General features: G+C 44.1%; 3 protein-coding genes and 1 long non-coding RNA gene across 7 annotated transcripts; 1 reads left to right on the forward strand and 3 right to left on the reverse strand.

The window, feature by feature from the left end:
- Positions 1-1,665: 1,665 nt before the first annotated feature.
- DRGX (dorsal root ganglia homeobox) lies at positions 1,666-26,202 on the reverse strand. Its single transcript, XM_084632815.1, has 7 exons — positions 26,163-26,202; positions 25,454-25,524; positions 21,253-21,350; positions 20,869-20,970; positions 18,153-18,325; positions 17,926-18,038; positions 1,666-2,559 (listed from the first exon to the last, which is right to left on the reverse strand). Exons 2-7 carry the CDS (start codon positions 25,485-25,487, stop codon positions 2,294-2,296), a joined length of 786 nt encoding a protein of 261 aa, XP_084488941.1. The 5' UTR covers positions 25,488-25,524; positions 26,163-26,202; the 3' UTR covers positions 1,666-2,293.
- A 23,486-nt stretch (positions 26,203-49,688) lies between these two features.
- On the reverse strand, positions 49,689-56,225 carry LOC311523120 (bone morphogenetic protein 2-like; the record flags this gene model as incomplete). The annotated part of the gene is made up of 4 exons (XM_084632841.1): positions 49,689-50,140; positions 53,602-53,803; positions 55,084-55,200; positions 56,145-56,225. The coding sequence occupies 4 exons, from the start codon at positions 56,223-56,225 to the stop codon at positions 49,689-49,691; spliced, it is 852 nt and encodes a 283-aa protein (XP_084488967.1).
- A 14,050-nt stretch (positions 56,226-70,275) lies between these two features.
- On the reverse strand, positions 70,276-151,082 carry ERCC6 (ERCC excision repair 6, chromatin remodeling factor). 3 transcript variants are annotated; one of them, XM_084634342.1, is made up of 20 exons: positions 150,429-151,079; positions 141,343-141,463; positions 138,865-138,973; positions 135,313-136,057; positions 122,137-122,265; positions 116,045-116,203; positions 106,480-106,615; positions 94,081-94,251; positions 93,329-93,505; positions 91,651-91,767; positions 89,164-89,259; positions 86,252-86,470; positions 83,131-83,241; positions 80,528-80,647; positions 79,084-79,178; positions 76,364-76,509; positions 75,548-76,267; positions 74,752-74,953; positions 73,387-73,465; positions 70,276-72,889 (listed from the first exon to the last, which is right to left on the reverse strand). In XM_084634342.1, exons 1-20 carry the CDS (start codon positions 150,866-150,868, stop codon positions 72,458-72,460), a joined length of 4,524 nt encoding a protein of 1,507 aa, XP_084490468.1. In that variant the 5' UTR covers positions 150,869-151,079; the 3' UTR covers positions 70,276-72,457. The 3 variants fall into 3 exon arrangements, with proteins under 3 accessions (XP_084490468.1, XP_084490470.1, XP_084490469.1); XM_084634343.1 differs by lacking the exon at positions 73,387-73,465 and having other exon boundaries at positions 72,745-72,889; positions 150,429-151,082; XM_084634344.1 differs by lacking the exons at positions 135,313-136,057; positions 138,865-138,973; positions 141,343-141,463 and having other exon boundaries at positions 150,429-151,077.
- On the forward strand, positions 141,913-233,476 carry LOC311523858. Of its 2 annotated transcripts, XR_014712439.1 has the most exons (4): positions 141,913-141,927; positions 227,974-228,088; positions 229,995-232,385; positions 233,398-233,476. It is a non-coding gene; the product is annotated as an uncharacterized lncRNA (long non-coding RNA). The 2 variants fall into 2 exon arrangements; XR_014712440.1 differs by lacking the exon at positions 141,913-141,927 and having other exon boundaries at positions 227,626-228,088; positions 233,398-233,412.
- Positions 233,477-288,358: the final 54,882 nt, after the last annotated feature.

The raw sequence follows: 288,358 nt of genomic DNA on the forward strand, positions 1-288,358 counted from the left end.
GTGCCTTTTACCTGTGTTTGCCCTTCACTCATGGTCCATTCCTGATAGGTGCTGAGGGGTCTCGACCCCCTCAAAGTCAATGGGAGTTGAGGGCATTTTAGGATTGCAGGATTGAGCCTTTATAGACCAGGCCTGCATGTTCGTTCCCCCTCTCTGCTTTCTAACGAGTGATGGTTTAGGGTTAACAAAATCCTGCCAAAGAGCAGGGTTGGCGAGACACCGTAAGCCAACAGAGTGTCCCTTTGTATCCCAAAGGGGTCATGAGGTCCTGTGAAACTCCTGGGCTGAGATCCTACAGGCAGGAGCAGGAATTTTGCTGTCAATAGCAGTCAGCACGGTCCTATTCCAGGCATGGCTCACCGGAGCAGAGCTCCAAAGAGTCAGGTCCTGCAAAGTGCTGAGCACCACCCCGTCTAACTAAGGAGGCTCTCAGCACACCATGACACAGGATGAGATCCAAAGTGATAGCGCAGTGCCTGGGTGGATAATGCAGCACTGCAGACAATGCTTGGCTGAGATCATGCGTCAAATTCAGCCCTTACAATAAGCAGCACAGCTCCGGTGACTTCAGTGGAATTTTCCCCATTTGCACCAGGGCTGATTTTGGCTCTGTAACCTGATTCATTTAGGCCCTGATCCAAAGACCACTGAAGTCAATGGAGTCTTTCCATTAACTTCACTGCAATTTAGACTGAGTTCTAGAGTGTTAGTTCATATGCTAGTATGTTTAGGGTGAGTTTTGGGCTGGAAAGAAGACTGTATTTCCAGTATGGTCATTTTCTTCTTCTCACTGTGCATACAGCCAGCAAATTAAGATGTACTCCTGGCTTTCCAGTAAACTGACAAGCATCGGGAGATAGGACAGCCTGCTTTTGGCTAGAATAAAGGAATATCCAGAGATCCTTTCTTCCTCTTTATTAAAAATACAACACACAAGGAAACGTTTGCCCTTTTGCAACTCCATTTGCCACCTTCTCTTTCCAGACACATTTGCAAATGTGCATGGAATTGTCCTAGAACTTTTTTCAAAGCTCAACAATCCCACCTAAAAAAAGCCTTTAAATTCCCAGAAATGTCTGCCATCTCCAGTACAATGCTGACATTGCTGCTTGCGAGTTATTCATGCTGTCGTGGTACTTCCATTGTTTCCTATAGTGGATACAGGAAGTATCACAAACAATGGAAAAACATTAACATGGAGCCCAGCGCTGGGATTTCAGTCACTAGCAATTTCATTTTGCTGGTGATCACTGTATTCCGCTGAAACACTCAATGGAAGTTTCACTCTTTTTAGTATGATTGGAATGAGTTTGACTCTGTTTTCTGCTTTTCAGACAGAGGCTGGCTGGGACAGATTCAGTGAAAGTTGGTGACAGTGGAAAGTAGCACGCAAAACTGGCATACAAAGCATTATGTGCTCTCCTCTGGGGTAGAGCTAAATGGGCCAGGGCAGCCCCCAAACACACAGTGCCTCTGTGGCTTAGTTCCCCCATCGCACCAGAGGCAGCAGGAGCCATGCTGTGTGACAGCCCTGCGGCTCAGTGGTTTTGGCTGGCTTGGCCGAGAGCAGAGCTTGGGAGTCCCTCTGCAAGGCACTGCACTAGTTAGCACTGCTGAGTCTCCCCCACCAGCCCCCTGTGCCCAGTTCCCTCCCCACCAGACGCGAAGGTGCATGGCCATTGGCAGTGATATGTGGCTTTCCACCCCCTGAGCTGTCTGTCATTTTCTAGGCACCACCATTTTGAGAGGCGGATGGTCTGTGAGAGGCACCCAGGGGATTCCTGAGTGCTGCTACCTTTCCTCTGGGAAGTGGGGGCTCGTCACGCAAAGGAAGCTCAGAGCCAGGTAAAGACCCGCTTGTCCCTTACTCCAAGCCGGGAAGGCCCGGCCTACCCTGAGGCACTGTCCGAGGCCAGGCCAAAGGTGTTTGGGGTCAATCCTGCTCCTGACAAAGCCAATGCCAGGGGGCATCGCTGAGTTCAGTAGGAGCAGGCCAGAGCCCTGGATGATTTGGTATCACTGGGATGCAAGAAGGCTAAAGATGGTATCACAGACGGTTCCAAACTCAGAAGGTGCCAGTAAATCAAAGGAATAAATCTACAGTGGCATCAGGAAAGCAGGGATGTGTGATGTGCAGTCAGAGTCCTCTTGTATTTGCTCTGGATCCTCAGGATCCATGGTGGCCTCAGGGCATCTGGTTTGGAAGGGCCCACATCACAGTCCATTACATGGCATTTCCTGAGGTTGAGGCCAAGGGTTTCTTGCAAGGAGCTGGTGGGGGGATCTTCCATCCTCATACGCTCTTGTCCCCATCCATCTGTTCCTTGGCCGGAGATGACCTGTTCTCCTGGCTGTTCTCCGGGCCAGGTTTGGCCGGGGGGGTGGGGCTGCTGCTGGTGGACGGCAGGAGGTTGGCGGACTGCAGCACGGCCTCCGAGTGTTCCCGCGCTTTCATGCGCAGTGCTGCCACGCTGGCTGTGCGGTTGCTTTGGCAGCCATAGGTGGGGAGGAAGGAGAGGCCCATGGGGTCTGGAACGCAGCAAGAGCACAGAGGGCTCCCTGGGGGCGGAAAGAGACAAGCCACTATCAGCTTCAGATAATGTGGTGTCACAACCAGCGTCTGGTCCCCAGCTGGCATAACCCCCACAGCGCCATTGCCTTCAAAAGAGGCACCCTTATTCACAGCAGCTGGGGATCTGGACCTTCACAGGGTCTAAAGCCACAATCAGCTTCATTATAACTTAGACCTGGTAGGAAAATGGATTTTCCATCCCTGAAAAATTTCTAGGTTTTGAAAAAAATATTTGTCACCGTTCGGGATGAAAACCCAGCATTTAAAAATCCTGGTTCATTTTGCCCATTTTTTTGGTCTTTTTTAAAACAAATGTATACAAAATAAATTACATTTTGAAACAGAAAGAGGTTGTGAAGCAAATAGTCAAAGGTTTCCTTTCCAGAAACGTCACCATGTTTTTCCCCCCCTGATTCTTTTTCTAAACAAAAGTTCATTGGAAAGTGAGACAATGTCATGAAAAAATTTCAGTTTAATCAAAATGGCATTTCCTGCTGAAAAGCCATCTGCCTTGACAAATAAATTTCAACCAGCTCGAGTTGATGACACAAGTCGGGGCCGATTCCCAGCTGGTGTAAACCTCTCAATGCTATTGGCAGCAACAGAGGATCCCTGGTCCACACCAGCTTGGAATCTGGCCCTTCTTAGCTCTGAAGCTGAAAGTCTCCATGAACAGTAAGGTGAACCCAACACCCTGAAGTTGGGATCCAAACTTTCTCCTGTGTTGTTCTTGACAAGGCCCCCCCCATTCCAATTCTCCTAGCTTAGGAGAGACAACAAGACGCCAGATAGAGGTACCACAGGTGCAGAGCAAGGGGAGTGGGTGTCTCTTGAAATACAAGGTGACTTGTTCCACGCTAAGAACTTGGCTCCTTTGTAGCTAGATGGGCACCATGTTTGCCTTAACAGGTTGTACCCACCCATTGAGGGGAGCCCTCGGGGCCAGGTTTTCCTAGGACAACATCTCTGGGGCAGAGGACGTGACTCCTGAGGGGGAGCGGAGGTCTGGGGAAGTGGTCTGAGGTTGTATAGCTGTTGACCTGGCTTTAGGGCCCGAACCTGGAGCTCCATTAGCTGAGTGGGCAGGAGATAAAACAATAGGGAACATGGCTTCCTCCTCCCCACCCCACTGCTAAAACCAGAAGGGAGAGCCCCCTCCTCTCCCTAGCTTGGGGTGCCCCCACTCCTTGGCTGGAGTGATGAGAGCTCTCCTTTCTCGTTCAATTGACTTTAACCCCTGGGCTCTGGGTGGTTCCCAGCCAGGCTCCCCCAAACTGCCAGAACATCAGGTGTGATGGGAAATGTAGTCCCTGCCATCGGCCATATTAGTAATTCTAGATTCTTTTGAGGCCTGCTGGGATATAGGAGGGGGAGCTTTGGAAGGAAGTAGATTGTGCTGATGGACTCACCTGGGGGTTACGTGCCAGGAGTCCCATTACATCAGTGCAGCTGTATTTTACTTTGTGAGGATTTGGGGGCAGTGGGGCCGGGGAGACATTTATTTACTGGCCTGGGACAAACTGAACGAAAGCCCCTCTCCTCTTTGTCCCCAGCAGGGCAACTTAGTTGTGCCTTTTCTAAGTACCAGACATACCCACCTTTTCTGTCTGCCTGCCCCATGCTGCCACTTCTCCCCTTGACGTCCTGGCAAGTGTGTGCTAAATAACCCATAGCAAGTGCTGTCTAACTGCCTCCCCTTGTACCACTGAGCAAGCCAGAATCCCAGAATGGGGGCGTGAAATCCCCGTTAATGCCTCCTTGGGCTGTGTCTGAAAGGCATGGGGAGTTCAGGGACAACCTGAGAGCAGAGCCAGGGCCCTTCCCCCTCTGCAGCGATGGCTGAGCTACAGCTCCAACATGCACTCCCCATAGAGAGTTTCACAGACAGAATTTCTCCAAGGGGCTCCAGCAGCCCCACAGCTCCTATGTGCCTCCTTCAGTACTCAGGGCAGAATCCTACCCTCAGCCAATCCCCAGCAGGCAACGACAGAACAGAACACAACTGATGCAATGCAGTGTCTCTGTCTGATCTTTCCAAGCCAAGGACTTGCGTTAATTTCAGCAGTTAATATCCAAGTTAAATGGCTCATGACAGAGTGATGGATTTTATAACCTACATGAAGCAGGTATTCTTTCTATTACAGAGCTAATCTCAGTGCCACTGGGTCAACATGAATTTAGACAGTTGTTTGTTTTCTGGACATTAGCAAAACTTCCCAGTGACAGTTACTGGACATTAGTTACTTGTAGGAAGGCTTCTTGAGAAAATGCTCTCTGAAAAATTAGGAGGAAGTGTGGAGAGTTTATTAATATAATTGAGCTATCTTTTTAACCCCTGCAATACTCCTAGACACAGAGCTCATGATCGGTGAAGTAACACTTCTGCCGTGCCTTACTTCCAAATTAATCCCACAGTGCTTGCAAGTGTTCTAGTGTAGAAGCGTAACAGCAGTGCAGCTTCACCAATGCAGCTGAACCGCTGGTGAAGATGCTCTATGCCGACCGGAGAGCTGTCCTGTCAGCATGATAAAACTACCTCCAGGAGAGGTGATGGATATGTCAGCGGGAGCAGTCCACACCAGCGCTTAGGTTGGTGTAATTTACGTCGCTTGGGGGAGGCTTATTTGCATCCCTGAGCGACATAAATTATACCGACATAAGTGGTAGTGTGTACGAGCCCTAACCCATTGCACAAACCCCAGATCCTAAACCTTCCCAAACCTGGTGGGCTGAACATCTTTACCTTGAGGGTGTTTGATATCAGACCCTAAATTTGGTAGAGACAAGGTGGATGATCACAAAGCGATCACTCTGTATCTGATCTCTCAATTCTCATCCTCAAAGGAAACCTGCACAACAACTCCAGAAGATGAGCCTGGGAATTTAAATGCGTAACTTCGCTAGACACTAAAAATCATGGACTGAACAGAGACAAAAAGAAAAGGAGTACTTGTGGCACCTTAGAGACTAACCAATTTATTTAAGCATAAGCTTTCGTGAGCTACAGCTCACTTCATCGGATGCATTCAGTGGAAAATACAGTAAGGAGATTTATATACACACAGAACATGAAAAAATGGGTGTTTATCACGCATACTGTAAGGAGAGTGATCACTTAAGATGAGCTATTATCAGTGGGGGAGGTGGAGAGAGGTGGGAATAAACAAGGGGAAATAGTTTTACTTTGTGTAATGACTCAACCATTCCCAGTCTCTATTCAAGCCTAAGTTAATTGTATCCAATTTGCAAATTAATTCCAATTCAGCAGTCTCTTGTTGGAGTCTGTTTTTAAAGTCTTTTTGTTGAAGAATAGCCACTTTTAGGTCATGGCTCATTACAACAATCTATAACCCACTAACCGCCTCTGCCCCCAGATTTTTTTTTCTCCTCCCCCCTCCCTGTGACTGGAGAGGTGTTAACTGGCCACTTCACCCTGAATGGTCCCTTGAAATATGTGCTAATTACTTATTACATATGCTAAACAATCTGTTCCAACTTGTATTTAGCTGAGACACTCTGAGTACATTTCCCAGACCTGAAGAAGAGCTCTGTGTAAGCTTGAAGCTTTTGTCTCTTCACCAACAGAAGTTGGTCCAATAAAAGATATTATCTCAGCCAGGTTGTCTCTCTAATATCCTGGGACTAACATGGCTACAACAGCACAGCATACTGAATTTTGTGACTTTCCAGTTTAAGTAACAAGGTGAAGCTTTGAGCACATGAAAAAGGGGATTTATAACAAAATCTGCACAGTATGTAACATGAAGTATAATTTTTGCTACCCACAAACAAATACATCAGTACGCTTAGCCCCACTGAAATTCAGCCACCTCTGGGGTGAAATGCAGCAACAGTTTAACAGCACAGAGCAGCACATCATGACAGTTTAGGAAAGGAAGCAGCACTATGATGTTCTACAATAAAAAAACATGAGTCGGTTTTTCCAGGCATTTAAGAAATTTGCTGCTTTTTCTCACTTATGGCAAAGAAACAGATAGGGAAAGAAAATATCCAAAAAATAGATCTCAGAATGAGATCTGATCCAAAGCTTAGCAGGAACTATCATTCATTTGTTTATATGTACTGCACCTAGGAAAATGGGACCCAACCCAGGTGTGGCCACCGCGCCAGCAGATTCTACCACAATATCAATGCTAATATGCAGCAGTTCTTTTAAAAATCCAGATAGTAATGCTGTGTTATTTCTGTCACTGTCATTATTTCCCACTGGCCATCAAGTGCTGTAACATTGTGATTTAAGGGCATGTCTACACTACAAAGATAAGTGGACGTAATGCAGCTTATGTCAATCTAACTTTGTAAGTGTACACACTACAGTGTTCCTTCTGCTGCTGTAACTCACCTGCTATGCCGACCTAATAAACCCACCTCAACAAGAAGTGTAAGGCTTAGGTCGACATAGTTCAGGTGACACAGTGTCTATAGACCGGTTTCAGAGTAACAGCCGTGTTAGTCTGTATTCGCAAAAAGAAAAGGAGTACTTGTGGCACCTTAGAGACTAACCAATTTATTTGAGCATGCTCAAATAAATTGGTTAGTCTCTAAGGTGCCACAAGTACTCCTTTTCTTTTTGTCTATAGACCCTGTCTGTATGGACACTGCTTTACTTGCACCACCTATTGGCTGTCAGGTTGGCTGACAGCCAGCGTGGTGAAATTGACAAGAATGTCAATTTCACTACTGTAGGGTCCCTGTTTTGAAATGGAGGTGGGAGGGGGTGTTCCAGCTCTGAACCCCAGCAGTGCTGCTGACAGCTGCAGTCTTGCTGCTTGGTGCTGAGAGCCCAGGCGGGGGGCTCCCTGCAGAGCTCCCAACTGGAGCCTGGCTGCTGCCCAGACTCTCAGCTCCCCCTCCAAGCAGAATTCCCTCCCACAGGGAGTTGAGAGCCTGGGCGGTAGCCAGGCACCAGCTGGGAGCTCCCTCCCATGGGGACCGGGAAGCTGAGATAACGGGCTGTAGCTGAGCTGGGAGCTCTCAGTCCCCCATGCTGCTCCTCTGAAGTCGATGCAAGCACTCCTGGTGAGGATGTGTACCACCAACTGAAGGAGGGTAGTGTGGACACGAAAAGAATGCAGTAATTACTGCAGTAGCTATAAGTCAACCTAACATAGATCGACTTAATTGTGTAGTGTAGACATTAGTCACAGAGCACCTGACACAGCCTGCATTGGAATCAATAGCAAAACTCCCACAGTCCCACTGACTTCAGTGGCAGCAGCATTAGGTCCTGAATCGAGAGAGGAAAAAGTCCTGCTGTTTCATCAAGTTCAGCACCCAACTCAGCTAGTCCATTTTTTTTTTGCCACCTTTTTGTGAGAATAGTCGACCTCCCAACATGACCACTCAATCAAAGTCCTTTGGAAGGGAAAGAAGTGGGCACAGGTAACACAAAAGTGAGGCTAGCATTAATTTGGCCAGCTGTATGGAAGGAGAGGGGAGGTAGAAATTAGTATCTCCCCTTCTGAGGCCACCCTGGCTGAGTTCAGATGAGTGGGAATAGACTCAATCGAATAAGAATAATTTTTGCTCTATGGTTAGCAAGGGATAAAATATTTATCAGTTTTCAGTACCAATCTAGGTTCTTTGCTTAATAATTAGTTCTGTTATTACCCACTGGCTTTCTGCAGTTGAACTACCCCCGGTGAACACATGGATACCCCCATCAATAATTCATCCAAGAACTGCTTGCCTAATTTTCTTTGCCACTAAAATGCCTGTATGATGATGGGTCAAATTCCATTCTCAGTTATCCTGTATAAATCCAGAATAACTCAATTTAAACTAGTGTCGTTGCTCCAGGGTCAGGCTGGTGTAAATTAAAGCAGGAACTGGCCCTTCATTATAATACACAGGAGCAAGTCATGTGAAGGCAGACTTGATTCTAACCTCACCTGTGTAAATGGGCAGTAAGTGCAATGAAGTCAGTGGAGCTATATCAGCATAAAGCAGCGTAAGTGATATTAGAATTGGTCCCCATGCCTTCTACATGTTTGTCAATGGGCCCATGGTGGAAAAGCGCATTGACTTCACTGGTATATGCATCCACTTATGCCAGGGAAAAAGAAAAGGAGTACTTGTGGCACCTTAGAGACTCCTTTTCTTTTTGCGAATACAGATTATGCCAGGGAAGAACTTGGCCCATTATCTCATTGCAATAACCTGGGAGTGCATGCAACACTACTGGAAAATAAACAGTTGTTCTTAATTACTGAGGGTACGTCTACACAGCGATTAAACACCCATGGCTGGCCTGGGTCAGCTGATCTGGGCTCAGGTTTTCAGCGGGGCTGTAAAATTGCTGTGTAGATGTTTGGGCTCCAGGACCCTATGAGGAGGGGAGGGTCCCAGAGCCGGGGCTGCAGCCCAAGCCTGAACGTCTACACAGCAATTTTTAGCCCCACAGCCTGACACCTGTGAGCCGGAGTCAGCTGATCCGGGCCAGCCGCAGCTAGGCCACAAGTCTGAGTCTTTTATTCCAGTGCAGATGTACCCTTAGTGCCTGAGCCACCTCCCCCTGAAATCTATGAGAGTTCCTCCATTGACTTCAAAGGGAGTTGGATCAGGCTGCTCAAGTACAGCATGTGAACTGTTTTATTTCAAGAACTCTCTGCCTCCTGGATACTAAATTAAACTACACAAGTAGGGTTCCATTAAGTTACAGCAAATTCTGCTGAATTGATTGAAACCTCCTTGCATTCCTATATGACATCATGCTTTCAAGGCTCAGCCTGAACATAAATATTTAATGTAATAAATACAGTCTAAAATATTTGATCCACTTGGCAGTTTAATTGATCTACTACAGAGACTGACAGGAAAAATTAAATTAGTTCTGTCTTGTCTCTGCCAACAGCACATTTTAATTGGAAAGGTACTTGAACTACAGTTTGGGTTACACATAGAACCCTTTTGCACAGGCTGCGTTGTTCTAATGTTCAGAGTCAGCCTCGGAAAATGGAAGTGGAGCGGGCATATATTGATTTAGGAATATTCAAAAAAATATACATATGATTTTAGCTCAACAGTTTCAGAAATTCAATAGATCATCTTCTTGAAAGCCAAAAACCGATTCTCTTCCTCTCGCAAATTCTGTGTGTGGGGATGAAAATCTTAGCTGGAGCCTGAAATTATAGGAAATGGAGTATCTAACTACCTTCTGCTCCTTTGAAATCCTCATTTAAAACCCTGGGCTGTGGCACGCCACTACATGCTGTTTAATTTACAGTAAAGGGCGGGTGGGAGTAGAGTTTAAATGTTTTTTCTTTATAATATTCAGCTGTTTTTTTTTCAACTTGTTTGCACCAGCATGAACCCCACACAGTAAAATTGCCTTTACCAGGGGGGCTTAACCCAGCGTTCCACGACTACTACAAACAGCCAGTGTAGCTAGCTGCACTCAGGACCGATCAGTGGGAGGGTAAAAGTAGCTCTTGCAGCCTAGAGCTGGTAAGGGCCTACCTGGCCCCTGGGGTAACTTAGAGCAGCCTCATGCCTGCTGTAAATTCACATTCCCAAATTGCCCTAGTGCAGGTGAATGTCACCCACATCTCTTTTCCTCCAGCCACACCCTCTGCATTGGAGGCTGGGAAAGGGTGGCACAGAACGGGCTATGGTGGCTCTAATAGTCTAATGCCACCAGGATTTCAGATCTGCCAGGTTTGCCACTGGAGCAGCACAAAGCAGGCAAAACGGAGCTGATGTGCTGGCCCGGTTATTTCAGTGTGAGCTTTGGTTGGCAAACAATACAGCTTTGGGCCCAGGATATTTACCAGGTTTTCACGTTACATGAATTGTACTCACATGTTTTACATTAAAGAGTAGCTCATTTTTCCATTATTCCTATTATTGGGGCAGTATGCATGATGCACTAAGCATTGCCCAAATACACAAGAAGAGATAGTCCCAGCTGCAAGGAGTCCGTGTCCAGCCTCTATGTGCTGTTAGTGCAATTCCAAAAATAATTTAGGAATCTGTGGCCAGATTCTGCCTTTGGCTGCATGGGCAGGGAAGCCCACAAGGGCAGGGCGTGTGTATCGGAGACCAACCATAATCCTTAGAAACAACCAGAATTTAGCAGCTCCCCCACCACCTTTTCCCTAAGCATCTTCAAGTCCTCTCCAAACAGGTCTACAATCTTTCACCTTGTAGACTTGTGCCATGCTATGTGAGGTCGGAGTGAACACCTGCACCAGTAAGGATCTGTCTCACAACCAAGGCTTCCCAGGATTCAATCTTCCCACCATCGCTGCCATCCCCCACGAGGAAAGCCATGGCACAAAGGGCCTGACCCTTCTTCCCACTGAAATCAACAGCAGAATTCCCATTTACTTCATTCTATCTTAGCTGCTTATCTGGCCCCCATTACCATGGTATCTGAGCACCTAACACTCTCTAATGTATTTATCCTTGCAACATCCCTGTGAGGTAGGGCAGTGCTAGCATACCCCTTGTACGGGGGGAGCTGAGGCACTGAGAGACCAAGTCATGTGTCCAAGGGCTTCCAAAGGGAATTAGTAACAGATCAGAGAACTGAGCCCAGGTCTGACAACTGTACCAGCCTTTCCCCCATAAGGCAGCAGCGCTTTTACCTCTCTGCAAGAGATGAATCAGGATTTGAACCTGTGTCCACCTGTGCACAAAGCAGCAGCTTTTCCACCTTACCAGATCACTGCACTGGGTTAGCAAAAGGAGATCCAGACAGATTAAATGAGTTGCCCAAGGTCCCACACTGAGGAAAGCATTTAAGCACGTAATTAAGTGCTTTCCTGAGGCAGGGTCCAAATTAGTGACAGAGCCAGGGAAGTGTACCCGGGAGTCCTGATTTCCAGTCCCCTATTTTTTACACTAGACAACATTTCTTTCATCTTGTAAACACCAGTTCAAGCATAACTGGGTTCTTGCATGTTTCATTCCCAGTCTCTCTCTACCCAAGTGACGTTTGACAAATTCTCATCTGTCCATAATAAAAATTGAAGCACAGTGGAGCTACATTTCTAGCCTGTTTACTGTACATTACACAATGAAGCCTCCATAATGCTCCCAACTGCAAGCACGGCAGCAAACAAACCGTGAAAGATCCTAATCAATGTTGCTTTGGAATATCCGCTTTGGTATATAACGTCACGTGCAATGCTGCTTCTCTATCCATGGAGTGGGGCTGCTACAAAAACAGAGCGAGCTATCACTTGCACGGAGAGGAGCTGGGAGTGAATTATGAAAGTAATTCCCTGGCAAGTGTAATTATTTTTCTCCACATACGCTGCACTATGTATCGCAGGTTCTCAGGAAGTTTCAGCTGAATGTAACGGACGTGCTTTTGGCCTCAGCCACAAGAACAGCAGAGCACTTCCGCTAAAAACGGAGTTTCTTGTTTACACGCATTAATAACCTCTTCTCCATTAATGAATTGCATTCATACTGTCATCCATTAAGGAGGTGCTCTGAGGTCTCTCCATTTAGAACACTAGCTTCTCCTGATGGCTATTGTTATGCAGCCCATAAATAAAGCTAGTATTTCCCCTTCATATTTGAGGCTCTGCAATTAAATCTGCTAAATGGACTGCATAGGCATGGCTTATGGTAAGTGATTTATCTCGGAACATCGGGGAAACAGGAATTGCCATAGTGGACCAGTGCAGTGGTCCAACTAGTCCAATTTCTGATGGTGCCCAACCCCTGATGCTTTGGTGGACTAAAGCAAGCTATTTCCGAACCCCAGGAACTTAATAGATGACTAGTATCCTGAAACATGAGGCTTCATATCCCTCATAACGGCTGATCCCATTTCAGAATGCCATGGTGATTCTTCAATGGATAAACCGTATCATCTAGATTCATAGATTTATCGATTCCAAGACCAGAAGGGTCCATCGTGATCATCTAGTCTGACCCCCTGTCTAACACAGGCCAGAGAACTGCCCCACAATAATTCCTAGAGCAAATCTTTCAGAAAAACATCCAGTCTTGATTTAAAGATTGTCAGAGATGGAGAATCCACCACAATCCCTGGTCAATTGTTCCAGTGGTTAATTACTCTCACCTTTAAAAATGTACACCTCATTTCCAGTCTGCATTTGTCTAGCTTCAACTTCCAGCCATTGGAGTGTGTTAGACCTTTCTCTTCTAGATTGAAGAGCCCACTATCAAATGTTTGTTTCCAAATGTATAGCTCTCATGGTGGCTTGATGATGACTATCTAAATACCGTATTTGATGGGATAAACACCTAGGAGGGAGAGGAATTGTCCCAGGTGATAGAAGGGGTTAATAGGATACAATTAATATGGGGAGAATATAGGCTGAAAATCAAGAAAACTTCCTGATGGTAAGATGTGCTACTCTGTGGAATAGTCTACGTTCTGCACCACGATTCTCTGATGTTACAGTACCAATGCCCTGTTTCCTTCCTGGATGGTCTTAGAGTGAGAATATTCCCTTTGGAAGGGATCTGAATTCCTGAACCAGCAGAGGTCTTGTGGCATGGGGCTCTTTTCCTGAGAGAGCAGGGTTGACTTTGTTTTGCTCTACAGGAACATTTCCTGGTCTGTCGGAAGTAGCACTCACTGTGCTCGGGCCAGAGTTGCAAAGCTGTGCTGAGTGAGGGGTGATCTCTGAGGATGAAGCTCATCTTGAATCCCTATGCCATATGAGGCTAGTCCTAAATCTCTTGTCTCAATTGGGTTGCCTTCCTCTAGGAAGGCCCCATCCTGTGATGGTTTGTAACACAAGGGGTCAGATTCAGATGGCATTTGTGGGTGGCTTTGGAGAACTAGGGCCAGGTGATCCAAAACAGAGAGAAGAAAATGTTTTGGTTTCTTCACACAGGCTGCCCCTCGTTGTACAGCTTTCAGGTGGTGGGATGAAAATGAGCCTTGGGATTAGAATAATGGTTAACTAGGTGAATCATCATCATTTATTATTAGCAGCATTAATTTTGAATTGCCTTCTTTTAAAACATCCATCAAATATTGTCCACTGATACCAGCCTGTTACTGAACTAGATGGCCCAGCAGTCCAATACAGACCAGCAAATCATTTTTCCCACTAGGAACTGTAAAATAACCTAAATTTTCCAGTAACATTTGATTCACTGGGTATGCATGGCTCATCTGTGAGTCACTGCTTGCCAGGCAGGCTGCTTTCACTGTCTTCTCAAGGAACACATTAGCAGGGGCTGTTCTCCCAATCATGGGCATGCACAGCCCTTGCTGCCATTCACAGGATCCACCACAGATGGACCCAGAGACACTGGTAACACTGTTCTGGGGAGATTCATGCTGGGTGATGTCTGACTGTAGAAAAGGCACCTTAATTCTGGGAGCCTCATTTTACCTCCACAGGATAAAATACTTCTGCTGGCTCAAAAAGCTGTCACTCATGGCCAGCATGACAGAAATCCTAAGAGTTTTAGGTCATCTGACTCCTGCAGTTTGCAAAAATGCTTCAGATCTTCCCTGCAAAGTTAGACTCCCTTTAATTCTCCCCTCTCCTCCCTTCCCCATCCCTCAAAGAAAAAATGGAAGGCCTGATTCTGCCACTGTTACTCACCCTGACTAGCATCTTACACCCCTCATTGATGTTGATGGGACTACTTGCAAGATAAGGTCCTACTCAGTGTGAGTAACTGTGGAAGAATCCAGCCCTGATTCCTCTTGCAAAGTGATTCTAAAAGCAGTTTCTAGCCATGTAGGCCACTTCAATCATCACCAAAGATAAAAATGTAATATCTACCCAGGAGATTGGAATAGCTACAAAGTAATATCTACCCAGGGGGTTGGATTTTCCCCTACTTTGCTACTGTCCTGGGTTACAAATTAACTCCCACATCAATGTAAGTTACTCATAGTTTGTGAGGCGCAAGAAGAGAGGGACAAACCAAGCCTCTGGCTGGTTGAATTCAACAAGATGCAAAAATGATTTACAGACTTTCTAAAACACTGTGTCTCTCTCTCCTTTCCTTACTTCTCCTCCGAACTGACATCTGGGGTTTGGTTCTGCTTTCACACTGGTGTAAATCAGGAGTAATTCAGTAGCATTCCACTAGTGAAAAGCTAGTGTAACTGAGATCAGGATAAGGCTCATGACTATTTTGCCCAGTAGTTCTAAACCAGCACCGTTTAACCCATGAAACTAATTTACCAGTTGAGGACTCAATCCTGCAAATGTCGAGCTTCTGTTGATGTAAATAGGGGGTTTATCAATTATGCAACTGAAATCTGCAGTGTGGTCAGAAACCAGTATTTTGCCCAACGTAAGTCCTAATAATGAGGATGTCCGCCTAAAAACTGATGGTATGATATGGTCCAAGATTTGCAAACCTAGGTCCTAACTCAAGAAACAATTTAAAGTCATAGACTCATAGATTTTTAAGGCTACAAGGGACCATTATGATCTTCTAGTCTGACCTCCTGAATAACAGAAGCTAGACAATCTCATCCAGTAAACATCCCGTTTTGCTCAATGGGACTTGGCTAAAGTTAAGCACATGCTTAAGTGTTTTCCTGACTCAGGGCTTTAGTGAGCTGGGAAAGCATAAGCAAATTAGCTCCCACAAAAAATCCAGAGTCAATAAAACATTCAGTTTGGCTTCCACGCTAGAGATCATGTCCTGAAAGGCCAGGGGACTGGGGTTTGTTTGGGATCACACGGCACAAACAAGGGGAAAACATGTGTTAAATTGTCCCCAAACCTTTTGTTACTCAGTCCTTCCTGCCTGTTCATACATGCCTGCTTTGAGATTTGCTTTATGACTAATCCTATCAGATAAGTCTGTCTGCCTTTCATCATATCTATTGTCTTTTTATTGCACCCATCATCACAGCATTTAGGTGCCCTGCACACCCGTTAAGAAAGGCTGAGATGGATGCCCACGTTGAACCACCTCCCTGTGCATAATTTTCTTAATCCTGTTGCTTTATCTCCAGGGCCACTTCTGCAGTCACTGATCTTTGAGGAATCCTTGTGGCACCTTAGAGACTAACCAATTTATTTGGATATAAGCTTTTGTGGGCTAAAAATGGGTTTTAGCCCACGAAAGCTTATGCCCAAATAAATTGGTTAGTCTCTAAGGTGCCACAAGGATTCCTCGTTGGTTTTGCTGATACAGACTAACACGGCTGCTACTCTGAAACCTGATCTTTGGGGGAGGCCTTTGCAGAGATGCAGGTGGCAAAACTTGGGTTCATCCTATCTCCACTAATATGATTGCCGTAGCGGAAGCTGACCAACCCCACTCTCCAGGTGTCTCTCCTTCCTCTTTGCCACTGACACTCCGATGGAGATCACAGCAGATCTCTTAGGTCAGGGAGAGAGCTGTGTTCTTCTCTGAGACACACCTTTGTTGTGTACCACTTCCACATGCTCTCCTACCTCCACAGCCCCTTCTCACTCTGTGTGGATTGCAGTCAGTGCTGCAGAGAAAGGGAACACGCTGGAGGTGGGAAGGAGCAGTGTCAGGGAAAGGTGACGATGGTTTGCATGCAATCACCATAAGGGGATGCTACAGTTATTTTCCAAGGGCTAGAAATCAACCCTACCACATCAAACAACAATAACCAACTCCCACACACATACAACAGAATACAATGCTCCCAAAAATGTAATGGGACAAAAATGTATCCTGTGCTCAAAGCAGCATCTCAGGTAACCAGTTCATCTCTGCGACTGGCAACGTGGTAACATGCCAGGCAGAACAGACCCTTCCTAGCGCTCCCCCTATCCCCCAGACAGATATGCAAATCCACCCTGGATTTCTTAAGCTAACACCATTCTGCAATAGCCCAGGGCTCCTAGTCATGCTCAGGACTTTCCCCTGTGCAGGGTAGTAAAATATTAGTGATTAATCTAAGCCATTAAATCTGGGTCTGGGTGCAAACTTCTCCAAAGTTTGTGGGGGAAGGGAATGCTCAGCTACCTAGCTTTGGTTCTGACCTGTCTCAATTCAAAGCGCATATTTGGAGCCAATTCAGGGAGCAAGTCCCAGCCTGAGTAGCTGACTGTATAATCTGTGTGTCCCCTGGAAACTAGGGTAAAGGAATCCTCCTGCCCGGAGACTCTGGGACTGCTCCAGGGAGACTGTTTCAGCCCAAGGGATGAAGCCAACCTCCATAGCCCCAACCTGCCACTGCTGCCAAGGATTTGTGCAGAAGATCTGTGTAGTAGCAGATTATCTAACTTTTAATGTGCTCCTGCCCAATTCCTGAGCACTGCCATGCTGGCAGCCTCTCTGAAGCTGGGGTCTGGTCCCGGGCACCCCCTGTGTGACTTCTCCCAAATCCAGTCCTGGTGCTTTGTCCACCAGAACTACACTGGCTCCACAACCAGTGTGGATTCTGCAGCTGTAGAAGCAAGGGCTGGATTTGCCCCAGAATGCCAGGCTCAGCATCAGCAAATATTAACCTGCTTTAAAATTCACCAAGGTACATTTATTGAAATGATAACACTTGTTACCAGCCCAGGTGTCATGAACACAAATCAAGAGAGTATTCTGAAGGGGACAAGGTTCCGTTTTTACTCTCAGGAGATGCACTTAAACTCTGGGTAACTTTCCTTATGAAATGTATTTAATACATAGATGTATGTGGCACAGAAATGTTCCACTTTGTGCTTGGCAGTATTATGGGACTTCATGTTTTATAAATCTATAAATTGAATTCATCCTGGTTACACCCATAGCCTTATAAATTGCTAGGCAAAGAACAGCTAATGGATCAGCTGGTAATTTATTTTTAAAAGATGCATACTGCCGCATTTTGGCAACACTAAGGGGCGTGGGTACGGACTGTTCCCATCTCAGTGCATGGGCCTGAAATAATCGGAAATTACCTTTGTATATCCTCACACACTGACACTCAAGCAATGTAATTCTTTAGAGAAGTCCTACCATGCAGAAAAATAAAGATTGGGCTTTATGCAGATATCTGCTGCATAAGCAACTGCACACAGAGAACGGGTGGGGCACTCAGTAATAGTGCCAGGTAATGTATAATGCAAAAGGACATGTATAACTAATTTATTAGTATAAATTTGAATCTGAAAAAAATGCATGCAAAGTACATCTTAAAGGGCCAACTTTTGTTTGCCTTACTTCTATGAGTAAAACTATTGACTGCAATAGGACTAGCTGCTAGAGTAAAGAGAGCAGGCTTTGACTGAAAATCATGCAAAATATTCAATTAAGGATCCAATCTGCACCTGTTCCTTCCCATCAAAGTCAGTGAGGTTAACCGCATGAGTGCAGAGAGGCAGGATTTGGCTTTTCCTGGGATTAGGCCCTTTAACCTGAAAAATCCACTTTTGTCCTTCACTCCACATTTAAACAAAGAGACTCTTTACCTTTCAGAGAAGCGACGTGTGATAAAGCTTGAGCATAGGTGGTTGTGTTGAGAAGAGTCCCAGGTAGACATGAGGGGAAGAAAGGCCCAGTGGGGCCAACTGATCGGCTTAGGCTGACAGAGAAGAAAAAGTAACTTAGAAAAACAGAACTGTTTGATTCAAGACATAAGTGAGTGCATGTGCGTACTTTTAGAGAGAGAAATTATTAATGCATTCATTACCCTTACCTCTGCTGAATCTCTAGGCTCTCCTTCTTGTTCCGAGTTTGATCAACTGGAGAGGGGGAATTTAAATTCCTCACTGGGGGTGCCACCTCAGTCATTGTTTCTTTAGAGCCTTCCTGGTCTGATGCTCCTCGTTCCGTCTTCCTCCATTTAGCCCTTCGATTTTGGAACCATACCTAAAAGAGGAGAGAAATCAATGATGAATGCCCTGTTTAACCAGACATGAAGCAATAAAGCTGCTTGTGAATTACTATTTCAGTAGAGACAGTCGTCTGAAGCTTGCCTAAAACTTCTCCTTTTCTCTTGTGAAACAATCAAGTGTGTCCTCAGCAGGATTTTTGCTAAGCCCTTACGAACACAGTTACTTCTGTCTCTGAAAATCAAACTGTGTTTAAAAACACTCAATAGGAATATTTTTTAATGACAATTTTCTTCAATAGTAAGGCCCCAATCCAACACAGTGCCTCTACTGACCAACGCATATCAGCAGGTGCTTAACTTTAATTCCCATTGACTTCTTTGGGACTTAAGCATGTGACTAAAATTAGGCTCCTGCCAAAGTGTGGGATAGATGCACTTAAGGACTTGTCTAAGTACTTAGATGATTTCAGCCATAAATCTTTACTGAGTTTCAGTTAGGATCAAAGAAGTCAGAGATGAAAAGGCCCATGAGAGGTCATTTTTTCCATCCAGTTTCTAGTGGTAGGATGTTGCCTACAGTATATTCTCTGGCATTTTTGCCCAGTCCACATTTAAATGTCTCAAAGGATGGTAGATTATCATTGCAGAAGATTATTCCAGTCTAACAGATCTCACTGTCTGAAACTTTTTTCTGACATTCAGCTTAAATGTTCATGTTCTTAATTTCATTCCATTATTCCAGGTTCTCCCCCACCCCCCATTTCATTCTTCTCCCCCCCCTTGGTGTTTACATCCTTCAAATAGTTAGGCAGGTTGAAAATGCTGAAAACCCCCCTTGAGCCATGAGGCAGGAAATGCACCTCATGATCACAGAATGGCCAGCATTGTTGTTATAATTATTTTTCTCCTACAACTTAATTTTTATTTAGCTAGCTTTTAATTGCATGTATCAGCAAATGTTGAATAATGATTTTATCTATAGACTAAATTTAGGGCAGTTAAACGCACAGCAAAATGCAGACACTTTCTTGTGTCTTAATTGAATGAAGGTCACAGCTATAACAACATTTAATTGAGCTATTTTTCATTATCATATTTTAATGACTTTGCACTGACAGTTGCCTGCTTCTGAGGAAAGAGCATGATGAAGTCGTTTATTTCCCTATTTAGTTATTGTTTGACAACATCATCTTCGATTAAGACTCTGCTTTATAGCACATTAATCATATTTGAATGAGCAAGGGGTATAAATGTAAACATATCTCCCATCCTCTGTGTTTCCCCATGTCCCTGCATGAAAGCAGACTAAACAAATGCTTGCATCTATTGTCTGTTTGCATAATAGCCAACAAGAAGGCTAAACACCAGTCCTCAGCAATCTAATTGTCACCACCCCTATCTCACCCTTGCACCTTCCAGAGAGAAGTTATGATCTTCCACTTCTGAATGCTCAATAATTGTCCCATTTATCTCAATTTGCAGTTCAGTCTTTAGGCACCAGTAGCCAAAATGACATTATTTAAACAAAAAAGCAAAAAAAAGCCAGCACCTACAATGCACTGGCAAAAGGAGATTTTCATTTCCAAATAATAATCAGTTTAATTTGCCTGTATATGACCAATGATTCATGTTCAGATTTAATAATCAGGATCGCATAATCTGATTATAGGAGAAATAATTTGTTTACAATCCCCTATTTACTGCAGTGAATTCCATTATCGCTCTTCAGCCATTGGGTTTTAAGAGATACTAACATGACCCTAGGGAACAAAAGGCAAGCTATTATATTTCCTACAATTAGATCTTTGCATAGTCTTAACCCGGAGCACCTACACTGGGGTGGGTGGGGGGTGGGACAGCATGCAGAAAAGCCCCATAAATAAAATGAATACATAATTGTGCTCAAAGAATGGCTTGAAAACCAGCGATGGATGCTTGCAAAGCTATATGCATCCATCTCATGCGACTGCAGGACTGCAGCGCTCAACAGACTTTGAAAACACTTAAATAAAGTTAATCTATGGATATGGGGAAAAAACAAAACTTTTTTTTAAGAAGTGGTGTTTGTGGGCCCTGCTAATTATGGGATCAAATTAAAGCTGTTTAAATAGCATTGTAAGATTTTTAATCCACAGAAATGCAGCATTTTGAAAGTAATGGGAGGGGAGGAAAGTTAAAGTGATGCAGAAGGGTTTCTATTCTGGCAACTGGACTCCTGCAATTGACTAGCCCCTTGGCTTGGTAGTGGTCTTAGCTGCTTTGGAGAATCACGTCTCAGCTCTTTTTTTATTTTTTCCAAAGCAAGGAAATGGATGTGCATTGATGTAATTTAGTACCTTAGAGACGCGGACAAATTAGTGTAGAACATTATCACTAGTTAATTATGAATGACCGATTAATCAACCTAATCTAATATTCCACATTATGTTGATGTTATTAAAGTGCATCATGAAAATGACAGATCGTCTTCATTTGCTTTCTTTGGCCAAATGTGCACTCTGCAATCATGATGTCAAAAGGGAAAAAAAAAGTTTGCCAGTTTTAATATTAGAGTTAAATAATTCACCAGAATGTTTACCTGCACCCTGGCTTCTGTGAGGTTGATTTTCATGGCCAGCTCTTCTCTAGTGAACACATCGGGGTAGTGGGTTTGAGCAAAAACGGCTTCCAGTGCCTCCAGCTGGTTAAAGGACGAGAGGAAATATCTATCAAGAGGAGAGGTTTGGGTTTGCTGTCTGTCTGAGTTGCTGGGGTTTATCCACGCTGGTAAAGGGGGGGATCTCTGGATGCTGTGTTCCGCACAGCACAGCCACAGGGCAGACTGAGCCAGCCACCTCAGACTGTACCTTACGGCTGTAGGGAGCAGACTCTGGCTCCGCTGGATCCGAGGGGCTTTTTGAACTCTGCGGGGAGGGGCAGGAGGTGAGCCTGCAGGGACAGGGAAGGAAGGAGGCGCCCGTACCTGCTGCAGGGTGAACGTGGTTCTGTTTCTGCGTTGTTTCCTGCGTAAGAAGCCATCGTCAAAGTCTCCCGTGGAGTGGCCTCCGAAGGGGGCAGAACCTATGGGGGCAAGGGACAGGGCAGTGCCTGAGGAATGTGTGGCGCTCTGCGTAGGATACCGCTGGGAACCCTGCACTGCCTGCGCCCTGCAGCGCGCGGTTCCCCCTAACCAGTTCTCTGGGGCCAGGACTCGGACCTCGGTGCGGTGTAAATCCGGAGTCACTCCAATGGAGTCACCCTGGATTCACATCAGTCTGGCTGAGATCTCCAGCGGGCCCTATGTCCACTTTGCCTGTCCTTTCCCAATAATACAATAAAATGTAGCAAACTATAAATATCCACTAAACCTCTCCACGTACCCAGCGTCAGGTGTCTGACTGCAAGACGCAGAGGTGCTGGGAGCGGACACTCTGCTCTGAACTTCTGTTCCTGAGCCTGAGGCCGACGCAATCAATCAATTTCACAGCAGAACTCTCCGCTGAAGTCAAGGGGCACTGCTGCGGAAACCGAGATGGTAGCACACCAGCCAGGGTGACCACTTTGGGCATAGCGGGAAGGAACAGAGGGTGCCTGCTTTCAGGCACTCAACTCCTGACATCGGTGTTTTGTGGTTTATGTCCCCTTATTGGACGGAAGAAAGAAAGAAACCTATCTTTAAACTGTTTGGGCGGAGAGGGGACCGGATAGATGGTTATTGTTGTTCTGTAACTTGGGGCAGGGAGGGCATTTACAAATACATATTATGTCCGAACTCTATCAGCGCGCCAGTTTCATTATGATGAATACACATTTATATGTCAGGCTGGAGTCTTTCAGGTAAATAATATGCAGTTGATAATGTGAGAAGCTAATTTCATTTCCTGATCAACCACAATGGCTATGATCTATAGTGTAAATAGAAGTAACCACTTATAGCATGAATCTGAATTAACAAGTGAACTTTTCACCTGACGGACTGCATTCATTCCCTTCGATAATTTATGCTAGCGATTCAGTGGTATGTGTTTCTAAAAGATCAGGGGGAACAGTTGCATGCTTGCATAGCAGCTAACTCGTAAATATTCACATTCTGCCCATTCACAATTGTAAAAAGAATAAAACAAGAGCCTGGTCCATACATTATGGATGATTGAATTGCGGATTTCCCTTTTAAAAACAAACCAGGTATTTTAAAAATTAGATTAGTCTTTGAAAAGTCCCAGATCAGTGCATTTCTATGTTTGTTAAACAACAAAACTTATTTTATTTGAACGTTTAGACACACCCACCCACAAGCACTCAAAGTAACACTAGAGCTAATGCTTTGTTTGCTAACCTCTACCCCCGAAAACCGAATGATGTGTTCGGAGTTTATGGTTGTACAGCTCCAAGCACAATGGGGTCCTGGTCCATTATCTAGGCTCCTAGGTGCTACCGCACTAGAAATAAATTATAATAATAGGAATCCCAGGAGTCTATAGAAACTCTGAAGAGCGAGAAAATGCACCCTTTACTGGCTGTGTGATACTGATCTTAGACAGGCGTTGCATTAGGGCAATCTGTATTATTGTAAAATCAACTCCTGTCCATTCTTGTACAAGGATTTTCTAACAGAAGCAGTGACGGCCCTTTCATGTCTCAGCTCAAACCCTGGTGTTAAACGGAGGAAATTCCCCTTTTGTTGAGAGCTGGCGGTAGGGAGACAAACAAACAGTCTAGATTTTAAATAATGCATGCGCCCCCACTTTGAGTCTAACCTTTTTTGTCTCTATGCCCAAGGAGTTAGTATTGTTTAAATCTGGTTTTTATACTTCTTTTCTTTCCCCTTCAGTAACAACAAAGGAACAGTCAAGAGTTATTTGATCAGATGGCCCCTTTCCCAGCTAAATGTTTCTTTTCTGCTATTTTATGCATATTTTACACCGGATATTGTTCTGAATGGTACCTGTTCAGAATTCACAAAACAAAGTATTTACAAATACGACGACTAATTAGTTGAATGGCATGTTGGTATTATATGCGCTACGTGTAATGTGTTGCATGTTGAATCTCTGTACCTGGCATGTCTTTAGGGTTCTGTATTATATGTCATCTGGCGCGTGTAAATTAATAAGGAGCTGTTATAATGCGCGATAAGGAGGTGTTTTCATCTATCCTGGGCGTGTATTTTGCATGTGTATTAATTTTGGAAATAAGAATTAACTCATAAACTAAGCTTTAGATACTTATAGGAAGTGGATTTTGATCCGGGGGAAGGCTCTGAAAGAGGGTCTATTTTAAAAAAAATGCATAGATTAATAACCTGGTGGTATCATGTCCGATTCTCTACTGCACACACAGACCGAATCTGCATGTCAGAAAATCATGATGCATATTGAGTGGAAAGTTTTTCGCTCCGCACGCACAGTGGCTAATAATTTAGTACCTCAGCCGGTTTCGCAAGTGGAGATACTAACTAGAGAAAAGTGAGTCATTCACTAATCGATTGTCATTTACAACAAACAAACAAAAAGTTACGACACTTTTGTGCGCGCGCGTGCGTGCGTGTGTGTGTGTGAGGGGGAGATACTAGAAGAGCATTTTGAGCTTTGAAAAAGAGTTTAACTTCAATTGCCAAAATATTGTCCCCAAATTGTTTTGGGTTTTGTTTTTTTTTTAATCACATCATGGGAAAACTCACGAAGAAAGAATTTATTTTTGAGGCTGTTCTGTAGGAGGGGTGCTGACAGCCTTAACTCCTGCCCATATGCCAAGCTTCTGCGTCTTCGTCTAAAGTGAAAACAACTTTCAGTAGGGAAGTGACATTTTCAGGAAGAAGAACAGGAGGACTTGTGGCCCCTGAGAGACTAACCAATTTATTTGAGCATCAGCTTTGGTGAGCTGCAGCTCACTTCATCGGAGCTGTAGCTCACGAAAGCTGATGCTCAAATAAATTGGTTAGTCTCTAAGGGGCCACAAGTCCTCCTGTTCTTTTTGCGAATACAGACTAACACGGCTGCTACTCTGAAACAGGTCACTTTCAGGAAGGGGATTTCCAAGATCGGCTTCAGGCTGATTTCTGAACACATCACGGTCGGTCTCTGGATGTGTCGTTTTTTAAAAAAAGTCACCGCATGTTTGGTTTTGAGGAATAAGCTACATGAACAAAATTGTCTAGCGTGAAATGGGAGTTTGGGGGAAGCCCGGTATAAAACACTTGGTTCACGCTGCTCCGGTTTAATAGCTGGAATATAGGGGATGCCTGTACAAAACTGGGCACATCGAGGCTAATGATTCATCAAAGCTCGGGTGAAGAGATGGGGTAGTTTCTGTCCGCTGAAATCCCCGAGTCTCGGTGTTTGCAGGCTAGTTCTGTAGGTGGTTGAAGGGGGGGGTGGGGAAATCCCCTGTGCTGGGTGGAAATGTGGCAGCTGGGTAGGAACCCTCCACTGGTTATTTAATCATCGGGAGCACATGTAAAGGACAATGGGAGAGTCAGCCCCACACGGGTTTTCCGCTCCTAAAATGAACTTTAAATGAGTTGAATCTGGTTTCATTCCTAGCCTCTGACCAGACAAGAGGCGCTCCTTCAGCCTCGGCCCGGGTGACAGGGCAGATCTGATAGCGGGATTACAGTGGCATCGCAATTGCTGCAAAGAACCATCATTAAAAAAGCCCTTTTAAAGTCCTCTCCTTTCTAGCCGCTCCGCAGCACGTTTGTAAAATAGCATTAAAGATTTATGCGGCCCCTTTGGCTACAAGGGGGGGAGGGGTCCGGAAAGTGTCCCGATTACAGCCGTGAAACCAACATCTGTGCTGGGAGGGAAGGAAAGCATTTCCTTCCTAGCCTGGGGCTGATCTGTGGGCTCTCTATCCACAGAGGGGAGGCAGGTGGCAAAATGTCATGGGGGGTGGGGGAGGGACACAACAAAAACAAGGCACTTCCAACATAAATCAAATTTTAAAAAATACACACACCCCCTCCCCGCATCCCTGCCTCCATCCTGAGGCTGGAGGAAACACCAAGGGGTGCTATTATATTTCCTCTTCGGGAAACGCTGCGCTTTTCTGCTGTTTCCCGTTGAAAGGGGAAATCAGGCAAGAAATGGCAAAATCTGCAAGGTTCACGGGGGTACACTGCCCAGACGCCGCCCCGCCCAAAGGGAAACTCCGGTACTTACACGAATTTGTGCCACAACACTCACCCTCTAACTGCGGAGGACAGTGGAAGTAAAACATTGCCAGGAGTAAGGCAAAGGACGGCGGCTGTCCAGAGCTGCGGAAGAAACACCAAAGAGTCATTCTCTTGATCGGAATAATACGGATTTTTTTTTTCAAAAATCAACCACACCCACACCCCCCTACCACCACCATCATTCACACAAAACAACTACAAACCCCAGCGGCGAGATTTCATCAGGCGGCAAATAATTATTAATGAACAGACAATAAACTGAGCGCTCCTACAGAAATTTAGTGGTGAGTCCTCAGCCCATCTCAACAGTATCAGAAAATAATCGCCTCCAATACTGCTTACAGTGATCTTAAAAGAAGAAAGTAAAAGAGTTCATTGCTAGCGGACAGCATTCAGAACCAACAGAAGTTTCTAAATACTATCTCTCTCTCTCTCCTCACAGATAAAACACTCACCCAAAGGAGAACTACCTAGAGATACCAACGGATTGATTTTTTTAAAAAGAAGTTATTTTCCAGTCTAAACTATTCTGACCCAAGTAAATAGCAATAAAGCCTTTCATTACTCTAAAGGCTGTCTTCATTTCAAATGATCCAATCCACTGGAAGCTGCGTTCAGTTTGGGCACCAGTTTCCTTTTAAGCAAAATAACTCGTAAAATGTATACAGCGTGACATCCCAAATCCGGAAGGTAAATAATCAGAAAAAAAAATTCCATACCTAAAACAACCAGAGGTAAAAATCAGCAGTAAGATTTGGGGTGGTTTTTAATTGGAATAAGATGCTGTGAGTTGTTGGCTGCAGAGACAGAAGGGCTCTGCGGAGTTCTGGAAGTGGCCAGATGTCTTTATATCTGTCTACAGCATGCTCTGCCTCTCAGCACTTGCCTTTATAATCTCACGCATAATTGGCCTTAATCTGATTATTTCCAGCGCTGTCTACAGTGAGTAACTTGGATAGGTCTATTGGGCCCTACAAATGGCCCACGTGGTGTGTGGAGGAGGAAAAAAAAGAGCGTCATTTCTCAGCAAACATCAGGAATGTGAACAAAAAATCCCATTATTTTATATGCACTTCGCTTTCACCGAGCTCCCCAGACCCTCTGTACATCCCCTTTGGGTTGCCCCCTTATTGGTGGGAGTGATGCACGACCACACGGCATCTTCCCCTGGATGCGGAGTCTGACAAAGCGCTTGTTAATTGCCCGCTGGATGGGTTTTTGGGGGCCCCGCTTTGCACACTTCTTGTCTTTCCAAGCGACCGTACAAAAGCAAAGTTTGATTTTGTTCACAGCGAGGGGTCCCTGGATTTACGCTCGCTTCCCGTCTGCGGCGGGACCCTTTGCAATTACTTTTAAAATGCATCCGAGACACAGGCTCAGCGGAGGGAGATAGCCCTTCCCTCAGCCCGGGTGAAAATTAGACTTTAAAGTACCCAGATGAAATTTTCAAGTCAGGGACGCGGGATTGGATCAAATCACATAAACTGCAAAAAAAAGCAAGTATAATGGCGCATAATTGGTTCTGTAATAGCATTACACAAGGATAATGGCCTGTTATGGCCCCCTGCACTATTAAGTGCTTCCCTGGCGTAAAGCCTTTATGATATTAAAGGGGGAATATAATGATATTTTGGTTATTAAATGCGTGTAATTAATTTATGCACCACTGAAAATAAAGTTGGTATTATGACCCACTCAAGATGCATCAGAAGATGCAAGTCAGACAACTGTTGATCAGTTCTGGTGTCTATGTTTCGTCTAGACTACTGATTTTATTTGGGAACAATTGCTTCTTGGGCAGACTGCACAGATTTAATATTTTATAAACACTGTAATGTTCTGTGCAGGAACAGCAGTCAGGGCTAGCAAACCTACAGAAGCTCTCTCAGACCTGGTGGGAGCTTAAAGACACCGCACGTTTAAAGACAAGCACGTTTAAAGATGGATGGAGATTGCACAACTGCAGAAGCAGAGAGAGATTTAAAACGAAGAGGTCTTTAGGTAGTTAGTCCACATATATGGACTCATTAAATAAACACGAATACGCCTTTGAAAATTCGTCTATACATCTGCTTTAAACGAGGCATGGATTTGGACGTTTCCCCAAAGAAGTGTACACAGACTAAAAGTCTGTTTCAGACTCGTTATTTGTGAAGCAGAACTAAAACAGATTGGATATGGAATCTATCTAACACGATTATGATATATTTAGAACCTGCACGTGTTCTATCTTGCAAAGCGCCCTCTGACAACATATATCGCTGTTGACTTGTCCATCCGGGCAAGTCTCTACAGAAAACTGTATTATGAATTTGAGCTGGTTATTACAGGACCAGGCACCAATTCCTGCAATGGTCTAGTCCAACCTTATCCTCAAAGTAGCTGTAGAGGGTCATTTTTACACACACACACACACACACACACACACAACGAGAGAGAGAGAAGAAAGAAGAAGGAGAAGAAGACAACAAAACTCAAAAGTCAAAGCTGAATCTCCCATCTGCAGCCCCTACACATCCACTGCTTTCACACCCAATGGCAGGACTGGCACTGCAGGACCCCTGTGCATGTAGACAGATGTGCCTTTTCCTTTCTCTCTGACGTCGTGTGTGTGTGTGTGAGGGGTGGGGGGAGAGGACGGGGAAGAAAGAGAGAGTGTTTTATCATAAGAACTCCTAATAAAATAATAATAACTTCATTCTGGCGCTTTCAGGCCTTGCTCTTGTCAAGGGATGCATTGCTGTTTTGGCTCCAAGTCTCACTTCCCCCAGCGGTTTAAAGTCTGCAAGTTCAGCGTATTGCAGGAGGCAGAGCTGATCAAATGGAGTAAGGGTAAGTGCTCTAAGTTGTTTTCTTTTTAAATAGAACCAGAAGGATCTCTCTCTAAGCTCCCACTTCATAATCTGGCGAGGCTGCCTTTTCTCCAAGAAACAGCCGTTGCAAGAACAAGCAAGATGACTAAGCAGTATATAATTCCCCCACCCCTCGCCTGTTTAATTTTAATGCATAAAACGTATATTTGACATAATGAAAAGTTATCTGAGTGGAGTCTTTTTCTCCAGTGGTCAAAATCATAAAGCAGATTCCATTGGAACGATTTATTTCAGCACCTGGGACAGCGCCTTTGGTATCCCATACAGCACAGCTCCAGTTGTAGCCCCCCAAACCCTCCCTTCCTCCTCTTCATTAAGATCCCTTCACTGACGCTTCGATTTAACACGGTCAGGGGGAGCTGCTGGAAAGACGAAACTCCAGATTACATCTTGATTGTTCTCGTCGTTTCCCTCCCAAGTCGGTGCAGCTGGAAAATATCTAGGAAGTTTCAGTAAGAGGCACTCTCACCTCACTATCAAAGACCAACATTTTAAAATCCAAGTGTAAAATCACCTCTCAGTGCGCTAAAAATACATTACAGCACAGCTCGCCTTTCCAGGGACTGCAGGGAAACGTATTACTGGTGGGTAGGCTCTCTCTTTTGCCATTGGCGCTGGAATCTTACAGCAAAACTGCTTTTGTGCTCTACGCGCCCACCCGCCTCCCCGACGGCAGACTGTGTCTTTACAATAAGAAAAGGAGGACTTGCGGCACCTTAGAGAGGGACACATTTATTTGAAACCAGTCTTTACAATAAATCACAGACATGGACTGAAGGGACCGAACAAAATCATGCGCGGAGAAAATCTTTTCCTTTGGAAATTTAAGCTTTGATTTGGCAAAACTTTAAGAAACTCGGCGTGACCAAAGTTTGATGAAGCAGCTGCTGGCCTCTCGCTGTCATAAACACTTGCTTTCTAGGTGATGCTCAATACCTGGCCACCAAAAAAGGCTAGTAGCTAAAAGGTTATGTTACCTTAATTCATGTGCAGTAAAATGTATTTTCCAATTAACCAAATCTGCCGATTTGTCCCGCTTGGACACTCTTATAATTTATAATGTAAAAGTGTTCTTTCTTTAGCTAAAGACCAAGGTGACTGCTTTTAATTTTCTGTAACCTCTTTACACTTGATGTTCACCAGACTCATCATGTTAATTGGCTTCATATACGGATCATCAGTTTAATGAAGGAATAAATCCTATGTTGCTTTATGTCCCTCTGTTTTAACAGTGATTGCTTTAATGAAGAATGTGACGTGTTCAACATCAAAGCTGCAGGAGACATTAGAGCCTTTTTGATGGTGACTGAAATGCTTATTTAAAGCTAAACCCATATTTCAAAAGGTTTTATTTAAATCGCTTCCAATGGAAAACACCACCGGGTTCTCCGCCCAAGAAAAGTTTCTCTTTCCTGCAGCAATCAGACACTAAGGGTAACACACCTCTATTACATATACACAGCCTAGTTAGGTTATTAACAATATTTCTGGTCTGAATTTGTAAGGTTGCAGTCCTCAGTGAGTTCAAAGAGAGTTTTGCTAGGGAAAGGGTTACTCCTAGGTGGTGAATATCTCTCTTTGTTATCCTGTTACTGTTTCATTGTTCAGATTTTGACTAAGGAGCAGACATCTTAATTCACCTAAAAACTCTCCACATTGCTAGAGTCCCTTTCTCCCAGATAGGGACCTTAGAATTGGGAGTGGGAGGGTAAAGTCTAAGGAAACAGAGACTAATAAGGAAGCCTGCAAATCAGAGGGAGATCATGGAAAGCAGCAATAAGGTCAAGCAGTATATAGGGATGATAGGAACTATAGGAGGTTTAAAAGGCACAGATTAAATGCACTCTGGTAAAGTATTCTTACATGCACTGACTGTGGAAGCAAACCTTGCTTTCTCTAATGGGGATTGCATATATTTTTTCTCACATAAGGAGTGTTGTCTGGAATGAAAATATTTGCTCCGTAGCTAGGACAGCAGGCAAAATATAAGGCAAAAGTTACTATTTCAAAGCCTGGGCTATATCATATACTCAAGCAGAGTCCCCTCCCTGTCCCTCAAAGGTATTCACAGAGCTCCAGATAGCTCTGGAGGAATCTGGTGTCTGAAGGAGCTGAGTTTGCCTCCCCACGAAGCATTGTTCTTAGATCCTCTAGGTAATGCTCAGTGCAGAGTTCCCAGCCTTCCATTCCATGTTCTGAGATCCTCGGAGAAATCAGGCAGAGTCGGTGGCATCTGTACATGGCTGGGACACTAGTGCGGAGAGTTAGCTCCATCTCAATGGCAACACTTCTCCACCTGGAGCCCTGCCTTTACCCTTCCTTACCTAGCCCCATGTGACAGCAGAGATCAAGGATCCACAGGGATGAACGGTGACAGAGTCAGCATATCTCCCAGGGAGTATGTCCCCATGGGTTTGCTCTGGCTGACAACATACAAAGCAACTCTCTGCTGGTCACATTCTCACCCCACCCAGCTGTGCCCCAAAGCAGGGTTAATGAGGAATGGCTTCCAAAGGGTCAGTAAAGGGTGAGATCTAGCCATGTATGGTACTCCTCTGCTCCCCATTACCATAGTACCTGAGCACTGCAGAGGCTTTAACATATTGATGCTCACAACACCCCTATGAGGCCAGGCAAGGATATTTTCCCCCATTGTACCCATAGGGAACGGAGGCACAGAGAAGCTAACACCGAGAATTCTTACGATTTATGGTAAGGATAATGTCTGTGTTTCGCATTTATGTTACATTAACAAAAATAATCAAAGTGGTCTCCAGAAGTATAAACCAAATAAGGCTGAAACCCAGAAAGTTATATGCAGATATTTTTGTGTCATCCAGCTATTCTGATTTAAGGATATTTTCTTTTTCCATTTTGAAGAAAGAAAATAAGAATAAAAGAGAAATAGATGATAGGCTGGCAAAGTTTGCATGAAATACCTCACCTTGTTAGCAAGTGTTGATTCTGCTTCAAAAGTATTAACCAGGATTTGAGGATCCACCAAGGCAAATGGCTTGTGGCCCAGTTTATAAGGCTGTGGGAGTGACTCTCTAGAGAGGATCTAGGGTGTGGGCTGAGCAGCTCTGAAGGAGGGACCCTAGGAGCAGATAAACATGGGGAGAAGGTTTCAGCTGAACTTTATATTGTATTGTTGTTAATTTCTGTGTTAATAAAGCCAAATTGCAGGAAAGGGATTAGTCTGGACACTACACAGAGAGCACAGACACTACATACTGAGAGCAGATTGAAAACAGCACCTGCTCACAAGACGATCTGTGTAGTGGAAAAACAATAAGATAAGAGAGCATATAACATTATCTCCTACATCTACTGCGGCACCTCCTAGATATGCCTGCAGATTTTCACTATTCCTCTGTGTACTGCGTACTTTTCAGATAAATGACTTTTCTGGACTTGGTTGGTGTGGCATACACAGAGTAATACCCTCTACTTTTAGATGTTCTATGTGTATGTGTAAGGTTGTAGAAAAAATAAATATAATAAGTTGTGTTATTTTAAACTTAGTATGTGATCATGCAATTGAAAACTGTCTGAAGCACAAACATAGTGGGGCAGAGTTTAGATTGCAAAGGCAGCCTTAGCTTTGGCCTCTGCTGCCTGCTGAATGTTTAACGTTGCATCCTTAACTTTCTTTTAATGAAGGTTTGTGTATGAAATGTAGTTATGGGACCAAATGTTGCTCACTTTTACCCCTGTGCAACCCCAGTGAAATCAATGGAGTTACATGGGTTATCCAATTTAGCCGTAAGACCAAATGCTGCTCTCATTTGTACCAGTATAAATAGTACAATTACTACCACTAGGTTACTCCAGATTGACAGCTGTGTAACTGAGAGAAGAATTTGGCCCACAGGGTTAATTTTACAGTAGATACAAGGCCAAAGCACAGTAGAGGAAATGTGAGAATAAAAGGGAATTGTAAATTACTGACTACTAGTGAAAAGGTTATGGCAAAACATGTTGTTACAAAGGATAGTACAGAAAAGCAGAAATTGCACTAGATGCTTGGAAAAAGGAGGTGAGATTAACCAGACATGCACAAGTATGCTGCCCTCATGCATACAGCTAAGTAGGTAGCAAATATGGCTGTTAAAGAGAAGTCACAAGACAAAGTGGAAAAAGGGGGCCGTGTCATGTTAGAGCTCAGACTAAATTGCAGTGTGCTCCTCCAAACAATGCACCATTCCCAAAGGTGGAAGGTAGCTTTACAGTATGTGGGTGTTTATACACTGTACAGGTTTCAGAGTAGCAGCCGTGTTAGTCTGTATCCGCAAAAAGAACAGGAGTAATAAATTCGTTCGTCTCTAAGGTGCCACAAATACACAATACAGGTACCATACAGCTTAGCAGTGTTATCTGGCATGGTTGTTCCCCATTTCTTTGGATCTCTATGTTTTCTGTGCGCTGAGGTATTGAGGGGACTGAGGAGTTCACATCATATGATTAAACAGTATGCGCTTGTCCTCCAGACCCTGTGTGTGTGATCCGCATACGAACAGTGTACACCTGTCTAGGGAGTGCTCTCTGGGCTCCCGTACAACATTCTGTGCTCATCATGTGAGCAATAAGTGTCAGTTGAGCCTTTGCTGTCTCTCTTTGCATTTACACATCACCTTGTGGGAAAGGTCACAGGCAGTGGCCTATGGGATACTAATTCTTTTATGCCAGGTTGTGAACCTGGCCTTTGTGTTTCCTTTTCATGGTTCTTTGATGCATTTGTGTGTCACTGAATCATCCCTCTCTTTGAGAAAATACAACATACAACTTTGGGAGATATGCTGAAAGTTGTGACCACATGAATGAGAAGCAACATTTCAGCAGCAACAGTATATCATGGATGGAGAGAAAGATGGAAGAATTTATATAGCTTGAGCATTGCATGCAAGAGGGAAAGGAAGAAGTTATTATATGTCTCGTGGACTCAGGAGCTGGGGATAAAATCATGAGCTGTCATCTGACAAAATGTAGAGAGGAATGGTGATGGTCTTCCTGCTCATCTCTCTGTTTATGCTTTATGATCCAATGAGACTGGAATACCCAGTTAGTGGCTTCCAGATTTGTATCCATATGTTGCAAAGCTCAGACCTTGTTATTTTTGTGTTAAGGGGCACATTCTTAGTCATGCAAGTGAAATTTGAACTCTCAAAATCTGTGCCCACATTTTAGACTTGCATTTGAACTGCAAGTGCAGATCTGAGAACTTGTACCTTGAATCGTACTGTAGAGATAACATTTTCAGATGTGCCTGTGTAGCCTACGTTCCACTGAAAGTCAATGAGACATGAGCTCCTAAGTGATTTAGGACGTATGAAAATTTTACCCTGGGTCTATAACTGATTTACTGGGTTCCAAGTGAAAGACGGTCTTGTGGTTCTTCTTCGAGTGCTGATCCTTGTGTGTCTTCTACACTAAGCGGGCATGTGCACGCCATAAGCCCGAGTCTGGAAAGTCCTCAAAGTGACGTCTGTTGACCTGCACATGCGCAGTCGTTTCCGTCGTGCTCCTGACTGAGAGTATAAGGGGCGGTGTGGACGGACCCCTTTCCAATTTGTTCTTACCGTTTCCTGGCCTGAGCAGGAATCATGTCCTCCATCAGGACCACAAGACAGACCAGATTACATATAAATTTACTAGAGCTATGAGTGATCCACCGTGCAAGGCCTTCCTTCCCCTCGTATGCTCACTCCATGTACAGATAATGTCAGACAATAACCCCACAGTGGTTTATATAAATAAAGAGTGGGGAGCAAAATCTCATCAGAACTGGTGTCTTGGAAACCACATTATGATACAAGCTGCATACCTCCCAGGCATTCACAACTCCTGGGCAGACAAACTAAGCAGAAGTTTCTTCATAGATCACAAATGGGAGATATACAACACAGTTCAAACCAACATATTTGCACAATGAGGGACCTCTTTGCATCCCAGATGAACCGGAAGCTCACCAGGTATTGCTCCAGGGGATCTAGAAACCATGATTCCTAGGCCGATGGTCTCCTACTCCCCAGGATGGCCAACCTCAAATACGCCTTTCCTCTCATCCCACTTCTGCCACAAGTTCATCTTCACAGAAGATCTGTCACAACAGAGGCAAGCCACCATCCTCCTCCTAGCACTCTACTGGCCCAGACAATTTTGGTTCACAGAAATCCTAACCATGTCTGCACACCTGCTGATCAGAATCTGCCTATTCCAGGATCTCCAAACCCAGAATGGGGTCAAAAGCAAGCACCCTGACCTGGGCGCACCCCACCTCATAACCTGGCTTTTGGATGGGCATTGGAAATAGAGTGTTCATGCTCCACCCATGTCCAGGAAATACTTAGCCAAAGTAGAAAGGATTGTACTAGACCCTACTGCCAGGCTAAATGACGGTGTTTTTCCACCTGGATACACCACCACCACCATTTGCTTCATACTGTGGATGTTCTGATCATCCTAGACTACCTGGTGTCCTTAAAGACTCCAGCCTCCCTGTCCCTTAGTTCACTGCAGGTACTAGTAGCAATCAGTACCTTCCTCCCCTGTGGAGGGTCTTTACACATTCGGTCTTTACACACCTGACATTCTGTCTTTATACACCTGACTACTGTGAGATTCATGAAGGGCTTGCTCAGGATCTTCCCTCTGGTTATTAAGCCTATGACTCAATGGGACTGTAACCCCTACTCACAGATCTGCCCTTTGAACCTATGGCGACATGTGCCTTGACTCACCTCTCTGTGAAGGTGGCGTTCTTTGTGGCAATCACTTCGGCCAGGAGGTTCAGAGAGCTAAGAGCCATGATTGCAGACACGTCTCTCCCCCCACACACACACTCACCTCCCCGTACACAGTATTCCACAAAGAGAAGGTCTGCCTTGGGTTCCACCCCAAACTCCTCCCCAAGATTGTTTCTGAGTACCGTATTAACCAATCAGTCCACTTACCTGTGTTTTCTCTGAAAGCCCATGCTTCTTCCAGAGATGAGAGACTTCACTTCCTCAATGTCAGGTGTGCCCTAGCGTTCTACCTACAAAGAACCAAACCCATTAGAAAATCTCCAATGCTCTTTGTTGCCATAGCAGAAAGTACGCATGGACGGGCCGTGTCTTCACAGAGGATTTCTAAGTCGGTTTCGGGATGTATATTAGAACGCAACAAAGTAGCTAAGAGAGCCCCCACCCCGTTCCAAGGGTATTACGGCTCACTCCACACAAGCACAAGCAGCCTCCAGGGCATCCTTAATAGGTGTTCTGCGGCAGGACATCTGCAGAGCGGCAACTTGGACCTGTGTCCACACATTTGCATCACACTATGCTCTGACTCAGGCTGCAACGGTGGATGTGGCTATAAGAATGGCAGGCAGTACCACAGTCACTTCTGCTACCAGCTTCCTTGTGCCCCCCTCCACTCTGAGCACTGCTTGCTAGCCACCCACATGTGGAACCATGCATAGGGACCAGCACTTGAAGAAGAAATGGAAGTTACTTACTGTAACTGGAGGTTCTTTGAGATATGTGGTCCCTGTTCGTATTCCACTACCCACACTCCTTCCCCTCTGCTTTGGATCCTGTTGAATTGCAATAAGAGGGAACTGGAGAGGCCTCAACCTGCACCTCACCTTACACCCTCTCTTGGGAGCAGAAGGGAAACTACTGCACAAGTGCAGGTCAACCCGCACTGCTTTGAAGAATTTCAGCACTCAGGAGCATGGCACGCATGCATACCCCACATGTGGAATACAGATATGGACCACCCATCTTGAAGAATCTCCAGTTACAGTAAATAATTTCTTAAGGTACTGTGTAGGGCAGGGGTGGCCAACCTGAGCCTAAGAAGGAGCCAGAATTTACCAATGAACATTGCCAAAGAGCCACAGTAATATGTCAGCAGCCCCCCATCCACTACCAGGCTCCAGCCCCCAGCACCTCCCACCCCCCTGCAGCCCCGCCAATCAGCGCCTCCCCCTCCATCCCCACTCCTCCTGCCCGCCTCAATCAGCTGTTTTGCAGTGTGCAGGAGGCTCTGGTGGGGAGGAGCGAGGGCATGGCAGGCTTGGGGGAAGGGGCAGGGGCCTTGGGGGAAGGGGAGGAGTGGTGGCAGGACCTGGGGCAGAGCAGGGGGTTGAGCATCGAGCACCCCACAGCACATTGGAAAGTTAGCATCTGTAGCGCCAGCCTCAGAGTCGGCGTCTTTGCAAGGAGCCGCATGTTAACCTCTGAAAAGCCGCATGCGGCTCCGGAGCCACAGGTTGGCCACCCCTGGTGTAGGGACTCGGGTGATCAATTTCTGGGTTCAGGTACTGGTTCTATCATGGATTTTCTGCCTGGCTTTGGGCAAGTCACATAGGCCCAGATCTTCCAGTGTAGGTAGGTGCCTAACTCCCATTGAAATCACTGAGAGAAAGACAACCTAAATATCTTTGATAATCTGGGTCTTAATCTCTGTGTGCTTTAGCTCCCTATCTGTACAATGGGCATTTCCCTCCGTCTGGCTCATCTATGTAACCTGCAAACTCTTCAAGGCAGGGGCGGTGTCTTTGTGTACATGCAGCACCTAGCACAATGGGACCCTGATCTGGGTAGGGGGCAGGTCACTGGGTGTTACTGTGCTTATATAAAAAAAGAGGCTGAGCCTCAAGCACAACTGGAAATTTACTGCTGAATGTAATTTTGTTTCCATATATGGAAACCGGGGATGTGTCAAATCCACTTTTAAAAATTATTTATTATTTTGAAAGAGTGTTAATAAAAAAACAAACTAAAAGCAGGATTAGAAAAGGAAGGAAAATATCATAGAACAGCAGAAGTAATCCTGACATATTGTACAAGATCATGAAACAACTCAGGATTGATAAACACAACATGTTAATTAGACACAAACTCTTTTTCTCCATGCAGAAAACTACATAGCAACATCTGGTATAATGATACATAAGGCATATAAAAAGAAATCAACCACTTTCAGATCAGAATGTAGGCAATTATTGAGTCAGTAAACTCTGAGGGCGCAAATCCCCTGGAGCCTTCAAAGATTCGTTAGTAATTTTATGAGAATTTAACAATGCTTTCACATTGTCATAATTGTGGAATAAACCTGTGTTTTTCTTATACTTTTAACAAGACAAAGTTTTGTGGGCTAAATGGAAGTTAAATAATGCAATGTGAAATAGACATTTCTTCCTGCTTAGCTTTGGATAAATCCAGAAAGAGATGTACTCTGATATTCAGCTAAGTAATATTTTTTTCCTCTCACTACATTTGCTGCATAATTCTGCTCTATCTATTGAGGATACAAAGATGCAAAAAAATTCCCAAGAGATATATTAAGTAATCTGAATAATGTGGATAACCAGAGGAGAGAAGCAAATGCAAATAAGGAATTTTTAAAAACAAAACTAAACTATTTTCACTGCTCCTTTCTGAAGTGCTTGGAAAAATCCCAGATTGCAAAGTCATTACATGTTTTTCAAAGAAAAAGGACATTTTTTTTAAGAAGTGTGTTTCCCATTTAAGTAACTGGACCATATACAATGATGTATGAGTCTGCTTCTGCTCCCCAATTGACAAAAGGAGCCCTTTAGCTCAAGCAGTAGAAGTTTGTGCTCCTATGCAGGTCTTTTTGCTTCGATCCTGTAGGTAGCAGAACTGATCTATCTCAAATTTCTCCTTTTTCTTTTTGATTTCATCAACATTTGAGTCTTATTTTCCACCCCTTAAATCTTAACAGAGAAAGGACATAATTCTGACTTGAATGCATCAAAGCATTGGTTTGAAAACGCTTGCCATTAAATTGTACTCAGCTGCACTTGTTGTCTGTAAGAGGTCATTTTCCTAATGCTGACAAAGTGTCAAAGCTCAGATTTGCAGGTCACTTGCTGTTGCTTTTACAGTAAAGAAACAGGCGTGACTTAGTTTCTCCATGCAGCTGTATCCACACATGCTCTTGTAGGTACAGAAACTTCCCATTATGGTCTTGTACATTGTAATAAGGGAAAGGCTCTCTTATTTCTGTGAATGGCTTTTAATAACAGGCCACAGTTGACTCATTCACTAAACATCAGTTCACACCTGCTAAATGCTCTCCCATGGTGGAGCCCCAACAACACCAGCAGGACACTTAAATGGACTAGGTGTGACATTTTCACACAGAGCCATTGAAATGCATCCCCTTGACAATCTTCCCAATTAACTGTGAGAGCTCCTGTACATTGACAGTGAATGGCACTGTCCTGTAGGAGGGAGTGCCAGCTGGGGTGGGTGGGGGAGGGATTGGGTTACTCATTGGGTTGTGCAGCAGGGGAGAATTGGAGGTTTTGAAATTTGGGAAAGGGCGGGGCTTGAGACCTTTGTTAGGTACTCTGCTTCTCTCCCCTCCCTTCCTAAGGAAAGAAATTTAGAAAAGCTGGACATGCACAAGTCCATGGGGCCTGATGCAATGCATCTGAGGGTGCTGAGGGAATTGGCTGATGTGATTGCAGAGCCATTGGACATTATCTTTGAAAACTTGTGGTAATTGGGGGAGGACCCAGACAATTGGAAAAGGCAAATATAGTGCCCATCTTTAAAAAAGGGAAGAAGGAGAATCCGGGGAACTACAAACTGGTCAGCCTCACCTCAGTCCCCAGAAAAACAATGGAGCAGGTCCTCAAAGAATCCATTTTGAAGCACTTCGAGGAGAGGAAGGTGATCAGGAAGAGTCAACATGGATTCACCAAGGGCAAGTCATGACTGACCAACCTGATTGCCTTTTATGATGAGGTAACTGGCTCTGTGATTATGGGGAAAGCAATGGACGTGATATACCTTGACATTAGCAAAGCTTTTGAAATGGTCTCTCACAGTATTCTTTCCAGCAAGTTAAAGAAGCATGGATTGGATGAATGGAGTATAAGGTGGATAGAAAACTGGCTAGATCGTGGGGCTCAACAGGTAGTGATCAATGGCTCGATGCCTAGTTGGCAGCTGGTATCAAGTGGAGTGCCCCAGGGGTCAGTCCTGGGGCCGGTTTTGTTCAACATCTTCATTAATGATCTGGATGATAGGATGGATTGCACCCTCAGCAAGTTCACAGATGACACTAAGCTAGGGGGAGAGCTAGATACACTGGAGGGTAGGGATAGGGTCCAGAGTGACCTAGACAAATTGGAGGTTGGATATTAGGAAACACTATTTTACTAGGAGTTAGAGGCTTTTAAGTCCTGGCTTGACAAAGCCCTGGCTGGGATGATTTAGCTGGGGTTGGTCCTGCTTTGAGCAGAGGGTTGGACTAGATGACCTCCTGAGGTCTCTTCGAACCCTAATCTTCTATAATTCTATGAACTCCAGGGCTGGTCAGCACCCTCAGCCAGGCACTACTTTGGACAAGGAGGCCCTTTCCCATAGCTCTATCCTCTGCAGCAGCCGGGGTAGAGGAGCTGTCACATAAAACATGGGACATGGCAGAACAAAGGTGGGTTCTTAACTCGGAGTCACTAACCTGAGTTAAAATATCAGTGAAGGCATGGCAACTTGGATCAGCAGCTCCACTTCAACCCCAGCCTGCCCTATAGGCTTAAACTCAAGCTGCTAACCCGAGTTGCTGTGTCTTCACTGTTTGTCGCCCGAGTTAAGAATACACCTTATTTTTTTATCCAGTGTAGACGTGCCCATAGAGAGAGGACATCAGCACCCATCCCTTACAAAGAGGTAAGTGACATCTCCATAATAACTATCCCAGGCAGCCAGATGCAGAACTAGGGTGTTGGCTTGACTAGGATAAAATGTGGGGGGGTTTGGCCCCTGTTAGCTAGGACGATCTAACATGTTATAATGCTCTGGTTTAGACAAAGCAAACTGTATTTCAGCACGTGCGAAGCCGACTGAGCTGAAGCACAGGTTCTTGCTCTTGCCCAACTTGACCAGTTTAGCACGTGCTAGAGGCATCCTACCTTCCCTCATCCACAGTCCCAGCCCATGGCCTGGGCAAAAGGAAACCACTCCTGACTGATTCCCATTATACACACCCACACAAACACAATGTACCCAAGCTTTTTCTCCCCAATAGGAGCCCCCTTTCCCCAGCTGCACTATTGTCTTCCCCTACTCTAACACAGCAGCTCCACCCTTTCAAGGAGCACCATGAAAACACTCAGAACAAAAGAACAGCTGGGAAACATCAGGATTTGGAGAACTGCAACACCACCCCCTGCAAGGGACCCAAATGTTCCCCACCCACACAAGACCTGTAGCCTGTGGGGCTGCCTCCTGCCTCAGGCCCTTGAGAGGTCAACTTCCCCCTGCCCAGATCCTCGGGGCTACTCCTACCTTAGGCTTCTGTGAGATCACTGCCTCCTTGCATCCTATGAGGCTGCCCCCCTGCTTCAGGTCTCTGTGAAGTCACTGCTTGCCCCCCTATTCTGTGGAGTTTCCTCTCTGCCTCAGGCCTTTAGGAGGATACTGCCCCTCCCCTCTCAATCCTAAATCCCAGGTTTGGCTCCACTGGCATCCACAAAACTCCCACTGAACCCTGTATTTGCCTAAGTTCACTAGTTGGCACTTACATTTTTGGGGTAAAAGTTCCCTAGGCGCCTACATTCCTGCCTCTGGGCAAGTGCACAAGTGCATCTGGAGGCCTAAGCCCCAGGGCGATTCACAAACCAGGGACGACAGGTGTTCATCTGCCTAAGTGCCCTACAACAGGAAGGATGCCTACCAAATGGGGTCCCATTCAAAGTCCAGCAGGAGGAGGAGGAGGCCACCCATCTTTTAACTTTTATCAATTTCCATCTCTGCCTGAGGGGAAGAAAGGATTTGAACAGGGCTCTTCCATCTCTCAGGAGAGCGCTGTAACCAGTCAGATTTGGGATATTCCGATCTGGAGCTTCCTCAGTCTCTCCTATTGCACGGTGGATAAATATTTAAGTAGTCACTGGACGGGAGGGGGACGGAGAGAGAGACAGACTGACTTTTAAAACACATAATAGTATCAGAAAAAAAACAGTAAATTACAGATTGAAAAAGTCGCTCATCCCAATACAGAGTGCATGTCCAATAGTCCACTGCTAAATAATCTGATCCAAATTGCTTATGAGAGTAAAATATCTAAACGCTAAGTGAAGACATAAAAATCTAAAAAACTGAATAACATCAGCAAGCCCAGTACCAGATCATTGACATGGTCTGTTTTGTTAAAATGGCCATGTTTGCTTGACCCAAAATAAAGTTTGCAAGGCATACCACACATCTATTTGTGAACCTATACTTAGCAGTAAAAATAAATACAGTAGGGGGAAAAATCAAGGGACAATAACCAAAAAATACTCTGAGGTAAAAGAAATAATGTCTGTAAACTGGAACAGGCAAGAAACGTATGAAAAACCGCCTCCTCCGTGTCACAAAAAGGGCAGGACGTGGATACCTGTGGAGCCAAACGATGCACAAACACATGTGTGGCTATAACTCTGTGACGATTTCTCCATTGGAGATCACCCCTCCTCTTCACAATTGGAGGCTTGCATGCAGTTTGCCAGGCTGGATGGATGGAGTCCGTCACCATCGATGCTGTAACAAGCATTCGAACGGGATGAATCTTTACCATAAGCACATACGAGGACTTGTGGCCTAAGCTATTAAAAGTAGATTCAGCAGACCCAAAGGCAAGAAAACTGCCGGGCTGGTCAACATCCCAATCCCCAGGAAGAACAACAGGCGAGAAAACAGAAGCATTAGTATAATCAGGAATGGCTCGCTCAGGGAGGCAACTGCACTGACCAAACTAGCCCACTTCACAGCACCTTAGAAACTAGACCCCTCCACTTTCTACGGCTGTTTTTCACTTTGAGGCTTTGCCTGCAAGCCAGAATCCTCAGCCAAGGCCACCGATTCCATAGTAACAGGTTCAGCCTCCATTTCACAGTCAGGCTCAGGCCAAGAGTCCGCTGAGTCAGGAGCCAGGGACCCCGTGATGCCATCTCCCCCAGGTAGTAAAGGGGGTGCTATCTCCCCACCAACCAACATCCCCACAGACATCTGGAGGCTCTGCCACAGCCACCCCACCCTGTGCTTTACTCTCAGAAACCCCCACATTCCCAGGCACAGGGTCCCCATTCCCAAGGGCAGCCTGTCTCATCTTAGGGCACTGACGGACCTAAAGCATCCAACTCCCACAATGAAAACAGGCCATGTCCTCAGTGTCAGCGGCCACAATGTAGTCACACTCCCCAATCCCGTACTTCAGGGAAACTTCTAAAACCTGGGAAGCATTGTTTAATATCATACAAACCTGCTTATGAGAGGCATGCTGAATCTCTGGAGCTTTACAGCCCAAAGGAATCAGCCTAATAGGGCTACTGATCTTATCATAACTTGCCAAGTCTCTGGCCAGCTGCTCACTTCCTAATAAAGGAGGAACATTAGAGATAGCAACAGCAGGTGTCGCGAAGGCCACTACAACAGGGGTTCTCAAACTGGGGGGTCGTGAGCTGTCAGCTTCCACCCCAAACCCCGCTTTGCCTCCAGCATTTATAATGGTGTTAAATATATTTAAAAGTGTTTTTAATTTATAAAGAGGGTCGCACTCAGAGGCTTGCTATGTGAAAGAGGTCACCAGTAAAAAAGTTTGAGAGCCACTGCATTACACGGACAAACACCACCCCCCACAACAATCTCCTCCACAACCACCTGCTAAGCAAGGCAACAAACACAATAGCCTTGCTCATGCGGGAAGCAGATCTCACATTTTTAAACCCACTCACCTTCCTCACAGTTACAACACACTGCTCCACAGAGGAAGAGGCTGGAGGCAAAATTTGCAACCCATGGCTACGGGTTAAACCCTCAGAATCCACAAGAAACTGAGGGCTCCGTCTCCCCTCAGGGGACAGATAAAAGCCTGCTAAAACAAAAGAAATCCTGAAATTAAACCCACAACAACCATAAAACTAAACACACGCACAAAGAAAAACAGAGCACACAGTGATGCACACTGACACTCGACCTCACTCCTAAACGCTCCCACAATCCTCAGCGAGGTCCAGCCCTACTGCTTTATAATTTCTATGCTTTATTTTTATATATATATTACATGTATATATTTGTATGACAAATATATATACTACAATAATTTACATAATGGTCTTTCATAATTTATCCACAGTGGAGCAACTTCAACAGGAAAACCTGAGAAAGCCTCAAATCAGAATATTGCATAGCTCAGTGGCTGGAGGAGTCTTCTGAGACAAGAGAGACCCCTGTTCAAATACTTGGTCCCCTCAGGGAGAGGAGGGAATTGAACCTGGATCCCCTACATCCCAGGTAAGGACTGTAACTCATCAGATAGGTAGCTCCACCACTACGGCTGCCACCTCTACCCATTTTGTATGGACAAGGCAGAAGGCCTTATTCATGTCCCCAAAAATAGCCGAGGCACCTAAGCCTCCTGACCCCAGACAGCAAGTTCCCATTCGTGGATCGCTAAACAGAGCTCAGGGCCTTCCTGCACCCTGGATTTAAGCGCCTATCTCTGTGAGGGGGTGGGGCATAGCACATCCCCCTCTGGTCAGCATCTCCCATTGGCTAATTTAGACGGCTCCCCGCCTAGCGTGGTGGCTTTTGTGGATCCTGTTCTTAGATGCCTATGTCTTCCCATTTATTATCCTAGCCATCTAAATCAGGCTTGGTGAATTGCAGTGGTCTTCTGGGTGCCTTTCCTAGATGCCTAAAAGTTAGGCACTGTGATGCTGAGCACCACAATGCCTAAATCCCATTTTGGATCCCACCCTCAATCCCTCTGCGTCTATTTAGAATGTAAGTTCTTCAGGGCAGGGGCTGTCTCTTACAATGGGTTTAAACAGTGCCTAAAACAATGGAGCCCCATTAAGAGTTGGGGCTTCTAGATGCTACGGTAATTCAAATTAATAAATAATAATAATAATAGATATAGGTAGACTCCAAGTGAGTCACAGCCCTTTTCCATACTGTCTACTCTGGTAGAGATCCACATTCCCTTCAAATCTCCTGCTACTTCTTTGATTAGGTCACGTAAACACATGCCTGGTTCAAATGTTGAAACTAAACCAATGCTCCAAAATCCATCAATTCTTATTCTGGAATTCTTACTTAATACAGCTATTTAACAACAAAAAATTCACCTTGTTACTAAAAAAATAAAAGCCAACTTATGTGTAATTGTTATTCTAATTACAAGTCCTGGAGCAGTTCTCATTTTCCCCTCAGCATTATTATGAACCTCATTTCCTTACGAAGTCCAGGATAAACAATTCCAATATATTTTATTTTAATTATCAGTGTTTAATGAGCCATAATGAAACTATGTTGAGTGGTGCAGAAAAAAAATAATTTAAAGAACTGAGTGGCGGTAACTTGCTGTGCATATTTCACCTGTTGTGGCACAGAACTGTATTATCTAGTATTCAGCTATGCCATCACTTTCTTATTAATTATATCTGCTCTTTAATAGAAAACTTTCTTCTTTCTGTCACCTGAATCAACAGGGGCCCCATAAACATGTCCCAGAGGAACCAGGTGACTCTTTGATGTGCGCATTGAGGGATATTATTGAATTGAAAGTGATTGCATTAGGGGGCCACATTCAGTGTGTTTGTGTGCTTATATCTCTTGGTGGCATTGGGCTAATGCATGGACATCTGTATTGTGCTGCGTGCAGATATTGTCTAAACTCATGGGTTCCCAGGTTTTTAGTGCTAGCCTTATAGTTGGAAGAATTTTCTCATCACAAACAGCCTTTCCCTCATAAGAATGACACTCACTAACACCGACACAGCCCAATCATCCCTACCAATAAAAAAGAGAGGAAGATATTACAGCGGAACCTCAGTTTTACAAACACCAATCTTTCAAGTGACCAGTTATAAGAATCATTTTTTTCATCAAGAAAAAAACCAAACACATAAGACAAAGAACAAGTCAACATCCCTTCGCATTCCGATGCCTTTGGTGCATTGGAAAGCCCTTTGCAGTGGTTTGAAGGACAAGCAAAAAGTAATGCAGTGCACCAGACTGCAACCTATGCACCAGGACTCCTGTAGTTTTGAGGTGTTAAATTTTATGCACTTTTTGATTTTATGAACACCTCAATCCACTATTAGTTCATAAAATAGGGGTTCTACAGCAATAAAATCTAACTTGAAAAGAAAAACCCTACCCCAAACCAAATTTTTACCCAAAAATGGAGAAGAGCCGGAGACTCCAGGAAGGCTTTCGCTGCTGCTATTGTCTCTACATGGAATGCACCCAGATACTATGGTGATGGGCAGTGCTATAAAACCCTAAAAGAGAAAAAAACAGCAACTTTAAGTTAACAGTGTTTTGTGTGTAGGAATATATATATTAGGATAGGGAGCTTACCCATCTTGCTGGCTATTGTCATGAGTCTCAACTTTACGTGGTGATGCAGCATTGGACCATCTTGTGGTGCTGGGGCACAGGAAGGGGAAGAGAACATTGGCAGGAGAAGAAATGTACAGTATCTGAAAGGAGTTTGGGTTCTCAAGCAGGCTCACAAGCAGCCACACGAATGTCTATGAGTCAGCAGCAAGGGTTTGAAACCGAGACCTCCAGCACCAAACCACAGACTTCACTTGCTAAAGGAGTAACTCCCTTAGCTGGATAAAGTAGTAGGCAGTTCTCCTCTTTGCCAGTGGTGTCCAACCTCCACTCCCTCCCAGTTTCACTCCCATTCTGAGTCCCATCTCCACAAACTCCCATTCTCCCTTCTCATCCCTCCTGAAGTCAGTCACTGCCCCTCCCCCCAATGTAGGGTGCCAGGACAGGGAATAAAGTCCCTTGGACCATTTTGTTGCCTTCACAGGAGAAGGGGAACCAGTGGCAGAGATTCTAGTTCTTCCCCTCTCATCCTGGGAGGGTGGGGGAACCAGCAAGGAGAAAGACCTTTCTAAGAGAAGAGGTGAATTGGGATCTCCTTGCTGGGACACCTCTTCTTCCCCTGTCAAGGGCTCCTACTTCTCCCCGTACGGGTGGGAAGGCTGGGAGCCCTCAGTAGCTGCTACTAGGCACCGACATCTGCTGCTCCCACTTCAGATTCCCAAGCCTGGTGAGTTGGCAAACCCAGTGAGGAGGTGGAAGGAGGGAAAGCTCCAAGAGACTCCTGCTCTCTCCATCAGGGAGAGGTAGAGAAGCAGGAGCTCGCCTCTTACTTTAACCCCCTGTACATTGTCTCTGCTTGTTCCTATTTAAAGTGTCATAACATATTTACATATTGAATGTTATTCCAAGGGATCTCAAAGCACTTTCCAAATGTTATATTATTTTATTTAATTAATTTATATTTAACTAATAAAAAGATGCCTAGGCAAGATTTTAGCACCTTACCAAGTAATCATTATTTTAAATGATTTGTACTGCAGTGGGCTGTTATGGCCCAGGACCCCATTGTGTCAGGTGCTGTACAAACAGAACAAAAAGACAGTCCCTGTGCCAAAGAGCTTGCAGCCGAAATAATAAATACAGGAAAGTCCCAGCAGCACTGAAATTAATTTTTCAAACAGGAATGCAGTCACCTGCAAAAAAAGCTCCTTTTTGCCCCATCATCATTCTGGGAAGCAATCCTCAACCCTCTCCAAAATGCGCATCAAACATGTCTTTTGCAGCAAAGGTATTAGGAATCATTTCACCCAACACTGGCATGCAGCTACCTCTGGGGCCAAACAGGCTCACTTTAATAGTTTTCCAAAGATGGAGATCTGAGAATGGTAGCCTTTGGCCTTTGAGAGTGGCCTTGGCCAGGTGGTTCAGAGGAAGGTATAAAACATTCAAGGTCAAAGTCACTCCTAGTGTAACTACACATAGGGCCGGATTACCAGAGGTATTCTTTTTAAAAGCATTGTAAGTGCCTAACTCCCATTGATTTCAATGAGTTAGGCAGCTCACCTTTGGAAATCTGGCCTGTACTGTCCTCAGTGGAGTTACACCAGGGCTGAATTGGCCATCTAATCACGTGGCGCTGTACCATAAGAGCAGATGCCTTTCTGACCCAAGGTGGGGATCACTTTATGCTCTGAAGTTTATACACTTTATTGACAGGCTCTGTGGTTTAATGGGTTGCGCATTGGCCTTCTAGATGGATGACAGAATAAGTTATTCAATGGGCGTGAATTTGAGCTACATTTGGGGGTTAGACTAGATGACACTTGTGGTCTCTTTTAACCCTATGGCTCTAAAAAGCAGGAGTCTTTACAATTTGGATCTGTTAATGTAATTGCAATAGCTTCATACAACTCTATATTCATGGGAGTGTATAATATAGAAACACAACTGGGCTTTTGGTCCTTAAGAACTTTACTTGCCAACAAACTGAAACAATCTTTCAAAAAGTGTAGCTTGGGACTCAGATAAGCACCGGCACGAAAAGTGAATGGGGCTAATCCCCGTGGATCTGAGCTTGCTGATGGTACTCAGGCAAAAATCCTAGCAAACTTTAGTGTGAGTTTTATTTGAATAACGACTGTGGGATCAGGTGCATAGGGATAGATATTTTGTTTTGTTTATTCAGTTTTGCCATGGGAGTTTAGGGCCTGATTCAGCACCCACTGAAGGCAATGGGAATGTGTCCATTGTTTTCAGTGAGCATTGGACCAGGCCTTAGAAGGGAAACTGACCAATGTAATAACATTGCAATAACATACATTGAAGACGTATTTCATAATTGTATTGGAAAATTAAATTACTCTATTACAGATTAATTAAAAATATTCCACACATTCGTTTAATACAGTAAAAACAATTTGGCAATTTGCTAATTGCAGAAGTTGCTATTTACAGAAACAAAGATAGTTCCTTACAGTATAAATATTTTCTCCAGCTCCCTGCAGCAGACATCTCCAGAAAGTTACTGTTGAACTTGAAGAAACTACAATATTGCTTAATAATGTGTTTTGCTATTTCTAATGTCTGTCCTGCATTGTTGACCTTTAACATACACAGGTCCAGAGCATGTGACAGAGTGGAAAAAGGCACCAAGACATAGCAGATATTTGCCATGTACACACAGCAGAAAAAGCTGTTCCTGCAGCCTGAGCACCATGGTCTGTCTCCCTCTTGCTTCAGAAACAGTAGGTGTCAGGGGAGAGTAATGGGCCGTGCTGGGCAACTGCCCATGCGGGAGCTGGTGTCCCAGGCAGGCGTTGGATCAAGGCTGAGGAACGGCTCTTCCACTATCTGTCCAGCACTGTCGGGGACCCGTTGGTACTTGGGTGGGACCTGCCCTATAGGACTGTAGGCCTGCAAATCTGGAGCCTATGCAAATAGAGCAATGCCATATTTGATAAATATGTATTATTTCATTTGCATAAAATCTCTCTCTTCCCACCCCCATGCCTGGTTCCCTTGCCCTAGCTCCTCTCTTTTCCCTTCCCACCTCCAGGTTCCAGCCCACTCTCTGAATCCGCCCACAGACACACTTGACCATAGAGCCCCTGCCTAAAGCATAGTCACCAGATCTGCTGGGCTGGGGGAGGAATGTGCTGTTAGTGTCCTGGAGGACTTTTGGGGGTCTCTATAGTTTAGTGTCAAAGTGGCTGTGAAGGACACTAACCGTAGAGGAGCAGTCTACAGAGGCCCAGCTCCTTGGGAAATGGACAAATATGCAGACTGGGAGTGGGCCTGGCCTGGCCTGAGAACCAGCTGCAGAGAATGCCCCCTACTCCAAGCAGGGAATAGAACCCAGAAGTCCTGACTTCCAGACTCCCCTTTCCCCACTCTAACAACTAGATGTAACTCCCCTCCCACAGCTAGGGATGGAACCCAGGAGTCCTGGCTCCCAGTCTCTGTCTCCCAGAGCTGGGAAAGAAGCCAAGAATCCTGGCTCCCTGCTCCAACAACGAGACTCTAACCAAACAGAGGTGTTTTCTAACAATGGTTCTGCCTAAAATGCTCAGGGTTTTACGTTATAGCCCTGATTAAACCAAGTTCCGCTCTGTCCCACTGGTTTGTATATACAGAAACACCCCCCACACCTTCCCTGCATTGTCACCACAGGCCAGGCAGCATGGGACCCTTTGAAAAGTCAGCAGGTCTGTAGAATTTGGCAGCATTCTCCTCTCAGCTGCTGTCCCATGGGTGGAGCCTGGAGGTGGAGCCTTTTCAAAGCTGACTGGCTGGCTCCCCCCGATCTGACATGTTATTAATCTGAACATCACAAGAGCTGTGAATAGGTGCTGGAACTAGGGGTGCTATCACCCCCCTGGCTTGATGTAGCAATAACAACCCAAATACATGGTATCCGCCTTCAGCACCCTCACTATAGAAGTTGTTCCAGCACCACTGGGGCTGTGGAGAACGGGTGCACTGAGTCCAGATGCGAGTCAGTTGCAGGCAGAATGGGCTCTTGTTAATGACAACCACAGCTTGTGGCCACCATGTCTTTATAATTCTTAAGGACAACATTCTCATTGTCGTCAAAGTACATAATACTGATGGAACTCAGTTTGTCTGGGACACAGCACGGTGTGCTGACGTCTTTGGTCAGTTTCAGCGTATGCACTATGGACTGGACGGTAGCATGGTTGGTCGCTCTTAGACTTTCCCCTAAGGGGAACAGGCAGGCCCCTTTGCAATAATAAGCCTTGTAGCCACGTGGGGAAATGATCCACCCCGCCCAACCAATTTTATGGAAGTCGACGAAGAGATCATTGAGCTGGCATGGCACAATTTTGTCTTTGTGGGAGAAGGAAGAGGTATCCCGAATTCTTCTGCTTTTGTTCACTCTGATGTTTGCAAAGACCTCATTTTGGTGAGGTAGGTGTGATGAAGTATCATCTTCAGGCGAGGATGGCTGGAATTCTGAAAGCAAGAGGACATGACAGGGGTAAGTAAACCTTTGTCATGAAGAACACTGTATTTCTGTCTATACGTTGGGAGGAGTTTATTGCTCTCAAAGGAGATAGTATAGATGTACCATAAGTGTCATTGTCCTTTCCCAGTTTTGTTTAAATCTGTGTGTTTCATGAGGACTATGAGTAAGGGGTGCGATTGCTCCTGTTCGGGTACACATAGGCGAGCTTTCATTGAGCGAACACGAATACAAATAGCAGGGTAGCCGCAATAGTGCAGGTAGTTGCATGCTACCCATGGCTTAGTCATGTCTCCACCGCGCTATCTGTGCTTCTGTGGCTACACTGCTACTCAAAGATAGCTAGTGTGAGTATGTATACACAGGCAGGGGGATCACATTACCAGCTCGTAGTGTAGACATAGCCTTAGACAATGACAGTATTATAAATCTTAAATACTTAGACATTTAGGCTGCACTTCCCTCAGGACCAAATCCTGAGGACTTCTTCATAGAGTCATAGATTCCAAGGCCGGAAGGGTCCATTGTGATCATCTAGTCCAGGGGTTCTCAATGTGGAGGTTGGGACCCCCTCAGGGGGTCGTGAGCTTATTACATGGGGGGTCGCGAGCGGTCAGCCTCCACCCCAAACCCCGCTTTGCCTCCAGCATTTGTAATGGTGTTAAATATATTAAAATGTGTTTTTCATTTATAAGGGGGGTCGCCCTCAGAGGCTTGGTGTGTGAAAGGGGTCACCAGTACAAACATTTGAGAGCCACTGGGCTAGTCTGATCTGTGTAACACAGTCTAGAGAACTCCTCCAGAAGGGTTCCTTTTGAACTACAGCCTATCTTTAAAAAAAATTAAAATCCAATATTGATTTAAAAATTGCCGGTGATGGAGAATCCACCACGACCCTTGGTACGTTGTTCCAAGGATTCATTATCCTCACTGTTCAAAATGTATGCCTTATTTCCAGTCTGAATGTGTCTCGCTTCAGCTTGGCATGCAAGGCCCAAAAAGCACTGAAAATACAAAACAAAGGTCAGGAAATAGTGAAAGTTTTGAAGACTGCACAGCTCCCTGCACTACAGAGCCAAGTCTGGTTGTGTCTCTGTATAGGAAGGTGGAGCAGAAACGGAGAGAACCAGAGAAACATGGACTGCCCAGATTTATTGACCACAAATTGTAGATGGGGCAAAGGTTCCCTACACTGAGAAGCAGGATTCTGTCTCCAAGCCACCACATAAAGTCCTTTTACTGGACAGGGAGCCGGAATTTCACTGTAAACTTGGCACTAGGCTGGTCTGTTTTACTTTTGTTTCTAGTCAGTTTCACTGTCTGGTTCTCATGAGCCAGCACAATGTTGTCTTGTTTGGGTCCTTTCTGATGTACAAATAAGGCTGGAAAGTTTATTTTTAAGTTTTATTTATTTGGACGTATCAGGACTGCAAAGACTAATCTCCCTTAGCTCTGGTGGAGGATCAGTGGGAGGTGTAAGGAATGTTTGTTATAGTTTAAGAAGTGAGGTATTGAACAGTCAACAAAAACTTCCCTTATTCAAAGCGTCAATTAGTCATTGCAGTTAAATCAACATTTTAGAAAACAAAGAAAAAGCAAAAGCAAAAAAAAAGTTTTAAACTGCCCGACTAAAAACCCCCTTCCCTCTGGACAGCTGAACTTCCATTTTGTGATATCACCATTTGCATAAGCTCTCCAGTCATGTAGAATCTTCCAGCCCAGACAGGACCTGCAAGTCTAATGTAAATCAAGAAGAAGCAGAACCCTTCCCCCTTTTTAAACAAATAAAACAAAACGCCCTTTTGGCTTTTATTATGAGTCAAAGAAGAAAAAATAGGTATAAACACAATATATTTTTCCTTAGCAGGTCCCTTTCTTACTTAAATAAAACAACTAAAAGTTTTCTACTTCCTTTTCCTTGCAGAGATAGACCTAAAATTGTAACTCAGACCCTAAGGGAACCTTGGCACTGGATAAAAGAGTGCTACAGGGTTCCCGAGCCTCCTGAGTGAAGGGCCAAGAAGCTTCTTTAGTCTCTCCGCGGGCTTTTGCGGACCTCAGAAGTTCCATAGGAGTGAAGGGGATGCCTTCCTGATCTTCTGTCCCTCAAGCTTAGTGCTCACCGAGTCCCTTCTCTCTGTGGACCTCCTGAGAGGATTTGTAACTTGCAGCAGTAGCATTCCCCTCTGAGGTACCCTGGGAGGTTTGTCAAATAGAGAATACAGATTCTGCACACTTCCGTTTGCTAACTGCTTATGGCCCTGTCAGGATGTTAGATACATAAGAAGTGACAAATCATCACACTTAGTATTAAAGACATGATTGTGGGAAATGAAAGATAAAAACCAACGTTCTTTCAAGCATGCTTTCAATAGTCTACAGGGAAAGAAGGACAGATGGAATGAACATCTCTCTACAGGGGCAGAGATAAGGTGGCTTGAGTGCCTTGTTTGAGAAGGGAAACCTTACCTCTGCATTTCCTGGGTTCTCATTTTTGTTTGTGTTATGATGTTTGTTGTTTATCTGCTTGAAAGGTAATATGCACTGAAACCCAATATGAGCCTGCAACCTTAGCTTCATAGCCAGCACATTTTTTGTGGGAGATGCATTTCATAAATAGGAAACCTTTGTAGTATAAATTCCAATTTTTTTCTTTAACTTACTAAAAAGTTGTATGGTGGACACGAGCGTGCACATGCACACACACAAATCTGAGTGACATTTCCAGCCCGTCTTCCCTTCTGGTCCTCTTCTCTCCCTTCCTCAAGTGTATATATCTGCTTTCCCTCCTTCTGCTTGCTACCCTCCCTATCATCTTTTGTCCTCTTCCCCAGCACTACCTTGCATCCCATGAGGTCCAGAACTCCATATATTGGTGGAGTTGACATTGCATGCTCATAGGCTGGAAGTCACTGGTTCTACACCTTTGACTAGAATGATGGGCATGAAGAGAAGACATACTTAGGCCAGGACTATAGATGGAAGACTATAAACTTTTGCTGGCATAGCATACTTGTGTTGGTCAGGGATGTGATGAGTTGTGTTTTGTGACTGACATAGCTGTGCTGACAAAAGCACCTAGTGTTGATGCAGATATACCAGGAAAAACTGCACTTTTGTCAGTATAATTTGTTTCGCTCATGGTGGGGCTGGAATAAGCTTCAGTTTTGCTGGTCTAAACTGCCTCCAAACTACATTTGCCTGTATCGAATACTAATATAACTATACCAGCAAAGCGCTTCTACTATAGACCTGGCCTAAGATGTCTGGTGACCCACTACAGGAGGCAAATAATAAAATGATTATATCAAAGCAAGCTTTTGACAGTGGCAAACCAGAATCCGTTTCAGTGCTTGTGACTAATGCAACTATCTGCAGAAAATGCATGAGGAAGTAACAGAACTAATTAAAGGGAGCTTCTGTTCAAAGAGTTACTGTTGCATTATCTTACCGGTGGAAGAGGGTAGGAAGCTGGAAGATTTCTGTCTGTCATTATTGGTGAAGAGGACCAAGAAAGCATTCCTACTGTCTCGCATATTGTGCTGGCTCTTGGCAAACTTGACAAAGTTGGATTCCATTTTGGTTTTAGATAGATGAGTTGTAGTGATCAAAAAGCCATGGTTAGTGCTGCTGTGTCCCACCCATTTGGAAACCTCGGAACAAAAAAGAAAAGCGGAAAGGATCATTTGAGTAAGTCTATCTCATTAGGACTAAGCAACGTTTATATGGGGGAAGAAGGAATAGCCTAAAAGATTGCCGGGACATATTATATTATTATGAAGACAATAGTTGTAACTGCCTAGTTAAGGTTAAACTGAGTTTTGTACTTAAACCAGGAACTCACCATCTTTGTGCTGTACGAAGCATACAGTGTAACTTCCCCAAAACCACAGCCCTTACCTTTAAATACAGAATTATTTTTTGGAGAATTTACTGGTACATTGATTGATTAATCTAGGAGTCAAAATTAATTTTAAAATTGATCCTTGCCAGGAATTTAGAACCCTTTGTCAGACCTCTCTTTTCCCAAGTAATCTTAATAATGGAATAATATAGACTCCAGACTTTCCATATTGTTAAAACTCATTTAAATCTCACACACAGGCTACATCGGAGGAAATTAGCAATCAAGCTAAATTATTAACAATTGCTGAATCTAACTATTATGATTGTGGACTAACAGGTAAAGCTAAATCACTGGCTCAGGTCACTCTTAGCTCAGGCCATTGTAACCTCAGAGGTAATTCAACCAGTCAGCCACAGCATGCTTGTGAATCTGATCTTAAAGATAAAATAAAATAATTATATAAGGCTGATAGTAATGAGTTGCAAATCTATACTGATATCAGATGGTTAATTTTGTTTTTTAAGTGAAATTCCCCAGACCAAAAACACAGGTTCAGCTGGAGATAAGGTTGAGAGCACATATCAATAATTTAAGGGCATCTCCAAAACATGTATTACAAACCAAAGAGATTTAGAGTTAAGGTTACATTTATAAGGATCTAGAGACATTAAGGTATGGAAAATACAAAGCTAAAGCCCTAAATAACCTTAACTCTGCCCTGTAGTGATGCCATGAGCATAAAAAGAAAATGAAAAACGAATTTCTCCTAAGAAATTGATGCCGTCTACCCTGGGACTGCAAACATTAAAATGCTTTAATCATAATTATGTAGTTATTGTATGTTGTTACTATGAGCAGAGTTAAGGTCATTTGGCTGTTGCAGGTCGTACGCTGCTACCAGTTAATAAGCTCAGGTTGTCAGGCTTGTGGCTTTGGAGCTAGAGAATTTACGGTTCTGTCTCTGCTAATGCCCTGAAGTTTTGGTATCCAGCATAGTGGCAACCATGAAGTTCCTAGCCCATGGCCATGAATTTGTTACAATATCTTTAGCATAAAAAACAACGGAATTAAGAATTCTCCGCTTACTGTCTGCGTGACATTGAACACCTCCCAGCCTTCGGTATACAAAGACAGTAGTCTGGATGAAATGAGATTTCTTCTCTGCAGCTTACTTCCTCTGTCCAAAAGCTCATACACATCCACCTTGAATATGGTAATACAACAAAACAAAATTAAATGGGGAACAATTGATTGTCTCCCACAAAGAGGTCAGCATCAAAGAAACACGTTTCCTCCACTTCCAGGATGGATTCACCCTGTCTGTTGACCTGGACTGAGACTAAAAAGTGGCTTCTGGTCAGCTTCACATAAGGGCAAGAAGTAATGTACATCTACTAGATACCTACAGATAGATCTATCTATATCTCTAACCCTCGATAGATATATACCCCTAATCCTTAGTAATTTTTTAGGAGTAAGTAATAAATAAGAACCTGTATATCTGGTAATCATAATGAAAATATGCATAACAAAAACAAAAAACAGTGAATATTCTCTCAGCACTTGGATATTATCTCATGTACTAAGAGCCACACAAAAACAAATATCTGCAAATGGAAAATCACCTGGCCATCTATTTTTTGTCTCTTTTGACTACTTGATATTGTCCCAAGTTTCCTATTGCCCCACATATTTGCCCATTGGGTTCGCAGGCCACCTGATTCCCTCGAGATGGACTGGAGCTGCAGAATTTGGATCTGGATTGCAAATATCTCAAAATCTGGGATAGCTTGGCTGTGGTTTGAGCTCACCTTCAGGATCACCGAACTGTCCTGTTTGCTTTTGCACAGATAAATCAGTAGATTGTTTGGCAGCATTGATGTTTCATTGAAAAAAGTTCAGAGGAAAAAAAAAATAGCATAGCAACAAAACCAAAACCCTGGCTGTATTTCTTTGCTTGTTGGAGTCAAAGAAATAGATGAAACTTCTACATTGCTGGCAGTAACCACATAAAACACAGGATAGTTTCATGGGGTAGTTGGTTTCAGTCTCATTTCTTTCATGCTTGATTTTTTTAACTTAAAGACACTATCTGTCGATTAATTATTCATTTGTTATTATTGTTAATAATATAATCGCCCACTTACTTTGAGAAAATGTTGCCAAAAAGATTTTTGAGGCACATGGTTTTTATTTAGTTTGAAAACTCGGAGCTCAGCTTTTAGCATTTGTTCATTCCTCCCAACCGAAGAGATGTTGAAGTAGAAATAAGACTGATCAAAATAATCTAGAAAAAAACAACAGAATTATTAATAACCAGTCCAACATACAAGACACAGAAAGAATACTCTGATTTTCCAGGAAATGGCAATATGTCACCTGCAGTAACAGAAAGAACTACTCAAATGTGTGTGTTAAAACAGTGATAGACATAGGACACTGAAGTGAAAATAGAATTAAAAATAGGTCTTCAGAGCAAACCAAAAGCATATAACCATGCAAGAGCCAGGCATCTAATAAAATGGAGCAAATTAAATTTTCTGTGCATGGGATATTTTAAAAGAATTAAAAAAAAAATCAGACCTATGTTTATTTTGAATTCAGAATGCCCCACCCCCCACCCAACATTCACTAAGTAGCAATGAGTTTGTATCAAAGGCTTCCATATAAAAGTTTAATCTACAGGAGTCAGGTATATACAAAACACCTTACATCACCCAACACCCTTCCACATTCCTTCATACGTACACATCTGCACACTCTTAATCCCTCACTCTCCCCCCCCCCCCCCCGATACAGCCCTGCTCTCCCCACAAACCCATTAGCTTCAGTGGAGTTACACTGGGGTGAATTTGCCTCCCTAGCTTTGTCTTGTCCCACTTATCCAGCCTCTCCCCCATCTTCTCCCTCTCTGTGGCTTACCTCGGTCTTCAAGGCTCCGCACCACGTTGCCCTCCAGCAGCCCTGGGGCCTTCGTGATCCCATTGGAATCTGCCACCTTATTGAAAAGATCTACCATAAACTGGGGTGGTTTCCTGTGAGGCAGGACATCATGGGGCAGGGCCTCAATGTCAAAGACCTCCTGCAGTCTCCGCATGGCTTCGGCGAGAATCCCTTTGCTCTGCATCCGCACGGACACCCTGGACAAGCGAGCGGGGTCACAGAGCAGCAGGAGCAGCAATACGAGGCAGCGCCAGCCCTGGGATGCTGCCATGTCAACTAGATCCTCTTTGGCTGTTACAGAAGGAGAAGTGCAGCTGCAGCTCAGGTGTGCTCTGATCTGGAGTCTTTGAGGAGTGCAGAGCTCCAGGAGGTACTTGTCACTGGCAGCCAAGCCTCCCAAATGGGCTGAGAAATCCACCCCACCAGCTCCTATAAGGCAGTGTGCAGGGAGTGCTTGGCTTTGCATGACAAATCTGAGCACCCGCTTGGTGGTGTGGCCATGGGTGGAGTTCCTGCAAGTGACGAAGTGGACAAGCCACACAACTAGCTGACTAAGCAGCTTGAATCCACACATCTGACATAATGCTTTATTCCAGGCCTTTGTCAGTGTCCCTGCTGCAGCTAGTCACCCTCCAGTCACCAGAAGGGGGTTGGGGCGGGGGAGATGGACTTTTGTGTTCTTTCTAGGTCTAAGATACAGTCCCCCTTTTCAGTCCTTGGCCTTAAACCTGATAATTGTGCTAAGCATGCTCTGCTTTCCCTAATCAAACACCCCATTGGATGGTGCTTTCCCTGGCCAGCTGGGTTATGCAGGGATGGTCTTGTAATGAGACCCACACCCTACCCCCATTATTGAAGCTTAAGGACTGTGAAAGTACAACACACAGGGATTCAGTCTCAATTAGGGGAGTGTCATTTCCACTCTTGTAAGCATCAAACAAGCCATTTGTTTGTAGTTCCCTGAATGTGCAATACCTTCAGTGATAGGAGAGATCAGTTTCTGTTCCTCCAGCTGCTTCTCTTCTTTGTCCTTCTGTACCCTGCATGCACTATTCGTTAGAGCAAAAAGGAAGGATGGGCTTGTGGTTAAGGCACTGGAGTGGGGCTCAGGAGATCTATAGTCAGTTCCCAGCCTCAGAGAAGAAAAGGCAGAAGTTGGCTGTGTGTGATCCACACAGTGGTTTAAAGCAGTGGTTTTCAACTTGGAGTCTGGGGCTCACTGGAAGGCCGCAAGCTGGTTTCAGGGGGTCCGCCAAGCAGAGCCGGCATTAGACTTGCTGGAGCCCAGGGTAGAAAGATGAAGACCTGCTGTACGGGACCCCTGCCATCTGGGGCTGATGCCAAAGCCTGTGGTGTGGGGCCCCAGGCAATTGCCCTGCTTGCTACCCCCTAATGCTGGCCCTGGCTTTTCTATGCAGAAAAACAGATGTGGCCCAGGCAGGCCGTGGAGTTTGTACTGCACATTGGGGGTGGACCTCAGAAAGAAAAAGGCGGAGAACTCCTGGTTTAAAGGGCGCACACGGCTGGTGAACAGAAGCAGCAGCGAATTCCCTTTGTTTTCATCTTGGCCTCTGTCATAAATATAAAGGGAAGGGTAAACCCCTTTGAAATCCCTCCTGGCCAGGGAAAAGCTCCTCTCACTTGTAAAGGGTTAAGAAGCTAAAGGTAACCTCGCTGGCACCTGACCAAAATGACCAATGAGGAGACAAGATACTTTCAAAAGCTGGGAGGAGGGAGAGAAACAAAGAGTCTCGGTCTGTCTATATGCTTTTTCTGCCGGGGATAGACCAGGAATGGAGTCTTAGAACTTTTAGTAAGTAATCTAGCTAGGTACGTGTTAGATTATGATTTCTTTAAATGGCTGAGAAAAAAATTGTGCTGAATAGAATAACTATTTCTGTCTGTGTATCTTTTTTGTAACTTAAGTTTTTGCCTAGAGGGATTCTCTATGTTTTGAATCTAATTACCCTGTAAGGTATCTACCATCCTGATTTTACAGAGGTGATTTCTTTACTTCTATTTACTTCTATTTCTATTAAAAGTCTTCTTTAAGAAAACTGAATGCTTTTTCATTGTTCTCAGATCCAAGGGTTTGGGTCTGTGGTCACCTATGCAAATTGGTGAGGCTTTTTATCCAACATTTCCCAGGAAAGGGGTGGTGCAAGTGTTGGGAGGATTGTTCATTGTTCTTAAGATCCAAGGGTCTGGGTCTGTAGTCACCTAGGCAAATTGGTGAGGCTTTTTACCAAACCTTGTCCAGGAAGTGGGGTGCAAGGTTTTGGGAAGTATTTTGGGGGGAAAGACGTTTCCAAACAGCTCTTCCCTAGTAACCAGTATTTATTTGGTGGTGGTAGCGGCCAATCCAAGGACAAAGGGTGGAATATTTTGTACCTTGGTGGAGTTTTGACCTAAGCTGGTAAAGATAAGCTTAGGAGGTTTTTCATGCAGGTCTCCACATCTGTACCCTAGCGTTCAGAATGGGGAAGGAACCTTGACAGCCTCATAAAATGCAATTCACAGAAGCAGGCGTGGATGTGGCACTAAAATGCAATATCAGACTGGAATGAGAAATAAGCCCAAATCTTAGGCCAGCTAAGCCACCTGATCGCCCTACCCCAGGAGCCTAATTGTGTTATTGTTCCCTGATACCAGGTCTTCCTCACCAGGTGAAGGACAACTACCAGTTGAGCCCAGAAACAATTGAAAGAATCATTATGTGCATGTACAGTGCCTCGCACAATGGAGCTGGGGACTCAACGCTACCATAATACAAATAAATAAAAATACAGAAGAACAGCTGGGTCTGATCCAATCCCCCTGGCCAAGCACTCCCAAATTTTGCATGTATGAGGCTCAAATTCTGGATCTGGAATTGACACTGTCCAGGTCTATCTCTGCCTTTTGGGAACAGCAAAGGAGCCATTTGCCCCTCTGAACATCATGCATAACAACATCTCATGGAAATGCAATTGAGCAACATGGCATGGAGAATTTTGCTATTGTCCTTTCTGTTTCCCTTGTGCTGTTTTAAGTTTTAAAGACACAGCGTGACAACAGGAGCCTAGCAGCTTTGAGAGTCATCCGCTCTGTAGGATCCCAAGCAGGTGACATCCACCTCTTCATGGCAGCTAAGCATGATATCACATAAGAAGATGACCTCAGGCAGAACATGAGCAGCAGAAGCAGATGAACTAAGCAACGAAGGATCCTAGGGCAGATCCTCTGTCTCTGTGCAGATGTCTCTCAGGCTTTGTCTACATGAATGTGTAATTTAAATCAGCGTCTAAACCAATGTAGGCTCTAGTGTGGATGCTCTTATTTTGGTTTAAGTGGCTTACAGTGAGAGAGCTAAAACCAATTTCTAATTGATTTATGTTAAACTGCAATAAGTCCTTCTTACATGGAAATAAGAGCATTCACACAGGGATCTGCACCAGTTTAGCTAAACCACACCTTGAGTCAAAGCAATGCAGTTTTCTCCAGTAGATGAGACCTCAGTAAATAAAACTGCACAGGACCACCTGCCTGCAACCCATCCCCTCTCAGGAACTAGGTGAAGTATCAGCAGACTTGTGTCTAATAGAACATTTATAACGTTTTCCAGGACATGTTGTGTAGTGGGGGACAGAACTCGTGCATTCTCAGCTCTGCCTCTAGGACAAGTCACTTCATTGCTCTGCATTTCATTTTTCCCCCGGCTGTAAAATGGATCTAATAATAATGAAACTGTGCCTCTTTTTGGTTCTTTCCATATGAGGGAATGAAAGGATTTTACAGAACTTGTTTTGTTTAGTGCCATGATACATTTGTATTAAGTAACAAATCTGTTGCTGCTTGGGACTTCAAGGTGGTCACTGTGCTGCACACTATGGCCACTTGTCTCTTCGGGGTAACAACCAGTAGAGAATTCAGATCTTCCTGCTCTAAAAGCACGAGCCACTACCACTCAGAGGAAGAGAATACCTACCAGCTGCTAGCAGAATGGGACTTGTGATACGCAACTGAGCACTTAGAAATCCATCCAGTTGAGGGCCGTGGTGCACCTCCTCACTAGCCAGTTACTTATAGTATTATCAGCCTCATTTTGCAGATGGGGAAACTGAGGCAAAGAGAGGCTGACTGATTTGCCGGGGTCGCACGGGAAGTCTGCAGCACAGTCAGGCATCTGACCCAGATCTCTGGAGTCCTAATTATTAGCAGGCTATCCTTCATACCTGGGCACAGCGTGCTTATCGTATGGCGTAATACATTGCTTGTAAAAACATTGGTGTGAAAACTAAGTGTGAAGTATACATTATTTTGATTTTAAAATAAGGCAACTCTCCAAACTGAGCATTTTACTAAAGTACATTCTTATTGTAAAGACAGATACATCTGTTCAGAGTTCAGGAATGTCACTACGTGTGTCGCATGAAGCCTAAAATGTCTGGTAAGTCAGTATAACACGATGGAAGCAACTACAAGCATGGCCGAGAGCTCTTTGTGTTCAGTAGATCAGCAAGGTGAATCATTACTGGGTGTCATGGTCAGTTATCATGCAATTGTTAAGATCTGAGCCATTTTGACTTTACACATTACACCTGCATGGTTCACAGCTGCAGTAAGGCGTGACTCTATGCCATGCCAAGAGTCCTAGACCATCGTGATATCAGAGTTAACTCAACCAGTCATCACCCTTACTCCACAGCTAATTTGAATGCAAAGATTTCATGGGTTATCTGAGCAAGAGACTACACAAATCCTGAATTACTTGGCTCAGTGGCCACACCCATGCTCCCAACTGCCGCCTGTACAAATCAACACAAATCTCCCAGCAAAACCCCTCCGATACAAACCAACACAACCCCCCCACAACACAATCAGCACACAATGACCCCAAACAAACATTACTGCAGCACACACCCTTTATTTGCCACCCACACAAATCAATACAACTATCCAAGCACAACTCACACAGGCACTCAACCTCACTCATACCATAAAATCATACACTTAAGTGGCAAAGCTGTGCTCCTGTTTATAGCCAATTGGTGTGCACTGCGAGCAGGGTTGCATTCGAGAAGGCTGCATATGAATCCATGCGCTTCAGAAACACTGTTCACTAATCCGTCACTGCTAATTGTTAGTCGCATAAAAACAAAGCCAAGAAAAAGAAAATATTGATGAGAATAACAACATCTCACAGTCCCATTCCACCACTCAGGCTGACAGTTCTCAAGGGTGTAAGAAATCATTCATGTACAGCAGCACTGAAATGCAGCCACTTCTGGGGTGGAGTTTGGCAGCCGGACGGGAAACACTGCAGCCTATATAACACTGGTGTAGATGGGAATGATTTTTTTGGCCAAGGTTGTAGTGGCAAATCCCTGCTTTTGTGAGAAGAGTCATGGGATCATTAATGTCTATGCTGAAAGGATATGCTTTTAGATTATGTTGTCTTGGGGGGGGGGGTCCTTCTTAACGTGGCATCACATGCTGTGTATCACTTAGCACATGCCAGCACAAAGCTAGCCTGTATTCATAGAATCATAGAAGATTAGGGTTGGAAGAGAACTCGGGAGATCATCTAGTCCAACCCCTGCTCGAAGCAGGACCAACACCAACTAAATCATCCCAGCCAGGGCTTTGTCAAGCTGGGCCTTAAAAACCTCTAAGGATGGAGATTCCATCACCTCCCTAGGTAACCCATTCCAGTGCTTCACCACCCTCCTAGTGAAATAGTGTTTTCTAATATCCAACCGAGACCTCCCCCACTGCAACTTGAGACCATTGCTCCTTGTTCTGTCATCTACCACCACTTTGAACAGCCGAGCTCCATCCTCTTTGGACCCCCTCTTCAGTTAGTTGAAGGCTGCTATCAAATCCCCCCTCACTCTTCTCTTCTGCAGACTAAATAAGACCAGTTTCCTCAGCCTCTCCTCATAAGTCATGTGGCCCAACCCCCTAATCATTTTCATTGCCCTCCACTCAACTCTCTCCAATTTGTCCACATCCTTTCTGTAGTGGGGGCCCAAAACTGGACACAGTACTCCAGATGTGGCCTCACCAGTGCCAAATAGAGGGGAATAACCACTTCCCTCGATCTGCTGGCGATACTCCTGCTAAATGCAGCCTGTTATGCCATTAGTCTTTTTGGCAACAAGGGCATACTGTTGACTCATATCCAGCTTCTTGTCCACTGTAATCCCCAGGTCCTTTTCTGCAGAACTGCTGCTTAGCCAGTCAGTCCCCAGCCTGTAGCGGTGCAGGGTCTTAAGTGCAGGATTCTTCCATCTTAAGTGCAGGATTCTGCACTTCTCCTTGTTAAACCTCATCCAATTTATTTTGGCCCAATCCTCTAATTTGTCTAGGTCACTCTGGATCCTATCCCTACCTTCCAGCGTATCTACCTCTCCCGCCAGCTTAGTGTCATCTGCAAACTTGCCAAGGGTACAATCAATCCCATCATCCAGATAATTAATGAAGATGTTGAACAAAACTGCCCCAGGACTGATCCCTGTGGCACTCCGCTTGATACCAGCTGCCAACTAGACACAGAGCCATTTTTGTAACGTATTAATTACGTATGGTGTGTCCTGCCCATGTGTCTACACCTCTGAATTTCATTAATATGCTGCTTATTGTAATGAACCTCTTGTGATGGGAAGGAGCAGTTGTATAAATATAAAAGAGGCATCTGTGGGAAGAGAGCCCACCTAAATCTACCTACCGCAATTACGGTGATAAGAGTTTTCACTAGGTGGTGTAAGTCAAGTACTTTGAGAGTTAGATGAAAGGTGCAATTTAAGTGCATAGTATTATGGCTGGGTGAGGGTATCTGCATAGGCATGGCAGGGGTGGAGTCTGAGCAGGGAGCAATACGGGGATTTCCTGCCTTTTTGCTAGTCTCTTAAGGAGCCACAAGTACTCCTTTTCTTTCTGCCTTTTTTGGTAATTGGAGGATTTGCGGCCACAAACATGGCTAAAAGGAACTATACATTAGGGATGGGTGTAAACCAAATCCCTGGATCAGAATACCAGGAAACTTCAGAACACAAACCCAGCTCTGGTTCCAGATCTCATGGCTGGCTCCTTTTTGGCTTTCGGTCTGAACCAAATCCCAGACTCTGAGCGCCACTGAATATTGCAGGCTTTACCATGTACCTCCAGATCCAAATTTTGCAGCGGGCGCTGGTGTAAGAGCCACCTGTGCCCACTCTAAAACCACTTGTGGGACTCCTCCTCTAGAGGAATCCCCAGCTGGAGGGATCAAGCTGCTTTCTATGCCACTGGCTGGACTGCAGGTCCGACCTCTCTGTTGTGAAGTTAGCCTTCAGAATAGAAACTGGATGCTAGGGCTATGTCTGTCCTTGTGATTTCACCAAATATTACTGGCTGTTCTCTCCTCTTTCTCCCGTGCAAATATCCCACCTTTCTCAGGTGCCTGCTTCTGATAGCTGGTCTCTTCCCACCTCCCACCGAGAGATGGAAACTCTGCCAACCTCTCCATCCAGGGATGCACTGCCCTCTTGGGACTTGTCCACCCTGGAGATTACATCGTGTTAGAATACAAGTAACACTAACTGTGTTAAACACAACGCAGTAGTCAATGTAGACAAGGTCTGCAATGCTCAGCGTTCTGCCATCTGCTTGTGGGACCACGCGTTAACCACAACCAGCAGCTGGATTAGAAACACAACAGTTGTTGTCTATGCTGAGGGACAGACACTCAGTTGGGGAAAACTGGGGTTGCTCTATTGGTGTCAATGGTTTATAGCAGCTCAGGAGCCACATGGCGTGGTTAACATTAGATTAGTTAATGTTCTGTAACACCATGCAATTTCCCAGAGCCCTTGGGGATTGTACATTGGGAGGCCTATTTGAAACAAGATGCTTTCTCCAGTGGTCTGAGGAAAGCTTGATGTGTATTTCCTTGCTAAATAAAAAAAAATAAATCTACAAGTTGGAAACAGCTAAGTTATTGAGAAGGCCTTTTTTGACTTCAGGTAGCATTAAGATCAATTTTGCTGGAGCACAGGCAGTTGCCATTGATTTCCATAGGCATTGTGGCAGCTCAGCATTTCCAAGGTGCTGTGGAAAGGCTACCATTGTTCCAGTTTTCACAAGGTCCTGGTGCTGCTAGACATTTCCTGTCACGGGCAAGAGTCCTGGCTCCTGGGGAAACCCACAATGAATGTGAGATACAGACCCTGTAACGGGAGGAAGTTACATGGGGAATTTCATATTCGCTGTAAGTGTAACCCACTGGTCAATGTGTGTTATATGGCCCACTCAGTGCCCGATCTACAGAGGATGAGAGTCTGTTACAACCCCAACTATAGAACTTGGCTATTTAGCTCAACGCACAGTGACTCATGAGGATTACTGGTTCAATCTCTGATGTTGGTCATGACGGCGCTGTCACACCACTATTAGAGGTGGTAGTCAAGAAATTCACGCAGGGCAGAGTCAAGGTTGTTTGAATGCCTTAGCTGTGCATTTTCATTCCACAGCACGTTTGGATTTCCTGTAAGGGTAATGTTGACTCAAAGTTCTGAGTTTGTAGTGCTTGGTTCTGGTGTAATTACAACATTTCTGTAATGATTTTTACCCTTAAAGTTAGTTACATACTTTCAACCTTAATTTCATTTTTGCATAGTGTGTTGTCTAGGAATGAAGCAGGGTGAAGCTTGCTTTCCTCTCTCTGGGCCTCACAGCAGCCTTCCCCATTCTCCCCTGTCTTTGCTGCATAGCCCCTGACTCTTTGCTAGCCCATGATGCATTCTCCTCTCACCAAGAAGGAGAACAACTGTCGGCCTGAGCAGCTCACTTGACCTCTTCTGTGAGGATAAGGGGCTGGTGCAGCCAAGGCACAGTGCAAACACCATCAGCTCTTCCGCACATAACTCGACACCTCACCCCAGAGGGAGACAGGCACTGGCATATGAAGAACTGTCCAAACTGGCCTGTCAGGCTCTCTTCAGCCCAACAGCTCCCACAGCAGGGAGGAGGTTAGACTAATCTCCTCCTCTCAGCTTAATAAAAGCACCTTGCTCAGAGTCCTCCAGGAGCACAAATCCAGAAAGGCATGGCTGAAGGAGCAAGACTCACACCACATCAGCAATTTAGAATGAGGCAGAAGTGCTGAGATCACCTGAATCCTTAGAATGGCAACTCCTTAGTGGGTAACAAGTAGAGAGAACTGGTGAGTTAAGAAGAGTAAATTCAGCATTTACTTTGAACGTGAATGGATAAGAGAATAAGGGACCCTAAATGAGTGTTTTTAATCACTTGTCTGCTACCCTTCCCCGTGAAGATTTGCTCCCAGCTCTAGGTTTGCCGGCACATCCTGGTGCTTCACTAGGGTTCTGAAAAGAACTTTAGAAGCATCAATTAAGTCTTTAAACATGCCTGTAATAGATTCACAGGTCTCCAACTGCTTTTCAAAGGAGGCCAGCATTACTCCCATTGTACAGATGGGGAAACTGAGGCACGGGGGGTGAAAGGACTTGCTGAAGCTCATCCATTAGGCCAGTGGTGGAGCCAGGAGTAGAACTCAGGTCTTCCGAGTCCAGTGCTCTGTCCCCTAGGCCAACGGATAGAAATTCATCCTTCAAAGAAACCCACCAACTCTGGAGTAGACTGCTGTGACTTAACAGCTCACAGTGACAGTGTAAGGTAGGCAGTGAACAACAGTGTATCCAATTGAAACTTTAGGGAAATTTAGGAAGGAAGAAAAGAATTACTTGAGCTGGAATTTGGGGTCAACTCCTAGGCTAGGGATAAAACTGACATGGGATCTTTAATGGTCAGTAACTTCTTTTACATCAAGAAAAGGAGTACTTGTGGCACCTTAGAGACTAACAAATTTATTTGAGCATAAACTTTCATGAGCTACAGCTCACTTCATTGGATGCATTAGCCTCTAAGGTGCCACAAGTCCTCCTTTCCTTTTTGTGAATACAGACTAACACGGCTGCTACTCTGCCACCTACTTTTACATCGTATCTGACATCGCAGCCAGCAGCACAGGCACCCCTTAACACCATGTGGGGGCAATGGCTCACTATTGACAGAAGAAAAAGTGCTTCCTACTGAATCACTAACACTACTGCTATCTTTCAGAGTAGCAGCCGTGTTAGTCTGTATTCGCAAAAAGAAAAGGAGTACTTGTGGCACCTGAGAGACTAACCAATTTATTTGAGCATAAGCTTTCATGAGCTACAGCTCACTTCATCGGATGCATGCCGTGGAAAATACAGTGGGGAGATTTATATACACAGAGAACATGAAACAATGGGTGTTACCATACACACTGTAACGACAGTGATCAGGACCTTGATTATCACTAAAAACGGTCCTCCCCCCCACTGCCACACTCTCCTGCTGGTAATGGCTCACCTTTCCTGATCACTCTCGTTACAGTGTGTATGGTACCAGCCATGGTTTCATGTTCTCTGTGTATATAAAATCTCCCCACTATATTTTCCACTGTATGCATCCGATAAAGTGAGCTGTAGCTCATGAAAGCTTATGCTCAAATAAATTGGTTAGTCTCTAAGGTGCCACAAGTCCTCCTTTTCTTTTAACACTACTGCCTGCAGCAGCTGGCTGTTCCTGGGAAACCTCCCAGCCTAAATCATCTTCACTTCGAGGATATGACAGATCCACAGTCCAAGTTGGAGCATTAAATAGATTCCACAAGGAATCAGCCCTGTACACAAGGGGACTGCAAGACTTAATACATTATCCCCCCTTGGTGCTATTTATTCATATACCTAGCTCTCCCCCTTAACACTAATGCCAGCCTCCTCTATTAGAGCAAGGTATTACCCTTTCCTTGAAACAGCTTTGTCTGCGTTCCCCAGGTACTCAGTGTTTTCTAGGCCCTCATTTTAAAGCCCATCCCATTTTAACAATTTCATTTTGACAATCTATCAATCCCTTTCATAACTTTCCCCCAGAAGATGCAGCTTTTGCTGCATATGAGATGGCTGCCAAGACGTTTTTCTCTCTGAAAGCTTCCTTAAGAGGCAGCAGATTTCTCCTGAGAATCCAACTGAGAAATACACAATATTCTTCTTACGGCATCGTATCTTGCCTTTGTTTCTTGCAGCTTTCAGGCTCTGCATTTTCAATCTGTTGGAAAATGTTCACAACATGGTGCTACCAACAGGCATTCCTCTGTGGTATTTCCTCACAGACATTTGATAGCATCTCTCTTTAAGGAATGGGTTTCCTTTATGTTCAGTCTCAAGAAAAAGCCAGAAAATCTCTCTCCATAAAGAAGCGCCCTGTGCCTCTTCTGGTTCTGGCAGTGTTGCATATGGGACCGTATTTACTCAATATCAAGCTGAGTTAGTTGGTAGATATGGACAAATGGATTCAGCTGAGCTAATCCAGATTTGCACCAATGTAACTAAGAGCAGTTTCTGACTCAGTTATCCATATACAGCAATCACCAGACACTGGTGTCAGAAGTAGCCAAAAACCATCGTGTTATGAATTGGAGAGTAGAATGAGGACAGTGGTCAATATCTCCTCTCTTCAAGGTTTCTGAAAGTACATCACAGAAGCTATACAGTATATGGAGTCCGGTGACCAAAAAACCCCAAGATCATCCTCTGTAAAAAGCATTTTATCAGCAAGAGAAAACCCGACCGGAAGCAGGCATAAAAGACATTTCCCAAATATTTAATGAGCCAGAGCTGTCAGTAACACAACTGCTTAATTATTTATTGTGTTGGGAAATGGACAATTACAGTCTCAGATCCAAAACATACCCATGGAAATCAGAGAAATTGTTGGACTTGTCTAGGATTTTAGTATGCACCTGCTTAAAGAGATTATATTGCATATTCTGGGAAGAGCGAATGCCAATAATTGACATGGTGGACCCCAAGGGCCATATCCTCAGGTAATGTAAACTGGCATAGTTCCATTAACTTCAATGGAATAGTGCTGATTTGCAGCAGCTGAGGATCTGGCCCACCGCATAGCAAGCTTTGTAGCTGTAATGATTTAGCAGAAGATTTTTCAGAAGTGCCAAAGGGGTTGAGGAGCACAAGTCTTGCTAGATGCTTTTGAAAAATCTTCCCCCCTTATGCAAAGAATTCCACTACTACTAAGACTGGTCAAAACCAGTCATGGCCAAGTAGTCATGGGATTATAGCAGACAAATGGAGGTGATCTATGAGCAAGGCTACGATTTAGTCACGGGTATTTTTAGTAAAAGTCATGGACAGGTCATGGCCAACAAAAAGTCACGGCCAGTAACCTGTCCATGAGTTTTACTAAAATTGCCCCTAACTAAATCTTAGGTGCTGGGGGAGGTGCTTCAGCAGATGCTGCTGCTCGAGGGGGGGTGCTCCGGTGGTTGCTGCTGCTCCTGGGGCAGGGGGGGTGGCCTGTGGCCCCACCACCGCCACTGCTCCGGGTAGGGGGTAGCTCATGGCCCTGCCCCCGCTGCTCAGGGCAAGGGCAGCCCAGGGCCCCACTGCTGCCTCTGCTCCTCTGGGTGGGGAGGCCCCAGGGCACTGCTGCTGCTCTGGGGTAGTGACCGGGACTAGTTGCCTGGGGCTGCCGCAGATGCTCAGGCGACCCTGGGGTCAGCCACTGCAGCTGTGGAAGTCCCGGAAAGTCATGGAATGCACGAAAGACTCATAGCCTTACCTATGAGTAAGGCTATTATTTTGTCATGCAAATTTTTAGACAATTTCACAGAAGAGGTGCAGAGAGGAAAAACTCAGTCTCATCAGAAGGTCACACTGCAGCAGCAGCAGCTCCTGTCCCACGGGGCTAGGTCTGACTTCCCATTCTGGGTGTTGCAACCCAGGGTGCAAGGTCACAGCACCATTCAGGTTTGACACATCCGCCCCTCCAGCTCCAAACCAGAGTGGCGCTTGAAGCCTTTTTTAATTTAAATTGATTTTAATAACTTTGTATTAAACTACCATGTATTCAGCTCCTGTTGCTAGAGTTTCAAGCTCAACTGAGTGAAAATCATTTTTGGTGGTTTTCTCAAATTTGGAGACTCTGGGAACACACAAAGTCCAAGGACAGTGACTACAGACACCATCATAAGTACAAAGTCTTATCTGTATTACAAGTTTTATTAACACTGTAAGTAAAGTTAGACTTACCCATGCATATAGAAACCCTGCAATAACCCATGCAACAACTAAGACTATAGTCATACTCACATCCTCAAAGATATTCTAGGGTCTGATGGACCTCTCAATAGATGATCACCATGATTTCTTCTGGGGTTTCCAGTGGGGGTCTTCCCACTTTTAACCAACCAAAAAGCCTCTTATATAACTTAACCCCCAAAAACTGGAAGCCTCTTAGAATAGGTTTGTTTTTACTAGACATTTTATTAAGTTCATAAAAGTTGAGGAATTATAAAAGCATGTACAGCTCCTTTTACATCATGAACACATCAGAGGAGAGAGCTATAAACTTTCCTCCCTCTAATATAGGAAATATGCCTTTAAGAATGAAAGCAGTATGTGATGCAGGGCATTCGAATTCTTTGTTAAGCACCAGAGATAAACACTTAATTCCTGCAGTTTCAATCAAAATCTGTACAAACAACTTTAAAGGGAACTGCAAAAAAATATTTGGTTGTGCCCTTTTACCGTTCTTTCAAGGTGCGTGAAGTCAGACTCAACATTTTCTACATATTTCTGCATTAGAAATATCAGCTCTTTGGTTTCCCTCTCTTCACTGGAAATCCTTGGCAAGTTTAGAGACTGTGTCATAATAGCCTGCAACGTGAACTGCAGCAATCCCTCCTCCAAACTGAGTGTGGAGGGGATGCCAGTTCTTGGCCAGTCGGACTCAGCAGCCTCTCTCATTCCTTTGTGTGGGAAGGCACTGCTGTAACTCAAGTTATGGCATAGTGTGGCATCACTATTCAGGTAATGGAGTCCCACTAAGGATCTCTCAGCAAAGAGAGGGAAGCAAGAGCCCAGTATTTCTAGGCTAATACACAAGCAGAGGAAAGCCTGTTTGGAATAAACTCAAAGAGATGTCTTTCTAAATCACACTGGAGCAGGAAAGTAGAACACTTTATTCTTGCTTCACCATTCAACTTTAAGTTTTGCTTGTATTTGCAGCTTGAATATCGTTAGTTAAGGGAAATTGCTTATTACTAATTAACTCAAATAAAAACCTGCAGCTTAGCATCTTTGCCCTTCTCCCTTATAAGGGGAGCCACTGACTACAATTGGTTATTCCTAGTTTAAATTATACAATAATGGTTTAGCTGTGCTGCAAAGAAATGCAGTTTTCTCATTTTGGCATTAAGCTGTACCACTTTTCCATTAAAATCTCTCTCTGTAGCATACTGGCATCTATCTTGCAGAGAGACTCAAGGTGGCAGTGGTGGAAACAGAAGTCAGGTTGACTACAGTGAATCCAGTTCTTTCTTCCTCTAAAGGAAATTTATGTTCATTCAGTGCAAGTTTGGAAGTGATGGAGATGGATGTTTTCTTTTTATCCACAGAACAGGTACAACAAGGAAATCTTCCCCATATACCCACAAATGTGCCTCAGCCCTGACCCGAAAGGACCAGGACAGCAGGGTGAGGGCAGTTCATTCTCCACGGCTAGTTCAGTTCTTGGGTCAAGACTGAAAACAGGTCACAGTTAGCACCAATTTTGGAGAGATTTTTCGTGGTGTTACAGAGGCCACAGATGGCAACTACCAATCACCCACTACCGACTTACTTCTTACTATCACCTTGGTTTCAATGGGACTCTTCATGGTAGTAAGTATTACACCAGGCAAGTGCTTTGGGACTTGGCAGGATTTGAATTGGTGATTTAAAGGTAAAAGTATTCTATAACCTGTTACCAATCTGCTGACACATCCAGATGCTCTGCCTGGTTCTTTATTTTTGCAATTACACCTTCATGGTAATAGAATTTTGTCCAAGTATTTAGCGACATACATCAATTACTGGCAAAAAGGAAAGCAACAACAGTACAAACAAATTTTCAACACTGATGAAAGTCTCTCACAATGATTCTTGATACTGCGTCAGTACAAGTTACCTTTCTATACCCACCTAAACTGTTCATTATTAATGCTTCTGTTCATTGGTGTAATGTTTGACCCTCATGACCAGTCAAACAACATATAGAAAATTAGACAAAGACTGAACTTCACAGAAATCGGATAAAAATCTGACGACATGGCAAAATCCATGGCTTTTATTGCAATAAAACATTACTACCCCTGCTCCGCAGCCCATCTACATTAAGATTTCTTTAAAAGAAAAGGTGCTGTTATTTTGTATTGTTTCAATTGTGAGGTAGATGCCACTTTTTATATATAAATAGCGTAAATAGGAAGTTGGTCAGTCATGTCTCCAGTGAGACATACTTAAGTGCTGCACCAGGTACAGTACAAGTCAGTAATTAAAATATTTACACAAAATTAAATAGAACCTTCCAGTTTAAAAGATGAATAGAAAGTCTTATGGAGCTGAGTTTTGGCCAAGCACACACAGATGTACGCCTAATCAAAGGGTCAACAGAATTCTGGCTTTAGTTTCCAGACACCTTCACCATTTGGGCTTCTATGGAAAGTACAAAGATTTCTCAGAAGTTCTCTGAACACACAAGACTGTGCTGCTGACAGCCTGGATTCGAACTCCTGCAGTATCTCCTGAGTACTCGCCTCTCCGTCCACATGAGCCTGAAATGCTATAAAGTTTCGTACATCCACTAGCAATTCGTCATGTTCTGTCGAAGTTGGGAGTGGAGCAGAAGCCTGAAGATTCTCAGCACCCTCATTCTCCATCCTCTGTGGTAAAATAAGGTGGTTTCTCGCCCTCATCTTCGCTAACAAAGATGATGAATCTAGTGCACTGGATGATGATTCTCCTCCTTCGATTTTCCCATCAAAATGTACACTGGAAACATTTTTCTTTACCTTCTCTTTCCTTATTATATCAGCATCCTGCAAATAAACACAGACACGATAGGAAAAGTTGGAGTTTGAGATCCATGGAACCTATTCTTGGTGAATTTGCCTGCCATTCAGGCTTACACAAAACCAAACCAAACCAAACCAACCTCAACAAACTGCAGGAGTTAATTATGTGAATTAAAACATGTTTGAGTCAATGTGCACTAACTTCACAACTTGACTATGTATTTCAGTTGTTGGGTAACTAAAAAAAAAAAAAAATCTCTATTCTTGAACCAGAGTGAGCACAGCAAGATGAAATGAAAGACTGATGCAACTGATTAAACTGAATTTGATGATTCTTTTTCAAGATGTAAGATCAAATCTGTATGTAATTCAAGGCCTAAAGCTTTGGAATGTTACGTACAGAGTATGGTAATTATTTATGAGACATATACCCTAAATAGCAAAAGTTAAACTAGAATGTTTCAACTAAATCAGCTGATACTCATGGAAAAGATACAGTAGCACTAGTTCTTGTGCTTTACCTTGCATTTCTTTCCAAGAGATGTAGTGGAGGAATTTGGGACAAGCAAAGTAGGGTTCCTTTTCTGACCAAACCTACTCCTAAAAAACATGCAAGAGAAGTAATTTATTACAATATCTCTCCTAAATATGCACTTTGACACTTTGTAGGATACTTTGATTGAATTACTGTTGTAAAAACCTGCTCCAAGTATTGTGGATCTTATCGCCCCTTTAGCGATCAATGATAAGAATTTCTTAGAATTTACAGACCAAGGGGTTCTCACATACAGGATGCAATTGTCACTATCAGAGGCCCAAGAGCAACAGGAAGCTGTAACCTAGTACACAAGACAATTTACATTTATATTCGCCTTTCATTCCAAAGTTGTCTACAACTTCGCCCACCCCTAGGGTAAAATGTAGCAGCAGTTTAACATGGCAACACCACACATGAGGTTGAGACAGGAAGTGAAGACTTACTGTATTCAACTGAAACTGCAAGGAAAGTTTTAGATAGCACCATATAATCTGACATTCACACTAGGATCTGACACCCAGGCTAACATGGAATGTGACACAGGATCCTTCAGGCTAGGAGAGCTCAGGACCTTGGTTTTATGTTCCATTGGAAGATGGTGAGACAGATCCTGGCACCCACTCCATCCATTCTGTACCATTCTAGTGGTGCAAAGGACACAGGAAATTGAGTTACAAAGTCAGCCCCTAGGTTACTTGTACCTGGCACCCCTCACCCACCGCAGTGCAGTAAGTATTCTGGTGTGGGAGTGGGGGAGGAAGAGGAGGGAAGGGCATGTCCAGAGAGCACTGCCCCCCCTGCCTCCCCAGGAATCCCTGAATGGCAGAATGGCCCCTAGAAGGCTGCTCTGTGCTGGTTGCTGAATTTGCCCCAGCTGTACCTAGGAAAGGTACACACATGTTCCCCTTCTGAGGTGTGCAGAGCCAGCCAAGGCACACCTAGGGATCTCATCCAGTAACTCGGACAGCACAGCATCTGTAGCACCTTGCAGGTTTCCCATCCAGGTACTGATCCAGCTTGAAGCTGGCTTAGTTTGAACGATCACAACCCCAAAATGGTACTTTCGTTAATACGGACCCTTCATTCATTCTAATTATATCATCTCTTCTCAACTATATGTGATCAGGGGTAACATTTTCAAAAGTGCCTAAGGGGCTTAACTCACATCTTCAAAAGTAAGGTGTTTCCAAAAATTTTATCCGAGAGCTAATATTTCAATACAATTCCTGTAATCAGCCCCGTATCTCATTTATAGTTTTTGAAGTAAATCCAGAGCAAATAACCAGCACAAAAAGCAGACTATGTTAAATGCTCCCTCTCTGGAGAAGTCATGTGGGTACTATCTTACTTTAGTCCGGATGGTGCACCAGTCAGACCATTGTTGCCTGTCCAGGTTGGCACACCAGAAGCTGCTCCTAAACATCGCTGTCGGGAGATCTTTAAGGCTTTCAGGGCATCCTGGGCCACTCGGGTTGCTTCTGCTTCCACTAACACATAATCTGGATTGGAAGCCTCCATAATAGCATCATGCTTCATCACACTGTGCACTCCTAGCAGAGTATGTACAACGGGCAGGAGGAGGAAAGAATGTGTAAGAATTAAGCAGTGAGCTTTTAAAAAAAACCTTAATTCATTTTTATACTGTCAGTGGAAACAGTCAACATTTCAATACATCCATTTATAACAGAGATTCCTATTATATCAAGTGAACCGAATATAATAAACCACTTCTACTGCCGTTAGGGGGTCAAAATTCATTCGTTCATACTGGATCTCCCAGTTGTTAGTGCAGATTAGTAAGGTTCCATTGTATTGCTAGATGTAGGCTAAATCCATCTGGGCAACTTTATCTTCAGTGTAACTCCCAGTTAAGTGAAACTCAGTTACCTCCCTCCGCACCAGTGTTCCCCACCATACTGCTGTCCCACTTACTACCTTTGGCCAAAAAGACCTGTGGTTATTTTCACTATATGAAGATTAAATCATAAATATTTTCAACAAACCATTTACATTAAAGAAAATGTTTAAAAGTCACCTATTGTACTGTGGCTGCTAGCAATTACAATAATGGAAACCCACTTGTGTAGATTTTTCTATACTTTTTCGTAGTCTGGCACTGTTGTGCAAATGAATAAAAAGGTTACCTGATTTTTTGAAAAGTCTCTCCAAGACATAATCATCATTCTTCTTTTGTTCTTCCTCCTCTTCTTGGTTGTCCTTTCTGTACTGCTTTTGTTTCACCAGATATGGGATACGCTCCCCTTCAAATCTGGCACCTTTGAGATGTTTTGGCTTTTTAGGGTTACTCTTGTGGCCCTCAAGTGTCAGCATATCCATACTGTGTTTAGTTTTTGAGGTGCGTTTGTGAGGATTACCACCTAGATGTTCATCTTCAAAGTTATCATTCTGTTTCCCCTGGGAGCGCTCTGTCTCACATACGAGACCATGTCTGCTCTCAGTACTTACAGTAGGTGCCTCACGCATTTCACCAAATAATGAACATTCCACGTTCTCTGAAGTCCATGCATTCCCTGGCAGTGCTTGGAATACAGACCCCTCGGCCATTTTCAAACTTTTCTCCTCATCTTTAATCAGTGAATCTCTATTATTTGTAGCTTGTGTACCATCTTTCGCAGAACTGTTTTGGTTGAAAGTTTCCAAATTTCCTGTGGTTTCTCTAACTGGCTCTATTGTTTTAGAAGAAGAATTCACCAACTGGCATGTCGAGGAAGAATGTGATGGCTTGTCATATTTAGGCGAGTTGTGCTCCTTAAAATGCAGATCACCTTTGGAAGCACCATCAGCTGGCTTTTTAAGTTTCCGTTTTAATTGGCGTTTCGGGGCTTGAACATCTGAACCGGTACCTGATATAGGTATGAAGTTAAATAATAATAAACATTTTGCATCGTCTCTTGTACAAAATCTAGATTTCACAGTTTAGGTAAAATGATTTCATGTACCTGCAAAAATAGCACTAGTTTCTGTCCCTTGAGACCCATCTGGGCTGGTCAGAGTGAAAAGTTCGTAAAGATCGTTGGATTTGAAAAAGCGCCTTTGTTTTGGGTCTTTCAACACTTTGTTTGTTAAAAACTGTTTGAAGATTTGTCTGGAAAAATATTAAATAAAATTGTACTGCTGGCATGAAACAATGTCTAGCGATGTTTAAGTACTGAAGACAGTGCTCCAGCAGAAAACTTTATCATCATGAATTTTACCCTGCAGAACAATTAAGTGGTGGGAAGATGATGTTTGTTTCACAAAGACAATCTGAGTTAGTAACTTTTAAACAACCCACTAAATTGTTAACCATAAGAATTTATTGCATTTCAGCAATCCCATAACACACTAGGTACCCACCATCCTGAAGTGTCCTATGAGACTTCATTTATTCTACGTAGTAAATAACTTCACAGCTAGAGGGTTTTTTGCACATTAAAACTGAAAACACTGCATATGTAAACCACACAACCATCAGGAAGCTCTGTGAAAGAAGAGGGCGAGATTGTCAAAGTGATGAAGTTTAGATGGTACGATGTTGGTTAGAGAGGCCACAAATCACATAGGCAGTGCAGCAGCACAGAGCCCGACTGTATGCTGGTGTGGGCTGAACTACCCCACAGGGCTGGAGGAATACCAAGAGCCCATCCAGAGGGACTGGGAGGAACAGAGTCTGGGGGAACTAAGCTGCCAGAACACTCCATTCAGTATTGGTAGATGTAGGCTTCTGTTTAGCATTAGTCCACCCCTGCAGTTAGGCTCCGTTTGTACTACAGTATTCAATGGCAAGCTATTAATACTCTTTTCCCATCCACAATAGGCACGGCCTAATAGGGTTGCAAAATAGTTCTCAAAACCATTCCCCCTTGTTCACACCACTGTTTTCAACCTAGTTAGGCCCTTGTCAACACTGTGCAGGGAAACTGTGTTAGAGCCCTGTTAGCAAAATCTGTGTTCAAAGACAGGTCACATTAACATGATTTTGAACTACAGCATAATGTAATAAGAATTCTTATAATCCTTATCTATCAGCGGATTTCAAAGGCATTTACAATAATTGATTAAGCTTCAAAACCCCCCCCCCATGAAATTGGTCAGTATTACTGCCATTTCACAGAGGGGGAAACTGAGGCAAAGAGAAATAAAGTTGCTTGCTCAAGTCTCAGAGTGAGTCCATCACAACTCTCTGAAAAGAACTGAATTTCTGATGGCTGTTCTAACCCTTAGATCAGACCCCACTTCCTTTGTGTGGTCAGGGCTAGTTAAACTGAACCAATGTTTGTCCGTGGGAAGCGAGCCAACTAGCAGCGGAAGCCTTGTGTCTGTATGGTGAAACAAATAGCAAATGCTCTCCGTAAGTGCTGGTACTGGATTATTTAGAGCTTTTCATTTATCGGCCTTTTGAAAGAGGATGTTCCCATTGTAAAGAGAAATGTACATCCAAGTGACGTCAAAGTACCTAAGTACATTCATTTGGAGTTCACATTAATGGAGTGATTACAATAACTGAATGGTGAAACAAACTAAAAAATAGCTTTGATTTAGAAGTGTATATGTTTTAAGGGGTATGGATGCATTTTAAACATACCTCTAAATATTTACCAGTTCTTCATGTGGACTTATTCATTTTGATATTTGGAAAATTAATAATTTGGGGATAGAAGCAAACTATAAAGTCTGGTGAGTGGCTATTCTGTTTTTTATACCATGTATCACATATATCATGCATAATACTAGAAATCTTATGATTTCAGACTATATACCTGCAATAGCACTCCCAGGTAAATATCAGGTTTTGGCAGGTAATGGAAAAGAAAATAATTTAAAACTCATTTTATAACACTGAAATTGGTTCTATGCTGACACTTGTGTGGTGTACCACTGCATTCTGTAAACTTGTACTCATTCTACTTCCTCAGTGTCAGTACACAACTCTGTTGACAGTGCATCAGAATTAGCGGACTCCAGCTCATTATGTTAATGGCTGCAATGGCTATGCACAGCTAAGAGGAATAAAAAAAAGCAGTAGCCTTCCTTTGGTAATGAAAGTAATCTGATCCGACTGAATCAACACAGGGAATAGATCTGTTAGATTATTTTTAGTAGCAGTGGGTTATGTACTTACGCTAAAGGTCCATTTCAATTTTTCTACAGCATTCTCTTTGTTCAGAATAAGAAAATACTTGCAGAGTCCTATTTAGAATACTAAATGGTGTAACTTTTTACGATTTACTAAGTATACAAGGGGATTGCTATAAGGGGCAAAAATGAAGAATGATTTAAGCATGCGCTTAATTTTGCTTACATGGATAATCCCATAGAAATTAATTGGGTAGGTGTGGCCCAGCGCAATGTGTCCTGGACTAGGACTCAGGACTTCTGCTTTCTATTATTTGCTCTGCCATTGGCCTACTGGGTGACCTTGGGGGAAGTCATTCACCTCGGTTCCTCAGTTTCCCTATCTATAAAGTAGAGATAATCATACCGACCTCCTTTAAATTGCTATGAGAGTTACAGATAAAAACTGCTATGGAAGAGCTAGGTATTATTATTACTACTATTATTGCTACTCGCTTGAGTAAGGTTGCAGACATGATTTCGTTTTTGCAGAATACGGACAAGTCACTCCAACCTTTCCTCCTCCAGCACAGTTCAGTTATCAATGAATATTGGTCCTACTGACCTGTGGTAAATCTTCTCTTCAATAGTACCTGCAGTAAGGAGCCTGTAAACAGTCACCTGCTTCTTCTGGCCTATTCTCCAAGCACGCTCTCGAGCCTAGAGCATAAAGATGTGTTTAGCAGACCCACCCTCTGGAAGCAAAGGGTTGTATTCACAGGCAGCTACTGATACTATTTTAAATCTACTTTGAAAATTTAACAAAGAGTTCAAGAGATTATAATGATCACATTTCTACACTGATAGGAAATGAAAACAATTCCATATGGACCAGCTTCCTAGAGAGATAAGACTCTAGTAACCATATCTACAAGCCTATGTAAAATTTCAAGAAGAAAGGAACCAGCATGTTATCTAACCGCGGTTTCCCTTGGATGAACTTATTCCCAAGGAAGATCCATTTCAGAAATCAACTCTACTTTATGCATGTGCATCCCAACAGGTTTTCCCTCCTCCTTGAGTTACCTTGAAACTGGAAGGTCTTACAAAATATACCCTAAACAGAACAACTCGGGTCACCCAGACTGTCTGCGAAGGGAGTTTCATAGGGCTGTGCTGATGGTCTAATGGAGCTACATTTTCCCCCCTTTTTCCAATGGGCAACTTGCATTTAAAGAGAGACTGAATGCATTGTCCCCACACCATATGAACATGCATTTTGAGAACAAAAGGACTGCAGTGTAATTTTATTTAGAAACGTGGCTATTTTACACAAAGCCCAACTCTTCCCAAAAGAAAGTTGCAGTGTATAAAATATAATCTCAGCAGCTAATGGCTTTACATGGCTTAATTTACAATCAAATAGGAAACTACCATGCTGACATGGATGTTTTTAAGGATGAATTTAGGGAATGCAGCCCCCATCAGAACACATGAGAAAGCAGAGAAATTTCAAAAGTAGTTTTTGGATGTGTGGGCTACTTTAATATTTGGCCAAAAACCATGTTTGGATTAATAAAAAATAGAATTTACCTTTTAAAACAATGCTAATGTCCCTGCAGCTTCATGCATTGAAATGGGACCAGAATTCCCAAAGTCCTACTGCGTATCATTAGATAAGAGAACTTCCTCAGGTGTACATGGCATAATGGCAACTTCCATTGAGAGACCATTCCTAGCTAGAGCGAGATTCAGACAGCAGTCGGTGCTGTTTTGAACATTTATCGTTCATTCATTCTGCTTATTAAATAAATTTCTAAGGTGTTCTAATTAGGTACTGCAGTTTATTTTTAAGGGGAAAAAAGGGACATAGCAGTTCCCCTGCCATGCGAGATTGTGAAAGCTACAGAGAAAAACACTGAAATCTTTCAAACACCTGCAACACTGAAACAGAAGCAGCATAACACTGATCTCTCACTAGTTATTTAAAATAACGTTGATTACCTCTTTCAGTCCTCATTTTTATTTGAAACCTAGCCGTTAAATGATACATTCTGAGCCAAAAATACCTGTGTGTCTGTACTGGGATTCCAATCAGGATCATAGATGATAACTCTGTCAGCACCTGTCAGGTTGACGCCAATACCACCTACTCGAGTTGTAAGAAGAAAAACAAAGATGGACGTATCCTGTAATACATGCAACACAAGATAGGATTTAGCAAACACCCCAGTTAGAATGTCTGAAGTAGCGATGATCTTGTCATATTATACTCTTGGATGTATTATGCACTTTTTTATGTAAAGAAAAGGGGGTTAATTTAGTTTCAACATTTACTATAGAAGTGAAGACCACCATTAATAATCCAGAGACCCAGAACCCAATCACAACAGACAAGTTATTCCATAATTGCCCACCACAGGGTTTCTTGCACCTTCCTCTGAAGCAGCTGGTGCTGGTCCCTATTGGAGAAAGGATACTGGATTAGATTGCTCATCAAGCTGATCCTGTCTGGCAATTCCTATGTTCCTAATGAAAGGTGCTATGGAAGCAGAAAGTATTCCCTCTCCAGGACTTCTGGATCCAGTTTACAAGTCAAATTATTATTTTTTCAGATAGTTACCTATCTGTCTTAAGGTGTTATAACATCACTCATCACCATTGTCTCTGAGCACCTTCCATGTAAAATGGATGGGCAATACTGAAGCCCTTAGTGGACTTTTCCCATTTCAAGGTTAAAAATCGCAGCCTCCAGTTGGCTTTACTGTCGGTTGGTTTGTTTCAGGCCTTTTAATTCATTTTTTGCAGGGGGGGAGGGCAGCTGGAAGGGGGTATCTGAGTTACAAGTGCCATTCTTGCTATGGTGGACTCTTATTTTTTTATTTTTGTTTTTTAAAGGAAAGGAAGGCTTTGCAATGTTTACTAAAGATGGTCACACTCGGACTGAGTACATGCCCATTGGTCACTAGATACATTCTCGGAGCGGTTGGCTCCTTTGGCCGCTTGTGCTGCTATGGCTCTATTCTATTTTTAGCATGCTAGCTCTAATTGAACCAGCGTGACTATGTCTCCTCGAGCTGGGAATCACACCCCCAAGCTCAAAGTGTAGACATACCCCTAGTGAGGAGCAGTGTTCCCTCTAATTTTTCCCACCCATGTGCGGAATGAATTTTGTTATGTGCACCAATATGGAAGTGATGTGTGACACATCACCTTCACATCAGTGCACATAACAAAATTCATGTGATGAGGGTAGGGCTGAGGGGTTCAGAGTTTGGGAGGGGGCTCAGGGCTGGGGCAGAGGGTTGGGGTGCGAGGGCTCTGGCTGGGGGTGCGGTCTCTGGGGTGGGGCCAGAGATGAGGGGTTTGGGGTGATTTGGGGTTACGGCAGGGAGAGAGGACTCCCCCCAGCAGCACCTGGGGTGTGGGGGAGAGGTGCCCCTCCCTGCTGCGGTAGCTCTGGGGCTGGGGCTGCAGGATAGGCACCCCTCCCCTGGCTCCCGCAGGTCTGCCCGGGGCTAGGTTCAGGGAGGGATGCCCCGGCCGCAACAGGTCTGGGCTGGGGCTGGGTCCAGGCTGGGCTGCCTGGGTTTATGCCGCGCTGCCCTGGCCGCAGCTGGGTTTAGGCCAGGCTGCGCTGCCCCAGCCATGGCTGGATTCGGGCAGGGGTAGGGATGCCCCAGCAGGTTTGGGCTGCGACATAGTTGGGGCCAGCGGCGCTGCCCCGGCCGTGGCAGGTTGAGGGCCGGGCTAGGCTGGGGCCAGGCGCCCCTCCCCCGGCAGGTCCCTGGGTGGGTTCCCTGAGTTCCTGCGTGGTGCTAAACAGGCTGCTGCGCAGCCATTCAGCTTACAAGGAACTTAGGTGAGGAGTCAAAGTAGATGCAGAGGCTTCATCTCACTTTGACAAATAGGGGCTATACACCTTCAGTAGAATGTGGAGAAACAGTGTTACAATTAGTTCTTTGAAACATTTCCCCCTTCCAACTTCAATATTGCCTGGGTTGAGTTTGATCAAGCTGCTCTTCATTCAGGAGCTGATTTCTTGCAGGCATTCTGACATCTTAATAATGGCAGTGGTTGCCTCAGTGGAGAATGACATATGTTGGTGTTACAAACTCCTGGGATCTTAAGATTGAGCTGTGTACTCTCTGCCTCTTCATCCCAAGTAACAGCGATTCTATAATTAAACCATAGCTACCCCTTCTGTTGGCAATGCACGATACAGAAAAGAATCTAGTTTGATTTTCCATGGGTGTATTGGCTCTGCTATGCTAACAAGTGTAGAAGCTTGATTTTGTTAAGTAAGTCAGCAGATATGACAAAGATGTAGGGGGAGTAGATACTTGGAGTGCATTGCCTTGCTTGCTCACTCACTTTTCTGACGATAATCACACTTTAAACCATCTAAACTTGATTTGTTCTTTTATAATGAAGTTCTCTTTCTTATTCAGTCTTGGGCTTTATTTTAACAGAGAACCAAACTTCAGTTTGAGGGAAAATGGTGATTTCTTTCCCTTCACACTAAGATAAGCAGTTCTGAATCAACTCAAATGCCCAAAGCATGCTTCCTTAGACCAGACTGACCAGAGTGAGTGCCCAATGTAGTCTACTCTGAACTGAGCTCAGGCATTAATCATCAACATGAACTTATGGACAGGTTGCAATTTCTTACCTCATTGTATCTTGCTATAAGTGGCTGTCTGGATGCAATTGTCGTGGTACCATCCATCTTGAGGTAGGAATAGTTTCTGTCTCTCAGAAATACTTCAAGGATCTTCAGCATCTATTGTGATGGAAAGGATTTGAATGAAATCCAGGTATGAAGACTAACTGACTATCTGATCAAGTCAAAACTATTTCTCGTATTAACAGCAATTGCAACTGAAGAGATAGATCATGCACTCCTGCGTGGGAATCGTGGGGACTTATGAAGGCTAAAGAACAGAAAATTCATGAATTATACTAAGCTGTGAAACATATGTGATGTATGATCTTGTCGGGAAGGAGGGTGTTTGCCCTGACAGAGTGGAGCAAGGGGCATGGCTTCAAAAGACCAATTACCAGGGAGGAGTGTGGAACACTCCAGGGAACCCGCAGAGTCAAAGTGAAGTCATGCATCTGTGAAACAGAGAAGAAGGGAAGACCACATATACACTTTGAATCTGTGGGATGGAACAGTTTTATGGGCTCTGCCTGTACAAGTGCCTATAGCAGACACTTCACATAAAGGTTACCAAAGCTGCCAGGCAGCCATGTAGTGGAGGACAAAAAACTGAACTGTCAGCATTAAACACACACACAATTCTTTTCAGCCTATTTTTGCTACTCTGCAGGGGGAGCATGCAAGAGAATGGTTCTCCCCTAGCCGGCCATGTCACATGGAGAAGCTTCCAAGTGACTTTTTTGACACAGGAGAGGAGAGGAGATGCTGATGAGGCTCAACTTCCCACCTCGTTTGGAAAAACTGTTGGTCATCTGGGTGGACCTCTTTTGTCCCCTCTGCCCCTAAGAAGATAGTGACGTATACTGTACATGGCTGAAGATTTACAAATGTGCCACAGAAAACAGCCATGCTGCAGATGCTTTAATAAGATATACAATTCAAACATTACTCCTTCCTCTTAAGGAACCCAGTTTTTGGAAAGTACAAGAATAGTAGGGACCACAGCATTCATTAGCATCCAAAGTTAAGGCTAGAGATTTTTTTTATTTTAAACTATGTTTTCATTTCCACAACAACGTAGATCTAAAATGGACACACTAATACACTAACAGACACAGGAGGGAGAGATGCTAACATTACATCACCCAAGAGAGAAGCAGGACAGTAGCCTTTGCCTTTGGAACATTCAGTAAGGAGAACAGGACAAGAAAAATCAGAAAAACAGTCAGGTCATAACAAAGCATCTTTACAAGGTAATTTATACCATTCTTTGTTACTGGGGATTCATAGATTCCACAGCCAGAAGAGACCATTAAGATCATCTAGTATGACCCCCTGACCTGCCTGACCACAGAACTTCTCCAAAAATAATACCAACAGCAGATCTTTTAGAAAAACATCTGATCTTGATTTAAAAATGATCAGTGATGGAAAATCCACCACGACCCATGGTAAATTGTTGTAATGGTTAATTATTCTCACTGTTATAAATGTATGCCCTATTTCCAGTCTGAATTTGTCCAACTTTAACTTCCAGCCATTGGTCCATGTTATACCTTTCTCTAATATATTGAGGAGCCCATTATTAAATATTTGTTCCCCAATTACAGAATGTAATCAAGTCACCCCGTAAACTCTTTGTTAAGCTAAACAGATTGAGCTCTTTAAGTCTACTGCTATAACACACGTTTTCTAATCTTTTAATTATTCTCTTGGCTCTTCTCTGATCCATCTCCAATTTGTCAAGATCCTTCTTGAATTCTAGACCCAAAACAGGAGACGGGTTTCCAGCAGCACAATACAGAGGTTAAAAAAAACACCTCGTTACTCGTACTTGAGATTCCTGCATCCCAGGATTGCAGTAGCTCTTTTGGCCAGAATCACACTGGGAGCTCATGTGCAGCTGTTTATCCATCATGACCTCCAAATCTTTTTCAGAGTCACTACTTCCCAGGATAGAGTATGCCCTACATTCTTTATTCCTAGAGGTCTACATTTACATTTAGCTGTATTTAAATGAATGCGGTTTGTTTACAGCCAGTTTATCAAGCGATCTAGATTGCTCTGAATCAGTGACCTGTCCTCTTCATTATTTACCATTCTCCCAATTTTTTTTACTGGTCACCTCCAAACTTTATCAGTGATGATTTTATGTTTTCGTCCTAGTCATTGAAAAAAAATGTTAAATAGCATAGGTCCAAAAACCAATGCCTAGAGGACTCCACTGGAAACACAGTGTTCAATGATGATTCCCCATTTATACTTACATTTTGAGACCTATCAGTTAGTCAGTTTTTAATCCATTTTATGTGTTCCACGGTAATTTTATATAGTTCTAGCAATTTATCAAAACGTCATGTGGTACCAAGCCAAATGCCTTACAGAAGTCTAAGTATATTATGTCAACACTATTACTTTTATCAATCAAACTTGTGATCTCATTAAAAAAATATACAGTGTCAAGCCAAGGAACAACTTTATAAAAGAAGTGATAGCAGAAATGGAAGCTGAAATTTGCATTTACTCCTCCGACCAAACTATGAAGTTCAAGAAAGATACTACTTCAAACTTCCAAATTGTAAGAACTCCCCTTGAACAGCAAAAAAAACCCCTCAGTACAATTCTGAGAGAATTAAAGACATGGCAGGAATACCTAATGATGTGTAACCAACTGTCACTGAATCAGAAATAGACTCATGGCCCAGGGCACTGTGAAGCCCTATCATAGACAGTTATTTGTACTGTACTACAGTGCCAAACTCCACTCCTAGTTACACCAGTGTAAATCCAGAGTTACTCCATTGGTTTCAAAAGGACTTGTTTTCATTTTCACTGGCGTAAGTGACAGCAATATTTGGCTGGACATATTTTACTTGGGCAATACTTGGTATACCTTATCATGCTAATAAAGTTTACGGAACTGAAGTATATAGAGTCTGCCCTCCAGTTATTCAACATCTAAGAAACAAAAATTTCCCACTTTGGAATTTTGTTTTTTTTGAGGAATCCACAAAATAACCTAGTTTCTAGCTATAGGTCTTTTTAGATCACGCACACATCTAATTTGGTGGAGGTGGGGTTTTTTTTATTGCAGTTACTACATAACTGTAATAAGTTTGTTTGTTCTTACCTGTCTCGACTGGGTAAAGAGCAGCACTCTGTGACCCTGCTTGTGCCATATTTTCAGTAAGGACTCTACCACTATCATTTTTCCAGAACGTTTCCAGTATCCAAATTGATCTGCTTCTTCTAACTCATCATCTGGCACACCTTTCAAAATCTTGGGACCACCAGAAAAGAGGTCAGGATGGTTGCATATTTTTCTCAAGGCTACAAGTCCAGAGAAAACCTACAGAATACAGGAGAGAATTGTCCTTTTCTTGCAAATTTTTCATTCTACCATTGGTTACATTTAAGAGGAGATAATAATAGACCTAACTGATAGTCATGGAGCAGGTGAACACTGGTGCTCTGGTTTTTACACTAGTACACATTTGTTCCCATTTCAGTAAAAGGTGGTATACAGTTGATATAATACAGTGGCCAATGAAATACTGTGTTATTTGAGAACCCATTTTGGTGCTAATGTTACAAAAATTCTAACAGTTTCTGCATTCATGTAATCCATATTAGTCAGAGTTTTTCTAGCACTTCAGAAGCCAAGAAGTTCCATCCAGCTGCACATTACATGGTCTTCCAGCAAAGATATTCAAAATATAACACCTGCTAAAGGCTGCTATACATGCAGCTGGACTTGTAAAACAAGTACAAATTGTTTCTGTGCATAGGTTGGGTCCTAACTGATTTGTTTACATTAACTAAGCCAAGAGTGAAAAAATTAAAAATAAAAATAAAAAAAGAACCCAGGGAAAAAGTTACACTTATTATTGAATTGGTTCATTTTTCTTTAATCATAAAATGAATTTCTCTCCCCCAAAAGTCGTGCAAATTCGTAAGTGATGCTGTATTTTCAGGAAGATGGTCACAATTTTCCTTTTTTTGTCCTGAAAATAGCAAAATTGCGACAAACCAGATCATGAAAATCTATTCGAGACAAAAATGCACAAATGCTGGAAGATAATTTGAAGATGAAAAGAAAGTTTCCTATGTTGGCAAGTACAACCTCTAGAATCCACACTTACTTAAGCGTGGGTTGTCTCAACATGTTTCAACAGAACGTGTGTAGGGTGATGATAACGACCACTGTTTACATCACTGCATTAGATGGATTCTTTTCAATTATTCATTGGACATTTAAAATACCATAAGTATAATCCCTTCTCTCCACACTCAGAAAACTGTAGTTGCAAAAGCAACTGCCCCAGCACTGTACAGTTGAGTGAGTCAGAGCACCAAACCGATCTGTTAAAGGCCCAATGACATCAATGTGCAAACATTTAGACAGTGAAGGACAACTATATATAAAGATCGTATATAAAGATACGATGTTGGTAAAAAACAACTTATGAGTACTTCTGTTATACACATTCTTAAACCTACTACTCAATATAACAAAAGCTGCAATTTGAAATAGCTGCCCTCACTAGCATCCCTACAAAATAAGGCAACAAGCCAGAAGGAACACATTGTCCAATTAGAGCTCAGAGAAATTTTTCAGATTAAATAGTATATTTGCAGTAAAATTCAGTTTCAGGTTGAAACTATTCATGAATTTGTATCACATTTGTTAAATACTTCCAACCAAGCTAAAGAAGTCTAAATGTTTCAGTAAAATATCAAAATAAAACGTTTTGCTTCTACCTAAAAAATTTCATTTACACTTTCAGGCATTTTGACAAAAGTAATCAAAGGACTCATAAAATGGTCAGAAGAGACAGAGGTGGTGGTGCCTCCCTTATAAATAGGGCTTCTGATTTTTGGTTTTAACTGATAAAACACCCCTGCTACAGGCAAAAAACAAACAAAACAAAGGAAAACCACCGGGACCAGTTCATTGTACCTAGGGGCTTGTCTATACTGAGCAGTAAGGCAGACTATATATATATATATATATATATATATATATATATATATATATATACACACACACACACACACACACACGTGCATGTGTGTGAGAGTGATTTCTAAAGAGCACTGCTGTGTAGATATTACTTGTTACTGAATAAACAAAGAGAAAGCCCCAACCCCCCCCCAATTTTTGGAGATTTACAGAGAACTGAAATTTTTTTAAAAATAAACCTGGAAAAATGAAATTAATAAATCCCCCAAAACAGAAGCCCTTCGTATGAGCTTTAGCTCACAGGATAGTGCACTCACCTGGGATGTTGGAGATGTACGTTCAACTCTGCCATCTTACAGATGTAGAGAAGGGATTTGAACTTGGATCTCTCTTAAACGGTTTCACTTTTGATAAAGTAATTAAAGTCTTTCTACAACAAGGATTTGAAGCTGGACCTCCCACATCCTAGGTAATTGCACAAACTCCCAGGCCACAGAGAGTGTCGGTCTCTCTCATTCTCTGGCCCAATAACAATCCATGGTCATTCATAGTAGATATTCATCATCATTCATACATTAAAAAAATTATGAAGTATAATCTATAGGCTACATTCCTTCTGTAGATACCACTATGCATTATAGGCAGCATTTTCACTTCTAGAACAGAGGGTCCGACACTTCAGGGCATGTACTAAGGCAAAAGCTGCAAAGTTAAGAAGTCCTTTTAACTGTGATTGCTATTTGGGTGGAAGATGAAGATCCTAGTGATTTTTAGAAATGGTAACCCACTCCTTGTCCCGCATTCCCTCATTCACTAAAACTGGTTCCAATATCCAGTTGTGCGTGCATGCATGCTATTGTTCAACACATTATGTCTTCCTCAGTCACTCTACCACTAGCCTCTAATTAATTACTATGTAACGGGCTCTGGGACATCTTGAGTATAGAGGTGCTTTTGTTTCCCCTCTAAGATCCTGCTCAGAGTGTAGCTAGAAAAATGCTGAAGGGCAGGCAGCATCTTTATCCAGATGGCTACCTTTAAACTCTTACATGTCATCATCTACCTTAATTAATGCCAACCTGCATTTCTCCACTGAGAATCTGGTAAACTTCTTTGGAGTCAATGAAGTTTTGGTAGACTTGCCGTTGTTCTTCTGTCAAACGGCAAAAAAGAACCTAAAAAAAAAAAATTGGGCACTTATCCAGTTACCAATCAACTTCATGAGATATGAAATACACAACAACAACAAAAAGAATAAAGCTTCACCGAGGAACTCCTGATCCACCAAAAGTGCAAAATTAAGAACAAGAGCCCACCAGAAGTTAAAACATTTAGAAAAAGGTACAGTATCTGTAGGGGGCAATGCGATAGTTAGGGATGAGTTTCAGCATCCATTCTGTGCCCTTCTCAGTTGCTTATAATTTCCTCCAACTGCATTTATTTATGCAAGCTTCACTTTCCTATTTCCTGACTTCATTGCTTAACTGCAATCTTAACGTTCCCTTAATGCAAGGGCTTTCTAAAGTAGAATTTATAGAATACTAAGTATTGGAAGCACTTTGTACAGTGTATCTGTTATGTCCCTTAAAATCTGCAATCCCCTTATGACCTCCTGGGTAAACAATAGGTTAGCACATGTAATCTGTTCTGGTCATTGGGAAGTTTAGACTTGAAATTAGACAAAGGTTTCTAACCATCAGAGGAGTGAAGTTTTGGAATAGCCTTCCAAGGGAAGCAGTGGGGGCAAAAAACCTACCTGGCTTTAAAATTAAACTCAATAAGTTTATGGAGGAGATGGTATGATGGGATTTTGGTAATTAATTGACCTTTAAATATTCATGGTAAATAGGTCCAATGGCCTGTGATGGGATGCTAGATGGGGTGGGATCTGAGTTACTACAGAAAATTCTTTCCTGGGTATCTGGCTGGTGAATCTTGCCCATATGCTCGGGGTTTAGCTGATTGCCATATTTGGGGTCAGGAAGGAATTTTCCTCCAGGGCAGACTGGAAGAGGCCCTGGAGGTTTTTCGCCTTCCTCTGTAGCATGGGGCACGGGTCACTTGCTGGAAGATTCTCTGCTCCTTGAAGTCTTTAAACCACGAGTTGAGAACTTCAATAGTTCAGACATAGGTGAGAGGTTTTTCGCAGGAGTGGGTGGGTGAGATTCTGTGGCCTGCCTTGCGCAGGTCGGACTAGATGATCATAATGGTCCCTTCTGACCTTAGTATCTATGAATCTGTCATTAATCTTTGAATGTGACCATGTAATGATATTTCACGTAGATTGATGGGCTAAAATGGAACAAAATCACTCGCTCACATCCTGCAAGGCAACAAACATTATGCTGTAAGTCAAACTCTTGTACAGCTCTGTGACTGACAAGAAAAATCAAATGATTTTAATTCACTTAGGAATGTGTTCTTTAGGGGGAAGCAGCCTACGTTCTTTAAAGTGTACTGAAACCACGTTCCAGAGTTTGGCTGAACAGAGAGCATGAGACTTCACAGCAGACACAATGATCTCCCCTGTTAACTCACTGCCCACCCTGGAATCACTAGTATGACTACTTGTCTCAGATGCCTAATGGTGGTAGAAAATGAAGGGAGGAGCATATCAAGGAGCAGTTGTGAGGGGTAAGAAGGGGAGAAGGAAGAAAAAGGGATCTGGTAGAGAAACAAAGCCTGATGCAGGGAGGAAGTAAACCCTAACCCATACTAGAAACAGTGGTTCCTGGGAGTCACAGATATCTTTTTTGTTAAAAAACCACAAACCTTTCATTAACTCAAGAATGGCTGAAGGAATTTAGCTCAAGACCCTTTCAAAAAATATTCACCTTCAGGCACAGAAAAAGCATGGAAAATTTCAGTCCAAAAAGGGAAAATTTTGGAAGGTTCTTAGCATGTGCAAACAGGGGGTCAGAATGGAAGCAAGTTTGCAAGCTGAACTACTATTGCACACGCCATATTTCCCCGGTAATTATTTGCTGGCCAAATGAACCTTATAACAGCAGGAACAACATTTTTTAATGATAACTCTGATAATGAACATACAACAAGAGGTACCCTACAGGCATTGTTCTTAGGATGCACAAGTTTGGCCATTTGAGGGCTGCACTGATCACTCTCCAGGAGCCCAAGGGCTGAAACCAACTGGCATGAAATAGACTAGAATGCACCTTACATGCCCTTTGCTTTAACATGGATGCATAGCTGTGCGGAGAATACAAGGTGAGATGAAGCATTGCATGCTGAATCAGAGGAGGTGGTAAACTGTACAGATACTTTCCACATTACAGAAGTCCATCAGACATCTGTGCCCAGATGATATGATAATCAGGTGATTTATAAATACCTACAAAATAAAATACCTCAGTAGATATTCAAGCTGCTAGACACACTTTGACTTCCCCAGCACATAAGTCTTATACCACTACTGAGAACTTAAAATGTGTAGCTTTAACTTCTCTATGTTCTTTTTTCACACTTGCTCTCAACAAAGTCAACTGAAGTTTTGCTATGGACTTCAGGAGGCAAAGGATCAAACACTGTATATATTTTAAACAAACCTGTTCATTTTTATCTGGCAGTGACAAGCTCATTTTCACATCAGCCTTCATTCTCCGCAGCAAGTAGGGATTTATGGTGTCCCGTAAAACACATGCACACTTGTAGGCAGTTTTTACCTTTAGAAGGGAAAAAACCCAGCATTTAAGAGAGTTCTTAATGTAGAGGGTTTTATGTTTTTATTTAAATGAGATTCATTAACTAGGAGTAGGAAAAAGTAAAAAAACTAGATGGCACAAGCAGACACATTATTTATATTTTCTACCCTTTAATGGATATATGGGATAGCTCAGTGGTTAGAGCATTGGCCTGCTAAACCCAGGGTTGTGAGTTCAATCCTTGAGGGGGCTGTTTAGGGATCTGGGGCAAAAATTGGGGATGGGTCCTGCTTTGAGCAAGGGGGTTGGACTAGATGACCTCCTGAGGTCCCTTCCAACCCTGATATTCTATGATTCTGTGATATATGAAGTTACACTAATTTTTGTTTAGTATTCAATACAATGTGATTTGTAATTAATTCATGTTAGCCAACAATAATATTTAATAAATAGACTCTCATATCAGATACCATTCATTTATTTGGGCTTAATTTGGTGAAATTTATTCCACTGAAAGGAGACCAGAAATTATAGATGTATTGACTAGTAAGACACACTTCCCCTTAGGCAAGCCCCTTTTATCAATGAATCCGTATGTGTAATCTTGCATAAACCAAAAACCACACAGAGAACTGCTCATATACAGACTGAAGATCAAAACGAAGCCTGAAGCAATGGTGGGTAGCAGACAATAAGTGAAGATTAGTGCCCACTTGAGACTATTAAAAAAAAATCGGTATAAGAAAATCCCTATGATCACAGAAACTAAAGGTCATTCTGGCCTTAAATGGAGCATATGGTTCTGTAATGGGTAATGGATGTGTGAGATGGGTATTAACTGTACATAATGGCTAAATATACCCTCAATTCTCTTAAAGAAAAACAAAGAATATAATAAATTATTGATACATAAAAATCAAACTGGCCATTCAATTTAGTAAATTACCAAGCCTCAGACAAGGGAAGCACTTAAACTCAGAATGAATATAAAATTATAAAAAAAATGTGGGCATAAAACATTACCAGGAATGTTAGAGTAGAAATAATTTATATTCTAAGCATTTATATAGAACTTTTAATCTTCAGATAACTTTACAAACAATTAATCTAATAACTAATTTAATAAATGCATGCAGGTAAATGTTTAAAAGTCAGCTAAATAAAATACTTGCGATAACTGCAACCACTGCAAAGATGAACAGATATACTCGTGTTTGAAAGAATAATCCTAGGCAGTTTATGCTCCAAAATCAGATTTAGTTTAAAAATACTTTCACAAAACCTGCTATTAATAGGATGGAAATAGTTTGTTTTTAAATGAAAACTGTTTTCAGTATGGATTTAAACATTTCTCTACGGTGTCTGAAATTCAAATATTACAGCATTTTGCTAATGTTTGAAACCCAGACAGTAATGTATATATAATGTATGTACATATAATGTATGTAAATGTGTTTACTCGATTAGGGCATAGGACACCCAATATAATATACATTTTGAAGTGAGTTTTGAAACAACACAGCAACCATTTCCTTCAAATTAATGATCATCAATTAGTAAAAATATTTTGCTGTATCTTTACCTGCACGGGAGAGGCATTGGAATATCCTCCCATGGTTATTGGAACAGAGAATTGCTCCATGAAGACAGGCAGTGTTCCCAATTTCCCTGGGAATACAAAGTCAAAGAGGGACCAGAGCTCCTTTAGGTTATTCTGCATAGGGGAGCCAGACAAGATGATTCGATGGGGAGTGCGGAACTATTAATATAAAACAAAACAACTTAGTAGTAAGACATTTTCATGAGTTGGCTTGTAATACAGATTCCTACCGCAGAGACTATCCAATTTCACATCAATGAGTTGTCACATTTTAAAATATATATTTATTTCAGAGAAAATATGCTATAAGCTTCTTGTGAAATGTTGTCTACAAAAATGATAGCTCAAACAGGACTTAGCATTAATACGCCACAAAATAAAATGAATGTAACAATCTGTTTTGGATATATACGATTCAAACCCACATTTAACACTAATTTACAGCAAATTCTAATAAACTTTGAATTTATCCTATTATGATAACACTATTGATTTTTAGTGACTGTTGTAAACAATTTTAAAAAAGCCAAATAAATTAAGTATCCAAGCAAGATTTTAAAAGACAGTGTCATGACATATGCCTTTATTCTTTGCTCAGATTTAAATCTATGACTTTATGATTCAGCAATCCATGGTTACTATCAGATTCTGAGCTTATTTTTTCAAATATTTTTTTTTATTATTATTATTATTTTTACAAATGAAGATATTTGGTTTGTTTTCTGGTACAGTACCTGTTTGCACGCAAGTGTTACTGCGGCATTTGGATTCCGGATTTTATGACCCTCGTCTAAAATCACATAATGCCAGTCATAGCTGTTGATATTATCCTGCATCAATCGAATGTATGAATAGGAGGTGATTAGAATGCCATGGCATGCTACCATCTCACGAATTAGTTTCACCTGTAAACAGAATGATTTGTTGTCATTAATTCAGCATTAAGATGTCAAATTAAGACCAGCTGAACTGTGTGTGTGTGATCCTGGTTGTGTTAAAAAGCAGCTGAAATAACTAAGTATTCTTTGTAAATAAAATAACTATGCCAAGACCAGTACTACCTCATCACAAAAGAGCTAACAAATACATATGAAGGAAAAAATTCTGTTTAGATACAATGGTGCAAATGCTAAGTAATTCCAATGATAAGGAAAGTGGTAAGTCGGGACGAGAAGGATTGGGACACCCTACTATCCTACCTTGTGTTTGCAATCCGGGAGGTACCTCAGGCCTCAACTGGGTTTTCCCCCTTTGAGTTATTATACGGACGCCAGCCCCGTGGCACACTAAATATCGCAAAAGAAATCTGGGACAAGAAACCCATTGAGGGGAGACATATAATTGACCATGCATTGCAAATGCGAGAACGGATAGCCCGGGTCACCCCTATTGTATGGGAACATTTGGAAAAGGCGCAGGAGGCCCAGGGAACCAATTACAATCGCCAGAAAAAAGTCCGACAGCTCCAACCGGGGGATTGGGTGATGGTGTTGGTACCCACGGCAGAAAGCAAGCTTTTGACCCAATGGCAGGGGCCCTATGAGGTGGTTGAACCCATGGGGGAAGTAACGTACAAAGTGTGGCAGCCAGTATGCCGGAAACAAGAACAAATTTATCACACTAACCTCTGAAAGCCTTGGCACCAACGAGAAGCGTGTGTAGTGGCCCAAGAGACCCTGGATCCAGGGAAATAACATGCAGGAGCAGATCAGGATATTCACTGATCTGACACGAAACCAGAAGAAGAAGGTAACTGAAAAGATCAACTGATACCAGGACGTGTTTTCAACCAAACCAGGTCGGAGCACCGAAACCTATCACCACATCATCACAGACCCTGGGGCAAAGGTAACTTTAAGGCCCTATCGGGTCCCAGTGGCAAAAAGGGAGGAGATCAAGGCAGAGGTAAAAAGGATGTTGGAGCTGGGAGTCATGGAAGAGTCCCACAGTCAGTGGTCAAGCCCGATTGTGTTGGTGCCCAAACCGAATGGCACCACTAGGTTTTGTAATGACTTTCGCCGGCTGAATGAGATATCCAAATTCGATGCATACCCCATATCGATGAGTTAGTTGACTGCCTGGGCAATGCCCGATTTTTGACCACCTTTGATTTAACAAAGGGATCCTGGCAGATTCCCCTTGCCAAAGATGTGAAAGAAAAAACGGCACCCAATAATCTACCTCAGCAGGAAACTCCTCCTGAGAGAGCAGAAGTATGCCGTGGTTGAAAGAGAGTGCCTAGCTGTGAAATGGGCCATGGAAACACTATGTTATTACCTTCTGGGACGACGGTTTACCCTTGTGACCAACCATGCATGCCTCCAGTGGATGCAGCAAAATAAAGAGAAGAACGCAAGGGTGACGAGATGGTTCCTGTCCCTACAAACTTTCCAATTCACCATACACCACCAGGCTGGATGCCACCATGGCAATGCAGGTGGCTTGTCACAGGTACACTGCCTGCATCCCAAGTTGCCCAATCCTGTGGTGTTGAGCGGGGTGTGTGTGTGGAGAATTCGTGACGGGGTTGGGCCAGATGGTTACAGGAGAGTGATTTTTTTTTTTTTAAATATGCAACGCTTCATGAATTTGCGAGTCATCCTTGCGCAGGGGCCATGCTAATCTTCTCTGTATCGTTCCAATTTTAGTATATGTGCTCAGGAGAGTGATAAAAGGCAGATATATTAGCCCCAGGTTAAGTAGGTCCCTTTTCCTTGGGTAAGGTAACAGGGAAGGTTCTAGAACAATCAGGAACTTTCTGGAAACAATTAAGGCAGACAGGCTGATTTAGAACACCTGCAGCCAACCAAGAAGCTGCTAGAATCAATTAAGGCAGGCTAATCAGGGCACCTGGGTTTAAAAAAGCAGCTCACTTCAGTTTGTGGTGCGTGTGTGAGGAGCTGGGAGCAAGAGGCACTAGGAGCTGAGAGTGAGAAGGCGTACTGCTGGAGAACTGAGGAGTACAAGCATTATCAGACACCAGGAGGAAGGTCCTATGGTGAGGATAAAGAAGGTGTTGGGAGGAGGCCATGGGGAAGTAGCACAGGGAGTTGTAGCTGTCACAGCTGTTCCAGGAGGCACTCTAGACAGCTGCATTCCACAGGGCCCTGGGCTGGAACCTGGAGTCGAGGACGGGCCCGGGTTCCCCCCAAACCTCCCAACTCCCGATCAGACACAGGAGGAGTTGACCTAGACTGTGGGTTCATGAAAACAGCGAAACTGAGGGCTGCCGTGAATCTCCGAGGCGAGCAAATCTGCCAGTAAGCACAAGACCAACTAAGGTAGAGGAGGAACTTTGTCACACTAGTCAACGCTATTCTAAGAGCGGTGCACATTCACTGCTGACCTGGGACTTGATCCTACAATAGTCAAATCAATGCGAGGTTTCCCAACGACATTAATAGAAGCAAGTTTTGGACACCAGCACAAAAACAGAAAAGAAAAAAAGATGACAGCCAGGGTGTCTTCTGATCTTTTAAATTCCCAAGGAGAAAACATGAAAATGTTTGCCAACTTGGTACGTAACAAAAAAGATTATGTATGTAGCAGACTTTGAGCTTATAAACAAAGGTGTGCTTTTTAAAAATCACAATTTTATTTCTTTTTTTAAAAAACACACTGCTTTCCCCCCAATGATTCAGATGAACATCTGATAAGCCACAAATCACTTTCTGTAAAATAAATAAATAAAAAATTTATAACTGATCCCTATATAGCTGAAGACATGACATAACCCCCCCCACAACCTCTTCCAGTTCAACCTACTTTAGATTTTCTACTCTTTGAACATTATCTACCGACATAGGTGTAACATATGCAACTGTTAAAATAAAAGTAGAAATTAGCTCCTTTATTCACATAACATGAACTCTTTTTATAATATTCTGTATTACAGAAGCAGTAGTATTCCTACGTAGATTCACACACACAACTTAACTTCACCTGATTCATTCCTAGTATTCTGTAACTGTGTGTTCTAGATGCTCAGTAATGGCCTATCGCAGAATATTGTAGAAATCTCTACCCAAACACTTAAGACAAATCATCTCGGGCGATTTCAAATTAAAAGCTTGTAAAATATGTAACCTCTCCTAGTTTTTGCAATTAATAGGGTATGTCTGCAATTAGCCTGACTTACAGAATGCTACACTGTTGTCATTAAAAGATGTTTTGTGAAAGTGCTGCTGTTATTATGGAGGCTCAGGAGACCAATCCCTCCTAGAGGGCAAACAGTGGACTGGTAGAAAAACAACAGCCATAAATCACATTGTCAGATAGCAGAGAGAACAGGAGTGAAACATAGGCACATGAAGGCCATTCACTAAACACAGCACAGCAGATTCCTAGTCAGGATTTACTGAACCTGTAATTAATTAAAATTTCCTTCAAGCTAAATCTTTAATAAACAAGGATTTGTGCTGACAAAGAAGAAAAACACAGCAAACACAATTTTAACAATGCATACTACAACATTTATTACCTATCATTTCAACGTATCTAGTGGATACTTGAGAGGGTGTATGGTGTAAGTTACAGCTCTTAACATAATTTAAAAGGAAGAGGGTTTTCACAGATTTCAGTGTTAAATTTTTATGTATTCTGTTCTGATACTGTAGCATTTCAGAATTCATGCTACTTTATCAGCTGGTGTATTTTTAGTCTTTAGTTTGCAATCTGCTCACAATACTCTCTATTTTGCTTAAATTAAGATGTACTTAATAGCAATGTTTGCTTTACTGGAATGTCTCAGGGAACCGATTTAGACTAATGATAAGCAGCAGTCATTGCCATGCACTAACTGGGACAGCATTAGAATAAGTTTTGCTTAATGGGGACAAATTCATCCAATGCCTAAGGGTTAAGCAGTGGTTAATTAGGCTTGAAATTCTGAGTTCTGGTATTAAGAGAGACAGCGTCAAGAAACAATGACAAAATGAAAACCTTTTTAAAAAAAATCTTGCATTTTTATTCAGAAAAGTATTTTCTGCCTTCAGACTTGAAACAATGATCTTTTTTCCTAAATCAGGGTGAAATACTGATTGTCCAGGGCCCCCCAATTCAGATTGGTCTAGTGTCCACTACAGGGCAGCATTCTGACAAGCAGCAACCCGTTTTTTTGGGCCATGTCCTATTTCTGATTATGAGCACCAGAGAAACACCTCTAACTAAACACATTCTTCCTTCCTGCTGAATATTTAAGTGTTATATTGCATGGTTTTGCTGTGATACAACCTATGTATGTGAATAAAAAAAAATCTGAACAAAACCAGACCATGAACAATCACACCAGTAAATATTGAGCCTGGTGGAAAGAAAGGTATTTCTTTTTTGAAGAGACAATTTAAGAGTGAAACTATACTGCAGTTAACCATTTCTATGGATTGTGTCTTTTTCCTTTGCAGTGCAAGGTGCCTTTGGTTTGGTTTGTTTTCTGAACAAATATTTATTTATAAATAGAGCAAAAATTGCTTATGGGTACACTGCAGAGACACATTAGCAGTACTTTGATTTCAAAGTCTGGCACTGCATGGTAAATTGTCATGTCAGAATCTGCCTGCCTTTCTGTCTTGGAGGACATATAGCCATGCTCCTGTGCACTTATAACTGGGCTATTCTGCTCTTCAACTGCCTCAAACTGACTAGACATACAAAGATGACTGCAACTTTAACAACAGGCTGTGCTTCAACCTGTGCGCGGGTGCTCTAGTTACTCACGTCTGGTCTACATTACACAATTATGTTTATGTAAAGTAGCTTATGTCGACCTAATTATGTCAACGTCTACACTACAGCCTTGCTTCTGCCGATGTAAATGCCCTACTCCACCTCCACAAGAGGCATAGGGCTTATGTTGGTGTAGTTAGCGCAAGACAGTGTCTGTGTAGATACTTCGTTATTTACATTGGCTGATTGCTGTCTTGTCAATTTCACAGCAGGTGCCATGAAACTGACAAGAAAGCTAGGCAGCTAGAGCCCAGGTGCCCCCTGCTCCCAGCTGGGAGCCGAGGCGAGAAGCTTGGGCACCCTTCTACGCACCCGCTCCCCATCGGGAGCTGGGGCAGTTGGACCCCGTTCCCCAGGGCCGAGAGCTGTGGGAGGCTTCCCCTCCCTACCCTGACTCCCAGGGGGGAATGGGGAAGTGAGAAGCCCTAGGCAGCTTCCCCTGGCTCCCAGCGGAGAACGGGGCACTCTGTCGGGAGCCTGGGAGGCAGCTGGGCTTCTGGCAGGGAGCTGCTAGCAGAGCTGAGATACCAGGCTCTAACAGCTCCCCACACTGCCCCTCTTAGGTTGGTGGAAGCGCTCCTGATGAGAATATGCACAACTGACCCAAGAAGGGTAGTGTGGACATGCATCACCGCAGTAATTACTGAGTGTAGTGTAGACATACCCTCAGAATTTTGTTGGGTGAGGAAGGTCTTTCCAACCCTCTTCTTTTCCCAGTGATGAAGTGCACTACTGGAAAGCTTTATGCTCCACTTTTATAATGGTGGTGGTGGTAAAGAAAAAACAAGTTAATCTCCCATAGCTTCAAAAACATATATTATCCCTGGGTGAGAGGAATACAGCAGATTTACAAGACTGATTGGTACAGTTCAAAACTTAGTCACCAGCACTAACCGCTTTTTTTTTTTTTTCTTTCCGAACTTCAAATTCTCATCTTGTCATGCCACATAAAAATTCAACAGGAAATGTCTGTTGCGCAGTTTTTAAAGTTTGATGATTGGAGTGATCTGAATTGGACCATTTTGACTTTATAGTTTTTTTGGTCATGTAGTAAGAATCTTTGTGCTGCAAGACCTCTTGTTTGTACATTTTAGTGATTTGCTTAGTTAACTGAACTTGCTCTTGCATTGTTTGTTAAGTCTTGCACATGACTTGGCTCATTTTGCCCCCAAAGTTCCATGCGAGAATGTTCATTGACATTAGGATTTAGCTCATATATTGATATCTTTAAAAAGGAGAACAAAGAAAAAACTTAGGAAATTATAGAGCCATCAGCCTAATTTCAGTACCTGGAAAGATATTGAAACAAATTATTAAACAAGTCTGAAAGCATCTAGAGGATAATAGGGTCATAAGGAGTACCCAGCTGGAGGGTTACTGGCCTAGTGCATAGGGGGAAGAGCAGTAAATGTGATATATCTTGACTTTAGTAAGGCTTTTGATACAGTTCCACATGATTTGCAGTCTAGATGAAAACTATAAGGTGGGTGCATAATTAGTTGAAAGACTATACTCAGAATAGTTATCAATGGACTTGCTGTGAACATGGGAGGGCGTACCCAGTGGGGCCCCACAGGGGATCAGTCCTAGGTCTGGTAATAGTCAAGATTTGCATTAATGACTTGGATAATGGAGTGCAGAGTCTGCTTATAAAATCTGCAGATGACACCAAGCTGAGAGGTGTTGCAAGCACTTTGGAGGACAGGATTAGAATTCAGGATGACCTTGACAAATTCGAGAACTGGTCTGAATTCAACAAGATGAAATTCAATAAAGACTAGTGTAAAGTATTTCACTTAGGAAGGAAAAATCAAATATAACTACAAAATGGGGAACAGCTGGCTAGGTGCCAGTACTGCTGAAAAGGATCTGGGTTTATAATGGATCATAAATTGAACAGGAGTCAACAATGTGATGCAGTTGCAAAAAAGGCTAATATCATTCTGGGCGGTATTAACCGGAGTCCAATGTTTAAGACACAGAAGGTAACTCTCCTACTCTACTCAGCGCTAATGAAGCTTCAGCTAAAGTACTGTGTCTAATTCAGGGTGCAATGCTTTAGAAAAGATGTGGATACACTGGAAAGAGTCCAGAGGAGAGCAACAAAAATGATAAAAACATTAGAAAACCTGACCTATGAGGAAATGTTGAAGAAACTGGGCTTGTTTAGCCTTTGAGAAAAGAAGACTGAGAAGAGACCTGATAACAGTCTCCAAATATGTTAAGGGCTGTTATAAAGAGGATGGTGATCAATTGTTCTCAGTGTCCTCTAAAGGAAACAAAAAGTAACAGGCTTAAATCTGCAGCAAGAAAGATTTAGATTAGATATTGGGAAAAACTCTTTAACAGCAAGGGTAGTTAAACACTGGAAAAGGCTTCCAAAGGAGGTTTTGGAATCCCCCATCATTGGAGGTTTTTAAGAATAGGCTGGACAAACATCTTTTAGGGATGGTCTAGGTTTACGTGGTTCTGCCTCAGCGCAGGGGGCTGGACTTGATGACCTCTTGAGGGCCCTTCTAGCTCTTCATTTCTATGGTTCTACAGGGCTGTAAAGTATCATAAGAGCCTGAGCTGACAAGAGACAGAGTTAATGAGACCAGTATTTTATGTTATTCTCTCCTATACAAAGGCCTTATTGTACACCATAAGTGGAACATTATTTATGACATTCAATACGGGGCTTATTTCTTCAGACTTTTTCATCCTGAAAAATTTCAAAGCACTCTACACATCCAGGAATCACTTCACTGATCATTGAAATGAAGCTCTTTCTAGGATGAGATACCATAGCACACAACATTCCATAGCAGGCTAGGGCAGGAATACTATATCTAGTTCAAACTGCAGGTTGAATTCAGCAAGGAGGATGTAACTATCCAAATTTGACTTTTACTTGGACTCCAGGGTTATCACCCTTTATCGTCACAAAACGACCATAGTATCGTCAATGATTGTAAATGGGAAGACCTCAGTTTTATATTTCAGCCAAATGGTCTCAGAGTTTCTGCTGGGGCTGGAGCAGAGTTAAGGTGGCGTGGGTGACCGTAACTGTACATCACGTTGCTTTCAAGTGTTTAGCTTTTCTGAATGTTAACAGTAACGGATGATTTCTTTTCTTTTCAGCAAAACAATCGTGTTCTTTTGATTAAAAAACAATTTAATTCTCAACTTTCTTGCAAGACAAAGTCACTGATATATATTTTGAAATCTTAAATCCAGTTTAGTTTCTTTTTCCCCTGAAAATTGAAAGTGGCTGGTAATGTTGCTGAAAGCCCATTTAGGCTCATGGTAACTAAAAGTAAGGAAAAGTGGTCCTAATAATCCAAAAACACTTTAGGATTGTGCCATTAATAGCTATTTGAAAAGCACCCCAATAGTGCAAAAGGTAATGCACCTCAGGCATGGACCAATAATCTATTAATGCACACCATAATGTGGCTTATAGCTGTCATGCAGCGCAATCATAGTTCTGGTGAGAAAGACAAGCAAATTTGGTTAGGCACCAGGAGAGATGCCTAACCATTCTGCCGACTTCGAGGCGGGTAATTGGCACTACAAAAAGGTTTCAGTCATTTTATATCCAGTCTCCATTAGACAATCTCCCTATAGGTTTATGCAATTCAGAACCTTTGACATTTTTATACCTAAGAAAGCAATAAGACCAGAAGATGGACAGTAGTTAAAAGCAGCACATGGAGCACCGCCTGGCACAGAAGTCACATCAGAGTAGTACTGAGGTTCAGCAATTATGACAGAGATGTTGAGAATAAAACTAAGGGACAAGTATATTTAAAAAAACCTCAGGTCACAGAAAGCCAAAAAGTCTGCTATTTTCTTGAGTGAAACAGGGAACAGTTTGACATTTCACAATTCTCAGAGACTGGAGAGCTTCCACATCTACTCATTGGAACTGGTGGCTCCAGTGTCACTGGACTAAATAAACCTTAACACATTGCCCAGTACTAGTTCACAGGAAAACAGTCATGGTTACATTTCGATAATGTGCAAAGTGCAACTTGGGGGGAGGGAGGGGAGAGGGGGAATCATAGCTTCAGAGGCACAGTATACCTAGATGTAAAGTGAATACAATTTTTGGGAGGGTTAATGTTTGTAAAACGCTTGGAGATCCCAGGATGCCAGGTAGTACAAGAATAATAGTACGGTGGACCTAGGTATTTTCTCAACTTCTAGTTAAAGAATTCAAGGTTCATTTGAAGATTTATAAAACTCTTGTCCTGTTGCCTCTTCAGTATACTATGCAGTTACTACCATGTCCAAAGGGCCAAGTCAATTCCTACTCAATTTTTTTTTGCCATATAGCTAAATTTTATTCATCAACTGTAGGAGCTAAATACTCTTGGCTTCTTGGGAGTCATTTGCCCCTCTCATGCATCCCAGAGCTCCTCTTACAAGACTACTGTTGTGTGTGTTCTTCTGGCCAACGGCAGCTGTCTGCAGCTTCCCCTGGAACTTGTTAACACTTTTCCTGTAACCTCTGGTTAATTCAGAGGAGCCATGAATCACTCTGCAGGCCTAGCCACCACTTCCCGCAGCTCCCATTGGCCGTGAACGGTGAACCATGGCCACTGGGAGCTGCGGGCAGCTGTGCAAAAGTAAGCAAATGGTCTGGCGACCCACCAGTGAATTACCCTGACGAGCTGTGTGCGGCCCATGACCTGCAGGTTGTCCACCACTGCTCCCTCCCAATCAGGGGCAGAGTATGCTACCACTGCAGGGCTCCCAGATCCTGTTTGCCTGAAAAGCAAAAGTATCAAGCTCAAAACTCATGTGTCACATAGTAACACATTATGATATACTGCTATATTAATAAGCCAGTCCTAGAACTGTCAATTAAGAACCAAACACATCTAGGTTGTACTGAGAGAACAGGTGGATTCTGATTTTACTTTTTATCACTTTAATTTCATCTTGAGAGAAAAGCAGTTTTGCTTACTTAATCACAATTTTCATATTTATTTACTGAACTCAGTATTGGCAGCACAAAGGGGCAGCACGATCCCTGAATCAAAATACTATACAATCTGAAAAGATGAACAGCAAACTACATGTAGGTCACAGGTTTCAGAGTAATAGCCGTGTTAGTCTGTATTCGCAAAAAGAAAAGAAGTACTTGTGGCATCTTAGAGACTAACCAATTTATTTGAGCATAAGCTTTCGTGAGCTACAGCTCACTTCATTGGATTTTACGAAGGGATTTAATTTAATCAGACACACAAACTGATCCTTTTTTGGCTATGGAGTAAGTAAGAAAAATTATGGCATATAGCCATGAGAAATGTATATGAGTTTTAGACCATGCGGATTTTCCTTGGCACCCTGGAGTAAGACATTCTCTTTCAGGGCTCCAAGGTGTTGAGTGCCATTATTGTTTTTGATGTGCAGAGCCCACAGCCTATCCTGCTGATCATTATTGTGTTTACTTGTAATTCCCCCCACCCCAGTCTGTCTGTATCCATCTGTTGTTTCTTGTCTTATACTTAAGACTGTAAGTTGCTTGAAGCAGGGAGCACCTTTTTGTTTTCTGTTTGTATAGCACCTACCACAATGGGGTGCTGGTCCATAAGTAAGGTTCCAGGTGCTATGCTAACACACACAATATTTGAAGAGACATTAGCAGAGGATATTTGATTATTCAGATGGTGGGACAGAGCGGGGAGCCCTGAAGTCTTCAGTGTACCTCTCCCCCTGCTTGTGAAAATTCTGTGTAAGTTAGACAGGTTCATTAATTAACAAAAACAGTAAAATAAGTATGTACGATTTAATTTAGAAAAACATGCAAGATATTATTGTGGTCAGTAGACTTTTAGGGCTTGAATGAAGACACACCGAGTTAATTAAGCAACAGGAAGCTACTAGCACATTTCTCAGTGTGCTGTTCACTTTTTGCTGTGTACTGTAACTATATCGATTATTTCATAATATACTTAATCAAATGCAATTAAGAGCCATATCATTGTAATAATATTACAATTCAGTAAATATTTAAAGAGAAATTTAAAAATGGTCTACTGAATTCTGAAAACTCATTTAAGCACCTGAAACTGAAGCCGAAAACAAATCTAAATTTTCCTCTCATTTTCTTTCTGACAAATACCAAATATTGAAACTTCATGTGAAATGGATTTAATCAGTTTGAGAAATGGAATAAAACTTTATAAAATTAAAGGCTACTCCAGAAGTGAAAGAGTAGCAGAGACATTGTCTGAGAAAAAAGATACACTGTCACTGCTCCAAGGAAGTGGGACTCATTGATTTAAACTGAGATAATGACCAAATAAATAAAAATAAGTGGAAGTGTGTCTGTGTGTGTGTAGCTGGAATGAATTAAAGACTGGATCAAGGCTCTTCTGATGCAAGATAGCACGATGGAAGAATTCACCAGTACCACTAGTCTGTACATAAATAGCTTCTTAGATACACTGATCAGCTGCAGAAAAGAAGGCTAATAATTTCATACACTGTTTCCTAATTATATACAAGACAAAGGAAACAATTACACCATGGCCTTGCACAGTAGTGAGCACTTACTTGAGAGCACCTTACCTCTATGGAAATGTACAGAAAAAAGAGTTACTTAAATGATCAAGACTACACTTAACTGAGAGGGAGCTGAAGATACTCAGCACCTTTCTGGATTGAGTCTTCAGACTCAAAAATTTGAAGAGGAGGAATTTATTTGAGCTCACCATGTGGACTTGCATTACACTGCAAAAGTACCTAGAAAGGACTGCATTGATTTAGAAGAGAGCAAAAGGAAAATGTGGACTCCTGGAAATTAAACTAAGATGACAAAAGTTTAGGTTAAAATGCAAGGACAACTCTCTCCCTCCATCAGAGCATGAGCCGTGTTTGGAATTTTTTGCCTCTGGAGGTAGAAGAATCCAATGTGACAAGATTCAAGAAAGACGTGTTGAATATTACATGGACATCACCAACACAATAGGGTGTAAACAGGGTTAGATGACATGGTATGGGAATTTTTGCTCACATGCACATGGTTAAACTAATCCTCAGACATGGGGGTCAAGAAGGATTCCCTTCCCCCAGGGCACATTGGAAGGGGTCTGGGATGGTTTTTAGTATGTTAGAATATTGTCAGCTATGGCATGGTGAACAATAAATTCCATGCGAGAGCAGCAGAATAGCACTACTTACTATGGCAGCATGCATTAATGTTGAGACCAATACACACTTCTTGGTTACAATACTGTTTAGTCATCACTTTTTTTCGCTGGGTTTCCCAGAGAATCTATGCACATCACTGAGAATATTTTAAAGGATAAAACAATTAAAAAACCCTGAAAAGTCAAGCATACACACAAATCTTCAGGAATAATGGATATACAACCCTATGTACTGAGATAACACACACACTTTTCAAATGTTACCTTTTTGTTGGTGTAAGAGCCAGTTTCATGTAGAACTGCAACTCTAAAGGGAGGCCACCAACTATGGAATTCTTTCACCCACTGATGCATCACTGTGGCTGGACACACAATCACTGTTGGGCCCAAACCTTTAAACCTAAAATAAAACATTCAGGAAGAAAACATTAATGTGAAATAAATACGCTATATTAAATGACCCATTAAAATAACCAACAGACACTCAATAGTTCAAGCAGAATACGCGAGCTAAGGACATTGATTGGCTTTCTTTTTTTAAAGCATCTGATGAAAGGGGTAAAGGGTACAGCTACAACAGTTGAACAGTTAATGGATGCATTTATCAATATAAATACAGAAATAGAAAAGCTCCAAACAAAATAGTAAAAGGGCACTGTGGTAACGCAAATCAGATTTAGGATGCACAAAGTCTCTTTAAAAGAACCGAAAATATCAACTGCCAACAGCTTTGTTACTTGCATGCTGGCTAAAAACAAATGGGGGCTTACATTCTCTCAAGTATCTTATTATACATAATGTGGGTGAGGTAAGGTCTTTTATTGCACCAATTTCTGTTAGTGAAAGAGACAACCTTTCAAGCTCCAGGGAACTCTTCTTCAGGTCTGGGAAGGTAAACAGTGTCACTGCTAAATACAAGGTGGAACAGATAAGGAGTTAACACATGTTGCAAGACACCATTCAAGACGAAGTGGTCAGTCATAGGGCAAAGGAGGGTTAGAGGGTTACAGATTGGTGTAATGAGACATAAAAAGTATCTCTATTGCATACATGATTTTTAGTGTCTAGCACAGTTATGAATTTAAGCTCCCAGGCTCGTCTTTTAAGGTGTTATGCAGGTTTCCTTTCAGAAAAAGGACTGAGAGGTCAGATATGAAAGTGATCTTTTTGTGAAAAAAGTGTTTGCCCACATCATTATACACTAACATTTTGCATTACGTTGGTAATACAGAATATACAGCTTTAAAACCAAAAATACCCAGCGTTCTGACTATTTTTGGGCTCTGTCTTGTATCCTTTTTATTAAAGACACACAATTAGAGCACATTTCATATTCAAGCTCTTTATAAGCAACTACTTCAACACCCTATGAGGCAATATCAAACACCATTTTTAGAAGTGGGGATACTGAGGCAGACAGGCAAAACAATCTGCTGAAATCTACAGAGGAAGTCAGTGTCAGAGCTGGGATTAAAACTTCCCTGGCTCTCAATTCTTTTGTTCACATCTAACCCCCTTCTCTCTCTCTCTCTATCTCTCTCTGAGGAAGAGCATACTGTTAGGAACAAACTCCAAGAAGCTATAGTTGAATTCATAGCTATCCTGCTCTTCAGAAGGAAAATACTTTCTCTCTCTCTCTCTCTTTTTTTTTTAAATGAGACACACACAACAGGGTTAGTCCAGGTAGAAACACTGATAGACTATCACAGAGAAGATACAACAGCAGGAAAAATCTCAACACAAAATGATGCTGTTTTACTGTTCAAATATTCTCTACCTTGAAACATCAACATGAATAAATAAGTCATCTTTACCACAATCACATACATCTGTGTTTTCAATCTTGCAAAACTGGTGGAAAATCATGTGCATTTCAAGAGGTATTATCTGTGAGAGACTAAAGACAAGTCACTAAACACCTCTAGATTACTGGTAAGTGGCCAGGAAGGAAACAAACTAGAACAGCCACAAACAAAAGATAACAGCATTTCAGAGACTGGGGACATTTTATGAAGGATTCCGGTTATTTAACGTATCGGTTTCCAGAATGACAAGAGATCCTCCCCATTGTAAAGATGGGGAATGGCAGCACAGAGAGATTAAATTACTTGCCCAAGGTCACACAGGAAGTTTGTAGCAGAGTTGAGACTTGAACCCAGGCCTCCCACATCTTAATCTACTGCTCTAACCACTGGACCATCCTTCTTCAGACTGTAAACTCTTCAGGCAGGGACCATGGCTTTTTCTTTTTCTTTTTTTTTTGCTTAAATCTGAAAAGCTCCATGCCAAGTTAACAAAGCGACAGGCTATTCAAATGTTTACTCATAAACAGCAGAACAACACAGGCTCCTCATTATAAACAACCAGTCTCAACTAGTTTAGAATAATCCCTAATTAGTATAATTCTCTGACATTTCTATCACTCTCGTAATCCCTGTCGGATACTGCTAATCCTTTGTCCCCTGTACACTTCAGCAGTTTCTTTAAAACCACATGGGGTAAGCGTTTAGCCAGCCAGCGTGGACAGGCCCAAATAGCATGTTTGACAACTGAAACAGAAAGCTCGACTTGAGCAGCTGAAGTAGTATTTAAAATGGATTCAGAAAACAAGGTACAGCACTTGGGTAGCATTGGCATAAATCCTCTCTGCCAGTGCTACACACTCAAAACTCCAAACCAAAAATCTCCCCAGCGGTGTAAAGTTTGCCACTTTTGGTTTGCAGGGGGTTTGATCAGTTTTGTAATCTGTTCCACTTCACAGGTGTTTGTGACCCACCCACCCTTCCCTGGAAGTTCATTTCAAAGTAACACACTGGTGGAAAAGCTTCTGATCAAAAACATGTAAAACAATGAGTTGAAACTGTGAATCCCTCCCTAGAACTCAGGGGTTCATTTAAAAAAAAAAAAAATCAGTTCAGGTTTGTTCACTGGGTTCACAAACCTGGGCAAAGTTTGGAGGTCTGATATAACCCAAACCCAAGCAAGTTTCACCCAATTTCAAGAGCGTTTAAACACAGTTTAAAAACAAAAAGAGCTAAAACTATGGAAACAAACTGAATCAGAACTCACAAAGAGCTTCCAATGAAGAGAGAGGGAGAGAAGCGCAACCTGGCTCGTTCTTTGGCGCTCAAAAGGCCAACATCAAGAGATACGATGTTTTTGTGGGCACTTTCATTCACAATTGATTTAGTTCTTGGGTTAACATACCACAAATTCATAGATATTAAGGTCAGAAGGGACCATTATGATCATCTAGTTCGACCTCCTGCACAACGCAGGCCACAGAATCTCACCCACCCACTCCTGCGAAAAACCTCTCACCTATGTCTGAGCTATTGAAGTCCTCAAATCGTGGTTTAAAGACTTCAAGGAGCAAGTGACCCGTGCCCCATGCTACAGAGGAAGGCGAAAAACCTCCAGGGCCTTTTCCAATCTGCCCTGGAGGAAAATTCCTTCCCAACACCAAATATGGCGATCAGCTAAACCCTGAGCATATGGGCAAGATTCACTAGCCAGATACCCAGGAAAGAATTTTCTGTAGTAACTCAGATCCCACCCCATCTAGCATCCCAACACAGGCCATTGGACCTATTTACTGTGAATAGTTAAAGATCAATTAAGTGCCAAAAGCACGTTATCCCATCATACCATCTCCTCCATAAACTTCTTTTATTGAAGCCTTTTCCCCATAATACGATATTAATGAGAGATCTGAGCAATAATCCAATATACCATACTCTTTCATTATGGATCACAGGATATGAATATTGATGGTTAACTGATTTGAGTCTGCTGCTTATTATTAGCACTGGCTGCAGCACTCAAAGGATTCCTACTGAAGACAGGCAGGTTTTCATGTCTAGCCCCAAATTTCAGGGCTGGCTTTTTGTTTCCCTAGGCTCAATGTGGCATTCTGTTTTGTAAACTTCTAACAGAAATTAGACTGCTCATCAATGATCTAATGAAATCCTACCATCTTCTGATTTGTTCAACTGCAACATAAAAAGCGAGACTTGTAATACAAGCCAAAGTAGTTATCAGATACCTAGTTAATATAAAACTACTGAAAATCTTCAGTGCTGTTAGGACACTACAGACAGTATTGAGAAGGAACTTTGCCTTTAAATATTCATATTCAGTGGATTATCACTCTCAAAATTACCACAGCAGCTAGTTTCTCATGCTTGGTTTCAATTGAGATGAATTGTTTCGGAGGTTTAGAGAAAATCCATTCTAGCTACCTGAGGAGGTCAGAGAGAAAAAAAGGAAAAATATTGACCTGTAAATCTCAGAGGGTTTTAATTATAATAGATTTCTAACTCTTGAATCCACCTCCCAGTGAATTACCAGACTTGCAAAGTTACTCATTTTCTTCAGACTGGTAGCCATGTTAGTCTGTATCACCAAAACCAACAAGGAGTCCTTGTGGCACCTTAGAGACAAAAAAATTTATTTGGGCATAAGCCCACGAAAACTTATGCCCAAATACATTTGTTAATTTCTAAGGTGCTACAAGGACTCCTCGTTGTTTACACTTTCTTCACTGGCAGGCAGTGGGTTATCCAGCTGAAAGGGTACAGCAGGCCCTCCTGCCTCTAAGGTTGTCTAGACTTTGAGCTGGAGGTGTAATTCCCATGTCAAGGGAATACAATAGTGTAACCATGGCACTGTAAACCGCTATGCTTCTTGAGTAAATACCTGTCTAACACATACTTGGATGGCCAACCCCTCCTGACACCAGAGCTACACTCTATTTTTAACACACTAGCTCAATCAAAACTAGTGAGAATATGTATTCTCGAGCTGGGAATTACATCTCCTCAAACTGTAGAGACAGCCTCAGAGAGAAAGTGAAATGCATCAAAATGATATTCAAGACCCATGTGATTAATATAATTATGCCTTAGCAGGCCTGCCGAGGAAAAGCAACAAAAAATGCAGCCAGCCAACTAGCTGACCATTTGGACATGCTTCTCTTGGAGACAGTTTGACTTAATGCATCTGACTGAAGTGAGAGAAAAATCTGGAGGATGTTCTAAGGACCTCAGTACACTCCAGATGAAGGACAAGGGTCCTTTTAACAAAGCGTTTGTGAAGTTTTGCCAAAATCTGCACAGAAAACAGAGCAGGAATGTATCTACCTGCAGCAAATGAAACAGCAGCCAAATATACTCTGATGGATAGGATCTGTAACCAAGAGTGAGAAGGGCAAAGAAGGTTGGTAAACAGTTGTTTGGGAGATAAATAAAATGATCCACAACTAGGTCTTTTCACTGCAGTTCACAAACCTTTTCCAGTTGAAATTATATGTCAAAAGATGCCTTCTGGGAAGCTAGAATCACTTGGACACCTGCTCAGAAACAGCAACCTCTTCAATGTCTACCCTAGCAGGAGCCATGCTTATAATATTCCAGGGTATTATGCAGAGAAGGAACATGTTTGTCTGCTCATGCATGCCGAGGTCCTCATTTTGATGCGATCAGCAACTGCCAAGTAAGAACTAATTCTGTGTCAGTCAATCACTACTAGGCCAGAAGAAGTAGGGAGGCAGAGGGACGGTATGGCTTATGCGACGGTCCAAGTACACAGACAAAGGAAGACATTTATGGCCACTATGGTATGAGTCTCTGACTCTGATTTCTTATGTAGTAAATTAGCAGATGTGCCAAAGATACTTTCCCAGCCTTTTATCCAGGACCACTCATGATGGTGTATTAGGGTAAGCTCAGTCTGTCTGCAAAATAGTTTTGCCCATCCTTATCAAATAAGTGACATGACATGCAGAAGTATCTTTTAGGGACAGTTTCCAATTCCACCCTGCAGGGCTTTCCAACAAAGGAAGTGAGACGCCCTTCTCCCCTATCGTATTCTCATCAGCGTTCAGTCAATCTGGATCAGATGCACCTCTTGAGATACTAAGGGGTAAAATCCTGGTCCCATTGATGTCAATGGCAAAACTCCCACTGATTTCAATGGGGCCAAGATTTCACTGTAGATCTTCAAAACCCCAAACATCACAAACAGCACAAAATGCTACACTCATCTCCAGGCCATTTATATGAAGTGTGGATTCCTGAAGAGACTTATGCCAGCATTGTCAACCCTTGGTGTCTATAGTTAGGCTCCTGAATCTTTACTTTGTGGAAGCTGGGGTTGCTCTGTACTTCTGAAAATGAGGCAACTTCTATTTAGGGCATAACCTAAGACACCCAATTTGGAAAATTTGGCTTCTAGTGCCCTCATTGCAATGTCCCTCTCTGTGGACTTCCCATCCCATGACTGGAATCAGATATCTGAAAGTACTTTCTACATTGTAAATGCTCTATAGACTTCCCCCAAATAGTGCATCTCAGAGGGAGCCTGTCACCTGGATATGGTGAATCTGTCTTGCTTGTTGCCATGGGGCCTCAAGGGTTTATAGAGGCGACTCATGTAGGGGCCACATTTACCAGGAACATTGGTCCAGCCATTACTGTCTTTATTGAAACCTGATCTCTCTGTCAAATCCGTCATGCCAAGTACATACTTCATACTTACAGGACAGGGGACTCTATTCTGGGCCACAGCAACTCTGAAAAAGATTTGTGGGTGATGATGGATAATCAGCTGAACATGAGCTTCCAGTGCAATGCTGTGGCCAGATGGGCTAATAAAATCCTTGGATGAATAGTGGAATCCTGAGGAGTAGAGAGGGTATTTTACCTCTACATTTGACACTGGTGTGACCACTGCTGGTATACTGTCTCCAGTTCTGGTGTCCACAATTCAAGAAGGATGCTGATAAATTGGAGAGGGTTCAGAGAAAAGCCACAAGAATGATTTAAATATTAGAAAACACACCTGATAGTGACAAACTCAAGGAGTTCTAACTATGTAGCTTAACAAAGAGAAAGTTAAGGGTTGACTTGATCATTGTCTATAAGTACCTACCATGGGGAACAAAATTTGATAATGGGCTCTTCAATTGACCAGAGAACAGTATAACACCATTCAATGGCTGACAGTTGAAGCCAGACACATTCAGACTGGAAATTAAATGCAAATTTTTAAACAGTGAGACTAATTAACCATTGGTACAATTTATCAAGCGTCATGGTGGATTCGCCATCATTAGCAATTTTAAAAATCAAGACTGGATGTTTCTCTATAGATCTGCTCTAGGAATTATTTTGGGGATGTTCTATTGCCTGTGTTACAGAGGAGGTCAGACTAGATCATCACAGTGATCCCTCCTGGCCTTGGAATCGATTACTCTAACAAGGGGGAAGGAAAACTTGCTTATGTTTCCCAGATCTAACCTTCACCTTGTCCTCATTCAAAGTTCTCCTCAAAACTCATTTTTGCAAAGCCTATCAACTCCAGTTCCCGCAATGAAATGAAACAGACGTAATTACCTTTTTAATAAAAGGACATCACTAACAAGTAACCCATACTGTCATGGCACCTTTTATATCTTGCTCTTCTTGAGAAAGGCAGTATCTCCCCCCGACTTCTGTCACCATCCCCACACTCTCTATAGCTTCAGCCAACTAATAATGTCAACTAAGCTTCAGTGTGTACTTTGTCTTTTTATTTTCCTGTGACACACTATGCTCACTAATGACTGCAATATGAAATAAGAAGAAAGTAGGACAAGCAAGGCTGCTACTTGACTACACTCGTACTCCCCGAGTTGTTAACCCTACTGCAGCTGAACTACTATTAACAACTGTTTAAAACATTTTGAAAAATTACTGTGGGCTACAAAGTTTAAGTAATTACTCAAGGAGAGACCGTGAGTAAGTGGCATGGCTGGGATTAGAATTTGAGGCACATGGTTGTGTGTGTAGCAGGGTGTTTCCTGACGCCTAGTAGCATGCTTTGCTAGTAAACCCATGCAGATATTTCAGTAATTATGCTACTACGGTATTTTCAGATCTACCACTGCCGCCAACTACCAAGGCCAAAGAGAAAATTCTGGTCAGATCATGTCTACAACATCTGAAATGTGATAGCACCTTGAGCACTCCAAGTATTAGCTGAAGATATCAGTATTTCCTGCTCAGCAAAAGCAAACCGTCTTCAAAAAGAAATTGGGGCATGAACTAGACAGCACTAAAGACAATTAGGTAAACATACTTTTGTTGATATGATATTAGAAAATTGCCACCTGTACTGAAACAGAAGCACTCCTATCTCAACAGAATTTAACATGTTCACTGATGTTGTCTGGAAGGGCACAGGAAAATAAACTACAGGGCTCTGCCAATTGTATAACCTGATGGCAAAGTTCCTCTCTCTGGGGCAGGTCTCTCTCAATCTCTCCTCTTGAAGCTATTCAACTCTGTATAAAATACTTGAGTAGCCACTAGGGGGTGGGGGCAAAGAGGAAGGGAGGGGAGAGAGAGAAAAAATGACTATAGCCTGGTGGTTAGAATGCTCACCTAGTAGAACAGCTTCAATGGGAGAGACTGAGAAGATGTCTGCCCAGATTACTCTACAGCCCAGAGATTAGGGTACTCTGCTGTGAGGTAGGAGACTCAAGCTCAAATCCTTGTTCCACATCAGGCAGATGGGGAATTTGAACCAGAGTCTCCCATATCTCAAGTGAGTGCTCTAAACACTGGGCTAAAAGTTATAAAGAAAGGCACGGACACCACCATCATCTCCTCCTCCCGCTTTGTGAATCTAGACTTTTTAAAAGGCCAGAAACAAAGTGGTTCAGGTCAAATGACATGCTTCGTTTAACTTAAAATTGACTTTTGATTCTCTGAAATTTACCACAATTTTTGGCTTTAGTTCTGGTTGTAGTGAATTTTTTGGAAATCCCAGTGAACCAAAAAAATCAGTTATTTTCCCACCTCAAGGCTGGGGAAGGAAGCAATGTCCTTTATACTTGTGTCCTCTTCCCAGCTAGTAAAGCTACTTGGGGGTAAAATCGTTCTAGAAAGATGCTATATTTTGTAAGTCATTTTAACAGCATTTATGTCCGTGCTAAGTATTCATTATGCAAAGATTTAATTCAGTTTGAAAATCGCTTTTCATTACTTATTTTCTACTCTTCGTAAATCTATTTAGTAATTTGAGATCCTAAGTTAGAAGGTGCTATAGAACTACAAAGTATTAGTACTATCATGCATGCACTTGGTATTCCAGGATTTAGAAGAATCTTCTTCTGGTAATCTGTCTCATCCACAGATAAGAATAAATTCCTTCTTTAGGTACTACTCAGCAATACATGGAAGGAGTAATAAGGGGTGTGATATGGAAGTCTGGTCAACCTAAAGAATGGCTTTCAGAAGAAGAAACAGATGTAGATTTATCTGTTCTGGTCTTTAAAAAGATTCTGCAAGGATGTTCCATTACCCACGAGAAGCTCTGACTTTCATCCTGAATATGCTTGTTACTTCCTGTAAAGCATTCACCTGGTGTCTTGCCAGAACAAATATTTTAATGTAAAATTTAATAAATGGAACTAAAGGTATTACATCTAATTTAAAATTCCATATTGTGTAAACTATTGATATTAACGTAATTGAGTTTGTAAACAATCCATTTGTGTAAGCTAACCTTAGACATTGTATTGACCCAAAATATCTAGTGTGGCTCATCTGCAACATGAAGCATCAATGCCTGGAATTCATTAAAAGTGTTACATGTTTAATTTTTCCTGCCCTACAGCTCCATTGTCTCGTAAAAAATTTCCTTTGATGTCCCCCACTAAAAGAATTAAAGGAATAATGTAATTGAAATGTCATTAATAATTCACAGGACCCTCCTCCACCAGCAATACATCTGATGAAATATTAATTGAGCTCCACAGACTGACAGTCTGCAGAGGAGCACTTGCCTGTAATTTGAACCACGAGTCCTGATCTTGCTGTAGCTCAGACCTGCCAAGAAGGCAATTATCTGGATGGTCTTGCCCAATCCCATCTCATCTCCCAGAATTCCTCCTGCCTGCTGGCAGTGCAATTCCCAGAGCCACCTAACACCTGTCTGCTGGTACCTACAACAACAAGGAAAAAACATGGCAAATGTTTGATAATACAGATCATAACAGAAAGTACTCATGAAATAATCATTTGGCAAGGTTCTAACACTAGTTACAGTAACATGCTGCATGTGTGTTTTACATAAGTGCTGTATTTACAAGGTCATGCATTTTTGATGCACTTAGACATTATACGTGACAAATTCATTCTTTATGCAATGCTAAAGCATTTCTAATTAAACTGATAGACATGGTAATTACAGGGTATTTTATTTCATGTATTTTAAAAAATACTCTTAGAAGTAACTTGGGAAGCTGCTCTAACATCCACATTTTTATTATCCTTTCAGAAAGGGGAACTTTAACAGGTAGGGGTCTAGTAAGATACACCATTTAGACTTAATTGGAAGGTTAGGTTTGTAATTGGTGATGCATGGGATTTATGCTTCACTACAAGAGGGGTTAGGTTTGTTAAAGCTTGTTTATTTTATATACAACCAGAAATTCATTTAACAGAATTCAGTCTCTTTAAATAAGGAAAAAGCTGACAGATGTCAAAAATATTTTGGAAGGCAAAGAAACAAAGATCTGTCTCAGAGAGTAGGATGTCACTTGCTGGAGGATTCTCTGCTCCTTGAAGTCTGTAAACTACTATTTGAGGACTTCAATAGCACAGATATAGGTGTGAGGTTTTTTGCAGGAGTGGTGGGTGAAATTCTGTGGCCTGCGTTGTGCAGGAGGTCAGACTAGATGATCATAATGGTCCCTTCTGACCTAAATATCTATGAATCTATGTAGCAATATGTTACTAGAGGATACCAGTGCACTTACAATTCAAAGTGAAAGACTGGAAACAGAATGAACAGTCATGTAGAATACACCCCAATCTAAACACAGATTAACAAAAGAATGTAAAATGAAAAATCAAGAAGGTCGGATTTGGGAGGCCAGATCGAGACTGATTTTAGGACATGCTTTTTTATAATAATATGTAATAGTGCAAGCAGGAATTATACTAATTAAAACAGATGCAATTTAAACTGAAAGGACAAGGTGAAAAAAAATGAAGCAAGATAGACTTAAAAATGTAAGTCATTTAAAGGGAAATACCAAGGCGGTTGAAGCATTTGTGTATCTCCAACATGCATATTGAGTGGAGCAGAGGTTGAGTATAGAGGTGTAGCTACTGACAGAATGGGGACAGTTCATACAGTGTACTCTCTTACACTTTCTTTTGTAATTCGGTTTTCCTTCCTTGAGTGAAGAATATTTAGGAACACTCTGGCCTACTAACACTCATGTCTACAAACTCCTTATAAACGACTACTATGGTTTTACTGATCATTACACACATTTGGGATGTGTTTCTTAACTTAGGTATTTAGATGGAAAGCTAAATGAGATAAGAATGAAAAAAGGGATTTGAGAAGATCAAAGAATCATCTAACACCACAAATGTTATCACTTGAGGGATCACATTATAGCATGATGATGCCCCAAATGTATTACAAAAGGATCCCCCTAAACATAACATTTGTAGCGTGAATGGACCCAACATTTTTCAGGAAGGAAAAAGCTAAAAATGAAGAAAGAAAGGTTTGCAGAATTACAGTATTACTAGTTATAACTGGAGTTAGTGACCTCCCCAAAAGCAATAGCAGAGGTATTATGGTCTGACACCTTAATGAGATAACGACAGCCATTTAAGAGTATTGAAATGCAAACACTACCAAGGAATGTCGATTCAAAGAATCAAATACCTTTGCCCCTTTCACTGATTTTAGATCAGAAGTAGTTCTTAACAGCAGTTTTTAATTAAGACCAATTAGCATAACAGTTGTTTCCCAAGCATACCTGGAATGTTACTCATCATTAACGAGGTAAACTATTAATCTGCATGAAGAAAAGGAGTACTTGTGGCACCTTAGAGACTAACCAATTTATTTGAGCATAAGCTTTCGTGAGCTACAGCTCACTTCATCGGATGCATTCAGTGGAAAATACAGTGGGGAGATTTATATACATAGAGAACATGAAACAATGGGTGTTACCATACACAGTGTAACGAGAGAGATCACTTAAGGTGAGCTATTATCAGCCCGAGAGCCGGAGAGCTGGGGGGAAAAAACCTTTTGTAGTGATGATCAAGGTAGGCCATTTCCAGAAGTTGACAAAAACATCTGAGGAACAGTGGGGGGTGGAGGGGGGGAATAAACATGGGGAAATAGGTTTCAGAGTAACAGCCCTGTTAGTCTGTATTCGCAAAAAGAAAAGGAGTACTAACCAATTCATTTGAGCATAAACTTTCGTGAGCTACAGCTCCGATGAAGTGAGCTGTAGCTCACAAAAGCTTATGCTCAAATAAATTGGTTAGTCTCTAAGGTGCCACAAGTACTCCTTTTCTTCATGGGGAAATAGTTTTACTTTGTGTAATGACCCATCCACTCCTAGTCTTTATTCAACTTTATCCCCCTAAACCAGGAACCTATCCTTGCAACAAAGCCCGTTGCCAACTGTGTCCACATATCTATTCAGGGGACACCATCATAGGGCCTAATCACATCAGCCACACTATCAGAGGCTTGTTCACCTGCACATCTACCAATGTGATATATGCCATCATCTGCCAGCAATGCCCCCCTGCCATGTACATTGGCCAAACTGGACAGTCTCTATGTAAAAGAATGGATACAGATCAGACATCAAGAATTATAACATTCAAAAACCAGTCGGAGAACACTTCAGTCTCTTTGGTCACTCGATTACACACCTAAAAGTGGCAATTCTTCAACAAAAAAACGTCAAAAACAGACTCCAACGAGAGACTGCTGAATTGGAATTAATTTGCAAACTGGATACAATTAACTTAGGCCTGAATAAAGACTGGGAGTGGATGGGTCATTACACAAAGTAAAACTATTTCCCCATGTTTATTTCCCCCCCTTCTGATCCTCACATGTTCTTGTCAACTGCTGGAAATGGCCCACCTTGATTATCACTACGAAAGGTCTCTCCCCCCCCTCTCCCCCAGCGCTCTCCTGCTGGTAATAGCTCACCTTACCTGATCACTCTTGTTACAGTGTGTATGGTAACACCCATTGTTTCATGTTCTCTGTGTATATAGATCTCCCCACTGTATTTTCCACTACATGTATCCGATGAAGTGAGCTGTAGCTCACGAAAGCTAATGCGCAAATAAATTTGTTACTCTCTAAGGTGCCACAGGCACTCCTTTTCTTTTTGCAGTTTTATGGTGGGTCAGCTCTCCAGCCAGGTTACTTCTTAACTTCAGTCTCCTTCCAGGGTAACAAAGTTCAATGAATGGTTGTCCCTTTCTGGGATCTTCAGCCCCATCTCTAGGCCTGTTTAAATTCGAGCCCCTTTCTCGGGCTTTTAGTACAGAGTATTAACCCCTTCTTGGGGCTTAGGCCACTTCCACAGTGGCTAGTGGGGGGACCTAGGCCTGCCCTACTACCCTGGGTCCCAGCCGAGGGACTCTATAGACAGCCGCCACATATTGCTTTCGTTTACTTGGTTGCTGCTGCTATTCCCTGGGCCGCTTGCCACTTGGTCCCATCACTTTCATCCTTTACCGTAGGTTACACTCCTTAGGTTCTATTTGTCTTGTTCCCTGCTTGCACAGGGTCTCTCCAAGCCCTCCTTGCCTGGAGAGTTTTTCCAGCTTATCCCTGCTTGAGCAGGTCCTCCCCCAAGCCTCGTTGGCCAGAGACTTTCTCCATTTCCCAGGACTTCGTCCCACTCCTGGTCCCAGCCAAGAACAGATATGCTCAGGCAGCAGGCCCTGCTGCTCCTTTTAATTGAGCTCGCTGTGCTCTAATTGGCTGCTTCCCTGCAGCCTTTCTAGGCATGCCTTGAGGACCCACCTTCACTGCTCCTTTTCAGGGGCTGCGTGTGGTAGGCCCATAAGGCCTCCAGCAGGGGGCCTCAAATGGCCAGTACACTGCATCACATAGCTTACAATTAAGGCTATGAGTCAGTCACGGATTCTGAGATTTTACGAGACCATCGCAACTTCTTCAAAATTCCACTAATTCAGTGCCGGGCGGCAGGGCTCGGGCTTCAGCCGAAGCCCGAACCCCATCCCCCAGGGCTTCAGCCAGAGCCCCATCACCCATAATATAGCTTCAGAGGGCCCCCTGTGGCATGGGGCCATGGGCAATTGCCCTGCTTGCTACTCCCTAATGCTGGCCATGTGTACATTGCCGTGATTTTGTTTATTGCCTGCATCCTGTCCGAGACTTTTAATAAAAATATCCATGCCAAAATCTTAGCCTTTATTAAAATCAATCCTGCTCACCAGTTTTTGTTTTGTTCTTATACTGGCATTCCTGAAACCTGGTTCCATCACTATATTAAGCAGTAGGAACACAGTTGATCTAACTAAACTTTCTGAAGAGCAGACAGGAATAGACAGTGAGGAAGCATTATATTGCTTAAACAGTTTAGTGAAAAAAAGTTAAAAGATCTGCTATTACTACCAATCGGAATAAATGTGTTTTAGATTCGATTAAACAGTGTCAGAAAGTATCATGTAGAGTTTACGACTGTAGGCTTCCTTAGGTCAATATTCAGCCATCTTTGTACTCAAATTTGGTCAGAACTCAAAGTTTAATGCCTATTGACTGAGAGCCTTCATACATTGGAGACTTGAACATTTAACTTAAAAGTCAGACAAATCATTCAACTCAATTGATCTTTTTAACCACTTAGGAAGTTTTGCCAACTGACTCATGCTTGCAGGGATACCCTTCATTAGTGAGGCTTATATCTCTAAGATTAATTTTTAGCTGCCTGCCTCAGTTGGATCTGGTTTTAGGAGGATTTCTGCATTATCTTTGTATAAACAATTGGAGACGATACATTGGCTGATCAGGGTCTTGTCAAACTGATATTTATTCAATTACTCTTTCAGAGCTCAGATTTCAGAGTAGCAGCCGCTCTTTAATTCTGAGGAACTGTGGGACAAAAGTAGTAATTTCTTTGAGGTTATAAAACTAACTATTCCTGATTAAATGGATACCATGCAATGTCTATTACAAAGCATAGCCATCTATAGATCTAATTACTAGGATTTAAGGTTAATCTTTCCAGAGAGGAGATGGTCTTCCTATTGTGCGGACACCACCAGCCACAGCTACACTCAAATCAATATTGCATGAATGTCAGAGGGAAGTTATGTAATGAGCTGACTCATCAGCTGTCTTATTTGCATTGCCTTTTGTAATTGGCTTATTCAGAAGAGCCCATGCTGAATGATTTGTAAGTGTCCCTCAGCATTTACATTCAACATTATGGTATCAAAGAAACGAAAGATGAAATAATTATTTAAAAATCAGACTGGACAAAATGTTCTAACATACAGAGGGTACTATTAATCCTACAGCAGTTCTACACCCCAAGTAGGGTACAGGACTTCAACCTCAACATGTCTGAGCATTTTTTCTCGTCTAAGTTTAAATAGCAAGGTTTAAATAAAACTAACATAAGTTATAAAACAGTTCTCAAGATGAGACTTGCCCACAGTTTTTGCCAAGTATTTAAACTCTCTCTCTTCCCATCACACAAGTGCACATTTTCCTAATTTTTATGCACCACAACTAAAGCAGCTGCAGCCACTGTATGCTAATCTTCAAGTTAAAAACAATAGTTTCCTTCCACTCCATACCCCAGTTAAACATTAGCATTGCCAAGAACAGAGTGTTCTTTACAATGAAAAGCAGTTCTTAAATCTTTCTTTTACCACTAGATTAGCTGATATATAGATATTCTCAATAGTCACTTAATCATTTATTATCCATCTATTTTTTTAATAGAAGCCACAGGGATTACTCATCTGAGTACAGGATAGGGTACTTGGAAATGACAGCTAATAACTATTTATTTGCATGAACAGTCTATACAATATTTTAAAAGTATATGATACCTACTTAAAAAGCTTTCTGAAGAGAAAACCTGGTACTCTGAAACCCTCATCAAATTCAGCGTCACTTTCATCAGAATCTTCTTCTGCCATTCGACGTTCCTCTTTGTCCTTCAATTGTTGTTTATGCCATCTCCTATAAAGACATTAAGATTCGCCATTCAATTACTGTGGTCACAAAATACAATATGAAATTAAGCTGATCTATGCAGCAAGTGGAAAACCCAAGTTAAATTAGAAAATGGAAAAACTTCTTTAGTGTTTCTGCCCCCAAAAGAAAACACAGCTTTTGTATCGTGTCTTTCATACAAACTATACCACGAAATCTCTGAACAGAATTAAATAAAAATCCATCTAAGAGAATGTTGAGATTACATGGTTAAGCGCACAAAAGTTAGGAAATACCAAAAGTTGCACGTGGACATCTTAATTGTCTCCATGTGTACATGCATTTCACTATTGTCTTCAATGTTACTGACTTGTTTAATTACACTTTTCTATAAACTTTGACTGCATTCTTTCCATATATCTAACGATAACATTTTCAAAAGAGCCTGAGTAATTTAGAAGCCTAAATCTCAGTGAAAGTCAACAGGATTTAAGCACTTAAGATTCATTTTTAAAAGTGACTTGGGCTCTGATGTGCTTTTGAAAGTTTTACGCAAAATATTATTTACATAGCTCCTTTTACCCAGAAAAAGCCCACTTCCCCTTATAAGCTATCCACCCTTTAGCTGTTCAACACTTACAGTTTAAGGCAGAAAATGATCATAGTCATTTGAAATTACAGAGAGATTTCAGATAGGCAGTGTAATTATCCAAGCCGGAACTTGGAGAAGTCACTGGGGTTCTCACTTCTCTTATAAGTGAGAAAAGATCTTTAATACCCAAAGTAGTTAGCATCTTGGGGTTTTGTCTTATTCAAAATATTCACTTCTAATAGCACAGTGTTCCCCAATCTCCAGGCTGGGAGAAACTGATTCAATATTGACTGAGTAGGAAGAGTGCTGAAAAACGAACACCACTTCATGTAGCTTTTAGGCTGTCGTGGAAAGCCTCCCATCCAAGCGCTATCAGATCTAACTACTAAGCTTGCGCATTCAGAGATTTTTCACATGAGGTGGTATAGCTATGGGACAGATGGAAAATGTGCTATCATGCTGCTGCTCTGGAGGCACGACACAAAAGCAGTCATCAATATTTCAGTTAATAAAAGGTTACCCCATACTGTAAGAACCAGATAATGAGATGAGTATTTCCTTATAGCCTTTTGAAAACTGGTTAGCAGGAAAGTCTGTGTCTGCTGAAAATCTGTCCCCCTTTCCCAATGAATCTGCAGTTTTTCCCTTTGAAACATGCAAATACTCTACTGCCCATCTTAAGTATATATCACACAGGAAACTATACACCTCACTGCAAAAACTATTATGGAGGTGGAAGGATAGATTCAAATAACCAAATATGTAGAGCTAAATGACGACTTCAGGGGAGAAGGTGGATACAATAGCAGCCTACAAGTATTTGAGAAATGTAAGCAAACAAGCAGAGAGATGAATTGTTTAGGATGGTCCAAAAGGTTGTAAATAGTAGCAAAAGGATGAAAATGAGCTAAGGAAAATTTAGGCTGAATACTAGGATAAGCTTCTTAACAGTGATAGCTATTATGTTGTGGAACAGTCTCCCCAGTGAAGTGCTGGATGCCTCAGCTCTTGAATCATTTAACTCTAGACTGGAGAAAGCACTGGAGAATATACTCTAGAAAAATTCTACAATGGCACAATAGGGGATGGACAAGATGGGACCCAATAGATCTTTAACTCTCTACTTTCTATGATGTATGAACATTACAGCTGAACAAACAGTGCAATTTCTCCCCGCAACTAACATTTGAGCTCTTAAGGTTTACTAGTGGGAATAGTAACACGTGAATATTTAGTTAGCTCAGGCTCCCTCTGTTGACTAGACAGCTGTAACAGCAGAAAAAAATTATTGCAAAATAATGGATTAACAGGGTTTATTTTCAATTTCATCACAACAGGGTGATGGATTAAAGAGCTATTGATAATCTGAAGAATATTTACACACCTCTTCTGAAATTCATCCTTCCTTTCTTCACTATAATGCTTAATTTTTCTCTTAAGCATCTTATTATTCAGTATTATGCAAAGTGTATTGCATCTCAAGCGTAAGTGTGACAAAGTGGGTGAGGTAATATCTTTTATTGGACCTACTTCTGCTGGTGAGACACACAAGCTTTCAAGCTTCCAAAGAGCTCTTCTTTAGGTCTGGGAAACTTAGGGTTTTGTCTACATGTACAGTGGTGCAGCTGCACCACTGCAGCGCTTTAGTGAAGACGCTGCTATATTAACAGGAGAGCTTCTGTGGTTGGCTTAGTTAATTCACCTCCCAAAGACGGTATCTGTGCCAACAGAAGAAGCTCTCCCATTGACACAGCACTGCCCACACTGACCAGGGTTATGTTGGTATAACTATGTTGCTCAGGGGTAGGGATTTTTCACACCCCCGAGTGATGTAGTAATACCGATACAGGTCTATAGTGTAGACCTGGTCTCAGAGTCTCACAGCTAAATACAAGGTGGAAAAGATTGTTTAGCATAAGTAGTTAACACATATTTCAAGGGACCACTCAAGGTGAAGTGGCGTGTTAACACCCCTCCAGTCATAGGGTGGAAAGCAAGAGGGGGGCAGGTTGCCAGGGGTTATAGATTGTTCTAATAAGCCATAACTCCAGTGTTTCTATTCAGTCCATGATTTTTAGTCTAGCAAAGTTATTAATTTAAGCTCCATGGTTTGTCTTTTGAAAGTGCGGTGCAGGTTTCCTTTGAGGATGAGGACTGAGAAGTCAGCTATAGAGCGATCACTTTGCGAGAAGTGTTCACCTACAGGTGATGTGGTGTTTTTGTCTTATTTTTCTGCAAGAGTTCCTTCAAGAGCCCTAATAGAACCTATGTGGGTGAAACCAGACAATCACTACACTCTCAAATGAACTTTAAAAAGTCTGAATTAAGGAACAAAGACATTGCTCTGTGGTAGTTTTCCAACTAGAAAACTGTTACCATCCCAGGATTCCCTTACAGCCTATCTCTAGGGAACTCAGCAATAAACCTGTAACTTCGACTATGCAGAGCAACACCTTAGATGACTACTGCCATCTATGCATCAATTAATTACCTACAGAGATGGCTGGATTGTGAAACTGACCAGTGCCACATGATGCTGGTCAGTTTCAGGGAGGCCAGTTCCATTAGTAAAGCACTTTGGTTCCACTGTATAGAGGCTATACGCCTGTAAGAACAAAACTTATGAAGAAGAGACAGACATTAAATAAGAAATGAAGAGGTAGATGCAGAAAAAATGAGAATATGGGGGAAATGAATAGCTGAGGTCTTCATACTAACAGAATTTTCTAACAAAAAATTAAGTGGGTTACAAATATTTATAAGCAAGCTCCTAAACTGTCTCATTGGGCCACATTCCATGAAATAAAATCTTTAAACCCCTGATTAGTTTAAAAAGCAAGACACAGAAGAAGTAATTTTTTTTTAAGTAAGTAACATTATTTCCCTGCACTCCTTTAGATAGTCATGCACATATGACAGATGCACTCTGACTCGTTTAGGTATTTTCTACGGCCACTAGCACATGTACTTTCCCTCACCCTGTCTAAAAATGCTGAGGAAATGCTGCATTTCATACACACACAGTGAATATATTCGGGGGTTTTCTGTTCCCTTCTACAGTGATGAGCTACCAGTCACGGTTTATGCAATAACCCCCAAATTAATGGTTAATCGATGGTAAAATTTGATAAATGCTGACAAATCATAGAATGTAGGACTGGAAGGGACCTGTGGGGAGGGAGACATGGGCCAGAAAAAAATATTACCAAGAAAAGTCAAACAGAGAAGGAAACATGGTTATAATCATACTAAATACCTTACACTGCCACAATACTGACTGCAATGTATCATGTAGTTGGCAAACTGGGCAGTAATTTGGATAAGGAAGGACCCAATCTCTGATTTTATCCTTCCAATATGAATCACCACTAAGAAGTAATGAAAGTTTATTCTCCTCTGGGAATAAATATAGCACCCTCGCATGCATATTGGAGAAAGTGATCAAGGAACAGCCATAAGGATACTACATCCAATTGAAGTCACTAAAAGCTGCAGGTGCTCAGTGCTTCCAGTGTTTGGCCATGGAATGTTTGGAAGCCAGACGTCTCAGATTGCACAAACGTATTTTGTAAAAAGAGGCCTGGACTATATTGGTTAAGTCTGCTAACTTTCTAGGTGCCAAATAATTTTATGTCCACAGTCTGAGTTGGTGCATTATGCAGTTTTTTTTAATTTGGGAATGTTTCTCTTTTGCAAACTTTGTATCCGTTATTTTATTCAAGTGTTACACAACAAGAAACTAGTATTAAAAGAATTTGGTGCTAAATCTCCTCCACAGGTCATCGTACCTTTCATTAGTACCAAGTTTACATGAAATGGCTGCAATTCGTGACTCTCTCCAATATTATCAACATTTTCCAAAGCTTGGTATTAGGTTACCATATGTATTAAGAAACCCTGTGAACATAATGCTAAGGCATTGTATTAAGGAACATTTGAGATACAATAGTCCATGATACTTTAAAAGTAAATAATGAAGTTTTGCAGCAACTTGTTTTAGTTGTAATGAAAGGATAGAAATATAAGGTTTGCCACAGAAGTTCAGACAGGCCATACAGTTCAGTATCCTTCCCTCAGCAGTGACAAATATCTGATGGTTTAGTGCAAGCAAGAAGCAGTTCAGCGTACCTAATCAATTGTACAATGTAGTATATGGGGTGGGGAAATTCCTTACTAACCCCAGGTCAGGCCTTACTAGGATAACTGAGCAAAAAAAGAAATACAGATGTTAATGTATCATATAACATGCTGCTTGAAATTCTCAGCAACCTTATTGAGAAATCTCTTCATTTTTCATGTTATCAAAGAGCACTGACACAGACGCAGCCTCAGTCTGCAAAAGTAGTGGAAAAACCATCCATCATGCAGTTAAATCATTCTTAATATAGGAGTGAATTTAGATAGCAAACTCATATTCCATTTATTTCAATACCCAAGAAAGAAATTCCACAACAGAAGCACAGTAATGAGCACAATATGATTTAAAAAACATATATTCAGGAATCAAGCTGAGTGTTTAATATAGTTTACACTTCCATAGCACAATATGTTCTCTATTTTAGACAGCTAAGAATCCCTTACCGATTATTCCAATCTGCTAAACTGAGCCATTTGGTGTTACTTTTCTGATCTGACTTTTTATGTCTATGAGTGGATTTAATTGGTACGTTCATCCTTGCAGCTGAAATACATGCAGTTAGTAGCACAAACCTCAGAGAGTAAATTAAGACTGATGCAGACAATTACGCACTTGAGCTTGGAATGAAAGGTGTATTCAGAGAATGAACCAGAATACATCTTCATTTGCATGTTGGCGTTGTCATTTTTAAGAGCAGTCAGGATGCTCTGTCTAAGAGAAGGTCTTCAAGGAAAGGTACTGTTTCAGCATTTTCTTTTTTTAATTTACACCTCTGAAATTATGAAGCGTTTGAATTGCTGAATCTCCCTAGGTAGGAGAGAGATGGTATGTAAATGCTGGCCTGGCCAGGGAAAAAAGCAATTCAGTTTTCATGTCTTGACATTTTTGACTGAATTCTTTGGGGCCAATAGCCATTTGCACTTCTATGAACTCAGGGGACTCTGTCAGTCACACTTTGGTCGGGAGGTGTAGAAAAGGGAAAAAGCCTTTCCAACCCTGAATAGCTGCCCATGGGTACATCTACATGGGGATAAAAGCCCCAAAGACATGGCCACCACTGGCCCAGGTCAGCTGACTCGGGTTCACAGGGCTTGGGCTTGCAGGGCTAAACATTGCTGAGTAGATGTTTGGGTTCGGGCTGGATACAATACAATACGATACAAGAAAACCCAAAGATGTTTACTTGCTAAGAGTCTGACAGATCCAACAAGTTTTGTATACAAATGTATATAAACTTTACAAATAAAAATGCACAGTACTAATATTTATTTGTATTTGTATCATCTGAACTTAAATAAAGGAAATCAGCAAAACATGCAATTTCTAATCACAAGCAATTAAATCTTCAAGTTAATCAGCTTTGTCTTCACTCTACAGTTACAAGGAAAAGGAGGCAGTATTTTAGGACTCCATAGGCCTAACTTTAGGCATCTCTGCCTTATGAGAGCTGTAGTTTAAGTGTAATGAACTGCGACAACATAAAGACACCCTGTCTGTTAGCAGGGATCGAACCCAGGATCTTCAGCACCAGAACCATGAGACTCTACAATAGAAACTGACAAACTCTTTAGCCAATAATTATTAGAATGAGGGTCAGTGGGCAATGACGACACATTTATATTTTTATTTTAAAAAAAACCCCAAACCTACCTGTTAGAGATGATTCAGAACTGGGAGGTTATATATATTAGCAGCCTCTTATCCTTATCCTCTCTTATTGTTTGTTACTCTTACTTCTTGTGCCTTGTCTTAAAAATTAGATTTTAACCGCCTCAGGCTGGGATAATGCTTCCCTATGTGTCTGCACAACAGGCCCCAAACCCTGACTGGGGGCTCTGGGTGCTATTGTAAAATAAATTGGAGTGGATGTAGGTTGCAAGCTGTTCTAGTCTCCAATTATAGCCACTAGAAGTGAACATGATCATACGAACTAAGCCATTTTTTTTTTACACAAGATAATACACTTAAAGTCACAGAGGGATGCATGCTCAATTCTGTAACTACATTTCCTCTCTTCCTTGCTACTGATTACATCTTGCTTCATAGAATTAGGCCTCCTGCTTCCTCAAAGTAACCTTTTGAAGAAAAGAAAGAGCCCAGAACTATCACATACTTGGCCTGTTTATTGCAAGAACACAAACTTCCCCTTTGAAATGGTCTCTTGGTCTAGAAGGTCATAGTAGTACAACACCTGGCTAATTATCAGACTTCAACACCACAATTCTTTCACCCTGATGCAGGACAAACCCTTCAACTCCCACTCCTCAAAAAGTTTTATGTTTAAGACTTGTTTTCTGCCTTAAAAAGTAAAGCACTTTACTCAGCATCTAGCCCTAAACTACCGCTCTGTTAAGTAATCCTAAAGGATTTCCCCCTCCTTTCTCAGGGATAAAATGTACTGAAATTTCATCCAGTCATTTGTATCCAAAACTAAAAACTGACATGGAACTAGACAGAAATGTTATTTGCTCTCATTTACAAGGCATTCTTAATATGCTCCTTAATTCATTGCATTTTATTTTCTAGTAGCATTTCCCATAATGAAGATTACCTGGGGGTATCAACGTAAAAACGTCAATGTGGACAGCTGCAGTTTAACAGCCACAATAACTGTAGCTATGAAATTTTTAAGAGATGGAGTGTTTTGGTGGCAATTACAGTTATTGATATTTCTAAAATTCATTTAAGCTTTTATTGTAACTTTAGCAACTGAAAGAAATGTAGTCTATGATATGACTTTGCTAAGGATAAATTGTCACAATCTTAACATTATTAAAAAATCTGTTTGAATGAATTTAAACTGTGAATCATATTAAAACTTTCAATCAAAATAAATTACTCTTGATGAAAACACTGAATTAAAAATGATTTAATATTGACCTAATTTAATGGAAGAGTACAGCTTCATTCAAGAAAGTAGTAAATATTTTACCAATTAATACATTTATTAATACTTTAGCACAGCCTACAAAAAAGGCCTGTCTTTGCGCAATGTCCATAGGGCCAGATTAATCCCTCATTGACGTCCCCATAAAGAAGAATTACATAACTAACGTGATTTTACTTTGAAAAGTGACATCATGTGATTCCATGCCTATTGTCTTATCAACTCCAGCTCTGCTCTCTCAATCTGCAATCTGAAAGTAAAACCGAATTCTTTCTAGCCAAGGCATCCCCACCAGTAAGGATTCTGCAACTGGAACTTGAGTTAATAACCATTTTCACCTATGTTATCTGGGACCAACATCTTCTGTAAGGACAGCTAGGCTTCACTTCTATTAGGATTGAATAGAGGCAGTGGCTGTCAAGGTTACAGGGCTAGCTGCACCTACTCACACCTTCTCTGAACTCTGAGTGCACCATCTCTGATGACAGGCCCTCAACCTTTACCTCCCTGGATTGGAATCTCATGATTCTCTCGCTCCTAGAGTCCTGGGCTAAAGCTTTCTGTGTACTAACTACAATTTCTCAGCAAGTCCAACTGGACTCGACACCTGCAAGTTTTCCCTTCAGGAGCTGTGACCAGCGTTCAACAGAGTGACCAAGCAGCTTTCTTGAAGTACTGTTTAATCTTAACAGTAAGAACATAGAAAAGCAGAAGAGTAAAACAATAAAACAGTCTAAATAGGTGTCTATCTCACCTGATGCTTACCATCTCCTTGGAAGGCCCAACTACTTCAGAACCTTGCTGCAAGGCCTGATTTTGTGTCATCCGGTTCCTCACATAAAGTCCCTGACAACTGCCTCTCCCCCACATCTCTAGAGAGAGCAAGGGTATGTCAATACAGAGTTAGTGCACAGCAAGCTGTGGCGTAGTTGTCAGCAGGCTAGAGCACAGGGTGAACCCTGCGACGTGATACAAAAGGTTATGTGGTGTGCTTTGATCTATCTAAATAATCAGGTCACATACTATATTCATAAATTACAGATCAGTCCTATCTCCTTCATAGTGGTCAATTTAAAGAGGACATCTTTACTAAGGGCATTTTTAGCCTCACTTCCTTTGAGAACAATGGGAGATGGCCATCATTCTCAAAGAGGGCAATTCATAGTGGAATTCTCTGTAGCAGAAGAAACTTTCAATTAAGAAAAATAATAGCAAAAATTACAATTAATCTTTATTAAAAAAAAAGGCTTCAAAGTAGCCAATACACAAGATTTCAATGAGTCAAGTCTATGGGAAGGTTGAAACATTTGTCTTATTCCATTACTTACTAGAGACCACCTAACCAGGAAGAAGAGGTGGGTGAGGCTTTTTTTTAAAACAACTAACAAAATCAGCCAAAGCACAGGACTTGGTGGTGATGGGGGCGTCAACTACCCAGACATCCGTTGGGAATATAACACAGCAGGGCACAGATTATCCAACAAGTTCGTGGAATGTATTGAAGACATTTTTTATTTCAGACGGTGGAGAAATCTATTACAGGAGAGGCTGTTCTGGATTTGATTTTGACAAATACGGAGGAACTGGTTGAGAATTTGAAAGTGGAAGGCAGCTTGGGTGAAAGTGATAATGAAATGAAAGTTTATGATTCTAAGGAATGGCAAAAGGGAACAAAGCACAGTAAAGATAATGGATTTCAAGAAGGCATTTTTTGCAAATTCAAGGAGTTCGTAGGTAAGATCCCATGGGAATCAAGGCTAAGGAGAAAAACAGTTAATGAGAGCTGGCAATTTTTCAACAGCCATTTTTAAGGGCACAAGAGCAAACTATCCAGCTATGTAGGAAAGACAGGAGGTACAGCAAGAGACCACCCTGGCTTAACTAGGAGATCTTCAATGATCTGAAACTCAAAAGAGAGTCCTACAAAAAGTGGAAAGTAGGTCGAATTACAAAAGGATAAATATAAACAAACAGAAGCATGTAGGGATAAAATTGGAAAGGCCAAGGCAAACAACGATATTAAACTAGCTAGAGACAGAAAGGATAAAAAGAAAACATTCTATGAACACATTAGAAGCAAGAGGAAGACTAAAGACAGGGTAGGCCTGTTACTTGATGATGGGGGGAAAACAAGAACAGAAAATGTGGAAATGGCAGTAGTGCTAAATGACTTTTGTTTCAGTTTTCACCAAAATTTTTTGTAGCAATTGGATGTTTAACATAGTGAACACCAGTGAAAATGAGCTGGAATATGAGACTAAAGAACAAATTAAAAATTACATAGACAAGTTAGGTTTCAGAGTAGCAGCCGTGTTAGTCTGTATCCGCAATAAGAAAAGGAGTACTTGTGGCACCTTAGAGACTAACCAATTTATTTGAGCATAAGCTTTCGTGAGCTACAGCCCACTTCATCACGAAAGCTTATGCTCAAATAAATTGGTTAGTCTCTAAGGTGCCACAAGTACTCCTTTTCTTTTTGTAGACAAATTAGATGCCTTCAAATCACCAGGGTCTGATTAAATACTCAAGGAGATGACTGAGGAGATATCTGAGCCATTAGCGATTATCTTCGAAAAGCTGTGGAAAACGGGAGAGATTCCAGAGGACTGGAAAAGGGAAAATACAGTGCACCAGTCTATAAAAATGAGAATAAGCACAACCCAGGGAATTACAGACCAGTCAGTTTAACTTCAGTACTCTGAAAGATAATGGAGCAAATAAATAAGCAATCAATTTGCAAACACCTAGAAGATAATAAGGTGATAAGTAAGTCAACGTGAATTTGTCAAGAACAAATTGTGTCAAACCAATCTAATAGCTTTCTTCGACAGTCTTTCTTCAACAGCCTTGTGGATGGGGAAAGCAGTAGATGTGGTATATCTTGACTTTAGTAAGGCTTTTGATACTGTCTTGCACAATCTTATAAACAAACTAGGGAAATACAACCTAGATGCAGCTACTATAAGGTGGGTGCATAACTGGTTGGAAAACCGTTCTATGAAAGTAGTTAACAGTGGTTCACAGTCAAGCTGGAAGGGCATAACGAGTGGGGTCCTGCAGGGATCGGTCTTGGTACAGTTCTGTTCAATATTTTCACCAATGATTTAGATAATGGCATAGAGAGTACACTTATAAAGTTTGTGGACAATGCCAAACTGAGAGGGGTTGCAAGCTGGAGGGTAGAATTAAAATTCAGAATGATCTGGACAAACTGGAGAAATGGTCTGAAGTAAATAGGATGAAATTCAGTAAGGACAAATGCAAAGTACTCCACTTAGGAAGGAAGTCAGTCAGTCACATACATATAAAATGAGAAATGACTAGGAAGGACTACAGAGGAAAGGATCTGGGGGTCATAGTGGATCACAAGCTAAATTGAGTCAACAGTATAACACTACCGCAATAAAAGCAAACATCATTCCGGGATGTATTAGCAGGAGTATTGTAAGCAAGACACGAGATACGGGTTGATACAGCCTCAATAGGAGTATTGTGTCTAGTTCTGGTCGCCACATTTCAGGAAAGACATGGACAAATTGGAGAAAGTTCAGAGGAGAGCAACAAAAATGACTAAAGGGCTAGAAAACATGATCAATGAAGAAAGTTTGAAAGAATTGGGTATGTTTTGTTTAGAGAAGAGAAAACTGAGGGGGCATATGATAATAGTTTTCAAGTACATAAAAGGTTGTTACAAGGGGGAGGGAGAAAAATTGTTCTCGTTAACCTCTGAGGCTAGGAAGAGACGCAATGGGCTTAAATTGCTGCAAGGGAGGTTTAGGTTGGACATTAGGAAAAACTTCCTATCAGGGTAGTTAAGCATGGGAATAAATTGCCTGGGGAATTTGTGGAATCCCATCACTGGGGGTTTTTAAGAGCAGTTAGACAATCACCTATCAGGGTTGGTCTAGATCAGTGCTTCTCAAGCTATCTGATGTGGGGGACCGGCAATTTTTTTTCCCCAATGTGCGCGCAGACTGGCAGTCGATGACTCGCGGACACACCGCTTTGAGTAGCACTGGTCTAGATAATACTTACTCCTGCCTTGAGTGCGGGGGACTGAACTAGAAGACCTCTCAAGGTCTCTTCCAGTCCTACAATTCTATGATTAAGATTACTCAGGTCCAAAAATGGTGATCTGACATAGGGTGCTACATTTTTTAAAGGATCAATTTAATTAATTTTAACTCTAACTGAACAATTTACTTGTAAATTCTCAGAAAATTAATTCTGTACTCAAAGAGCAAGTGCTGTAAGTCTGGAAAGGATACTCTGTTCTTCTGACGTAACAATACGGTTGAATCCTGCTTAATGTGCAAAATTCAACTCAACCTTACTACAGTATCATAACCAGCATTTCCATAACAATTCTGGTGTTCATACATGAGCCAGAAGAGAATCCAGTTTCCTACCTCAAACGTGTGCTGATTTAACAGGGCTAAAATATATTTTAGTCACTGAAGCAAGCAGGTAAGAAAGATCCTGAATATACACAAGGAGCAGGTATGTTGAGTAAGCGGGTACCATTTTAAAACACAGGCACCCTTATGACCACGATAACAGCATCTTTAAGCATAAAAATCAAAATTTCAATGACCAATACTGATCATATATTGTAATATATTTGCATATTTATTTAAACAGTGTGAGGTAAAAAAGCACATGGATTTGACATAAGGAATACCCATACACAAAAAATTAAGGTTATTCACCTGTAACTGGAATTGTTCAATATGGGCACTGCATATTCACACTCAGAGGCTGCACAAAGAAAAACAGGGTCTAAAACTAATTTTCATTTAGTGTGAATGGGCACTCAGCTACAGACATCAAAACTTCCTGTTGAAAGGCCTCCAAACACTCAACAGGCTATATAAAAATACTACTGTACAAAACTACCACTAATTCGATAGTTATTTCCTCTTGGGCAGCACAATCAATGGGTTATAGCAGAAGACTAAGACTCAGAACTCCTAGCTTTTATTCTCAGGTCTATCAGTGATTGTGTGCGCAAGACATTGGGCAAGTTACGTACTTGAGTATTCCTATCTGTACAATAGGAGGAATGATACTTGCACATCTCTGTAAAGCATACAAAATCCTTTAAAAAGTGCTACAGAAGTCAACAGAATTATTATGTAGTAATACCACACAATCCCCCAAACTGCCTTATTTTTCATGTATTGATTTTTGGCCACACTGAAAAACAGTGAAGTAGAAATTGTTTATTTCACAAAGCAGGCTCTTTAATAGCAGACACTGAGGTACTTATTATAGAATAGTCCCAATATCGTAACAGCCTTTTAGAAGTCTGCATGTGGATATTTTTTTTGGCTCAGTCTACGTTTAATTTTACAACCCCATCCCTTCAGCTGAATTCTTGGAGGTATATTTCAGCCACTGTCTGTGTATGTGATATCATCTATAAAAGTTACTAATATAAAGCCTTCTTGGACTAACCTTAGCCTTTGTTTATAGTAATCTTCATCTCCATCATCTCTGCATCTCTTTACTCTACGATTTCCTACTGTGTTCTCTTCCTCTTCCTCAGAGCTTGGGAAGAAGTCTTCATCCTCCTCAGCTTCTTCCTTAAGGTTTCTCTTCCCTGAATGTTTTCTTCCTCCTGGCAAAGTCTTCAGTTCGTAATCAGAATGATCCTCAGCATGAAAAAATGCCGCCGCCTCCTCCTGTTCCTCCTCCTCCTCTGGATTAAAAAGCTCCTCATCAGGCACACATTCTGACTCTTCACTTTCATCTCCTGGTTCACCTCTCAGCTTCTCCTTGACCTCAGGACGCCTCTTTTCCTTTGGCATTCCTATCTTAAATTGGATCTGAAGAGCATGGTTCTGAAGTTTCTTCATGTGCTTTTTCAGGCGCTTGTCTGTTTTTGACAGGGTTCTGGTTTTGCCCCCCTTTCCCTTTATGACTAATGTGGGAGTTTCACACTGAATGTTCTTGGCCTGTGCTTTATTCTTTGGTCCCTTCTTAAGGGCTGACCTTTTCCTTTCGGATGACAGCTTAGCTTGATCTGCCAAATACTTCTCAAAATCAGATGCTTCATTTAGCATTAACCTGCGCGGCTTCTTTTCTATCTTCTGAGGGACCTTTGTTCCAAAAGGGGTCATCTGACCAGTACGAATGAGTTCCTCCCATTCTGTTTCCTGGACTGGCATGAGCATACTGCCAAGAGACGATGGACCAGGCTCTGCAAAGAGACTCAGAACATTCATATCTTATCTGCAGACTCATTTATGTGCTCTAAGTAATATTCCACAGTTCAAACAGATAAGCAGGTTTGTTTTAACCTTTAAATTTATTTGTTTTAATAATATATAAAGCATCAATCCTGAAACTAGCACCCTTCCTCATACACTGTACAGAATAAACCAAAATTACATCCAACTAATTCAATGGTTAGAGAAACCAGCCATACAAACTAAACTGGAGGGAAAAAGAGAAAAAAGCATTCCAAAAAGGAAGAGAATGAAATAGAAGGCCAAAAGGGTCAGATAAAAAATGCTATATACTGTACATGTAAAATGTTATCTCCAGACTACACACACAATGCAATCACTTCACCCACCACTGAAATGCAGCCATTTCTGACATGAAGCATATCTGCAAAGATAATCAGAACTTAAGTCAATATCCACATCATCGATCTCCAAGCATTAACCCACTGCCATTACAACACTCAGTACCACTAACGTCCTCTCTGACATACTGACTTTCCACAAGTCAAAAAACTGAAATTCCCACAGACCACTTTAACTTGATCTTCCAGCACTACAATTAATAATTTAATGGCTATACTCTTAAACTTGCACTCTTGACATTTCTTCACACCATACATCAGAGAAGGGACACAAGGCTGATTATACACTCAAAGTTTCTTACCTTATCAAATACCCTACCAAACAGGTACTATAGATCACTGCCATCTACCTTCTGATTATGACTTAAAAAAAATAGTAACTACACAGAACACAAAACAAAACTGTGCACAAAAATTATTGAAATGTTCATACACCAGACACACTGGTCTATATGTATATACATTCACAACATGATGCATAACAAAAAGTTGGCAGGTACACTAAGTGACTGGTGCAGTATCTGAAACCACTTTTAACTCATGTTTTAAAAACTGAGTGGTTAACAAGATGCTGGTATCTCTTAACTCCATTTCTTCGATTCAGTGCCCAATTCATGTCCTTGCCAGATACTCACACTGCATCCACAAGCTCATTTCCTTCAGATTCCTTTTTATTAATGTTTCTTGATGAGACTACAATTAATATCTCCACAATACAACTGTTCCTCTTCCTCAGCCTTCCCACCAGAAGGACAGAAATTACAGTTCCAATCCTGTAAGGTACTTAAGGGTACATCTGGACCAGATTGTAGGACTGGGGCCTTTGGCATTGAACCAGCACAGTAGTTAAGCTTGTGCTTAACTTTAAGCATGAGTAGTCCCACTTAATTCAGTGAGATTACAAATGTACCTAACTACATTTCTGTATCAGGACCCGTGTTAGTAAATGCCAAATATAGAACTTAGTTAATTTGTGTAGTCAATTTTTTTTACGGTTGTACCATATTCCAAAATGATTCAATTGCACACTTACTTATCCCACTCAAGGGGAACCTAATTTAAAATTAATGCGTAATTTAAAAAAATGCATTTATTTAAATTACTATGGTTCTTCCGCTACACATCCTGAGTGTGATGAGCAGGTGTGCAAGTAACTTGAGTTTAATGTTCTTTGAACAGATACGATTGCTCTTCAAGATCAACTATACCCTGCTACAGCTTTATGTTAACTTTTTTATATGTTTGCATGTTATATCTAGGTATTTATAAGCTAATGACCATAGCATCAGAACACTATTTCCTTCGAAATATTTATTTACAGAAGACAAGGATTCAGTAATCACATATGTAGCTACTTCCGTAAACTCATTACTTTACCAGATTACATAACTGTAAGCTTTCAGAAATAAGAACATACACTAGACGTAAAGACCTCGTCATGACTAAGCTACATTTCCTCGTACCAAATGCCTGAGTTTTAATGCACAGAGCATAAAAGGAAGGATCTTATGGTGTATTTCTATTCACAAAAGTGACCCTCAGAAGTGGCACATTTTTATTCCATAGATCTATTCCAATTCAAATCTACCACTTTTACTGTCAAAAATAAGCCTTTACTGCTTTTTACTCCTTCATGACCTGCAGATCCAACACAGATGTGAGTGTGAGAGCAGGAACCTATTCAAGTCATGTGTCAGAAAGGTATTATAAATTTCAATGCTCTACCCCTGTACAAACTCACTGAACTCTAATGGGGTTGCACAGATATCAATGGGTGCCTATTTTGGCCTTCAGAATTTTGATTATTAGTGATGACATACAAAACAGAAAGATACCAGCTTGACTAAGAACTCATGCTGGGTTTGCAGAGGGAAGTAAGAAAAAACAACAACACATGCTCAGTTAGATTTGATCTTGGAAACATTGAGACAATTATCAGGGTATTCCGTAAGAAACTGCTGTTTTCACACTGTACAGCTCATATAACGTAAACATTTTTTAATTTCTAAAAAGTGTTTCCTACCAAGATATGAAAAACTAGTTTTGTGAGTACTGATTGATGGCTGATTATGAAATGTAATTCAATCATTACGTTAGCTTTATCACATTAGCTGTGAAAAATGTTAAGATTTCCAATTTATTAAGCCCAATACTCTAATGTGCATTAGCTTTCCCTACTGAACTAAGCACAGATCTACTTTCAGTCTTTAAAAATCCCCATATGGATACGCTGAGATCTGCAATTCTGCAGGTGCAGAGAATTAAATGTTCCTAAAATCACTCTTTGAAAACAAACCACTGAAATTTATTTACTCATGTTCACTGGCAAAGATCTTGGCAATGAGTTTCAAACAACAAAAGGCATTACACAGAAATGACAAACTCAGAAAAAGATTTGCAATGGCATTTTCCCTCACCTTCATCATCCTGAAATTCAACATCATTTGTTCCAATGAAAGTCTCTGCTCCACCAAGAACTGCTTGGAGACGCTTTTGTTTTGCTTTGATCTTTTTTAACTGTTGCTCCTTGAATGACAATAGTGTACAAAATTTAAAACTCTTCGTAGCTGACTTGCTTTTCTTACAAACAACAAGGTTCAAGCTGTTATTAATATGTTAAGTAGCAGGTTAGCATTTTGCATCTGAAACAAGTTCAAATTTTGATATGGTTCTATGTGATAAAAATGCATGCGGAAGGCGTCATCCCAGCACCTGGTGGATACTTCTCTACATAACACATACACATCCACACCCCCAGTTTGGCATAGTTCATCATGACTGGGGCACAAATTTCTAAAAGTGCACTAATTCAGGTGTACATGCACAGCATATACATGCAAACACCAGATGGGCATGCACAAGTTAAGGTTGTGCACACAAACAAATCTTATGTGCATCAGATACTTTCACATACACTTGGGTATGCATTTTTTAAACTTGGGCCTAGGATCCAGTGAAGAAAAGCCCCATATATAGCTTATGAAATTTGCACTAAGCATATATTTGAGCTCAGTCAGTGCCAATCCTTCACTTTCATATATGCTAATTACAATCATAAAATTAAGTACAAACCTTCTCTTCAACACATTTGTTTTGAGATGTGTTGCCACAAAGAGACTGAAAGAACTCAAAACCAGTCAGTTAATGTTCTTCTTCATGCATAAACAGGTATTATTACACCAAGTGAGCTCAAGAGAAGACAACTAATTTATTTGCAAAAAACTAACACCACAGTGCTTGTAATCATACAAGAGTGAGGGAATTCAAAATTACGGGTCCTGTAACAATCGTAGCTCACCACCATTTACACTTTTTTCATAATCTTTTATCCACTTTTATTATCCTCGTAAGTGTTATAATGTGGCAAAGTTACGATTCCTAAGGTGACCAAGAAGGTTATGGACTGTGTTATACAGGTCATCAGACTAGATAATCAAAATGGTCCCTTCTGGATTTGGAATCTATGAATTTCCTGATTTATAAATAAACTGATCAAATTATTAAACACACGAAGCAGTACAAGTTTTTATTACTTATGAACTTCATTCTTTCTAAATCTTTTCCGCTCCCCTTAGAGGCGCATGATTTGAGGATCAAGTTTTAATTTTTTTAAATTTAGTAAAACTACCCTCAATGAGCTGTTTCCTCGAGTGTCATTTGCTGAAAATCCTCCAGCGCACCTGTGTGCAGTTATAAAAGATACTTACACAAGCACTGACATCCCTGCTGTCATAATACCCATCTTATAAAGCACTTGCCACATGTCAGCACTAAGCTATCCAGGAGATAATTTCACTTCTTAGCTGTTTATAAGGCAACGAACATGTGTCTCACTATCAAAAAAAATTTGGCTTTCACCTACTAAGGATTTTTTTTAACTACTCAAAAAGGCGAAGTATTATTAAAAAAACTGAAATTGCACAAATTACAACACAAATAGGGTGCAACTTGTAATTTAGGGCCTGAATCTGTAAACATCACACACGTAACTTCACTCATTTGACTAATGTCTTAAGATCAATAAGACTACTCATAAAAACAAAGTTGCTCAGGTTTTTCTATACAGTGATTTAGTCTAAGACAGCGGTTCTCAAACTGTGGGTCGTGACCCCGAAGTGGATCGTGACCGCATTTTAATGGGGTCACCAGGGCTGCCTTAAGACTTGCTGGGGCCTGGAGCCGGAGCCCAAGCCCAAGCCCAAAGGCTTCAGCCCTAGGCGGCAGGGCTCAGCTCACAGGCCCCCTGCCTGGGGCTGAAGCCCTTGGGCTTCGGCTTTGGCTCCCTGGCCTGGGGAGGTGGGGCTTTGGTTTGCCTCCCCCGCCTCAGGGTGGTGGGGCTTGGGCGGGCTCAGGCTTCAGTCCTCCCTCCTGAGGTCCAGTAGTAATTTTGTTGTCAGAAGGGGGTCATGGTGCAATAAAGTTTGAGAACCTTTGGTATAAGACTTCAGCAGTTTTAGAAATGGCTAATAAAGAACACCTCATTCAAGTTAGCTATTATCCTGCAACTGGTTGTTCATTAATTCATTTTCAGATAACATGGACACAAGTGCGGAGAAAAAAAATCACATAACATTGCTAACACTCTGAAACACCACCATAAGGTCCTGCAGGAATTTAATTACAATCATTTATCCAAACGAGCTCTAGAACTATTATTTTAGAGACTGATCCAAAGCCCAAGTCAATGGAACAACTCCCACTGACTTCAGAGGCTTTGGATTAAGTTCTTATAACCTTTGGCAAAAAAAACAAAAAAAACCCCCAAAAAACTGTTGAAATGGTGAAGGAACTGCAAGTTTAGACTCTGACCCTTTATCAGGATCCTCAAGTGTGAAACCTGACACAGAATCAGCGCCTTAAGCAATCCAAAGCACAAGTTAATTTTTTTCAGTCACCTTGTTATACTTTTGTCGTTTTACAGAGTCTAGTTTTCTGTTTATATCTTTGCTACTGACAGCTTGAGGAGTAAGTTGCTCTATAATTGTATTGATCTGTTTCAAAGATGTCATACAGGACCTGAAAAATACAAAGATGTTCATTTAGTACTCAGTTGTAATAATGAGAAGAGTAAGTACATGACATTTTCAACTCAGAGAGTTTAAATCTAAAAATTATAGCCAAGATTTTAACAAACAAAAGGCTAAAGTTGGATTTCTAAATAAGTATGCTGATTTTCTTGGCCTTTGAATTTTACAAAGGCTAGTTTTTAAAATGAATCAAGCATTTGTAAAAATGTTTTTATGATTTTTTAAAAATGTTCAACAGTTCTGTTCAAATACAAACAACGCACTGCAGTATTTGGAACTCAATAATTACAACTCTGCTAATGAACAACTACCAGGAAGTAGAGCCCTGCAGTGGGATTGGGATCCCACGGGTCCTGCAGGACTTGCTGACATAACAGGAGTGGGATTAAAGAATAGTTCCGTGCAGGGCTCTACCAGGAAGTGAAACTGGGCAATCTACTTTTATTATCCAAGGTAAGAGAAGTGCAAGAAATAAGTATAAGCGGTGAAAGAGTTGGATTTCTTTTTTAAATCTGTTTTAATAATCTATAGTTAGAAAATACATTGGTATGGCATTTATTTTAAATCTTATTTTAACCTTAGTGTCTCTTTAATTTAACAGATAAAATTATTTTTGTATTGTGCTGTAAAATAATTTTAAGAAGGTACAGTAGTACTGAACCTTTCATGCCTAGGCCACTATATTTATTCAAATTCTTATATATAACCTGCCACTGCCTCACGTAAAGCCTAGGTGGATAGTAACCAAAAAGTGTCACCATTTAATAATGACTGTTGCATGATCTCTTAAAATTGGCGGGGAGGGGGGAAACGGGAGGGGCCAGGCTGGACTGTCTCATCAATAGAAATGACGGCACAAAGAGCCTACTGTACTGATTAGCTACAGATAAGAGGTAAAACTAACGTTTTTTGAATATAAGATACTGAGTTCTTCTTTTCTCCATTGTGTACAACATCAATACATGTGATGTCACATTGGACCAACTGCAGCATGTGATAATACATTATCATTCAAACTAATAATCAGAAATGCAAAGGAAAGCATACCAGCCCAAACAAATAATGATGGAGAGAGTGGATTTTTAAATATACATTAAAGAAGCAAGCTTCTCTCTCTACCTATCCCTATTTTCACACTTTTCTATAACTTGCTGAATGACTAGTCTGCCAGCTAGCTCATTTATATAACAATGCAAGACCGAGTGATATTTTTAGATGCTAATATTAGGCCAAACAGAAATCAAACCATCAGACGCTGATGCAACAAACAGAGGTCTCTTTGGAATGTAACCAGAAATTACATGAACAAATGTGCAAACAGAGATGAAGAACAAGTCTCACACTGTTCGAGGCCCTATTAGCTAAATAGCAAGGGGCCAGAAGAGCTTCTTTGAGGACATAAAAAGAAAAGGAGTACTTGTGGCACCTTAGAGACTAACCAATTTATTTGAGCATAAGCTTTCGTGAGCTACAGCATTAATGCATCCGATGAAGTGAGCTGTAGCTCACAAAAGCTTATGCTCAAATAAACTGGTTAGTCTCTAAGGTGCCACAAGTACTACTTTTCTTTTTGCGAATACAGACTAACACGGCTGCTACTCTGAAACCTGTCATTATTTGAGGACATACACACTGGATAAATTCACATTTACTCTTGCAAAGTGGTCTCTGTTGAATGAAATAAGTGCTACAATGTGCTTTTAAAGGAGAATCATAATTCGCCGTTGCCATCCACAGTATGTGCAGCAAATGCATTGTGCAAAGCCATGCTTTTTCCACCTTTTTAACATTTTCTGTTATTAATTAGGTTTGGGGTGGAACGTACTAGTGAAAACATCTTCATGGATGTCTCCTCCCACTAAATATGCCTCTCTTATGTCCACCTTTATGTGGGGGTCCTGTATTGGCCTCTGGCACATTTGCAAGTTCTAATGGTAGAAAAAATATACCATCCTGATGCCCAGCTTTGCATCTCAAAAGCACTACGTAAATGTAAAATAGTCACAACCCCTGTGACTGTGAGATGTTCATCTGTAAAATGAGGATAATGGCTAAACACAGCAATAGTCTTTCCTATTCTCAAAACCAACACATCTTCAACCACATCTCCCTTCCCCTTCAGCTCCAAAATCATTAAGAAAGCAGTTAAAAATCATTACTTTGAATTCATCTCCTCCAAAGCCATCCCCACCCCCCTCTTACTTATTATTTTGGGGAAGTTATACATTATAGTTATATGTGTTACGTTATTCAGAGGTCAGACTAGATGATCACAATGATCCCTTTTGACCTTAGAACATATCACCCTAATCTAAAGGAGTACCTGTGGCACCTTAGAGACTAACCAATTTATTTGAGCATAATCTTTCGTGAGCTACAGCTCATTTCATCGGATGCATAAAGTGGAAAATGCAGTGCGGATTTTTTATACACACAGACCATGAAAAAATGTTGATCACTTCAAAAGGTTCTCTCTCCCCCCACCCCACTCTCCTGCTGGTAACAGCTTATCTAAAGTGATCACTCTCCTTACAATGTGTATGATAATCAAGGTGGGCCATTTCCAGCACAAATCCCAGGGTTTAACAAGAACGTCTGAGGAACAGTGGGGGAAAGGGAGAGGGGTAGGAAAAAACAAGGGGAAATAGGTTACCTTGCATAATGACTTAGCCACTCCCAGTCTCTATTCAAGCCTAAGTTAACTGAATCCAATTTGCAAATGAATTCCAATTCAGCAGCCTCTCGCTGGAGTCTGGTTTTGAAGTTTTTCTGTTGTAATATCGCAACTTTCATGTCTGTAATCGCGTGACCAGAGAGATTGAAGTGTTCTCCGACTGGTTTATGAATGTTATAATTCTTGACATCTGATTTGTGTCCATTTATTCTTTTACGTAGAGACTGTCCAGTTTGACCAATGTACATGGCAGAGGGGCATTGCTGGCACATGATGGCATATATCACATTGGTAGTGTGGCTGATGTTATTAGGCCCTGTGATGGTGTCCCCTGAATAGATATGTGGGCACAGTTGGCAACGGGCTTTGTTGCAAGGATAGGTTCCTGGGTTAGTGGTTCTGTTGTGTGGTATGTAGTTGCTAGTGAGTATCTGCTTCAGGTTGGGGGGCTGTCTGTAGGCAAGGACTGGCCTGTCTCCCAAGATTTGTGAGAGTGTTGGGTCATCCTTCAGGATAGGTTGTAGATCCTTGATAATGCATTGGAGAGTTTTAGTTGTGGGCTGAAGGTGACGGCTAGTGGCGTTTGTTATTTTCTTTGTTAGGCCTGTCCTGTAGTAGGTGACTTCTGGGTACTCTTCTGGCTCTGTCAATCTGTTTCTTCACTTCAGCAGGTGGGCATTGTTGTAAGAATGCTTGATAGAGATCTTGTAGGTGTTTGTCTCTGTCTGAGGGGTTGGAGCAAATGCGGTTGTATCGCAGAGCTTGGCTGTAGACAATGGATCGTGTGGTGTGGCCTGGGTGAAAGCTGGAGACATGTAGGTAGGAATAGCGGTCAGTAGGTTTCCGGTATAGGGTGATGTTTATGTTACAGTGCTAATAAGCGATGGTCGTGTCCAGGAAGTGGATCTCTTGTGTGGACTGGTCCAGGCTGAGGTTGATGGTGGGATGGAAATTGTTGAAATCATGGTGGAATTCCTCAAGGGCTTCTTTTCCATGGGTCCAGATGATGAAGATGTCATCAATATAGCGCAAGTAGAGTAGGGGCTTTAGGGGACGAGAGCTGAGGAAGCGTTGTTCTAAGTCAGCCATAAAAACGTTGGCATACTGTGGGGCCATGCGGGTACCCATAGCAGTCCCGCCGATTTGAAGGTATACATTGTCCCCAAATGTGAAATAGTTATGGGTGAGGTCAAAGTCACAAAGTTCAGCCACCAGGTTTTGCCGTGACATTATCGGGGATAGTGTTCCTGACGGCTTGTAGTCCATCTTTGTGTGGAATGTTGGTGTAGAGGGCTTCTACATCCATAGTGGCCAGGATGGTATTTTCAGGAAGATCACCGATGGATTGTAGTTTCCTCAGGAAGTCAGTGGTGTCTCGAAGCTAACTAGGAGTGCTGGTAGTGTAGGGCCTGAGGAGGGAGTCTACATAGCCAGACAATCCTGCTGTCAGGGTGCCAATGCCTGAGATGATAGGGCGCCCAGGATTTCCAGGTTTATGGATCTTGGGTAGTAGATAGAATATCCCAGGTCGGGGTGCCAGGGGTGTGTCTGTGCGGATTGATCTTGTGCTTTTTCAAGGAGTTTCTTGAGCAAATTCTGTAGTTTCTTTTGGTAACCCTCAGTGGGATCAGAGGGTAATGGCTTGTAGAAAGTGGTGTTGGAGAGCTGCCGAGCAGCCTCTTGTTCATATTCCGACCTATTCATGATGACAACAGCACCTCCTTTGTCAGCCTTTTTGATTATGATGTCAGAGTTTTTTTCTGAGGCTGTGGATGGCATTATGTTCTGCACGGCTGAGGTTGTGGAGCAAGTGATGCTGCTTTTCCACAATTTCAGCCCGTGCACGTCGGCGGAAGCACTCTATGTAGAAGTCCAGTCTGCTGTCTCGGCCATCAGGAGTCGTCCACCTAGAATCCCTCTTTTGGTAGTGTTGGTAGGGAGGTCTCTGTGGATTAGTATGTTGTTCAGAGGAGTGCTGGAAATATTCCAGGATCTCTATCAAGCATTCTTACAACTACAATACCCACCTGCTGAAGTGAAGAAACAGATTGACAGAGCCAGAAGAGTACCCAGAAGTCACCTACTACAGGACAGGCCTAACAAAGAAAATAACAAACGCCACTAGCCGTCACCTTCAGCCCACAACTAAAACTCTCCAACGCATTATCAAGGATCTACAACCTATCCTGAAGGATGACCCAACACTCTCACAAATCTTGGGAGACAGGCCAGTCCTTGCCTACAGACAGCCCCCCAACCTGAAGCAGATACTCACCAGCAACTACATACCACACAACAGAACCACTAACCCAGGAACCTATCCTTGCAACAAAGCCCGTTGCCAACTGTGCCCACATAGCTATTCAGGGGACACCATCACAGGGCCTAATAACATCAGCCACACTATCAGAGGCTCGTTCACCTGCACATCTACCAATGTGATATATGCCATCATGTGCCAGCAATGCCCCTCTGCCATGTACGTTGGTCAAACTGGACAGTCTCTACGTAAAAGAATAAATGGACACAAATCAGATGTCAAGAATTATAACATTCATAAACCCAGTCGGAGAACACTTCAATCTCTCTGGTCACGCGATTACAGACATGAAAGTTGCGATATTACAACAGAAAAACTTCAAAACCAGACTCCAGTGAGAGGCTGCTGAATTGGAATTCATTTGCAAATTGGATTCAATTAACTTAGGCTTGAATAGAGACTGGGAGTGGCTAAGTCATTATGCAAGGTAACCTATTTCCCCTTGTTTTTCCCTACTCCCCTCCCCTCCCCCCACTGTTCCTCAGACGTTCTTGCTAAACCCTGGGATTTGTGCTGGAAATGGCCCACCTTGATTATTATACACATTGTAAGGAGAGTGATCACTTTAGATAAGCTATTACCAGCAGGAGAGTGGGGTGCGGGGAGAGAAAACCTTTTGAAGTGATCAACACCCATTTTTTCATGGTCTGTGTGTATAAAAAATCCTCACTGCATTTTCCACTTTATGCATCCGATGAAGTAAGCTGTAGCTCACGAAAGCTTATGCTCAAATAAATTGGTTAGTCTCTAAGGTGCCACGAGTACTCCTTTTCTTTTTGCGAATACAGACTAACACGGCTGCTGAAACCTACCCTAATCTAGATTCCACCCTCCGCTGCTCCACTGAGTTATGATCTATTCCTCACCAGGTCTCAGGGCTTTTACTCCTTCCTCACCATCCCTGACCTCTCTGCTGTTTCTAAACACTTTAGGTCACCCCTTCCCTTCTCATGTTGTCCTTCTATTGATTTTGTGACTGTCCTTTCCCCTAGTTCTTCTCCTCCTTTTTGGCCATTCCTTCAGGGTCTTCTTACACATCTTCCTGCTTCCCTCTCCCATTTCTAGAGTCCTACAGAACTATATAACCGTGGCCACTTCCTCTTCTCCTTCTACACCTTTTTCTTTGTGTGATCTCATCTGATCACATAGCTTCAACTACTGTAGCTCTGACATCAATGCTGACAACACAAACATCTGCCTCTTACTCCTGACTTGTCTGAAGCCATCCGGTCACTCACTTCATCCTTTCTCTTTGACATCTCCTCCTGGGCATCTTTTCTATCACTTTTGACTTAAAAAAGTAACATGGTCACAACTGAACTTTGTCTTTTTTCCAAAACTCTATCCACTCCCTCTTCTGTTACTGTTGAACACACCATCATCCACTCTATAACTGAGGTCTGTAACCCACATCATCTTTGACTCTTTCCTATCCATAGCCCCATACATCTACTAGGCCATCTCCAAATGTTGCTGCTGCTGCTTCCTTTGTAACATCACTTAAATCCCCCCTTTTTCTCTGTCTACACAACTAGAACTCTCCTTTAGGCCCTTATCACCTCTCATTTTGGTCACAAGAGCCTCATCCTATCGGACCTCCCTGACATCTGCATCACCCCCGTCTAGTCCATGCAAAAATGCAGCTACTAAGATTATCCTTGGGTTCTGTCATTCTAATCCTGTTATCTCACTATCTGAATCTTTCACTCACTCCCCTCCACCACCACACCAAGTTTAACACTTATTTTTTGACTCTCCAGGACTCTGACCAACTCTATCCCCTTGCTTACATGCATCTCTTTTCTCATTGTCCCTGTCCCATCCAGTCTGCCAATGATACCAGACTTCATGTCCCATTTGCTTACTTTGTCCACAACCATCTCCACACTGTCTTGCAAACAGCTTCATACACATAAAACACTCTTTGTTAACTAGTCTGAAAAGACTACTCACCTTCCCTCATTTAAATCACTGTTAAAGACCATTTCTTCTGTGACACACACGCAACTAAGAAAAAATAGTGGCTCACAAATTGAATGAGTCATCAATGTGATACAACTGAAAAAAGGCTAATATTCTGGGGTGTTATGGGAGACGGTTACTGTCCTGCTCTACTCAGCATTAGTGAGGCTTCAGCTGGAGTACTGTGTCCAGTTTTGGGCACCACCACACTTTAAGGAACGTGGACAAATTGGAGAGAGTCTTGAGGAGAGCAATAAAAATGATAAAAGGTTTGAAAAAACGTGACCTATGAGGAATGAGTAAAAAAGTGGGATGTTTAGTCTTGAGAAAAGAAGACGGGGGTGGGGGGAGGGAGACACGACCCGATAGTCTTCAAATATGTTAAGGACTGTTATAAAGACAATGATCAATGGTTCTCCAGGTCCACTGAAAGTAGAACATGAAGTAACGGGCTTAATCTGCAGCAAGGGAGATTATGGTTAGATATTGGGAAAAATTTTCCAACTATGAAGAAAGTTAAGCACTAGAATAGACTTCCAAGGGAGGTTGTGGAATCCTCATCACTGGAGTTTTTAAGAACAGTTTAAGCAAACACCTGTCATGGATGGTGTTGGTATACTAGGTCCTGCGGCACAGAGGGCTGGACTAGATGACCTCACAAATTCCTTGCAGCCCTACATTTCTATGATTATATGAAAAGTTTATTCCCCATGCTGTGCACCAGCCTTGAAAGAGTAAATGCATTATCGTATTGATTTTGCCCCACTCTTCCTGTGTCAACCCCCCCATGTACCCACTACCACCTTTTGCTCCATCACTGAAAGATTAAGGCCTAATTTCAGACAACTCTTATTTATCCTCTTAACTTCATGTGTGAGTAGATTCACTGATGTCAAAAGGATTAGTCAGGTGCATAAAGTCTTCTAAGTTCTTTGAGAGCTGTCTTATACATATTGTGATGCACTGTAAAAAAACAATTCTCGGGCACTGTAAAATAACAATAATGCAAAAACAGAGAAACTAAAGAATGAAGAGGTTGAATGAGATGCCCAAGATCACGTAGCAACACAGTGGTTGCGTTGGACACTGTGAAGCAGAGCTAGGATTAAAGTTCAGGAGTTCATGTCTCATAGGCTATGTCTACACTACAGACCTTACAGTGGCACAGCTGTACTGCTGTAGCTGCGCCACTGTAAGGTCTCCTGTGTAGCCTCTCTATGCTGACGGGAAAGATCTCTCCTGCCAGTATAATTAAACCATCCCCAAAGACTGGCAGTAACTATGTCGCCGGGGGAGCATCTCCTGCTGACACAGTGCTGTCCACTATGGTGCTTTTGTCGGTGAAACTTATATTGGTCAGGGTTAGTATTTTTCCCCCCCACACTCCTGACCGACAAAAGATTTACAGACAAAAGTGCTACTGTATACAAAACCTTAGTCCCATTCCTCTAGACCTTACTGTCTACATGCCACTTTAGCTTTCGGTTTTTATAGGGCGGATTTCCTGAATATCGTTACAAGAGCTTGGGACAAGATACTTTGTTCTGTGATCCACCAGTTATGGGATCATAGGAAGCACATTACATGGTGCTATTTTTACCGGGTCACTTCTCCAAGCATAACTCCACTTGCAATATACACCTTGCAATATATTGCGTGGGACAATTCTGCACTGGCTGGTCAGAAGAGGGATAAGATGACTTGGTGGGAGGCCGTATGGGCTAGTGGACAATCAGGTAAACCTTGGTTCTATTCCCTTACTCTGCCACTGATTAGCTAGATAACCTCAGGTAAGTCATTTAACACATACCTGTATGTGCTTCACGTTCTCCACCTGTATAATGGTAATAAGGATTCAACTAATCAACTGTTTTGAGATGTGATGGTGAAGTGAGTGATACATAATCATTTCCATCTCTTACTTCTATGATTCAACTAACTTTTATTACTAGGTACCACATGAGTTTAAAAGTAGTAAGAGACTGCACACAAACTTACCTTAAATCGTCCAGCACCGATTGGTATTCTGCCTCTGCACTGGCTAATTTCGTGGCCCTGTTCGCGTCACTGATCGCACTGTCTACCTGCTGGAGGACTCCTTGCTCCAGCACATCCTGGTCGTACACGTCGACCCCCAGACCTTTCAGCTCCGCAACCTGGGCACTGGGCGCCACGGACGGGATCTGCTGCCTGTCAATGTGTAACAGCGGCTGTCCCGTGCGGGGGGGCTCCCGCGCGGGAACCCCGGAGGAGCCGCAGGGGCCATTCTCGGAGGCCGGAGCTCCAGGGCTGCCCCCCAGGTCGCCGTCGCACGGGCACGGGCCCGTCCCCTGGGCAGTCCCCGCTTCCCCCGCGCTGCTCGGACGCGGATCACTCGCAGCGGCCCCAGGGCCCCGCTCGTGGGACCCGCCCGGCGGGCGGCCTGTCTCCGTGGGCATCCTCGGCGCGAGCAGGGCCCGGGCGGGCGGGCGGAGCGATGGGCCCGGGAGGGCCGGGCTCTCGCAGGCAGGGCGCCAAGCCAGCCCACGCTGGGGAGCCGCGCCGCAGCGACAGGGCGACCCCGGAAGGCGAAGGCAGCCGAGCCCGGGGTGTCCGCCCCGCCCCCAGCTCCGCCGGCCCCGAGCGCCGAGACTCAACTCAGCGCAAGGAACTCGCCGCGACCCGGACGGCACGCTGCGCAGGTAGCGCATGCGTAGAAACAACCGTTCCCATGCACGCACCCGGCGCATAGAGAGCGCGCCGGTCCGCCACTACCTCGTGCTCCCCCCTCCCACTCGCCTGAGCAGGAGGCAAGAGCGCATGCGCTGCCTTCCTTGGGCTCTCCTGGAGAGAGGGGTAGGGCTGCGCATGCGTCTTCTCCTGGCTGACTGCATTTGTGCTGGAAGTGGCCCAACTTGATTATCATACACATTGTAAGGAGAGTGATCACTGTAGATAAGCTATTACCAGCAGGAGAGTGGGGTGGGAGGAGGTATTGTTTCATGGTCTCTGTGTATATAATGTCTTCTGCAGTTTCCACAGTATGCATCCAATGAAGTGAGCTGTAGCTCACGAAAGCTTATGCTCAAATAAATTGGTTACTCTCTAAGGTGCCACAAGTACTCCTTTTCTTTTTGCGAATACAGACTAACACGGCTGCTACTCTGAAACTTAGGAGGATGATGTCCCTCATGGGCACGTTTTCGCTCTGGGCGTCTGCTCCTTCCTCCAGCCCCAGCGGGTACCCCGGCATGTACAGCTGGGCGGAAGGTGGATTTTCCGTCCCCTCCAAAAATGAGCTGCAGGGCAGTGGAAATGTTTTGTTTCCATTTCAGTCCTATAAAGCCGTTTTACATATAAACATATTTAAATAAACACCTCGTATTGCTCCTTTTTGGGGCCGCCCAGAGTGCGCCACATCATGTTATATATGGAGCTACCGCAGCACGAACAGAGCACGCTGCAGGAGGGGAGGGAATTGTAGGGCAAGAACCCTAGGGCAAAAGCCTGCTCTTGCAAAAAGTGCCACAGGATCTTTGTTGGCCACTTGAAGCACTGGCAGAATTGCTTCTAAGGGTTATTTGAGACAGAGACACCATGCATGGAACTCAGCAGGTTGGGTCTACGCTAGAAAGTTAGATCAGCTTACCTACATCGATCAGCACTATGAAAAAAACGTCATGCCCTGTGCAATGTACTTAAGCTGGACTCCACCCTGGTGTTGACACTCCTTGGTCAACAGAAGAATTCTTCCATCGACCTAGCTACTGCCTCTTGGGGAGGTGGATTTACTACAGCAACTGACAAACCCCTTCCATCGCTGTAGAAACTGTGGATGCCTCAGCTGCTGCTGTGCCACTGTAGCATTTCTAGTATAGAGATATCCTCAGAGTGTCTATTTCAGAAAGATAAAGGGTTGAGGAGAAGAAGGACTTCCCAATAGCCTGGGACTTGGCAAATCTGTTTCAGCTCCCACCTCTGCCACAGACTCCCTCTGTGACCTAGGGCAAATCCCTTCGTCTGACTGTGCTCCTGTTCCCCACCTGTACAATGGGGATAATAGTGCTGCTCTACTGCAGGGATGTTGTGAGGATAAATACAGTAAAGACTGGGAGTTGCTCAGATACTGCAGTGATGAGGCCATCTTAGATAGGTGGTTTTGAAACTTTGACTCTAGGGAGTTTGTGTATTTCAGGCCAGTTTAGACCGTAGAGTTGTTCCCTTGTAGAACAGACTTTTCTCTGCAGTGCTGCACGTGGTTTTGTAGTCATCTCTTTTCTAGCGGAAAATGTGTGGGTGTTTTGAGACAAGTTGCAGATTTTAAAAAATGGGTTATTTTAAACCATTTTATTGACCCGTGAGGATAATGGAAAATAAAGTAAATATAACAAGGTAACAATAGCTCACCTGTTCCCAGGCCCGCCGATGGGTGGGGGGGGGCAAAGGGGGCAATGGCTCAGGGGCCCCTGGTCACCGCTGCCAGCAGCGCAGCCGGGCTAAGGCAAGCTTCCTGCCTGCCCTTGCTCCGCACCACTCCCGGAAGTGGTCGGCACGTCCCTGCAGCCCCTGAAGAGGGGGGTCTCCGCATGCTACCGCCACCCCGAACACCAACTACACAACTCCCATTGGCCAGGAACTGCAGCCAATGGGAACTGCAGGGGCGGTGCCTGCGGGCAGTGGTGCACGGAGACCCCTTGGGTCCCCGCCTAGGAGCTCCTGCCAGAGGGGTGCGCCGGTCGCTTTTGGGAGCCACCCCTGACTCCCTCCTTCACCCCAACCCCATGCCGCAGCATAGAGTCCACACCCCTCACCCAAACTCCCTCCCAGAGCCTGCACCCCGCACCCACTCCCGCACCCCAACCCCTTGCCCCAGCCTAGTGAAAGTGAGTGAGGGTGGGAGAGAGCAAGCGACAGAAGGAGGGAGGATGGAGTGGGCAGAGGGCAGGGCCTCGGAGAAGGAACGGGACAGAGGCATGGTCTCAGGGAAGGGGCGGGGAAAGGGCGGGCAACGGTATTTGGGTTTCCATGATTAAACAGTTGGCAACCCTACTGGGTGGGCATGTGGAAGCCCTGACCACACCGGCAGCTTGCTGGGCACCAGCCAGCGCAGGTGCAGCACCACCCAAATGTCAGCTGGACCGCATCCGTGCGGGCGCAGCTTGTGCGTGCATGGGGGCCCATTGACTGTTCTGCTGAAGCCTGGAATTGCTGTCACTGGGCCTGTCTGTTCCACAGTTTGCTTCAGTGAAGTGCCACAGAAACAGGAAGGAATTATCTCTAATAAAGAGGACACATTTATAGTGCACGCTTTATCCCAAATCACTTTACTGCTTGGACAGGCTGCATACAGAACATTTTGTTCATTATGAGAGAGATGTGTGGTAGGTGGATAGCAGAGTTCAAGCAACTGACTGCCTACTAATCCTCTGTCTTCCTATTCATGCTAGCCAAGGATAACGTCTTTCATCTTTATGCTTCTCACCCTGTCTCCACAAATGAAGTTCTAACAGGGCAGTCAGCTGTCAAACCCTTCTCCACTTCATCCCACCCGAGAGCAGCTTCTTTCTGCTCCCCCAGCTCTCTTGCCGATGTGAGGCTATGTATGCCCCACATCCTCACTCTTGCAGCCCCCAACTCAGCCTTGGGAATATACAGATTGCAACAATCTCTCCAGTGCAATTTACCTGACAGCTCTTTTCAATGTCATCTCTGTGGCACGACCGAAGGACCCACAGGGCTGCAGTTAACAAGAGAGTAGCTTAAGTGAGCTCTAGTGGTACCCCAAGCATTTAAAACATTGGTATGATTCTTTTGCCTAATTTGTGGTATTTCTAACATGCCCACTACTGTGGCCTTTCTGCACCAGACATAAAGTTAAGAGTTTCAGTGCATTTCTTCATCAAGGACCAGCTACTGTTACTTAGAGATATTTTTATCTTCTCCCATCTCCTCCTCATAGTCACCTGGCCTTGAGAAATGATACTTAGTTTTCTTTAACTCTCATTGGGGGAAGGCTTTTGTGACTAGCTCTGAAAATGATGAGGATTGAACTTATTCCGATCAACAAGCAACGGTGCAGAAAACACTCTTCCCCCTGCTCCTCAGGAGTCTCAACACTGCCTAGCTTCTAGCCCTTTAATGGCCGTAAAGATTAGCAACTTGAGATATAGCCAAAATTGGCTGAGGTACCAGGGCAGGGTGTATAGCATCTGTGTGATGTACTCTTGCCTGTCTTTCTTGCTCAAAAGATAGGTTAAAAGTAAACACCTTCATCCTAGCCAGTGAGCAAAAGATATTTGCATTAGTAGCCTATGTTGCCATCTTCTAAGTACAAGGAATGAAACTTTGTAATAATTGCTACAACAAATCTAAAGTATGGAGCACACAGCCTTTGTGCCAAGTGAGAAAGAGCGTGACCAGGGAGCGTTTAAGGACAGAGCAACATGAAGCTGTTGTCAAAGCTAAACAGCTGCATGGAGGGGCAGTCTCTGTTTTCCAGAAGCTGATTAATGAGGAGCAAAACTATAAGCAAAGACTGTCGTGGAAAAAAACATACAGAGCTTTACGAGTTGCCAAAAGAGGAACTTTCAAATAAAAAGTTCCTTCCTTCCCAAGCTTGAGAAGAAAATGAGTTAATGGAGGGCTTCCCATTGGAAAGATGGCCAGATGTCAGTCCACCAGTAAGGGGCCATGGTCCCACATTAAATATTATTACTACTAAGGCAGGCAGCAATCACTGTAGCACCACTGAAGTGTATTGTAGATAGATTATAAAAAGAAGGACCCCTGCCACCCAAAGCTTGTTCACAGGTGAGCCATCTGCAGTACAAAAACCCCAGCCTTATCCAGGGGTGAATTTACAACATCGTTATCCTCAGCGGTGTTAAATGGTTCTGTCTTGTAAATACCTGGGAGTCGGAACCTAATCATCATTTAAACATGCTTCCAGAGCATGCCACAATCATGGACTGCACATTTCAGAGACTGTAGAAATACTGTTAGTTATTGTCTATGGTGTACAACAGAATCAGTTTGAAGCTGCATCCCCAGTGTGGTTATTTTCATGGGGTAGACTGATATCCTTCACACACACACCACCCCCAGATCTAAAGATGTAGAGGCATTAGCGCCAAATTCTGCTCTTGGTGAACATCGTAGGGTGGCTGGCCCCATTAAGGGGAAATGGGACCTAAGCCCACTTGTGACAAGAGCCACTTACCTCCCCAGGTGGGTAATAATGAAGTAATGAGACCATGTGATTAATTTGCACCAGACAGCGAGGGAAGAGAGAAGGGAGGAAAGGACAGTTCCTTAGGAAAGGGAGCTGAACTTCACCTAAGCGGGGCTAGGAGTGCCACATAGGACAGAAGTCTGAGAAGATACAACTGTGCTGAGGAAGCAACTGCAGGTGTGTGCTGCAAGGAGAAAGACCAGCTCCTGTGGCAAGGAAGTGAATTGAGCCCAGCGGTGGGAGGGGAACCGAGAAGAGAGGAGAGTAGGTGAACTCCGAAGGGAAGAGAAATCTTCAAGGAGGAGTGGCTGTGCCCAGCTTGGCAGTGGGGTGGAAACTCTATTGCTTGTTTCAGAGTAACAGCCGCGTTAGTCTGTATTCGCAAAAAGAAAAGGAGTACTTGTGGCACCTCAGCGACTAACCAATTTATTTGAGCATAAGCTTTCGTGAGCTACAGCTCACTTCATCGGATGCATACTGTGGAAACTGCAGAAGACATTATATACACAGAGACCATGAAACAATACCTCCTCCCACCCCACTCTCCTGCTGGTAATAGCTTATCTAAAGTGATCATTCTCCTTACAATGTGTATGATAATCAAGTTGGGCCATTTCCAGCACAAATCCAGGTCTTCTCACCCCCTCCCTCCCCCTTCCCCCCCCCAAACTCACTCTCCTGCTGGTAATAGCTTATCCAAAGTGACCACTCTCCTTACAATGTGTATGAAAATCAAGGTGGGCCATTTCTAGCACAAATCCAGGTCTTCTCACCCCCTCCCTCCCCCCTCCCCCCCACAAACTCACTCTCCTGCTGGTAATAGCTCATCCAAACTGACCACTCTCCTTACAATGTGTATGATAATCAAGGTGGGCCATTTCCAGCATAAATCCAAGTTTAACCAGAACGTCGGGGGGGGGGGGGTAGGAAAAAACAAGGGGAAATAGGTTACCTTGCATAATGACTTAGCCACTCCCAGTCTCTATTTAAGCCTAAGTTAATAGTATCCAATTTGCAAATGAATTCCAATTCAGCAGTTTCTCGCTGGAGTCTGGTTTTGAAGTTTTTTTGTTGTAAGATAGCGACCTTCATGTCTGTAATTGCGTGACCAGAGAGATTGAAGTGTTCTCCAACTGGTTTATGAAGGTTATAATTCTTGACATCTGATTTGTGTCCATTTATTCTTTTACGTAGAGACTGTCCAGTTTGACCAATGTACATGGCAGAAGGGCATTGCTGGCACATGATGGCATATATCACATTGGTGGATGTGCAGGTGAACGAGCCTCTGATAGTGTGGCTGATGTGATTAGGCCCTGTGATGGTGTCCCCTGAATAGATATGTGGGCACAGTTGGCAACGGGCTTTGTTGCAAGGATAGGTTCCTGGGTTAGTGGTTCTGTTGTGTGGTATGTGGTTGTTGGTGAGTATTTGCTATTGCTTGTGTTCTGTTTCTGAAAGACTCTGGGTAAGTTTTGATTAACTGGACCCCAGCAAGGGGAATGTTTTAAGTATTTGGACTGTGTAGGCTGCTTTTAAGGGGCGCTGAGCAGAAGAGGAAACTGAGGCAGGTGCTGCAGACATCCCCAGGCTGTGAGGAGATGCTTAGGAGATGGCTGACCCTGTTACAGTGCCATTCGTGCAATTTCTTTGGAGCCAGTGGTGGTGTTACTTGGGTGTAACTATCAGTATTCTATTGCTGGAGAATAGAAAGTGAAGGGAAATAGTGTCCCTCTCTTCACTGTCAGTACCTTTATGGCTAGTTGGCAAGGCTGCCTGCAATTTGTTTAGTTTATTAAACCAGAAAAAGATTAGTTTTCTGGACAGGGTGGATTTTGTTTGTGTCTTTTATTGTTGTCTTTTCAACGTAGTTGTAGTGCTCTCCCCGTGGTTTGCCCTAATCTGTGTGCATTAAAGATGACACTTCATCCTTGCTGGAGGTGACCCAGGCAGCTTTTGAGAGAGTAATTATGCTCTTTGATCTGAACTAATGATACTGGGAAATTAAATTCTGGGAGCTTCCTCCCATTCCCTCTTCCATGTGGGATTACTGGCAGAGTGTCTAAAGCAACTGCTCGGAGCTCAGCTGTTCATGGATGGCTGTGGAAGCTGTCAGGGTTCCCTCCCCACTCTGAACTCTAGGGTACAGATGTGGGGACCCGCATGAAAGACCCCCTAAGGTTATTTCTACCAGCTTAGGTTAAAACTTCCCCAAGGCACAAACTCTTTGCCCTTGGAGGGTACGCTGCCACCACCAAATGATTTAACAAAGAATCAGGGACAGGACCACTTGGAGTTCCTATTCCCCCAAAATATCCCCCCAAACCCTTACACCCCCTTTCCTGGGGAGGCTTGAGAATAATATCCTAACCAATTGGTTACAAAGTGATCCTGGGTCTTAGGATAATGGAGAAATCAGTCATGTTCTTAAAAAGAAACAGAACTTTAATTAAAGAAAAGGTAAAAAAATCACCTCTGTAAAATCAGGATGGTAAGTACTTTACAGAATAACAAAAAACTCAAAAACACAGAGGATTTCCTTTCTAGGCAAAACTTAAAGTTACAAAAACAGAGATAAACCTCCCTCTTAGCACAGGGAAAATTCACAAGCTAAAACAAAAGATAACCTAACTCATTTCTTTCCTATTACTTACTATTTCTGCAATACTAGATGCTTAGTTCAGATATAGCTTAGGGAGATGTATTTTTCCCTGCCCTGTTTCCTGGCTGGCTCCGAGAGACACAGACAAAAAACCTTCCCCCACAGATCTGAAAGTATCTTCTCCCCTTATTGGTCTTTGTGGTCAGGTGCCAACCAAGTTATCTGAGCTTCTTAACCCTTTACAGCTAAAAGAGGAATTAACCCTTTACAGGCTAAAGAGGGATTTTATGCTACCCTTAGCTGTATGTTTATGACAGAGGCATTGCACAAACAGAGGTCTAGGAGGAAGCTCAAATAGGATAACAACTTGGAAAGGAGCAACTTGATGCTTTGCCTTTGAAATCCTTCATGAAAAGGCTGATACTAGACTTCCCTGTCAGTGACAAGACTTAAAGGGACAGCAGCCTCTCTATTCTGTTTTGTACAATAAAATACTGTCCTTAAAACTGAGGGCATGGCTACACCTGCAGATGTAGAGCTAAACCAGCCTTCATAGAGTGCAGTAGGGAAAGCGCTGCAGTCTGTCTACACTGACAGCTTCAAGCGCACTAGCGTGGCCACATTTGCAGCACTTGCAGCAGCATTGGGAGTGGTGCATTATGGGCAGCTATCCCAGCATGCAAGTGACTGCAATGTGCTTTTCAAATGGAGCGGAGGAGGAGGGAGGAAAGAGACAGGGAGTGTGTTGTGTCTATGTGGAGGGAGAGAGAGTGGGTTTTTGGGGGGCTGAGAGCATGTCAGCATGCTGTCTTGTAAGTTCAGACAGCAGCAGACCCCGCTTTCTCCCCCCGCCTCTCTCTCACACACAGCACTCCACAGTAATGGTTGCTTTGTCTCGGAGCAGATAAGCAGCCGGCTGTCAGAAACAGAGCTCTGAAAGGGCATATCTGCATTCCTACAGCGATTCAAAAACAACGACAAGAGTGACCACTTGATTTAAGGGGATTATGGGACATTTCTGGAGGCTGATCAGAGCATAGTAATGCAACACCTTGTTCACACTGACGCCTGGGCGTTGTAGCCAAGGCGCAGCAAACGTTATTCCACTCGCTGAGGTGGAGTACCAGGAGCGCTCTAGCTGTGGAGTCAGAGCGCTCTACGTCCAGTGTGGACAGGGAGTGAGCTAGTGTGCCCGGGGCTCCTTTATTGTGCTCTAACTCGCAAGTGTAACCAAGCCCTGAGACTGAGGATAAGGTGTGAGGGGCAAAAAAGAGGTATTTCCCACTCCTGGGATCGTACCTCTAGCAACGTGACTTGTTTCAGGCATGTGTGCCATTGGCTGTTGGTATTCTGGAAGTGGGTGAGAATTATTAGCTGTGGCCTGGTTGCGCTGTTCTATTTACATTAAGCCAAATCCTGAATTCCTTGCTTGGTTTTTACTGAGACCCAATCCCCATTGACTTTAGTAAGAATTTTGACAGAGTAAAGGCCAAATGAGGACCTTAGGACTTGGTCTATTACTAGGAATCTGTCTCTATGTATTGAGTCCTGCAGTTATTCTGCACCTGAGTTTCCACTGATTCCAAAGGGGTCCCACCCATGAATACTATGGAATCATGCCCTAAGAAAATGGCCCCCTGTTCTACTACACTTCTGAAATGAGCAACCCAGGGACTCCCCACACATGTTGAGGTGGCTTTGAGATAGTAACAATCCTCTGCCTAAGGAACAGTTATTATTTATATAGCACTCTCAGTGGATGCAGCACTTTACTAAATATCTAAAGACACTCTGTGTCCCAAAGAGCTTGGGCAAAGATTTTCATTTATTCATTATTTAAAGCCAGAAGGAACCATTAGATCATCTAGTCTGACCTCCTGCATAGCACAGGCTAGAGAATTTCTGAGTTCTTGCATCGAGCCCATATCTTGTGGTTGAGCTAGAGCCTCTCTTTTTAGAAAGAGCTCTCATTTTGACTTAAAGATCTCAAGTGACGGAGAACCCACCACTTCCCTTGGTGAATCGTTCCAGTGGTTAACTACCCTCATTCTTAAAAATCTGTGCCTTTTCTCTAGCTTTAAAAAAACAAGATCCTAAAGTTAGGGTCTTAAATCCATATTTAGACATCTAAATAAGTGCCCTAACTTTTGAGAAGTGCTGAGTACCCAACAGTCCCTTTAAGGATCTTCAGCCTGGAAGGCCTACCAGAGCTGGGCAGAAGGAATTTTAGTCTAAGGAAGTATAGCATCTCCAGCTTTCATCATCCTTGCAGTATCAGAAGTAGGTCTGAGCTTATTACAGTCCTGGCAGGCTCCTGGCCCAGCAGTGGGAGTGCTACCCCCGGAGACACAGTGATACTTTTAAAACAAAATACCAGAACTAGAGAGTTATGATGAAAATAGAAAAATTGTTTAGGCTGATGCATTACTTCTCAAGAGGGCATAAATGTTGGCACCATTGGCAGAAATGGGAATTCTATCCACAGAAATAAAGCTTCTTTATTTCTCTGTACCAGGAAGTCGAGTGACAAGTAGCTCTCAGAGCCATGCCAGGGTAATCAAGCGGAGAGAGATGCTAATTATGTGACAATTTGTATAGCTGGTAGGCAACAGCACGTCTTACTCCAGATATTGCTGAGGAATAGAATTGTTTTCCCTGCCACAATACAGCTTAGAAATTAAAAGCTAAAATCTAGTGCTAATGCAACATTAAGCGTGGAAGACCAAGGATTTAGATGTGAGCAAATTTGAGAAGCTAAGATTTTCCCCACATTAACTTGGCTATATTACATATCCTATATATCTACAGGACTGTATGTTTGTTACAGTTCAGGGCAACTGCATGTGTATTTCCCCTCAGTGGTTCAGCAGGAGCACCCACTCTTGGCTTCCAGCTCCCCAGCCATTGCCTCTCTTGGGTGGAGACTTGCATCTTATTCCCCACTGTCCGGGGTATGTCCAGGATGAACAGTTCCCTGCCTTCACCGTGTTTGTGCTCTCTTCAGAGACTGATCAGAGTGACAGCTACAGATGTGAGTTACCACGCAGTTCTGTCCAAGCAAGCCTATTTTATTCTTAAGGTAAAAAACATGACAGAGAAAACATGTTATAAACAAATAAACCCCCCTACGTGCATGCTAATAAGCTTACCAGAGTTCATCCCCACTCTGGATGGGCTCTGGCAAGAGCAGTCTTTAATCACCCCACGCTAGGTGTTCCTTTGTGGTTACAAGTTCATAGAATCATAAAATGTAGGACTGGATTGGACCTCGATAGATCTAGTCCAGTCCTGCGCACACAGGCAGGATTAAGCATTATCCAGACGATCCCTTTTCATCATGGCTTCTACTCAGAAAAAGCACACCAATGACAAATTTAGCCCATCCTCTTCATACAGATGAGGCCTCTTTGATCTGGAGTTTCCAGCAGCAGATTATTAGTATAGAATGGGTCACACCCTGTCAAGGTTCCTACCCCACTCTGAACTCTAAGGTACAGATGTGGGGACCTGCATGAAAACCTCCTAATCTTACTTTCACCAGCTTAGGTTAAAACTTCCCCAAGGTACAAATTAATTTTATCCCTTGTCCCTGGATCTCCACTGCCACCACCAAACTCTAACTGGGTTTACCGGGAAACGTAGTTTGGACACGTCTGTGTTAGCCGACAGCCAAGGATGTTTGGCGAGGTGCCAGCTATGCCCGTTTATACCATCCGTGACTTTAACCGCTAGGACGCACTGTCCCTTCGCGGCGGGCAGCCCGGGCTAGGCTGACAGATGCCCCAAGGTCCTAACCACCCATGACTTTAACTGCTAGAGCTCAGAGCTCCTTCGCAGCGGGCAGCCAGGATTGACTGACAGGTGCCCCAAGAGTTTGCCCCATGGAGGCGGCACAACTCAACGCTAGGCTCTTAGTACTCTCACCTAATGGCCAGGCTTTAGAGCCAAAACAGCTGAGGTTCTTTAATGGTGTTGGCTGCTTTACAGTAAACCAGAGAAAACAAGTCAGGCTTATGCACAAATGGTTACCAAAATTTATTAAGCTAGATTCTAATCATGTGGTTACAAAATTGCTAGTGCCTACTTATTTAAATGTAGAGATGTTACACACACAAACAAGTTACAAAACTGAAGCCACAATCCCAAAGAAAGAAAACAAAGTATAGAGCTCTATTTCAAAATATGTGTACACTAAAGATAGGAGATCAGGTGTGGGTGCTTCTTACCCTCCTTGCATCTCTCGATTCCAGTGGTGCCAAGCCAGGATCGGTCACTCAATTCCGCGGAAAGACGAATAAGGGACAAGGCTTAGGGACCCTCTTAGCTGCAGAAGCCTTGGGAGGCTGTCACTTATCTGACCAGCAGATAGATAGTGAAAAGCACTCAAAAATCATGGTGCTGTAGGTTCCCTACTTATATCTCTGTACTCCTTTATTCTCTTTCTCCTTTCTTATGCCAAATTGAGGCTGGTCTGTCGGGGTGACGCCAGCTTTCGCAAGAGTAGTTTACACTTGAAGAGAGAGAAACAATAAGTTTCGACTACTGGACATTTCTTTTATCAGGGTAAATATTTTTCCACCTAGGATGTTGGTGTGTGTGCATCACGCTATTTAGTAGGGGCTAAGAGCCATGTCTGTCACAGGGCCTCTGCCTGCTGTGAGCTTAATCGTTGTATATGTTCCCAGAGGCACATTGTAGCAGCACACCTGTGCTTTTCACAGCTTCAAAGGCTGTGCTGGAATATATGTTAAGTGCCCTGTTCCGGCTTCCTCCTGTGTTTCCAGCAATGCTGGTCTGAGGGGGGGGGGGGCTGGCTGTCTGGCTACAGTCTTTCCCCCCCAAAATCCTCCCAACCCTTACACCCCACTTTCTGGGAAAGGTTTGGTAAAAATCCTCACCAATTTGCATGGGTGACCACAGACCCAAACCCTTGGATCTGAGAACAATGAAAAAGCATTCAGTTCTCTTACAAGAAGACTTTTAATAGAAGTAAAGAAATCCCCTCTGTAAAATCAGGATGGTAGATACCTTACAGGGTAATTAGATTCAAAACATAGAGAATCCCTCTAGGCAAAACCTTAAGTTACAAAAAAGACACACAGACAGGAATAGTCATTCTATTCAGCACAGTTCTTTTCTCAGCTATTTAAAGAAATCATAATCTAACACATACCTAGCTAGATTACTTACTAAAGTTCTAAGACTCCATTCCTGTTCTATCCCCAGCAAAAGCAGCAGACAGACAGATAGAGACCCTTTGTTTCTCCCCCTCCACCCAGCTTTTGAAAGTATCTTGTCTCCTCATTGGTCATTTTGGTCAGGTGCCAGCGAGGTTATCCTTAGCTTCTTAACCCTTTACAGGTGAGAGGATTTTTCCTCTGGCCAGGAGGGATTTTAAAGGGGTTTACCCTTCCCTTTATATTTATGATACCTTCAGGACAGAATCTTCAAAAGGTTGGCTTGGGAGGGGAGAACTTGTGTTCCCGTCACTGCAATGTATTTCCTACAAAATCCACTTCACACACATTGTTCCTCTGGCATTCCTGAGGTTGCATTAATCTTGTCTTACTGCTAAAGATGTTCTATGCAATGTCAGGATAATGCATAAAGATTTGCATTCTAATACAATGTACCGCAAAGGTACAAACCTTATTGAGTTATGGTTAACTTTTATTGAATGACAATATCCTGAATGAACTTAAATCTGTCACAATGCTAACAGAAAACATCCCAGGGCTTATGACACTCCATCAGTAGATCTCAAAACTCTTTATGAAGCATCATTATCCCCACATTTCAGATGGGGAAACTGAGGCACAGAGGTGCAGTGACTTACTCAGGGTCACTTGGCAGGCCAGTGGCAGAACCAGGAATAGAGTCCAGTGTCTTGAATCATAGTCCAGTGAATGAGCTTCTGGCCATGTTACTGTGTACTGAGCTTTAAGTATCCCAGATTTTCTGGAAAGTTCCACATTTGAATTGAATCCTGCATGCAAGTGAGGGTATGTCTACACTGGTAGAGTTACATCGCCGGCAGTTACATCACCGCTCAGAGAGCTCTGAAGGGAAGCTGCTGTTGTGTGTTCACACTGTCAGCTGCCTGTGCAATAGCATGTTCACGCTTGCGGCATTTGCATTGGTATTTGGAGCGGTGCACTCTGGGCAGCTATCCCACAGAGCATCTCTTCCTCTTCTGTCCCTAAAAGTTGTTGAAAGGCGGAGGGCGTTTCAGGGCATCCTGGGTCCTGTCCCAATGCCCTGCGATGCATTGCTTCGCATCCCAGCAATCCCTGTGCTTCTGTCTGCATTTGGTGCCATCTTTCAACAGTTTGTATACTGAGCGCTCTGCCTCTTAGGTCTGCAGGAATGGATCCCGCACTGTTGACCAATATGCTGCTCACTCTCACTAACACGTCACAAGTGGCAGTGGAGTTATTCCTTAAATTACAAAGGTAAGAGGAGTAGGTGCTGTCCACAGTGGAATGCTGCTTTTGGGCTTGGGAAACAAACACTGAGTAGTGGGATCACATCATCATGCATGTCTGAGATGACGAGCAGTGGCTACAGAACTTTCAGATGAGGAAAGCCACATTCATGGGACTGTGTGATGAGCTCGCCTCAGCTCTGTGGCACAAGGACACGAGAATGAGAGCTGCCCTGTCATTGGAGAAGCGTGTGGCGATTGCACTGTTGAAGCTGGCTACTCCAGACTGCTACCGATTGGTCGCTGACCTGTTCAGAGTGGGAAAGTCGACCTTTGGACTCGTGTTGATGGAAGCATCCAAGGTTATTAATCATATCCGGCTCCGAAAGACCGTGATTCTGGCAATGTGTGTGACATTGTGGATGGCTTTGCACGAATGGGTTTCCCTAACTGCGGAGGGGCAATAGATGGCACACATGTTCCAATTCTGACACCAGACTACCTAGCCAACAAGTACATTAATCAGAAGGGGTATTTCTTTATGGTTCTCCAGGCGCTTGTGGATCACTGTGGGTGTTTCATGGACACTAACGCAGACTGGTCCAGAAAGGTGCATGACACACACATCTTTTGGAACACTGGCCTATTCAGGAAGCTGCAAGCAGGGACTTTCTTCCCAGACCAGAAGATTACTGTAGGGGAAGTCAAAATGCCCATTGTGATCCTGGGAGACCCTGCCAATTCCTTAATGCCGTGGCTTATGAAGCCATACACGGGGATCCTTGACAGTAGCAAGGAGTGGTTCAACAACAGGCTGAGCAAGTGCAGAATGACTGTTGAGTGTGCTTTTGGCTGTTTTAAGGCCCGCTGGTGCTGCCTATATGGAAGGCTGGACCTGGCCGATGACAATATTCCTATGCTTATAGCCGCATGCTGTACGCGTCATAATATTTGTGAAGGGAAGGGTGAAAGCTTCACTCAGAGCTGGACTGCTGAGGCTCAGCACCTGGAGGCTGGACTAGAACAGCCAGAGACCAGGGCTATTAAAGGGGCACAGTGCGGGGCTATAAGGATCAGGGATCCTTGAGGCAGCAATTTGAAGCTGAAACTAATATTTGTTGCTATGCTCGGGAGTGCAGAGCTTGTTATGCTAGGAGGTGATTGTGATTTGCAGACGATGTACTATGAAGGTTTAAGAAAATTGCCTGTTGCTTTGCAGGGCTCTGTTTGCTTTCAATTAATAAAATAAAGATTGCTTTCAAACCAAAACAATTCTTTTATTAAAAAACAACCACCAGAGGAGAGAGACAAACAAAAAACCACATTAGCACTGTGGGGGATGGGGGAATGGAGGGTCCCAGGAGGAAGTGGGGTCCCGGGACAGTTAAAGGTTTGTGTATGTCCAGGTAGCATATGCAACCTTGTCCTTTGGAGTACAGTGCAGTGGATACTGTACTTCAGCAGGACTAAACTGCAGAGGGACGGGTGTTGAGTGCAGTGGGTACTGGGAGTCCACAGCGCTGGACTGTGATGGGGCAGGAGTGGAATGCAGTGGGTACAGACTGGAGCTAGGAGGTTGATAAGAGTGTGTTGGTGGTGTCTGGGGGGCACATGGGAAAGGGTTTTGCGATAGCGGCTGCAGAGGAGGGCAGGCACGCAGCTGCTCGGTTTGCAGTGCTAATAGCTAGTGCGGGGCCTTACAATCATTACTGAACCTGCGGCAGCGGATTGTCCAGTATCTCCATGAGAGTTTTGTGGAGATCTCTGAGGCAGATTCCCGTGAAGTGAGAGAGTCAATCAACACCCTCTTCCGCCGCTCAGACTAGGTATGTGGTGGTACGCGCATCATACAGACACAAGCCTGCTTCCTGCAACCCTCCTGTCCCCAACAACTCGCTTCAGTGATTCCCAAAATTAAAGCCACTTACCAGGGGCCTCCTCTCCTGTATGTGCTTTGCCAAGTTCTGACCGCTGTGACTGGATAAAGGGGTAAAGAAGAGCTCCTGGCTGTATGCATCTCTGACCTCCGAGTCATCCTCTGCCTCTGGGTCCCCCTCTACATCCTCATCCAAGATTTCCTCCTCCTGGCTTGGTCCACTCTCGACTGGCACATAAGCCACAGAAGTATCCACAGTGGCCTTCGCAGTGGAGATGGGGTCACCACCGAGTATCACGTCCAGCTCTTCGTAGAACCGGCAGCCCATGGGCGCAGCACCAGACTGACAGTTTGCCTCCCGCAAACTTGTGGTAGGCATTCCGCAGATCCTTCACTTTGACCCTGCACTGCAGTGTGTCCTGGTCATGGCCCCATTCTGTCATGCATCATGAAATCTGCCCATAGGTATCATAATTCCTATGGCTGGAGGTCAGCTGGAACTGGACAGCTGCCTTTCCCCAAATGCTGATGAGGTCCAGCAGCTTGGCATTGCTCCAACCGAGGGATCGCCTGGTGCGTGGAGCAGGCATGGCCACCTGGAAAGATGCCCTAAGACCATTGCATGCATCACTGAGCAAACAGGAAGGGGACTTTCAAAATTCCCAAGGAATTTAAGGGGTGGGGTTCATGGTTGGACACCTGGGGGCAGGGCAGTAGAGTTCAAACTGATGACCAGAGAGGCGAGAACAGGCATTGTCAAATTCCAGCTACAAGAAACTGTGCCCACCTAAATTCTTTCTGCACTTCAAATTTGAAATAGGATAATTTTTTACTTAAGCCGTAGTGTTGCAGTGAGTTACTTTGTTCCCCTCCAGAGTGGCTGCATTCAAATGATCCTTGCATATACAGTTGTCTGTTACTCAAAGTGTGCTACTTGGAAACTAGAGAAACAAAGCATCTCAGGCATGGAAATCTCAGGGCATCTCAGGCATCTCAGGGCAGAAAATCAGGCATCTCAGGGCAGGTCTACACTACCACTTAAGTCGATCTAATTTAGGTCACTCATGGATGTGAAAGACAGCCCATTGAGTGAGGCAAGATTCCATGACCTAAGCGCTGGCCACACCGCCCAACATGCTCTCCTGCCAACATAGCTTCAGCTGATGGAAGAGTGCTCTCCTGTGGGCATAGAGCGTCTTCACCAGACGCGGTACAGTGGTGCAGCTGCAACAGTGCAGCCTACTGTAGACCTGTATTGCTTCTACTGTAGACCTGCCCTCAGTCCAGCAGCAAGAGAAGGAACCAGCTGAACTGGGTGAGGAGAGGCGGCAGGAGTACCACCTACCCGTCAGCCAACGTCTCCCCTCCTCACAAACCTTAGGGATTTTCTGGACATGGGGATGGAAGCACAAAAAGGTTGTTTAATCTTCCACCACTTGGCTTCATAGTTTTTTTGGTTTTTTTTAAAGTAAATTACTTAAGCATCCCACTCATTTTCATCCTGTTGCTCCTTCCGATGAGTACAATTCAGGAAAGCAATTGAGCATGTAACTTATAAGCAGGAAAGTACTTAAGCATGTTCTTGAAGCTACATGCTTAGGTCCTACTGATTTCAAAGCTCAACACCTGCTTAAGCATTGTCTTGAAGAGGGATGACTTTCTGAATTGGAGCCTTAATCCTTATACCATCCTAAAATCCTTCAGCCTCTTTGGTGTGTACAACCTCTAATTATTAATTTTAATTTCGAGATTTTACATTAAGATTCTACAGAATGTGATAATGGAAAACAGCTCACAAATCCAGGAAACTGAAACTCCTGTCTCAGAAGATTAGTCACAATCAAGATAGTTTGTTACATTTCTTTCCATTGCTTTGGAAATGGACCATTCTGTACAGAAGGGAGGAAGTTGACTCCATTTTGCCATGTGCTTTTCTATCCTACCAGGTGCCGAGTGCCTCCTGAGAGCTGCTTGGGGGCTCACAGTGGCTTGCAAGGTTGGGCCTCATATTTGGTTTAATGCTCAGCAATGAAAAAGTAAAGTAAAATGTTGCTTGTGGTTTGATACCCACAGAACCAGGGGACCACATGTGAGTCTGACTTAGATCAACCGCATAGTGTAAAGCCCAGAAGTTCTAGTCTATATAACATGAATTCCCGCTTGCTAGGAAAGGAACAATGTAAATCAAGGAATCAATGCGTATGTTTACACTGCAGTTAAAAACCTGCGGCTGGCCCATGCCAGCTGACTCAAGCTTGGGGGCTGTTTCATCGCAGTGTAGATATTTGGGCTCAGGCTGCAACCTGACCTCTGGGATTCGGGACCTTCCCATTTCACAGGATCTTAGAGCCGAGGCTTCAGTCTGAGCCAGAACATCGATGCTGCAATTAAATCTTAGCCCGAGCCATGAATCAGCTGGCATGTGCCAGCTGTGAGTTTTTAATTGCAGAGTAGACATACCCAAAGCTTCTCACTTCCAAAAAGATAGGCCTGGCTCTGTTAGCTGGATATCTGCCACCTGTCTGCTTTAACACCAGAGGCTGCGATTGTCCAAAAGAAATCAAAAGCCGCTGAAATAGATTCCAGTTTTAAATGGTCCTGTCTTGGAAGAGAAGGAAACACTATTTTCTCTTTAAAGCCTTTGTTTTTACTGGAGCATGTTTTGGAGGCCTCATTTGTGTTTCAAACTGCACCTGGATGGACAGAAACTGAACCTTAATGATGAGACAGGAAGATTCAGTCTGAGCTGCTCTGCTTTGTCCCAGCTGTCCTCTCCTGGGAGATCTTTTTGAGTGGGACTGGAGGTAATTCACTCCCTGTAAATAGCTCGCCGCTGAGTTCTTCTGTGAGCAGATTCTGAAAGCTCTGCTGAACAATAGACTTGGGATGTCTTAGTTCACGACTGACTGACACCTTAAATTGATTTTCTTTGTGACCTCTGTCTGAGTAGAACCTAGGGTCAAAGAGGTGACAGGTCAGTGATTTAACAACTTCTTCTTTCCCCCAATCACACACATGAAACTAGTGTGCCATTGCTGTAAATAGGCTATTCCTGGGAGGCGCAAAAGGGCCATAAAATAGCTTAAGAAGTGAGTTGGAGGTTCCCTGGGGGAAGGGGGCTCCCTGTGTGCCACAAGGGGTGTATCGGAGTGAGCTGAGTGGGAAAGCTGTGGCCAGAGTGAGGAGCCTAACTGTTCTGAAACTGCTGTACTGGGGCCTGATAAAAACCTGGAGAGACACTATGACTAAAGTGTAAATTGTGCAAACTTGCACAGAAATCTGGAAGGTATTACAAGAAATTAGGAAGAAAGATCTAATGTCTAAATTACTGTTCAGAGTCACTGAGACTCCTATCTGACTTAGCCCCTAATGTGCTATAGACAGTGCCCAGTCCTTTTGGCAAGACTGGAAATGTCCCAAGGTACCTTGGCTAACATGGGACTTTCCCTGCTGTCCCTTATGCATCAGACTGTTCCCACTCAGTCATATTCTCCTTCTCATGAAAGAACTTTCCCGGTGTCTGTCTGCAGTTTAATTCTGTTGCGTCCCTGGGATGCCTCATCATGCCTGACTCTCATCTAAGGCTTTTGAAACATGTGTTGTTAAAAGAAAATTGCATTGGGGAAGCTGCTGGTGCGGTTCCTTCAGCATTTTGAGCTGTATTCCTACATATCTGCAGTTATTACAGCACATCCCTCTCTGTTTAGAGCAAGGAAGATTTCTCAAGGTGCTGTTTAAGACTTCCTGGTTCGTGCTGGCAAATTGTTAATCAGTCCGTGACAGCATAAATAAAATTAAAGGGTTTAATTAAAACTAATGAATGAGTGAATGGAGAATACACAGCATGTTCCACTTGCAGAGCCCTGGTGCTCTGAATAATTAAAATGTCACAAAGTAGGAGACGTTTTAGCAGAAGTGCCAGAGCTGCAAAAACAGAGGCCCTCAGCTGAACTTCTGCAGTTTGGGAGTGGATTTTTATTTATTTTTTTTTAAATTGGGGTTTTTGTGAACCAGAGTATGATCTGATAGAGGTCTATAAAATCATGACTGGTGTAGAGAAAGTAAATCAGGAAGTGTTATTTATTCCTTCTCATAACACAAGAACTAGGGGTCAGCAAATGAAATTAATAGGCAGCAGGTTTAAAAGAGAAGGAAGTATTTCTTCACACAACACACAGTGAACCTGTGGAACTCTGTGCTGGAGGATGTTGTGAAGGCCAAGACTATAGCAGGGTTCTAAAAAGAACTAGATAAATTCATGAAGGATAGGTCCATCAATGGCTATTAGCCAGGACGGGCAGGGATGGTGTCCCTAGTCTCTGTTTGCCAGAAGCTGGGAATGGGCAACAAGGGATGGATCACTTGATGATTACCTGTTCTGTACATTCCCTCTGGGGCACCTGGCATTGGCCACTGTTGGAGGACCGGATACTGGGCTAGGTGGACCTTTGGTCTCACCCAGTATGCCCACTCTTATGTTCAGAGTAAAGACACAAACTTATTTTTATTTTCATTAAACAGGAGTTAAAATCAGACCCTCAGTGCCACACCCTTTTACATTTTGGTTTTGGTTGGATCCAAATCAAGAAGGGGCCTGTTTTCTGATTGTGGTGCAGATGTGGCTGCAGTCTTGCAAGCATGGCTTGTTATATTTCAGTGCTGTTGAATCAGAACTAAACTTCAGCCCTGGTTTGGACTTGAAACCACAGCCTGACCCTTATCTGAACCTGATGTTTTGGCTGAGGTTGCGGGGTGGTGCATGGTTGAATCATGAGTCTGGAAGTTGATCGTGGCAGCATTATTTTGCTTTGATGACCTGAGATGCATGAGGTAGGAAGGTCAGGTCACCAGAAAGCAACCAGACAGACAATCTCAGATTATAGGATGGGCCTGATATAGCAGCTTTATAAATAAGAGGTGACTGTCCTCCGCTTTATTTCTCTATGGCCACTTTCCTAGCTCTTCTCTTTCTGGTGTAACCTGGATTCCTTGCTCCCCTTGCCCCTATGCGGTCCTTTCTGTGGCTCCTCTCCTGCTCCCACTCATCTCTGGACTTTTTCCTGCTCCCTCTGCTGCTCTGAGCCCAGTGAACAGGGCCAGATTATCTCTCCTGTGGGCCTGGGGCTATTAGATTTTAGCAGCCTGGAGATCCCAATTGACTGGCAGAGGCTCCAGGATAGACCAGTCGATTGCGATCAATGGGTTGGTGACCACTGAATTGTATAAAATTATGTATTTTTTTTTGCAGGGTCCCCCTTAGCCCTAGGCCCTGGCTGCAGCCCCTAAAGCCCCTGTGTTAATCGATCTCTGACAGTGAAGGATGAAACAGGATCTGGGGCACAGTAAGTGTCCTGGCTGCTGACTTCACTGATGACCTAATCGTGCCCTGAAGTAACCCCTCCATGGCACAATAAGCCAAGCTGATCTATGGGCTGAGGCCGCCCACATCAAGATACAGACTACCATGGCTACCACTCTGAAACTACATAAAGACAGTTGCACCAGGGATGAACCTGACCCTACATGTCAGATGGTCTATAAGGTTTAATGCCTCCAGTAAGCTTCCACTAGAGGCCGTGGTCTAAATTCAGGCTGTTTTTGGTGAAGATTTGACCAGGCTGAGGGAGCGGAGCTGAGGGTTCTCTGCAAGGTAAATGCCTATTTTGCTTTGTAAATTGCTCTCTCTCTGTAACTTCTAAATCCGCCTGAGTGAACTGACTTACCCTGAAAAGTTCTGTCGATTTTGGATTGGTTGGCTAGCTCCCTAAGATCTCCAGCATACCCACAGAGTAAACTGCTTGGCCCTCAATGTATTGGAAAGGTGACTTGGTTTGGCAGAATTCTATTTCTGTTTCTTATAATTTTGATGGACACTGATTTTTTTTAAAAAAAGATTTGTATCAATGTAAATGTTCACAGTTGCGGGGAATTATGTTGGGGGTGGCAGACAATTATTTAATGACAGTAGACATTGAGCTTCAAAGTTAAAGCTTTATGGCTTTTTAAATGCAAATTGTCAGCCTCACATGTGGTAATATACTTACATTAACAAACCATACTTGTTTTTACTATTCATTGGCTTGTCCATTTGTAACAAGCCTAATTAAAAAGTATAAATCTCTGGATTTTGACTCTAAGTTCTCAGCCAGCATTTTTTCTTTGCCTATCTGTAAACTTCAATTATCAGTGGAAATCTCTCTCTTTTTTTTTTTTGGTTGGCTTGTGTGTATGGTGAAATCGACATTTACCGATAATTGAATCCTTTGGAGCGTAAACATAATGGTCCTTTAAATGGTCTTAAAAATCTATATGAAAGGATAAGTGGACTTTGCTAGGAACAGAACTTTTCTCAAGAGATGCTAATAAGAACATAAGAGCGGCCATACTGGGTCAGACCAAAGGTCCATCCAGCCCGGTGTCCTGTCCACTGACAGTGGCTAATGCCAGGTGCCCCAGAGGGAGTGAACCTAACAGGTAATGATCAAGTGATCTCTCTCCTGCCATCCAGCTCCACCTTCTGACAAACAGAGGCTAGGGACACCATTCCTTACCCATCCTGGCTAATAGCCATTAATGGACTTAACCTCCATGAATGTATCTAGTTCTCTTTTAAACCCTGTTATAGTCCTAGCCTTCACAACCTCCTCAGGCAAGGAGTTCCACAGGTTGACTGTGCGCTGTGTGAAGAAGAACTTCCTTTTATTTGTTTTAAACCTGCTGCCCATTAATTTCATTTGGTGGACCCTAGTTCTTATATTATGGGAACAAGTAAATAACTTTTCCTTGTTCACTTTCTTCGCACCACTCATGATTTTATATACCTCTATCATATCCCCCCCTTAGTCTCCTCTTTTCCAAGCTGAAAAGTCCTAGCCTCTTTAATCTCTCCTCATATGGGACCCGTTCCAAACCCCTAATCATTCCTTTTCTAATGCCAGTATATCTTGTTTGAGATGAGGGGACCACATCTGTACGCAGTATTCAAGATGTGGGCGTACCATGGATTTATATAAGGGCAATAAGATATTCTTCATCTTATTCTCTATCCCTTTTTTAATGATTCCTAACATCCTGTTTGCTTTTTTGACTGCCACTGCACACTGCGTGGGCGTCTTCAGAGAGCTATCCACAATGACTCCAAAATCTTTTTCCTGATTAGTTGTAGCTAAATTAGCCCCCATCATATTGTTAAATTAGCCCCCATCATATTGATTCTTGCCATCTGGTGGGATAAAATTGCAATTTTTTTTGGTGAATATTCCCACAATTTCCTTTTGCAGATAGTCACACGTCTGTGCCAAGAAAAAGAATACACTTATCAAGAGGCCCCATTCTATTAGGGAAAAAGAGGTTACATTTTCCCCCAACACAAAATCACTAAGATGGGACCAGTTTAGAATCTGCAAGGAAAGGTGAAAATTCTTCACTGTTGAGCATTTTAAATGTTGAGAATAAATTGCACAGCACTAGTCCAGGTTTTTCAAACCTAAAAATACTTTATTCTAGTAAAATAAATGGCTACAACAATACAGAAGCCATATAGTGCTGTGCAAAATAATAGTTAAAAGTCAGACATGGGCCTAAAACTTTCATCAAATGCATAATGCTTTGGCATTTTGAATAGAACTGCCTACAAAATTTCTATCAAAATGTCTCCATGAGAAAATGGCCTTTCTGAGGAAATTTCAACATCTTGTTTCCATTTTCATATTACATTTTTGCGGGTTTTGTTGCAACCCCTCCAAATATTGAAGAAAAAAAATATTATTTTTTTTAAACATTTCCCTACCAGCCCTAGTTTTGAGCCTGTTTGAAGGGCTGTGAATTTACATATGCGAAGTTGTGGGCTGTTCTGTGAGATATAATTGATAAGAACCTATAGGCAGTTTACCAAAGCGGCCTAGAATTTCTGGCTTGCTCTATAACAGAGAGGCTTTAGTTATCCAGGAAAAATGACTATCAATTAGAACTAATTAGTTAGGGTTATTTCTCATGTAAATTATCCCAATTTATGTGACTTCTTGGACTTTGATACATTCATAATTAACTAATCAAGTACAAATGGGAAAGCCTATTCTGATTCATGGCTTCATGAGCTGGTTTTAATTAAAGGGTTCAGTACTCAGTTTCAATAAACCTTGGGCCTCACTCTGCTCCCAGTTACGTCAGTGAAAATCTGAAGTAACTCCAGTGTAGTCACTGAAATTAGTTTAAATTTACACATCTAGATAGGAGCAAAATTGGTCCCTTAGACTAAACTTTCTCTTCAGAGTGAATCCCATGTGATAATAGATCCCTTGATTTCAAGTTCAGCCTGACAAAGCATCACTTGGCTTTAATGGTATTCCTGTGAATCAGTCATGTTGGGCTTGGCCTGCTCTCATTGAAGTCCATGAGAAACCTTCCATGGACTTCACTGGAGCAAGACTAGGCCCTAAAATTGTTTAGAAACTGGTCCATATACAAAGAGTGCGTAGCTAAGTGGAGATAACACTTCAGAGGCTGGTAAAAGTTTCTCAAATTCTAGGAGCCACCTAATTATGGATAGAGAAGATGGGTTTTCCATTCTGGTGTGACTGGTCTGGACTACAGGGAGAAGGAGTTGAAGTGGCTTGGAGCATGTCTATGTGATAGGGTGGACAGATCTCACATTGGCAACTGGAGGGTTAATGAGAGCCTGTGGCCCCAGCTGTCCCTGCCCTGCTACCAGTCACAGACATGGAGATGGAAGTTTAAAGGAGACCTAGCCCAGTGCAGGGAATCCCAGGAAGGAAAGCGGAGCACTGCTTCTCCTGATGTGAGAGAAGCCTGTCTGCAGCTCAGAGACAGAGCCGGCTTGTCAGTCAGACGAGTCTCCTGCTAGAAGGGACAACCAGACCCTGTGGGACTGGCTGAAATATGGACTACGTAGAGACAAGCCCTGAACAGAAGGGCAAGGTCCCACTGAAGGTTAAGCAGACAACCATGTGAGTTGTGGTGTTCTGTTCCTGGTGTCTTTTGGACCATCGCACCCTGGAAGGGGTAGGACTGAAGGATCTCTTGGCTGATGGCTAAAGCACTGTACCTCAGACTTCACAAGAGATGATGACTTGCCGTCAGAAACCAGCTGCTGGGTGACTGATGCCTGGATGGGCCAGAGGGGGCACCATGGAGTCATTCACAGTCCATCTTTGCTACATGGTAGGGAGAGTTCTGGGGGACCGCAGTAAGTTGGAACAACACAGACATTTCTCCAAAAGAGTTTAAGAGCACGGTGGTGCTACCATCTACAGTGTAAGATCATCAGGGCCTCAGTCCACTCCTTTTTCTGCATGTATTCATAACTGTGTGCATGGGATTTCCAAATAACCAACAACTGCAAATCCAGGGACTGAGCAGGCTCTCAGGGAGTAGTCCAAGGCTTATAGCCTGGAGTAATGGGATTAAATTATGGCCATTAGTTTTGTTTCGGTGGGAGCAGAGTTGTGGCCCAAAGGGAATATGGATTGCCCTAAGCGCCCTTCTTAGCTCAAAAATGGAGCTAAGGCTAGTGTAGGCGATTAAATATAAGCTTCTATATAAAGATACAGGCAGGATGGTCTTGTGGGTCAAGCACTCTAGACAAACTCAGGAAATCTGTGTTCTGTTCAGGTCTGTGCTTCACTGAATGACCTTGGGTGAGTTCTTTGATGCCCCAGTTTCCCCGAAGTACTGGTATAATGCTCTTTCCCATTCCACAGGGATGTTTGGGGCACATTATTAATTTTTATGAGCTCCTTGGATCCTACAGTAATGAGTGCCATAGAAAAGCCTATGAAGACATTTAAAAATATACCCTTACAATTCCTCATGCAGATAAGTTAGTCTGCTCCATTTAGCTATGCTCTTTAAAAGGAAGCAAGAGACTATCTGGGACTATACAAACATAGGTTACACAATTCAGAGATACTCCGATCACCACTGTGTGGTGCTTTTCCCCTGCTGCTGGTGGCTGGGCCACATAGAGGATCCTGATACAGAGCTGGGTGTCCTACCTCAACTAGCAGAGGGATGTGCATCTAAGATGCAGAGGTCCAGCGTTCTGTCCCTGATACCAATGACCAACCCAGAGGTGTAGCGTTAACTTGGTAACAGGTCAGAGCCACTGTCTATTCTATTAGAACAGGATGTGCAGAAGGGGCTGTTGTGCTTTCCTCAGAGACAGATTGTGGGGATTCCATGTTCTATCCCATTGGTAGGAAAATCAATGGTATATTTAAAATATATCTCTAACATTTCCTTCAGTTGTCTGGCACATGTCTCTCCCATCCCCAATGACTGCTTATAGCACAGCACCTCACTGCTGCCAGGATTTTTTAATGCACATACACTTAGTCTATAAGAGATCCATGCACAACTTCTTCAGGATTTTTTTCTTTGCTTGGCCAGAGTAATCCTGTGCATACACTTGGAATCACACATTAGATTTCCGGGTGACCCGAGGGTCCCCTGAATTCACAGGCAAAGATAGGGAAGGGGATGGTGTACTGACTTATCTAGCAACATATTTGAGGAGAAATGTTGTGGTGACCCCAGTTCTTTACCAGGACTATGAGGACAACATTAAGTAAAACAAAAAATTTAGACTGAAGGTCAAGAAACTTCTTGACCACAAGAATTATATATTGTTATCGGCCAAGGGAAATGCAGACTCTCCTTTGTTGGGTCGTGTACAATTATACGAGACCCAAGCATTGGAGAATACATTCTAGGGCAGTGGTTCTCGACCTATTTACCACTGTGGGCTTCATATGTGGCCCACAATGTGTTATGTGGGCCACATCCAATACTATATGGCCCTGAGGATGTCACATGGGCCGCAGCTCTGCGCTGATTGGGCCGCAAGCGGCCTGTGAGCCGCAGGTTGAGAACCACTGCTCTAGGGAGTAATCTTATCCATCATCCAAGATGATCAGTATAAAATGAGCAAATAGGGCTTTGCCTTCTCTAATTTTGATTAACTTGGTATAACATGCTGCTTCTCCCTTTATTTTCTCATGTCCAGATAATGTCCTGGCTCTGAGCATTCCACACCTTGTCTCAGTGGTCCCCTAAATACAGTTAAGGCTTGTATGTGACTATAAGACCCAAACCCATGATGTACATTCTCTTATGATGACAAGAGACTGGGCCCATGTGACACAATGGAGATATTTATGTACCACTTGAATATTGCAGACTTTGTTTAAACTATGGGCCTGATTCACCACTGTTACTCCAATTTTATGCCATTTGCACCAGTAAAAGATTGGAGTAACGCATAAGTGAAGCAAGCCTGGTCACAAATAGGATCAATAACTAATTGTGTCTATAAAGAAATTCTCTTGGATGGGGGGAAAAGAGAACGGCATCAGCATAAATATAGCATTATAGTCTGCCGCCCCCTAACCCAACATGTAAGAAAAAAGGTAGGCATCACAGACACAATTCACACAGCAGCAAAAACACAAACCTCAGCAAGTATAGAAAGCGAAAGCAATTTTGGAGCAAGCATGGCAGAGCAATTCCCTCCACAACAGGTCTATTTAAGCCCAGATTGCTGCTTTTTACACAAATGGTTATAAATAAAAGCTAAAATTTTGTCAAAGCAATAGTGTAAACTTAACATATTGGCCCCTTGGTGTCATTTGAAGAAAATTAATGCAGGGGGCCAAAGAGACAGAGTTTGCAATTTGTAATGCTCATGAGACCTGCTGAAGATTTTGTTCCTAGTGTAGCAAAAATAAAATGCTCTTGGCAAGCCGTAAGGGAGAAATAATGACATGTGCACAAGTAAGATTAATCAGTAACACCAGAGTCTATCTCATGAGTCATCTTTGACATCATAAAACCTGAAATAGACAAGGTTGTTGCATGTCAAATTTTGCTATCACAGGAAAAGGAGAAGTTCTGCTTCCTCCACTTTCATGCAAAGCACACATTAGTCTTTGAAACTGCCAGTGTCAGAAAGAGAGGGGGTATATATGGGGGTGAGGGGAGGGCTCCTTTTTTTTCTTTCTTTCTTTTACCGAGAAGTCCAAGAGTGAAATCCTGGCCCCACCAAAATTGACGACGGAACCCCTACTGACTTCAATGCGGTCGCTATTTCACCCTAGCTGTGCACACGCCCTGTTGTGGAAGGGCCAAATACTGAGATTCACTTAGTCCTTACTGGGGCAAGCTCACAAATAACGTAGTAGGAGTACAAATAAATAAATACTTAAATAAATAAAGTGAAAGGCCTTGTGATTTTGCCTGACAACGTGTGAGACGAATTGCGCTGTACTCCAGATGATGAAGTGCCTTAAAGCACAGAGATGGACTGAAACAGAGCAATGGACTGGGTTGTCTCCTGGAGGTCTATGTGAGGAGGGCTTTGTGTATGTGCACAAAGTTCCCCCCTTCCATGCAGAAGGAAGGAGTGCTGCAGTCCATCACAGAGGGGCGTTGCAGGAGCTGCATGTGAAAAAGGCTTTACAGATCTGCAGCACCATTCCCTACTTTGCTCCCAGTCCTTCAAGCAGAGGCACTCCCAAGATAGCAATGTTGATGCCAGGGGAATGATGCATCACTTTCCTTCTTAGTTCTTCCTGGGGAGGAGCCACCTGGCCCCAAGTGTCTCCTTTCTGAGCTATCACCTTTAGGGGAGGTGACGCTACCTTCCCTTTTTTTTGTAACCCTCAACACACCTTGGAGTATGTGGCAGATTTTCCCCTTATGTCCCCTCTTTCCTCCCCACTGGAAAAATGGGGTGGGAGGAGCAGAAGGAGGAAAGGGGGAAGCTGACCAAAATGTAATGAGTTTTCAAAACCCAAAGAAACCCACCCACTGCAATTAAAAATGGAACAAAACAGACGTTTTTTGCTGTTTTTGTTGTGTCGTGTGCCCCTCCCCCAACCCCAGTTTCAGGTTTTTCCACTGGGAAAAAATTTACCTGAAATCAAGCTGTCTTTGTGAAACACTTTTTTTGGACAAAATTGCTTTTTCAATAGAAATATTTTCTGTTCAAAAAATCTCAACCTGCTGCACTTATTAGTCTGGGGCTGATACCCTTGAGCCTAACCAGGGCAGTCGGCTGGCCAACCCAGTTTTAGCTTCACTTGGTTTCCATCCTGCACTAGATGTAATGCATCACCTCCTTCTCCAATGTCTCACATCCTTCTGTGTATTCCCCGTATAAGAAAATACCCATCCTCTCCCATTCTAGCGCTGCCGGGATCTGCTGTTTGCAGTTACTGCAGTTAGTTATAAAATGCCTTCACTCTATATTTGTGGAGCATTTCTATAACTTTACTCTGTGTGTGTGTGTGTGTGTGTGTGTGTGTGTGTGTGGTGCAATATGGCCATATTTCTCTCTTTCTGTACCTATTATCCTACTTGAGTGTCTTAAAGGTATATGCCTTCAAGACAGGGGCGTGTGTGAGGAACAGTACTACCTGGCTCTTGTTCAGGTGGGGTTTTTTTGTGGAGGAGGGCAGAAACAAGGAGCTTTCCATCCACAACCCAGTCCCTGCTTTCAGAGTACACAGGGGCCATTCTCCCCCAGGCCCCTCTGAGTCAGGGAAGAGAAAGCAGGGTTTAAGGAATGCTGCAATTTATACACTTTCCCCCATGTGACTTGGAACTATTGAGCCTTAAGGACAACCCTACTCAGAGCTTCTTTTGTGGAAGTGTGGTTCTGCACTGCCTCCAGTACAGGCCTGGGCCTTCAAGACCTCTCTGAGCTTTAGCATTTGGGTGACAGTTGCCATTTTGCACAGTAGGACTTGAACCGAGGGCCTCCACAGTGAAAAGCAAGAGTCGCTACAGCTTGAGCTAAAGAGCCTGGCTCTGTAGCTGTGACCTGTATCAGACTTGGGGCCTCTCTCACCATTGACCAGTAGGTTACACTAACATAGCACTGTGAAAGATGCTCGGGTAGAACAGGGGTTTTGCTCTTCCAAACCAGGTGCAGCAATGGTGTTAAAACCCAGCTCATTGCCTAGGTTGTCCTGGTGGGGGAGTGGCATTATATGCTTTCTTTCAGATAGAGTCAAATACAGTAAAAATCTTAAATGAATGAAACTGTACCATAGAATTTCTATGGCTAGAAATTCCATGCTTGAATAATAAGAATATAGCAGAAGGAATACACTACTGACCAAGATGGTGGCTGTAACTGTGAAATGTTCAGGGAGATTACAGAGGCTATAAAAATAGAAAACTCAATAATAATGGTGGATTTCATCTATCCCCATACTGTCTTGGAACACATCACCTCAGGAGGGGAAGCAGAGATAAAGTTTCTAGACACCATTAATGACGGCTGCTTGGAGCAGCTAGTCCTGGAACCCACAAGGGAAGAGGCAATTCTTGATTTAGTCCTAAGAGGAGCACGGATTCTAGTCCAAGAGGTGAATATAGGTGAACCGGTTGGTAATAGTGACCATAATATAATTAAATCTAACTTTTTTGGGGGGGGGTGGGCACCAAAGAAGCCCCCCACAGCAGCATTTAATTGTAGAAAGGGGAGCTACACAAAAATGAGGAAGATAGTTAAACAGCAATTAAAAGGTACAGTGACAAAAGTGAAATGCCTGCAAGCTGCATGGAAACTTTTAAAAAATGCCATAATAGAGGCTCAAATTAAATGCATGCTCTCAAATTAAAAAAACACAGTAAGGGCCAAAAAAAAAAAGTGCCATCAGGCCTAAACAACAAAGCAAAAGAAGGGGTTAGAGGCAGAAAGGCATCTTTTAAAAACAAATGGCAATCCTATGGAGGAAAATAGAAAGGAACATAAATTCTGGCAAGTCAAGTGTAAAAGTATAATCAGGCAGGCCAAAAAAGAATTTGAAGAACAGCTAGCAAAAGACACAAAAACTAATAGCAGTATTTTTTTTTTATGTACAGTAGAACCCCGTTTATTCAACCCTCCCTTAACCGTCTCTCCACTTTTACCGAACAACCAGGACTCCAGGGCCAGGAGCGGGCGATATCTCCTGTGGCCACTAGATGGCACTGCAGCATTCCATTTTCCCATTCTCCAGTTTATCTGGAGTTTTGATGATCTGATCTGGTCCCTGTCCTGATTAGACTGGATAAGTGGGGTTTTACTGTACATCAGAAGCAGGAAGCCTGCTAAACAATCAGTGGGGCCATCGGATGACTGAGGTGCTAAAGGAGCACTTGAGGAAGATAAGGGCATTGCTGAGAAGCTAAATGAATTCTTTGCATCCTTCACTGCAGAGGATGTGAGGAAAGTTCCCACACCTGAGCCATTCTTTTTAGGTGACAAATCTGAGGAACTGTTCTGGATTGAGGAGGTGTCAACAGAACAGGTTGTGGAACAAACTGATAAATTAAACCGTAATAAGTCTCCAGGACCAGATTGTATTCACCCAAGAGTTCTGAAGGAACTCAGACATGAAATTGTGGAACTACTAACTGTGGTATGTCATTTAAATGAGCTTCTTTACCAGATGACTGGAGGATAGCTAATGTGATGCCAGTTTTTAAATGTTCCAGAGGTGATCCTAGCAATGACAGGCTGGTAAGCCTAACTTCAGTACCAGGCAAACTGCTTGAAACTATGAAACAGAATTATCAGACACATAGATGAACACGATTTGTTGGCAAAGTCAACATGGCTTTTGTAAAGGGAAATCATGCCTCACCAATCTATTAGAATTCTTTGAGGGGGGTCAACAAACATGTAGACAAGGGTGATCCAGTGTTATAAAGGCCAAGACTATCCTGGGGTTCAAAAAAGAACTAGATAAGTTCATCAATGGCTAGTAGCCTAGATGGTCAGGGATGCAACCCCATGCTCTGAGTGTCCTTAGACTCTGACTGCCAGAAGCTGAGACTGGATGACAGAAGATGGATTACTTGGTGATTCCCCTATTCTGTTCATTCCCTCTAAAGCACCTGGCATAGCTGCTCTCAGAAGACAGGATCCTAGACTAGATGGACCATTGGTCTGACCCAGTATGTCTGTTCTTATGGATGATTAAACAGTGAAGCAAGGAGGCTGGTGTTTGAGGCTGCAATCGGTGTGTGTGTGTAAAATGCTGTCCTTCTAAACTAGTGAGGAGTCTGACAGGTGTCATGCTCTCCCAGGGCTAAGAGCAATAATCCTTCCTGCCAAGGTCCAATCCTCATCTGCCCCAGCCCTGATAGTCTAAGCAGCGCACCTGGCACCCCAATGTGTACTAGGAAATGAACCAACACAGACAGAATGTGACCAAGCATGAGGCAGAATGATATAGAATGGAAAAGCCTACTTTGTCCTTGTAGCAGAGTGCTGGTGCAAAAGCACCTAATTAGTCCCTGTCCAGTCAGCTCCAATCAGGGGAAACAGATTGGGGCTGATGGAAAAGGCCTGATGCTGGTTTGAGGACTGGCAACACCTGCTGGCCTGACAAGCCAAGGGCTATAAAGGCTGGGAGGGAGCCAGAAGGCAGGGCAGGGAACTGGAGGCCTTCTAGCTGAAGGCTGATGCTGCCTGTAAAGGAGGTGACTAATCCTGCAAGGCTTGTATATAGATAGACACTGGTGGTGGGATAACTGTAGGTAAATAAAGACATGGGTGCTGCACAACCCTGAAGCCTCTCTAAGCCTTATTGGGGGCAGCAAGCAGGCCCCAGGAAGAGGGGTGGGTTGTGGACCCTGTTACAGTCCTACATCACATAGTAACCATCAAAAGCCTCCACCCTGTATCTACGGCTGATGTCTGGTAACAAATAAATAGATACACACATACTCCAATACTATAATGCACACATGGGGGAAAAAGAAAAGGAGTACTTGTGGCACCTTAGAGACTAATCAATTTATTTGAGTATAAGCTTTCTTGAGAAGTGAGCTGTAGCTCACGAAAGCTTATGCTCAGATAAATTTGTTAGTCTCTAAGGTGCCACAAGTACTCCTTTTCTTTTTGCGGATACAGACTAACACAACTGTTACTCTGAAACATGGGGGAAAATGATCTATGCAACATCTATCGCTGACCAGTAGGTGGCACCCAAGTGCAGATAGAAATCATTGCAGTAGCAGGCTACAGAAGAGTTCTGAGGGTTGGTGTTGTGGGCCAGCATGGCAGGCTGGGTTTCTGGTTGCGCAGGGCAGATGAGGCAGCAGTGCCCTGGGAGCTTGTCAAACACTGATGCCCAGGCAAGCACGCAGCCACAGAGGGCAGTGATAGTAGGGGCTTTGGCATCTTTTAGTGGGAACTCATAAGTGTTTATAATGGATAGTTATGGGCAACTTTAAATAGTAGGTTTTCTGCGCCCCCCCATCCCCCCCATAGTCCTAGCAAAAGATTAGGTTAAGCACTCTCAACCTTAATATTTGAATCAGTAATGTAAGGGTTAAAGTCATTACAAGAATGTTGTAATTCTCACACAAACAACACTACACACCTGCAAATTCAGATTTAAGGTTACACTTAAGACATCCCAATGTGCTGTTGAATGGAAATGTACAACTGTGATACATGAAGGGGATAGCTCCCTTTGATGGACACCCAGCCAATCAGTTAGCTATAAAATCCCTCTTGGTGTCTGTTCTCTGCTTGCTTTACTCTTGGTGTCCATCAAAGGGAGCTATTCCCCCCGCCTTCATGTATCACAACAGTTGAAGTACCCAAACCACCTTAACTCTGCCTGCCAGTGACACCATGAAGAAAACTAACATGTCTTTAAAAATTAAAATTAATATTCTCTAATCTGGGCCCACAAGCTCTGCAATGCCTATCGCATGGATCCATGCTGTGAATGAACCTACCGGCTGAACCCCAACACCCCGTCATCCCCCTCTTTTGCTGGGCCACGTTGAGGGTTACCACCATGGTCTCCTCCTTTAAGGGGATGGGGCACTGTCCTCAAAGATGCATTATCTGCTTCTTGGGCCCCAGTGCAGAGAAAGTGCCATGGTACCTAACTGTTTGCCCGCTGCATCTGTACAAGTAAGGTTTAGGATTCGCTCCTCTCCCTCACTCCCTTTTCCACACAGCCATCCGTTGTCTCATAGCACAAACATCCTCAGCTGTGCAGCTGTCATAACACTTGGAAACCAGTTGCCCTTCTTGGGAACAATTACACTTCACCCAGCCTCTTGCCATGTTTGCTAACTGATCTCTCCTGCTTCCCTGAGTCAGGCTCTTTCCTACCATCCAGGCTCCCCTAGTTCTCAGCACCGTCACCTCTCTGTCACTCACAGTGCCCCAGCTCTATTGTTTTCCAATTTGTGCTCAGGATTCTGTGACCTGGGGACCTTTTTTGTCAGTTATGTCCCACAAGGACCCCACTTAGCACACAGACCCTGTCTGAGGCCCCTGTCTGCCTGAGATTCCTCCCTACCCCTCTTCTGAATTAAACAACAGGCTGATTTATCTTTCTCCTAATTGCATTGGATTATTTGTCAGCTCCCTTCTCCTTTGATTTAATTTTGTCTCACCATTTCTTCTCCACAGCAGAGACTTGAAGCAAAGCTGCCTGACAATGATTTATTGAGCCCTGGCAGCAGCTTAACCGGCACTCGTTTAAGTCCTCAACCTGCCATATTTCTTGCTGCATCCTGGGGAAGTGTGAGCAGAGATCAGGAGGAGAGTTGTGAGAAATCCACTTGGTTTCACCTTCTGTCACAGATCAGGTTTGTCAGGAGGCTTGCTAAAATGGACAGACCATTCTGGAGAATCTGGGTCTCTGAAATAAAACTTAGAAGTGGTCGCAATCAAAGTTAGAGCTGGGTCCAAGCTGGCAAGTTCTGATCAGCATCCAGATCTGGGTTTCTCCCAAAGTTCAGCGGTGTTTAGGTCTGGTCAGGATTTAGCTTTGGCCCCCTATAGGGAAAGAGGGACCAGTCACAATGCATTGATTAGGTATCTGGCTCCATCCAAACTCCAAAAGTTCTTTGGATCCAGATTTCTGGTCCAACTTTACTTCTCACTATGTGAATTTGCAGTACAGTCTTGGCCAGTTTTAACATAAGCCAATGTGATCTCTGGGAGTTTTCACTGAATTTTGTTTTAAGTTTTGGGTTCATTTGAATTGAAAAGGTTTATCCAGCCCCCTGTGATGTTAGAGTTGGTCATTGCTTATTTTTCACAAGGCACACCCAGCTTTAGAGAGCTCTCTTTCCCCTGTGCTCTAGTCAGTTTCTGCTTATATCAAATGCCACATTGTGCCATAGAGAGAAATAACCAGGCCAGAAATATGGGCCAGATTGTTTTCCTGGGATTTGCATATGTGTAATGACCTCTCCACTGCAGTGGCTCAGAATGGATCCAACTCTGGACCTTCAGCACAGACCTCTTCTTCCTGAATGAAAGGACAATTCCTTTAGCTATGAGTTGAGTAGCAGGGTCTATAGTTACTGTGAACAGCTATAGGGGGAAACACGATCCCATGCACTGGGGTAGAGGAGTACATAGCCTCCCTGATCAACCAGCACTGACAAACAGCCCTACATTAATTACTACTCTGTAATTTCACCTTGCCATGGGTCATGAGCTGGGCTAGAACCCAGGACCTCTACCGTCACCACTACTCACATCTTTTCCATGTGAGCTTAGCGAGCAGAATAATTCCAATAGCAGCCAGCAGTAAGAGGCTGTTATCCTCTATGGTGAGCAACCACTAGAAGGGGGGAAAACAACACACTCACCCTGTACAGGGATGTTCATCCCAAGCATCAGGATTTCAAATTCCAATAGGGGCCTCCTCTTTCTATCAGTCCCCACCGTGGGTCATCAGCAGGGATTGAACCTATGCCAGAAGGCAGATCTGGACAAACAGTTTTCGAAAGAACGCTTCTCTGTCGAAAAATGCAGCTGCCCTACAATTGCAATGTTTTGTGGGGTCGTGCACATTTCAACACAGTTTACAACAGGCAAAAGTCAGTGTTTGGTTGCAATGATGTCAAAACATTTTGAGAGACAAGATGGGTGAGCTAATGTCTTTTATTGGCCCAGCTTGTGTTGGTGAGAGAGAGACAAGCTGTCGAGCTACACAGAGCTCTTCTTCAGGTCTGGGGCCCTCTGAGTATGTTTCCCAGATCCAGAGAAGAGCTCTGTGTAGCTTGAAAATGTCTCTCTCCCCCCAACAGAAGGTGATCCAATAAAAGAGATTACCTCACCCGCCTTATCTCTCTAATAACCTGTGACTCTAGCACAGCTACAACACCACTGCATAAACCACTTTGATTCACTTTGTTTAGACTTAGTAGTAGGTATATTAGATTTCACAGTCTAAACAAAATGAAGCATTTTGACAATGCCCAATTGAAATGTTTTGGAACAGCTCATGAGAATTTTTGAGCTTTATGGTTTGGATTGACTTTTTTTCTCCAGAATTTCTGTCTGGGCAGGGGGAAATTCTGACATTCCAGTTCCCAAGCAGTCAGCACAGGCTTGGACCAGTGGAGCTAAAAGTGTGATTGGCATTAAGTAGCAGGCTCTATAGGGGCTGGAACCAGCCACTAGATGGCAGTGATCTCATGCAGTAGGTCAGTGTATTACAGATGGAGAAGACTCTGAGGATGACTCACTGAACTAACCCCATAGGGTACCCCAGGGAAGTGCTCCTCTGAGAAGGGAATTGTTATCCCTGTTTACAGGTGGGGAACTGAATTACAGAAACTAAGTAATTTGACCAAGGCTAACCAGGACATCACATCAGAGCTGGAAACTGAACTCCTCTCTCCTGCATCCTACACCCCTGCCTTTGTCCCAGGACCATCCTGTCTCTCTTATAACCCACCCTAGTTTTCATTTCAGTTCCTCATGGACTTGTTTCCTGAGAAAACAGAACAGGCACGTCTCCACCTTTATCTTAATCCCGAGGAATTATTGCAGGCAGCAAGTTGGTGTTTCAGTGTGTGTCCATCGAGACTCCCGACTCCATTGGGTACACCGCGGGCCAGCCTCTCTAAGTTTCAGCCTCTCAGTTTCAGTTGTTTCTTCCATGGAGGGTTTGTGAAACAAAAGTTAGAGCGGGGGTGGGGGGGCGGCGCCGGGGGAGTGAGATTATACTTGAAAATTCCCCCCCAAAACTTGAAGTTGTCAAAGTTTTCAGCCAGGTCCAGTACAAGAGCTCCTGAGGGATTTGGGTGCAGCTTCATTAGAAATAGGAGATAGAGGCCACCGCTGTCAGACATGGGTGCCTAAAATTAGCCACCTGAATTTAGGTTTGTGGAAGGGGCCTAACTTTAGGTATCCACATTTGGAAATGTTTGGCTCTGAAATTTTCCACTCCAGAGTCCAGATGCGCCTCCTGTGCTGGGCAGGTTCATCTGTCTGGAGTACTTCTCTGGCCTCCATCACCATAGTGCCCGAGCTCCTCACGCTGTCCCTGAGGTGCTGTTATCCCCAGCACATGGGGAAACTGAGGCACGGAGTGGCCTTACCCTAGGTCACACAGGGTGACTGTGGCAGAGTACAGGATTGAATTTGGGCCATGTGAGTCCCAGGCTTAACTTCTTGACCTTTGTCTAATTTAGGGGCTGGGGAACCCAGGGTCTGCTGAACACAGATTCAGAAGCTGCAGAGTCAGATCGCACCATTAAGTCAAAGAAGCTCCCCCGAGTGCACAGAAAAGGTGACGCTGCACCCCTTAGGACTGGAAAGCCTGCTGTCTCCTGGGTAGCTAGCCAGCTCTTCTGAAGTGCATCAGATGAGGGCTGGTCCCTGCACAAAGGGTGTAAACTGCGGAAAGCTCCTGTGTGCCCTCCCACCCCTTGCAGTCTTGCATGAGGGTCAGGCACAATGTGGCTCTAGATAAATAGGTGAACTGGCAGAATGAAGCAATGGGACTGGGAGTCAGGGACACACAGGTGGCAGGCTGGGTTATACACATGCCAGTGTACATACAAAATGGGCTGGTGGAAACATACGAACCGCCTTAGCCACCAGGTTGTATGCAGTCTAGTTGTAGCTGTGTCGGTCGCAGGATATTAGAGAGACAAGGTGGGGGAGGTCATATCTTTTATTGGACCAACTTCCGTTGGTGAGAGAGACAAGCTTTCGAGCTACACAGAGCTCTTCTCCAGGTCTGGGAAAGGAACTTGCAGCATTGCAGCAAAATGCCAGGTAGACACTGGATTTATGGCTTATTACAACATTCTGTAACATGAATCCCCTCTTTTTGTCATATGACTGCAAAGGTGTTAACAGGCCACTCTACCTTCAATAGCATATATTATAAGGGACCAGCTACTTATGCTAAACAATCTGTTCCACCATCCATTGTCACAACAAAATGTGAGTTCTTTTCCCAGACCTGGAGAAGAGCTCTGTGCGGCTCAAAAGATTCTGTCTCTCACCAACAGAAGCTGATTCAATAAAAGGCATCACTTCACCCATCTTGTCTCTTGGCCACTAGGTGGCACCCTCTAACTGCTTTTACATCAGAGCTTGTTAATTTCTTAGCTACCTTTCAAGCAAGTCATTGCTTGGCACTTGGTAAATAGAGTTGCCAATTTTGGTTGGATGTATTCCTGGAGATTTAATCACATGACATAATCTTTAATTAAATATTAATCTTTAATTCCTGGAGACTCCAGGCCAATCCTGGAGGGTTGGCAACCCTAAAAAGTTGTCTAACTTCTCCATTGAGATTATGTGCACTGCTAAAGAAGTTATTCAAAGAAGGGCAGACCTAAATGGCTGGGCAGTTCATATTTTATCCTATATATATATATATACACACACAAACAAACCCACAACTCCTGGCTTACCAATGAGTTACTGTTACAACAACACAGTAACGACAACCCAGCAGCATTAAAACATTATGTACGAATAACACACCCACTCATCTTACCGGCAGCATTAAACAATTGAGTGGTACCAAATTAACCCAGTCACACAGTAAATCAAAGCAACAAAAAAAGTTCACCATCATGGCTTTTGTATCTGAGGTCACTTTGTCTAATGGCTCTCCTGAAGGTATATTGGCCTGCAATTTTATTGTGGACGTGCTGGTTGTGGCTCCTTATTTAAGGCAGAGTTTCATTTAGCATTTATCAGAAAGGCTGGATCCCTGCTTTATGTGAGAAAAATACAGTGTATCCTCTCCAAACATATAGCACTGACTCTTTGGGCATAGAATGAATTTTCGGAGAATTTGCAAATACTGTGAAATGAAAAAGTATTTAAACTTAATTGAATGATGGGTCCTTTAGGAAATTCAGCAACTGTCTTTTTGTCACATAATGCAATGACAAGACTCTTCAGACTTTCCATACAATTGAAATTCATTGAAATCTCATGCTTAGGCAGCATTTGAAGAAATTTGTAATTACGCTCTTATGCATACTACTTTTGATTGATACTGTCAGAGATCTTTGCAGCAATGAGAATGGTCATAGACAATAGCCCTTGAAAGGAAACCCAGATGCTGCTGTAAGTGATTCATAATAAATAAAGATATTAATTTGTATTGCCATAGTGCCTAGGAATCCCTGTCATGGATCTAGACCTCATTGTGCCAGGTGTTGTACATACCTGGGACACAAAGACGGTCCCAGCTCCAAAGAGATTACAAACTAAGAAGAAGACAAGCGACAACAGGTGGCTACAGACAGACAGACAGGAGGAGTACAAGAAAACAATGAGACAATACTGGTTACCATGATAGGTAGTGGTTTCTGCACACCAGCTGCCTAACGTTTGTCAAATTTATTCCAGTGACTCAGTAGGGGGCAGCAGTGAACCAGCGCCCAGCAACATGCTAGCTGTGCCACTGGAGGTGTCACTTTTTAAAACCCAGGTCTTGCCCACCTGTTGTCACTAAAGAGCTCATGGCACTTTTCACAAAAGAAGGGGTGTTCTACTGTGCTATCCTACGTTCAGCCTGGGTAACTGAAGCCTGCCTGCTGAATATCCCCCCTGCAGATTCAACTGAATATGAGATTCCTCTTCACTTCCTGTCCTAAAGTGTATGGGTAATGTTGCTGGGCATTATTTAACAGCGGTGGCATTTTGTCCCACATGTGGTTGAATTTCTGTGGTGGGTGAAGGGATCCCCAAAATGTAGGGCTTTGGGATGCAAGACAATCCATGACTTCCGTGGGATTTGGCTCAGGCCCTAGGTGAAGAGAAGATAGTATTGTTATCTGCTCCTGCTTGTAGACTCTAGGTGAAATCCTGGCCCCATGGAAGTCAATGGCTAAATTCCCATTTACTTCTATAAGGGCTGATTTCACCCTGGCTGTGTGCGTAAGCTAGGTTTGAAAGTGCCATGTGATCTGATGGTGTTACACCACATTGAAAATTATTTAAACCAATGTAATTAATAAATAATTGGGTTGGAGTATGTTATAGCAATAATAGATATGTAGTTATAAAGCACCCCTGAGCCACAGGATGCCTGATAAAATATTAGACCCTCTCTGGTAGCTTAGGTACCTCATTTTCTGGGTGTCTGACACAATATCATTTAAACTGCCCCGCTCAGTGCCCCGCTCTGTCCTAAATAGCTCAGTGCCCCGCTCTGTCCTAAATAGCTCAGTGGTTTGAGCATTGGCCTGCTAAACCGAGGGTTGTGAGTTCAATCCTTGAGGGGGCCGTTTAGGGATCTGGAGCAAAAATTGGGGATTGGTCCTGCTTCAAGCAGGGGGTTGGACTAGATGACCTCCTGAGGTCCCTTCCAACCCTAACCATCTATGAAAACTTTACAAATGAAAAGGACTGCTTAAGTTGGACCTGGTTGTACAGGGTACCATGAGGCTGTCCTAGTAGCTGGGAATTGCCAGAGCAGTACTGCTCCTTGGCCATACCTCTTTTACCCACCCTATCCGTGCCCTACTGGCCCCAGCCACACCCCTAACATGCCCGGTGTGCCGAGGGAGATTAGAGCAAGCTATGTTGGCCATATAGAATCATAGAATATCAGGGTTGGAAGGGACCTCAGGAGGTCATCTAGTCCAACCCCCTGCTCACAGCAGGACCAATCCCCAATTTTTGCCCCAGATCCCTAAATGGCCCCCTAGAAGGATTGAACTCACAACCCTGGGTTTAGCAGGCCAATGCTCAAACTACTGAGCTATCCCTCCCCCCGCCATTGGGGGCTTCCCCTGAAGAAGGAGGATCCTCAACTGGCCACTTTAGGCTTGATCCTATGCTCCTTGATGTCAATTGCAAAGTTCTGATTGGCTTTAGCAGTGCAGGGGAAGGGCCTGAAAGTGTGCCTCAGTTTCCAAATATATAAATTAATTAGTATCTATCTGTCTTAGGTCAGGGGCGGGCAAACTTTTTGGCCTGAGGGCCACATCGGGTTTCCAAAATTGTATGGCGGGCCGGTTAGGGGAGGCTGTGTCTCCCCAAACAGCCAGGCATGGCCTGGCCCCTGCCTCCTATCCGATGCCCTCCCTCCCCCCGCTTCTTGCCCCTTGATGGCTCCCCCAGGACTCCTGCCCCATCCAACCCCCCCGTCCCCTGACAGCCCCTCCGGGACTCCTACCCCATCCACCACCCCTGGATCCCTGTCCCCTGACCACCCCCAGAACCCCTGACCCCTGCCGCCCCATCCAACCCCCCCTCTCATTCCTGACTGCACCTCCCCGGGACCCCTGCCCACCACCCCCAGCTCCCCTGCCCTCTATCTAACCCCCCCTTCCCCCTTCCCACGCTGCCCAGAGCACCAGGTCAGGCCGCGGCTCTGCAACTGCGCTGCCCTGTTGCCCAGAGCGTTGCGCTGGCAGCACGGCGAGCTGAGGCTGTGAGGGAGGGAGGACAGCGGGGGAGGGGCCAGGGGCTAGCCTCCCGGGCCAGGAGCTCAGGGGCCGGGCAGGAGGGTCCCGTGGGCCGCATGTGGCCCGCAGGCCGTAGTTTGCTCACCTCTGGTCTTAGGCAGATGTCCATCACCACAGAATGTAGGCACCTGTCTATCTCACCAGAGCATTGCGGGCATTAATTTTCTTATGTCCGTAAAGCACTTGGAGCTCCTTACATGGCAGGTGCTACATCATGGTAGGGGGCATATTATTAATTAATTATAATTATATTATATTATAGCTGCAAATGTTACATCTCCAGACTCATTTCCCTTCTGTTTCTTATTTTACTTTTAATCAAGGGCGCTGTGAGTTTTCACGTCCGTCCTTTGCTTTTTTAATCCCCATCAAAGGGACGTGTGTAATGCAAAGCAAGGGAGCGGTGATAGAAAGCTCCCCTGTAAGCTGTTTGCTGAGGACAGTGATAGTTTCTGGAGCGGAGCGACTGTATCTTAGGCACATGGCACAACTTCCCCCTTTAGCTCAGGGAAACTCTCCACATCCTGCGTCAGTATCCAAAGTGTTAAAGCTGGCAGGAGTCTCTGACTACTTCCTCATCCCCTAAAAGTGTTATTGCGCCGATCTAATGTGTCTTTATGGGTATGAAATCTCCCCCCGATTACGGAGCTGAAAGGAACATGAGTGCAATTTGTTCCAGTTAATAACCAGCAGGCTTAACATGAAGTGAATCAAAGTGAAAGCAAGTGCAAACCAGATGTACAGAGGCCAGAGCTGTAGCCTGATGAGGAAGTGATCAGGGCTCCTTGAGTGGTTTTCTTCTTTTTTTTCTCAACACCATTTGTATTAGAGAGAGAGCGAGCGCATCAAATCCACGTTCACAGAGTGCAACGGCAGTCAGTGTATGCAGCTGGCTATAAAGATCGGCATGATTTTGAAGAGCATGTGAGGACAAAAGCTAAGATGATTGTTGAACGGTGTCGTCTTAACCCGTTGCAACAGAGCCTTACAGCAGCTGTCCTGGGGTTCCCAGACAGACACGGGCTGGCTCAGTTTTTTCTTGATCTTATGGTTAGATATTGAAAAAAGTCATAGTGTCTCTGCCTATTGTGGTATATGGCTCCATTCCTGGTTTTTTTAATCCATGCTAAGGTGATGGGCCCCATGACTAGATAGGTAGCTTTGACAGAGCCTGAAGTCTGGCTGTAGTATAGCAGCAATTGCAAATCACAGACACAGAAGGGAAGGGAGAATGCTCTCGCGAGGTCTATAGTTACAGTAAAACAGGTGACTGACTTGTAATGAGTCATAACAGCACATTCACCATAAATCAGATGGATTGTGTTGATTGTTACCTTTATCAGGCATTTTATCTGTTTACCAATATATCTCCAATGGACTCTCGTGCCTGATACCACGATAACTGGATACATGTATTAGGAAGCAAGTACGGTTCTAGAACATGAAAGTTCACGGGAGCAGCATGGTGCTGAATGTTGCCCAAAGCGACTTGTCCACCCTTATGCCTGGTCCATATTCCCTGTTCCACACCAAGGAGCAGTGGGCAGTCGCTGTATCAATCTGAGGAACAGCCCAAGCTTTGCTGGTAGCAAACCAGCCTCTTAACCCTGTGGACACCTTATTAGTTCAATTTATCAACAATTGGTGAGGGGACCGAGATGTGAAGTTGGGACCCACATCCCGATTTCCCTGATGTTTATGGCTTATCAGATCTAGGGTCATAGCCCAGCCCATGACGGAGACAGACACCAGCCATGCTTGAATCCAGAACTGAGCAAGTCCAAATGCTGGGAGGTGCTGAGAGCCGGCCGTTTGGTTGGGGGCCACCACTAGTAATAACAGCAAGCTCTTTCCTAGATATTAGGTCCTTACCAAGAGGAAACCACAGCTCCAGTTGTGCTGATGGAACCACAAGGCCTTTTCACGGCCCTACATCTCTCCTGCCACTTCTTGAGCATTCACTGCTGCTCTTTGTGACTTTACTCATCCCGCTGTGCCCCAGGAAAACCTGGGGAGAGTCATGGGGGAAAGATCAAAGAAGACACAGGAACAGAGTGGAGAGCTCAATTAGAAGAGGACCCAGGAGAGAGGAGGTAGGGAGCTCCCGCTCTCTCTGCGAAAGACCTGGGGAAGGTATGCTAAAGAAGGCCACACAGACAAATCAATCACTGGAAAGGGGACAAGGCACAGAGAGGCAATCTTGAGGGGTTAATGTTCCAGCAGAGAAAGGAGCTGGGAGGACCTAAGGAGAAGCCAGAGACCTAGGAACCAGATGAGAGGCTGAGTTAAGCACAGGTGGCAGGGAAGAAGCACACAGGGCTGGGAGGTAGGACGTGGCCCAGGGAAAGAGCAGCATGTCTGAAGGAGCAGACCTAGCCGCTCAATGCAGCATTCCTGGGTCAGAATCCAGAGCAGAAGGTGGGCCTGGGTTCCCCAAGTAGCCCTGAAGAAGGGGCATACAAGCCCAACATAAGGAATACTGAGCTCAGGATGGGGCTGGAGATTGAACCTAAAGGATGGGCTGAGGAATAGCTCAAGAGGAGACATCGCTTGTGTTGGGACGTTTTGTACTTTTGTCACCCCAGAAGGGGTCCGGACTAGACAGAACTTAGCCAGAGCTGAGTCATGATGGAATCAGCCCATCGCAGGGCCAAAGAGGTGACCAACATGGAGTGCTAGACGGGAAGACCTCTTCAACACCCCAGCCTCCTGCCAAGCAGTGCTACGGTGGTGAGTGTAACCACTTATAGCCTCTTTCTGAGTCTGACCTCTTGACCTCATTGTATAGTGGTGTAACTATTGATTTCAGGGGAGTTATACCCGTGTAAGTCAGGAGTTGGCCTGATTCTCTTTAAACACTGCCGTGTTGAGGACCTCATATGTTCTTTGGCTTCCTCTCTCCATGGAGGGCGATGCAGTAGCTAACTGCTGTGTACCTCATGCTAGCCCTACAGCTGTTTGTGCCAGCAATTTTTGGTCTCTGTGGGCTTTGCTAGTGTGGAGACTATATAAACACATGGCAGACATTTATTGCCACAAGCAGGCTCCAAACATTGTTTTATCTTCATGATTTTAGTATTCAGGTGGGATTGGCTTGGGTTTCTTGGCTAAGGTAGGGGAATTTATCCACCAATTACTTGGATGAGTTATAGATTGTAGCAGCTTTATTAAAACACCAGTGGCTGAACAGGGCTTCCTTTCCTCCAGCTCTCTAAGCCATTTAGCGTCAGATTACAGTCCAGATCAAATCCTACAAATCCAGGGTAATCTGATCATTGCCATTTGGCTTGTTTTAGCCAGAACAAAATCCTTATTCAAACAAAAACCAGCCATGGCTCACTCAGTGTTAAAGGAGTGAGTGCATTCTAATCACTTAAGAAAGGAAACCCAAATCTGTCAAGAGAAACCCTAGGAATGACATGAAGTTGGAACCATTCATAATAGCACAGGGCCAGGTTCTGCTGAGCCCACACACGGGTGCATGGTAAGGGCTCGATTGAAGTCATTGGTAGGATCAGGACTTAGGAAGGAAAGAGTGAGGAGCTTCCCACCCCCCAGCGCAACCTGGATAAGAACCAAGTAGAATTACCGTCCCTTCTGTAAAGGGGAGAAGAGCAGTGGCTCCCTCAGAGTTCCCTGTGTGGAACATGGTGACCCAAGGTGGACAGTGTGCTGCACGAAGTGAGCAGATCAGCCTGTGCTCTGCTGGTAGGCTGCATGGTGGGAACATGCTGCCTCCTGTGAAGGGGTGTGTGTGTGTGTGTGTGTGTGTGTGTGTGTGTGTGGCGGGGGGGTTGGAAAAACAACAATAAAATTCACATGTCACCAATGTTTTTGGAGGGAAAAAAAATCTCAATTAAAAAAATAGAAAGTTTTTGAAATGTTGTTCATGTTGGTTTTTTCCTCCCCCGCCCTCCTTGTTTCTATGTTGCTACTGAAAAAGGGGCAGCGGGAAATGAAAAGCAAAAACATGTTTGTTTCCATTGAGAACTGCCCCAAAACTATATGTACGTGCATGTGTAATTTTCTTGTTTGGGGGGAAAAGGCCCTTTTTTGGACAAAAAAAAATTAGTGTGAAAAATGTCAGCTAGTTCTAAGTGTGGGAGCTCTCTCTGCATACCAGGGAGGACCTGGGGGCTGGGATACAGCTGCCCAGTGAACCTTCTCTGCACACAGGGTGTGGCTAATGGACCTGAAATGGCCCTTAGTGATTACAGCAGAGGATAGGGGAGGTAGGGCTCCTGGGTTCCTTGTACACATGCAGGGTTCTTGACTCATCTACTGTCTTGGATAAAACCCCTCACTGTGACCGATACTGACCTACAACCCAGGGGGCTGCAAAGCTTAATGAACATGCACAGAATCACTGACACATTTCGTACGGGAACTAATTTCAGTTCCAAAACATGGTTACGGATTACACAGAGAGAGGGTGAAAATAATTCTCAAGCCCAGAACAACCCGCTGGGCTATGGAGACAGATTCCATTCCCCAACAGAGGGATGCATGCTAGGGTTGAGGTGCATCTCTATGGTTACTTTCCAGCCTGTTGGAATGGCATGAGAGCCACAGCCTGGGGGTGCCCCACTCCTCCAGGCAGCCACTGAGGCCACTGTGTCCAGTAGCCCCTTCATCTGCATTGACTTGCCTTGTATGTCGGGTCTGCGGCTCCCCATCCTGGCATCAAGGAGGGTCAACGTGGGGCAAAATTTATACAGAATAGACTCTTTTAAAGACTCACATTAATAATCTGAATGGCCGATTTGATGCAGTTGTTTCATTTCCCTTCTGGGTTCTGCCTTTAGAACTCTGAGCTGTTTAAGCCCGAAGGTTATTTGCTTTGTTTCAGTCTGTGCTTTATAAATCTTCGGGGGTTATTCACCATAACATCAAACATTGCGCTAACACCAGGAAGCTAGGGAAAGAGATACAAACAGGCTGATACTTACAGCTGGTCAAAAAAAGGAATTACTGTCCTATAGGAAATTTAATATTGTGACATTTTGTTTTTTTCTCTCAGATGACACACCTTGGCCACAGGGAGAGACCACGGTGCATTATGGGAGATGTAGTCTGGCTGGGGAGCAGGACCTATAGGAGAGAATGGATCATGTGGGAGATGTATTTACAACTCCTATGAGACACTGCAGCAGCCCAGTTGGATGCAGAGATTAATGCTGACCCAAAATGAAACATTTCCATTTGAATTTTCCTGCTGGAAACATCTGCTGAAATCAATCATTCCCCACAGAAAGTGTCAGTTTCAATAATACCCCATTTTCCAACAGGAAAATGTTTCCTTCAGAATATTTCAACCAGCCCCACTAATAATACTCTTTGGTTTAGAAAGGGCCTGGTTCTAAGTCAAGTATTGTACAGTTAGACTGTTGTAAAACCAGCATTAGATCAGATCCATGCTCACGGTGTTTATTTCTTTTCTCTACAGTGTACAGAGGGGACTAGAGCAATTTGAAACAGTTTGAAATAACCATTCCCTCTGATCCAAGGATAAATAAACCAGCACGGATTTTTCTCATTCAACCAAACACTTAGGAAAAACATTGTCCGATCTGTCGTAACATGCCAGCTTTCAGTTGTGATTGGAAGAGAAGTAACGTTAGGGGAGAGGAGAATGGGATGGAGTTTGCACATACAGCATGTGATGCCCCAGATGCTTGACATTGCTATTATTCCTGGTGTAACAAAAATAAATATTGTAGACAAACATTTGGGGCAGGTGAGCCAGACCCCTTTTAAGTAAGATTAATTGATGCACTTTGCATCTACTCAATGAGTCGTTATTCACATTCAAAACCACCATGCTGTTGCAATCTGCCACTCAAGTTCATGCCATGTTTGGTTCAACAGAAGCCTCTGAATCTGCACTAAATCACCAGCTCTGGCAGGCAGCACATGTGTAAACATCCTTCTAGAAAGAAAAAAACAAACAAAAAAACCACCACAAGGATGCAGAAAATGCCTCAGTATTTCAGTTCCTCAGGAGCCTGGATAGCCCGGGAGGTTACTATTTAGTCATTCAGTTCTAAGGTGGAGGTTTGGATCCAGCCAGGTCAGCCTGGACCAAAAGTTACCATCTGCCAGCTGTCTGGTGTCTTAGCCTTCTACTCACTAGACTGGCATCCACATTAAAAAAAACACCCCACACCTGGCACTGAGTGGCCCCTTTGTTGCCACTCAGCTCAGAAGTCCTGCACTGAGACTGGACTTGGGGTCCTTCCAGATCAAAGGTGATACACAGTGATGGTGTGGGGAGGCTTACATTCCCATTGGGTACCATCTGTTTGCTCTTTGTCTCAGGGTTAGATGCTCTGGGTTCACTGAGAGAGTCGTTGGTGCCTGTTCTGGGGATATATACTTCAATTACACACACCAAACGACGTTAAAAGAACATTATTAAGATTACAAACTCAAGCACTCAAATGTTATGAAATGCCAGAATTAAGGTTGCCCGTTCAACTTTAATTCAGATCCCTTGTGTGCTTGCATTATAATACAGTCTCCAATGACATGGTCATATACTTTTATTTCCCCCGATCTCCCGCCCCATTCATTTTCCAGGCTGGAGCTGCTCTGGGGATGGATCAGGCTTGTGTAGTGAGGGAGGCTATTGTCCGCGAGACCCCTGCCTCATTCGTGGCAGAAGTTGGGAGGAGTGCAGTGAACGAAGCAGGGGATAGCAGAGAGAGAAAGGATGGTCTTATGGTTAAGGTAATTGATTGCTCCTCTGAAGAACTGGATTTTATCCCTGCCTCTGCCACAGAGTCCCTATGTGAAGCTGGGCAAGTCACTTAAAGCAAACTATACACAGGGGGTCACTAATTGTGTGTTCCTCATTTCCTGAGTGTCCAATGAATATAAATCAGAAGTTAGGAATTGTAAAAAAAATGACAGGGGATGCAAAGGGACACAAGGAGAAATCTATGGCTAGCAGGACAATAAGGAATTTTTATGTTATATTGAACCAAAAGAATTCTGACAATGGTATTGGTCCATTGCTAGATGGAAAAGGTAGAATTATTATTAATAATAATAATAATAATGCAGAAGAGGCAGAAGTGTTCAATAAATATTTCTGTGCTGTATTTGGGGAAAATTAGAAGATGTGGTCATATCATCTGATAACGCTTTTTCCATTCCACTAGTATCTCAGCAAGATATTAAAGCAGCTACTAAAGTTCGACATTTTTAAATCAGCAGGTCCAGAGAACTTTCATCCAAGAGTTTTAAAAAAGCTGACTGAGAAGTTTGCTGGACCATTAGTGTTAATTTTCAATAAGTCTTGGAGCCTTGGCGAAGTTCCAGAAGATAGGAAGAAAGCTACTGTTGTGCCAATTTTTACAAAGGGTAAACTGGATGACCCAGGTAGTTATAGGCCTGACATTAATCCTGGGCAAGATAATGGAGAAGCTGATATGAGACTCAATTAATAAAGAATTAAAAGAGGGTAATGTACCATATATACTCAATCATAAGCCGGTTCATTTATAACCTGACCCCCGCCCCCAAGATGGATAAGTAAAAATGGAAAATTTTTATGACCCATTCATAAGCCGACCCTATAATTCAGGGGTTAGCAAACTTTGGCTCCCGGGCCATCAGGATAAGCCACTGGTGGCTGAGATGGTTTGTTTACCTCGAGTGTCCACAGGCATGGAGGTAAATCTAAGTAAATAAAGTGTCCCGGCCCGCCAGCTGCTTACCCTGACGGGCCGGGACAGCAACTGGTGGGGAAATTTTGGGTGGGAGAGAAGCTGGGGGTCAGGAGAGTAACCCCTGTGACCATCCCTCACATGACCCCACCCCTAGCCTGGGACTCCCACACTCTCCCCATCCCATCCCTTCCCACCTTATCTGGGGAGGGCCAGGGGAGGATGTCTCTGGCCTGGCTGGAGCTGCTCCGGCAGGTTGGGCAGCACGGCTGCAGCCTGCTCTGGCAGGCAAGACCGAGTGGCATGGACGCAGCTTGTTCCAGCAGGCTGGGCTGGGCAGCACGGCCACAGCCTACTCTGGTGGGTGGGGCCAAGAGGCGCGGCTGCAGCCTGCCAACCCTGGAGCTGCAGCTGCTTCAGAGGCTGGGGGGAGAGCAGCGTGGCCAGAAGCAGAGATACTCTGGCCCCACCTCTTCCCTTCTGGCTCTGCTGGCTGTGCTGCCTCTCCTTGCTCCCTCTGTTGCGGGGAGGGGCTGTGTCCCACCTCTCCCGCTGTATACCCACTCATAAGCCGACCCCCTTCTCTGGTGCTTCCCTTTTTACTAAAAAAATTTGGCTTATGAACGAGTATATACAGTAATTAATGCAAATCAATATGGGTTTATGGAAAATAGATCCTGTCAAACTAATTTGCAATCTGATTTTTTTAAAAAAAGTTTGGTTGATAAAGATAATAGGGTTGATTGTAATGATATGTTGGACTAGAATCTGGGGGTGTGGTGCCTGAGGCAGCTGACATTTCTAATCACCACCAGGAGGCTACCAGCCAGGTCCTCATTTCTAGACCCATCACAAAGCCCACACCCAGCCGGATCCCTCAACCCCTCCCGCGCCCCAACCCCCAATTTCGTGAGCATTCATGGCCTGCCATACAATTTCCACACCCAGATGTGGCCATCAGGCCAAAAAGTTTGCCCACCCCGATATAAATCCATGATATGCCCACATCTTGAATACTGTGTGCAGTTCTGGTCATCCCATCTCAAAAAAGCTATATTGAAATTGGAAAAGGTGCATAGAAAGGCAACACAAATGATTAGAGGAATGGAACAGATTCCATATGAGGAGAGATTAAAAAGACTGGGACTTTTCAGCTTGGAAAAGAGATGACTAAGGGGGAATATGGTAAAGGCTTATAAAATCTTGACTGTGGCGAAAATTAATAAGGAAGTGTTATTTACTCCTTCACTTAATACAAGAACCAGAAGTCATCCCATGAAATTAATAGGCAGCAAGTTTAAAACAAAGAAAAGGAAGTATTTCTTCATACAATGCACAGTCAACCTATGGAACTTTTTGCCAGGGATGTTGTGAAGGCCAAAGTTACAACAGGGTTCAAAAAAGAACTAGGTAAGTTCATGGAGGTTAGGTCCTTCAATGGCTATTAGCCAGGATGGGCAGAGATGCAACCCCATGCTCTGAGTGTCCCTAGCCTCTGTTCACCAGAAGCTGGGACTGGATGACAGGGGATGGATCACTCGATGATTCCCTGTTCTGTTCATTCCATCTGAAGCACCTGGAATAGCCACTGTCGGAAGACAGGATACTGGGGTCAATGGACCATTGGTCTGACCCAATATGGCTGTTCTTACATACAAATTAATTATAATAATAAAAAAGTTTAGTACAGAAACTCCCCAAGATAATGACCTCTCGAGATAGCAATGATGTGAGATAATGACCTTGGCAAATAATGTATTTAAAAAAACTTGGCCTATTAGGAAACGTGTATTTATATAAGTTTCCCAGTCACAAATCTAGCATTCTGGAGTGAAGTCACTAAAACATAATCCAACAACCAAATGTTCTGGCTGCTGTTTGTTATGCCACTGTTCACTCTACCACTCAGTCCCCAATGGCCCTGCACTGTCACCTTCTGCTGCCACCTGCCACTGTGACCTCTGCAAGTTGGTCTCTTGAGCCCAGCAATCAGTGATTTCAGCTCTCAGCAGGGGAACCTCACAATGAGTGCAGGCTGGGCTGTCTTGTCTACAGAAACGGTCCCACAGCAGGCACTTAGATCTGATTATCAGTGATGTCAGCTCTAGTGGTCACTTAAACCAAAAGACTCTCTTTGGAGCCTAATCAGCTCTATTTCTAAACAGGCGAGAGGGGCAGGTCAGATAGTGCCTGTGACTCTTAGGCAGAGCCCACACCACCAAGCAAAACACCTGTGCCCCACCCGCTCTCTCTTCACTAGGATCTGGCATCCAAACCTCCTGCTTAGGGACTGCAGTTCAGTTGAGGGTGACCAGGGCTTAATTTGTAATGAAAGAGGTGTCGGGGCTCAAGCAGGTTTGTCAGTTTCATAACTGATGTGACAAGCCCAGAGGTCTCAGGGCTATGAGCTGCCAAGCCTAGAGGTGCTGGGGCTCAGCCCTGGAAAGCCCTGGCACAAATTAAGCACTGAGGGAGACCCTCTCATTCAGTCAGGCTAAGCACAGTTCTGCTGCCCTTTACTCATACAATAAGGATAACAACATTTCATGACCCCCGCATTCAGTACTAAAGTGATTTGTAACTCAACACCAGCCAAAATTGATCACTTGGGCAGCACAGCTCCATCTTCTGAATACCTAGGCAGAGTAGGTGTGTTCATGTAAATACTGTCTGGTCCTGAAGCCTTTCCACCCACCACTGGCTCATCATGAGCTGCTGGCAGGGGAGAGCTCATTCACACCTTGCTTACGAATAATAATTTGAAATTATTAGGTAGGCCAATATAGCCGAAACAAATGGGCCGACATTGTCATAAATACAGCTGTATGAGGAAGCTAGTCTTTATTCATACTTTTCAAACCCATTATGCTTTCTCAGGTACAAGTATTTTCTCATATACTGTGTATGCTTTTAAAGTGTGTATTAATTTCTCGATTTCAATTCAAATTTCCAACCAACGACATTGGCAACACTGTTTTGTAACAGGGAAGGGAGGTTGGGGAAATTCAGAGGGATGTACACCCCCCCCGGGGGGGGGGGGTATGTGTCTAGGGAAATCCCTGCCTCCTGGCCTCCCCTCGATTCCATTATATCTGACCAGCTGCAATGACTAGGCCATACTGCCCACACCAAAGTCTCTTACACTGGTGCAATATATTTAGACTTCTGTAAGGTGTTTGACTTGGTACCGCTTGACATTTTGATTTAAAAAACCGTGAACAATATAAAATTAACATGGCACACATTAAAAAAATGTCTCATGGACAGGTCTCAAAATGTGATTGTAAATGGGGAATTGTCATCGAGTGAGTGGGGTCCAATGGGGATTCCTTCTTGGCCCTACACTATTTAACTATTTTATTGATGACCTGAAAGAAAAGAGAAAATCGTCACTGATAAAGTTTGCAGATGACACACACATATCTCCCTGTTAGGTACATGGGGTGCAGTGCTATCAACTCTGCCTATAGTATGAGGGGCAGCCCTGTCTAATGGATAAGGCACTGAACTGGTACTCAGGATACCTAGGGGCTATTCCCAACTCAGCCATTCTTGCAAGTTGTTGATTTCCTTTGCTGTGCATTGCTTGAACACCAGGGGGCAGACAGTGCTGAACATCAGTACCAGCGTGCTCATGGAGTGGAAGGATAACCCTGCGGCATTCTGCCTTAATCATCTGGAATATGTTCCCTTCCTGGTTCACCTTTATTTGGTCTCATGTGATACTTCCATGGTTGAACTGTATAACATTTCTGCTACATTTTTAACCAATTATGCTTTTGATTGAGAGGGTAGGTGCAGTTTAGGCCCAGCTTTGCCTAACAAGCAATTCCCTTTATTACCTTTTGAATATGTTCAGTCATAACTGTGGCAGCCTAGGAACCTCACAGCTGTCACTCTGCTCTGCAGTAAGCCAACTGATACTTCACAGAAACAGCGGGGGACAGAACTCCTCGTCTCTTGCTCCGAAAGCCTAGTCCTTGCTACGTAGGCTGAAGGAGAATTTCCAGCAGCTGTTCGTAGTTGAGCAGGGCTGATTCCATCTAATAAAGGACAGTAGCATGCACACACACATATGTGCACACCCAGCAGCTCGTTACAATGTTTCCCGAAGGAATGTGCAAAAAAAAAAAAAAATAACCCCGGAGGGGAGAAAGGAAATGGCCTTGTCGAAAATATTTTCTGAATGCAAAATGAATTTGCATCCAAGTAAAGGCAGTAACTTCGGATGAAGCCAAAATCCATCTATGCATAAACTTCACTGGCCATGATTTCTCTTGCCCGAGCCGGACTTGGTCCTAACCGTTTCATTAAGTGGGTGTTTGATGGGGAAAGGGGCCAACAGCCTGGATCTTCCATTTATCTGTGCACGGAAAGGCTCGGATCCTGCAGAGTTCTGCACTGATGATTCAATGCCCCCTGGTGCTCAGAAAGCACCTGGACTCCATGAATGATGATGGGATCCCCCAGCAAAGCAATCCCATCCTGCACTTCTGGATTGTATCGTAACCAGGAGGAAAGGAAACACTGACTTACTCTCTTCAGCAAGCTAATTTTTTAGCAAGCTCTCCCCCGGATAGCAGTTTACTGTGTTTATTCAAGGGTACGTTACTGTATTAGGAAGGTTAAAAAATGGTTAGCTCTATATCAAAGCAGACATCTGTGAGATGCACTAAGAGGGGAAAACCAATAAAAGATTCTTTTAGGAAATTTTCCAAGGAAGTAAAAAATTTCTGGAAGTAACAGTCTCCAAACTGTTTGTGCGGCTGGAGTCAAACCAGCAATGTGCTTTCACCACAGGTCTCACCCAAAGCTCATTGTAGTAAACGGGAATCTTTCTATTGTGATGTAATAGCACTTTGGACCAGGCGCGAAGTGCTTTTAATTAGGGTGGAGCAGAAAGATTCTGATAAAATAAACCACCTCGACCATGCCACAAAAAACCTGGTGCAAAACTCTGGTTCAAACAGCAATTAATCCAGGGACGTTCTCTGGCCTGTGTTATACAAGAGGTCAGACCAGATCATTGCAGTGCTCCCTTCTGGCTTTGGAATAAAAAAACCTGAAACCCAGTGTGGGAATCGCTTAGAAGTTGGAGTTACACATTTCATGCCGTTTCCCTCTGCTGAAGAAGGCTCTGATTCTCTGCTGCTGTACAAGTTTTACACCTATGTAACTCCATTGCTTTCAGTGAAGTTTCATCTGAATAAAACAGGTGAAGTGCTGCCCCGAGCTGTTTGAATAACATGAGAGGGCTGTTCCCCGGTTGGAGGAAGGTGGGTGATTCAGAATTTTGGATCCAACCCGTAGCTCCATTCCCTCTCCAGACAAAGACTCCATTGTAGCACCCATTCGTGGATTCTCCTCTTCCAAGCACTCTAGGCAGGGCAGACCTCACAGCTAAGGAGCCAAGGAACCAGCCCCAGTCTGCAGCTGACTCTCAGATGGGACCTGCAGCTCCCCTGCTTTAATCGTAGAGTCTCAGTTTGCAGGTGGCAAACACTAGTCGCCGTGAACAGAAATGATGTCACACCCTGCAGCTGTACAAGCCCTCCCCCACACAAGTGGTTTTCATTTGTGAGCACACAATTTGCACAGAGGCTAATAACTCCAACCCTTCAAGTGGCACTTAATGATCGGGGGGCTGTGATAGATTCACTGAAGAGGGGGGCCCAGAAAAGCACAACGCTGGGAGCTTGCACACTCTTGCTGTTCCAAAGTTCATCCTTGTTTGCCCCAGAGGCAGGGGAGCAGTAGAACATTTTCTCTTGCCATGTTCAAAAGTGAAACATCAGGCAGACAGACAGACAGACTTTAATTTCTCCATCTGTTCTGAAAAATAACTATGGACATCAGACCTCAAAAGGGAAACTAACAAAAAGCCACCTAAAAATGATGACTGCTCTGGGGAGAGGACAATAAGACTGATACTGGATCGTGTCCATTCCTTTAGCCAAAGAAACAGAATTCTCACCTGCCTCACTTCTGCACGCCTGAACTTCTTAAAAGAGCAGCATTGCTGTGGCCTTCCTGCCTCTTCTGCACAGGGTCTGCTCAGAAATGCACCCGATAGCTTTGCTATCCATTGGGTTCACTGGTTTAACGTGGAGCAACCCTCCTTGCCCACTGTAAATCTGTCCTACCATTGCAGAGGGACTGGCTGGGGGAACTGATTTTGAAGAGGACTGAAAAAAATAGTTCTGGGACCAGATGGCTGGCATTGGTGATGGGACTCAGTGGGGATGAATGTTTGGGAAGAGGATACTGCAGGTAGAAGAGAACCCGGCAAAGCTTTCATTAAGCATTCCAGCAGCTTCGATGGGATGCATTCTAAAGCCAAACTTTCTAAGCATGTGAGGGTCCCCCTTTCCTACAGCCTAGACCTGTCTGGTGTCACACAAGTCAATCTGTTACCTGTGATTTTGCAAGGTAAGGACCCTTCTGAGCCTGATGAACTGAGCACAGCCTCTTTATTGGAGCTGATTAGCTGACATTAGAGGAGTATCTTCAAAATGACATAGTCTCCATTTTAAGCCCATGAACCTGCCTGGGTTTCACATCTGATGCTGATTATGCTGCTTGAACTGTAATGCAGCCGTCTTACAGGTTCCTGGTGATGTAAGAATGCAGGAAATTACTCAGGAAAGCCACTGACACTATCACTTAATGCAAAATCTTTTCCCTGGGCTGGGGAAGAAGCCTGTTGCTGTGAGCTATCAGGGTGTGCAGCGTGATTAATGGCAATTTAACAATTAGTGGGGAATTTATAAAGTCCTGGACTCCTGGTGACTGATTACAAAGGTCTCTAAACTTTACCAGTTGATTCATGTTCTGCTGTTATGTCTTGCAGAGTAATCCCCATGTGCCATTTCCCCCTCTGCCAAATAATAAATGATTCCTCAGATTAAAAGGAGAGCACAACAGAAATGAGCAGTGGGCCAGAGATGAAGAAAGAAGGAAAGAGCTGAATATAAACCTTTCTCTATGGTGACATCTCTTCAGCTGTGGAAGGGTTTCCCTAGAGACTTGATCATCCTCCGTTGACCCTCTGGGATGGGTTAAATGGCCTAGTGGGCCATTACCATCCCTGACTTCCATCACTCCAGGAGCCTGATGACCTGAGTCTGCATTTCCTCTATCGTGTATCATCATTTACACCGGTGCACAGTGGGTGTGAAATGCTACCAAAGTGATTATGTTTTGCACCCATTGGACACACAGTCCTCAGAGGGATGGGCTTGTTTCTGGCCACGTCTTTGACCTTGTTTCATGGGGCAAGTACACCCCATCACCCATCGGGGGCGGGGTAAAAGTATGGCAGACCCATGCTTGAGACCACCTGTCTCAGTTGGGATGACGGCTAATCCCCCCCCGGCTACTTTCTACTGTGTTGCCAGTGGCTGTTGTCTGGGCATCTTCGGGGTCTCCGGGTTCCTCAGCCTGTGATGCTCCTTGTGTCCCTGATCTCCCTTGGGCATCTGCAGGTATCTGGGCATCTGCCTGTGTCTCGTCGCCTCTGGCTCCTGCAGTCTGGGGTTTTACCTGCTTCCAAGCTGGAACCTGCAGTGTGCATCCTTCTTCTCCCGCAGTTATCCCAGACTGAGCTGAGGGACTCCCTTTTATACTACTGCTCCACCTGGAGCATGCCCAGCAGTGGTGAGGGGGCGTGGCTTCTGCTGCCAAGAGTGCTGGCTTAGCCCCTTCACCTTCCGTGCAGGGCAAGTACATCCCATCACAGCTTGACTCTTGAATGGGACTATCATGTGTAGCATCCAGCCCTTAAAATGTTTGCAGCTACATCCTTCCCCTTGTAAGCCCTGAACCGGTACAGCTGATCTCAAAAGGAGTGTTGCCTTAGCCAGGATCAAGCCCCCGGGAAGTCCTCTTGTCTTCTTTGCCGTTAGAGCTGTTTGAAATGTGGGGGGAGGAGGGAAAGTAAGTGTAAAACTTAGCGGAAATTTCCCCCCCACACACACTTTCCGTCAAAATGTCAACTTTCAGACAATATCCATCTGTGTCTCTTAGCTCTGCTACCCAATGCGCGTGACTTAAACAGCCAGATACATAGATTATTTTGCACATAAGCAACTTCCTTTGCAATGCTGGGCCCCCGAAAGGGAAGATCAGTTGGCAAGAGCAAATGGGACAAATGCTCAGTTTTGCCAAAAAAGTCAGGATGTCCTGGGCAGGGCTTAAAAAGGGGACTGTCCTGGCCCAAACTGGATGTATGGGGGTCACCCTAGGCTGTTCTATGAGCTGCCTAGGAAGGCCCAGGCAGCTGTGGGGAGCCCCAAACCATCCACCTGACCTGGGTGGGGGGCCGGGAGGGCCAAGAGCAGCCCCCAGCCTGTGTCCCTGTCCCCCCAGGGAAGGTGGATCAGGAGCTCCACACAGTGGCCTGAGCTCTCTGGGAAGCTCTTACCTCAGCCTGGCTTCCAGCCAGGCCAGGGGGCGGGGCCTTGAGGAGAAGGGAAGGAGCAGAGGGTGGGGACCCATGGTCATGGGCATAAGCGCTGACTTCGTGGGTGCTCCAGGGAGCACCCATGGGGAAAAATTAGTGGGTGCTTTGCACCCACTGGCAGACAAGCTACCCTCCCCACCCCCCAACCCCACCTCACCTCCACCTCCTCCCCTGAGCGCGCCATGTCCCCGTTCCTCCACCTACCTCCCAGCTGTTTGGCGGCGTAGCAAGCTCCAGGAGGGAGAGGTAGGAGTGGGAACGTGGCGTGCTCAGGGAAGGAGGCGGAGAAGAGGCGGGGCTGGGGCGGGGATTTGGGGAAGGAGTCGGAATGGGGTAGGGAGAGGACGGAATTGGGGCGGGGACTTTGGGGAAGGAGTTGGAATTGGGTTGGGAGGGGGTGGGGCAGGGGTGGAGTTTGAGCTGCTGTTATTAATGACTATTTATTATTATTTAATTGCAGCCAGAAGCATTCTGGGTGCTCGACAGAAAACACAGGAAGGCCTGATTTGCAAGTTAGTGTCTGTGGGTGGACCTTGTGCCCCCATTGACTTCTACAGATCTGCATGTGGATGCAGCAGCCACCCCTGGGACCCAATCTGCAGGATCAGGGCCAAGTAATCTGTGCTCTATCTGTTCTGTGAATGAACAGAAGACTTTGCTGTCCAAAGCCACCAATCTGGTACTTTTTTACCAGCACTAAAACTGCTGAAGAAAGTTAACAACAACAACAACAAGCAGAAGGGAATGATTTTGAATAGTTACAAATAATAACTGCCATAGTTGCAGGTTTCTAACACTCTGCTTGTACATTACACACATTTCCCCTTACCCTGTGTATGTCTCATCTATTTAGATGGTAAGGTCTTTAAGGCAGGGACTGTCTACTATTCTGTGTTTGTGTAGTGCAATAGGCACTCCCATAACAAATGTGATTAATAATTATACTGAACACTCACAGGCTCCAAATGCATTCAGAGACACAACATAGAAAAGATCCTGATTGCTTTTTCATTGTTCTTAAGATCCAAGGATTTGGGTCTGTGTTCACCAATGCCAATTGGTGAGGATTTTTATCAAGCCTTCCCCAGGAAAGGGGGTATAGGGCTTGGGGGGATATTTTGGGGGGAAGACGTCTCCAAGTGGGCTCTTTCCCTGTTCTTTAACACGCTTGGTGGTGGCAGCATAGGGTTCAAGGACAAAGCAAAGTTTGTACCTTGAGGAAGTTTTTGACCTAAGCTGGTAAGAATAAGCTTAAGGGGTCTTTCATGCAGGTCCCCACATCTGTACCCTAGAGTTCAGAGTGGGAAAGGAACCTTGACATGGTAGCTCACGAAAGCTTATGTGCTAATAAATTTGTTAGTCTCTAAGGTGCCACAAGTACTTCTTTTCTTTTAACATAAAAACTATAATCACTACCTCTCCTTGAACTGGAAGGATGCCCTTTGGAGCTCAAGGGCATGTGTTTCAAGAAGCTTAGTGCTTCCTTCAAGGATAGAGTGTAATTCCTGGTATGTGGGGTACATCAAGAGCAGACCGTTCAAACTGCAATTAACCAGCCATGTTGTGATCATGTCAGTGTATCTGACTGGGTTCAGATGTCTCAGCTTCATTGGAAGTGAATGAATAAAGCAACATAAATAGCTCTGCTTGGTAACTTGCATCTTCTGATGTCAGATGGGAATGCACTGAGAGCCTTGAAACATTTGTAAAAGTGACTGACTATCTTCCTCTAAATTAAAATGAAATGTAGAAACCGAAACGAAGTGCTCTGGAACAACATAGACCCTTTCCTCTTCTTTTGTATTCCCGATTAAAATACAAAAAGTGATTTCATAGACTAATAGATTCCAAGGCCAGAAGGGACCATTGTGATCATCTAGTCTGACCTCCTGTGTAACACAGACAAGAGAACTTCCTCCACAATAATTCCTAGACCAGCTTTTTTAGAAAAACATGCAATCCTGATTTGAAAATAGTCAGTGATGGAGAACCCACCATGACCGTTGGTAAGTTGTTCTGATGATTAATTCCTCTCAGTGTTAAAATTTTACACCTTATTTCCCGTCTGAACTTGTCTAGTTTCAACTTCCAGCCATTGGATGGTGTTAGACTGTTCTCTGCTAGATTGAAGAGCCCATTATTAAATATTTGTTCCCCATACAGTTACTTACACATTGTAATCAAGACACCCCTCTTTGTTAAGCTAACTAGACAGTGCTCCTTGGGCCTATCACTATATGTCATATTTTCTAATCCTTTAATCACTCTTGTGGGTCTTCAAAAATTTCCAAACTGGCTTGTCAACAGCGACCCAGTAATGACTTCCAAATGCAAACAGCCCTCTGACACTGACAAGGATGAGAATTTAGAGCTTTCAGCAATATTGTTAGATCTTTTGTTTCCAGCTATCCTGCCTCAGGAGATGAACCCATCCAGACTAAAAACTAAGCAAGATTGGGTCCAGTCAGAAGCTCTCAACCTTTGCTGTGATAAATTGAATAAGTTGACCTCCTCAAACCTTATTTCGTAAGGCTTTTTTCTACTCGTCCATCATTTTTGTGGCCCTCCTTTAAACTACCTCCAGTATTTCCACATCCTTCTTGAAGTGTGGGCTTCAGAAATGGACACAGTGTTCTAGTAGCGGTCTTACCAGTGCTGTGTTCAGAGGCAAGATCCCTTCCCTACTTCTGCTTGATATTCCTGCTTTTCATACTTCCAAGGATCACATTAATTCTTTTTGCCACTGGGAGCTCATGCTGAGGCGATTATCTAAGATGACCCTAAGTCCTTCTCTGAGTCTCTGCTGTCCAAGATAGAGGCCATGTCTAAACTTACCAGGGATCAATGCTGCTGTGATCGATGCAGCGGGGGGGTCAATTTAGCGGGTCTAGTGAAGACCCCTAAATCGACTGCAGAGCGCTCTCCGGGTGACTCCGGGATTCCACTGGAATGACAGGAGAAAGGTAAGTCGATGGGAGAGTGTCTCCTGTTGACGCAGCATGCTGTAGATACCGCAGTAAGTCAACCTAAGCTATGTCGACTCCAGCTTCATTATTCACATAGCGGGAGTAGCGTAACTAAGGTCAACTTACCCTGGTAGTGTAGACAAGGCCAGAGTCTCCCATCCTGTAGCTGTAACCTGCATTCTTTACTCCCAGTTGTATTACCATGCATTTGGCTGTGTTAAAACACATCGTGCCGGACAGTGACCATTGAACCAGGAGGTTCAGAGAATTCTGTAACAGTAGCCTGTCCACCTCGTTATTTACTATCCCAGAAATCTTGTGTCATCTGCAAACTTTACCAACAAATATTTTATATCATAATCTAGATCATTGATAACAATATTCAATAGCGTTGGGCATAGAATCAGTCTCTGGAGGACCCCACTAAAAATGGCTCTGTTCATTGATGTTAGCAATAATGGATATGGAAGAAGTACCAAAACAAGTATTCTGGCATAAAATAAGTGATTTATACATTCCAGAAAAACTATTTCATATTCAGGAAGTAATGAATCAACCAGGTTTTTCAACATTTTTCTCCTGACATTCATTGTTTGGAATTCCCTGCTGTGTGACTATCAGTAAAAAGCTATTGGCATTATTGTATTAAAATAGACAAGCGATTTCTGATCTGTTTTAGCTGAGAACAATGTATTTGCGGGAGGTCTGAAAATCCAAAGAAACAAGTTTGGAATGTGTAGTGAGTTAGTGGTGGTTCCTTCCCTTCTGGGTCAGTGGCAGGCCACTCCGCTTGACTATGTCACTGAACGTCGCCCACAGTCAGGGAATTAGCAGAGCGCTGCTCCGACAATGGCTCTGGCTGCAGTCCAGGCCGAGCCACAAATGAGTCTCTGGGCCCCAGGCCCTCAAGCAGGGTGAGCCACCAACCAGTCTATGACTCTGACCTGCAGTTAGGGCAGGGCAGTAAACAGTTAGGGGTTCTAGGCTGAAATCAAGGCAGAGCAGCAAAACAGTCTCTGACCCCAGGCTCTCAGGTAGGGCAGGGCAAAACAGTTTAGGACTCTGGCCTGTGATCAGGACAGAGCGGCAACCAGTTCAAGTCTCTCACCTACAATCAGGACAGAGCTGCAGATGAGTCTCTGCACCGAGGTCCTCAGTCAGGGTGGGGCAGAAAATACTCTGTGGCTTGGCCTGTACTCAGGACAGAGCAACAAAGGGATCGGGTATCCTAACTCCAGTGGACAGCTGATCAATGCAGGCCTCTTGGCCCAGAAAGGGGAGACTGCCACTCTAGGGGTGGGGTAGCAGGGGGAAGGGGGACACAGGCCCAACCGACTCCTCCAGGTCCCAGCCCAGGGCCCTGACAGTGGCAGCGTGTTCCATCACTGGGTCAGTGGGGAATCCAGCTGCAACATGCTGACTGGGTTTTTGGCAGCGACATAGCCAGATTGGGGTCGGTTGTCCCTGGGCCATTTCCTCCCCTCCCCTCAGTGTGTACCTGGATCCATGGGGGGTCCTCCGGTTCTTCATGATAGGTAGCTAGTGGAAGTCCCAGCGACTCCTCAGTGCCTTGGTCAGTGGGTGGTAGGGTGACCAGATAGCAAGGGTGAAAAATCAGGACAGGGGATGGGGGCTAATAGGCACCTATATAAGAAAAAGCCCCAAATATCGGGACTGTCCCTATAAAATCGGGACATCCACCCTAGCGGATGGCTCCAACAACTCTGGCCAGTGTTCAGCTCGGTGGGGCTCTGCTATGGTCTCCCAACTCGGGAGTGGGCAGGAGGTGTCTGTATCCTTTGGTGGCTGCAACCCAAATGAGCTGCAGGATCTGCCCTTTATACTTCCTGTCCCATCTCCTGACTTCTGGTGGGAGGGGTGAGCATGGGCTGACTCTGTCCACCTGGGTTCACAGAGTGGTCCCTCCCCATCTGGCTCAGTGGGAGGCCACTCTGCCTCAGTACAGGATGCAATGCTGAGAGCTGATTCTTTCTAAGTGTAAGTGGGGGAATAATCCCACTATTGTGGAGAACTTTCCTGGCTTCTGCACTACCCCGGTGAAGTGGGCAAGCGAAAGGATCTGAGTCCTCGCTCCCACTTCCTTTACCCAGTGGCCTCCCTGCCCTTGAGGGACTTCCCTTCCACTCTCCTGTCTGGCAGAGTCCTCGTAACCCCAACAAGGCTGGGCCCAGGACTCCTGGGGGGCTTGACCCCCCAACCCTGCTGTGGTCACCTAGGACAGGGGCTAGCGTGTCCCCACTCTGGCGTACTCTCTCTGCACTGGGCACTTCTCTGACCCACTGACCATTACATACAATTTAAAGCAAATGCAAGTTATTTAATCAACATTTAATTTTAAAAAGAATAAGGAAAAATGGGAAAGGTTAAAGGAAACACATCAACCCGCTCTGTGGCAGGGAACATCATACAAACAGTGTCTCTGGAATGTCAGGGCCGTTCACAGTCTGTTCCTTGTAAGTCCCAGGCCCCTCCTCAGGCCCTGGCTGTGCTGCAGGGATGCTACGGGTTGGACACTTGCTCTGGTGGTGGTCACACGCTCTCAGGCTCTAAGTGGTAGGACCCTTCTTCCCTGTGTCGCCCCTGCCCTGTCGGGGTTACGATCCAAGCCTGGCCTGCAGAGCCGCTTGGCTGAGGCGTCTCCCAGTGCTGGGCCCGCTGCCCAGAGTCCCCCTCGCTCTCCCCAGCTGCTCACCGCACCCAACTCCGGACTGCTCCAGCCCCATCTCCACCACTCCCTCTCTGCACTGCTGCTAATGCTTTTCTGCCTCCAGCTCCCTGGGCTGCTTCTCTGGCCCCTCTGCCTCTGGTTGCTACAGCTCTGCTCCCAGGACAGGTCTGCTCTGCAGGCTGCTTCTGTGACTGCTCCCAGCACTGACCTGCTTCCTGGGCTGCTTTTCTGGCCCCTCTGGCTCTGGTTGCTGCAGCTCTGCTCCCAGGGCAAGTCTGCTTTCTCTGGGCTGTGCTCTGGTTTTGGGGCTGCAGCTCTGCTCCTAGGGCAAGTCTGCTTTCTCTGGGCTGTGCTCTAGCTTTGGGGCTGCAGCTCTGCTCCCAGGACAGGGTCTGCTCTCTCTGGCCTGCTTTTCTGGTCCCTCTGGATCTGGCCCAGCTCTGCTCCCCAGCTCAGCTGAGGCCCCTGCTTTCTCCTTAGCTGGGCCCCACTCTGTCTGACCCAGGCAAGTCCAGCTCACGCGGAGGATGGGACTCCCCAGCCTCCCGACTCCCTGATTAGCCTGCCCGCCCTGTCATTCAGGCTGACCTGGAGCATTGGCCTCTTCCCATTGCTCCTAGGGACTGGCAGTCTCAGGGTCCTGATTCCCCATCGACCCTTCCCCCTTTTTAGTACTGGGAGCTAGCAACTAAAACACCCCCACTGAATGTTAGTAAGGGGGCAACAGTCCCCTTACATAAGCTCATTTTGACTGGCTCATTTTGACTGGAGGTACGTTGCCTTTCATCCTAAAAATTACATTTATCATTTAGCTCTCTGTCAAAACTCTGCTAAAATAACTGTAACTGTTTTAGGGTTTGGTCCAGCTCCCACTGAAGTGAATGGAAGCCTTTCTATAGACTGCAGTGGGAGCTGGATCATCCCCTAGTGACAACCAATGTAGAAGAAAGCAACTTAGAATCAGAAACAGGAATCCCAAAGATGTTTGTAACATTGAGTGAAGGAGGACATCAAGTTCATGAATCCAGGAGAGAGGAAATGTGCATGCTGTCAGGAGGAGCTAACGGGACGCGCATCTTGGAGTGCTGAGCACCTTTCCAGAACATAGCATCTTGCTGAAGATTTTGAAAAGCGTGTGACCTATTCAGGATCCACAGAGGAACTGGGTCTGTCACAGCCCTCATCTTGAAAGCCTGGCTCTTCAGCTCAAGTTGCAGAGACCCATGGTTTTAGCTGTGGAGATCCTTGGTGTTGGACAAGATGGTGGCTGTCACGCTGTCTTTCAGTATCTCTTAGGCTTTCTCACCAAAATCATGTTAGCAGTTTCAGTGGGATTCTCCCCGTCTGAGGTTTACGTGGAAATCAGAAGCAGCTTGGACTGGACAGACTGATATTTAGGGCTCCGACTGTGTTAAGCAGTAAAGGGAATTTGATTCAAGACTGACAGGCTAGCTTAGATGAAGCAAATTGGGGAGAACTGCTGATCTGCCCATCTAACAGCCTCTAGTGCTGCGATTGCCACTGGCGGAGACAACATGATGGATATAGGGAGGGAAAAGGAAGGGAATAGCTTCTTCCTTGTGCTGTTGTCTTCCTCGGGCATCACTGTGGAAATGGTGGGGGGAAAGCTACCTCTGTTTCCCACTCTCTTCTCCTCCTGCCCTCCTATTGGAGGCACAGGGCCTGATTCTGCTCTCCCTGACACCAGCTGTGCTCTCCATTGACTTCCACCCTGAACTTCCACAGTCACTCCTGATTTGCACTGTAGTGTGTGTGGGGAGGATCGGACTCATTAGCAGGGAGGAGGGAGAAAGAGTGGCAGCAAGAACAGGAAAAATGCCAGTTGAAGCAAAATATCTCAGCGAACAAAGGAGAGTTTTTCCAACTATCTCATTTCACCAGAGGGTACTGAGGGCGAAGCTGGGAAAGAACGGCATCCTTGGGGATCGGTGTGAGGAGGCCAGTGGAGTAAAACAGGTTTCTTAACAATCAGGCATATAACAGTGAAAGAAAGGGCAGCTCTCCCTTCATCTCTGCAAGCACTAGTGACTGGAGTGAAGGAGGGATTGTAAATCCGCCGTGACACCACTTGCTAGGCAGTAATAGGGGCGGAGCCAAAGCAGCACCCTCCTCCTTGCTCTCTGCAGGCAGGCATCCTTTTTTGTTGGTCACATGTCTGATTAGGATCAGTGCCTTAGGGACACGAGGGCTCTCGTCTTTCCAGCTAATCATAACTTGAGGGGTTGCGCCCCATTGTAACAAAGTTGATGAAGAAACACCTGTAAAAGGAGACAAGTTCAGCGATCCAGGAACAGCTTTCTGGCTTTCAAGACTTTCCATCTGCAAGCTGGGACCTAGGATGTTTTAGCATCAGTCAAATGCAGTGCAGAGTGTGTGTGTGTTTTTTTCTTTTAATTTAGTCTTTTCCTCCCACAAATCTTTTTTAAATTAAATCAAATTGCCAAAAGGTCACCAGGGAGCTCTAAGTGGTCTTTTGAGATTGAGTCCATATCCTTTTGGCTCCCATTTGTTTGAATCTTCGAAGCCTTTAATGCTTGTTGCTGTTTATTTTTTATAGACATCACTCTATGTGGTTCAAACTATTAATTTTGTTAACAGAGTCATGAAGTGCCTTGTTGGCTCAGGATCCGGTGGTTGGGAACCCCAAATTGATTGTCTTTGCTTTGACAAGTGTATATCACTGGAGTCTCCCTGTGTTCCCGCGCAAGGTTTTCATCAGGCCTGACCATTATTTGGCCAGCTGAAAAAGAGACGGGACAAAAATTAATAAAACATGTTGCAGCAAAGCAATTTCCTTTTGCCTTTCCGTGTCCTGTTTCCCCACTTCATTTCACCTTTTGTCCCTCAAAAGTATTAATTCCCAAATTAAAAATGCCTGCAATGTGATATGGCTTAGGGTTTTTAAGTGAGTCTGGGAGTTGAAATCGGAGAGGCGATGGTAGTTTGGAGTCTGAACTCAAAGCTTCCATGGAATGTAATAAGCAAGCAAACAATCCAGGTGAGTTGAAGAGGAAGAGTTGTCTAGTGGTCCTAGCGAGGGGTACTGAAAGTCAGGACTCATGGGTTCTATTTTCAGATGGGACACAAGCTTGCTTTTAGACTTTTTTTTTTTTTTTTGGACATGCTAAATAGTGTAAATTTTCGATTGTGAGCTGCCAGGAGCAGAGACTGTCTCAGTATTATTTTTACAGTATGTACTCATACTATGGGGCCTTGATTGGGGTTCTTATGCCAGACCATACTCAGCAAGAATAGTAAATAACAATAAAATAGATGCATGTGCCACTGGACTTCATTTTCACATGCAGTTACTATGATTGTGCATGCAGCCTACCAGGTCAGATTTTCAACTCAGTTGCATAGGTGTAAATCTGAAGTGTCTCTGCTGTTGTCAGTGGAGTTGCCATGTATTGACACATGAGTAATTGGGGTCAGAATCTAGCCCTGGGTATTTGTGCATGCAAACGGCCGATGTGATGCAAACTGTGCTTGTAAATACCTGACTGGTGCACAGAGGACTATGAAGGGGATTCTGATGATCATGTATCTGGTCTATCTGTGCCTCAGTTTCCCCACCTCAAAGAGTGGTTGTCATGCTAAATGAATAAATGTTTGTGAAGTGTATAAAGGTGCTATTATTACACCCATAACCTATGCCTCGGTCACTCAAATTACTATAATGTCTCTCCAGGCAGCTGAGAATAGCTGGATTGTCCTTGCTGTCCTTCCTGAGGCGCCTTTAGCATCTTTCAAGGGGAAGCTGTTCTCCAGTTAGGATGTTCATCTGTAGCCCTCCCTTTGTCAGGATACACAAGGCAGTCCCTCTGTAGCTCAATCCACGACCCTTCTGTTCAGTTCCTTTTAAAACCATTTTTGGCCTTCTTTCCCCACAGCTTTTTCTTCCTAGATTCCAAGGCCAGAAGGGCCATTGTAGTCATCTAGCCTGACCTCCTGCCTAACACAGGCCAGAGAACTTCCCCCCAGTAATTCCTAGAGCAGAGCTTGTAGGAAAACATCCCATCTTGATTTTAAAATTGCTAGTTTGGGAGAATCCACCACACCCCTTGGTCAGTTGTTTCAATGGTTAATTACCCTCACTGTTAAACATGTGCACCTTATTTCCAGTCTTAATGTGTCTAGCTTCAACTTCCAGCCACTGGATCATGTTTGAGTTTTCTCTGCTAGATTGAAGAGCCCATTATTAAATATTTGTTCTTCTCTTCCCAATAGTGGTGGTGGTTCTTATTCTTTTTCATTTGGTTTTCTAGACATTTTAGCCACTGATTTCAATGCCAGCAGGAGGGTGTTTCATTAGGAATGAGTGATGCATCAGACAGGAAAAATTGTGGGAGATGAAGAAAGGTCAGAGTTACATGCCAGGGCTCTAGCGTTTGTGTGGAAGCAGGCTTGTTCAACATGCATTCTTGAACCTCTGGCACTACACCAACCTAGGCCCCTGCTGAAACACGACCTTTCTTCTCCAGTTCCAGTCATCAAACTACAGTGCTGGACTTGAATGAATTTTTCAGTAGCAGCAATGCATTCTGGGGCATCACAGAGAACCACAAATGGGTCAATAGTTCTCCCAAGATCTACAAAGAACCTTTTGCAAAGGATAGTTATTTTACTTATGTATGTGTCGAAAACACATAGCCCCAGGCTGGGCACAATGAGAGCTGGGTGGGCAGACAGCATATGTTGCTAATATTGTTCCAGGGCTCAGTTTAGCTTTGCAAACCAGGAATCAATCGGAATAAAGATCCAAATGACCATCAAGGCTATTTGTTTGCTTTTTTGCATGTCACTCAGCTCCAACTGAAAATACACTTGTCAGTTTCATTTCCCCTGTTTCTCAGGTACTAGCAAATTGTTCTTGGCTTTGGGTTTCCAGTGCTTTAGGCTGGTGCTTGAATAGATCTTGAAAGGATCATGAAATTATTCAATTCATATGGGGCTTTGGACACCCCTTTATTTTTTTTTTACAAACCCTTTTGTACCTGAATTCTTTCAAAATTCCAGTTTAAGATCTTTGAATATTCCTATTATTCCTCTATGTGACTGTCCTGTGTCACTCCTGGTGACACACAAATTGTCTCACAGGTGATTTTCCAGTCTGAAAGGTACAAAATGTGCTTTTCAAAACGTTCAGCCTGATGATGCCAGCTTGACGGTGGCGTATAAATGCCATTTCCAAGTGGGAGTGCTATTATTATTCCCAGATGTTCCACTTCTTCAGTTGCCTAAATATAGTTGTTGGTTTTGGGCTTTTTTTCAAACTGTTAGGGGCAGAGGGGCAGCTTGAAAGGGATTTGGAGTTGTAAAGAAAGCAATTTCTGGATTTGGAGCCTCATCAACGCTCACTTTGGGTGTGATGGGAAAACCTTTAAGCAGCTTTTGTCAAAGCCTGTGAGCAACAACTGGCATTTATGCTGGAAAGAAAGCACACACATTAAGCCACATCTTCAGGTGGTGTAAACCGGCGTGACTTCAGTGACTTAATAGAGCTACACTGATTTACATGAGCTGAAGATCTGGTCTGTAACATTTTTATGGCAGGATCAGCAGAAAGGATATCATTGTGACTGGTTTGTATGCACCCATTCATACAGCATCCATTGTATGCACTGCACATTATATCTTAGTGGCAAGTATTGGGAGAAAATGCAATCATCATAAAATCTCTTTGTTGCGCAAGAAAGTGGCTGGTCAAGGTGATGGGAAAGGGGGAAGGCATCGTGGATTGCTTGGTATCATAACAAGTCCGCCTTCTTCACTCTGAAGATGAAAGCCTGACCCTATTGTACTCTGTGTTAAAACACCCATTGGACTCACGACACAATGTCTCCACACAATTTGATGAGCTAGTAGGATTTCCCATGTGTCATTCGCAATATTAAAATACTGAAACAAACACTTCAGGCTACTTTGAAAAAGAGAAATGTTGTCCTCTCCCTACCCTCACCCCTTTGCTGGAAAGAACTGTCATACAGTTGACCATAGAAGGCTCTCTTTGTAAGATGCCCAGGGAGTATTCGAAAAATGTGCCTGGCGCAGTTCAGTGTAATTAAGCATGGCAGCAACATGAGAACACGGATTTTGATTTAGTTAAAACCCTGATTTTCTGCTGGAAATTTGTTTTGATGAAATTCTTTGACCAGCCCAAATTTTTCTTTGTTGGGTTTTTCTCTCACACACTTTCTCTCACACAACCTCTCCTGAGCAGAATGCGAGCCCAACAGCATTTGAATTTGGGATGAACTTTCAAACCTATCATCTAAAAGTGGGTTCAAAATTAGGTGAAACAAGTTTGTGTTCCTGATTTTTGGCAACTCTGGCCTAAAAGCTTCCTTTATGGATCTGTAAAACCCTTATGTTGTATAGCTGGCAGAATAGCTGGCTTTCCTCATACATTGCACCAGTGCAATCCTGGAGCTCTCTGAAGTCACTGATGAAGACCAGTCCCTGAAAGAGAGCACAAGAAATACACCAAATGCATAACTTGGAGTCTTAGATATATCAACATCTTTTGAAGCAAGTGGCAGGGGGAATAAATAGACTGTGGCTTTCAAATCCAGACCACACCAGATAGAACGGCATTGCTCTGATCTGTAAAAGCTGTTGTCAGGAATAAATTCTGTCACACCCACATAATTTCTGAATATTCAACACACTCATCCAAAATATATCTATGCAGTACATTCTGCTTTGTGTTCAAAGGCTTGGGAAGGAATAGGAAAGCATGTAGTGCCTTTGCCTCTCCAACAGAGGGCAACATTATCTGAGTGTAACCCTTCTACCAGGCCGAGTTGATAGCAGCAAGGGCCGGGTTCAGTACATAGGGGTTCCCTCTCAACAACGCAATGCAAAACCGGCTCGAGCCCCCGCCCAGTGACCTGGGAAAATCTTACACACACCCCTGGGTGCCTCAAAGAGGCAATACTTTTCCTCTCGCAAGCACAGAGTCTTGGTGTAGCAGAAAATCTTTAATAACATGAGGTAAACGACATCAGCATTAAATTGGGAAAACACCACACCTAGGGTTCATAAACCAGACCTCAAGCAAAAACCCACCCCAGCAAATTGGGTCATGTCCTTTCCCTTTGGTTCTTGAGTCCAGCAACCTCAAAATCCCCCAAAGTCCCAAAAGTCCAACAACCCAAAAGTCTCTGTCCCTGGTCAGTGCAGCCCCAGAGTTCAAAAGTTTATCTGCAGTTTTACCTCCCAGCTTGGGTGGAAATGGCGGGGGTGTTAAGGGGCGCTTTACGTGGTCCGAGGCCGAGTGCCCCGCCTCTCCGTGGGGTTCTGCTGCAGCCTTTGCCATGAGTTGCTCCGCTCTGCTCCACCAGCCGTCCCACAAGCCACTCTGCCAGCCGTCCCATGAGCTGCTCCAGCCATCCTGCGAACTGCTCCACTCCGCCAGCCGCTCCACCCACTGCTCAGCAATATAACTTCAGGCCCCACACTACTTAACACAGCATTCAGTGATTTCAGCTTGTAGTAGGGAGCCTCAGTGCTGGTGCACCATTAGCCCAAAATGAATTCAGCTCAGCAGTCTGTAACTGGACTCCTAATAGAATCAAAATTAGCTCTTATAGTCCACAGTAGAGAGAGGAGTTGCAGTCAATGTTTCAGGCCCACACCACCAAACACAAATACCCAACCTCTCTCAATTCACTGGGTTTTGGAACCTATGTCCCTTGTCTAGTGAGTGCTACTTAGTTGATGGCAATTCCCTCTGTCATAAAACAGTTCCACTGTCCTTGATTCACATAATCAGGGTAACAACACTTTATTCTTCCTGCCCCAATAATAGAGAAACTGGGGATCCCAGAGCAACCAAAGTGACCATTTGGGCTGCTGTGGGCTCATGGTAGGCAGGGTGGGTGTGCCTATGCAAACAAGATCAGCCCCTAAAGTTCTTTTCCACAACTTGCCACGGTTCACCACCAGATGTCAGGATAGAGCTCATCCTGACTCTGCTTACATGAACAATGAGTCATCCCAGGTCCATTAACTAATATTCTCTAGACACTGTACATTTCTTCAAAAGTGTGTATGTGCATACACATACTTTAAATTATTTACTTGCATCTAACTGATGTCTAACGATCATAGGCCTAATCTTGATGGGGAAGAGCACCCATAGTACCCACTGACCTCAAAGGCAGTCATGGGTTCTCGGCACTCCCTCAAGATTAATCTGTCTACCCCCAGATGTAGCTTTCCAATCTAGTCTTGTTTTACTGTCTTTTTTTTTTCCACTTGAAGGCCCATTATTTTTCCTGCTTGGATGCGTATTACGAGGGACTCTGTTTTAACCAGATGAGGAGAATTATAACTGAAACCTGGGGAACATTTTAGATCTCTTTGAAACAGACCAGTTTTCTGGGAGAGGCGTTGTACCAAGCCAGTGAAAACAAAGTTGCCATGGGTACATGAGATGAAAGAATCGCCCCCATGAGAAGACTTCTGGTAATTTAATTACTACAAACTACCATCCAATGCTGCTTGCAGAAATGGCTACAGTTTTCAGCCAACCTGCTGTGAAGAGCGAATGGTGCATAATGGTAAATTTAATATAGTCTGCCCTGACGATCAGTGTTGGCATTCCAGTTTGCAGCCTTTAATGGGAGCTCTGTGATTAAGCGTTCTCTAGTAGAGTTGTTTGCAGTGCTAGCTCCTGTGTAAATCATTTTTCACACATGCTTTGTGACTTACTGTGCAGTGTATGTTTGTTTAGGTTCAGGATGTCTACAGAGCCTGTTCAGGAAACCTGCAGTTATTTAACATCTTCCGAACATGCATTGCAGGGAGCAATGGCCTGTGAGTGAGGGCTAAGAAAACAATGAGCGAACCTTAAAGGAAAAGAAAAAAAAAAGCCCGGGATATTTTAAAAACCTGACTGTTTGACAAATCAAAATACCGCTGGCAAAGCCACTGGGCTTGGGAATCCATGTGAGGCTCTGAGCGCTGAGTGCATCATTCTTAGTGATGATTCTTCTCCTGTGTGTGAAGTATCCAGAGGCAGGTTTCTGTCCTCTCCCATGTATTGGAAACTTTTTGCCAAACACTGTCTGAATGGTTTAAACTGAGCCTCCCCATCTGGTTCTCCCCACCCCATGTGCCCCACCAAGGGGGCCAATCACCCCTAAAAAGACTTTGCTGTGAACAGTTAAGGAGAAACCTTAGAGCCAAGTTCTGAATGGGCCAGGCCCTGCTGTCCTTACTCAGGGGAACCTCCTGCCTAAGTCAGTGGGGTGGATTCTCTGCCTTGTTCCATTTCCTTTGCACCACCCGCAAGTCCCCTTCTATGTTTCCCTCCTGCCACCCCTGGGGAGTACATTGGTGTTCGTTTACCCCCAGCTGGTGAATGCTCCTTTGGAGACTATTCTAACCTGGGCCGGTCTCATCTTTGCTGGGACTGGGACAGAAAATCAGCGAGCTTTAACTAGCTTGTGGACAGCACAGCAGAGAAAGTGGGCCAATGAGAGCTTGCCTGAATCAGATCCAAGAACAGGGCCTCAAGATTTGGCTAATGCAAATTTGCCAGAATAAAAAATGGAGGCAGCGTTCTCAGGATTAGTCTCAGGTTTTGCCTGAGTAGCAACGGTTTGGCTCGGGGGTGAGGGGGCTGATTTAGAAAAAACAAGCAATACTTTGGCTGAGCCCTTTTGAAAGGAACCTTCCCAAAAGGCATTGTTTGCTTACAATGCCGGGACGCCAGCTATTGCTCATTTACAATAGAATTCCTATGAAATGGCTGCTGCCTCCATATGAATAATACCCAACGTTTAATGTTACAACAGGAAATATGTGAGAGATTAACAAAGGATTTGTTACTAAGTGGATTGGATTGTGCAGTCCAGCCAAAAGTAGCTGAAAATCCCACCCAGCCTGATTATTCCTGCTGTAGAATAGCTCTATTACTTGCTTCCACCGAAACCAACAACAACACTACAAAATCCAAGCTCACATCTTTAAAAATTCACACTTCCTAGAGCCTTAAAGTCTGCTGGAGACACTTCAGTTGGGTCTCCCCTGGGTTTTTCTGCACAATGTTAGGAATTGGCCGAGTTCAAGGGGGGAAGTGATCCTGGTCATTAGGCTAAGAGGGGCGAAAAAGGACAACTGATGGAGAACAGGTACCCGTCACAGCATGGGGTGATTTATCATCCATTGGGTGATGTGTCTGGAGGGCCTAGTGTGACTTATGGGAGATTGATTTTATTTCAGAGGAAGGCAGAGTTTCTAGTCTCTGCAAATCTAGGAGCCTGTACCACAAACCTTACCATTACATTCAACGGGGTTACTCGTGTGAGTATTTCTTGTGTGAGTAGGGATTGTGTACAGGAGAAAGTCTTGCCAGATCAGCCACCTAACCCTCCAAGTCCACCCTACAGATCTGGTCCTCTCTGTACAATGAGGCAACCAAAAGCCCAGACCCAAACACCCCACCATGTTGAGAAAATTCAGTGCTGGATCTCAGCTTTCCAGTTCAGGCCTATCTCACTCCAGCTTACCTACCATCTCCACTCTGCGGGAGGCTGCAGAATAGCTTCCATGCTAACCCCTTTTTTGGCATCATTCACAACTATCTGAAACATTCACCTTTCAGGCTGAATGATAATTATTGCTATAATTAGTACTATTTGCATTACAGCAGTGCTTAGAGGTGTCAGGATCAGGGCTGCACAGTCCCATTGTAAAAGTAGGGTTGCCAGTTTTGGTTGGAAGTATTCCTGTAGATGTCATCACATGACATAATCTTTAATTAAAGATTAATCTTTAATTCCTGGAGACTCCAGGCCAATCCTGGAGGGTCGGCAACCCTATGTAAAAGACTGTCCCTGTCCTGAAGAGTTGATGCTCTAACTTCCAGAGCAGAGTAGATCAATCCAGAGTCTGTCTGTCTTGGGGAAACGCTACAAAAATGTCCTCTTTTCAAAGGCCTTTCCTCCACAGCAGGCATGACACCCTCAATATGACACCCCCTCCTAGCCACCTGCCCTCCCCTCAAAACTCCCCTGAAACAAATCCACCAAATAATAACCAAAAATCCCTTCTCCAAGCTGAGTCTTGACCCCCACAAAAGGGAGAAGGACAGAGAGTCAGTGGAGGCCGGTGGGGCTTTGCCACTGCTATCGATTTTACAAGGAAGGTGCTCATCTACCGCAGTGATGAGCAGTGACATGAAACCCTAAGATAGATCTAAGTATACAAGTAGACAATGGGTGGACATCTGAGCAGAGGGCTCAAGGGGATGGTTAGCAAACAGGGTGCTACCTCCGTGTGTTTTGTTTAGTGTCTCCAGTGGCTTGGCTTGGTTGGTTTTGTTATGGGATGTGAGGCAGGGCAAAAGGGGAAGGCAGGAGGAGCTGAATTCGTAGGAGCAAGGGAGGGGGAAGGATACAGTAAGGGGATGAGGGATGCTGAAGAAGGAGAGAGGGGGAGAGCAGGGAGGGAAGGCTAGTGATGAGCACAGAGGGCACCCAGCTGTGCTCCATCCTCCACCCCCAGTGCTGATGCTGATGCATTTTTGCCATGTTTGGGCTCTGCCCCAGGGTGAACTATTTGGAAAACTCTGAGCAATAATGGTTGCACTGGTTTCTAAGTCAGAGAAGACTGGGGAAAATAACCCACTTTCCCCATGATAAAAAGCATTCTCATACCTGTTCCCTGAAGAGAGCTCAAACACACAAAACAACTCAGGAGAGATGCGAGGGGAAAACGGTTTGTGTTTGGGAGAGTGTGTGGGAACACGGTGGGGAGTGACAGCTTGCGTGTGTGTTTTCTTTTTCCTCTCACATTCACCTTTTGTATTTCCCCATGTTCAGTCCATCAGCTCAGATTCTCAGCTGGTGTGAATCAGTGTGTTGAAGTCAATGGAGCTATGCTGGATATACACCTGCTGAGGACCTGGCACTGAAGGTCCCAGTTCATTTACTTCGCTGGGCTGGGTTATCCCAGACCGCCCATATAATGGAACAAAGTGTGGCTCTATCTTCCCTGAGGAGCTGTTTTCTTTTTTAAGCAGCCGTGAGATGCTGTGAGAGAGGTGGGGGAAGGTCAGCTGGGATTATTTTTAATATCCCAATTCTAGAGGGAAATGCAAAGCTCCATTGGATTTGAGCTGCTTTTTCCATCTTTAATGTAAACAGAATCTTTTTGCAAACTCTCTGCTGTTTCCCATATCTCCCTGTCCCTGTTTGGCTGCCCCTTGAACTACTTTGTTTAAGGCCAAGATGCCAAGGCTTGTGAAGCTCTTTGAATGGCCAGTAGGAGAATCCAACCTCCCTCTCCTCTGTTCTGCGACAGCTGGGCATATGGTCCATTCTCCAGCTGTCCTGAAGTATGAAATCCAACATCCAGTGTCAAATTCAGCATCTGCTTGGGAACAGCAGTGGAATATGGGGACAGCAGTTGCTGTCATTAGCTATACACAGCTGGACATATATTAGCTATATATGGCTTAAACACCACTAGAAACTAGGGGAATTATGCTGCCTTACTAAACCTCGGCTGTGCTGCGCTAGGGACTTGACAGGTTGGGCCAGAGGTTAGCGTGCAAGACTGGGACCTAAGAGACCTGGATCCAATTCCCTGCTCTGCCACAGACTTTCTGTGTGGGCAATCGTCTAGCTTCTCTGGGCCTCAGTTCCCCATCCACAATAACAGCAGTGCCCTACCTCATAGGGCATGTGATTTTGAGGTGCTCAGTTGCTATGGTGATGGTTGCCATGTAGGTACTTTAGGTAGCTAGATGTTAATTGTGGCCCCAAATCTCCCTCATTTACATCCAGGCTGACTCTGAAGTCATAAGGGGTGTATCTGAGGCCAGATCTGCATAATGACTTGTCACACTCTTAACATCTTTTCTTTATACTTCTTTATACAGTGTGGAAGTATAATATTGTATAAGTATAACGTTGTATAAGGGGACATGCTGGATACATTGTATATGAGAGGGCATGCCAAAACATGTTACAAAGTATCTGAGGGAGCACACGTAGGGACAGTTAGCTTTTGAATGGAGAAGCAATTAAGATAGAGCCAGCACGTCTAAGAAGCAGGCATCAGAATGGAAGGTGTGAAGGGCAATTAGTTAAGTTAACTGGAAGCTGTAAAGGAGATTGTTAAGGGTGGCAGGTAATTGAAGATATGTGACTGTTATAGAAATGACCAAGGCCACCTTCTTGCAGGGTACGCTGTGGTCTCTCTCTCTCTGAGACCACAGAAGCTGCGCCCATACCCTCTGTGACCTCTGCCCAGGTGGCTGAACTGATTGCTCTAACCCGTGCCTGCTTTCTAGCCGAGGGGCTCTCTGCCACTATTTTTACTGATTCTCGGTATGCCTTTGGGGTTGTGCATGACTTTGGCACCCTCTGGCAGGCTCGAGGTTTTCTTACCTCTACTGGTACCCCTATCAAGAATAGCCCCTACATTGCCGCCCTCCTGTATGCAGTTTTACTACCGTCTGCCTTGGCAATTGTTAAGTGTACTGGCCACTCAGCGGCAGACACCGAGGTGGCAAAGGGTAATTGAAGGGTTAATGTCTAGCTATTCCACCTGGAAGCAGGCGGGGCACACCCTGACTGTTTCCTAGAAGCAATGCACACATTGCTCTATCCAAGGACAAGGGCTAGATATGAACCCTGAGAACTTGATTGTTTGGACAGCAACTGTGGGAGGTTTCTTTAGCCTGGGCTCAAGGCCTGAGAACCAGGATTGTAGTAGATAGAGGATGGTAACTAAGCATATGAATCAACGTCATACATTCCTTTGTGTAGCAGTGTGTAATGCTTAGGGGGAGAAATATAATAAAAGGAGAAGGTGGAAGGCAGGGGGGGGCAGAACAGCCCATCTCCGCTGACCAGCCTGTTTGCTTGCATAAAGCTGTGTTCTGTCTCATCACTGAACCGCAACAACTGGCGCCCAACGTGGGGCCCTCAGCACTCACCTCGCCCGGCAAGGGTTTCAGACGCGTCACTCATCCACTTCGTGGATCCCGGTGAGTATTTTTCATTGTGGTAAGTATGGGAAGCTCCCTCTCTGCTTTGCAAGTGCAACACCGTAATGAGCTGCAGTATTTGCTGCGTAAGGCTCAGCATGACTGCCCGGCTCGAGCACTTACTCTCCTGCTACAGGAGGTGCGTGCCAAGTGCCCGTGGTATCCTGAAGCTGGAAGCCTTAAGCTAGCAGACTGGGAGCGATTGGGCCAGACATTGCACAAAGAGCCTCGGGCACCCGTGCAGGCTTTACATGCCTGGCACCTCTGCCGCGACGTGGTACAGCGTGTCGCCTCGGACAGACCCTCCCTCGCGAGGCTGGTGCTCTCGCCGCCCCCGTCCGCCCCTGCAGCCATCCCCCCTCCTGGCGATGCGACACAGCGTGTCGCCTCGGAAAGGCCCTCTCCAGCCCCAACAGAGGAGCTGCCGATCCTGCCACCCCCGTCCGCTCCTGCAGCCATCCCTCCCCCTGCTTCGCCCCCAGTGCCTCTATTACCACCGCCTCCCTGGCCTTCCCCACCGGAGCCGGTGTGTGATCACCCTCCCCCCATGGGGCCCCCTGGAGAGTCATCTGCATCTGCTCAGAAGCTTTCGCTGGTGCAACAAATGGTTCACGCAGCGAAAGCTCGATCAGATCTTACAGCAGAGGAGCTGGCTGATCTGGTCTCCGTTTGCCCGGTGACCTGGCAGAATGATGACCAGGGCAACCCCGTGGGCACCTGGACCACTCTGCCATACTCGGTGGTTAGAGAGGTAAAGAAAGCAATTCGTGAATTTGGCCTGACTAGCACCTTTGTGCGTGGTCTCATTGAAGGGATGGGTGCTGGGTACTCCCTAATCCCTGAGGATTGGAAAACGCTGCTGCGCATGATGTTGTCACCCAGTCAGTATGTTATTTGGCTTAGTGAGTATCGGCAGATGGCAGAACGCCAAGCCCAGGTATATAGAGAGCAAGGTATCATTTATGAGCATTTGGCAGGGGAGGGCCAGTTTGCTACTATTGGGATGCAGTCTCAACTCCCTCAGGCTGTCTTCCCCATTATTTCCACCTGTGCCCAGCATGCTTTCAAGAAGGTCCCGGATTCAGGCAAGCCTACCAAAAGCTTTGTCAGTATCCGTCAGGGTGCCTTAGAGTCCTTTTTGGATTTTACCAACAGATTGCAGGAGGCTATCCTCCGACAGGTGGATAACACTGAGGCAGCTCACGAGCTCCTGTTAAAATTGGCAGTTGAAAATGCAAATGAGGATTGCCGCCGTGCTCTCCAGGCAGCACAAGTCTCTGGTATTTTAGAGCTCTCAGACATGCTGCGGGCGTGCCAGAACATTGGCACACAAGCCCACAAGGCTGGAGTTCTGGCTGCCGCCCTCAGAAAAACCGGGAAGGAGGGGAAGCGTTGTTACCACTGTGGAAAGGAGGGTCATTTTCAGCGGGAGTGCCGCTCATCTAAGGCACCAGCCCGACCCTCAAAGAAGTGCCCCAAGTGTGGGAAAGGTTATCACTGGGCTAATCAGTGTCGTAGCGGGTCGGGAAACCGCGCGACGGGTCCCCCCCGAACCCAGGGCCAAACAGGGGTGTTTCCTACTCAGGCAATCGCTCCTCTGCCTTGGAATCCGTAGACTCTATGAGGGCAGCGACTGCTGGAAGTGCAGGGCTTGATTTGATCATGCAGGAGGACACTGACTTTCAGCTGCCAGGGGAGGTCTGTGCCATACCTACACAGGTGATGGGACCTCTCCCTGCCGGCTTTGTAGGTCTTGTTCTCCCTCGCTCACATGCTGGGAAACAGGGCTTTTTTGTCATTCCAGGGGTCATTGATGCTGATTACACTGGCATTATTAAGGTTCAGGTGTGGACTCATCTTCCACAGTCGCTCCCGCGTGGACGGTCAATTGCACAATTGATTTTAGTCCCCTATCAGGTGCCAGCTGCCGAGGATCGAACTCGGGGTGGAGGAGGCTTTGGATCGACGTTGTCTCACTCGCCGTCTCACAGCGCGTCTTCTTGCCACTCGTCATTTCCCTTACTTTGTTGCTCATATTCGCAGTCATACCCCTCTGCCTGGGCCACTCACTGAGGGCAATGCACGCGCCGATTGCGCGTTGCATGGTCAGGTAAATTCCCTTTTTTCTGACCCCATTGAAAGCCATGCCTTTTTTCATCAGTCTGCCTCTGTTTTGGCCCGGCAGTTTCACATTCCTGCTGATCATGCACGTTCCATTGTTCGTTCCTGCCCCCACTGTGCTGCTGCTGCTCCTACTTTTTCTTATGCCGTTAACCCCCGAGGTACCGCAGCAAATCAGCTGTGGCAAATGGATGTTACTCATGTACCACAATTCCGCCCCTATTCATTTTTACATGTTTCCGTTGATACTTATTCAGGTTTCCTTTGGGCAACCCCACAACGTGGGGAAGCCACTAACAAAGTTATTCACCATTTGCTGGCCTGCTTTTCTGTTATGGGTCGCCCTTGCCAAATTAAAACAGATAATGCCCCAGCCTACTGCTCTGCAGCCCTCTCCACCTTTTGTGCCCGCTGGGACGTCCGTCTTAAACACGGAATCCCTTATAATTCCACGGGCCAAGCCATTGTTGAACGTGCCAATCGCACACTCAAAACCTTGCTAGATAAACAATTAAAACAAGGGGAGCTGCGTCTCCGAACCTTAGGAGACATTCAACAACAGATGTATATTCTCTTGTTTACTTTAAATAATTTAACACTGAATGCAGATCAGCAGACCCCTGCGGATCGGCATTTTCACAAATCTGAGGTACTGGAAAGACCGTGTGTCTTTTACCGTCAGCTGCCCGATCCACAGTGGCTGGGCCCAGCACCTCTAATCACTTGGGGTCGGGGATATGCTGCTGTGTCTCTCCCTGCAGGACCGTTGTGGGTTCCAGCCCGGTGCGTGCGACCAGCACTTAAACAACATGGCATGGCACCAGGGGCTGTCGAATCCCATACCAGAGTTTCAGCTGACCTTGGAGGAGACCGCGTTGCCCCCCGAGTCGACAACGGCGGGACGGAAACGGAGGAGGCGTAATGTCCCAAGCCAGCCCGTGACATGGGGAGCAGTAAAAGCGTTGGTCGCCACGGCTCAACGAAAACTGGCAGCAGATCAGCAGCCAGAAACTTCTAAGACTTTGTTTGTGGCGATTCTCGCCCAAATCACTGCTAATTCTGTGATGATTGTGTGCCTTTTGTGCCTGCTATTTTCTGTAGGGGTTGGCTCGGAAGCGCCTCCCCCGTTACAAGTCCGAAGGAGAATAAGATACTGCTCTTTGCTTATGCTAATCTTTTCTCCCAGTACTCTAGCTTGGCTAATTGGGGCCCGGCCAACTATATTCTGCCTCGCACGGCTATATCCCTTCACACACCGTACCCGGCCGGGGCTCACAATGTCACCTGTGCGCGTGTAGTTAACTGCACTAGTACAAAGGTGCCATTGGGCTGTCAAAAAATTTCTCAATCCCTTTTAAATTGTTCCCATGCTGTTAATGTTTCATATAATTATGGCCATATCATCCTACCATCAGGATGGGTTTTTACTTGTGGTTCATGCACCTTTAATTATATTCCTGCAAATTTAAGTGATGGCACCCTTTGCTGTCTTAGTAGAATGATACTTATATTGCCTTTTGCTGGTTACAATTGTAGTAAAAGAAGTGTACCCCTTTTAGATGATTATATTGCAGATGTTAAGCTTTTGGTTATTTTGTGTTTGTAATCATTGGGCTTATTTTTTGTTGTTGCTGTGTACAATGTATTCCTTCCTTGTTAAGACTTTGTAAAATTTTGCCCTGGAAAGCTCCCCAGGTTATGTCCTTGTCTGTCTGGGAGTTAAATAGCATGACAAAACAAATTGGCGGCTACCATGAGATGGCCAACTATCAATAAACAAAAAAGGGGAGATGAAGGGTTAATGTCTAGCTATTCCACCTGGAAGCAGGCGGGGCACACCCTGACTGTTTCCTAGAAGCAATGCACACATTGCTCTATCCAAGGACAAGGGCTAGATATGAACCCTGAGAACTTGATTGTTTGGACAGCAACTGTGGGAGGTTTCTTTAGCCTGGGCTCAAGGCCTGAGAACCAGGATTGTAGTAGATAGAGGATGGTAACTAAGCATATGAATCAACGTCATACATTCCTTTGTGTAGCAGTGTGTAATGCTTAGGGGGAGAAATATAATAAAAGGAGAAGGTGGAAGGCAGGGGGGGCAGAACAGCCCATCTCCGCTGACCAGCCTGTTTGCTTGCATAAAGCTGTGTTCTGTCTCATCACTGAACCGCAACAGGTAATGCACTTGCTGATGCTGCTGCAAAACATGCCGCCACTATAAAACCTTCACCAGAAGCGTTTCTGGTCCCCTCTCTGTCTCTGTAATGCCACCATCCCTGTCTCATCTCGCTCAGCTCCAGGATTCTGCCCCAGAAACAGAGAAAGACTCCTGGAGTGCTTTGGGTTGCTCTTTGCATTCTGATTCCCTTTGGCGATCGCCCACTGGTACCTTTGTATCCCCCCTCTCACTCTACCCGTCTCTAGCCACCCTGCTATATGGTGTTTCGCATGTCGGCAAGGAGGGGATGGTCTCTGCTATGAGTAAGGCGGGGTGGTGGGCTCCCCATTTCAGCTCCTTTGCAACCCACCACTGTGCCGCTTGTGTTACTTGTCAAAGCCACAATGTAGGCAAATCTGTAAAAGTAACACGAGGGTTCCGGGGTTTGCCTCAAGCACCTTTCCTACACTGGCAACTTGATTTTGTACAAATGCCAAAGTGTCAGAAATATGAATTCATTTTAGTTATAATATGTCTGTTTTTGGGTTGGATTGAAGCCTTTCCCTGTCGCAAAGCTGATTCATTGTCTGTCGCAAAATGTCTGTTAAACCACATTATCCCTACCAAGGGAATTCCTGCCACTTTGTCTAGTGACCGGGGAACACATTTTACTGGAAAAATTGTTCAACATCTAAACCAGGTATTACATGTCACCCACCTGTTGCACTGCCCTTACCATCCACAGAGTGCAGGGGCAGTTGAAAGGCGAAATGGTGTGCTTAAAAATAAGCTGGCAAAAATCTGTAGTTCCACAGGGTTAAACTGGCCAGCTGCTTTACCACTGGCCCTTATGGAAATTCGGTCATCCCCATCCCAGAGACACAAATTGAGTCCATTTGAAATCATCATGGGACGCCCTATGCGTACAATGGCTACTATTACCCCAGCCCCAGACCTAAACCTAACTCACAGCACGCTCCTCTAGTACTGCAAAGGGTTAATGCAAGCTGTGAGCGCCTTCCATTCGCAGGTGCGAGCAGCTTGGCCGACGGAACCCACCTCTGCTGCCTGTCACACTCTTGAGCCTGGTGATTGGGTCTACCTGCGGCACCACCTTCGGAAGCACGCCTTGGAACCCCGGTGGAAGGGTCCATACCAGGTACTGCTCACCATCCAGACAGCAGTGAAATTATCCGGCATCGCTGAATGGATCCACGCCTCACATTGTAAGCCAGCGCCACCTCAAGGGGACCAAGCACCTCTGCAAGACCACGCAGAACCAGCTTCAACCCCAGAAGACAAAGAGGAACAGCCTGCAATACCTTACAATCTGCGCTCTCGTAAGGGTTGCCAGAAGCAGAGGGTAAGCAGACAGCAGGACCCAACAAACAAGAAGCAGTAGTGAGCCTAGCGCCTGCTGCCTGGTGGACGTAAAACCGTGACTGCGGTTTCCTCGAAAGGGGTTGTCGGAACCAGAAAGGGTCCTGCTTCCAACATGTGTCCTTTGAGAAGCTTAATCCTCAGCTACTGTGTCCTGAGGGTCTGGGGAATCCAGAGTGACAGTGACAATTCTTTCATCCAACAACAGGTGCAGATAGCCCAGATCCTGAATATTTCTAATTGCTGGGTCTGCAGCCACATCCCAGCTCACTCACAAGCTAGTATCCCCACCATGGCAATCCCTTTGAATTCCTCAGAGCTTGCTGGAGAACCCTATCCACTTAAAAAGACATGGAAGGAAAATGACACTTGAGGGCTGGGAAAAACATATGTTCCTAAACTTATAAGTGTGGTGAAAGGAAAGGGCCACTGGTGCTGGGTGTGTAATGGGACAGAGCTGAATCTAGGGAGGAGCAGCTGTCTCCAATACATCGCATCCCATGGTGTATGGGACTATTCAAACAAGGTTGGAGAATGGCGAACCGGGTATGGAAAGATAAACTTCCTCTCAACCTGGGATCAAACCAAAGATTCAATCTCTTGCTACCCGTACAGCCCCCTGAGAAAAACAGCACCATCTACAAATGTCATGTGAATGCTACCTCTTCTCCCATTGAAAATCATCCTGTGCCCTTTGGGGGATACTATTCCTCCTTTGTAAATTCTTACATGTCAAATTCTTGCAGTCAACCCTTCCCAGCTTTAATGGGACATCATTGGATTTGTGGGGAAAATGCTTACACTGTGTTACCAGCAAATTGGTCAGGTATCTGTTATCCTGCTTAGCTTTTCCCACAATTCCGGGTGCTTCAATCCCTCCCATGAAATCGCCTCCGTAATTTCAGGCGAAAAAGGAGGGACTTGCCAGATGCTAAATGATATGTGGATAACATAAGCCCCCTAACTTGGGAAGAAGCTGTTGGCATTTCTTTAGTCCCAGTAGGGGGGGTAATCCAGCATGCAAAAAGGCTTTTAAGGTTACAAGCGGTGGTTGAGATCATGGCCAATGAAACAGGAGAGAGCTTAAAAGCTCTAGCCAAAGAAGCAGGAGCGGTCCGACAAGTGGCCCTCCAAAACCGTCGGGCATTAGATATAATACTGGCAGCCAAAGGAGGGACCTGTGCTCTAATTGGAACAGAATGTTGTGTATACATACCTGATAATACTAATGAGGTAATAAATCGTGCTAGCCATCTGGAGCAAATTGCATACCTTCCCCACGAAGAACCAAGTTCCTTGTGGAAATGGATAAGTAACTTATTCAATTTCTCTAGTCTGCGAAACTGGTTGTTTCAAGGAATCCTGACTATCCTATTTGGAATTCTAATAATCTTCGTGTGTTTTCAATTGATTTCTTGTTGTATCCAAAACCGCACAAGACACACCATCCATCAGGTTACCCCTAACCAGAGTGCTAATCTAATGTTGTTAAATGTCACCAGTGAAAGTAATGAAAAAGAACGATTGATATATGGAATCCAGTAAGTCATTGGTCATGGGCGTAGCCTTGACCAAAAGGGGGGATTGTGGAAGTATAACATTGTATAAGTATAACGTTGTATAAGGGGACATGCTGGATACATTGTATATGAGAGGGCATGCCAAAACATGTTACAAAGTATCTGAGGGAGCACACATAGGGACAGTTAGCTTTTGAATGGAGAAGCAATTAAGATAGAGCCAGCACGTCTAAGAAGCAGGCATCAGAATGGAAGGTGTGAAGGGCAATTAGTTAAGTTAACTGGAAGCTGTAAAGGAGATTGTTAAGGGTGGCAGGTAATTGAAGATACGTGACTGGTCTCAGGGATCTCGAAGGGTGGTGACTAAAATCTTTTTCTTCTTTTGTCTGTAACTTCTCTGTAACTTATTCTCCAAAAACTGTATAAATTAAGAGACACAAGCCCCACTCGGGGGGCTCACTTCTAAATGTATTAGCAGAGCAGCTTTGCTAATAAAACAGAGTGGTCTGATAAATTGTGAGTCTGAGTCAAACTTTGACAATTGATGTGCAGATGACAGTTTGTTTGATCCCTGCCTGCTCTGGTTAGGCTGAGTGGGTGTAATCTGGATTTTTGGCTAGATATTTGGTTGCGCGCTAGACTCTCAAAACATTTTAATGACGTTAATGGAGCCTTCCAATCCCCAGGGAGGTAGGGAAACTTTATATTCAGAGTACAGTGGCGAAGCACACAACTGAAGAGAATTTTCTGTAGTATCTGGCTGGTGAATCTTGCCCATATGCTCAGGGTTTAGCTGATCGCCATATTAGGGGTTGGGAAGGAATTTTCCTCCAGGGCAGATTGGAAGAGGCCCTGGAGGTTTTTCGCCTTCCTCTGTAGCATGGGGCACGGGTCACTTGCTGGAGGATTCTCTGCTCCTTGAAGTCTTTAAACCACGATTTGAGGACTTCAATAGCTCAGACATAGGTGAGAGGTTTTTCGCAGGAGTGGTGGGTGAAATTCTGTGGCCTGCGTTGTGCAGGAGGTCAGACTAGATGATCATAATGGTCCCTTCTGACCTAAATATCTATGAATCTATGAAGTAACATGCCCAAGGCAAAATGGAAAGTTAGTGGAAGAGGTGGGACTAGAACCCAGGAATCTGAATTTTCCTGTCCTAACAATTGTGTAACACTCTTTCCTATTTAACTTCTTAAAATCCAAATAGTCTCTAGTGAGTTAGGGCCCAATCTAACTGCCACTGAAGTCAGTGGGGCTCTATCCATTGGCTTTGCTGAGTGTTGGACCAGGCTGTTAGTATGGAAGGGAATATTCTGCTAAGCCCGGTGCCTCACTGCACATCAATGAGGAACCAGTGACGTGGATCCCTACCCCCCCCCCCCCATGAAAGTGAGGGCTCGGTGTGTCAGCTCAGTGAGACTGAAACGAAGCAGACTGCTGCAGGGGTTTGTTTAGCTCTTGTGGGAGTTTGTATACCTCTGCTTCCCTTTCTATGGCACAAGTACAAAACACACAAGGCCAGTGTAGAAACACTTCTCCACCGTCCTAGCATGGTATCTGGCAGCTCGCGCCGGCTCCTCCTCAGCACAAATGACTGTAGGTCAGGATTAATCTCTAACCAAAAACTTCTTTTCTGCTTCGACATGAATTCTTGATCTTTCAGAAATAAATATTGCTCAACAGCCCCAGCCATGCTGGTAGTAACTGTATCCACTGGTTTAATGGACATCTGACCTCCCTTGCATCCGCTCGCTGGACTCTCACTTAAATTAAAAGGATATTAATGAAGTTGATTTTGGACCAAATTTCTTTTAAATTCAGTTCTGGCAAAGAGGTTGGATGCATGCTCCAAGACAGCATTCAGTCCCAGCCCTGGGAAGTCTGAACATAATGTTCTGCAGGGAGAGATGTTCTGTTCTGGCGGCTAGCAGCAGCAGTTGCAATAGGGTCAACCGGAGAGCGGGGTGAAATTTTCCAGATAAATAGTTTATTTGCTGAAAAATAAACTCGAAACTGGCTGTGAATTTGACATGAATAGGTTTGGCCATTCACCAAATGGGCAACCAGAGACTGCAGCAGGTAGGGGTGGAACCAGCCTGCTGCACTGGGGGCATGGATGAAGTAAAATGGTGCCAACAGCCGGGGCCACTCCTCCCTGTCTCCAGAACTGTGCAGGGAGAGCCCCCACTATGGGAGCACTAAGACCCCAGTGATGCCTCCCCTCTCCACCCCACTCTGTGGCCTTGCAGGAATATTGCAGAGAGGAGTGAGCCAAAGACTCCAACCAGTAGCAGCAATAGCAGGGAGCTCTGGTCATGCACAGAACTTTCTACAGTTGTGATTGTCCTGTGTCTGCCCCATGCTGAGAGGCTGTGTGCTCCAACCCTCCCCTCTCTCGCCGTCTCCTTACCTCAGTTTCATTCCATACCTTTCCCCTCTCCCCTTCTCCTCCCTTTTCTTCCCACATAGCTGGAACTAACATGTCTTTTGCTGCCATCACATTGTTCATTCTGCTGGTGTGTTACATCCCTGCCCCCTCCCTGCATCTGTCTTGTCTGTTTAGATTGTAAGCTCCTTGGGACAGGGACCATCTACATCTCTTCATTGCTGCAGCATCTGGAGCAATGTGACCCTATTGCTGGTTGGCATCTAGGCACTGCCATGATAAATATGATTAATAATAATAAATAATAATTGTTATGTACTTCCACAGGATCCCAAAGTGCTTTGCAGACTCAACAGAATGCTATGGAAACAACACACATGAATCATATTGCCTACCACTGAAATGCAGCCACCTCTGGGGTGGAACAGGGCAGCTGTTTACCAGCAGCATAGAACCTCCTAACACTAGGCTAGAACCTGCAACAGTGATGTTAGTGCGAGTTTTGCAGTTGAATTGTATAGAAGCACCAGCAGAACCATGATGCTGGGGCAGCAGTTTATTAACAGCTGTGGCAAGAGCACCCCCTACTGAGACTCCCTCATTACTTCCTGCAGAGTCCTAGCTGTTCCTTTGCCAGCACTGCTTAATTTGTGAGCTCTGATAGACTCCATGTGGAGTGGTCAAGCTGTGGATGGCATGTTTGTTTAACTATGAATAAAAGACTGAGTGAAATTGATATAATTTTGACCAACTCTAAGGTTGCATTGTGACCAGTCTTCTCCCATTGCCCCAAATGCTCTGAATGAATAATCTCTGAATGTCACAAGGGGATGAATGAGAACCATGGGGGATGTCTGGATGAATCCCCAAAGGCATATTAGATGTGTTTCATTCACCCGGGAAAAAGAGGCTCTGTGTTAGATGTGGGGGCCTAGTGATTAGATTACCAAATTTGGGGTGCAGGAATCCTGGGCTCTATTCCTGGCTCTGTGAGTGGCCTGCTGGGTGGCATTAGGCAAGTCACTGCACTGCTCTGTGCCTCGGTTTCCCCATATGTAAAATGATCTCCTTCGTAAAGTGCTTTGAAATCTACTGACAAAAGGTATTATAGAAGAGCTAGGTATTCTTTTTGTTAACTTGCTTTTGGCACCAGAGATCCAGAACAACCTATATATATTTTTAATTGGATAAGGGAAGTATTTATATTAAGAAGAAACTCCTTTTCTGTTTTTCTCCCCTTGGTATTAAAGCATTACATTCATTGGTTTTTTAAAGTTAAAAAATAATGATTTCCTTCCCTTGTTGGAGGAAACTCTGCTTCCGGAATTTGAAAAATTCTTTTTTTAAATGCTCCATGTAAATATAATTATTTTTTAACAAATATGTGCCGCTTAAGTCACTGTAAGCACAATGGTTATTGTATATAAAAGAATCAGGGGGATATTTCATTACTAGCTAAGTGCTATATTTAATGTCCTTAATAAATGATGTGCAAATTTGCTGATGTTAAAATATGTCAGATCACCCTCAGGGAGATCTAAGTGGGTGTGTTCTAGGCCCTGAGATGCCAAAGTCTCTTATATATGCCGAGATACAATATGGAATTCCTTTTTTAAAAAATCTGACATTGTTTCATTGCTTCCTGCATTTGAGAGTCAATAGATTTTCATTGTCATTTCACAGATTGTCAAAGATCCCTCATAGGAAGTGCACTTTTTCTCATTATTAGCCAGTTGATTGCTGAGATGGCTTTAGTATGGATGTTTCTGGGGCAGAGAAGACAATGCTCCCACGCTGCTCGTCTCTTGAAAGCTGTGCTTCTTGAATGTTGGCCATTTTGGCCACCCCTTCCAAGGGGAAAGTACTTTGTTTGAAAGCATGCTTCTCTTCACAAGCCCATTACAAGGTTTAGCAAACACGCAGCACCAAGAATGGTAAGAATGCAGTCTTAACCGCTAGTTTGTGTTGAAATGGAAACCACACTCTGGTGGCCTAAATCCAACCCTCAGTGCTCCAAACATTAGAGAGACACTTTCACTCAGAATGACTATGAGTACAGAGCAAGGTGATGAGAAAACAAGGAAGAATGCAGTGTGACTTGCCTTTGACAATCTATGTAACCCATTGGTCAGTGGGAATTACATGTCCTCCAGGATGTGAGTCTGTCACAGAACACAGTCTGACTCAAGTTGCTGCGGTTCATGCGGTTAGTTCTGCTGGACCTGGGTTCAGTCTCTGCTGTTGGCCGAGATGACACCCAGGTATCTACACAGAGCTCTAAGAAAAAAGTAGCCAAGGATTTCAAGAAGGGAATTAGAGATACCTAGACACTTAATGAGATTTTGCACCTAACTCCCTTAAGCTCTTTGAAAGTCCCATCTTTCCTTAAGTGATTTGTATTTTAGTTTTATACTCACATCTCTATGGTCATGTGTGTTAATTCTTCCCTCTATTTGCTATTCCTTCCCCTACAATAAATACAGTAAGACACTGGCTCTCAACCTTTCCAGACTACTGTACCCCATTCTGGAATCTGATTTGTCCTGAGTACCCCGCAAGTTTCACCTCACTTAAAAACTACTTGCTTACACAATCAGACATAAAAATGCAAAAGTGTCACAGCACACTGTCATTGAAAAAGTGCTGACTTTCTAATTTTTAATATATAATTATAAAATAAATCAATGGGAATATAAACATACTTACAGACAATGACTTGTTTATATTGCTCTATATACTGAAATGCATGAAATTTTAGTTTGTACTGACTTCACTAATGCTTTTTATGTAGCCTGTTGTAAAACTATGCAAATATCTGGATGAGTTGATGTACCTCCTGGAAGAGCTCTGCATACCCCTAGGGGTATGTGTACCCCTGATTGAGAACCACTGCAGTAAGGTACCTTTCTGCTCAGCAAAGTGGCTCTGTAAAATACTCCATCCCAATCCATCTCATCCATGGCTGGTAATTGTCTGTCTGGATGCATTGTTTAAATTGTGCCCAATCGGGCATAAATGCAGACCAGTGAGGGGATCTGCCATGAAAAGGAGGATGAATTGGTTTGGAGTTCACATGGGGAGCTTGTTCACTGGGGCTCGTGCTTGCAGCAGAGCTTGTTGGTCAGTGCCCCAACCAGTTGGCACCTGTGACTCCTCTCCATGTGCAGTAGGGTGGCAAAGGTGATCAGGTTCAGCTTGACAAAGCCCTGGCTGGGATGATTTAGTTGGGGTTGGTCCTGCTTTGAGCAGGGGGTTGGACTAGATGACCTCCTGAGGTCCCTTCCAACCCTAATCTTCTATGATTCTATAACTGGAGCTCTCCAGCAACCTGCCAAGAAGCAGACTGGGGGCACCCAAGAAGCGTGCATGCAGGTGCCTTCAAACACTGTGGGATGCCTTCCTAGTGCGAGTGACCCTCTGGCCTCAGCCCCAGTCTTCCTCACGTCTGAGATGAATAATTTCCCCATTTGTTAGTAACTTTGAGGCTGAAATAAAAGACATTTAAGAGGTATGTTCTCATGCTCGCAGGCCGTGGGTTTAAACACAGGGCGGACTACGGACAGAATATTCTCAGCGAAGGGCCCCCTGCTCTGGTTGACACCCCTCTGGGTCCAACAGGGCCCTGACCCGTGAGTCTTGGCAAGCTTGCAGTAGAAAGCTGGTAGTGTGGTTAGGGAGCTATCCTGGCACTCAGGAGACCTGTGTTTGTTTCCCTCCTCTGCTCCAGACTCCCTGTGTGGTGCTGGACAAGTCTCCCTGTACTTCATTTCCCATCTGTGAAAAAGGGATAATAGCAGTTAGTGTCTGGTAATGGGGGCAATAGAAGCATTGCAGAGCAATCTCTTCTCTGAGGCTGTCCCTGAAGGACGTGGTGGTGGAGAGCCATTATGAGTTAAGAAGACCAACATTTTCAAAATCTGGCCACTGATTCTGGGTGCCTCTGTGTTTAGGTATCTACTGTCCGGCACAGAATTATAGGGGCCGCTTTTAAAAATCTGCATGATGTGTTGGCTTTACAGCACCCAACAGCATGCCAGGCACTTTACAGAGCATGCAGAAGACACATCCTCTGCCCTAAATCTAATAGGCAGGGCTTAACTATTTAGATCTTCAAGGGACCTAAGGGAGATAGTCACCCAACTCCAAATGAGCTCCAAAGGCACCTAACTCCCTTATGTTTCATTGAAAATCTGAGGCAAGGTGCTTAAACTGAGCTGAATTGTGTTAAACAGCATTTGATGTCATAGCCTGGGGCAGCCTGTTCTATTCAGCTTGCGTAGGCTTTATTGTCTATCAGGAATGTATATTCATGACAGGGTTACACACAGACGATGTAGCTTACTAGATGCCTTCTTATAAGCGCTTTCTTGTTTCATTTAATTTCGAACCACCCAGCTGCTTAAACATTCATCTTTTCAGCAACATACCCATAAAGCATCACAACAAAATTCATCCCCCAGCCCTGGAATTAGTGGTCAGTGGAATTAAGTCATTAGAAACACTCAATAGATCTTACAAAAAAAACCACACTCTACTGATATGCAGTTGGATCATTTATTAAAACTTTGCCCTTTGAACTTTGCCCCCAAATTATGAACAGGACTAGATTAATTGTCGATCCATCAAGCCTGGGCAGTGACTGATCCCAAAATCCTTGTTTATATGAGTACCTCTTATTCACATGAGCAGCCCTGTTGACCTTGGCACAACTCCTTGTGTGATTAAAGGCTGTACGTCTGAGCCTTATGTACCTGATTCGAACTCCATAGAGGCAACAGGCGAAGTTGAGCCCTATTTAATTTGCATTAATAGTTGCAACCCTTTGCTCCAACGGGAAGACCAGACCACATAGGGAATTTGGGGAACAATTGTAGGCGATCCCTACAGCACATCATTGCATGTTGATGACATGTTACTGTGCACCCCACTAATCTCTAGGCAGTGAACTGGAGGAGGGCCCGCAAAAAAGGCACAAAGGTTTAAATTCAGAAGCACTTAAAGTGGATCTCCTACAGATCATTTATCAGTGCATAGGAAGGTAGACCATTTACATGTGTCTCTAGCACTTTACTGAACCAGCAATCACGTTACCATTCCATTGTTTTAGGGCCTGATTCACTGGTGTGATCCAGATGTTCCAACAGTGCAAAGCAGCTGTAAACTCATCTTAACTATCCCTGGAAGAGACCTCCCCAAAAGACTGGGGAAATCTCCTAGTGGTGTAGAGCTGCTGTAGTGACAACTACAGCAATCTCACTGCTGGCTGCCAGCTTAGGGGCATTCCTGGACAAAAAGGGATACAGACAAGGTTCCCCGGTCCATACCTGATCTGCAGTTACCAGAATAGATCCTTGGAACTTTTTGTAGCTGGGCATGAATTAGAGCAATCTTTAGGGACTGGACTGGTTTAAAGCCATCTTTTACCCCCTTCTGGTCTTGCACCAAGAGGAAATTGGTCAAGCCAGAGAATCTGGTTTATGAAGGTGAAGGCAGCTCTTTACAGTGTGTTAATGGAATCTATTGTTGTTCCACATTGGCATAGACTGCAGATGCAGACACGTTGTAGCACTCAGTGATTAAACCACAGTACTCTAACTAGACAAAGCTTGCAGACCAAAATCTGGGAAAGAAAAAGAACCTGGAGTTTAAGTCTTTAAAGACTGATTAAATCTGCTAAAATGTTTCTTTGTAGGCAGCTTTAGCATGTACATATTTTATGCCTGATTCACACTAAAGACTCGCCATGTGAGTCGTGGGGGTTTCTTGAGACATCACTGAATTATGTGGCAGTGCATGAAATTGTAGGACAGGCTTTCTCCTCTCCCCCGCAACCCCATGCTTCATCCTTGAGCTACAAGAGGAAAATTGTGACCTCAAACTGTCTTTTGCATATTAGTACAAAGGGCCATTCTTTTCCATGCCTGCTAACTTTACAGGTGTCTGGCCTGGGGGAATTTTGGTACGAATTGCCAGGATATAGATTTCACATGAGAGTATGACCATAAAATCATGTTGACATAAAGCCACTAGTGAAAGTGAATTAAAATGGCATTCTCATGCAAACACAACATAAGAGCACCATGGTATCTTGCTTTCTTGTCTTCTGTTTGTTATCATAACACAAATATTATGGAGTTAGCCCTCTCCCCATCCTGAAAGTTGTGTCTATCTTTCTGTTATAAACTCAGTTTTGACCTTCCCCCTTTGACTTCCCCAAATTCATCCCAAATCATGTAACAATATCACATATAAGGCTGAGTGAAAATCAGAATTTCCATCCCGCGGGAAATTCTGGTATTCCACCTTTCATTTTCAGACCAAATTGGGAGAAAAAGTCAAAATCTCCAAATTTTCATGGAAAGTTCAGAAACATTTCAATTCTGAAATCTCAAAATGTTTGGGAGATGAAGCCTGGCAAGGAGTCCGGCCCATAGGGGAGAATGCAGCAGGGAGGGTTGGGGGGGGGAGGAGGGGAGGGTGGGGAGCACGTGAACTACAGCTCCCATGAGGCACCACAGCACCCGAGGCAGATGCAGTTTAATGTCAAACAGACGTGAAAGAAAATGTGTCGGTTCACTGGAAAAAACGGAAATGGTTTGCTTTTGTTTCAGTTTCCCTGAAGGAAAAATCAAAAAGTATGAGCAAAATTGGAATCTTCACATATGAAATTTTGATATTTGGGGAAACTGCATTTTCCAGTGAAAAAATCACCTTGAAAAGTCTTGTGTGGGTGCTCCACTGCCAAAGAGGAAAGCTCAAAGGGGATGGATTAGACCCAGCATTGGTGGGATGTGTTTGCTTGAAAACCTAGCGACATTTACTGTTTAAATAAATAAAGAAATAAATAAAGAAGTTAGCACAGTTTTCAATTACTGAAATGTCATGTCACACAAACAGCAGGGCCTGGAAACACATGGCTTGCGTGGTTTCTACTGGATCTCAGCGAAGCCTGCTGTGATTAATTGTGTGGTTAACTGCAGAATTATTCAATTGCATTCTGATAATCTAAAATCACAGTGCAATTCAGTTCTTGCAATATTTGTGCCAGCTCTTGCCTTAGGGAGTGTTTTTTCTTAAAGCTCCATCTCCTGGAGTCATGTGATTATGTGAGACTGTCAGCTGTCATTACAAGAAAAAGTAAGTTTCTAGCCTTCGTGGTTGCAGAGAAAAGTTTCAAAATGTGTACTTTAAATGCTCAAAACCAGAAGACAAATAAAAAGAACCCGGAATTTATTATTTTAAAAAATCTCACAATGTTAAAGCCCATCTCCTGATTTTTGGGGTTCTGACTCCTGCTTTTTGAACATTTGGGGCTGGCCATACTGGTGCATGCTCTGGTGTGAGTGCTAAACTCATTGAGTGACAAGGGGATGGGGAAGCCTACAGAAAAATGTTTGAGGGTGTTTTTCAAGCCAGGCTTTTTGCTTGGTCTGTCTCTGCTATTGAAATCTCCTTGTTAAGTCTTTCCATCTACTCCACACCCTTAACTCTGTCTTTCCCCTTTTCTCTCTCTCTTCCTCTGCCTCATAGGATTGTCACATGACACATGCCTCACAATCTCCTTCAAGCTTCCTCAGTTCCCAGGTACCACACACACATCTGTCTGGTTCACGCTTCCCACACACCTGGTCACTATTCCCTCACATGTCTGTTTCAAGTTTCCCTGTGTACATTTCACACTGCAGAGCTATAGCTCATGCACATCAGGGGTGTCAAGAGAAATGGATTGGGATTTTATGGAATGGCTTTTATTTGCTGACAAATATTTCTGACTTCCCCTTCAATTTCCCCCCATCAAACAGTTGGGTGGGGGCAGGAGGGAAGCAGCATTTGTAACTGTTTCTTTCATGAAATAAGATAATAGGAGGATAAATTGAATAATCATCTTGGACAATATCCAGATACAGAGTTCCCATCAGTCAGTCTGGTGAAAGAGCTATTGTGATAGGAAGGTTATACTTAGCAATGAAACCTGCTTTTTCCAGCTGTTACCTGAATGTCAGCATGTGCCAACGTGCGCTTTGGGCACAGAAATGTTATCATCTAACGCAGTGTTTTCTTAACCTTTTTGATACCAGGGACCAGCTTGCTGCCTTCCTAAACTGTCAGGGAGATCTCAGGGACCAGTGCTGGTCCATGGACTGGTAATTGAGAAACACTCTCCTAACAGGCACTCTGGTCCAAACTGAAAGTAGACTAATTTGAAAAGCAAAGACTAATTAGATGGTTTTCTGGTAGGCTTGCCTCAGCTCCTTAAGTTTCATGCAGCATTGCTTCAGGTCCCTGTTATGGCCTCTGTCCTTCATGCCATGGGAGATTTTGACAAATGTTTTGGCATTTCGAAAACTGGAATGGAGTTCTGATAGCACGGATTCCTCTCCCCATACAGCGATCAGATCCCGTACCTCCCGTTGGGTCCATGCTGGAGCTCTTTTGCGATTCTGGGATTCCATCATGGTCACCTCTGCTGATGAGCTCTGGCCAGCATGTCAAGCTGCAGGTGACCATGCAAACAGGAAATTGAAATTCAAAAGTTTGCGGGCCTTTTCCTGTCTACCTGGCGAGTGCATTTGAGTTGAGAGTGCTGTCCAGAGCGGTCACAATAGAGCACTCTGGGATAGCTCCCGGAGGCCAATACCGTCTAATTGCGTCCACAGTACCCCAAATTCGACCCGGCAAGGCCAATTTAAGCACTAATCCCCTTGTCGTGGGTGGAGTAAGGAAATTGATTTTAAGAGCCCTTTAAGTCGAAAAAAAGGGTTAAATCAATTTAACGCTGCTAAATTCGACCTCAACTCCTAGTGTAGACCAGGGCCAAGAGAACATGTGACCTATAGCACCCCTGGGCTGTCCAGACTTTTTCTCTGTCACACACCTCATGAATTTGAGAACAGAAAACTAATGTTACAGGCTCTGTCTAGTTATTCCAGATTTCTTGCAGCAACTCTGAAGATGCAGCAACTTGTACCTAAGGCACAGAACAAGGTGTTACAGATCCAGGGTTTATTTATGGTTATGCTACACATTTTAAAAAATAAGTATCGGAGGGGTAGCTGTGTTGGTCTGTATCCACACAAAACAATGAGGAGTCCGGTGGCACCTTAAAGACTAACAGATTTATTTGGTTTCAAAGTAGCAGCCGTGTTAGTCTGTATTCGCAAAAAGAAAAGGAGTACTTGTGGCACCTTAGAGACTAACAAATTTAGTTGAGCATAAGCTTTCGTGAGCTACATCCAATGAAGTGAGCTGTAGCTCACGAAAGCTTATGCTCAAATAAATTTGTTAGTCTCTAAGGTGCTACAAGTCCTCCTTTTCTTTTTGCAGATTTATTTGGGCATAAGCTTTCGTGAGTAAAAAACCCCACTTCTTCAGATGCATGGAGAAGCTTATGCCCAAATAAATCTGTTAGTCTTTAAGGAGCCACCGGACTCCTCGTTGATTTTAAGAAATAGTTTGACCTGCTTAACATAGGCCATAAAATTTCACCAGGCAAGCATCCTGGATCAAGCCCATATCTTATGGTTGAGCTACAACGTAAGTTTAGAAGATACGCAATCTTCATTTAAAGACTTCAAGTGACAGACCATCTACACATCCCTTATTAAATTGATTCAATAGTTAACTGCCCTCCCTGGGCAATCCTTTGGTAAAATCTGTGGACCTCTGTTGCACTCACAGATATTTGAAGAATCTTGTTTATTCAGTTTAGGCACTTTTTAAAAACAATTTTACTTTGATTAATTTTCCTTTGTTTTCTTTGCACAACAGCTTGTTCTTGGAATGTGAACTTTCCTTCATAGCACTGGAAACAGACAACTACATTGTGCTATTTCTGAGACCCTGATAGTGAAATGATTAGAAACAAAAAAGAGAAATTACCAACAGCTCCAGTGAAGGCTGAGTGACATGCAAAGAGTAAACAAGCTACACAAAATGGGTGAAAGGTAATTAGATTTTTCAGCTATTTCATTTTAACAATCTCAGGTTCCATTAGTAACTCAGGGAAGAACATCTAGAAGATGTGAGGTCAAACACATCTCAGGTTTGATATCACTGATGTCAGTGTAGTTACACCAGGGGTGCATTTTGCCCATGTTTTTTATCTTGACAGAGTCCTTTAAGCTGTGAAGATTGTTGACTAAAAGAAGAGAAAGGTGGGAAAAGTAGGCTGCATGTTGGAATGAAAGTGTGATGCTCCTACATGCTATGGGTTTTGAGGCAGCACAGTCTTCTGGGTGAGGCACTGCAGCAGAACCCAGGAGATCGGGATTCAAATCATAGCTCTGCCAGACTCACTGTATGACCTTGGGAAAGTCACCTAATCTCTCCATGCCCGAGTTCCCCATCTGCAAAATGAGGATAATGATGCTTCATTTCTACTGTACTTTGTCTGTCTTGTGTGTTCAGACTGTGAGTTCCTGAGGATGGAGATTGTCTCTCATTATGTGCTTCTGCAGTGCCCAGGACAATGCGACCCCGATCTTGGATGAGGCATCTGGATGATACAGTAATATAAATAGCAACAGTCTGGGCTTCGAAGTGTTTGCCATAGGCGCCAACTCTGTGGGTGCTCTGGGGTAAAAAAAAATAGTGGATCAGCTCCTCCCTCTCTCCTCCCCCAGCCCTCTTGCCTGTCAGCAGGCCCCACCGATCAGCTCCTCCCCCTCCCTCCCAGCTCCTCCCGCCCACCATGATCAGCTGTTCAGCAGCATTCAGCAGGTGCTGGGCTGGAGGGGGAGGAGCGGGGGCAAGAAGAGGCAGGGGGAGGGTTTGGAATGGGACAGAGCGGGGGTGGAGGCTTGGGGAAGGGGTGGAATGGGGGCAGGGCCTGGGGCAGAGTGGGGGGGACAAGCCCCCCCCCAGAACTGTGGAAGTTGGCGCCTCTGGTGTTTGCATTATGTGAATCCGAATCAATGTGCATTTCTGAAGCATGGGCAGCTTCACATTATTGTAACTTGGCTTGTAACTGAGGCTGAGAGCAAACTAGCAGCTCCTCCTAGTGAGGCCCCACTTGCCACCAGAAAGCTCTCACAGTTCTTCAGTGCTGTCTTCCCTTCCCTTCCCTTCCAGCAGGGCCTTGACAATAATCCAACATTAAACAACATCACAGCCTTGGAAGCCTTTTCCTGCCCTGGCTTTTAGGGCCTGAATTAACAGGGCCAGTCATAAATCAGGTCAACACCAGGAGATAGCAACAAATCATGCCGGAGGCAGCTTTAAAGAGAACTGAAGCCCCAGACAAAGTGCAGTTATGGGCATTTTAAGTGAACGAATGAGGTTGAAAGGGAACAGATGGCAAACTCCCACCGCAGCCTGGACTGGGTAAGCATGCAGACCTGCTGGCTTTCCAGGGAGAAACCTGTTTGGACACCTTAACGGCAAGCACGTCTTTCCTTACGGCACAGTTGCTTGGCAAAGTTGGATGCTGTGTGAGTCAATGTGTTGGCAGAGTGATGTCAGCACTTAGCTGGGATACCGGAGGGGTGGCAGGAAAAGGAAAAAGCAGGAGGAGTGACTGTCTGGACAGCCTGAGAAATGGAGGGGGAAAGTGAGGATGGACGGAAGAATTTAAGCCATTCCCACCAAGAACTGTGCTGGGAACTTGCCAGGAGCTCAGCCGTGGAAACGTGCAGAAAATGAAACAGATGGAAGCTGCCTTCAGCTTTAATACAGGCACAGCCAACAGGAACGGAAGGTTCCAGCACGTAGTGCTCCTTCCAGCTCTCTGTTCCTTCCGGGGCCTGTACTTTTCAAAGGCTCACGTCGGTGTTCCTCACGGGAGGGGCAGCAGAGATTCCAGGGCTTGGACCAATTTCACAGCCTGTACTTTGGACATGTTAAAGTGCCGGGCTGCGCTGAAAAGCGATGCAGAGAAAATGGCTCCTGGGGTGCTGGCAGCAGCGCTGCTCACCGAATCTACGTCAATTGTGCTCCGTTTACAAGTTAGAGGATTTTTTCCCCCCAGCTGCCAGCCCTGAAGACTCAGACAGGGATCTGAGAGTCAACAAGAGGAAATGAAATTGTCTCCAGCTTCTGGTGTGGTCTTTTGAGGGGTCTCTGCTGCTCCTGACTGGCTCGCCTTCATTTGTTTCTTATCAGGGTAGTTCTTGGACCCTCACTTGAACTGAGTCTAGCAGACTGCTTCAATCTCTTGGCTGTGTTTGTGGAGGTGGCCTGGTGCCAGCATGTTGCCCCTTTGCTGTCTCAGGCTTTTCTGCCTCCCCTTCCGTCTCTGGACTCTCCCCTTTATAGCCGGCTTGTTTCCTCTATTGGCTGCAGCTGTGGGTGCCTGGCTCCATGATTGGCAGCTCTTGCAGCTGTGTGGGGGTGTGGTCAAGCTGCTTGCCTCCTCGCCCTGCTGTCAGTGCTCAGGATGGGGTTTGTAGACTCCATTACAGCAATAATGATAAGTGCAGAGTACTACACTTAGGAAGGAAAAATCAACCATACAACTACCAAATCATTGGCTTGGTGATAGTGCTGCTGAAAAGGATCTGGGGGCTATAGATGCTCACAAATTGAATATGACTCAACAATGGGATGCAGTTGCAAAAAAAGGTGAATATTCTGGGATGTGATAATAGCAGTGTCATATGTAAGCCATGGAAGGTAATTGTCCCACTTTACTCCGCCATGGTGAGGCCTTAGCTGGAGTACTATGTCCAGTTCTGGGTGCCAGACTTTAGGAATGATGTGTACAAGTTGGAGAGAGTCCAGAGGACAGCAACAAAAATGAAAACCTGACCTAGGAGGAAAGATTAACAGAAGTATGTTGAGTCTTGAGAAAAGATGACTAAGGGGGACCCGATAACATTCTTCCAATATGTTAAGGGTTGTTTTAAAGAGGACGGAGCTCAATTGTTCTCCATGTCCACTGAAGGAAGGACAAGAAGTAAGGGAATTAACCTCCAGCAAGGGAGATTTAGGTTTGATATTAGGAAAATCTTTCTAACTCTAAGGATAGTTAAGCACTGGAATAGGCTTCCTTGGGATTGTGGAATCCCTATCACTGGAGGTTTTTAAGGACAAACACCTGTCAGGAATGGTCTAGGTTTACTTGGTCCTGCCTCTGTGCAGATGGCTGGACTTGATGACCTCTTGAGGTCCCTTCCAGGCCTACATTTCTATGATTCTATGACACTGGCTCCCTCACTGGAGGAAGCCACCTCTGTGACTTAGCCTTGCAGTGACCACTTAGCCTTGGAAAATCTGTGTGATGGAGCAGGGCCACGTGACTGCTAAATCTGCATAGAGCCAGACTCTGCCCAGGAAGGGAGCCAGACACATATCTCTGCACTTACCTGCCTGAGTTGTGCTTGCTCCAGGCTGGGTTCGGCTGTTCCAGATGCTATAAGAGTCACTGAGGCTCTAGTGGGGTGGAGTTTGTCCCTATCAGTTTATAGTTCAGCCTGCAATAGTATCAGCCTCAATTAAGTTCCTCCTGTGATTTGGCCTTTCGAGTCAACTACCCAGTACTGCTTACATCATAGATGAGGGCAGTTTATGGGCTGGTGAGCTGAGCTCCTCATTGAAATGTTTCTCCTTCTTCTCTGTGTACTCTCCTCCCTGCACTCTGTCTCTGATGATTATAATTATGTGTTTCCACTCCAAAGTTGATGTGGAATACTCACTGTTTCAAGGGAGGGGGAAGGACCTATTTTGGGTTATACCATACAACTGATATTTCTCACTAAGTTGTTCCCAGAAAAGACTCTGCACCCTTTGCTACCCATGGAACAAATCTTGATATCTGCCTCCTTCTCCTCAGATCACAGATTCTCTTCCCACACTCTGCACCTCTCCTTCCTGTACAGTCACACCTGCCCTTCTGTGCATACAGGGAAAATGCTTCAAACTTTGATTAACCACAGGTGTTCCCTAGTCTTTATCTAAACCTATTTTCATAAGGAGTTCTGCCATCAGCCTCCCACAGAGACTTAATAACTCCGGAGACATTCTCGGAGTCTCTAGGGAATTTCCAGTTCAGCTGTGGACCTGGATCTCCATCTGAACATTCCTGAAGTCCAAGGGGGCTTGGATCCAGCGTTCAGTTGGGGTCCATCTCTAGCACTTTGGCAGAGTGTAAGTTTGAGGTTTTGACTTCGTTTCAGCCAGAAAAATCAAAGGGATGTGCAGGGGGTATCTACAAACCCTTCCCAATCACAACCACATTGGTTTGCACCATTCTAGATAGAAATAAGACAAAGAGTGGCTGAATGAATACTGAATGTAGCTAACTAGAGACCAGACTGTCAAAGGCATGCAGATTGTTTCAGTAGAGTTGAGATTCTCCTAGGAAGGCAGAGATGAAGTAACAGACATGCCAACTAAGGCAAAGAGGAGCTTTCACCAATGACTGTAGGAACTAGTAAGGATTAGAGAGATGCAGGAGTTTTGGATCCAGATTTCAAACCCTTTTCCTAAGTTCAGGGATGGTCATATCTCTGGTTGGTTCAGTCCCCTAGAGAGAGAAAGGCTGGCTGTGACACTTGGATTGGTTTAGCATTAGAATACAAACCTCCCTGTCCCGCAGGTTGGAAGCTTTGGTTGTCCAGGCCCGTGTTAAGATAAACCGAGCCTCAGCCTTAGCCTAGATGCTGAGTAGGGCAGTATCTGAGGACATAGATACCAGCCTTCTAGGGCCCTAGCAATGCTTGATCTAGATAGAAAGGACACGGGGTCATTCTTCATTTCCTGTTTTCTTCCTGTTCCTTTACTTCAGGCTCAGCCAGCCACAGTGGGGTCAGGACCAGTGCCAGATGCTCTGGAGTTCCTGTAATACTCAGAGGAGATATACTGGGGCAGTGGAGATTAGCTGCAGAGCCATAGCTGGGAATTCTTCTATTGACTTCCTTCCAGCAGCCCCTGGTGCCATGCGTGTGCCATTCGTGGGGCGTAGGCACATGACAGATAGGGAGGGGTGAGGAGCAATGCACTCCAGCAGTCTCCAGTTGACAGATGGTCCCTTGAGGACCAGGCTGGCTGGTGCATGTTAGCGCAGCCCCCAGGCCTGATGGCTTTCCCACACCTCTGCACCCTCTGACCGCAGTAGAGAATCTGACCCACAGTGCGTGAAGCCAAATGGGTTGGAAGCCTGTGGAACTGCTGATAGCTCAAGTCCCATTTGAAAAACAAATCTAGGCCTGCATTGGAATACAACACGGGGCTGTTACTTCCAATCCTATAGCATTACCAGGAAAACCACGTCCATGCTCAACGTACTAGCAACATCCTTAAATTACTTTAACCATTCAGGGCCAGGAGGAACGAGAGCACTGATGGAGTCTTTCCATAAAACGATTAGTAGGGCCTCGCAGCTGACGTCGTGCTCAGATTTCTCATTGAGATAATGCTGTTCACCACACATGTCACAAATTAAATGCAGGCTTGGGTTTCATTACATGTTGAAGGAAGGAATGAGCAAGCAAGGCTGAATCGACCGAGCTTTAAGCAGAAATGTGGTGAAACCATTGCTGTATAGGTGTCATGGGAAATCATTGGGAGTCTGGGTGCCTGGGAAACCACTGGGATACGTGGGTACTTCTGCTCCCAGCCCACTGTGTTTAAGGAGCAGAGGAGTGGGCAGGTGAGAGGCTGCACTAGTCAGTGCTTTCCAGCAGGAGGAGCTGTGGCATTTCAATCAGCTCCTCAGAATGCCGGTAACTAACCACGGAACTAAATCCCTGCCGAAAGGATAAAGGTAGGGAGAACCTGACATGTGGGAAAAATGTCTCTCTGTATTGTAAACATGATAGCAACATAGGATTTCCCCTGAAGTCCCAGGATTTATTCTTCACTGTTATTGGAGCTGGCGGGGCTGAAAGGCTTGTATGTGAGCTGATGAAATGCCCACCCTCCCCACTTTTCTCAGGTTCTTTAGTGGGAGAAGCAATCTGGGTTTCACTGGATGAAATTTCACACTTCCATGTAAGGAAAGGAACTGTGGGCAGCAGGAGTGCTTTGCCAGCAAGAACTGAAAACCAGTTGCGGTCATTCCAAAGCAAACAAGGACATGGAAAGCCAGTTACACCATGTAAAGATGGCATCCTGTGGTTCCATGCTGACTCTCTCTGCAATGTCCAGATCACCCGGGCTCAGTTTTAGAAGGCAAGAGTCAATGCGTCTACCTCCCAGCTCTTCATGGTCCTTCTGGGGTCTGAACATCAAGCGGTTTTCTTTCTGCTTCACACATAAACATGGGTAATAAAAACATTGGAACTCTCACTGACTAATAATGCACAAAGCAGTCTGGAATCCAGCTGTCTCGCCCGTAGCTGTGTGCTAACCGGAATAAAATTATGCTTTCATCAGTCCTATACTGTGAGGAGATATCAGCTGGTAATAAAACCCAGGAGTCCCGGCTCTGTGCTCTAACCACTAGACTACATTTGCAATGTTCAAACATGAACGCAAATTTGCAAGAGTTGGAAATGTTGCTCAGCACTAATATTGATTATAAGACAGGAGATTGTCCGTTGTGGCACTAAATGCCAAATCAATAAAGTAAATAAAATGTAGACTCACACTTGTTAGCATAGCTGCAACATCACCAAGCAAAACAACTGCACATATTGGGAATCACAGACAGGTATAATAATATGCACTAAATGCCTTGGGTTCTCTCTCACCCATCCTCCTCCCCATCTGGTTGTCTCACATTTGGATGGAAGAGTGAAACAAACTCCCATCTCTGAATGCTGCTGTGATCTGGGAAATGCATTAAGGAATGGAGTAATTCTTCATCATGCTTTACTAATGTCATGTTCAATCCTGCATTCCTTGTTTAATCAAACTCCCCACTGACTTCAGAACGTGACCTTCCAACCATTTATTTCTCTGCTTTTTAGCCTGATGTAAAATCTTTTTCCTTTCTGACTAATATAATTCATTGTTCTATTAAGAGGAAAAATGTAAACAACAGATAAGTCTGGATGTTCCAGAGATAATAGATCAAACATTAATTTAGCCCTGAGGTTGACATTTGAAAAAAAAAGAGAGACACATTTCTGTAAATACAGTCTTTGATACAAAACATTAATTTATTGTGAAAGAGTTTGCCCAATGGTGATTGGATTTTCAAAAGCAATGGGACATGTTTTGATCAGTAGAGATATAGTCTCTCTACACAAAGGGCCCCACTCCTGATCTCATTTACCCTGTTGCAAAGCAGCCATTGAAGACAATGCAAGTATCCTGGTGTAAAACCAGCGTAAGCGGAATGAGAGTCCAGCTCTTTCTGGTTTTGATTTGCATGCTCCCCTTAGTATGTTCTGATATTGGCTGGAGCACAAACACTGCAATGACATGAAGTACCCTGATTCGGTGAGGTTTCCAATCTGCTATCCAGAGCACGAATGTTAGGTTAAGCAACCAAATGGAATCTCTGACCCTCACAAGCTTTGTCCACCACCTCTCCTTAAGGGTAATAGCTAGAGATGAGGCTCAAGCCCCAGAATTTGGATCTGGATCTGGCTTCTACCCAGCTCAATATGTGGGGAATTCAGATCTGGGGGTTGATACATCCTGTCCAAATGAGATTGTTGGATCTGGATCCAGGTTCAGATTTCAATTCCTCAAAACTCTGGGGTTTTGGACCTGGGATTTGGGTTCAGATGCATTTCAAGCATGCACAAGAACATGCAACAGAACGTGGAGCCACCCCTACTTCACCTTTCTACTGTGGGCAAACCCAGCTGACTCTGACCCAACCCCAAATAGACTCTCACTTTACTCCCTCTCCTGAGGTCATGACCTTCATGCACTCAGGACAGAAGAATCCCAGGCACTGCTTCAAGCTGGTGACCAACTGGCTAAGCAGCAGTTCTGCAGAAAAGGACCTGGGGATTACAGTGGACGAGAAGCTGGATATGAGTCAGCAGTGTACCCTTGTTGCCAAAAAGGCTAATGGCATATTGGGCTGCATTAGGAGGAGCATTGCCAGCAGATCGAGCGAAGTGATTCGACATTGGTGAGGCCTCATCTGGAGTACTGTGTCCAGTTTTGGGCCCCACACGACAAGAAGGATGTGGATAAATTGGAGAGAGTCCAGCGAAGGGCAACAAAAATGATTAGGGGTCTAGAACACATGACTTATGAGGAGAGGCTGAGGGAGCTGGGATTGTTTAGTCTGCAGAAGAGAAGAATGAGGGGGATTTGATAGCTGCTTTCAACTACCTGAAAGGGGGTTCCAAAGAGGATGGCTCTAGACTGTTCTCAATGGTAGCAGATGACAGAACGAGGAGTAATGGTCTCAAGTTGCAGTGGGGGAGGTTTAGATTGGATATTAGGAAAAACTTTTACACTATGAGGGTGGTGAAACACTGGAATGCGTTACCTAGGGAGGTGGTAGAATCTCCTTCCTTAGAGGTTTTTGAGGTCAGGCTTGACAAAGCCCTGGCTGGGATGATTTAACTGGGAATTGGTCCTGCTTCGAGCAGGGGGTTGGACCAGATGACCTTCAGGGGTCCCTTCCAACCCTGATATTCTATGATTCTATGATTCTATTATTATTCCCCTCTATTCGGCACTGGTGAGGCCACATCTGGAGTATTGTGTCCAGTTTTGGTCCCCGCACTACAGAAAGGATGTGGACAAATTGGAGAGAGTCCAGCAGAGTGCAATGAAAATGATTAGGGGGCTGGGGCACACGACTTACAAAGAGAGGTTGAGGGAACTGGGCTTATTTAGTCTGCAGAAGAGAAGCGGGGGGTGGGAGGGGGATTTGATAGCAGCCTTCAACTACCTGAAGGGGGGTTCCAAAGAGGATGGAGCTAGGCTGTTTTCAGTGGTGGCAGATGACAGAACAAGGAGCAGTGGTCTCAAGTTGCAGTGAGGGAGGTCTAGGTTGGATATTAGGAAAAACTATTTCACTAGGAGGGTGGTGAAGCACTGGAATGCGTTACCTAGGGAGGTGGTGGAATCTCCATCCTTAGAGGTTTTTAAGGCCTGGCTTGACAAAGCCCTGGCTGGGATGATTTAGTTGGGGTTGGTCCTGCTTTGAGCAGAGGGTTGGACTAGACCTCCTGAGGTCTCTTCCAACTCTAATCTTGTATGATTCTATTGTTCATCCCGAGTGAGATCCCCAGCCAAGTTCACTCCAGAAAGCGGTTGGCCACAGTCGCTGCATCTTGGCATGTGGCTCAGATTCATTGCTGAGTCCTAATCCTGCTGACCCATAGGTGCTGGAACTAAGGGTGTGGGGGGTGCTGCAGCATTCCCTAGCTTGAAGTAGTTTCCTTTATATACAGAGTTTACAATGTTTGGTTCAATGGGTCTCAGCACCCACACTGCTGTGCCCACCGCAGAGCCGGGATCAAAGCAAAAAATGATTATTATTTATTAGGTACTCAGAAAGTGTGATGAGGGGTGGCAGTACAAAACCCTAAGATATACAGAGTATGTATTATTAATTATTATTATTATTATTATATTAATCACAACTTGTATTTTGGTAGCACCTGAAAGCCCAGTCAGTTGGAGTTGATGATCAATAAGCATTGGACACTGATCTGTTGATTTCCCAGTATGATTAGTAATGTGAAATTTGTTAAGCCTCCTTGTCTGGGACAGCACCCAAGAACCATAGGACCAGCTCTATCTGTAGACCAACTTAATGTGAAAGGTCTGTCACATGCTAAGTGTGACTGTCTTGCAAGAGTTCTCAAGGTGAACAATATTGATGCTGCTGCTCTACAAGAAACTCATGCTGCAGACTACAAGCAAGCTGCAAGATACAAAATTTATTGCTATGAACTCATTGCCACTGTGAACAACACAAAGTACAGCCTTCCGATGTGCACCAGGCACAATCTTACAGATGTGTGAGTCCTGGACGAATCCAAGCCCATAGGAATCTCTGTTGCTGCGATAAAAATCAGACAACTGACCATAACAAACATCTATAAACCTTCAAATCTTGAATGGCCGAAGCCAGCGTTACCATCTTTTTTTCACCCAGCTGTGTAGCTTGGTGACTTCAACAAGTACCACACACAATAGGGCTATAGAAAAAATGATGTAGTTGGTGAATAACTCAAAGACTGAGCCTCGTTTGCAGATGTGCACCTTCTTTTTGACCCCAAACAACCAGAGACTTTTTGCTCAGCCAGATGGAACACTGAACAAAAGACAATAAGCGGGTTTCTCTGCAAAATTCACAAACAGTGCTTGGAAACTTTCCTCACATCCAACACTGACCCACTATTCTGCGTGTCAGTGTAGGAGTTCTGCTGATTGAATCAGTGGTGAAACTCCACTGGAATTGCCACAGTGAGAACTAACTTTCATATACTGCAGAAGCTGAAGACTGGATACACAATAGCAACTCAGTCCCAGAAAACGATGACTGCTTTGTTTATCTTCTTATCCAAGCTGGGATGGAACACATTTCCTGCAGCTATCACAAGGTCTATACTGCTTGCTTGCAGCCAGAGACAGAAGCGCTCTTCAAAGGGTATGAGAAGAGCAGTGATCTAGACATAGAAAAGCACGAACAGAGCCATTGAACTCTTCCCGCCTGACAAAATGGGAAGAGTTGGTGGTGGGTCTTGACTCCACTCATTCCAGTCCCAAAGCCGGAGCATTGTCAATGGAAAGTAACAGCCGGTGCTGTCACCTCACATGTTCTCTGTCACTCGAAGATCAAACTGGACAAGCTGACTAGACAGAAGGTTCAGAAAGAGCTCTGTCATGGGGCGCATCACTCTCCGTCACGATGATGCCTCCTCTTAGTCACTTTAGGGATTAGCTTGAGGCTGGTGCCCCCTGTCCAGGGCTTTCACACTGTCACTGCATCTGCCAGCAGCCCCTCTTGCAGCCTTAGGAACTGCAGCATCCTCTTAGTGACTCAGCCCTATGGCTGTGTCACCATCTGTGTGCCCCATTTCCAGGGGTTAGTATCACAGTCTAATAGTCCAGCTGCTTCCCTGTGGTGAGTGGCCAGGGAGGCGGGGGCAGCGACCTAGCTCACCCACGACTCCAGGTCTCAGCTCAAGGGACCCTGTAGATGGCAGCCATGTGCTGTGTCCCCTCCAACTGCTCAGTACATTTCCCTGGGCACCATCCATTCGCCACGGCACCATCACCTTCTTCACTCTTACTTCAGGGCCTCAGCTTGTCAGCCCTAGCTCCCAACCATGATTTCCCTCTCGCTCCTCTGGTCTCTGCCAGCAACTGCTCTGTCCATGGTGCCACAGGACTCTCAGCCTGCTAGAGACACAGTCCTGACTCCTTGACCTCACAGCAGCCACTGACCACCTCTGGCCCAGCAGCTTCTTTTATGTGAACCTGTTGGACTCTGATTGGCTGTTCCCTGCAGCTCTTCCCTGATTGGCTGAGCTCAACAGAACCTCTCTAGGCTGCTTGGAGGACTCACCTCCACTGCTCGCACCCGGGATTAACCCCTTTTACACCTGTGTGGGGTAGGCACCGCATCACAAGCTCATTCTAAACAGCCAGCAGAGCCATGCCACTTCATCACTATAATCTCCATGTGGTGTAGAAGATACACAAAAGTCCCTTATGGCCACTAGAAACAGAAATATTGCTGGCAAGGATGGCATTTATCCTGAATTCCTTAAGCTTATGGGACAAAGAGATAAGTATGGTTGGCAGATCTCTTCACTGCTATATATTCAATGGGGAACATCCCCAAAAGCTGGCATGAAGCAAAGTCACTGCCCTCCTTAAACGTGGGAAACCACCAAATGATGCCCCCAGTAATTACCCAATATCACTCCTTTCCACAGTTTGCAAGTTAATGGAGAGGATCTTACTTATCCATTTCACCCATATCATTGAAGCCATCCTGCCAAAGAAACAGGCTGGTTTTAGACCAGGATGAAGCTGTTGCAACCAGGTTCTCACCATTTCTAGTCACTCCGAAGCTAGCTTCCAGTGGAACCTAAAAACTGGAACAGCGCTGATAGATTCATCTGCTGCTTGTAATACACTATGGAGATATGGCCTATTGCTCAAGGCATCCAGGGTCATCAAATGCCATAGCACTGAGCAACTCCTGGCCACATTGTTGAGCAACCATAGACGCCATGTCCATATGAATGGGCAGATCAGAAAGCATGTGCCCTCAGTGATGGTTTGTCACAAGGTTCTGTGTTGGCTCCTTCACTATTCATCATCCACTACATGACCTTTGCCGTCTCTTCTAACCCTATGATTCTATGATTCGTGACTCACCTGACACAATTTTGCATGTTCGTTTATGCTGATGACATGCTGTTGTGGTACAAGGCAAAGATCTCACCACTATTGGCAACACCCTCTGTACTGATAATGGTGCTATGGAAGATAATGGAAGCTCTGCCCCAACACCTCCAAAACCTGGTCAATAACTTTTCACCAAAACAACAAAGCTGCCAAGGAACCACTCAATGTCACCTTTGGTAGTCGACAAGTGTGAAATAAGCCCTATCTGAAGTACTTGAGTGAAACCATGAACTGAAGCTTGACTTTTAAAGCTCATATGAAACAGTCAGGCAAAAAGGCAAAAGCCAGGACCAGCCTCCTTCCAAAACTTGCAGGCCCAGTATGGGGGTGCTGATGTGCACACACACTTCGAACAGCAATTCTAGTTGCTATGTTCGACCACTGAATATTGCGCACCAGTCTGGGCAGGCAGCTCACTTACCAGATTTCTGGACACACAGCTTAGTGCCATGATGAGAATCATAACTGGAACATTAAAATCAAGACTTGTTCAATGGTTGCCTGCTCTAGCACATGGACCCCCACTCACTATCCAAAGAGACACACACACACATAGCTCGTGAGTACAATCGAACCATGGTCAACTTGAACTTAACAGTTCTTGAGGACCTCCAGAACCTTCTGAAGACACACATTAAAACTCATAGGCTTTTTGGGGTTGGACTAAAGCTCTTAAGGCATCCTCATTCAGCCCTGAAGCACATTGGAAAGAATTCTGGGATAGTGCTAATGTCCCAAACAAACACCCAATTGTTGACCCCACAAAAGAACTCACAGGTTTTAACCTACTTTGGAAACAATGATCCGCACTGAACCATTTCAGAACAGCATGGCCGATGCTGTCATCTTTTACACCTTGGGAAGATGAGAGACTGCACAATGTGACTGTGAATACCAGCTGCAAACTATGGACCACATTGTAAATCGGTGCCTGCTTCGATCATTTGGCAGTGGCATCACAGGCTGACACCAGGCCACTTCTGAAGTTAATCACTGGCTCATTAATCTGGACTTGGTTATCTGAATGTTGCTAAGCACCTCTCTTGCCATACAAAAGAAGAAGACTGTAAGGCAGGTTTTCTAATTCTGTAATAATTTTTGTGGCTCTTCTCTGAACCTTCTCCAATTTATCAACATCCTTCTTGAATTGTGGACATCAGAACTGGACACGGGATTCCAGCAGCGGTTGCACCAGCGCCAAATCCAGAGGTAACATAACATCTTTACTCCTACACCGAGATTCCCCTGTGAACGCATCCCAGGATCGCATTAGTCTTTTTGGCCACAGCATCACACTGGGACCTCATGTTCAGCTGATTATTCATCACAACCCCCAAATCTCTTTCAAAGTCACTGCTTCCCAGGACAGAGTCCCCCATCCTGTAAGTATGGCCCGCATTCTTTGTTCCTAGACGTATACATATACATTTAGCCATATTGAAATGCACGGTTTCCTTGCACCCAGTTTACCAAGTGACCTGTCCTCTTCACTATTTACCACTCCTCCAATTTTTGTGTCACCTGCAAACTTTATCAGTGATGATTTTATGTTTTCTTTCAGGCCACTGATACAAATATTAAATAGCGTAGGTCCAAGAACCAATGCCTGTGGATCCCACTAGAAACCCTGCTGCTCAATGATGATTCCCCATTTACAATTACATTTGAGATCTGTCAGCTAGCCGGTTTTTAATCTATTTTATGTGTGCAATATTAATTATATATCTTTCTAATTTTTGAATCAAAATATCCCGTGGTACCAAGTCATATGTAATGATCTTGTTGTTAATATCTTGCTGTAAGAACTTGCTCCTTGTAGGATCTAGATCGGATCCTTCCTCTGCCCTTGAGAACATTCCAGCTTCCTGATAAGTTTTTCTGTGGTGCTCATCACTACGATGTCTAGGCACCTCACAGATCTGAATTCATTTGCCTTCCCAAGACTTCTGTGAGGTAGGGAGCCAGTACTGTGTCTGTTATACAGAGGGGGGCCTGAGTCACAGAGAGGCCTAGAACTGGGAAAGTGCTTAATCACCTGCTTTCTTGAAGCAGGGCCAGGGAGATTAAGTGACTTGTCCATGGACACATAGAAATTGCTACCCTGGATCAGATCCAAAGTCCACCTAATCCAGGATCCTGTGTCCAACAGTATCTAATACCAGACATTTCAGAGGACGATGCAAACCCCTACAAACCTAAAACTTTGTAGTGGACAAGTATGGAACCAGCTGCCAACAAAGGAAGCTTCTTTCTAACTCCTGTTGATTAGTGTTTAGCAAATGCCCAAGCATGTCCCTTCTCCATTTTAAAATATCTCCTGTCTCATTTATTTGTGGATTTTCTCATTACTCTTATGGATGTGTAATCCTTTTCTGAATCCTATTAATCTCTCGGCCTCAATGAGATCTAGTGGAAATGAGTTCCACAGGATAATGATGTGTTTTGTAAAGAAAATATTCCCTTACATATACGACAGCCAAGAACTGAAACCAGATCTCCTGGGTCTCCATCCAGTGACTCAACACAAGACCCTCCTTCCTTCCACTTAGTTTGCTTCATAAGCATCTGTTAGACACAGATAATAATTACAGACAGTTGTGACAAGTTCTACAGCTTAGAGCAGAATTTGGCTCTTTAACTGCATTCCTCAGAGAATTACCTGTCAGGTCAGCTCTGAAGCAAGGATCATTTTAAATAATGGCACAATGATTTAATAATATTCCAGAAAATCCTACAGTTTAAGCAAAAAAAAATCAGCCAATTTTCCTAGAGTTTTCTGCAAATTTCTCCCAGCCATTGGGTTACTATGTTGACATTGCTGGTTTCCTGGGGGAGTCCTCAGGGGCTGGGAGCAGTGGTGCCAATTAGGGAAACCTGTGTGTGTGTGTGTGTGTGTGTGTGTGTGTGAGACAAACGCCCTCTCCCCCTAAGGTTTTTGCATTTGCTCAAAGTTCCACAGTCCATGGAGTCATGGGGAGGGGAGGCAACAACGGCCCAGCAGCTTTTAAGCTGTAGTTTGGTACTAGATCGGTATGGCTGCTGCTGGACTGGTCTGGAGCATTGCTCTGGCTGTGTGGTCACAGCGCCACTCACATTTGAACCGGCCTCTCCTCTGTACAGCTGGAGGGTCAGCCAGTCCAAATGGTGTTGGAATCTGGTGCACGGGGAGTCTGCTGAGAAGTCAACTCCTGGCTGCACCGGCTCATGTATTGTATAGGTAAGAGGAAGAGGAGACTCCCTGGCTGACAGAGACCTGGGGGCTCTGAGGGCACAGGGGTGGGGGAGGAGGGGAGGGGACGCATGAGCAGGGAATGGAATGGGGTCCTTGCCAGGGGTGGGCAGGAATTGGACTTTGTCCCGTGCAAGAAATAGCTGAATTCGTGCCAGTGGCTGGGAAGGAGGACCTGAAGCAGAGCTTCAGGTGGCTTGAAAGCTTATCTCTCTCACCAACAGAAGTTGGTCCAGTAAAAGATATGACCTCACCCTCACCTCTCTGATATCCTGGGACCAATATGGCTAAACCATCACCACAAACAATGATCTCTGTACTTAGTTAGGGGTAGGGAAGGGTCTTCTTTTTTTATAGGACTCCACTCCAGGTAATCTCAGGTTTCTCCTGCACAATGTTGGAGCTACCTCCAGCCTAGCCCCTACACACTAGGAAATTATGGGGATATACCTTAAAAGGAAACCCTAAACTATGTACAGTACTGAAGGACATTTATTCAGGGCTTCTGGACTCAACCTTCCAGCTTGGCTGATGACTTACCAGTGACAAAACGTCTCTGGGCAAAATTCTTCACTGTTGTAAGTCAAGAGCAGAGCTGGGTGAATAAATGGTTTGTTTTGGTGCACTGGCAGTTACAATAAATAAATAAAAATTCCATTTGACCCGAACCAAATTTGAAAATTGAAAAAAAAATGGCAATGAATTGAAAAAAAATCTGTTTCAGGTCCAACAAAACATGTCGTCTGACCTGAACCAAAACGTTTCAGGCATTTAAAAATTGCTAGATTTGCAAAAGAGCCAAAATGAGTTACCATTATGAATAACAATATGGACCATGCATGAAAAGAGTGAGAGTGGCTGTAAATGCTGCTGGTTAGGGTGGTCACCTTGGAGATGGGAGACCCAAGATCCAGTCCCTGATCCAATGAGTATTTTTTTAGAAAAAGTGGAGCAGCTTTACTAGGAGAGATTTAGAGAGCTCTCCTCCACATCCCCAAATATCACATAGCTTAGTGCCTAGGCCACTATCGTATAACGTGGAAGCCCCAACTGCATCCCTTCTCCTCATCATGAGAGAGGGGAAATGCAACCATATCGCAGGTCTGTGTTCTAACCACTGGACTAGGAGTTATAAGGAGCCCTCCTCCAGCTAGTTTGTGAATGGCACTTCAGTACTGAAAAAAAAAATGTGGCTGAAACTATTTGGCTAATTATTGAATTTGCGAATAGTTTCGGGTCAACCGGAACTGCACTTATTGGCAAACTATTTGTGTGGAATTTTTCATCCAGGTCTAATCTAGAGTAACTCCATTGACTTCACAGTGGTTCGTCCAGATTTAGGCTAGGTTACTGAGAGCAGAACTTGGCCCAGAGTGTTGGGTGAAGATGAACCTCTGGCATTAGGGCCAGATTTCAATCTCAGTTATTCTGGGGAAAGTCCAAGGTAATGTCACTAAAATCAGTGCAGTTACTCCTGATATACACTGGTGTAACTGTGATCAGAATCTGGCCCTCAGCCTAAAAACTGAATGCTGGTGACACATGAACAACTCAGCCTATGTCCTTCTTTACATTAGGGCTTCCAACTTTTTGTCGCTGCAGAGAAAGTATCCCGAGTCATTTCCCACCCGAATAATAATAGAAGAGTTGACTTAATAGCAATTATGGGCCCCCTCTCAGTTCAGCAGGAGGATCCAGTGTGTTTGATCTATATCTATATCTATATCTGGTCTCCTGCTGGAAAGACCAAAATAATCTAAGCAAAACAGCATTAACAGGAAACCTGCTTGTTTCAGCAAGAACAACTGAAAGAATATGGAATCTTAAATGCAACGGGCTCTAAATGCATTGGTTTTACCATGAACTATGTCCATTATTACATCTGCAGTGCACTGCATAATTCTGGGATTGCCCGTAGCTCCATAGTTCCACGCATATATGAGTTTAGCCGACACAAATGGCACTCTCATACTATTACTGGTGTAAATGAAAGATTCAAGTATGAAACAAGGTAATTTCAAATAACCGGATCAACTTGATAACAAAGGGGACAAGGCTTTGGATAGGAATTCCGCAAGATTTACTCACTTACTATGGATATGAAGGCCTAGGAAAGGCATTGTTGGGGAATGCTACCTTAAAATGACTCCCAGAGAGCTAGCTGACATTTTTTTAAATTATAAGATGTATGTATTTATTGTAAAAAAAAAAAAGAGGGTTCATAAAAATCGTTTTTCATCTCCTCTCCCTCTAATAAGTCTTTCATTACATTTTTGTTTTTTCTTTAAAGAGTTTTGTTGAAAGTGTTACTGTCTTTCTGAAAAATAACACTTTCAACACTTCGTTTACTGTTTTCCAATTGAAATTTTTTTGCAAGACAATCAGAAAATGGGGAAAATAGCTTTTTTCTGCACTTCCTTAACTTTGCAAATTTTCCCAGAGGAAAATCATTATTTCTTGATTGGAAAGTTTGGACTGGGGAGTTTCCCTGCAAAAATTCCCCAGAAAGAACTTCCATTTTCTAGTCTCCCAGAGCTAGAGGTGCACCCAATTTGGATCCCCAGATCCAACCTTTCCCCAAACTTTGCAGCTGTTTGGATTCGGATCTGACTCCAGATCTGAATTTGGATCTTGCACCAATCTTTTCCTGGAGCTTTTCCATGAGGCTAACTCTAGTGAGTTCAATAGGAGTTTTGAGCACAAAAGCACTAAGAAATCATACATTCGTATAAACTTCCATATTAATAGTTATCTATCAGGTGAATTTGTCCAAAAGATCATAATAAAGCTTAAATCATAGAATATCATAGAATATCAGGGTTGGAAGGGACCCCAGAAGGTCATCTAGTCCAACCCCCTGCTCGAAGCAGGACCAAATCAAGGAATAAAAAGTGGATCTTTCTTTTTAGCAAAGTGGAGCGACAGAAGAAGTGAAGCATTTTGCATTAAAATGAAAGGAAGCTAGATAATAATATTTTATGTGGAGCTAATAATGAGTAATATGCAGTTGGTTTGTCTAACATATTACTGAGCTGATATGTCAATCACAGCTTGTCACAAAATGGTTTTTTTTCCTCCGAAAATTTTGACTTTTGATCAAAAAATAAAAAACCTGAAAAACTAAAAGGTTTTGGTCATCAAAAAAATCAAAAACAAACAAACAAAAAATCATTTGAAAACATCCATAACCCAAAAATATTCTATGACCAAAAACTGCTGAAAACCAAAAAAATGTACAGTTGTCACCAAAATTTTTCAGGTTTTGGATTATTATTATTATTATTTTAACAAAAAAAAAATTGAGGAAAGCAGACCCTGCCCATGAAAATTTTCATGTAGTCAAAAGCCTAATTTTCCAATGAAAAAAAGTTTTAACAGAACATTTTCTACCAGTCCTCATGCCAATGTTGTGCTGCATTTATTTACAAACCGTTCAATATGGAAATGGCAAAAAAAGAGAGTATTTTACTGGACTGTAGTTACTACAAACTAGAGATGGGCCAGAGCCAGAACTCCAGATCCAAACACACCATACTCAGAGATGCAGGCTTGGAATATTATGGATCTAAGTCCTGAATTTTTTTCCTGTTTCTGCTATAAATCCCATAAAAACTGATCTGCCAAACTGGCTAGAACCTCATATATAGTCTCCAGATGAATTTCAGAGACATCTACATCTCAGTCCTGTCCCCTTTGAGATGTAGGATTTTTAATCATAATTAACACACAAAAATGTCTTTCTTTCCAGCACAATTACTTTTGTCCCACGAGGAACACATCTCTCATTCTAATGCAACATGCCACCATCATTTGTCTGACTGAGCTGGATAATAATGATTTTGTTGTCTCTCTGTGTGATTGTTTTGATTACGGGAAATGAACTCTTCCCTATAGTAACCAGATGGTACAGGGCCTTCTGAGAATGGCATGGATGCCACTGCATGTGCATTTGTGTGCCTTGACTTTGAAATTACACCCAGATACAAAGGATAGCACTCCCTCTAAAGACATTCAGCGGATATATTGCAGCAAATCTGTGCCAACTCAGACATATCATCCCTCTAATACACAATGTGGACAATCAGGTCTTTATGGCAACAGAAGCAACTCACAACCTCCTACTCCAAACAGATACTAGCCAGTTCATTACAATATTTAATTGTTTTCTAATTCTCTGTCTATTCTTTCCTCTTCCTGCTACTTCTAAGGTATGGAGCCATTCATGGCCATGAGATGAACTGATGTCCAGAACAGCCAGAGTTTTGTGACTGTTCATTCTCCCTTTTCCCTTCAGATGCTCTTTAATTCCACAGATTCGGATGTATTATCGTAACCGGGCCCTATAGCAGTCAGTGGAAGCAGCCACCGTCCTTGCTAGGAGCCCTGCACCATCAGAGATTAAACAGGAAAGAGATAGGCATCCTGTTCCCCCAAAGCTGTCTGTAGCCACAATTGCATGTGATCCCAATTCAGAGTCCTCTCTAGAAGGTATGTGGAGTCCCAGGCTATGGCAGGTGGGTGCTGGCTGCATTCCCATAAATTATTATGCTTCATGGCAGTAGCTTTATTAATATTGTTTTTGTGTTTAGTTATTTCCTGGCATGTCCGCCAGGGCTGTGAGTGGGTAGATACAGGAAACGGCTGTGCATTAGCACGGCCTGCAAATGGGTCCCTCTGGTCATTTTGTATGTTGAATCTATAATCCATTGGGGCCATATTCCAGGGTGGAATCTACAGTGGTATAAACTAGACCCCCTTACACATGTCCCTATATCTAGTTACTCCTGTGGTTCCATTGCGGGAGGGAGCCTAAGGGGTTGTATGTACACCAGCTGGAAAATAAAATCACAAAATCAGGCTTAATTCACCACTTTAGCTATTTTCATGCAATGGGAATGCTATTTTGGGTTAAAAGGGTTTTATTTTGATTTAATATATATATCTCAAATCTATAACATTTCCTCTCCCATTACTTAAAAATGGAGAGAGTACATCTTTTCCCTCTCCTCATGCTCTATAAGTGGCTGAACTGTTTTTGCTCAAACTTTCAAAAAAAGTATTTTGGGACAGAGATGAAGCCTGGAAAATTTCAGCCCCCAAAGCAAGCACTTCAGAAAAGGAAGTGATTTTAAACAAGGGGTTAACAAAGAAACCCTTATATGGCCTTATCTATAGAAATTGCTAGCATCCCTCCCTTATAATACAGGAGCAGATCCTTCATCAAGGCATCCCTGGTAAAGGACGAGATCCTTTTGAAGGGAATAGAATCATAGAATCATAGAATATCAGGGTTGGAAGGGACCTCAGGAGGTCATCTAGTCCAACCCCCTGCTCAAAGCAGTACCGATCCCCAATTAAATCATCCCAGCCAGGGCTTTGTCAAGCCTGACCTTAAAAACTTCTAAGGAAGGAGATTCTACCACCTCCCTAGGTAACGCATTCCAGTGTTTCACAACCCTCCTAGTGAAAAAAGTTTTTCCTAATATCCAACCTAAACCTCCCCCACTGCAACTTGAGACCATTACTCCTTGTCCTGTCCTCTTCTACCACTGAGAATAGTCTAGAACCATCCTCTCTGGAACCACGTCTCAGGTAGTTGAAAGCAGCTATCAAATCCTCCCTCATTCTTCTCTTCTGCAGACTAAACAATCCTAGTTCCCTCAGCCTCTCCTCATAACTCATGTGTTCCAGACCCCTAATAATTTTTGTTGCCCTTCGCTGGACTCTCTCCAATTTATCCACATCCTTCTTGTAGTGCGGGGCCCAAAACTGGACACAGTACTCCAGATGAGGCCTCACCAATGTCGAATAGAGGGGGACGATCACGTCCCTCGATCTACTCGCTATGCCCCTACTTATTCATCCCAAAATGCCATTGGCCTTCTTGGCAACAAGGGCACACTGCTGACTCATATCCAGCTTCTCGTCCACTGTCATCCCTAGGTCCTTTTCCGCAGAACTGCTGCCTAGCCATTCGGTCCCTAGTCTGTAGCTGTGCATTGGGTTCTTCCGTCCTAAGTGCAGGACCCTGCACTTATCCTTATTGAACCTCATCAGATTTCTTTTGGCCCAATCCTCCAATTTGTCTAGGTCCCTCTGTATCCTATCCCTGCCCTCCAGCGTATCTACCCCTCCTCCCAGTTTAGTATCATCCGCAAATTTGCTGAGAGTACAATCCACACCATCCTCCCGATCATTTATGAAGATATTGAACAAAACCGGCCCCAGGACCGACCCCTGGGGCACTCCACTTGACACCGGCTGCCAACTAGACACGGAGCCATTGATCACTACCCGTTGAGCCCAACAATCTAGCCAACTTTCTACCCACCTTATAGTGCATTCATCCAGCCCATACTTCTTTAACTTGCTGACAAGAATACTGTGGGAGACTGTGTCAAAAGCTTTGCTAAAGTCAAGAAACAATACATCCACTGCTTTCCCTTCATCCACAGAACCAGTAATCTCATCATAGAAGGTGATTAGATTAGTCAGGCATGACCTTCCCTTGGTGAATCCATGCTGACTGTTCCTGATCACTTTCCTCTCATGTAAGTGCTTCAGGATTGATTCTTTGAGGACCTGCTCCATGATTTTTCCGGGGACTGAGGTGAGGCTGACTGGCCTGTAGTTCCCAGGATCCTCCTTCTTCCCTTTTTTAAAGATTGGCACTACATTAGCCTTTTTCCAGTCATCCGGGACTTCCCCCGTTCGCCACGAGTTTTCAAAGATCACGAGTTTTCAAAAGTTCCTCTCTTCCGGCCATTTGGTATGAACTACACCAGCTTGGACTCTCCTACACCTCGGTAAGGGGGTATACGTAGGTATAAGGGAGTCTAAGTGAACATCAGGGATTTTACACATCAGTTCAGGATTTGACCCAAATTCAGAAGTGATATGTCAGTGTGAAGTGTAAATTACAGGTGATAGTCTAAACAGGTCTAGAGGAAATCTAAGCTGGAGTAACATGCACAGTGAAGGAGCCACAAAAAGGTATAAGTTACATCAACAGAGACTCCCATCTGATTTTGGCCCAGAGGAATCCAGTGACCTGCCTAGAGTTACAAGCCAAGTCTGTGGGAGAGGTAAGATTTGCACTCAGGAACGCCTGCTTTCTTGTCATCTATTTGGCCTTTTCAAAATATCTCCTAGAGGATGAATATAGATTTCATTCCAAGCACCAGAGCTTGGAATGTGCCTCCTGAATTACCTTTGTGTGCCTTGCCCTAAGAGAGTCCAAAGAGGTGGAAATGAATGTGTGGACCTTTTATTAGCATTCTTTACACAGCAGTTTCATATCGCGCTGAAAGATCCAGTGACATGCTGTAGACAGAAGGAAAGTGGCATTTAATAGTGTAAAAAGCTGTGCATTATTGGCTGGAAATGTTTTGGCTCCATTGGATTTTAAACTTGTCTGAGTGCTTGAAAAATGTTCAGATTTAATATAATTTGATTCAAAATTCCAACTGAGGCTCTGTGTAAAATCCTCTTATGGGATAAGTGTCTTGGTTTACAGCAGATTAAGACTCTTTCTGAAACACCCTCAAGCTCAAAATCCAATTTAAGGTGCTGGTTTCTACAGAGATCAGATTGCTGCTGGAGTCAAAATTGCAAATCAGTGTCAAGTCTGATGGATAAATATTGTCCGCAGATTTCTGCTGGGAATTATTTGTTTCAAACTTGCTTGAACAAGCCTTCATTTTAAGAAAGGAAGGACATTTTGTTTCATTCAGAGAAGTATGGCAGCCGCAAAACAGGAAATAAAAAGGGAAATGGAGGAACTGGGAAATGGGTCTTTCTAAAAATGTTTTTTTCGATTATATCTCATAAAGTCAGAGATTTTAACATCAGAAGGGACCATCAGATTATCTAATCTGATGGTCCTGCATAACATAGGCCAGAGAATCTCACCCAGAGATTTGTGCACTGCCCCAATAATGCCTGGTTGAATATGTTCCCGGTTGCATATGTTTCTCCTTTCCCTGTTAGGGCAAACTCTTCGCTCAGAGCCTCGTGGTGGATCTTGACTCTAATGTTCTTCTTTCCAGTGGCTTGATTTTGCTCTTCCTGCCTACTCATCACATGAGCAGAGCTCCCATTGAGACAGATTCTGCTCTTATTTATACCAGTGTAAATCAAGAGTCACCTCATTGGAACCAATAGTTATTCCAGGTTTGCCCTGATGAAAAAAGCCTGAGTTAGGAGTAAGGTTAGACTCTCAATGGCCTTGTAGGTGTGATCACATCTCTCTCCCGTAGCTGGTCCCAGTGACTACCATTGTGTGTGAATGACATCTAAAGTAGTAGTTCATAGAGATGCCTGCATGTGTAGTGCAGAAGGTCCAGGGTGCTATCCCCTGCTCACAGCTGGGAAATCACAGGGCATTACATATGCATGCTGTGAGCGCAGAGAACATCAGTCAAGATCCACCTCAGAATGGAATTTTTCATCAAGAATTGTTAAAGTTGACATCAAGTGACCCCTGGATTTCAGTTCAAGCAGGAGGCACCATACATGGAAAAGCACCCAGCCATAAAAATGTTGTTTTTTCTTTAAGAAACATTTAATATGTGTGTGTGTGGGGAGGCGGGAGGGGTTAATCATGTCATTGGTTACGAAAGAAAACATTTTCTTTTCTGGGCCATACAATATTTTTAATTGACAACTCTCAGAGATGAGAGTGCACCACAGGGTGAAGCAAACAATCCACAACAGTCCACCAGGGGAACAACAGCTCATTACCACAGGCAAAGCTAGAGTTCAGGCTTGCTTATTTTTGGCTTCAAGTCCCTCCGTTGTGGGAAAAGAGCTTTTTTAAGTTTTAATAAAATCTGCACATTGTTGTTCGCCTCACTCCGATGAGGGTCTGGATTGATGTTATTATATGATCTTTGCCAGATTTGTAACCTTCTCCTTTTTTCTTCTTCTTCCCACAAGAGTAAAAGATCTTATTCCGAAACCCCACAGACTTTGCCAGCATGCGGAGCTGAATCAATACTGGAAATGTCCAGAACTGCTGCCAGGTTTTGAAATGAACCAAAAATGTTTGTGTGTGAGAGAGAAATATATGTAGAGAAAGAAGGAAAAATACGCTGTGGATGCTCTTGGGGTCAGGAGAGATCTCTAATAAGAAACACACTTGGAGGCAGCAACCAGATTAGTTTTACTGTGCACATTTACAAGTCCGTGTGCAGTGAGTTTGCTGTGCAGCTATTTTTATGGCTAACCGTTTATAACACACAAACCCACAGACCTTGCTCTGGCAACACTCCTGTTGACTTCAGTGGGAATTTTGCACACTGCTGGGTGCAGAATAAAATGTTGCCTTTGAAGAATTGCCTGGAATTCCTTCAATGGGCACTGGGCTTAGGTAACTCGAGGATGAGATTTGAGCCAAGGTATAGGCTGCATGAGGTTTAGCCTCATGAGACTTTTTGCCTCTATCATCATCCTATGGAATTTCTTTGCTATGACTTACAAATGGACTTTTCAAATGATTGTCAATTAATCTATACTGATAATTAACAAGTGGCTTGGCTCTCTTACATGTCTTTTGTCCCAAAGTGCTTTGCAAACTGATATGCGGGAATTGCGTCACCTCTGAGGACCATGCAGATTTCACACCACTACTGGGGTACATTACAGAAGCCATGTGGACCATGTCAGAATTTCCCCATTGACATGACGCGTCTGCTGGCACAGAGGTCATCAGCCACATGGCACTCAACTCTTCTGAGGCAGCAGTGGGAAGGGGCTTTTTGGCTAAGCACAGTAGGGCAAACCCCCACTCTTCCAAGAACTCCCGCAGGACCTTTAATGTACAAGAGAGCAGAAGGGACCTGAGTTTTAAAATAATTATTGGAAAAGCCACCAGAGAGAATGCTACACGGAACTCAGTTATGGCCCAGTTTTTATAACCCCCGCAATGTGCATTGATTCTTTATTGCCGTCCGATGGCTGACCATCCCATTCAGAGCTGCAGCTGGCTTGGGGACACCAGTTGGCCAATGGACAGTGGGAAGGAGTAGATCTCTCTCATGAGCTGTTTAACCCTTTACCCTGAGATCTTTGCTACTGCATGCAAAATAGGCCCCACCTTTGGCTCATAGGGGTTAAGTGGTTAATATTCTTTGGGGCTCATACATTTTTGAATTCACTGCCCATGGAAGGTGGCATAGGAACAAGATTGTATCGCTGAAGGTTGGCACTGGCTGGGAGTGCACAGATTTTGGAAGGGCAGTACAAAGAGCTTGGACTGGAGTAACCAGTCATAAGAGGCATCCAGTCAGCTATGGCTCCAGTGAGAAGGGGCAGGCAGCAAGGGGGAGAGAGGTTGTGGGGTGTTGCACATGGAGTCAGATGAGGAAGGAACTGGCTCCATGCGGGAGGTGGAATTGGGGCGGTGGGAACCCGGTGTGTGTTATCAGACAGGGGCAGGGCTGGCTCCAGGCACCAGCTTTCCAAGCAGGTGCTTGGGGCGGCAATTAGAATGGGGCGGCAGTCCGTGTCCCGCGGCGGCAATTCAGCAGCGAGTGCTTGGGGCGGCAAAATTGCTAGAGCCGCCCCTGGACAGGGGCAGTACGGAGGTGTTACGGAGAGCTGGGGCTCTGTACATGGTAACTGAAGGGAGGCATTGCAGCTGGGGCACATGGAATCCTAATGGCAGTGAAGCAGTGGCTAGGCATGGAGGGGACAGCTGGTTAAACTCAGTCCCCGTGCAGATGAACCAATGGCATTTCCCGTGTGTATGCTCTGGAAAACCAGCTTCTCAGCAATATGTCTGGGCTGTGTGAGGGGGATGGTTCTATAGTGGCCCTTCTGAGAAACCTGTCCACACGTACATCATTGCTGCCGGGAATAATGCCTGTGCAAACTTCCTCTGCTCAGTGAATCAGTTTATCTAAACCGCTGGCACTGTGCAGCTCATCTTCCTAAACTAGGCATGCCCTTTGCTGAACCTGATTGCTCTTCTACAGTAGCAGCTTTGCACAGGTATGAGAGCTCCAAACATTTTAACTGTGCTGTAAACAGTAATGGGCGTCCACCTTTGCCAGGCTGCAGAGAGACAATGCACAGGACTTGCACTGTAATGGGGTTTACACTGACTTGCAAATGGTTTGTTCTTGCTTCCGAGGAAACAGAGAGCTTTTCAGTGGTCTTTGGTGTATCGTAACCCAGAAACCTTCCTTCTCAGCTCTCATCAACTACTGCTGTGTGGCCATGTGGCACAGTGCACTGTGGATTGCATCCCAGGCTGCAGCGTGGGTGGCTGTTTCATATATACACTAGGGGAAACACTGGGTCATGAGTACTGAGCTTAGGACAGAAAAATTACATTAGTCCAATGAGGGAAGCCAAACATTGAGTCCTCAGGCCTTCTGCTTGGTAACTCTACCATGATTTGGTGGACAAAGCCTTCTTTATGGGAGGAGAGTCTCACTTGATGACTGTGTATTGGTTCCACTTTTATGGCACCTATCTCAGAAAGTTTAAGCACCATGCAATGACATGAAAACAGAGAACAGGAAGGGAAAATCAGCTCAGGAAACAGGGAGATGGAACATCAATGCAAACTGGCCTCCAGACAAAAGGAGGGGGGCAATTCCCAGCTGGTGCCCAAAGATGGGGGAAATGGGAGGTGGAAGCACAAAGCAGCCAATGTCGGCCCAGCTGAGCCAAACTGGACACACAGCCTTTCCAAAAGGCAGCCAGCAAAAGACCCCCCCCAACAACTCTTCAGCCAAGAGCCATCAGACTAGAAAGCCCAATGTCCTGGCCTGCTTTTAGATGGAGAGGAGGTCTACTCCAGCTGACCATGACTGCCAGGGAAGAATCAGTGCCCAGCTGCTCAGAGGTACTTAGGCACCTAACTTCTATTGATTTCAATGGGAATTATTTGCCTAAATACCCTTGAGGATCTGGCCCTAGGAATCAAGTGTTTAGGGCCTGTAGATTAGGAAGGGCTTTATATACTAACTCTGATCTTTCATGGCATCCTGTAATAACACAGAGTGTGAGCATGAGCAGTCAGTCTGCAGGGTTCGCTCTCCCACTCCTGTTCCACCAGTTCCATCTCAAAAGTGGCATGCCCCTTTAAGGCTTCAGAGGCCTTGCCAAGGGGCCATACGCTGTGCTCCCTGGTGCTTAGATCTAAGACAGCACCAACCAGGCCCCTCCTGAGCTATGGTGATCCCAGACCCTGCGTGACTCCCACTCCAGTTCTGGGCCTGAATGTTGGCCTTCACTTTCCTAGCTGGGGTGGCCACCCATGGCCTCATATTCCCAGCAGCAGTTTTCTGGTGCAGTGATGATGGGTGAAGCCGGTGCCATGCACTCGATGAAGTGAGTGTACTCTATACAAATTGCACTCTTCAGGTATGTCTCTGGGCAGGGCCATCCCTACCCCTACGCAAAGTACGCAGCTATGTGTTGCTCCAAACCCTGCTCTGCCTCTTTCCCATGGCCCCCGCCCCTGCTCTGCCCCAGCCCTGCCTCTTCCCACCCCTGCTCCACCCCGGCCCCCACTCCACCCCTTCCTCAAAGCCCCCACCCTGCCTCTTCTTGCCCCTGCTCCGCCCCAGCCCCGCCCCCACTCCCCTGAGGACTGCAGCCGGGCTCAGGCGTGCACTCACGCCTGTGGTGGTAAGTGGAGCGACCCGGCCCCAGCCTGGCTTCCAGCCATGGCTCCCAGCCATGCTGCCGGTGAGTGCTGCGGGGCGGTTCCCCCTTCCCCACAAGGCTGAGAGCCAGGGGAGCAGAGTGGAGCAGGATAGGGCCAGGCCACTCCACTTCCCGCCGCCCTGTGAGTGCGGGGTGGGGCCTGCCCTGCACTCACCGGGCGGCAGGAAGTGGAAGGACTCGGCCCCAACCCACTCCACTCCTCTGTCTCATGATGGGGGGTGGTTTCCCCCCTGCCTCCCAAGCCTGCTCCTGCCCCCCACCCCTCGCAGAGGCCTGGGGCTGCGTAGGGCACCAAAATGGCTCGGGATGGCCCTGTCTCTGGGTCCCACTCAAGGAAAAGTTAACGAGTGTTTGGATCTGTGATTCTGGACTTGCCTATAACAGAGAGAAAGGTAGCAATGAATTTCTGATCCAGGATTGGATTCAGATTCTACCCCTTTGCCTTCCCCCCAAAGTCTAGGGTTGTTCAGAGCGGGGCTTGGTTCATGCTTGTTTCTAATGTAATGTAAAATCTTACGTTAACTATCAGAACTTTCTTTTTCATAGATTCATAGATATTAAGGTCAGAAGGGATCATTATGATCATCTAGTCTGACCTCCTGCACAATCTAGGCCACAGGTTTCAGAGTAACAACCGTGTTAGTCTGTATTCGCAAAAAGAAAAGGAGTACTTGTGGCACCTTAGAGACTAACCAATTTATTTGAGCATAAGCTTTCGTGAGCTACAGCTCACTTCAGAATCTCACCCACCCACTCCTGTGATAAACCTTTCACCTATGTCTGAGCTATTGAAGTCCTCAAATTGTGGTTTAAAGACTTCAAGGAGCAGAGAATCCTCCAGCAAGTGATCCATGCCCCATGCTACAGAGGAAGGCGAAAACCCCCCAGGGCCTCTTCCAATCTGCCCTGGAGGAAAATTCCTTCCCGACCCTAAATATGGTGATCAGCTGAACTCTGAGCATATGGGCAAGATTCACCAGCCAGATACCCAGGAAAGAATTCTCTGTAGTAACTCCGATCTTCTTTATTATGTGTATTTCAGTATTTGGAAAACTGATTTGCATAAAAATGTTCAGTTTTTGAAAACCAAAACTACATAAAACATGTTCTGAAAACTGAAAAATTTTACAAATTTTATAATAAAAACCGCAGAAGATTTCAACAAAAATGGCAATTATCCATGAACTTTGTTTTGTAGGAAAGTGTTCACTGAAAAAAATATTTTTTAATAAAAATTTCAGCCAGCCCTTCTAATCAAGGAAGTTCCAGACTTATTTCAGCACCAGGAAAGAGAATTGAGAACAATGGTAAAGATAAATGTTGGGTGAATTTGTATGCAACATTTTCTGCAAACATTGGTTCATAATTTTAAATGAATTTGCTGCAGCCAGGTTCTTTCCTGTGCATGTTCCATGGGCACTTACTAGGTCAAGTTTTCCTGGCAGGAATTTGTGAAAAGCACTAGCATGCATGGGCCTGCACAGGAGAGTAATGACATCGGAAATACTTGTGCACTCAGTGATGGAGTATAAAAGAATGCCATGTGACTTCTCTGACCAATCACAGCTAATCAACCCAGTTTGTTCTCATAGCAAATAGTGAATACATAGCAATCAGGTGTTAGAATCAATGGAGCCCAACATTCTTTGCATAATGTTGAATGATGACTAAGTTCAGGGAAACCACAACTTGCGTGGGGACAGACTTGGAACAAGGCATTAATTTTTCTTTATTTTCTTTTCTGTTCCCAAGTATGTGCTCAGCTTTGGTTATAAAGCACCCGGGTGAATATGATGTAAAAAGAGAAAACACGTCCAGCTTTTGTAAAGGCCAAATTATGTTCATCAGCCTGTTTTGTAAAAACTGCAACGGAGCGCGGAAAGGGCTACTAATTACAGTCAAAATATGCAAGGCTGTGGAATGTGGTGCTCTGGTTGTCTTTAGGGAACAGTAATCTTAACTGGAAGGAAGGTTGCAGCTGGGGGAAACGGGTTTTTCTAAAAACAAACTCTGCCAGATCATAAAGAAATGGGAAGGAATCCTGATTAAATGGGGATTTCAAAAGAGGGGAAGTTGTGACCCTTGTGTACATGCACCAAGCAGCCTGCTGACCCCTCCAGTACATGGGTCTAGAGTGGGGGCTCTCTAGAAGGTCATTGCCCCAGGTGAAGCTGGAAGGGGCTTTCTTGAGGCTCCTTTGCAGCTGCTACGAGCTGAGCAAGCCCTGTAGATGACTACTCCCCCTACTGGAGCAGCAAGGGCTCTGGGGAAGCCCTGTGGATTCCTGCTCTCCACCCTAAAAGAAATGCAGAAGACTAGGGAGCTATTGATGGGTGGTCTGTGCCCCTGGTGGAGATGCCAGTGACCTAACAGAATGCAATGGGGGGATGCTGCCCACACCTGAGCTGCCAAAGCTACCATGGAGCCTGCTGCAGACTTGCTGCTCACACTTGGGTAGTCCTCTGAGCTCTACTCCCCTAGCCTGCTGCAGGAGCTCTGGATGGAGACCACCAGAGGAGACCTCTTTCCCCACTGGATCTGCCTGTGGAGCCCTTTGGAGACTCATTCCCTCTGTGGGAGCTGTCAAAGGATGAAGGAACATTTTGAACACCCACACCTCTTCACTGGAATTGGGAAGCCCACTGGAGGTTCTCTCTCCCACATCTGGAGGAGCCTTCTGGAGGCTCTTTGTCCCTATTGGAGGTGTCAGAGACCTAGGGGTAGCCAGCTATAGGTGCCCTCCCTCCACTCACGCCTGAGCTTCCCGAGGCCTGAGGGTGCCTTCTGGAAGCTGCCGTTTATAGCAGCATGGTGTGCAACAGGCACAGCTCATAGAAATGGCATTGTGGAACTCCAGGTAGGAAGTGCTACATATAATTATGCACAGTTACAATGGTTGAGCCTTGGTCTGGCAGACATATTGGAGCCTCCCTCTCCAGTGAGCTCCACAGCTTCTACAGAGTCAAAATAACAGACACCCTCTGGAGAATGCAAGAAATGCATGCCAACCCTGAATCCCACCCTGAGGCTGGCACAGCATCCAGAGCCATGTCCCTGAACCCTTGCAAAGAATTTATTCTTGATTGAAACATTGTCACAATAAATGTATATAGTCATTGAATTTGTAGCAGATGTAGATGTCTTAGTTAATTAACAGCAGAGAGCAAAGTAAAATATACAGAGGCAAAAAATTCATCCAACCTCATGGCAAATAAACTCTCTGTATTGCAGTTCTGTATTTCCTCTGGAACACAATCTAGAGTGAATGTTTTAAGCCGTTAAAATACTGATCTTGCACGTTCTCATTCTATTTACCAGAGACTTATTATTTCTAATGTATGTATGTTTTGAAGAAAGAAAGAAAGAAAGAAAGAAAGAAAGAAAGAAAGAAAGAAAGAAAGAAAGAAAGAAAGAAAGAAAGAAAGAAAGAAAGAGAAACCTTTTGGAATATTTTCGAATAGTTTTCCATTCCAGTTCTGATTTTTTATTTATTTATATGATGGAAGGATCTATAGGCCTGTTGAAGATTGCCACCCCCTAGTGCTAGGTGTTGTACATAGTGAAAGACAGTCCTTGTCTCAAATTGCTTCCTACCTACACAGAGAAGACATGAGGAAGCACTGTTACCTGCATTTTACAGCTGGGCAGCTGTGGCACAGAGAGAAACAATGACTTGCCCAAATTCATACAGGATGGCTGTGGGACAACTGGGAACTGAATGCAGGTTTCCAGGCCAGTGACTGAACCACAAGAGCTCCCTTCCTCCATCACACCTCTGATTCTGAACACATTCCAGAGTGTGCCCTTGAACCTTAGCAGCAGCCTCCTTCCCTTTCTTTTCCAGGGAAAGCTGTGCAGACTCATTTTGCAGGAGTTTCTGTTGCAAATGTGTTCTTTGGTTTTGATCCACAGATCCTAGGCCTGAGAGTTAAGCTTACTCAAAATCAACTGCTTTGGGGTCAAAACAGAGGATCAGACAGGAAGCTACAGATCAGCCCAGATTTACCTAAAACTGGAGCCAGGGTCACTTGACAATATTCATGAACTATGGCAAAGCTTTCGAGGAACCTGGTGTAAATCTAGAGTTTGCAAGGGAATCAGGTGAGATTCCATTGTGAATGTTTCCCATTGCTCTATCCCTAACCTAATCCACCCAACCCTAAGACTCAGCACTGAGGAGCTCTAGTCTCAGTTTGTCCTGGTGTGAGGAAACCTATCACTGGAGTATAAGTTTGCCTTTCATAAACACCTGATGGAAGCACAGAAGAAGACAGGTTTGGAAACAGTCAATCCCATCCCAACAACCAAACACAATAGCACAAAGCATAGACATAATATTTCACCTTAAACATCTCCTCACAGTTCAAGGCATGGATTCATCAGGGCAGTTTCTCTCTGCAACTTGAGGATGTCTTTAAAGATTAAAATCCCAGATCTCACTGTGTCTTGCGTGCCACACACCAAACACAAATTGCACTCTCGTCTTTATTAACATGCATCTACGCCCACTGTCTGCGTTCGGGTGTGTGTTTGGGTCTCATTGACTTCAAGTGTATGTGCACCCTAGGGCATTATTTGTCCTTTTTGAGAAAACATATAGTCCAGTGGCTAGGGCGATATCATGGGACTCTCAAAACCTGGGTTTAATTCCATGCTCTGCACTTGTGTGATCTTGGGCAAGTTACTTAATCTTGCTGTGCCTTTGTTTCCCATCTGTATGATGCAGATAATAGCACTGCCCTACCTCACAGGGGTGTTATGAGGATAAATACATTAATAATGATGAGATGCTCAGATGCCACCGTAACTGGGGACCATATAAGTACCTAAGTGGGGCAATCTCTCAGAATAGGCCTCTTCTTGGTTGGCCGGATTTTCTCTCCCAGTCTAAACCCCACTATGCCAAATTTTGGGGAAGACAGCATTGAGTCACAAGTGAACCTGGGCCTGTTCATCCACTTCAGATGCACTGTACCACAGTATCTGCTAGGACTCAAACCCAGGTTTTCTAAATCCCACACTAGCATTCTAACCACCAGGCCATTCTTCTACTGAGTGCCGTACAGTTTCAAGTGGAAATCACACACAGCAAAGTGATTTCTATGACACTTGGGGATGTCTACACAGCAAAAAAACCATCCAGGATAGCAGGCTCACACCACTGTGCTAAAAATAGCACCACTTGGGGTGGACCTCGGTCTTTGAAAGCCACCCTCCTCTCTAGGTTTCAGAGCCCGAGCAGGAACATCTACACAGCTGTTTTGAGGGCCCTTGCACGAGCCTGGAGACCCAGGCTCTAAGACTTGCTGGCCCAGGTGTTTTTTGCTCTGTAGATGTACCCTTGGAGGCATTGGCTTTGTTTCCCTTGGAGAGTTCACTTTCATTCAAACACAAAATTCTAAGCAAACCTATGCCAGGGCGGAGTGTGAACCAAAAACTACTTCCAGGCAAGCTCCCATGATCCAACGGTGCTCGGTTTCACACAGCTCTGACGGACAGACCTCATCAACCGACACTGGAGCCCAAAGCCATTGCAAAGCCCATTGAAGGCATTCAAAAAGTACTGCCTGAGAAGGAAGACCCACGCTACAGACAAACTCATAAGGGCTTGAGGCAAATATTGGAACTGTCTGTACAGGCATTCTGAATGTTCTGCCATTTGACGGGGAAAAACAGCAGCCGATAAGGCTGAGGACACCAAGAAAATATGTTGCAATAGCTTTGTGTATACACACTGGGGCCTGGTAAGCAATCACATATCTGTGAAGAGAGACTTCAGCTGAGCCCAGCTCAGCTAGAGGGAAGAGACCTTTCAGGATTACTTAGTAAAGCTGCTGTCTATGGAGCACGGGGTTCCCAGGTCAAGTCTCATCTGGCTGTGGTAACATGCAGGGTGCCGGCTGCCAGATGTTGGGGACGTGGCTAATTGGTTCTGTCTGCACTGGTATCCAGTCCCCAACCAGCAGACATAACAATATCCCAGGAGGTGAAATTTTAAATGCAACCTTAAAGAATTTACCTTCATGTGGCACGAAATTCCAGGTCCCACAGTGTAACGACTTTGGAAATATTGCTAAGGCAAGGCCAGCGAGGATGGGCCTTTTACAACCTTATCTGCTTATAATTCTGCTAACATCAAACAAGTGGGCCTCTGACCCAACAGTCGTTTCAGGTTTGCCTGGTAACCCCTCACTGAGAAAGGTGGAGAGACTTCTTATGTGACTTGGGTGAAATGGAGATGGAGGGCTGAGTATCACCAGCCCGCTGACAGTACCTAAGCCCAGCTGTCTCCCTTCTACATACCCGCATTACTCCAGAGGTGCACCGAGATGGAAGCCTGAGGTTTTTCAGGGAAGATGCGCAGTTGCCCAGTGCTACCTTGAGTGCTCCCTGAGAGGAAGGAGCAACCCCACTCTATGGCGATCAAGGGATGCTGCAGGCCAGTTGATAATACATCACAGCCAGTGATATAGATCTAAAGAAATCAACATGGGTTCCATGCCATAGTCCATCAGAGGGTGACATGATCAAACATGGCCATCACTGTGGCCTTGCTTCCACAGCCAGGCCTGACAACAGTGTGATTGATGGATCCAGCTATGGGATCCAAGTATAGCTGCAGCTGCCCCATTTCTCAATAACCTTCCTTGGAAAAGTGGAGGGGTCTAGGGAGTGGGGTGGAGATGAGTTGGTGCCTGAGAAGGTTGCTAACAGCCAAAGAGGATTTCCTGAGCAAGTTTGAGGGCAGCTGCCATCTTGCCCTCAGGGAATCTGGTTATAACAGTTGCTGGGTGCCCAAAATCTCACCCCTGGCCTTAGCCAGCTGTGGTGGTCATGGGTCTAATTTCACAGGTCTCAGTGCCTCAGTAAGTGAAACTGAGTGAAAAGTAACCCAGAAGATGATGCATGGCTCACTTCCTGCCCGGACACACACTATCACTGTCAAGTTGGACTGGCTCATTCAGTCTTAGTGTTGAAATAAGCTGACAGCGCATTGCACTGAGAAACATTCAGCAGTCTTGGTCAGGCTGGGTCAGGCTCTCTGGGTTAATTAGATGGGTGTGTTGGTCAGGATGTCATGGGTTCAATAGATTATGAAGCTGCTGCAAATATTCTCTTAACCCATCACTTGGACCACGTCATCCAGCTCTTTGCATCCCTCCTGGCTCCTCTTTCTCTATCACATCAGTACTGTCCCCCCAGGCCTGTTTCTGTATATTGTAAAACTTAGGCCCTGATTCCACAGTCAGATCCCCTAGCACAGAACCCTTCACTCCTGCAGAGCACCATTCAAGTCAAGTCAAGTCAATCCGCTAGCAGATTTGATAGCAGGATCAGGGCCTAGAGGACAAGCTATTCCAGGCAGCAGAGCCTCATATGCACTATGGCGCTGTAGAAATAAACACTAGCTACACATTGAGTTGTGATGGAAATGACCTGGGATAATAATATGGTTGTCATGGAGACCACATATCCCCATGTTAACATATGGTGCTAGAGGCATCATCTACAAGGCCAGTGAAGTCTCCTAGAACAAGCAACCTCAGTTACTCTGGTCCCAGGCCTGAAATGTTGAACCAAGCCCCCAACTGGTGTGAATTGAGCCAAGTAAAGCCATCCAGCGAGGTGTCAGTAACATAAACACAACTGGTTCCTCTCATCTGTGACCAGATCATGAATGTGACAGCCCTGGCTGTGCATTATCAAGCACGCAATATTCTCATTTTTCAGAGGGAAAGGACTGGGAGGTAAAGGAACCTAGGTTACAGCCCTCTCTATGTCACAGAGTGCTTTTGAACACGTCAGGAACGGCCTAATGTCTCTATCAATGCAGTTGTTAAACTAAGTAAAAGCAGGGCCTCACCAAAAACAGATGCTTGAGGTATTTTGGGTAATAATCTAGATAGAGAAAAAACAGAACATATGGGCCTGAAGTATTTAAAAAAGGTTGTGTGTATATATATATATATATATATACACACACACACATATATATGTGTATATATATATACATACCACAGACATATATTTTCATTTAATTTATTTATATTACAGTAGTTCCTCGAGGCAACAAATGAGATCAGGGTGCCCACTGTACTATCTATACTTCACACAGTTTTTTACTTTAGTCCACTAGCTAAAGGGTTAATAATCTCACAGTGTGTGGACAGGGGTGAGGATGGATTCCTACTGGAAAACAGTTTCTGAGAATAGTAAAACAGGATCTGTTTTAATTAATTGCGCTGTTTTGATTGGACGCTCTCTGGGGTGAGGACAACAGCCTATGTTTTCAAAAGTAGTTGGTGATTCTGAGTGCAACAGGGTTTGGGTTCTGCACCAGAGACACCTTAAAGGGGTCTGTGATGGGGCTTACTCCCTTCATCTGTTGGATGAGGGGGTTAAAATCCAACTAGTGCACCTGTGACGGATGCCTTGACTGCCTGGGGTGGCAGAGCTAGGTAAGAATCCTCAGCGACCTGGCCCTTACAAGGAAGCCGAGGGAATGCCCCAGGGAAAGATTTCAGAGTGTGCAGGATTTCCCCGTGGAGAGAAACTTCACAGAGAGCAGAGCGGGCTTCTGGGGAGCCTAGAGATAGAGCTTAATGCTTAAACAGGCAAGAAGACAGGTAGAAGCTCCACGGGGATCAGGTTAGGCTCCTGTGGGGGAGGCCCTGAGTTAGGGTCAGGTGAGAGCACTTCAGTGGAAGCTGAGGGGGCAGAAGAGTGGTTAGCTCAGCAGAGAAAGGTGGAATGACCTGGGGAGTAGCCAGAGGCCTGAGAACAAAAAGGGAGGCTGAGCTAAGCACAGACTGTAGGGAAGCAGCACGGGGTGGCTGAGAGTTAGTATGTGGCCTAGTGAAATAGCAGCATGTCTGAAGGAGCAGACCTAGCTGCTTTACATGGAGTCTCTGGGCTGGAATCCAGAGTAGAGGGATGGATGTGGGTTCCCTTGCCAACCCCTGAGAAAGGGGTATGCAAGCCCAATGGAGGGCACCATAGGTGCCAACTTTTCCCTGTGCCGGTGGGTGCTTGCGCCCGCAGCCACCAGCCCTGCCCCTACTTCACCCCTGCCCTGCCCTGCCCCCATTCCAACCCCTTCCCCAAAGTCCCCTCCCCAACTCCGCCCCTTCCCTGCCCCTATTGGACTCCTTCCCCAAATCCCCGCCCTGGCTCCGCCACTTCCCCGAGCGCACCGCATTCCCCCTCCTCCCCTCTCCGTCCCAGCGCTTGCCGCCATGAAACAGCTGTTTCATGGCGGCAAGTGCTGGGAGGTAGGGGGAGAAGTGGTGCGCTCAGGGGAGGAGGCAGAGCAGAGGCAGAGGTGAACTGGGGTGGCGGGGGACGGGGTGGGGAGCTGCCAGTGGGTGCAGAACACCCACCAATTTTTCCCTGTGGATGCTCCAGCCCTGGAGCACCCATGGAGTCGGCGCCTATGGAGGGCACTGAACTTTGTGACTTAACTGGAGGGCTGAACCATGGAAGACCTGGGGAGAGGCAGATGGCCAGCAGGAGGTGCCAGAGATGAGAATCCCTTGCAGCACTGAACCCTGACACAAGGAGGTGCTATGGGCAGTGAGTACACTACCTTACAAGGTCTGATTTTTCAGAGGATGGGTGCTCAGTGCTTTCTGAAAATCGGGATGGTTTAAGGTGTTTGAAGTTGTGCCTTCAAACACTGAGGCCCACAGAACGGCTCGTCACTGTTGCAAGTGTAGGCTGGGATGCTGTCTTCATTGTCTTGGGGAGGGTATTGTCAGCACTTCAGAAATAACCAATAACAATAAACAAACAGCCTGCAGTGACTTCTGTTCAATTAGCCTGACTTTGTCTCGACATACAGTGGCGCCGAAGAGGTGAGTCCTAGAACTTGTTGGGAAATTATTTATTGTCTGTCCCTTTTTCTGGTGAAAATGTCTTTTTCTTTTAGTTATCTTTTCCCCCTCACTTTTCATCAAAAGCTACACTTCCAAGTTTCTGACAAGAAACAGAGTTTTTTCTCAGAAATGTTCACTTTTGTGAAAAAATCCCCAAACGATTTCAATGAAAAATTTACGACTAGCTCTAATGAGAATGACTAAGGAGACAGAGAGCAAATGAATTCTTTTGACCTCTAAACTCCATGGGTTTTTCTTTTGCCTGTGGAAAAGGACAAAATGGGCATGTGTCCTATTTACTTCTTTATGATGACAGAAGAAGACTGTATAGGGTTTAATAGTATCAGATCTCACTTTCCTAATGACTGAAGAACTGGGATGGGAGCTTCCTCGGCTCTCACTTGAAGGTGTAATCATCTCTTGCAAAGAGCTTTTCTCCTAACTGTTCATATGGCATTTGCATTGAATCAGTGGAATCAGACACTCATTTTTTAGAAAAAGAGTTGTACAGAGTTTGACTACAATTCTTTTCCCTCACAGTTGCTCTGATCATCTCTCCTGTAACATTGTCTGGAGGACTTGTATATAAATTGAACAACATGGGAAGTAGGATCAGGCCTTGAAGGACATTGCAGTTTAAATTCCTTGATGAGGATGCACAATTGCTTCTCAGCAGTGACTGCCTCCTATGTTCAGGGTTTGATTGGAACCAATGGAGGCCTGTTCCAAACACACCCAGTAACAATACTAAGGCAACAATTAGTGGCCCATTGGAAAGGAACAGCCATTTTTATTCAAGCTAATAGAGTGTATTTAAGACAGGCCAGAATCAACACCACTGGAGTCTTGGCAAGATAAAATTCAACCTTCAACCTGATGTGCAAACCCAGGTTCTGAACACCCCCAGTCTTTGGGAAGGTTGGAAGATGGATTCAGACTTTGTAGCCTGGGTTCATCCCTGCCTCCAAATCTAGATGCTTATCTGAAATCTCGGCACCACTTGAGACTGCTGGACATACCCCAAGAGCAGCCTTTCTTGTTGTATTTCAGCCCGTCTGCTTCTGATCCCAATGGAACACTTGCAAACCTCAAAGAAAACTCAGTTTGAGTTTTTGGCAACGATTCTGAGAGGAATGTGTACATCTGAAGCACTAGCTGGATTAAGAGTATCTTACTATAGTATTTCCATGCTTTGCACAACACTTTTTCTAACACAATTTAGGGAATGGAAGTGAAAAATATCTCCAAGCACAAAGTAAGCCTGTAAATCAGCAGCGTTGGCCTAACCCTTCACTGGCACGTTCCCACAAGCTCCATGCCAGGAAAGAGACTTCTGCTGCACTGACATTTACAAAAGTTCAAATACAACCAGCCTGACATACAGAAAAACAATGCATGATAGGGCAGTAAAATGAAATCTGGAAGCACAGCACCATTATCCAGTGATTGATTAGCAACTGAGCCCTTTGTTAGGATGATTAACTAGGCCCATGGTAGGTACAAAGTACTAAATCTAGTCAAAAGTCTATAGTACTTTGTTCCTGCTGGTCAGTTTTATATGCCCTAGAGATAACATGGAGCCTCTTCTCAAGGATCCTGACTGTTAATGTTGTCCATGCAAAAAGCAACATGTACTGCTAAAAAGACTACAGGAGGTTAACTTCCAAAGAGGAAGTGGAGACTGAGACAGAAAGTAAGGGAATTGAAATGATAAATGAAAAACTACTGTAACTTGATAAGAAGAGGAGCAAGGCATTTGTTATGACAGGGCTTCCAAGGACTCAAATGCAGAGCCAGAATTGGTAACCATTTAGTGGGCTGTTTCACTGAGGTGGTGGATTTAGCAGGGAGTCTATTAGAGTAGTCAGGCTGTGGGATTCACTGCCAAGGGAGGTCTCTCAGTTAAATGCTTTGGCTGCATTTAAAAAAAACCCGACTGGCTGTTTTATGGCTGACAATAACTTTCTGAGTTATGACGCTGAGATAAGGGTAACCAGATCTCAGGCTTCGTAGCATAAATGGATCACCTGACCTTTACAACGAGGCTGTCCTCAAAGAATTTGAAAATGTACTGGAGGGTGATCTTTTCCATCTGGGAACTTTTGCAATGCTTTGCTGACTAGAGGTGTTGTCAGTGGCAGGGGAGACAATGACAAGTTGTGGTATCTCCACATTTAATTTAACTTTTGGTTACAAAATTTTCTCTCAGAGAAGCTATGGCCCAAACCAGAATCTCCACTGGGCAGACCAGATCAGGTTTGTATTTTCTTAATTAAATGCAGGGCATGAAGTGGCCAATTCAAGTTTTCCAGGGCTGTCTCATGTGAGCAATTATTTCAGGGGGATGCATTGTTTGCACAGGCAGCTAAGTGTGAAAGGGAAAGGGCTGTTTCTTTTGGCATCTGATGTTTCTGATTGTGCCTAAGCAGCAGCCTCTGCAGCTCCCCACGAATACCCTTGTTTCATGCCATGATCTCACGTACTTCCTGTGTTTTCATGCCAAAGCAGCACTTTTAGCCAGACTGAAACCCTGGAACCTGACGGTCACACAAGGCATCCTAATAGCATAACTGACCCCAGGGCAGGGTGTCACTGTGCATCGGCGGTAAGTTATATGGGCCTGTGGTGCCCGTGCTCCACCAATATTTAGAAACGTGGGCCCGGGTCCACCAATGTTTGGGCTTATATTTTACATA

Source organism: Lepidochelys olivacea (assembly GCF_965140295.1).
Source record: "Lepidochelys olivacea isolate rLepOli2 genome assembly, chromosome: 7".
Lineage (NCBI taxonomy): Eukaryota > Metazoa > Chordata > Testudines > Cheloniidae > Lepidochelys > Lepidochelys olivacea.

Coding starts and splice junctions, on each gene's coding strand:
- DRGX (XM_084632815.1), bottom strand. CDS start 25,487: ATGTTTTACTTCCACTGTCCTCCGCAGTTAGAGG. Junction 21,351..25,453: donor CTGTCCTCCGCAGTTAGAGG/GTGAGTGTTGTG, acceptor TTGCCCCCATAG/GTTCTGCCCCCTTCGGAGGC. Junction 2,560..17,925: donor ACACGTCGCTTCTCTGAAAG/GTAAAGAGTCTC, acceptor TTCCGCCCCCAG/GGAGCCCTCTGTGCTCTTGC.
- ERCC6 (XM_084634342.1), bottom strand. CDS start 150,868: ATGCCCACGGAGACAGGCCGCCCGCCGGGCGGGTCCCACGAGCGGGGC. Junction 76,268..76,363: donor AACTAGTGCTATTTTTGCAG/GTACATGAAATC, acceptor TACCTATATCAG/GTACCGGTTCAGATGTTCAA. Junction 73,466..74,751: donor GGTGCACCATCCGGACTAAA/GTAAGATAGTAC, acceptor CATGTTTTTTAG/GAGTAGGTTTGGTCAGAAAA.